The 288,358-nt window shown below is 26.3% G+C and overlaps 14 protein-coding genes across 21 annotated transcripts; 7 read left to right on the forward strand and 7 right to left on the reverse strand.

The window, feature by feature from the left end:
- The first annotated feature begins 489 nt into the window (after positions 1-489).
- LOC112597321 (prostaglandin E2 receptor EP4 subtype-like) lies at positions 490-27,975 on the forward strand. Its single transcript, XM_025343318.1, has 5 exons — positions 490-944; positions 20,623-20,806; positions 21,335-21,549; positions 24,411-24,634; positions 27,834-27,975. The coding sequence occupies exons 1-5, from the start codon at positions 528-530 to the stop codon at positions 27,868-27,870; spliced, it is 1,077 nt and encodes a 358-aa protein (XP_025199103.1). The 5' UTR covers positions 490-527; the 3' UTR covers positions 27,871-27,975.
- Positions 27,976-35,598: 7,623 nt separating this feature from the next.
- LOC112595143 (potassium channel subfamily K member 1-like) lies at positions 35,599-72,668 on the reverse strand. The gene is made up of 5 exons (XM_025340242.1): positions 72,408-72,668; positions 38,172-38,312; positions 36,125-36,523; positions 35,800-36,035; positions 35,599-35,686 (listed from the first exon to the last, which is right to left on the reverse strand). Exons 1-4 carry the CDS (start codon positions 72,577-72,579, stop codon positions 35,806-35,808), a joined length of 942 nt encoding a protein of 313 aa, XP_025196027.1. The 5' UTR covers positions 72,580-72,668; the 3' UTR covers positions 35,599-35,686; positions 35,800-35,805.
- Positions 72,669-90,197: 17,529 nt separating this feature from the next.
- On the forward strand, positions 90,198-96,072 carry LOC112603576. 2 transcript variants are annotated; one of them, XM_025352225.1, is made up of 5 exons: positions 90,198-90,300; positions 93,175-93,483; positions 93,678-93,746; positions 93,821-93,926; positions 94,485-96,072. In XM_025352225.1, exons 2-5 carry the CDS (start codon positions 93,189-93,191, stop codon positions 94,861-94,863), a joined length of 849 nt encoding a protein of 282 aa, XP_025208010.1. In that variant the 5' UTR covers positions 90,198-90,300; positions 93,175-93,188; the 3' UTR covers positions 94,864-96,072. The 2 variants fall into 2 exon arrangements, with proteins under 2 accessions (XP_025208010.1, XP_025208018.1); XM_025352233.1 differs by lacking the exon at positions 93,678-93,746.
- A 577-nt stretch (positions 96,073-96,649) lies between these two features.
- On the forward strand, positions 96,650-102,366 carry LOC112591367. 2 transcript variants are annotated; one of them, XM_025335176.1, is made up of 6 exons: positions 96,650-96,955; positions 98,417-98,696; positions 100,003-100,176; positions 100,254-100,494; positions 101,282-101,575; positions 101,748-102,366. In XM_025335176.1, exons 1-6 carry the CDS (start codon positions 96,819-96,821, stop codon positions 101,960-101,962), a joined length of 1,341 nt encoding a protein of 446 aa, XP_025190961.1. In that variant the 5' UTR covers positions 96,650-96,818; the 3' UTR covers positions 101,963-102,366. The 2 variants fall into 2 exon arrangements, with proteins under 2 accessions (XP_025190961.1, XP_025190969.1); XM_025335184.1 differs by having other exon boundaries at positions 98,459-98,696.
- A 4,917-nt stretch (positions 102,367-107,283) lies between these two features.
- LOC112597017 (cytochrome c oxidase assembly factor 5) lies at positions 107,284-108,884 on the forward strand. Of its 4 annotated transcripts, none has more exons than XM_025342947.1 (4): positions 107,284-107,500; positions 107,569-107,720; positions 107,817-107,912; positions 108,721-108,884. In XM_025342947.1, the coding sequence occupies exons 2-4, from the start codon at positions 107,619-107,621 to the stop codon at positions 108,760-108,762; spliced, it is 240 nt and encodes a 79-aa protein (XP_025198732.1). In that variant the 5' UTR covers positions 107,284-107,500; positions 107,569-107,618; the 3' UTR covers positions 108,763-108,884. The 4 variants fall into 4 exon arrangements, with proteins under 4 accessions (XP_025198732.1, XP_025198725.1, XP_025198719.1 ...); XM_025342940.1 differs by having other exon boundaries at positions 107,284-107,496; XM_025342934.1 differs by having other exon boundaries at positions 107,285-107,500; positions 107,585-107,720.
- Positions 108,885-108,984: 100 nt separating this feature from the next.
- Positions 108,985-110,746, reverse strand: LOC112593382 (cell cycle checkpoint protein RAD17). Its single transcript, XM_025337761.1, has 2 exons — positions 110,635-110,746; positions 108,985-110,452 (listed from the first exon to the last, which is right to left on the reverse strand). Exon 2 carries the CDS (start codon positions 110,447-110,449, stop codon positions 109,037-109,039), a length of 1,413 nt encoding a protein of 470 aa, XP_025193546.1. The 5' UTR covers positions 110,450-110,452; positions 110,635-110,746; the 3' UTR covers positions 108,985-109,036.
- Positions 110,747-111,108: 362 nt separating this feature from the next.
- On the reverse strand, positions 111,109-113,013 carry LOC112594038 (cell death specification protein 2-like). Its single transcript, XM_025338641.1, has 3 exons — positions 112,941-113,013; positions 112,672-112,856; positions 111,109-111,375 (listed from the first exon to the last, which is right to left on the reverse strand). Exons 1-3 carry the CDS (start codon positions 113,011-113,013, stop codon positions 111,211-111,213), a joined length of 423 nt encoding a protein of 140 aa, XP_025194426.1. The 3' UTR covers positions 111,109-111,210.
- A 3,672-nt stretch (positions 113,014-116,685) lies between these two features.
- On the forward strand, positions 116,686-117,946 carry LOC112594031 (ribosome maturation protein SBDS). The gene is made up of 5 exons (XM_025338628.1): positions 116,686-116,947; positions 117,024-117,244; positions 117,316-117,425; positions 117,508-117,675; positions 117,741-117,946. The coding sequence occupies exons 1-5, from the start codon at positions 116,817-116,819 to the stop codon at positions 117,867-117,869; spliced, it is 759 nt and encodes a 252-aa protein (XP_025194413.1). The 5' UTR covers positions 116,686-116,816; the 3' UTR covers positions 117,870-117,946.
- Positions 117,947-119,420: 1,474 nt separating this feature from the next.
- Positions 119,421-132,440, forward strand: LOC112601203 (protein bark beetle). The gene is made up of 36 exons (XM_025348684.1): positions 119,421-119,866; positions 119,936-120,108; positions 120,175-120,371; positions 120,477-120,651; positions 121,127-121,296; positions 121,505-121,734; positions 121,801-121,919; positions 121,989-122,125; positions 122,220-123,219; positions 123,281-123,523; positions 123,587-123,773; positions 123,834-123,994; positions 124,057-124,283; positions 124,680-124,862; positions 124,936-125,177; positions 125,241-125,481; positions 125,548-125,653; positions 125,718-125,966; positions 126,079-126,323; positions 126,397-126,581; positions 126,647-126,919; positions 126,986-127,272; positions 127,337-127,605; positions 127,665-127,809; positions 128,112-128,375; positions 128,437-128,694; positions 128,772-129,010; positions 129,126-129,340; positions 129,850-130,080; positions 130,154-130,278; positions 130,349-130,483; positions 130,548-130,818; positions 130,877-131,072; positions 131,160-131,404; positions 131,509-131,695; positions 131,766-132,440. The coding sequence occupies exons 1-36, from the start codon at positions 119,573-119,575 to the stop codon at positions 131,924-131,926; spliced, it is 8,265 nt and encodes a 2,754-aa protein (XP_025204469.1). The 5' UTR covers positions 119,421-119,572; the 3' UTR covers positions 131,927-132,440.
- Positions 132,441-132,963: 523 nt separating this feature from the next.
- On the forward strand, positions 132,964-140,360 carry LOC112601226 (oxidized low-density lipoprotein receptor 1-like). Its single transcript, XM_025348714.1, has 5 exons — positions 132,964-133,221; positions 133,306-133,466; positions 134,377-134,512; positions 138,961-139,143; positions 139,663-140,360. Exons 1-5 carry the CDS (start codon positions 133,140-133,142, stop codon positions 139,992-139,994), a joined length of 894 nt encoding a protein of 297 aa, XP_025204499.1. The 5' UTR covers positions 132,964-133,139; the 3' UTR covers positions 139,995-140,360.
- Positions 140,361-140,446: 86 nt separating this feature from the next.
- LOC112601211 (xaa-Pro aminopeptidase ApepP-like) lies at positions 140,447-159,708 on the reverse strand. 2 transcript variants are annotated; one of them, XM_025348702.1, is made up of 14 exons: positions 159,425-159,708; positions 151,018-151,147; positions 150,648-150,726; positions 149,814-149,990; positions 149,447-149,672; positions 148,064-148,325; positions 146,696-146,816; positions 145,952-146,098; positions 145,264-145,477; positions 143,261-143,494; positions 141,409-141,480; positions 141,146-141,213; positions 140,938-141,033; positions 140,447-140,785 (listed from the first exon to the last, which is right to left on the reverse strand). In XM_025348702.1, the coding sequence occupies exons 1-14, from the start codon at positions 159,450-159,452 to the stop codon at positions 140,576-140,578; spliced, it is 2,064 nt and encodes a 687-aa protein (XP_025204487.1). In that variant the 5' UTR covers positions 159,453-159,708; the 3' UTR covers positions 140,447-140,575. The 2 variants fall into 2 exon arrangements, with proteins under 2 accessions (XP_025204487.1, XP_025204480.1); XM_025348695.1 differs by having other exon boundaries at positions 150,648-150,732.
- Positions 159,709-159,926: 218 nt separating this feature from the next.
- LOC112601235 (importin subunit alpha-7) lies at positions 159,927-164,319 on the reverse strand. Of its 2 annotated transcripts, none has more exons than XM_025348726.1 (8): positions 164,099-164,319; positions 163,737-163,926; positions 163,045-163,263; positions 162,703-162,923; positions 161,048-161,311; positions 160,775-160,979; positions 160,567-160,710; positions 159,927-160,501 (listed from the first exon to the last, which is right to left on the reverse strand). In XM_025348726.1, the coding sequence occupies exons 2-8, from the start codon at positions 163,899-163,901 to the stop codon at positions 160,145-160,147; spliced, it is 1,575 nt and encodes a 524-aa protein (XP_025204511.1). In that variant the 5' UTR covers positions 163,902-163,926; positions 164,099-164,319; the 3' UTR covers positions 159,927-160,144. The 2 variants fall into 2 exon arrangements, with proteins under 2 accessions (XP_025204511.1, XP_025204519.1); XM_025348734.1 differs by having other exon boundaries at positions 164,095-164,319.
- A 5,208-nt stretch (positions 164,320-169,527) lies between these two features.
- LOC112596061 lies at positions 169,528-170,317 on the reverse strand. The gene is made up of 3 exons (XM_025341539.1): positions 169,997-170,317; positions 169,805-169,927; positions 169,528-169,724 (listed from the first exon to the last, which is right to left on the reverse strand). Exons 1-3 carry the CDS (start codon positions 170,152-170,154, stop codon positions 169,541-169,543), a joined length of 465 nt encoding a protein of 154 aa, XP_025197324.1. The 5' UTR covers positions 170,155-170,317; the 3' UTR covers positions 169,528-169,540.
- A 22,631-nt stretch (positions 170,318-192,948) lies between these two features.
- On the reverse strand, positions 192,949-194,256 carry LOC112599744 (protein FAM166B). Its single transcript, XM_025346800.1, has 3 exons — positions 193,937-194,256; positions 193,642-193,792; positions 192,949-193,188 (listed from the first exon to the last, which is right to left on the reverse strand). Exons 1-3 carry the CDS (start codon positions 194,254-194,256, stop codon positions 192,949-192,951), a joined length of 711 nt encoding a protein of 236 aa, XP_025202585.1.
- Positions 194,257-288,358: the final 94,102 nt, after the last annotated feature.

Genomic DNA, 288,358 nt, shown 5'->3' on the forward strand with positions numbered 1-288,358 from the left:
ACTAATTAGAGGATAAAAAAAATTAAATAAAATTTAAAACGAGTGTATGTGTACTCGTCGAGAAATCGATTTGAGAGAAAAAAAAAACCAATACGTAATACCCTCCAAAAAAGTTGCAGTTAGAGACAGCTAGTGACGTCCGCGCGGGAGGAGGGGGCGAGGTGCAGCACCTGCAAGTGCACGAGCTCAATAATATAATTATCGCGTACGACAACAATGTCATCGATAACCATATTATAACATATAATACCATACCTGCGTCCCGACGATAATAATAATAATAATAATAATAATAATGATAATAATTTTAATAACGATAATGATAATTATTATTGTCAATACGTCGTGATACACGCGTGGATTAATAGAGGTGGTCGTAAAACGTTGTTGTCGTTACGTATAATAATACGTCGCTCGGGCGGGAAGGGTTCGGGGGCAGCGGCGGCGGCGTCGGCGGCGGGGAGATAGCGCGCCGGTCGACACGCGCGCGGAACGCGACCGGCCGCGCAGAACCCGACCGCGATCCGATGGAGCTGGCCGTGGCGAACGAGACCGCGTCGTCGTCGCCCGCGACGTCGGTGCTTCAGACCCAGTCCGGCGGCCGTCCGCAGATCCCCGGCGTGCAGATGGGTGTCACCGGGCTGTACGTGGTCGGCATATTCGGCAACCTGCTGGCGCTGTTCATACTGCACAGGACCCGGTCGAGCAGCAACCAGAAGCACGGGTTCATGTTGCGGTGCCTGGCCACCAACGATTGCATCGCGCTGGCCGGCATGCTCATCCAGATGGTGGTCGGCGTCAGATGGCCGGGCACCAAGTACAACGTGTGGTCGTGCCGGATCCGCGTCCTGTGGCGGTTCTTCGGGCTGGGCTCCGGGTGCGTGGCCATCGTGATGGCCGTCGAACGCTGGCTGGCGCTCACCAAACCGTTTTTTTACCAAAAGGTGCGTACCCGCATGTGTATACCTGTTGCTGCCGCTGCTTGTGCACGCGTATAACCACCGCGCCTGTACGGTCTGGTTTATACGTAACATAATATAGGTGGGAGCTTGGTAATCGCGTCCCGTACTATCCACCCCTTACCGTCCGTCATGTCTACACGCGTCACTCCCTTATAATAATAAGTAGGTGCGTGCCGGCTCGAAACGGGAGTTTTTGATAAATTTAACGATTTAATGGGATTAATTTAAAAGAACGAGCTAGACTTGTGTACAGAGCTTGTACGAACACCAATTTGAAAATACACCGAACAGACTACAAAACGTACATTATAATACTAAATAAATATTAAAATATGTACGATTTTTAAAATGTGATTTCGAAATTTCATACAAATTTCCTATTATTATTCTCGATTTTTTAAAATCGACGCATAACGGTGAACGGTCCTAGCTGCAGTTTCATAAATACGTTATATTATAAGAACTGTTGAAGAGTTCTAATTTATAGTCCCTACCAAAGACACGTAATATTTTCATTCGGTGTCCATTTGCTAAATTACGTTTCTACCGCTTACAGTTATTTTAATTTTTAAAAAGGTCCAAAGTATTCGATATGTTATTGTTTCAGAAAAAAATTAAAACCAACTTTATTGGGTTTCTTTCGAATAATGGTCATTATCTCGTTAGTGACATTACGTATCGGCAAAAAAAGAAATATTGAGATTTTAATAAAATTGACAATAAACTTTTGTAATTGAGCAACCGTAGTCCATGATAATATTAGTTTACTTATTGAAAATTTTTAAATACAATTCTCAATAGTAGGTACCTAGGTAGTTGGTTATTTTGTTTATTTTTGTCAAAATGTAACGTAGTGAATAGTAGCTACTAGCAGGTGACTTATTAAATCAAGAGGTCAATGATTTGATGGTTTTAATTTTCAATTTACTTATAGATACTCATAAAGTTATATCATAAATTTACAATTTTCTTCAGTGCTGAAATAGTCAGTATATTGATTTTTAAAAATCCAAATATCTAAGAAGTATACATAATATAATATGTTACGTATAATTAACGTAACATATTATATTTAATCGTATTTAATTTGTTGATTTAGAATCACGATCAGTTTTGGCTGTCTAATCTTATTTACTTGATTAATTTGGTTAAATACGAAGAACAAGTGAGTGCAAATTGGTACCGCTAATATATATTATTATTTCGACCGTATATTATACTTACTATGGCTGGGTCAAGCTTAATAAACACTGAATAAGCTTAGTACATGATAATATTGAATAATATGCACAAGGTTTTTGCATTTTTGCATTTGTGACAGCAAATTTAATATCATAAAAATGAATGAATCTCATTTGGACCAATTTCATACTACACATATGAATTCCATGAACATATTAAAATTTATTATACCTATTATTATATTAATAATATAATGCGGTGAACGGTGTTGTGTACGAATCGTGTTTTTGTATTATTATATTTGGGACGCGCGACGCGTGATAACAAAGACAGACTTACACACGTTGGTTATCAGGATGCAAACAAGTCGTTTCGAAGCGTCATAACTGAGCAATGAAATAAAATTGTAATCAAAAATACATTATTATACAATTACACGTGCAGCGTATTATTGGTTTATTTTCTTCATAATTCGTAAATTGGCAAGGTTCTTTAATAATTGAATTTCAGTTTTATTTGTCGATACCTCCAGCAAATGTTTTAGATTTAAATATCGGGTTATTTTGTGGTCATTGAAAATAATCTCGTTTTTAAATAAATATCTATTTTGACTTTGCATATTTTCAAGTAGTGATTTGAGCTATTTAAACCCGCTAACTTTAAATATTGTTTAAAGTTTAAAGGGCTAAATTAGATACCTAATTTTTATCTAATCGAATAATTATTTATTGACGTATCCCTTTGACTGAACTTACCTGTTCATGATTAAATAGTCATAATGAAATCTTTGTCAAATTTTGTTTTTATTTTCGATTGATTTTTGTATGCACGTGTTTTTTTCAAAACTAATCGCACGATCGTGCGGTCTGATAAAATTGTTTATTTAAATAATGAAAGCTTATTAAATTCGTAAGTGTATTAACAAACAACGAATTTATACTAAAACGTGAAAAGGTAAAATATAATTTTTATTATAGTTTGAAATGAATTTCGTGCGAAAAAATTGTTCATTATTTGTTAGTTTTATTATACTTGATGTCGTTCAATTTTATTCCGTAAGACTTGCCATAAATTTTATTCGTTCTCCGATCAATAATGCTTTGCAAAAATATTTTTGCTAAATTCTCGGTTATAAAAAAATTAATAAAAATTCGCAAAATTCGCATAAGCGTGAAATGTTTAGTTTAATGCGTTGAACAAATAACGATGTAATTATTATAATGAATTGTAAAGATATAAAATTTAATATTTATAGAACTTGAAACATTAATACCAATAATTATAGGGCATAATATAATATTAATAAACTATAATTTAATTTATTATTTAAATTTTTTTTGAATAATTTAATATCTCACTAAATATGTATGAAAATTACAGTATTATATAAATACATTTTTATACTTTCTTATTTGAATTAATTATTTGAAGAAAATATAAAAAACTTTTATATTATTTTAAGAAATTGAGATATTAGTATATATATATACTATGTTTAAATCTCTATGTTACTCGAATAAGAGTTGATATAGGTACAAGAAACTATGACTTATAGTTATTAGTTGTATATTGTGTGTTAAAATTATGTAAAACTGAGATAAGTAGTTAAATTGTTAATAGTTATGTATTCATGTTTTACTTCAAGATAGTTTTGTAAAAATTATCTAATTTCGAATTGAAATTTTAATTGACTGTAACTAATAGAAATTATAAATCACATACATAATATACTTTTGTAGGCTTTTTAAAATTTTTTAGCTTTAAATATGAGGCAATTATTTTAATTAAGCTATTTTCTTAAGGTTTGGTATTTTTTATAATATGTGTCATAAGACTATAGTAAGAATAAATTTTCATAACTTAAGAGCTGCCAATAATAAATAGCAAAATACTATTATCATTCATTAATCAATTATCTATCATTATTTATTAAAACAAATGTTAATGCAAAAAAAGTATGCTGTACTTAATGTGGTAATGTGATGCTATATTAGTTTCCTCTCTAGTAATTTATTGTAATTCGAACAAAAAATAAAATCGCATGTTTTTATGTCATTTATATGCCAATTTGGTTAATAACATTCAATAATGTAATAATGTGATCTTATTTGTTATTTTTTTAATATTTTTATCGGCTTATTCAGGCATATTGGTGAATCTATACCTTTTAAATTAACTTTAGGTTATAAACTTATAATATACATAATAATAATATAATATAAATAAATGTAAATGAAAACTCAAAATTAAAAAAATTGTGTTCAATATGATATATTAAATAGAAAAAAATAATTGTTTTTTAAAATATCTATAAACAATATTATCGTATAATTCTAAAAAATTGTTTTTAATTTTTAATTTTATCGTTTTATATATAGAGATATTGTTCATATTTTTTCAATAGTTAGGTTCTTAAACATTATAAAGTTTCAAATAAATTGTTGTAGTTAAATTACCATTAGCTTATATAATATTATTTAAAATTAAGTATATATTATAAATAATGTTTTTTAACTAATAAGTATCTAATGAAATTACTTAAATGATTAAATTTATTTTTTCCTATTTTTAGTGGCTATACCTAAAATGTAAAAAGTAATAGTGTAAATCTTTCAGAAATTATTGACTTGTATAAGACGTAATTATGGGTTTTTTTATTTATATTTTCTTAGCAAAATAAATTGCATGTTTATGTTATTTCTTTTGAAAAAAAAAAACTTTATTATTAAGGACCTTTCAATAAGTATATTTTTAAGATGTCTGAGATTAAGGCGAGCTTTGGTCAAAAGAATAAGTGTATACGAGTATACACAAACTTAAGTAAATAATTTATTATAATTTTGAATCACTATCATTATATATTTACAAAAGTTAATCTAACCTAATATGGGTTATGATGAAAACTAAACATTATTACATGATATAATTGTATTACGCCACAATAGCAAAATTTTGGTTAATTTAGCATAATAACAATATTTATTTTGATACGTATTTAAATAACATAATATTATAACATTATTTAGTAACATATAGTGAAAAAAAGAGTAGTAACAAATTAATATAATTTAGTTAATTGATATGATAGAACAATAATTTTCAACAATGTTGATAAGTTAAGACAACTGTTTGGTATATTATGAATATTTATGATTTACATTACACATAAATAATTAAAAATAATGGTTATGACTATTATCTATTAATATAATATTGTTACAGCCATAAAGATCAATCTAAATAAAAAAAAAAAAAAAATTGAACGGTAATAACTAACGTGTATTGATAGATAAAATCAAAAATGTAATTATAGTAAAATTTTATTTTACTTAATATTAGCTTTAAAATAATATTTATCTTATTTTTTGGTTTTTTCGAGATTATATAGATATTTTCAATGAAATAGAAATAATATCGATTTTTTGAAATCATATTTTTTTTATACTTATTATTTCTACTGAGTTTAGTAGGTATATTATCAATATTATTGATGCAATGTAGTTGCTATTTTTTATTAAATTCCAAGTGTGTTTACCAAATACCTGATCAATCAGATGTAAAACTATTACATATTAAGTTATTTGAGCTTAATAATTTTATTAATTAATACATATAGAATATAAATTCTTTACAATTAAAAAAAAGAAAACGTATTTATCACGCTCAATATTCTCAAGTGAATTGAATTAAATATGATATTATGTATACAGCATGTAAAATATAGTTATACACAGTTTCATATGTTTTAAAAATACAATTATATAAATAAATCACAGCAATCATCATGTACATTTATATTTTTATATAGTAATATACCTATTTTTCTTTATCACAAGGTTTTTATTTCGTTCAGAAACTGTACAGCTATTGCAACTTTAGTTATTAAGCGCGTTTATTATCTTATTCAATCTATGTGTTCTACAATGGATATTATGTAAAACTAATAATGACGTGATATCGTTTTCATTAAAAAAAATTAACAAACTAGATAAATTGATATTAAAATCGCTTCAATGAAGGACTAAGTGATTTAGATGACTTTTTACCATACACGATAATTACACATTTTAAATGGCTAAACAATATCATATTATATAAATAACAAATATATATCGAGATAATAGATGGTCAGATGGATAATAATATATAGATGATAAAATAATTATTAAAAAATCATAGTGCTATATTTATTTTATATTGTTTATTATTTTTATAATTATATTAATTTACGAGGAATAGTTTATACGGAGTATATCATTAACGCGAATAACATATTGGCAACTTCAATGTGTCTTAAACTTTAAATTTTAATGCAATGCACTTGGATAGATACCAATAATATTATTTATTTCGTATTCAGTGCAGACATTCGTAGATAGTTAACTTTTTATTGAATGCTTTTGATAGCATATTTGCGTATCACTGTAAGTTGTAACTAACAATTTGAAATTTCAATACTTTTCAAAAAAATTTTATTTTTTGAATTTTAATGATGTTTTTTAGATTTAAATTTTTGTGAAAAAATCAAGTATCTATTATGATTTTTTTTTTTTTTTAATATCATACAATATCAACAATTGTTTTAAGAGAAATAATTATTTTACGGGCGAATATCAAATAATATTAAATGTCTTAAACATTTGAACTTGAAATACTCATAAAAAATAAATTTGACTTTCTATTAGAATTAATTTTTTTATATATACATTGAAAAACTAATAAAAAATTTGTGTTAAATTTTTAAATCACAAGTTTAAACAGAAAATTTTTATGAATTCTCAATAATAAAATAGTTATTTAATTTTTGCGATTATTATGAATTTTGTCAACATTTTAAATTTAAACGCTTATAACAAAATATTGTGACGATAAATTTTTGATATTTATTGATTGAGAAATTAACAATTTATGAGAATATTTTTATTAAATTTTCAAGGAATTCTACCAAGCAAATAATTTTTAATCAACATTTAAAAAAAAAAAGTTGAAAATTATTTTATCTATAAAAAGAGTAAACGATTTTGAAAATTTTAATGAATAATAAAAGTTTGATGAAAATTTCAAATACCTACAGTTATTGGTTTTGAGTTACAAAAAAAAAAAACGAAATAATTTCGACAAAAATTGAATTTTCATAAAAATTCTCGTTTTTAAAATTTTATATTTGTTTTTCCTGGTTATGAAAATAAGTATCTGGAATTTTAAGTTTAACCTTGTACAGACTCAATTTGATTTTATTCAAATTCACCTTTTTTTTGAAAATTAAAACATTTTATCGATAAAAACAAAAATCATTGTAAAATTAATACATTAATCTCTGTTCAGAATCTAAATTGATATGATATAACTATTAGATTAGATTTTACTTACTAATCAAATTTTAAAAAATAAAAAAATTTCAAAAATGACATTTTCTACCAAGTTCAGAAGACAACATGAAGTCTTAACATAGTAAAAACAGAATCAAATACTCATATTTTACTACTTATTCTCAAAGAATTTTCAGTATTCACATAAATACAATTAACGCCAAACTAAACTAATAATTTAAAATAGTCCGAACTGCTAAAATATACAACAAAAAAAAATTGTCTTTATTAAATTACCTTGAAACGCCTTTAACGAAATGACCAGCAACAAAATCTTTTAACTAAATAAAAATATTGTAAATATAATTTAAAACATTGCTAATTAAGCACAACATCTGAGTTTCAATCATAGATGTAAACCAATCATGATTATAATTAAAATTGTAAATTATTTTTTTGTGCATGTATATTAGGCTTATAATCAAAGACGTCAATGTAAATAACCATAAATAAAATATATAATATTTTCAATGCATTTATCGATAAGCTTTTTACTTATGAACCGTGAGTGTTTTCTACTTAAAGATGACGTTTAGTATTAATACGTTTGTAAGCCGAGTGAGTGGCCTGGTGAGTGATGTGACATTACTCATAATAAACAGTATACCTAAGTACCTGAATATAAATTTTTTTTTTTTTTTATTCATATAACCGCTGATATTAACAATTTTTTTTTATATAGTTTATAAACATTAATTTAATTGTAAATATTTATTAATTTTAATGTATTCACTGAGCTAAAAAGTGCATTGAATTTGGGAAGGTATCTTTCACCTATATTAACTAAAATTTAACATGTCAGCACTATAATGCAATATATTAATTTATGTAAAATAATAAAATATTTTAGAATAGATATGAGTATAATGAAATTGTTTTTACATAAAATTGTAATATTTTATGCTATTTATATTATTTTTTATTTTTATACTTTTTAAAATAATTTATCACATATTATGGTATAACATTTTAGTTTAAACGTATATTTATCGTGTTAACTAAAATAAAAAAACTTTTAATTCGTTGTCAGTAACAATTATTTATGATAGAACGTTTCAAGAATTTCTAAAACCTTTGTAAAAGCGGATAAAACAAATAAACTGTAAATAATAATTTTTTTTTTTCAATGACCAGCTTTATAGTATCAATTACTTATTGATATTTAGGTGCTTAATTTCATTTTCAGTATAACATTTTTTTTTTGTTCAAGGTAATGTTTAAAATAAAACGAAAATTGTATGTAAACAAAGCTACATTAAAATGTTTTATTAACTACATGGCTATAAATTATAGCTAATATTTCCAAATAAGAAATTATGTTTGTTTTAATACCAATATTTTAATAATTTAAAAATTATCATAGTGGCTTAATATATATCGTAGTCGATGAATAAAAAATATTAAAACAAGAAAAAAATTGCAATTAAAAAAAAAAATAAATAAATAATAATAAATACATATTTATTATCTTATAAAAAAAAATAAACTGAATAAAACATTTTCAAAAAAAAAAAATCATTTTTTCTTATTTGAAGTATACACCTAATTTAACCACGATTAGAATATATATATTTGAACTTGTATACATGATTAATTGTATAAATATGACGTTTTTAAAGTTAAAATATGTGAATGAAGAAATTATTTAATGGAGATAGAACTGCATATTATAATGTATAATATATTACTATTTATTAATCATATACATAAGTATAAATTCAAGTAACTAAGATAATATCACTATGTATTAAACGGATTTGATGTGTCTGTTCTTATATTTAGTTATTTATAATTCATATTATGATGAACAAAAGTATCCTCAAATAATAGACGGCTAAAAATTCAGTAACAAAACATGTTCATAGTAAATAATGTAAAATTGTAGATAATATAGAAAATTGTTTATATCATAGAAATATTAACAACTAAAACTTGTATAAAATTCATATTATATGTACTTACCAGGGAAAATAACAATTAGATTTAGAGGAAATTTCATTAAAATAGTTCTATGTTGAATTAACGCTTTTAAAGAAAACATTCATTCTCCAAGTAAAACACGCGTAGGTATGTTTACGTACAGTGTACACATACCAATATTACATTACAAGATGACTTTCTTGATGAAAAACGTTGCGAATAGGTTTGTGATATTTCTGAAAGACTCATGATACAATTTATATTTTCATTTTTCACTTTGTTAATATTTTATGATATATTCAAAAAACTAAATAAAACCGTCGTAATACACACGTCTGAAGGAATTCGTTTTATTAGTATTGAATTTATTTTTTACTAGGTATAAATTATGTTCAAACTTATGGAATTTTTAGGATTTTAAACCACGAAAATACTTTATTTTTATTAACATCTTTTAAGATATTGAAAATAATAAATACGATATAACTCAAAATGATAATATTTATTGTATAAGTTCATAAATAACTATAAAAGTATTAAAATTTACTTGACGACATTTAAATTGTAAATTTTACTACAAATACTTAGTTTTATAATAAATAATTAATAATTATATTTTTTAACTTTTAAGATGAATGTAACTAATTACTAATAAATATATTTAAATGCCCAAGGGATTTATTATTTAAATGACCCAAAGGTCTTAATAAATATGTCTAACAATTTTATATTTTTTACATACTAGATATGAATTTATTATAAACTAATAAATATGACGTAAAATATTTACTGAGAATTATTTAATATTTTTTTTCACATAAATAATGGTTTTATCAGTTGCATAAATTTAAATATAACACCGTACCTCTTCCCACCTATCCATATCAGTAATTGCACCTTGCCTACTCATATCGTTTTTTTCATTATTATTTATGTATAATGTTATTATAAGTATACTTTCTTTTATATAGAATGATACAATGTCATATGCTTAATTAATTTTGTCTATTTGCAGAGATATTGTTACATTATAATAAATATATATTACTTAATTTTCATTATTTCTTGGCCAATTTTTTTAAATTTCTTAATATTATTTTAACTATGAACAATATATAATATACTAATAATATAAACAAAAAACGATACATTTTTTTATACACATTAGTTGCCTATCAAAAGGTCAAGTAATAGATTTAGCTAAGACATTGATTAATTGTCTAATACTTTACTTAATCGTTTTATAAATACAATTTATAATACACTGTCTTATTGAACTTTAGAATGTAGCTGTTTTAAATATCCAAAAAAAATAAAATAAATATACATTCAAAGTCATAAACCTGTCATTTGTGATGTTTATAATATATTTACATTCATTTCTTATTTTAAAAATATTATATATGCAATACATTATTTTGTAAAATGTTCCATTGCGTTTCGATAAGTCATAAAATATGTTCTACATTTATAAGGTCAAATACTAATTAAGTTTTAGATATTCATTGTTTTTTTTAAATTTTATTTTGTGATATGAATTTTTATCAAACAAAAAAAAAAAACTATTATAAAACTATTGGTTGGCCCATGACCAAATATCGACAAAAATTTAATAAACATTAATAAAATAACTAATAAGTAATCATTTATATAAAACATGTTATTTTAAAGTTTAAGATCATAAATAATAGCATTATAATATTTTAATATTTAACGTGTTTGAAACTAGATTCATTTAATCTATTCTAGGTCCGAAAACTTCCAGTGTTACATTTATAGTTTATAATAAATTGATAAGAATCAAAATTATCATACTAATAAACGTTTTTAATTATAGAAATAAAATATGGAAAAACATATGTATTAACTATAAAATAAATTAAAACATTAAAATAAGGTCAAATTAAGAAATTGTAATCATTTATGTTGTTTAAATGTTATAAATAAATCATAAATTATGTTTTAAGTTTTCTTTTGTATTAGTTTTGAATCATTTCATTTTAGCTACTCATATTCAACATTCAGTTTAAACGCTTATCTTATTATTTAAGTGTATTACCGAATAAAATATATTTATTATATATATAATACACTTTTTGTATACAATAGCATTAGTGTAAAAATATTTTCATTAATGTAATTAAACTATTTTACTAAATCAAATTTATTAACTAATGGGTTAGATAATAATAAATAATAATTATTGTTATTCAAACTGACTGAATTAATTAATTAAATTTTATTATCTAATATTGATTTTTGTGTTTTAATATATAATGGATAATTCACTAAGCATTCTCTCATTCATTTTTTCCTTTCATAATGAATTTAAATAGATATTTTTAAATATAGGTACCTACTTGAGAACTATATTTTCAATTACTTCGATTTTTTATACCACTTAAGGAAGTTCTATTTTTTTTTCAAATGATAGTCAATTTTTTTTTTTAATTATTAAGCAGATAACTTTTCAAATAATGAATGTAAATGAAGTTCAATTTAATAGTTTTTAAATTAATTTACTTTGTGAATTAATGAAAATAAATAATTAGCCTTTGATAATAGATCTATAAAATATAGACGTCGTGATGATTTTAATATCGCTATAGTAATTACTAATTAATGTTATATATATAAAATCCATTAATATTTTTAAATTTTTCGTAAACTTTTCATGAATTTAATAAGCACTAGATATATTAAATATTAAAAAAAAATATTTTTCGAAGAATTTAAAATTAAAAATGTCTGTGTTTGCTTAAAAAAATGTTTGAATTATTATAATAGTGTCTCCTTAAATGGCAAAATACTAGAGTTCTTGAAAATAATATGATCTTTATATTAATTATAATTAAGATTTCAAAAAATCAGAATTTGAATGCATTTATTATTAAAGTAATAAATAATAATGGGTTGAGTATGTTTGGCGAATCACTCTGTATGTAGTATATTGATTTAATATGGATAATGTAATTATTTTATTTCATTAGACAGTAAGTAATTATGACTTAAATTGGTTGTAAATTGACAAAGATCATGTATGATTTACTTTTCATAATATTATAGACTATAGTTATTGATCAATGATCTCATTACAATTTGTTGTTAAAGTGTTTATTAAATGATATAAAAAAATAAAAATATAATCTTTTTAGAGGTTAAAAATTCATATATTTACATTAGTCTTATAAATGTATAGAATATATTTTAACTTTACACTACTTACTAAACACGATATGTATATACGTATTTGATGATTTGCATCGAAAGATCAACAGAATATCGAACTTAAACAGTAATCTTGGAATCTAGCTTAAAAATAAAAAATATATGTGATGTATACTTATATACTCATTAGTCATTATGTCGTTTGAATTCAAATGAAATAGTCAATGCATTAAAATAACATTTTATTTTTTTTTTTGTTCCGAATGACAGTGTTCTTATCGCCATTGACATTGACGATTGTTATCGCACTGTAACAAAAAATAAATGCAAGTCAATTTCACGTATCAGTTTTCAAGGTTGGGCGAATTATTAGTTATGAAAAATAAAAATAGAAAAAATCGTATTTATAAAATTGCATACAGGTAAACGAACAAATATTTGCCAACCCTTCTGAAACGAACACGCGGTAACTTTGTCCCGTTTCCGGGTAAGTGAGCGTGTCCTGACACGAATCCTGTTCATATTGTGTGTAGCCAGCGAGGGAGTGTGTGTCGTGTGTATGTATGTATTTGACACAATGCTCATCGACACCATGTACAATAATAATAATAATAATAGATACAATAACACGCTGCGATGGTATGTATGTATTGATATATTATATATGATATACCTATAATATTCGCCAAGCATATTTTCTAAATCTGCGCACAATCACGGTCTCACGTCGTCGATATTTTTATTTTCATTAATATATTATTGTTGTCGCACGCGGAATGTAATGGCGAAGAATTTGCAACTGGCCACCGCATGCCTGTCGGAATATTAACGCCGAACGAACACAAACGCGTCGTCGTTTCCTCGGCTAACAACCGACACGACATAGCATTATATTAAATACGACTCATAATATTATATATTATAATTTATAAACGTTCGTCGTACAGTGTCCGTGTTCAGTATATAATTGCGGTATTGCGCGAGCAACACGTGTTCGGGGTGACAGGAGATATTATTCGACAGTGTCTATACAACAGACCGAACATAGACAGCTATATTTTTTTCTCTTTTGTATATTAAAATGGTTGCGCGTTTGTCAGTAATTAGTTTCTGGTAATCTTGGAAACTACTGAATTAATTGGTACCAAATTTTGCACATGTATTTCTTGACACCCGGAGGAGTATTTATACGAGTAGCTTCGTTTTTCAACCCATATACAGGTTCCTATATGAATCTTGGCTCATACAAGAATAAATTTCGTTTAGATTCACAAAAATTCAATATTTTTTGTTCATATAAATACTTGTTATTAGTTACAAAAATAAAAAAGCTTATTATGTATATAAATGCATGTATGTGTATACCTTCAAATAAATGTTACTCGACCGTTTTTACGAACATTTTAGAAATTATTCTTAGAGATATCAGGAAAGTGTGGGAAGAATAGTTAGAAACACGTTTGGAAATAAACTAAGTGTTATATTCAACTCACCACGCATTTAGATGGACTTCTCATCCCAGTTTAAATAGTTCATAGAGTGAGAAACACCGACGCTGATTTGTGCGTTGACTGAGTTACACTAAAACTAAAATGTTATACTTATATATATAGCGCCATATCTTATATTTGTTCATTTTTCCGGACAAATCCTAGTTTTATGGCTAGTAATATTATATTACATTGGTATACTGTATGCAAAATATGTTATTATCATACTGTTCACGAACATTGAATAATGGTGATTGAAAAGGAGACTTCAAACGTCTGAATATTATATAGGAGGCACTTTCATTCGGTCACTCTAATGAGACGTATGCCAAAAAAAAACCTTGAGGAAATGTATATACAGCTGTATATTGTTGTGCTAAGTGAAAAAAATAAATACAGAATGCTAAAAGTAATTAATTGAACATCGTGATATTCGATCGATAAACAAATTTATTCATAATTTTTCCCTACAAGGTTTTATTATATAGATGATATTAGAGATAATATATATATTCTAATATTCACGAATTACAAAGAAACGCATATTAGCCATTGTTTCTATCAACTCTAGTTCTTCAGATGTTCATACGCATCATATAATTATTTTTATACTTTTACATCATAAAATACACTTATCTACAGTTTTTAAATGTTTGCATTCAAACAATTTTACTCGGTTATTGGTAAACCAATTAATTTTTAATTCATCGTATAATTGTTTAATGTAAATTCATACGATTAAATCTATTTTACTTCGTGGATAATTATGATTGCGTGATGCTATGTTTTTTAATCAATCTTCTAAAAAAAATTTAAAATTTGAAAAGTATCGCGACTCTACAGTGATCTTTTATTATTGAAATTTTGTATGTATAAAATGGAACAGTAAATCATGTAATGGTCATTAAACAATAAATTGCTAAGAATGTATCTACAATTATTATTTAAAAAAATTAATAATATTATACATTATTTTTTTTTTTTTTATAATATTATTTGAAAAAAATGTTATATAAACCACAAAACCGGTAAAATTAATTTATTTAAAAAAATAAGTTATAATGATGAATAAATAATACATACTATTGTAGTGAGCTTATAACACATTTTATTTTATTAAATTTAAAATTGGCTTTAAAAAAAATTATATTCACCACATGGAGTTTGGTTCAAACCAAGTTTACTTAAATTCACTATAATTTATTTGTAGTTTCTTTTTGAGCTTATTAGAGAATTTCTGAAAAAATGAAAAATAACCAAGAAGTCTCGACTTACAATCAATAGGACTACTTGCAAAATGTACAAAACATTCGCTTTAACCCGCGAAAAAATTACCACAAGAAAAAGATAATATTACTAACTGGTACAAAAACCATTTTTTTTTTCATGCATTGTTTATAATCTTGAAATAAAAAACATATTTATTTTGATGGTACTTTAGTTATATAATCTCATGTTTAATTATTTTCAATTTTAATGAATAAGTTAAACAATATATTGTAAGATATTAGAAAAGATTAAGGGCATTTAAACTGATTTACTCTTATATGATTAGCTTTTATCGATATCAGAATAAATTTGAATAATTATTACTACTCAATTATAGTAGTATACAGTTAATATAAATATTTTGGAAATTATATCTCAAATACAAAGCCACATAACAATGTTATAGTTAATATTAAAAATGCTTTTTAGGATCACTTAAGAAAGAACAGCTAGAATTAAAATTATTAAAAATCTTATGTTAAATAGACTTTAATAGAATAAAATATTAAAATATATTTCTTATTTTTTTTATTTTTTTTTTTTATCAAAAATTTACTGTAAAATATTTTGTAAATGTTAATGCTTTCTACTCAGGGAAATTAAATTATAAAAAACTGATATGATAAATTATATCTTCAAGGGTATTAGATTTTTTAATAGTCATATTACATTTACAGAAAGTTGTGAGTTTTCAATTTTCACGTTTTTCAATTTTATCAGGCAATACTGCAAATTGTAATAGTCATTAAAGATAACATAAAAAAATAAAATCACAAACCGCTAGTAGGTAAGTACATACAATATTTTATCTCACTTATTTATTAACTAATATAAATATAAAGATATATAATATGTTAAATCTATAGACATTGTAGGTATTTACATTCTATTGCGTGATATTAAAATAATATAATAATTTAAATCGTGTTTAATATTTACATAATATCTATTATATAACATATGCATAAATAATAGAAGCATTTTGTGACATAATACAATAAATATAATTATCATTCGTAGTAAACCATGATGTGATCAATATTATTTGATATTTTGTTTACATTTTGCAATATTTTATCAGTTATTTATACGACACTGTTTTATACATAATTTATATATATATATATTGAATTGGGTTTAGTTTCATTTGACCTTATTATCGAATAAATTGGCTTATTTTATTATTATTTTTTTTTTTTTTTTTTGAAATTGGTAAATATAACCCGTGGGGGATTAATTGAAAAAGCAATGGACGATAGCTGCTAAAAAAAATATCTCAAATGTCTTAATAAGACGTTTTGATGCATTTGAGTTTATATACGACCTTTGATCAACGTATATATTACAAAGACCCCCAGCGAAGAAAAATATATAAACAGTCTATGGTCGATAGCGTATAAGTTTTTTTGTTTTGTTTTTATTTTTTTTGAGAAAATGTATGTCTGTTGATGAAAACATGACGTGCATTATATATAGATATATTAGGCGATGAAAATAAACAACACAATTATTATATTCTATTTTTGCTGATTAAAAATTATTATTCTGTTTATGACACTATAAAATATACAAGTAAGCTGCAAAGTCTTGAATTAATGATATTGAAGGTCGTTAGTAAAAACAAAATATTCTATGTACATATGTTTTTATATAAGGTGTATATACACGCATAGAAATCTTTTCTTTTTCGTTTTCTTACCGTGGCAGGAAGGAGGAACTATTTATAATTAATTCGTAACGACACTTATATTATATTACATATTACACTATGCGTGTCTTTTTGTAATAGAATTAGACAATTAACTCATTAAAGTCGTAGCACATATTATTTAAAATATAATTATATTTTGTGTATATTTGTGGCGTTCGAATTTTATTAAATCAAGTCAATTCGAATGGAAGAATTTTATTTTTGACACTGGCTATTGAAATAACTTTTGAATTTTATATAATAATTATCAATCATATTCAAGCAACGCGTTTAATTTTTTACCAAATAACATTTCATTTCTAAGCCATAATATATGTATTTGCATATTCATTTACTACATAATATTTTTTTTAATAAACTATAGTTATCGATTCAGGGTTAGAATGTATTTAATAGATTTTAATCAAGGTTTAAAATATTTTAATATAAGCTTAAAACAAAAAACATATATTGTATCGTCATTTTTTTTTATGAAATATATATTTTATTTATACACAACAGTATGTTCAACCAAGGCGTAGATAATATAAAAATTATATTAGTTTCTAATGTGCCTATATAATATTATACTTGAAACAAAGCATTGTTATAATTTTTAAAACATAACAAAAAAAAGATCATTGAAAAAAATTTAAAACAAAAAAAATGTTTTAAACTAATAGAGCATTTGTTTTGTATTATTTAAAAACAACTTATCTTGTTCTATAGCTGAAATAGGTTAGGTTAGGTTCAATTTTGTGAATATAATATTTTTCAATTTTTATCGAATGGAAGATAGCTGAAAGTTTTGATATATCAGCTTATGAAAGTTTTCATTTTTTCGCCAAAAAATTCTATCAAATCATGACAATACTGCAACGGTCAAAAAATGTATGGGACTTTTATTTATGTTTGATATTCATAGTGCGAATATTCAGTCTCGTTAGTATTGGTGTTGCAACGGCGACTCATTCGTCATAGTAATACTGTCCAGTTATGTGTATGTATATAAATATATAAAATTGTAGGTTTAACTACTTGTACATGTATATTACTATAAATGATAGGCGCCTCTATACAATACAATATTATATTATTATTATACGAGGTTAACATATATTGTACTACCTTTATCTATGGACTATAAATATTGTGTTGCATTAATTATCCGAAAAGAAAAATTATATGTGTTTTATGTTGTATGTTTGTATGAAACGTTTTAATTTCTTACACGTAAACAAACGGTTAACGATTATAATATTGTTTTCTGTCAAGCGAGCGGCTCCATTATTAGTTCCCGGATGGGTGACCACTTTTTTAGCAACACACACATAATATCCTATCCCAACTATAATCGTTGAAATAAACAGTATATAGTTATATCTTTCTTAGCATAAAAAAAAAAAAAAACAATAATAATAATAACAATATTATTTGATTTTGCAGTAATAATAATATTAAAGTATGACGCCAATATTAAACTCATATTGATATTTTAATGCGAGACAGAAACACTACACCGGAATAGTTAAGTTTGCTACATGAGTGTCTTTAATCTATTTTATGTAGCGTCGATCACGTAGACTCGGTAAGCTGTAATGAGCGCATATTATTAGCAATATAATATATAATATTTATATAAGTATAGTATAGTTATATGGCAAGATGCTTTTGCATCACCAACAGTTATCAAGTCGTCGGGTCGAGTACTTAAGTATAGTTGATGGCCGTTGAGTCACCAGAAGACGAGTGTATATACGCTGTGATTGGGAGTAATGCGTAATTTCAGTCCAATTTTTTTTTTTTTTTTCGTTAACAATGATTAGTAGGACTACAATATACATTTTTACTGTAAAAATGGTCCACATTTCACTACTTCAAACACTAATTTTTTTATAAAAGCTTATTCTTCCTAACTATTAAAATATTTATATTTCATCGCAAACTAAAATGTTGAATAAGATTTGTTTAACATTTAAAAAATCCTTACACGCATTCTAACGTATTAAAATTACAACGATGCCATAAAAACACTTGTGTTTCAAAAAAAGTAAAATTTATGTATTAGAACACTGGCAGGTTTGACAAATTTTCCTAAACCTAATGAAGGATTTGGCAATAATTTTTTATTATTATAGTATATATATTATAATATATTTTTGACATCATTATTATACTATGTATGTGCATCAGTGCTCCATATATAAATAAATATATATATATATGACTTGATGAATCAAAATCTTCTGCCGTTTCGACGGAAATACAAGTATAATATAATATAGTGATATGTATTATGTGCATTGCTATACGCAAGTCGGATTGATTTATCGGCTGTACGCTTTATTAAATGTATTGTTTGCGATGGCGTATGTAATACAGAACGTTGCTACCTTATACGTGTACTGTATAATAGCTATTACATATACATACAAACTGGACAGGAAATTATAAAGGACGCGTTTTAGTGTTAATATTATACTTTTGATTTTCAAGCGGGACCTATAGTATGATATATTATATTATTGTGAATGTTTGTTTTGCTTATTAAATACGTTTGCTGTGTTATAATAAGTACTAAGTAGTTTATAATAATATGCTCGTATAACCATCAAACACCACTGGTTGTATTGGACGAATTTGATATATTTACTGTATTTTTCATCTTGTGTACAATGTGTACTTGTTTATGTTATAATTATTTTTGACGATAATTATACCTATGTATATATTATAATTGTAAGTTTAAGTCAACATAATTTATAATAATAGTAAATTTAATAAAATTTATGTATAAATATATTTAGGTTTATATGCCTACAATATATAATTGGCCAATTAAAATACAGATATTTTTAAGCTGTAGATTTCATATATTGGTCATACGAGATTAACTTATGGATGTTTGTCCTAATGACAAACAATTACCAATAAACATGTAAAAAATGGGGGATTTTATTAATTGTGGTGTAACATTTAATAATGTATAATGTCGTTATTACATTAAGTACCTCACTACTCACTAGCCTTAATATATCGAACAATTTGAAAACAAAATTAGGGCCTAAATATCAACAATTATATAATTTTTTTTTTTTTATTTGAAAGAAAATTTTTATAAAAATTATATGATTTTATATTTATAAAAAAATGCTATCAAAAATTAAGCTAACTACAATCTATCTAAAGGTTTTTAAATGTTCATATTATAACTAATGACTCTTTATCATCGATGTTATTAAAGATCATAAATAATAATTAAATCTATATACCTATATTTATATAAATAATTTCGATAGGTATATTATATTCCTAAGTCTGAAGTCACAAAAAATCGTTATAAAAATAGAAATTCATATTTTATTTGAATCGGATTTGATAAATGGTAGTAGAATATACCTACAGATATAACAAAGACTTCTTTAAAAACTATAATTATTTAATGTATGACTAATTAGAAGACCAAACAATTGTACATACTTTGCGCATTTTATACTAAGCATAATTTTAAGTTATGTAATACTATATTAATTAAACTTAATATACTAATTATAGAATACATATAATTCCAGCATATTAGTCTTCGTCTACTCAAACGAATGATGGTCATACTTTGGTTAGGAGTACTGTGTTTAGTGTGCGCACCATATTTTGGATTTGGTCTCTATTGGGATGATAAATCGTCTACGTGTGTACGTTATCGGAATGCTAAGAAGCCTTTGGATGTCCTATACGCTTACTTATATTTTGGCCATGGTAAGTAGGTAACTTTTAAAACAATTTTTAGATTAATAAATTAATTGAAAGTATATAAATAATAATAAAAAAAAAAACAAACAGTTTGGCATTATTTAAAATAAATTTAATTCGCTCCCTCATTTCCATAAAATATGGGTTCCTACCAGAAATAATAATATATTATACTATAAATAACATTTTACAGTTTATTTTTTTAAGCTATTTATAATATTAAGAAACTTTTGGTTCTTATTTTTTTTTTTGATAATTTTCGTTAAAAATCTTCAAAATTGTATACAAGTTTCTTCATAAGTTGTTCACATGCCAATTAAAAACTTCAAAAATACAAATTCATAATGTTTTCTTACAAATGGTAGATTTTATAATATTGAGAAATTTTGACAAAATCATGAACATTTATAAATTAGTTTAAAATTCTTAAAAATTTTCTTTTTTTTATATCTAAGATTTTAAAGTTTAATAAGAGATTCTTTATAATTTCTTCAATCCATAATAAAAATAAATGTTTTTGTTATTTAAATATAGGTGTATTTTTATGCTTTGCAATAGTCTACACGAACTTAGCCGTTATGAAAGCTCTATGTATGAAAGACAGTCCTCACAACCACAGCGTGTTAATGAGACGCATCAGTCGAGGATCGTCATTGACTTGCAATGCAACTACTAAAGAAGAAAGGGCATTCGGATGGTTAATGGTTTTGCTGTGTGTCGCATTTGTTACATGTTGGGTCCCGCAAATGGTAAACGCTACAGTAAATTATAGTTATCTACATTTATAGTGCGAAGTATTACTGTATTACTCTACTGTACAGGGTATAAATTGGTTTAAAAATATTATTTCAAGATTGCCTGGAGTGACGAACTGCAAGATAACACATTATAAATACAATATAAAAGCATTGATTAAATATTTAATGAATATATTTTTAATGTATATTTAATCAATAATTATAGAGCGTGAAAAATTTAGCTATTTTCTGATTTTTGACCCATGAGTCCACTACCATTATTATACTTGTCCACGGTTTTTGCGCATATTCAATCATCATAACAGTTGAATTATAATCAAATATTTTATGTTGTATTTTTATCATACTCAAGACACCAGCTAGCTTATAGAAAAATTCTGTGATGTCACTGATTAATATAGCTTAATATATAATAAGCAGTACCTACCTATATTTTTATATTGCGATTTTAAATAATAAAATTAGATTAAGAAATGTAATTTCATAGATATTATTTTGTTACAAAAAATATTGTTTTAATATATATTTTAGTTTTACATGAAACATGAAAAGTACAATATTTTGATGGCCCACGTTTGTGCATTTAAACGAAAAAAAAAACTTAGAAATGTAAAACTATAATTCCAATAAATGTTCCTGTTATCAGTTATTGTTGTTATGCGCTAGATTATAATATTATATAGAAACTTAATTAGTATTACGAATGTGAATAATAATACAATATTTTATAGAGTGAAAAAAATACAACTAAATTTGACATTATTATATTTGCTTGCAAATTATATTTTTTTCAGTGGAATGACATAATTTTACATTATAATCTTCCTCATAAATCGTTAATTATAATAAGATTACTTTTATCTCTTTTCTGTGAATATTTCTAGAGTAAATTTGTTGCATTCTGAAAATTTAAAATTGCGTTATATTTTGATATTCGTTTTTACTAAATATAATACGTATAATAAACGCATTTCTGTATATGCTTATATTTTTACAACGCTTGTTATATAAGAATATTAATGTACAATTTTAATCGTCAAGAATTGCGTTGTTCATTTAACATCCTGAATACTGAACAATAGATGGATTTTTGTTCCGATAAAATTATTTTCACGTTTTGATAATTTTCAGATGATTATGATATTAAAATGATTATATAATTTATTCTAGCATTCCCAAAAATGTATGTAATTATTAAAAATTATTAACCACTGTATGATATTTTGAACGAAATCAGATTAAATGTTTTGAAGGTATTTTATATTATAATTATTAAATTAATTTTGTACCTTTTTTAACATTCTATACAAGTATTAAACCATTATATTTCCATTTATTTTATCAGATTTTTAAGTTATTTAAAAAATTAAATTATTAGTAAATATAATGAATTATTAAATGTGATTTTGAAAATCATAGCATTTATAAGACAGGCAAAAATCATATAGTATCCTAATATTTATTGGAGATTATACATTGTAGACATTATTCTTAAAATTTTAATTAATTTTAAAGTTTTACTTTATTTATTAGAAACTTTAAAACACGTGTTTTGAGATATTTCTCAGATTTAAAATTTAAAGTATAAATGAATATTAGAATTAAATTGAAAATCAGTTACCAAATTAAAATTACATCAAATATCTTATACCTTGGTTTTTGTTAAATTATTGTAATTAAAAAATATAATATTATTAACAGAATAAGTGGTTTGTGGCAACAATTGTAAACATAGATAGAGCCATTCTTTATTGTTCAGGGGGCGCAATTATTTTTGTAAATTTTAACCACATATTTAATGAATAAAAAATGATTTCTATTGAAGTGTATTGCCATTGCATTAAGAAATGATAAGAACAAAAACGTTCCAATCCATCTCAGGTTTAGTATATTAAGAGCTATCTATCGGCAACTAATAAAAACTCTTGAACTATTTCTATACAACGGTAGATGCCAGTCTCGTATTACTGGCTTACTTTCCGCGTTTAGATTTTCAAAAATTCCACCCATCTTTTGTACGTATCCTTTATTATTATCTTCTTATATATCTATATCAATTATTATTTGTATGTGTGTAAGTAATTCACAATTGAGTTTATTGCTCACATGGTTCTAAAATTTGGTTTACAGGTAATCCTATGCTTGAAAATCTGCACCTCCTCATGTATGTGAAGCCAATTTTTTAAATTTTGCATTTTAAAAAGATATTCATACAAAGATTTTTTGACTCGCGAAAAACAAATAGTATTTTGTTTACACGGAAATTGATTTCGATTTATCTCACTTAGTACAGAAATTCGATCATGAGGGCACTCGGTAAATGTTCAAACGTAATTCAAATTACTCTCTAAAATTTCCTGTTAATATCTTCAGAAGAACCATTACTAAAATTTTTATCGAAATTAATCGAGCAGTGTTTGGATTTGTCATAAGCTACTAAATTAAAAACATTTCTTTTTGTGGTACATTTGAATAACAAACAACAAATTAAATATTATTTTCTTTTATTTAAAAGCAATCACATTAGTTATGCATAGTGGATCAGCTAGTCTATAAACATTTTTTTTTTTTTTTAATTGTATTTCTGTAACTAATATATATTTACGAAAAACTATTCGATTTTTGTAAATCAGTATAAAATTTATATGTTGGCCACTTTATAGCAACCTGCTATTGAAGTTGAAAATAGAAACTAAAATCGTTCTCTTTGTCTCGAGGGATCTATTGATATAATTTTATTAAAATCGGGACCAATAGTTTTTGAAATTAGAAATTAGGTAGTAAAAAGCTCATATCACATTTACTCATGTATAAAATAACATTAATTTATATGTTTGTATGCTTCATGGCAGATAGCAATACCATTGTCCAGGTGGTTCATTGTGGACGAGTCGAAAGTAAAGCCGTTCTTCATCGCCGCGGACATGCTTTTGGCTATGCACTTCGCACTGGACCCGTACCTGTACGTGCTTCAGCATTGGACGTTAGTTAAGTCTATCTGCTTGCGACCAAAGAACAAGAAAAATGCTAACGGTGGCAGCATGAGCGTGAGTCGCAGCAGTTCCATGAGAACAACGTACGAAGTATTCTCGCAGCAGCCGCTCTGATTGCGATATACGACGGTTGGAAGTCTGCTGCTGCACGCGTGTGTTTGCGCATGACCGTATAATAATTTACAATTATAATATATACATACCATCATGTGTTAAGACGATATTTTATTATTATTTTTCATTTTTGGAAAACTACCAACGAATGTGCCAGTGATTATTGTCCAATATATTATGTACATGACGTATAATAATTACTGCATGATATATTTATATACACGTATATTGTACCAATATGTTATATAATACATAAATATTATACACTATATATACATATAGGTGTAAAAAAATCATATCTACTCCTAGACCCGACGGCGGGAAGGAACGAAATTACGCATACTATACATGGGTTAGTCGTGGAAAAAACTTTAAAATTTAAAAACAGTAACACACCTGTGCCCATATTATTCATTCATTTTTTTCGGTGGAAATTATTATTATGAGCGTGGGGTAAACATGCTATTATACTTATTTCATATCTGTCTACAAATAACTTAACCCACACTTTTTTTATCAAGTGCAAAAACCATGTGGAAATTCATAAAAATATAAACTTATTTTCATTTAATACTATATATTATCATATATTGTTAGGTATCTATACCGTTGATTCGTGAAATCTTTAATGACAGATGCATTTAAACAATCTGCGACACATTTCTTTGTTCTCTACTATCATAAAAAAAAAAATAATAATAATAATAATAATAATAATAATTTTTAAACCGACTTTTGAGCTGTTGTTAAATGTGCTTACAAGATTAAAATTTAAAACATCTTATTTTTTTGTTATTACAACGAGATTTAATTTGTAGATAATGAAATTATATTAAAGGCATATTAATTTATTTGTATAATTATTATAATATATGCATTATATTGCTTTTATAAAAATTAAATATCAACTGTTTATAATCTAATTTCACAACCTTATAATACAAAATTAATATTTATGTAGTTTAAAAAATATTTTTGTTATAATAATCTATTTTGAATTAGTGTATTATATGACAATGAGAAAACTGGAATATTATAGTTCGAAAATTAATTTTGTTACTTATTTGGAGAGTTTAGAGTAGAAGCATTCGTGCCGAAGACTTAAGTAAAAATGTATTCGACAACAAAAAGACTTTTTTAACTTCAAGTTTGTTAATATTGTGAAAAAAACTCTATACTTGAAGGTTTTAAATTTAAAATGTAAGCATACCATACTACCTATATTAAGGTATACATTGGTACATTTTCCTACAAACTTCATTATATACTATAAGTTAAAATTATAGTTATGTATGCTTATTTTTAATTCTAAATATATTTTAATATAAATTAACTTTATAGCTATTTTACCTATACCCCTTTATATACCTCTATAGTTTCTAGCTAACATAATGTCCGCAGATGTAGTGAAATACGCATATTATTAAATTTACAAATTGTTTTATTTTTATGAATTTCCTATTTATTACTTACAAGTTACAATATTGTTTTAACTGTTTTTTGAGTCAATCGCATTATTTGAGTTATCTTTAATTCAATTATTTTTACGTGTTTTAAATTCGAATAATTCTCGGGTAGTAAAAATAGATAAGTATTTGCCTGCTCAAAAACAATAGATGAAATAGAAATGCTCGGATGCTTATAAAATAAAATAGTGTTGTCATGTTTCAACCTTTTAAAATATATTAATTTGTTAAATATTGTACCCCGTATTATAGCATTTGTTTTTAATATGAAATTTTAAATACAGTTAGGTTTTTTTTTTTTATTAAAATCAAAAAACAATTTTGAGTACAAAATACTAGATAAAAAAGAAAAAAAAAATCAAATCAAATCTATAATACAAATAAATACTGGAATATAAACTAAAATATTACTCAACATTTAAAATAAAAATAATACTTATTTATGCATAGAATCTGGAATTTTTTATTTCGTTGTGGAAATAGTGTCAGTTTTTAACAACCCATTTCACATTAATAAAATAAAATAACTATTATGACAAAAAAATCTATTATTTTTGGATAGATATTTCTTATTTCAATTAGAGAACACCTAATAAACTATTACTTTGAAACAGTTAAAAATAATTATAAAATAATAAATATATAAATAAAACACAGATAAATTTTAATTTAGTTAATAAAAAACATTAATAAATGAAAGTCTGTTTTCAAAATTGTGTACGTATGACTAGCGAATTTTGCATCCTTATTGATCTTATTAATAATTGTAGATATATTTTTTGACATACCTTTTATATTACAACGTCATTATTCTTTTAGGCATGTTCTTATTACTATATTTTTATTTTATCCAGTATTATTCTTGGCAATTCATTTCCTTTATAATATTATGTTTATTATTATTTTTTTATATGTTTTGCTTTTTAAGCCTTATAAGTTTTCTACTTTATGTTATTTGAATATTTTGTTTGCTTTATTAATTATTATTTATATTATATGTATGTTCTAAATAAAATTGGAATTACTATGAATGTCTTTTATTATTATTTTATTTATCATAATATCATAAGTGTGATTTTTTTTTTTTATATAACAAAAAACAATATAAATTACTTCTTAAATTGTGTGACTCTTCCATGCATTACTATTAAAGAAAGTGAAAAAAAAAATCATTTTTAATTGAATATATTTGTTTCATTAGTGGTTTTGAATGCTATTTGTCATGTTTTATTTTTGCAATAATTAATATTAACCACTGTTCTTGCTTTTACCAACAAACATTTTAGAAAATATTATGTTATAGGTACATAAAACCATCTACAATTTTGAATGTTCATTAGAAAAATTAATACTTTCATAGCATATTTTAATTAAAAACACAAAATAAATGTTTTAAATAAAAGTTTAGTATATGAAAGTTTTATATTTAACTTAATTCAGATGAAAATAAACCTAGAAAAAATGTGTTGTTCCTATAAAAATGGTGAACATACCTTATATGATGTACCTACATACTTAATATTTTCAACAAATTTTTCAGATAAGTAATCTCATGTGTGTTATATTAATTAAGCTTGCGAAAATTTTAAAATAAAATAGGTAAAGGTAGCTTTAATGCATATGTCATTAAAAAATTTAATAATATTTATTTAATTTATATGTTACTATAACTTTACTTATATAAAATTTTATCTGTTTATAGATGTTTTTCATGGTTCTCATGGCCAGTGTTTCACTGAATAAAAAAACTCAAATTTATCGTATCGTGTAACCACATTACTTACTTTTTATATCATAACATTTTATTATACTTGTGATAACGTTTCTATTTTAATATTTATCTGTTTTTAATTTTATTTCGACAAATGTGTGGAATTATCTCATTAGTACTTAATAATAATTATAGATGATGAGATTGAACAAATATAAAATAGTTTAATTAAAATTTAAAATGCGTTATTTTTTAAATTTTAAAAAAATCTACCACTTTTATGTTGATTCATTATAATTACGATTCGCCAATGCAGGATTGTATAGTATGATAATTATCTTCTTTTTGGTTATATTAATAAATTTTCAAAAATACTATCACTTTATAAGTGAATCAAAATAAATATATCATATCAATAAATAATATTTTAATAAGTAAATCTATATCTGGTTTACAAAGACTAAGCTTTTTCTTGAAAATAATGATGACATTTTATGTTTAATTTAATTTAATTTTTTTTTTTTATGAATAATGAAATAAAAAGTCTACACATTTTTATAAATTGTTGACTTCATTTGTTTTTCCGATTAAAATGTTATTTGGGTTATTAGTTATATATTTTTAATTCTTATAGAAATGACGTTAAAAATTACTTTGGTAATAATAAACATATGACCTACCTATATCTAGTGATTTGTTAAAAAAATAAAAGTTTAAAGTTGTGGTTTACCTAAATTTAAACGATAAAAAAATTAAAAGGTATGTATGACTTACGAAATAGTATGATAATTTTGCACGTATAAGCATTAAAAGTTGACAACGTGTTCACTAAAAATATAGAGAAAATTTATTTCAAGGGTGTATGTATTTTGAGAAACATCTAAAATAAATGTTATTTATGAGTGTGTATTTTATTATACATGATACATCGTACGTGTCTATTAAGTCATTACTAAATAAGCGCACTCATCTTAACGATAATTTGGAAACTTTTGTAGACACAGCATATAATATTGTATACTTTGTCAGTTATTTCATAATAAAACTATGAATTTCAAGCATATGTGATAATGTAGAATATTAATTAGAGTGATTAGCTGGCTATTTAATTTTTTCCACTCAACAAATATTGGTAATCACTGCTGCATCTTGCATCTTTACAGAACAAGCAGTAATTGATGATATAGGCACCGGCCTAGGTCAGTAAACGTGATGAACAGTACCTACCTAGTTTTTGTAACACTTTTTTTTTGTTTTCCCTTAGGACAAAGTTTAATTCATTATGCAAATTATAATTTTAACTGTGCAGGATAATTAATCACAGTAATACATTTAAGCTATTTGGATTTCTGAACGAATTTGTGTGTATTACATCAACCTACAATGTTTTTGGAATCAACTAAGATTTTCTTTATAAACTTTACAAAATATTTTCAGTCTTAATTTTTTAGAGTAATGTATATCAAATCAGTTTTTTTAGATTAATAAACATGTAGTATAAATTTATTAACCATCATACACTTTAGGCAGTAAATATCGATGATACTGATCTAAATAAATTATTTTCTAGTTCTCAACTTCTTATACATTGTATACATAATAAAGACAATAAATTATAATATTCCATGTCTTACGTTAGATTGTAGGTATAGATCCGATAAGTAATTCAATTTAATATATTTTTTTCATCTGAAGTTTATTTCCAATTAATTATTAATGTAAGAAAGGCAATTATTTTTACTTATATAAGAAATATATTTCATTATTGACTTCAGTAATATAGTCAATACATAATATTTAATAATATAATATATAATAATATTTTAGGTTACAGACATTTTTAAAACATAAATTATAAAAGTTGTAGCTGTATTGATATTTTAAATCAGGTTGCTTAGAATATTGAACTAATTTAAATTTATTTATTTTCTTACTGTGACCTGCGTATTAAGTGATAATATATTATTCTGTTAAGTAAAAAATTCGTTGATAAATATTATTTTAGATAAAACAAATTAAGAAAATAAGTTAAAATAAACCAAGAACAGTAATTTCTCATTTACATACATTTGCATAGAGTATGGTGATGGAAAAGTCGATGAAAATGATTTACATTATATCTTTTTTCTTAAAATTATTAGTACTAATCTTGTTTCAATGAAGATATGAATATTTGTGTTTATCTTATTACATACCAAATAAATATAATCTAAATAAATAAATTATCGAACACAGAAAAAACTACCAGCAATAGAATTTCGTCATTTTTTAAGATAATAATGTTCTATTGCAAACAATTTTCCTAACAAGCATCCTCGCAGATATGCTAAAACAACAATAAAAAAATTACTTTTTTTGATATTAAATTTTAATCAATTAATGCAACGACATAAATTAATTAATAGGTATTGAAATATATTATTATTGCTAATCTGTTAGCAATGTTTATGTATCTCAAATTTAAATGTCATTCAGATGCGTTTACTTTGAGATGGATTTTGATTTATCATATCTTTTCGAATTGGGTAAATTGTAAAAGATAATAAAAATATTAATATTTTTTAATTCTCTGTTCAAAATGTGTTGCATAATTATATAATCAGGATTCCTACAGGCATCTCACATGTATATAAAAATTTAATTTATTGATTTAATTTTTTTTACGTTATTTTGAAATAGACATTAAGACATCATTGAATAACCCATGCTTGAGAACATTTTAATATACTATACTAATATTTTAAACACGATTTATATTTAGAAAAAGTTAGAACAGAAACATCGATATAATATTTTTATAAAGTTATTTATTGCTTATAATGTATATCAAGTTTTAATAAATTATACTGTAACTTTTAAAATAAATATTATGAAAACATAAAAATATATATATTAAAAATGAAAGAAAGAAGTACGTTGTATTATACATTTACGACAACGATATTATTTTTAATTTATCATATTAATAAAGTATTAATAAAAGACGGCGATCTAGGTAGTCAAATTCGAATTTTAATTATTATGTATGTTGTACTAGCCTTTTTATATAAGTCAGAAACTATGTCAGCATAATATTAAAATGAATAATTTCAGAAGTATGTGATCGAAGAATAATTATTGGGGCATTGAATTGTGACTAGAAGTTAGGAATCACTTCAAAGATGGGACTTATATTTCAATAGCCGAGTCTTCATGCGTTTCGTGGGTTTTCGTACCTGGTGGGTTTTGCAAGTCAAAATATCAAACCTGACAATAGGATATAACATAACTTTTATCCCATAGGCTAATGTGTTTTACCGATTAGTTAGCCATATGTATGAACTAATCAATTACAATTTATATGATAACATAATGGTATTTTAATAACGACAATTTACTTTTTCTTTGTAAATTTGTTAAGCGTAAGACACAATTATTTAGTAAAATATTCTTAAATTCGTAATTTTTACTGTTTCTAATAAATAATAGTATAGGTTGTCTTGACATGCGATAAGTAGATACGATAATCCTCAATACATTTTCATTCAATGAACACGTGAAATGTAGTAGTTAATCATCCTTTCAACATTACCTTATCATAAGGTCCTGAATAGGGTATCAATATGTTTGGTACAGTAAAGACTATTTTGCAAGAAATCACCAAACATTGGTGGTTCACTTGAATGGAATTACACATGAAGAATTCTGAAGCTAATCCTTGGCGTTGGCATCGGCAGCGAGGGTCAGTGTTGATTTAAAAACTAATGTACCCCAATTTTATTTAATGTATATATACGGGTGAATTTTGCTTGCAGACTGGTAATTCATTTTTTGATCATCAAGAAACAATATTATAGTTGTTATGATATATTCTCAATTATTTTGTAATCAAAAAAAATATATCTTCAACTAAATTATTTAACAACGGTTTGAATATGGACTTTGACTTGAAGATCGTTCTCATAAATACTAAGATCATATTTTATTTTTTTACGTTAAACTGTAAGAGTTAATTCAATTTAATTTTTTAAATAAATATATTTAATTATTTATTTTATAGTTATTATTGATAATTATTAATAATACAATTTTTAGTATATTTTTGTGATGTATTTAAAGAATTCATGTTTTTTAAATATTTAATAAACGTTTTATGAACATCGTTTATACTAATCACAATTTTACACTAGTATTGTGTTATAAGGAATTATACTGAATAATACCATTATACATAAACTATACGCAATTGAAAATTAAATTTTAAGAAATTTGTCTTAATTATAAAAATGTACAATTCGATTGTATGAGAAAAAACTAAAACTTGGAAATTCATTACAAAGTCACAGAAGCATAAGGTTCTTTATAAATTATAAATTGTTTTAATTAAAGAAATAAAAAATATTGAAAATACACATTATAAGTATTAAAATTTTTTTATAGAAATTTGAGGTATACTTTTTGGTGAAATTGGAAATTTAAGAAAATTAACGATTCTTTAAATATATTTTTATAATAATTTATTTCTTTAATGATTTTAGTTATTTTCTGAAATTTAAAGAATATTAATTATCGAGACTTGAAACTATTTACCATTACTAAGCATTACCATAATCTATTCATAACATCATAATGTATGGCGTTGTTGACTAATAAATGAATAACAGTAATAATTAAATAATATGCTAATAACTACTATTTAATAGATGAGATGTATAATAAAAAAATATTTTAATCTATTGTATTTTTAGTAGAAAAAATAAATTACCTGTTGACAATAATAAAATAAATACATTTTCCTTAAAAATGATGTATCATTAAATTCAAATAAAACACATCCATATAGTTAAAGAAACTTATTAAATGACAGTTACAACAGAGCTTTTTTTTTACTATCTTTATTATTATGTGTGTGTTTTATTATTAACTTTATGACGAATTCAATCGACATAAACATATAATTTATTTATTTTAGTGTAACGACTATTCTAGATATTTAATATATCTAGTTTTTTTTTCTTTATCAATATTTTAAGCCCTGTTGAAGATCGCGTGATTGCATTTGTGTTCAATTATTAAACTGTCTAACAGCTTCTATGCACTTTTTATTCAATGCTATCGATAATTTAAACTATAGAAACATATTTTTAGAGATTAATTTTTGAGTACTTATTTACTTTATTTAATGATTCTGAGATTCTTATTGGGATCATTTTCAGAATTACAAAGTAATAAGAGTTATTTCAATTGTACAAGAACAATTAAAATTATACACTGTTCTTAATATTGAAAACTCTCTGTAAGAAAATACTTAATAAAATGAATGTATTGAGTGATCTTTAAAACAAAAGTCAAGAAAGCTTTGTTATGAGAAAAAAAATGTGATAACATTTTATAGTTTATTTATAGTTTATAGTTGTAAAATTCCTAATATTGAATTTAAATTATAATTTATTTATTTTTATAATAAAATTTATTAGAAACCATTAGATAAGTTATTTATTTGACATTTTTGAATTTAGTAATGTTTTTTTTTTTTTTATTATTGGAAATTTAAATTATACTAGCGATTTTCATAAATAATCACAGAAAGTTTAAATTTTCACTAAGTATTTGTATAATAATTTTCTTTGTATGATAAAATGTTTATAATATTTTTACTATTTTTGAGCTATTTACAAACAATTCGATTTTTTTAGTTTATTTTATTTATGTCGATGAAAATTATGAATGGGTAAAAATACTAGAAAATGTTTCACTAGATTTCTAATACGTAATTAATTTCCTAATTAAAAAGTACCAAAAATCTATAGTCACTATATTTTTTTATATAAGTCTTTGAATTTTGAATTTTGACTAATTAGTGAAAATCTCAAAAATACAAGTAATTTTGTAATTAAAAATACATAAAAAAATTTCTGTTTATACTTATGATTTAAAAATTTAATACAAAGCTCTTTTAAAAGTATATAAAAAAAAATCTACCAGAAAGTCAAATTAATTTTTTATGTACATTTTAACTTCACAACCTTTATAACATCGGATATTCAATCATTAATAACTTTTTCTCTCCAAATGATTTTTTTTTCTTGTAATTTAAAAACAAATAACTGATACATTTTTTATACTATCGTCTTAATTATATGACAAAATTCAAAAAAAAAAAATTTTAATTAATTTTGAGCTATATTTATGCATTCCAAATTTTAAATTGTTTTTAAGTAAAAAATTAATAAAAACTTTTAATTTTGTATCTTAATTTTAAAAACGTTTATTATATAAAGTACATTATATTATATTAGTTAATACAATAATATGGTAAAAATAAATATTATTATAATAATTAAATATTGATTATAAAATCAATGCAATATTTTTAAAAAAAAATTTATCAACCCGATGAAATATTAAAATAAAAATAAATGACGTTAATATTTATATAAAAAAGTATATCACTAAAATATACCTATTTAAATTAGTTGACAAACCCTTTATGCTCAAAATTATTTTTTGTAAATAATGCTAATTTATTGAATTCATCAAGTTAACCACGTTTATAATAATCTACTCACTCTCGACACCTAATGTACAGCAGAGGCCAGCGGGGTACTCATTTTTTATATTTCAATATTCATTATTGATTATTTATTTATTTACTTTTTTTAATTAATTTTTATTTTTATTATTTGGTTTAAATATTAATTATAAAATACTGAATAACATTTAAAATACTTTTTTTATAATCTAAGCATATTTATTATTTATGTTATTATTTAAATTATTATTTTACTCGTTATTAAAGAATATTGTTCTTAAAATTATTTTGAAACTAAATTTAGTTCATTCAGTATTTTATAGTATATTCTTGTTCTTATGAATGTTTATTGTTTATTGTATATAAATCATCATTTATATTTTGAAAAAAAAATACTTGCATTCAGATACGAAATGTCTTAGCCTTGCCTTTTATGTATATTTATTTATACAGAACCTACAGTATTTGTAATGGAAATTGCACAATAAACTTAAACAAGCAAACAATAAAAGTCTTACTGAATATATTATGTATTCACTATAGCATGAAATCTATACTCAATTGCAGTAGTTTTTAGCTAAAAGTGAGAAAGTTCTACTTTAAATTTTGAACTTTTTATTTAGAAGTGAGTTATATTTACCAAGTTATATCAATTATTATATAATTTTTTTGATAATGTAAAAACATAACATTTATTGAAAAACTCAAAATACAAAATCTTCAACTGTCTTTAACATTGTAATAAATATACTATTATTGATGATTAATGCTTTAATTTTAATTGATAAAAATAATTGATTTTCTATTTTCGTAAATTCTAGTTAAACAAATTTATTGAAAAATAAGTGTAATGAGAATACTTACTCATGTAAAATATATCAAATTTAATATTAATGTTATCTTCATTATAGATTATGATATAAATAGTTATATTAAATAAAATTATAGATACGAAGAAAAATAAAACTTTTACTTTTTAAAGTCTTCGTTAAATATATATTTATTTATCTAATTAGATTAATAGTTCTTAACTAATTTAATGGTATTGTCTTTTCAAACTATTAAAAGTATAATTACATTTCAAAATATTATTTTGTGGCTGGATTAATAATTTTTTCGTTCAGTAAAACCAATAATATAAATAACAATATATCTTTTATAATCTATTAATTTATAATCTAAAGGTAATAACAATAATATAATATATTAATATAATATAATTAATAATTATTGTAATAATTAGTTTTTGGATAGAGATTTTTGTTTTGGTCGAATTTAAGTAATTTTATCACTGTATACAGCAGAAATCGTTGGTTATAATTATTATTTCAACCTTAAAAACAAATAAAAAAAAAAAAAAAAACAAAAATTAGGTATACATAATAAACTTATATATATTATACAACTTGAAAAATTAATCATCATAATGTTTGTAAGTATTGGTACCTAATTTTAAGGGATGCTGTGTATTGGAGTAGTATCCTCCAAGCTTGTGGGTGAATCTTTTTCATTTGTATACTTGGTCCTATTTGTTCCAGGTTCTTGTAAATGCATTTTTTCTGGATCAATTGAACGGGTTTCATCGTTCTCCAACATGAAAAGTACGCCAAAGTTTAATTGCCGGATGTCGTAGTAAATAGACAACGTTAGCATCACACATACAAGTCCCACGACCAAATAGCCTGTATAATATGTACATATAGAAATGTAATTATATAATTATTATACTATTGTGCCTACAATTTATATTATATTTTATCGACATCATTACCAGTTATCATTAGTTTGTAGAGGGGTCTGTACTTTTGATCTGGTGCGTCGCCCGGAATGTAGTCTCCTAGACCAATGGTAGTGAGTGATATAAAACAGTAATACAATGAATCCATATAGTTCCATTCGGGTTCCAAGTATGTGAACATTGCCGCGGGCAGCAATAGAAACAAAAATATCAGTGTGCCGAGTATAGTGCCAAAATGTAATAATCGAATAGTGAATGGTGGATATAAATGTCCTAGTCGGCTATTAAGGAAGTGTAGATACTTTGTCGTTGGTATCATCAATCGATCTACCAGTGCAGTTAATAGCACTAGTGTCAAGGGTATACCAAAAAGTGCGTAGAGCATACAGAATAATTTGCCTTCTTGAGATAGCGGAGTAACATGCCCATAACCTGAAAGATAATTTTCAGTATAATAACTATGTATTCCCACACATAATTTCAGTATACAGGATGTAATAGAAATAACTGATGCATGTACTGAATAATGTATCAAACAATATTAATACATAGACAAGTATATCAAAGTTAACAAAAACTTATCATATATTTTTGAAAGACCACTTTAGAAATTTAGAAAGTTTTCGGGAAGCCATAAAAATTGTATGTACATGTTTATCCAAAAAAATAGAGGTGAAACCAAAAATTTAATATAGGTACATTAATAAAAAAATAAAAAACTTATTTAATTTACTATAAAAAATATAACACATTTCTAGACTGTGGGCCAGACAAAGTTTGTTTATAGGCCGTAATTTGGTAGCTCCTAATACAAATCGTTGTAATTACTATCAATTTTTTTTTTCTTCGATAGTAATAAATACATTTAAACAATTATTCTTCCGAAATTCAGAAATTTTATTCTCGATTATTAAACATTTTTTTCATGATCATTTTAAATTAATTACCTATCAACATATTCATTTTCGTATTTATTAAAAAGAGGAAAGAGTACATTCATTTATTAAGAGTATACAAAATATGCAAATTATATGCTCTAATAACAAAATATGCATCAATATGCAAAATCAAATTTGGTCTGTAAAATCAGTTGGATTTGAAACACCCACATACCCTAATAATCAAGTATACACTCCTGTGAATATGCAAATATTGCAAATGCATAACTATAATTATATCATTATATTATAATTCCGGTTTTTAATGATAACTTTTATCCTGATTAATTTTTAAAATATATTTTTTCAAATTTAATTATTATAAACTAAAAATATATTATTATAAAAACGACATCGATAAAAGAATAAAAGTTATTTCAAATTCTTAGTTCATTGAAAGAATATTATAAGTTATATTTATCAGATATTTCTGTTATAAGTTTACACTGTATAATATAGTTATACTAATCATATTAACAAACAAAATAACATAAATTTATTTCAACATATTCTACAGCTTTTAGGTTATTAATTTAACGTGTTAACGTGAATTACTCATTATTATTGATTCAAAAACTATAAAGTTTTTTAAAATATTATTTTTTGGTTTTTTTGATAAATAGAAATCAAATTTTTTATGGTTATTTAACTGGTTATAACTTATAATAAGTATTTAAATTTATACTTTTAGAATTTATAAAACTATTATTTTTTCAGTGACCTTTGTGTCACATTACTAATCTCATCTAAATTTAAATTACTTGTAACTTATTAATAACTTATTAGAAATTTGATATCCTCAAATAAAAATGTTATAAAAAATATCTTTCTTGTGTTAATGTAATTAAATTTTTTTTTTACATTTCAATGATAAGACAAATATTTTTATTTTTTTTTAATATTGATATCAAGTTATATAAAATCAGTGTTTTTAAAAAATAAAAATATATATTTTTTTATATAGCGAATGTTATATTAAAATATCGATAAAATATATTTCAAAGTAAAATATCAATGTCAAAAACAATTATTTTCAAGACATAAATATCGAATAATAAGTAATGATATATATATTTTTTAACAGAAAAAATATTTTAAAAGAGGTTTCATTTTGCTTTGAGTCCATACTCTTTTATACTTACCAATAGTTGTTATTACGGTACAAGCAAAAAATAAAGATTGGCCAAAACTCCAGTTTGGTTCCCCAGAAACATTTTTAGCTGCTGAAACACCTCTGTTACTAGCAGATAAAACTTCTTTTATGAAATTCTCCATTGAATCATCTGAAAGGAATAACAAATTGATTAAATAAAATCATTTGAATACCTTAATACAATATATGTCCCACAGTTTTTATATTCTTTTTTCAAATAAGTAAGAGTATGTAACAAACTAGGTATATTGACTAAAGAAATTCCATTAAGCTACAAGGAAAAAGTTTAACAGACTGATGTGACAAACTCTAAGTTGTACATCAGTACACCAGTATTACTACAGTGTTCTATCTTAAAAACTTTTAATTTGAATCATAATATTAAATTATAGTATAGAAAGTTGATACTTTGAAAGTACGAAAATTTATGGCTTATAGATGGGCTTTTAGATAGGTATCCATATTGCTTTTGTGTGATCTATTTTCTTGGTATAACTAATAGTTAAATTTAATATACTGTTAATGTATTTTAATGAGAAATTTTTGCTGTAGATCCATTTACCGAGTAATTCATAAGTTAGGTTTATTGAAATACATTATAGTTCTTAAATAAAATTTTAAAATATTAAGAGTGAATTAAAATTGTATTAAAATTGTATTAATTATTATATTTTTTAATTTAATTTCATAAACATGTAGGTAGTATGCAACCATTTAATTTACTGAGTATATAATTACGAAATCGTTTCTTTTTTTTTTAATCGTTACTTAAATATCTTTACATCTCTTTTGATCGTAATCTTATAAAATACGAAAATGTATTTAGGCACCATATATGCTAGTAATTATTATGTAATTATGATAATATCTGATAATACTCTTATATTTTGAAGTTTAATGTCAATATTTGTTTACAAATTGTTAATTTAATATATTTATTAAGTTTTTCTTTACCTTTTTTACCCCATAAATATTTTGTTTCTATTATTTATATTTATTACTTGTTTACAATGAATAAACTGTACCTACTACTTATAGTTATTTTTTTAAATTAATAATTTTATGTAAATCTGTTTATTTATTTAAATAAATTACTAAGTAACTATTGAAAACAACTGCTATATATTTTATTAAAAGTACATATATAGTTGTATTTACTATATTCGATCATATAATAATATATTATATTTGCCTATAAAATAAGTGTCAGTGTTCTTAAATATAGATCATGGTTTTGATATCAAGTTTGAGTCGCATTTACAGTAAATATAATATGTATAATACTATAAATTAAATTGATTAAATTGTATAAACAACAAAACGTTTAAATTAAATAGTTTCGTTAAACGATTAAGTTTAAATATTGTTTTTGAAGCAAAAAAAAGTAGTGGACACAATGGTAATATAAGAGGAGCTGGTGGAAAAATTGCAGAACGTGGAGCATTTTTAGAAGAAGATTATTTTTACAAAAAAGTAAGTCATTTTATGATTATGCACAGAATATATTATAAACTACAGAATACACTGCGAAAATATAACATACATTTTTAGAACAAAATACTATTGGAAAAACTATTAGAAGATATTGAAAAATGTAAAAAAAACAGATCAAAAGAACAGATCAGAAGATTTGAATAATCAGAAATAGAAGAAAAAACTAACTGAAAAAAAAACTTATAGACGAAATTATTAGTAAAATCAATATACTTGAATTAATTTAAATTTTTCATGAAATAAAATATTTTTTATTTTATTTTTATAATTATATTTATTCATGGTTTAATTCTTACTTTGTGATAATGAACCTTTTTTCGAGTAAGCAGAATTTATCTGCAGTGTGCTGTGTGGCTTAAATAACTATTTATAAACTAATGATTATAATGATATTATTTTATTAATTTATGGATATCATTTTGATTTATTCTATTAAATCATAGATAGCTATTTTTGTTTCTTAAACGTTAAAACCTAACAGATTGAATGAAATTGTAAAAATATATTTAATAAATTATTATAAATGTAATCCATATGATAATACTAAATATTTTTAATTTACTAAATGTTCAAAATTTTTAAGCAAATAACATATCTTAGGAACTTTTTTTTTAGGTGTATAACAAATTCATATTTTTAAGATACTATAGTATTTTTTGAGTAATTAAATTAATGTTAAGTTTATATCTATGTTCTTTCATAATAATCTCGACATTATTTAATGGCTCAGTAATTATTTACTTTCATTAAAATTTGTTGTATTAGAATTTTCAAATCAAATGAATAAACCATTTAATTTAAAATACAATTTGTTAAATTTAAATAATTTAACAAGGCAAAGAAGTTATGTATTATAAAGAGTATATTTGCAATAATCATTTATTGAAAGTAGTACTTTAATTGCTACTACTTGTATTTTTTTATTGAATAAAATATAAACATGCCTATAATTATTATTCTGAAATAGAAGACATTTCAATAAATCTAATTGTAATGGCTATTAAAATATAAAAATTGTTAGTTTTATTAATAGGTTTAAAAGTTTTTTCTAGGTACAAAAATAAAATTTTTAAACTAGTTAAAATTATTTATAAGCTAAATACTTACATATTACAAAACTCTTAAAATATAGCACCAAGCCTTATTTTAATCAAAAAAATGTTGATAAATAATATTCAATAAAAACATACTACAAAATACAATAATTGAATTACTATAAAAAAACTATTGTGTTTAGAAAATTTGAAAACTATAATTTAGACGATTGGGTTCATATTGTAGGTTAATCCAAGAAACCAAATTATTTTTTATAAAAAAACAAAATTGGAAAAATATTTTATTTTTGTAGAAGTTGAAACTTTTTCCTTAACTTAATTCATTATTTTGTTTTTTAACCTAATATTTTTGATTGAAAGGTACAATGCTTTGAACAAGTTTAATACAGTTATTTATACATTATTTAATTATAAATTAAATTTATAGATTTGTTTAATTACTTATATAGTATAAACCTTTTTATAATAAAAGTTGATTGTTTTCTTTTAATATAAAAATTTTGTAGTTATTTTTATAAAATATATCATTTAAAAAAATAATCAACTAAAATCTTAGTATTTTATAAGTAATTAAAATGTACAAAAATACTTGAAAATTGAAAATAAATATCAATACTCACTTTATTATTATTAATACTGTATTTTATATAAAATACAAATACGAGTAATCGTTTTTACTAAATATATGTTTAAAAAAACTGAGATATTTTCAAAAAACAAACTTTTTTTTTTTGGTAAAAAGTAAAAGTTCTGATGTGAAAAGAAAAATCAACTATTAGACACATTTTTCAAGTATAATATAAAATTGAAATATTGGAACTATTCATAAGAAACATTCTAAGTACTGATGAACCTAAACTATTTAATTGAAATATTAATATATTATTATTATTATTATTTATTAACTATTATACATTTTCAGAATATTTAAATAAAATCTAATTATATATAATACTTTTTATAGGTAGTCAATAAAAGTTTTAATATATAGTTATTTAACGTTTATAACCATTGTATAATAATGTTAATTTACGTTTTTGTTTTTGAAATAACGAGTTCAATAAATTGTAAAATATACATACATCGTTAAACGAGAAAATTGATATACATATTTTATCGTAAACGATAAAGTCGATAAGTGTTAATATAATATTATTTTTAGCAAAATTACATTATTATTTTTTAAAACATAAAATATGGTTATTACAGTCGTAATAAGATATTTATTCACAACCGTTTTAATCGTTCATATAATATTTATACATTTTATATTCAATATAATGTGCACGTATGATATATAATATATCGAACAACGATATACAATTAAATACTTTTGGATTTTATAGCACTTGATGTATAGGTAGTGCGAAGTGTTTTTTTTTTTTTTTTTTTAATATTGCAAACATATAATCCAAAACTAAATTAAATTAAAATGCTTTCAATTCATTATAATAATTGAGAGACTAATTCGATTTTATTTTGCTTATCGATAATTCAAATGTTATAAAATAGAAGTTTTAAATTTATTTCTACCATTACTTATATTCTTAACCCATAAAAAAAGGCATTTTAAATACTAAAAACGAATAAACCATTGTCCATTTATACTCTAGATAAGTATCATAATATTTATTCTTTATATTTGAACAGCTGTTGGTAGATTTTTATTGACAGTCCATTATTAAATATAAATGTATGATTAGTTAAAAGCATCGTCTTTGCTAAATATATACAAATTGGTAGTTTTTACGAAGATTTCTATATTTGTTTTTTACATTTCAATGCAGGGCTTGCAAATTTTATAATAACGTTATATTTGACAAAAAACAATTAAAATTTGTAAACGGAATTATAACGGAAAACGATACATAGCGCAAAACGTTATAGGTCATAAAAATAAATAATTAATTTCTAATTATTTAATATTTATAATTTATAAAATATACTAAAAATTTTAATTCTGAATAACAATAAACGCAAAAGTTGAATATCGTTTAAATTCTGAATAATGATAAACTTAAAATTTGTATAACGTTTTAATTGTAAATGACGTAAAGCAAAATATTTTTTTCAAATACAAGCCCTGATTTTATGTTAATAAAATTAAATTGATTATTTAATTTGATTACCCCAAGACCCAATTTTTATAGTTTAATAGGTAATTAAATTTTAGTGTGTTTCTTTGTTTTCAATTATTTACATTTATTCTCTCAACATTCAAATAAACGTATATAGATAAAGTTTATATTGTATGATATAGTAAATGTATTTAAATATAATTAATTTAAAGAGTTAGAGTTTCACTGTTTTGGAATTTTGCACGGATAAACTAAAAATGTATTTATTTATCACAGGAAAAACATAAATAACAAAATAACTATAACACATACTTACAATAACTAACCTACGCAGGCTATTTATTTTATTATAAAATTGTAAGAAAGAATGAATTGGTTCCACTTTTATAATATTAAATATAATTATATAAAAAAAAATGTATACATATAAAGTATAGCATAAGTATAAAATTTGTTTTTTTTTACGTTATTTTGAATTTATTAAGGATTATAGTTCATTGTATTTTTTTCTCCAGCTATTTTACTAAAATTTATTGTGATAAAACGTTTAGTACTTCGAAATGTATGTCTCTACGTACAAATACTAGGTATTCTAGAATTAAATAACTTTAGACTTACTCTGGAGGTATTTATAGATGTATTATATTATGCAATATAGTTTTAAACAGAGAAAAAATACCAATAGATAATCATTGAAATATCCTATGATCTTTAGACGAAATTTAAAATACTAATAGATAATTGTTGAAGCATCTAACTTTTTAAATTATGTGGTATATTCAGACACTCTATATTTGATATATTCTGTAAACGGAAATGTATTGAGGGGATTGTTGTATTATCAACATAATAGCATATAAGCCATATAAAGGTGTACTGTACGTGATCGCATCGACTTCATACGGATCGTGGCAGGGTTTGATCGGGCGGACAGTGAATGATTGGATTTGAGAGAACTGTCGCATAGTTGACATTTTAATTTTTAACACGATATTCATGCATGTAAATAATTACTAATGTAAATATTGATGTAAATTATGTGTTATGTAACTTTAAACTAATAATTAAATACAACATGTTAATAATTTATACAGTTATCTCAATATAAAAAATAAATCATAAAATCACGTTTTGTCACTTTTTCATAATAGCTGTGAAAAAATTAAAAATATACATTTTTAATGTTTGTTGTAAACGATTAAAATATTTGATAAAATTAAAACTTATAACTAAGTGGTGTATAGTAAATAAATGAGTTTAAAAATGTTAGTTGTACCTGACTTAAAACAAAGCGCTCACCTATACGGTTAAAATAATTGTAAATGTTGTTTGACGCATAACAATAATTTAATTGGGCTTAATATAATATTGAATATTATTAATGAATTAGGCGAACATTTAATAACATTCCCATCTATACTATGTAATTTAAATATTGAATTATAATAAAATGTTAATAAATTAATTTCAATCTTTATTACATTTTACAATTTATGATTTTTAATTATTTCACTAATTTATTATTATTGTATTAATTACGATTCTTTTAATACAAACAATAATATGCTTCTTTCTTTTATAATACATTTATATAGATATATAAAAAAAAATATATTTTTATTTGTGAATTATTTAATTTTAATATCCTTACACTCAGTATAATAATAAAATATTTAACAAAAACGAAATTTTACAAATTAAAAAGAACATTTTATTCTTTTTTCTCATTTTCTACTTAATATTAATTATTCTATATTTAACTTCTGATAGAATATATACTTCTGTAATCGATTTGATCTATATTAAATCTTAAAATATTTGAAATGGCTAAATACACTTTAATAGGGGATTGAGATATCATAAGCCTTCTTTAACTACAAAAAGTTTGTCTTTTGCAATAGTATTATGAACAAAGTTCTATCAAATACAAATTTAAACAAATATGGTATATTTTAACTAGTTAAAATATAAAATATTTGGTTATATACCATAACTATTAATTGCCATATATTTATATAACACTTGACAAATCTTAAAATTACCAAGCCAATAGTTTAAGGAGAAAAGAAAGAATCTCTTAGAGAATATAATTCTCAAGAATATGTAAAGAACTTTTGTGAAATGTAATATTTACAATGTACATATAGGCACCAACTCAAATTCCATTAATGAGTAAAATTATTTCATGTCATTAAGTGTATTCATATATCAATATAATTTCATGAAATATTGTTATACTTTTCGTGTTCGTGAAAAATTTTGCACGTGAATCATGCTATTTCGTTATTTCGTTTTTTTTTCCATGCAGGAAAAAATATCGATTTTCTAATTAATATTATAAACATTTTGTAAAAAAATATTAATAATTAAACTATATTAAATTATTCACATTAAACTATTAGACTATTTACTATTTCAATGTAGCTAGTGATTTAAAAATAGTTTTGAATTTTCAATAACAACATTACAAACTGTTACATTGGTCATCTGTAAATTTACTAATGCTTGACTATCATACAATTTTCGATTATGTAAATACACATTTTTTTAACTTTGTTAAAATTACTAAAAATATTTTCAAATAATTGTATTGCAATAAATTTATTATTCACTCATACCTACTTAATTTAAATACTAAAAATAAAAAAAAATGCCTCTGGAAAAATTAACTCAGACAAACCAAATCAGTACATACTTTCGTGAGTTGTTATATATAGAAGCACATTTAATACCACCTTTTTTTTATTTGTTTGATTTTTATATTACTTATTATGGAAATGTCAAAACTCTTTTCTGAAAAGGGTTCAGATATTATTTACTTTTAATAAATAATATTATTAATCAAAAGTAAAGCAACAGGTTTTCTGCGTTTAATAGATTAAAATTATATTGATTTGATTAGAAAATGTGTACAAAACCGTTTTTGAAGATAATGTCAAAGTGTCACTAAAATGATATGTTAAATAATATTATGGATTGTGTTTCTAATCGGTTTATTATGTAAATGAAGGATAATTAAATTAAAGGATTTCATATTAATATTATTTTAATTGAATTTATGATAAAATTAAATTAAAAAAATTAAACCAACAACAATTGGGAAATCTATCATAAATTATAAAATTATGTTGTGAATTTTTTTTATTCTATAAGAAAAATAAATATAATAATTAATTCTTGTGAATTGCTAATTATAAAGGCATGCGTATTAGCATAAGTGCAGGAAGAACTCTAGAAATTGATTCTAACTAATAGAAAAAGTTAAAATACTACATTTTGTTGTGGAAAAAGTATTTACATTGTCACGAGAAATTGAATAGTCTAAATTCCTATGTTAGGCATTTTATATATAAATAATATATAAAATACATATATTTAATAGCTTTATACTATTATAGAAGGTTACTCAAAATTTCAATGAATGCGTTTAATTAAACTTAAACTTAAAATTATGACCTTAGTTAATTATACTTAATTTTTAAGGTCAAAAAACTATACCTATTTGTAATAAATATTACATAACTAATACACACAAATAGCTAGTTATTTACAAAAATGTGATACAAATTTAAATACCAAAATATGAGTATATAATATACAAGGTAATTCACCAAGTATGCACATTCCTATTTCTTGATGTATTCTAATTTTTGAAATTTTTAAGTACGCTTAAGTACGACAATACATATTATTTAAATAAATATAAAAAAAGGAATTTATACAATATACTTGTACATACATAAATAGGAACAATTCAATCCAGTTTTTGAACGATTTTGTTATCTTTATACTAATATAAACATTTATCGGTCGTCATTTAGTTATTATTTTTAAATATTATGATTAAAATGTCCACTATTATGCACCTATTCTCCAAATAAAGTTCACTATAGGGAGTTGTTCAGTTGTTCATCAAAAGAGGTTTCACTTCTAAACTAATCTAGGGATTGGTGAGCCAAAATTTTGCGAAAAAATATACTATTCTTCAGTAATTATTAAAATTTTTGTTTTTGTTTTTTACATTTTATTAAGCAATATATAAGTAAATTATGTAATTAGATGATTTTTAATATGTTTATATCTATAAATATTATGTTTTATGTGTATTGTATAATTATATGTTTATTTATTATGATTAGTTTTAAAGTACATAAATAATACTTATCTTATTAATAGATGGTTTTTAAAAGAAAATATTGTATATATATTTATTTTCAAAACGCATTATATATTGAAATTCCTTTATGTTTACGCATCTGAAAATATATAAGGTTTCAAGTATTAAAACTGAATGTAATATTTACTTAAATGTTGTATTCTTATTCAAATAGACTATTATCTTTGAGTTCAGTTTTTAGTTAGTGTTTTGTGGTTTAAATACAGATCAATATAGTTGATTTTCATTTTATTTGGTAATTATTGAACTATATAGTTATAGTATAATACAGTGTGGAAACATAAAGCGATAAAAAAATCAATATCATGTATGATAGTATTATTGTATTATAAATAAATTTCTAGAATTTCAATCAAAATATTTTAGTTTAGGTACTCGGTACTCACTATATTATGAGATTTTTAAAATAAAGTCTGATATATAAAATAAATATATTAAATAAAAGTACAACCCTATGTAAAATTATATTTATAATTGAGTTGCTTACATATGTCTCCAGTGTATATGAAATTTAATTTATATTTTCAGTATATTTTTAATAGACACGATTATAATATAAGATAAAGGGTTCTTAATTTATTTTTATGAAAATCATCAGCTGAAATATCCTAAATAGAAGAAAAAATATCATAAAATTTCCAAGATTTAAAAATCCCTTTTGAAGCTAATAAATATAATAGTATTATATAATAATTATGTAGTTAAGTTAGTTATAACTTAAAGGTTATTAAAAGAGTAAAATATAGGAATTAAGTTATATACAAAATATTTTATGGTCTTAAGATATCTACACCACGACAGTTATTATACTTTCTTTATAAAATCACTCTAATTTCTAAAAAAATATTAGCATAAATTCAAATAAAAATATAATTTAATTAATTAATATTTTAAATCATATGTAATTTAATTCTTTGGTTATTTAATAAAAAGTTAAATATTTTAAATGTCAATTTTTTTTACTGAAAAATATTCTCAACAAATTATATTCATTTCAATATCTGTTATCTATAAACTGTGGTTTCAAAGAATATAAAATTAAATTTAAGTACCCATACATGAATTAAAAAAATGTAAATATGATAATATATTCGATGTAATATAATTTACTCTGTAGATATATTGTTCAACATCACCAACAAATCATTGATATTCTATATAGTCTACAATCTACATAGACAATAGTGAACCACTCCTTTCATGAACTGGATATTCAGATTGTAAAATTCATCCAGATCGTAAATTTTGACAAAAATACATTATAAGGATATTCATTTCATAAAACGGACAATACCTATATTATGTGCTTTGTGTAATTATTATGACACAATTTTTTTCTTTGTAATAAATTATATCATATTTTAATTTATTTTTCATAAGCCATACATATTATATTATATTTTATAAATAACAGTGTTAATAATGTTCTACTCGTGATCTATATTACAAGAAAGAGATATCAAATTTAATTTCGGTAATTCCATGCATAAAATACAAATAAATGTTTCCTTATCGGATGACGGTCGACCGTCGACAGATACCTATGTAATATCTGATGTTTAACAAATAATATTTAGTGAGTATCTGTGTGTTATGTATCGTAGATACTATTGTGCATGTAGTTTGTTCGTCGATTTATTATTTTACATAGCAATTTTAAATCAAAATGGAAGAAAAAATAAACACATTTTATGAAAATTTGAATAAATACAATTTTTTTTTTTTTATATGAAAGTTTTTTTTACATAATTACATATTGTTATAAAAATATAAAATTAAATTTAAGAAAAACATGTTCAATAAAATGTACTCAATTATAGATGATTGATTAACTAAAAATGAAAAAATCATGACGTTAGTAGTTTCAAATTGAAATAAAAATAAAAAATTAACTTCATTAAAACGAATAACAATAATAACACGTTTATATAACTATACAAAAGTTCTTGATAAATGATAAAATTTTAATCTTGTTCATTATTATTTATTCAAACAGTGGTAAATAGATCGACGATAATATTATCTACTATTTAATATCTACATATTATGATGTAATAAGTATTTTAAAATATAAGATTTCAATACACAAACAAAATGCAGCTGATGAAAACATAAGGTAAATTAATATAATATTTTAGCATACCTATATTATTTTAAACAGGTTTTTTTTTTTTTTTTTATCCATGTCACAAATGTGTCGTGTAGAACCATGTTTTTATTATATAAGTTTAATTATCCCAGAAAGTAAAAATAATAATTTTTTTTTTAATTTAGGCCCTGATATTATAATATGTTACATTTTATAAAATTAAAATTAAAACATTTTTTTTTTCTTTTTTAATTTAAATATTTGGTATGTTACAAAGATCTTTTTGAAAAATGAAAGAATTTCATATAAGAACAGATCATGAGGATAATGTGAAATTAAGAAATGCTTTTCATAATAATTGATATACGTATTATGTATCAAAACTATCAATTGAAAATTTTTAATAGTGTATAAAACGTGTAATAAATTGTAAAAAACCAATGAATAGGAAATTTGTATTAAAATATAATGATAATTCATGGGTAACACTGTCATTTATAAAGTATAATATACGTATGTTTGGTTTATGAAAAATAAACTAAAATATAATATAATATGATTCATTGGTAAATAACAAAAAAATTGTTTCATAACAATTACACAAAGTACACAATACGAGATAGGTATTATCCATTTCTTGAAATGGATATCCAATATCCATGTAAAATAGTTTTGTTAAAATTCACGATCTGGATGAATTTCACTATCTGGATATCCAGTTCATGAAATAAGTGGTTTCACTATAAAGATTGTAGATGTAATATAAATATGTACCGTTTGTTTGTTGCTATCAATCAGTTTATTAATCAAAATTCTATGATTTCATCTGTTTTTCACCCTAATTAGTGCTATACCAGAATTTATATATTACTCAAATATCAATTTGCCTAAATGATATGGTCGTAATAATCGTACCAAAAATTTTTCGTTAAATTGGGTAAATCCTAATTGTATAGGATCATTTGATAACACTAAGAAATAATGTAATAACCATTCTTTTTGTTGAAATGAAAAAAATTATAAAACTTTTTAATAAAACATACTGAACTACTTTAATCAGTAATTTTGGGTGTACGATTTTCTTTTTTATTGTTTTAAAAAGAAAGTACGATTAATTAAAACTAATATAACTTGCACTGTGAAAAACTTACTAGTCGATAGAGTGTTTAATTTCAATCGATCTTAATATAACTTTTATTAAAATTAATGAAGTAATTAATTTGACGTACTCGTATACAATATGAAGTACCGTATAATAGTGTTGACTAATTTTCGTTTTACGTGTTTAATTATTGAAATTTCTAACCAAATACAGCTGAGTATTGTATATTTATGGTTACAATGTATATTTTAATGTGCGCATATGAATTTTATTAAAGTAATTCATCTAATAAATTTCCATCATAACAAACTGTCAACGCATTCTAGCACTTAGATTTAAATTCCTCCCCATCCCCGCTAAATTTCTGTCACCATTCCACAGTATACATTTGCAACTTCAAAAGCACTATTTCTTATAGTTTTATCCTTTGTTTTTATATAAAATTTCTCTATTTAACTTTTTATTCAAAACTGGGGTTGAATTATGTGCCTTTTAATTTTAGCAAAGGACTTATAATAAAGAGAAATCTCAGTATATAAAAGTGCATATAATTTACACTTAAAAATCTAACAAATAAGCAATATGCAATTAAAAGTTAAAATTAATTTTTACCATTTTCGTAAATTATTATAATAATTTGTGCATTTATAAAAATCAATCATGCAATAGCATTTATTTTATAACCACTATTAAAGAAATGATACTAAAATAAATCTAAATCTTACAAAAATATTAAACTATATTATTATTTTTACAATTTATACTTATTATTTTTTTTGATGATTGCATTTTTAATCTGTTATTTTATTTTGTGCATAAAATATTATTATTTTTATTTTCATTTTTTTTTTTTTTTTTTTTATTATTATTTATTAAGTAATATTATGAAGTAAGAAGATTTGTTTAGCCAATAACTATAGTATTATTTAAGTTTTATTAAAAATAATAAATACATTAATATATTTTGTTGGTTAGGTAAAATTAATCAAATAAAAATTAAAATCATTGTTATAACTTTTTAAAATTATAAAAACGAATTTTTTTGATACATTTGATTTCATTGGGAAAAAAATTGATATTTAAACTGTACTTGGTTTAGATATAAATAATGCAATTCATGTAATCAGAAATTGTCAATGAATAAGACAATAAAAAATTTTAAAAAGTAAATCATGGGATTTAGATGAATTTAATCTAGAGTTAAGGCCTGACAAGCATGGCAATGAATTTACATATATTTGTTGTACATTATATATTTTTTCAAAAATTTCATCTTGGATAAAAAATGTATGAGAACTTATCTACAAGAAAAATCGTCTCTTCTGTTGAACTAATACTTACGATTCATTGTCTTATTTTAATTTTAGAATGCTTTTATTTTAGAAATACTAAGTTCTTTTGCGTTATCTAATTCATATTATAATTTAAATTAAGTAATACAAGAATCTATGTAAAAAGGTATAAAGCAATTTTTGTCTATAAATAAAAATTCAATCGTAAGTTAATGTTCTCACAAAAACTTTCAATTATAAATAGTTAATAAAATATTTTAAAATTTAAATCATTCAACACGGATTCAAGTAAGATATCCTAGATATTATTCTTTCCTTTAAGTTTGATAATATACCAATTCACTCTAATATTTAAAAATATGGGTAAATTAGTATCACTTTGCTATACAGTAGGTATCGAGTGAGTCTTTGCAATATATAATGTATGTGTTAAATTTGAATTTAGTGATATAATATCATCATTCATTATATACAAAAAACGACTGAGCAGAAACGATCTATCTGCCGATAAGTATATATTTTAATAATAAATTTTTGATATTGCTATTTAAATAAATAATTGTTTTAGTATTATTATTATTATAGTATGTTGATCTTATTAAAACCAAAAAAATTAAATTTATTTTTAATATTAATATTTTTTTATCATACTATATTTATACTATTTTATAATATTATTATTAAATGTTGAGTCAATACTACCTTAACGTAAAAAAATCATGAATAGGTCATGATGTTAACAGGTTTTAGCTTAAAATGTATCCATATATTTTAAAAATTTCATTGTATTTATTTAAATTCATAATAAATGTAAAATTTTAAGTCACCGAGAAAAATCTTATTGTTTTATTTATCATTTAAAAGTCAATAATAATAACTTATTAATAACCTTGTATTAAATAATAAAGCATATCGCTTTATTATTTATCTTCATTTTTCACTTCTAATTAAATATTTCCTCGTGCAAAACACAATTTAAAAAAATAATATATTAATAATGGTAGTGGAATTTCAATGAACATAATTTATTTAAGTATGTTTACTATCTATTACAAGTCATTTGTCATTCTACTTAAAGTATACACGGTGGGATTTGAATACCTAAGTTTAATCAGCGCTATTGGAGTGACACATTGTTTATCATATTGTATGTATTGAAATACAGTTCAATAATTTAACTACATTGTATATTTATATATGGTTCGTAAATAACATGGCAAACTACACAAATGGAATAAATGAGTCTTTTGTATTACATCACAATTTATGGTGAACACTTTATATTCCTCCAACTGCCAACATAGAACACCTAGGATTAGTCTTCTAACAACATTTTAAATACAAAATAGAAATTGACTCTATTAACAGTTGGGGTTAAAACTTTGGTGAAGCCGTGAGGAATTCGTTTTTAATATGTCACGTATTCTTTTGAGTACTCTAAACGAAAACTTGAGTAATTATCTTGTATAATTTTATAATTTGTCTATGAATTATTATTTATTTTGAATAATTTATAATAAAAACAACAATGCTTCTATTAATCAACTATTCACAAGTTTTTATAATTAAATAATATACATTTTAATCTAATATTAAAATCATTTTAAATATCTTGAAAATTGCATTATGTCTAATAAATTACAATACACGTAATGAAAAAAAGTTCATACGAATCATTTTTTTTTTTTTTTTTTTAATTATAAAAATATTATGAAATCATTTTTTTTGTTTAAAAATATTAATTTGAAGTATATGCAAACAAAAATTGTGCATAATAAATTTTTTTTTTTTTATATTTTTGAGTAGTCTTAAAAAAAATTTATAAGAAACTTTGTATTATATTTTCAAGTCTTAGCTACAAACTCCTAAAGTAATATGCACTTTCAACTATAAAATAATTTGTTAATAACTCCAAAACCGTAATACTCATAAAATTGATTTAAAATATTAATTGAATGAAATAAGTTCCGTGGAAAATTGAATACTTATCATGTTATAAAAGTTATAATACAAAGAAAATGAATTAGTCTTTATAATACACGATGTTGTTTCAAAGTCAAATTTTAATGGAAATTTGACTTGAATTAAATTGTACAGTTTTAATGTATTATTGTAACTATACTTTATAAATTTCATAGCGAGTTAAAATTTCAGAACATTTTCAAGAGATTACTTTTATAAACAGCACTAAGAACATGTGTTTTTCATATCTCCCATCCAAATTTTTATGATTAAAATAGGTTTAAAATAATAACTTCAATCATAAATATTGTAAATATTCTTCAAATTTAATAATTTATTATGTGATATAAAAAAAATCAAAATTTCGATTAAATTTCCAACTTGTACAGTTCGTTATCAAGAATTAAGGGTTCGAACGTGTTTTTGAGCTTATTGTTTGAACAAACACTTGTTACCTACATAAATCCAATTTAATATCCCAGCGGATACGCATAAAATATGGCGGAGAACCATGCAAAGGGAAAGAGTATAATAGCAATGAAATATCATCGAGCATAATAAAAGGTTCTAGAATCAATTTACTTATAAATTTAAATCTGCGGTCAGGTAAGAATCCCCTATTGCGAGGATCTTTACTGTAAACCTATTCGAGTACATAAATATCTAATGTGGCATGGTTATTTGAAATGAAGAAATCTCAACACCACGCTCCTTAAGTAGTATAAACATTTAAAGTATAATCTTAAAATATATTTAAATCCTTCAAAAATCAAATTTTGAATAAATTCATTATTGAAATAAAAAGAAAAGGTAAACACAAATGGCGACTCACATGTACCAATATAAGATTATAGATAATAATTATTTAAAATAACTAATTCAAAGTTAAAAGTAAATTCTTATAAATAATACTACACCGATATTTATTCTGATTACATTTTACTGATTTTTGCTATTTTTAAGATTATGTTTCAACTGATGGACGACAAAGCCATTATAGCAATACATGAGGACTCAATTTTTGCTTCTCCAAATCTTTAAATCATCTTAACTTAATGGCGAATTGGCACGATAAATGGAAAGTTAAAATTAACCAAACACTACCTTTACCCTTCGACTTACTTCCTGTCCTGAAGTTTCATTAGCTAATATACCTATCTATTCATTACAATCGGTTAAGTACCTAGGGCTAACTATTGATAGGCGTCTCACGTAAGGGAAAAAAAAACTCGCCCTAAATGCGCGTCATTGGCTGCTTAAAACATTATTAAATAATAAACATACCAAATTAAATATCAAACTACTCATTTAAAAATCCTTAGTGAAGCCCATGTGGACATATGGCATCTAATTCTGGGGCAATGCCAAAAAATTTAAATAAAATACAAACCATTAAAAACAAAATCCTTCATTCCATCACCAATGCCCCGCATTATGTTTCAAATTATACTCTCCACTCTGACTTAAAAATCAAAACTATACATGATAAAGCCAAAACGTTCTATAAACGTTTCTTTCATAAACTACCTTCCAACCCAAATCCTCTTATATCTGACCCAGTCACTCATAAGATTCCAGGAAACCCACCACGGCATCTAAAAAGAAACTGGTGTAGAAACCTTCTTAATGATTAACATTAAAATAATATAAAAAAAAAAAAAAAAAATGTATATATAATGACTTTGTATAAATAAACAAAAGGAAGTGCGATCACTGAATGGTTTCTTTCCTCGCCCTAATACCCTATACATGTCAAAGCTGCTTATAGCACATATTCTTATCATGCCAAGGGCACAGATTGTATATTTCAAAATAATAAAAAAAAAAATGTTTTAGCTGTAAAGTTTCTGTCGTTTTAATATTTGTATGAAAAAATATATAATTAGCATATTTTTATCATTTTTATTACCTAATGCAGACATTTTGGTACCTAGTTAAATTTCGTATATTATAAATTCGTAGGATTGTAGAAATAAAAATGATGCGTCCCATGAGGAAAATATGTGACAAAAATAAAATATATTTTATTAAGTTTTTATTTCATATCTGCATTATTTATTACAATTATTAAAGAATATTATATTCTATATAAAAATACAATTGATAATTCTATTAAAAGTTTTATTTTTATTCTTTTATTTATCAGACAGTTGAAAATAATTGTTGAAAATTAGATTAAAATTTGATAAAACCAATAGTAATAAATAATAATTAATGTTTATTTATTAATTTTTTTTTATTTAAAGAATATTTACAACATATGCTTTGAAGCATAATAAGCAAATTATATATTTATGTCATGAAAAAATAATGATCACAACAATGATAAACATTAGAAAGTATATCGTCTAAGGCAAATCCAAATTAATAATAATAATTGATAAAATTATAAAACATAATATTATACAGTGTTTTAAATTTTTGCACATTAATGAAGATGTGATTGACTACTTTGTAAAAATTAAAATTTATTCATAGACATGAATGTATTTATATATATATATATATATATATATATAAATAATGTATATTTTCCAACAAAATATATTTTTGTATTATAAATCAAAAACTATAATAAGTATAAACCTTTGACACTGTGGTTGCCAAACTCAGTTATTTTGGTTTTTATAAAGGAGATGTTTTTTTGACTTTTCATTCAATATATTTACATATTAGTATAGTAGATAGATTTCAAACGTCATTTTCCAACATACATGTATGGTATGTAACTTAAAATAAAATGAAAATCAGCTATAAATGAAATTGGTTTTATTCTTCTTCGAAACATTAAGGAAGATATATTATACGCATTATTCAATAATGTCAAATTTTAATAAGATGTCCATGATATAACAAGTAGGTAACAAATATGTTGAAACATATTTATTATGAGCTATGCAAAAATGTACCTAATAGATATTCTCTAATAGATAAGTAGCTGCCAAATTAAATTTATTTGCACTTTAGAAATGTTTCAATGGAATAGTGGTATACGTTGTTATTACTTCAAACAAATAAAAAAAAAACTGAATAAAAAATTGTATAATGCCTCGATTCATGGCACCATTGCTCGTTACGATTAGCCAAACGCTTCAGTGATTTTGAAACGCTGCATATTTCCAAGTGGTACAAAGAAATTACACGGTAAGTTATGTTTGCGTGAGTTTTATTACTAGAACTGGTAGACTGGCAAAAATATATTTATCTGATAGTGGTTTAACGAAACGTACATAACAAGAATAAATGAATCAAACAAAAAAAAACATAAAATAATATGTATCTAAATTTGAATAACCGTACACACGGTAAACAGTTTTTATTTATGAAAGTTACATAAAAAAAATAATAAATATATAATTAATTATAAAGTTTAATTATACTGTGTTTTAGAGTAGTAATCATAAAATAACTAAAAATATACATATATAAAAGTAGGTAGTTAATTTTTTTTTTTAGTGAATAAATGTAATGAATTTCATAGTGTAGTATTAATTTAAATGGCTTTAAATAAATAAAAATAAAGTTTCCTAGACTTTTAATTTTTAAGATGCTATTCCATTACTAACGCAAAATTCCGTGTTGACTTTGTGATAGATACGTTTTGAAATTTTATTTTTGCTCATCAAATTAAATTATATCATAATAAGGTAAAACAATTTCACTTATCATCATTCATTAATAACCAAATGTTATAACTACCTAACTGCATAGTAAAGTGCCAAGTTAAATATTTTCAGCAACTTTGTAGGTTTCTATATAATGATAATTTGTTAACCACACAATTTATCTACAAGGAACATGATGGTAGTTGAATTTAAACCTGTCTCAAGTGGCACAAAATGACTAAGATAAAATAGAACGTTCCATACGACCATACGTGTAAACTTAAATAGTTTTTGTTACTTAAAATGTCTTATTCTATTACGTCATCACAACCGATGGTGGATGAGAACATGATCATTAATAACTCATAATTATTAATTTAATATAAATATTAATATATTATTTTTGCACAATTTTTTTTAATCTAAACTGTTGCTAGTTCTCTAGAATTTAAACTATGTTATAATCCTATAATCGTAATAAAAATATGTTTTTAAAATAAAACAATGTAAATAGAGTAGAAATATTAATTATATAATCTTTGGATATATAATTATTTTCCACATATTAAATTTTTTAACACCTACACTTAAAATAACAAAACAAAATATATTTTGTTGTTATTGAGTGGTTATATGGACAGCAAATACTAAATATCATATAACTTATAGTTCAACATTCATAAATAAAGTAAAACTACACAGTTATTCGTAAAACAAAATATATGATTAATAATAACTTAATATAATATAAAAATTCTACGAGTGTTTAGTAATTACCATTGTGAGTAGTTAGATGACATACTTTAAGGTCCTAAATAGATGTATACTGGAGCTACAGTAACGAAATTTTTTAATTCCGAATAAAAGTTCATAAAAATACTGCTTAACAGCAATAATAAATTTAAATTAATTAATTCTACTCATACGTCGTAATTAAATTATTGTAATAGATAGAATATTTTGAACAATGTAGCTTTTCAGTATGACTAAAATGTTTGGGGTTTTAATTTAATGTAGTTAAAATTATGTCAAATAAATTTTTTAAAAACCAATATTTAGATGCATCTTGAACAGTTGAATTATTCTATGATAAAAACCGATATTACAACAGACAATTTTTAAGAATTTAAATTTTATTTGAAATCGAAGAAAAAAAATTACTTGGTTACTATTTGATAGAATAAAATATACTTCTTTTCTTAACACCACTTTTATTAAGTCATGACATTTGTGCTTTTGTACTTCCCAAGATGGAGTAATTTTTCTAAGTTGTGTGCTGAAGACATGGTTATATATTCTTTCGAAATGTACAATACTATTATAAGATATTTTCTGTTCAGCTATGTCAAAAGTCTTTATTGGTGGTAGAGACATTTATTTACAATTCTTTATCAAATTTCAGCATATTAATTGCATTTTTAATAATTTATGTAAGTACTTGCCGTATTATAGTATCTTCTTATAATCCTTTATTTAATTTATGCTACTTTAAACTCAAGTACAAAATATTAACCATTTTCATATACTATAATATTATAAATTATAATATTATTTATGACTAATCTTACATTACTTATATATAATTTTGTAGAACTATTTATACAATTTAATTTAATTTTATTGAACAACATATAATATCATTATATCTTTATGAAAAATTAAGAAATACATCAAACATATAAAACTGCTTGTATAAAATACCGTATGTGTAAACATTTTTAAACAAATCTTTTTGAAAAACTATATCAGGGAAAATGCTTACAAGATTATTAATTTTAAAATTGCTTAATTTACCTACTAATTATAATATACGATATATTATATATATATACTAAAGAAGTTTAAATGAGACCATTTGGTTTAATGTTGCCTAAATTTTTTAGTATTTTATATTTCATACTAAAAGATTGCTCCTAAGATATACATTTTAAAATGAAATTTATTACACATTTATATTTAATCCTCATCATCTAATTGATCAATGTTCATGATTACTTAAGACAAAATTACATTTGCCTCTTACCTTACGGCTTGCATTATTAAAACAATGAAATAAAGAGTTTATTTTATTTTAATATTTCTATTCAGTACATGGTTATTGTTATGGTTTAATTTAATGAAATATCTTATCTAAAATCTAGATAAGATTTCTGAATAATTATCTCATGTATATCTTACAAAAAATTATACTGATTTTTAAAAAACTTAATTTTTTAACTGCAGTCTAAAAATGTCATATTTTCAAACTAATAATGTTTATACATTTTATAAAATAAAAACCATTTACTTATAATTTAATTTTAAACCTAATAGCAAAAGTTTAAAAAAAATTGTCCATAAGAATATATATATTAAAATACTATTAACTTTGCAGAAAATGTTATTTATATTAGGTAATAATATGTACAATTATTTTATTTTTAAATTGTTTCATTTATTTTAGTTTTCAATATAAATTATAAGTATTTAGGTATTATAAAATATAAACAACGTTTCTAAAATAATAAAATGTTATGATTAAAAATATAAAAACTAATTTGAAATTAAGATTGAATTATAATAAATGTAGGTACAAATAAATATTAAACACTTCTAAAAGGCTATACATTTTTAATAATATATAATATTATTACAGATATTTTTATTTAAATCTGCAGTGTAATAATAAATTTCTATATCTGGAAGATAAATTAGAAATAATTGTGACTTATTCAAATACATTACATACTCATTGTTTTTATATAATATAATTAAATTTCAAACCTATAACCGTGAATTTGATTCAAGTTTTCAATATAAAAGAATTAATATGATTGAACCAAAGAAACAAATTAATAATAAAAAAATTATTTTTTTTAATGTATACGCAGAAAAAAATATTCAATATTTAAAAACTAGGATAATAATTAATTTTTTATACAGTAAAAAATCCAAATTCAAATTAACTCATACAATACACAACAAAATATTATATATAAATTAACAAATTTTTAAACTCATTTAATTTTCATGATTAAATATGGTTCAAGTGATACTCGCATTTTATAATATTATTATAATAGTACCTTTAAGTTAGGTATAATAACTAATAACATGATTTTGAAATTAATCAAATTATTTTTAATAATAATTGTACTTAATTTTAGTTTATTATATAACATAAACATTTTATTGTCATATAATATCAATTCGATTCTTAATTAAAATATTCAAATGATTGAACATTTTCAGAAATACTTATTTTACTTAATAATTGATGCTTATGAAGCTTGAAGTTTTGATATTTTAGTTTGTAGTAGTGTAATGTGCTACAACGATTTGTAATGCTTTAACAAAAATATCTTTTCTCTGAACTCCTATCTTTTATTTTACTTTTTATAAGTCATCAATTCCCATGAGAAATACCTTCTACAACACACTACTGCTGTTAACCTTATCGACTTACCTTTCGTTTTAACCATTTTTCTACAATTTTCTAGTCCTTTTTTTTTATTTTTTATTTTATTCAAAATGTATATATTTTAGGTGGTTTCAAGTATATAACCTAAAGCAGAATCGAATATAATATTATTTTACTAGAGAGTAGACGTAGCCTTTAGTAGTTTTGCAATAAACTATTCCATCTTAATATACATTGCTAATCTATATGATAAATATGCAATGGTGTGCTATATGCTATTGCATTTTTATTAGAACGATGTTAAAAATATTAATTAATATAAAATTGTTTAAATTTATATTATATTGTAATATTAATTACTAGTAATAAAATTATGTATGTAAAAATTGTATGTTTATAATAAGATTATAATTTTTAAGAATATCCAACCTACTCAAGGTAACTTAAGATCTGCATATTATGATTTATGAATAATACATATTTGTAATAATATTATAATTATGAATGTGAATTTATATTATATTTAACCTAATTGTCATACTTCCCGAGAATAAACTAAATAAAAAATAATAATAATATGTTAATAATTGTTAACATAATAATAATATACTGTTATTGATTTTATACTGATGATTTTATCTTTTTCAAATTATTGTAATGATAATAATAATTTTAAAATTATAAAATATATAGATAATACATTTTTAAATTAAAAACAGTCAAAATACTAACATAAATATATATTTTTTTGATATTAATGCTTATCACACTTTTAAATTTGAAAAAATCTATCTTTAATCATGATCGTCAACTTTAATATTAAATTTAAATCACAGAAATAAAAATGCATACTTCACAATCTTCAGAATTAAATATTTTATTAGCTACTATATTTTATCAAAAGCAATATAAAATATACAATGACCTAAACTTTTTAGTTTTATTTAATTCCTTTAATTATTTAGCTTTGTATCTATTCTAAAATAGATAGTTTTTTAAATATAATAATAATAATAATAAACGAAATTGAACTTCAATTTTGATAACAAATTTTTTGTGTTCAAAAATTGTAAAAATTAAATAAAAAAAATAATCTTTCCACTAATTGTTTAATTCCATTGAAGCTTATATATAGTTTCATTAGTTTAATATTAAACATTATTAAACAATATAATAATATTCTATCAGGATATTGACAAAATAAAAATTGTTTAATTGTCTTTAGATTCAGAGCAAGTGATGAATATATTTGAAATTTTTTTTAAAATGCTTTTTATTCTATAAAACCTGGATAGTAAAGAACTTGCACGATTTAGTTTTTAGTGTTATGTTTACATGTTTACTAATTTTTAAGAAGATTTACCGATAAATGTCAAAACATTATGAACAACTGTAGAACTGATAGTTTTAGTCAAGTTCCATTCAAAATTGTATTCGTTACTTTTGAAACTATCATTAAACACAAAACTTGATATTAAGTAGAAATTACTGAAGTAATACAATTTCCTGATATCTTATATAGTCTTTTATCTATTCGTAATTTTAAAAATATTTTTACGCTACCGAAAATTATTAACTTTTAAAATTATTATTCTTTAATGTTAACGATCGATGCTAAAATCATCTAAGAAATCAACACTCTTGATCCCTATAGAATATATTTTATTAAACGAAATACTTAAATGTTGATAATTTATTTTTGGTTTAAGGTTTTAGGTTTTCTTTTATTGCAATAGCTTACAGTTTCATTTTGTTGTGTAATTAAATTTACGGTAGCAAAACACACTCACACCGTCTTCACTTTTGATTACTTCACTAAAGGTGGTGCCTGTTGGGAATCTATGTAACATAACATATCTATTCCCTAGCACCATCAGAAGAATAATAATACTTTGTAGTTCTTGAAGTAGCGGTTCAAGCTAAAACACTTAGAACATATAACTAAACTTTGACTGTACAAATAATTAATTTAAAATATATGAAAATAATAATTTAATTTAGTAAAATTATAATGTATAATAATAACTATGATAGTATAAAAACAAGAAGATATAAATAATAAATATCTAATATTATAACCTACTTAATCATTATAATACTTACTTATGATTCTCATTTATGGAACAAAAAATTAAAGAAAAAAGATTTTATAAATTTATTATTTTAACTTGTATAATGAATAATACTTTATTATTTTTATGTTAATAAATAAAATAATTATCGAATATATGTTATACTATTATAATAATTATATTATTATCACAATAATATAATAATTATAATACACAATTAATCCACATACTATTTAATAAAACTTCAAAAAATATAAAGATATTATCAAAATAATTAATATAAGATATCATAGATTTTTAAATTAGATTTATATTTATGAATTATAAAACTAATAGAATAAGCTTGTAACAAGTAAACTTTTAAGCAGAACACCTACTATTTTATTTTTATCGTCTTAAGAAACTATAAATTAAGTCTCCGTATTAGTTTGATTATTTTTAATTGATAAATATACATAATTTAGATTTTAGAAAAAATTAATAGAAAATAAATAATAATGTCTCAATATAATATCAGAATATTTTTATTAAAATATGTAAATAAATAAGAAAAGATACTAAAAATATAATTAGTTTTACTATTCAAATATTATTTTTTTTTTAAGTATGTTTATTATAATAAAAAAATATTCGTTTTATTTTTCATTGATTAATTGTATTTTACAGATTAAAATACAAATATTAGATTTACATTGAAATTAAAACTATTTAGAAATAAATTATTACAAATGATTAACAACTGAAGTAAATACTAATAATGTCTTAATAAAAGTTAAATTATAATATATATAATATATATGTATAAACAAAAAAACGACTTGTAAAAATAGTCATATTCATCGTTTCTTAATAGCTTTTTTTAAATAAATATTATATAATTAAATCACAAATATTATTGTAAATAACCAATTTATTAACCTTGATTTTTATTAATTTTTACAATTTTTTATTTTGTTTTTATTTAATATTTTAAAGAAGAATATGTTTCAAAAAGATTTAATTTTTAACATCAAATACTGAATTCTGAACTATTCTACAGTACAATCATTTAAAGATTATAAAATAGAAGTGAGTAATGTTATATCACATAATTTCTATATTTTTCTCTGCTCATATAGTTTTAAATTTTAAATAACAATTAACTATTGTTTTAATTAAAAAAAAAATATTAATACACATAATTTAAACTTAAAATAAGGCTTATACTAAAAAAATTAATAGCTTAAGATTTATAAGTTAATTAAAATTAGGATAAAAAAACATATTGACTTTTAAAGTGTTTCGTCAATTTATCAAAATATTAATTAGTCTTATGCTGCATACAGTCAATCGATGTTTTTGATACACTCTTCCTATTTTATAAAAAAAAACAGTTAACCTAAGACTAATCTTTAACTTCTAAATAAAGAGATGAATGAATTGATATTACAACGATGATATTGTGATAACCACACGTAGATACTTGAAATTTTCACCAGATATTTATAGTTTTATTTTCATTTCCGACCAAATCTTCAAAATATTTTTAACCTATTTAAAAGCATAATAAATTTTAGTTTTCATTCTATACATTCGGTATAAGTTATTTATTGGATGGAAATAATTGAAAATTTAATAAAAAACTCCACGTAAGTTATTAATTTCTTAATTAAAAAATATGGAATATCTATTGTAACAATATTTTTTTATAAGCATGTAATAAAGTTAAAATTTTGTCAAAATTTAAAAAATTTGCAAAAATTAGAAAATTATTTTATATTTGTATTATAAAGTATACCATTATTTTAATAAATTTAAATCATAACACACACACACACACACATAATCTTTTACTAGTAATATATTTGAAAGTTGATTACAAAATTACCATATAAAAATGGAAACCAACACAATTACGAAATCGTTACAGTTTAGTATTATATATAACATTATAAATCAATAGTCTAATAATTGCTTAATGATACTGATATATTATACATATAATATAAGTTAAAATAATATTGAATACAAAATATTCTTTAGATAATTTTCAATTTACATCCATTTATAATAGAAAAATTGACAATTAAAAACAAAAAATGAAGTGAATTTCATAATTCAAATGTCTCATGATTATTTAATATTTGTAATTACTTTTAAAATATATACTTAAAAATATGTACTAAAACACAGTAAGTTAAAAATTATATCGTAGAAAAAGAGTTTTGACTTTGATACAATTCTTATTTTGAACAAAAGACATCTTAGATATACCTAATGAACTACGTATTCTTTAGTCAACATTCTATACTTTATGTTATGAATTTTGTAGCTAGAAATATATGATGAAAAAGTTTATAAACAAATAGTACTTTAATGGGCCACATGTATATTAAAATGACAAATTTATTTCCATTTTAACATAATATATATATTACCATCTTGATTTGACATAAATTTTTTGTATAAAAAAATTTATTATAAAAGGTTTTGAAATACTTTAGTTAAGTGTTTTCTTAAATATTTTATCTCAACTACACAAAATAGACTTAAAATAATATTTTTTGTCAAAATTTGAACTACATATGCTTATAGTAAAAAATATATTTTTGAAAATGTTGCTAATTTAATAACATATATATGCAAACTATATGTATACCTATTATATTTTTAAATTTTTAACTAGATTTTAAAAATAAATATTTGATCAAGATATGTACTTAGTTAAATAGCTCAAAAATAATTACTATTTAAAAATTAGATCATGTCTAGAAAATTAACATAAATATATTCAAAAATATTTAAAATTTCATTAAATTTTCATTCTGAAATACATCAGGACCAAATAGACAAACTTTTTTGAAACTGGTGTACAATGTACATAAATATTCCCGTTTTTATCGATATTTTTAATAGTTTTTCTCAGTTAATAAAAAAAAAAAAAAAATACTGGGAATTTCCCATTTTTTTCTACCCAATTTTTCAATAGAAACCATACTCAACATTGAAAATTGAAGCATTATTTCGTGTTTTTATATTTCTAAACATAAAAAAAAAAAAAAAAAAAAATAAGATAAATAAAACAACACAATGTAAAACCAAAACATTCATCGTCTGGTTAAAATATAAAAAAAGATAAAAGAAATTCTTTCAATATAATTTTATAATTCGATTAAATTTTAACTCACATTTTTTATACACAAATATAAAAAGTCATCATATAATTTCAAATAGTCGTTAAAAAAATTATCATATAAATACTACTGTTACTGCTGAATTTATAGTAAAATGTACATTTAATTTTGATAGTTGATAATAAAAGTTCATACTTTATAGAATTTTTTGACGTTTCCTTGTCTAAAACGAATCTCTCTCAACTAAAAAGTTGTTTCATACTACAAAAAATAAATTAAATTGGATTTTGCTTTTTCTTATTTTATTTATTTTTGACTACTTGAAAATATAAATGAAGGTTTATGTATTTTTACTATTCTTTTTTCACTGATACTTATCTTAATTGTTTATCTGTTGAATTCTTGTATAGGTATATGAAGTATAAAATGTATCTATAATTAAAATTGATCATAGTAAATTTCTTAATATATAATATTTAATTAAGTGCAGGATAGCAAAAATATTAATTTCTATAAACCTAAATGATTTATTAGAAAATCTAAGTTAATTTAATACGTGTTATCCATGTTAATTATTATTTGACAAATAAAAATAAAAATATGCAATTATTTTTACTTGTAAAACACAATGTTATAACATTTATAACGTACAAAAGTATTGAGTTATTTTTCTCTGTATTATTGTAAAAATTATCAGAAGTAAATCTGATACTAACAAATTGTTTTTTATCTTTACAAATTGGTTCATTGTAATTTGTTAGTGTATTAACTTATATTGCCATAAATAATATAAGAGTAATATAATATTAAAATATATAATATTTAAGTAATATTGTAAAAACTAATTACAATGCAAATTTATTATTTATTGTTTTAATTGTAATGCATTTTTTTCCAAAAATAAAAAAAAAATCTTATGAAATGCTTACATAATATTTATTACAACGCATATTTTTATTTTTATTGATGTGTATTAGAAACTTAAATATTTTATTCAAACCAACTAAACATTTATTTTTCATAAATATATAGCACAATAAATTTACTGATCGTTCCCTCAAATTTGGTATAAATAAATTAAATTTATAATAAATTTCGTAATTTATATTTTTTTTAAATCTATAATTCTTATTTTCATAAAATTAATTATTTAATAAAAATTTTATATTCAAGACATGTAACACATATTCATAACATTTTAGAGCACACTTTTAACAATTTTTTTTACTTTTACCATTTACACCATCATAGAATCATTTTACAGGATATATAACTTATAAGATATAATAAAATGATATTTTAAAATTAATTTCAATTTTTAATACGAAGTTATAGGTAGACAAATTCTTTACAATACAATCATGGATTTGTTTCATCCAATTTCTGAGTATCTAATAACTCATACTTTTTATAACTTAATTGAAACATTTTTTAATACATCAAAATACTAAATAAATGAGATTGTATAAATAAAACACAATTATTATGGAGTAAATTTTAAGTATCATACCAAATTAATACAATTGTATAGATTAATAAAAGTAAAAGCTTATTAGTAATAATTTTTATTTTTAAGAACAAATTGTAAATTAATTAAAAATTGTATTTTTGATACATATTTGCGAATACAATGTTTCTGTTAAAATAACAGAAAATTATTGTACATATAAATAGATGATAGAATTACACTAGATCTAGTATTAAAATAAAATAATGATTGAATTGATGGTTCATTAAATTATAATCATATACTACTAAATCACATTAAAGAAATTATTAATTCACTATTTATTCATTAAAATATGTCAATTGATTCTTTATGCAACCTAAAATGAGAATTATAATTCTTTACTTTAAGTTTTTAAATTACTATTTATAATTCATTAAAATTAGTGAATATTTTATTAATATTTGTTATAACAATCTGATTTTTATTAAACAAAGTTTTTTAGAAACATTTATGATAAATATAATTGTTTAAATATATTACTACAAAATAACCAATATGATCGTATTAACAAAATTTTCAATCACAAATAACAATTTATTATAACTTATGAAAAATAAACACAAATATTGGTTGGTCGTTATTTATTTATATAGAAATATAAATACGTTTTGTTATTAATTACTAAAACTTTTTTTGTTAAAAATAAAAAATATACTGGTATGCCCTTTTTAAAATTATACCTGCGCAGTTACATTTTTTTTACTTGTATTTAATTAAAATTTTCCTTTACTCTCAAAATAGAGTAATTAATATTATTGTTAACTTTGAATGTTCTAAATTAATGTTTTTAAATTACATAATATTCATGAATCAGTCATTACGCATTAATTTATTTTGAACACACTTATATATTTATTACAATTTAATGCATACTTTTTAATTTTATTTGAATTAAGTATTTAAAATATAAAATACCTATATGTAAAATCAAGTTATTAATACTTGAACACTTTTTCGATTAAGTATATTGTTAATCATAAAATTGATCCTTAACTCTGAATATATTATATTTAATATTTAACCCTGTATTATGGTAAACTTTAAATGGTTTTAACTTAATCTTAATTGTGCATCATTAGCGTGTCCACAAAGGGTTTAGAGTATGCACCTGCAACCTCTACAATTTAAAGTGGTACCCTATCAAATATAAACATAAATAAACATAGCCATCATAACCACATGGGTAATAAAATAATATTAAGAAAAGTTGTAGTTATATTAATTGTAGCCATTTTCACGTTTCGCGATTACCACTTTATCAGAAAGTGATAAGTGACGATTAAATGATATTATATTAATTGAGTTGATTGGGATATACCAAAATAATATCCGGTAGTCATTACTTTTTAAGTTATATCAGAAAAGTGATTCAAATGCATTAATCCGAAAATAAAAATGATTGTACTAAACCAATTATTAAGAAAGTCACAACATATTCACCTCCATATATCGTGATTGTATTTTAACAATACACAACAGCGACTAGAACTTTAATTATTTTGTAACCAAGTGACATATTTAAATCATTTAATAATATTAAATTTATTATTTAGTATGTATGATTTTATTTTAATTAGTTATTGGCTTATTGGCATTTATTAAATTAAATCTGAAATTTATGGGTAACAATTATTTTAGACATATTAGATAAATAGGTATAAGATTGAAATCATAAAAGATTTGAATATAACAAACGTTTTTCAAAAAAGAGGCTAAGCTATTTATCTTTTCTAGATTTACTCTCTGCATATTATTTTGAATTATATTATTATCTTAAATATAAATATATATATATATTTGATTTTTAATAATTTTTATTGACATATGGTATGAACCAATTTTATAATTTGAATTTTTTTTTTTTTTTTATTATTATTATTGTTACCTAGACAGATGCCATCGGGTATAATTATAAATGAGAGATATAAATTATATATTATACGACGTTAACAAAATACTTGTATATTATTTTCGTGAGTAAAACTTCAACGTATTAAATTTGTTAAGTTAATTTTAATATAATATATATGTATAATAACTCAAGAAAATCGTTGAATGTAGTTAGAATTATGTTTGTGTTGTATAGTTATTAAAACTTACAAGTTTCAACTAAAAATTACCCTATACTAACTACAATTTATATTCTACTCTATTATGTTTTAAATAAGATACAAAATTACTTTCCTGGAAGACTTAACGATCAAAAACCAAATTCTTTTAAAGAACATATTACATAATAAAACAAAATACCTATATTAAAGTAAATAAGTTATTAAATATCATATTATTTTCAAATACCTATTTGATTTTTTAACTATTAAGAAGTGTTGTGTAGTGATATAAACTTATTATTGTTGTTTCCAAAAATGTTTAAAAATAGAATGATGATATGTTAAGTTAAAATTAAGTATCAAGTAAATTTAAAAAATGAAAAAATGTCTAATTATTAATAGTAGGTACTCTATTATGTTTTAATATTATATAAACTACATTTTAAATTATGAAACATACTATAGAACTTAAAAATAGTTTATAAGTTTTTCTTCTTCTTCAAAAAAAAAACCCTCAATATTTTAAAAGAATTCTACTTTTTTAAACATACAAATAATTTAAAAAACGAAAAAATCTATCATATTGTTGACATTTTATATAAAAATCAAAAATTGTATCTAACATGTCTGCAATACGCGTTATAGTAATATCTGTTTTATCAAACACTAATAATACTACGCTTTAATACACTTTTATTTCTCAAAAGTCCAAATTCTTGATGACGGCTGATTCTTGTATACACTGTACACGTACAATATAACATCGTCTATCACGTACAACTTGATAATCCGGACACATAACATATTTTATATAATGATATATTTACAACAGATATGACATTAGTACATTATATGATACTTATATAATGTATATATGTTATATGATAGTATCTCTTAATTTATTAAACATTGAAGTAGTTAATATCACGTATTTGCTAATGGTGATAATAGTGTTTTATGTAATTAATATTTTAATTAGGTATAATATCTGTTAAAGACTATCAATAGCCAAATCAAAGATATCAAGAGTATCTTAATATTATGTTTCCATGTCTATAAGGTATTTTTTTATTTTAACGATATAACCTCTTATAAATGACTGTTATAATGTTATGTGTTTCATATAATACAGACAAATTAATTTTGCAATAAATAATATAATAAAAAATGTATAATTTTAAACTTTAACTCCTAAAACCTAACATGGCGGGGTAATTATTTTTACTCGATTAATTTAAAATCATTAAACAAAATAAAACAGAAGATTGCAATGTTCAAATAAATCAGCGTAGCTTATTTATTATATTAAATAAATTATAATCGATAAGTAAAGTACAATTAATAATATTATTAGAATGTGTATACGAAATAAGCAGACATGAATTTAAAAATAAAAGAATAGTGTACACGGTTCTTGATGATATGTTTATCGCGCCATTGTCCCTTATAAATTATAATAAATATAATAACAGAATTTTTATGTATATGGGTTCGTCAGATGTTCGCTTTTGGAACTTTTCATGTATAACATTACATATATATATATTAAATAATAATAGGGGTGCTATTTGGAGAGAATTGCTATAAAATATACAAACGTAATGGAGGCCTATGCGATAAAATTCAAATATAATATAAAAACCATAATACGTACCTATTATGATATATGTAGAGGTGATGTACGTTATATTTATTATATATATATATATTATTACACATATACATGAAAAAATCTATTTCCAACTTCCAACTTCCAATTTTCAAAATCGTTTTTAATTCGTTAAAATATTAAAAAAATAACCTTTCAACTCCTATACCTATATATTCACCATTTAAACATAAGATAGATACGTACTTCGATGAATAAAAAGTAATTTGCAAACAATGAAAAAAATTAATTTACCTATATAAGTCTTGGCACCCCTATTAAAAAAAAACTCAAATAGCGCCACAGGATAATAGTATGCACATAACTGAATACACATCTGTAGGTTATTGTAACAAAATATTATTATTATCCGTGTGAACAGGTTGCTGCGCCATAATATAGTACATAAATACGTCAATCAACAAACACGTGCATTGAATGTATAAATATGACTGTGAATACGATAATAATATTTTAGTATATGTATTTATATTATACATAACTTTTGTTATCTAGATTAACACTAAGAACGTCGCCTAAACTAGTCAACCCATATCCATAATAAACGCATTAAACAACCGTTCTCTCCAAATACATCTTCATCTCAAACGCTAGTCTCAATAATAAACTTTTCCTATAAAAACTCCTATTCAAACAAATATGAACTCGTGGTTAGATGTGAGAACTCGTTTATTTTACCTGTTACATTTTATTGGTTAGGTTAGTTTACATAAATTTGAAAGATATTTTTTTGCTATCAAATTGAGTAACTTCTATTTTCAATAGTATTCATGTGTGCAATAACATTACTTTAATAATATTTGATTTACGGGTACAAGGTATAATATAATATTATTATAGAAGTAAACTAAAATAATATTAGAATAATAAGCGTGTCAATATATTTATAATCAAAGTTATATTGATATTCACTGGTTTTTAACTGATATAATTAATGATAAAAATACTATTGCGTAATTTTACCTGCATCAGTCGAATAAAAATATTATACGCTATAATACCTATAAAAAAATATACTAAGTCGTTTTTACTGTAATACTCCCGCCACATGGTATTCAACTACGAGGAAAAACAAAACTCACCAATATCAATAAAATCCAAATATTCTAATATCCATAAATGTCTTCATCGAGTAACAAAAACTTTGTACTATGTCTCAAACTATTCATACAGATCTTCCCACTCCCACAGTACAAAACGTTTCTTACTTACTTCTTCACAACCATCGTAACCCCCTAATCCCAGAATTGTCCGTTCTCACTATTCCAGGTAACCCCCTAACCCCCAGAAGACGCCTAAGACAAACTCGATGTCGTGGACAACCGATTGATTGACTTCTACTACTGCACGTCGTGAAGTCCCGTCAATAGATGTCCTAAAAGTCCTTAGTCAATAAACATATTGGCTAATTATAGTAATTTATCGCTGTTCCATATGAACCTTGCAAACATCATTTTTTGCGCTTGTCGTAAAAATATTGTACTGTTCTCGATTAAAAACAAAACAAAAATGCAATATGTATGTGCATATAGGTAGTGCTGCGAGATGTATTATACCTCTGACACACGTGTGCCCGTCGAGAAACTCTTGCCGGAGGTCCTTGAGCTCCCTGACTCGGGCTGCTTCCTCCGGCGCCTCGATGGCAGAGAACACAAATGCTCCGACTGCCAAGAACGACACGTAAAAGCCGATGAACACCAACAGGCGTATGGTGGCCGGCGACCACATGGCGACCGCGCGACGCGTGCGGCGATCCGCGCTAATGCCGGGCGTCGCGTGGCGCGCTCCGCTGACGCGGCGGTCTCGTCATCGCAACACGGTCGGCCGGTGACTGACTGCCGGGCGGCGCAGCGTCGCGCCCCGAGGACGCCGGCGGCGGCATCCCTTTGGTGTGTAATAATAATAATAATAATAATAATAATAGTATATACCCTACTCGCCCGAGACACCCTCGCCCTTACACCCCTATCCACCCCGATACACCACTCATCCCACATCCCTCTCTCGCTCCTCGCGGGTATGTATATATATATACATACCAACTATTTATAGCCCCACCGCCATTCGCCAAAAGTAACGCCTCGCAGCCAATCCAACGTCCGATGGCGCCAACGAAATTATAGAACCTTCCTAAGGGCATCTTTATATGCGGATATATATTATAGGTATTGCACGCAACGTATTTATATAATACATCTACGGATTGGCAGTTTGTAAATAACAGTAGCCATAGATACGTGTCTATACTTTTATCCTATTGTTGTTGCTTTATCAGAAGACTAGCAGGACACAAAAACGGTTCATTTCAAACTTATCGCCATTAAATATTAAAAAAATTTAAGAAATCAATTAAAGACTGAATATATTAATAATAAATATAAAAATACTGCCTTAATATAACTTGTAATTTACCTTTTTTCAAGTAATTTTTAAAAATATTGTTAATATTAATGAAATAAAGTAATTTGTATCATACACTTTATATCATTTTTGCAATCTCAAAATATAAGGTCTAGTTAGCTGTATCTGTGATCAAATTATATTATAACAGAGTATAGGTGACTACAGCCTACAAAACCACGACTGGCCTTTGATTTATAGGCACTAAGGTGCATAATATGATATTTTGTATAGAACTACGGCTAAAAGATTATATACGTACCAAAAATTATGCATTTTTCATACAGTCATTTAATTAAAATTGTTTACATCAGTCAAACCAAAGTGAGAAAAACAATTTTCAATAAAACAAACCTCATTAAATTTAATTTAATTTTAATTGTTTTACTTTGCGTCCATATATTATGTTAAATAAATTTAAAATATTATTATTTAAATCAAATAATGATGGATTTTTTTGCATATTAATTGAAAAATTTAAAAAGTATGTTCAATAAATTTATAAATAGAAATTCAATATAACGAAAAAAATTTCACAAAACGTTAGTAAAGTAGAAGCACTAAATTTTTTATAGCATACGAACACCATAGGTCTTGATCCAGACATGTATATATGTAACTTTTATCTGTCTGGTTACGCATAAATGCATACAAGCAATACCTACAACAATACGGGGACCCACCGAATTTTTTGAACTCTGAATACGTACTTATTCTACATATTGCAATTTATAAATATGATACATGTGAAAAATGACGACAGCCGAGTGGTGAAAACTCAATAAACTCGCATTAATAGCTGTCTTTACTCGGATGAAGACGTAGACGTAGACATGGGGACAAAATTGTTAAGGCACGTTTTTCTGTCGTGTCTTTCGCATGCAAAAGATCGAAAGAGAAAATATATATTAACCAAATATACCGTTATTCGTCGTCATCGTTTCCTTTTTAAGTATTCCTTTTTTTTTATTTCCGAACAAAAAACGTATTAGTTACGATCAATTTATTCGTACACTTCGTCCATCGTGACTTATTGAGGCTTCGATGTACAGTAATTTAAACTGAATCGATTTCCACTTTTGATTTATTATAATTTCACATCCCTGCAGAGTGCAGACACAATCTAGTATTTGTCAAATAATCAAAAAATAATAATTAATAATCATAATAATCATAATAATATTTCAATTTGAGTCAATCATAAAAGATTATCATTTAAGATATACTTCAACACTTTTTAAAATTTTTTAATAATAGGTTATTACAGTGTATTAAATTGTCCATAGTACTTACACAAAACATTTAACCTAAATTTGGTTTTTCTGTGGCATGCAATAGTAATAATAATTTTTTGAAGACTGATTTAAATTTCTGTATACATTTACTAAAATAAACAAAAATCAACAATCAACTTAATTATAATATTACTATCTAATTTCTATTAATAGACAAAAATATTTCCATCTTGTGAGCATTTTACCAATTTATTTTTTGTCGGATTGTCAAAACAGTATAATTATCCAAGTACAGGGTTAATCTTATACTTTTTTTAATGTTACCAAAAGTTTATTTTATCTATATATATTATATATATATATACTCATTACTTTCAATGTATAACTTTTAAATTACCAATTATTTTTACCAAACTTCTAATTATTGCGTAATGTTGTATTTAAGCATTTGATTTATAATACAAATAATAAGTATGATAATCATACAATATGTACACAACTAGTTTCAAAAATCAAGTATTTATTTTATAATTCGTTTTAAAGTAATCATATATTAGATATAATAGGTATAAAAGCCCTGCGTTGGTTAGGTAATCACTGTAACCCCTGACCTGATAACTACTAACTCTTATAAAAACTTTAATAAATTATTTCATACTTGCTTAAAACTTAGTAGAACCTGTTTTTTTTTTTTTTTTTGTTCTAAAAAGATTTAATCACAATAATCATAGAACACAATCAAAAACCAGCGTTTTACAAGCTACTACTTACTACTTTTTAGTTTTCTCTTGGCAAATAACTTGTTTTTAGACTACTCTTCTTGCAATAATACAAAATAATTTATGCGATGACATGATATTTTATCTTTTTGATGTTAACAACAAATACAATGTTGACTTAAACCTTTGCTTTTAATATTTTATTCAACTTTAATCTACTGCTATTGTTGTTGTTGAATTCATGATCATTATGTCGTTTAGAATTTTCATTCTTCACCATCATCCAATGTTTGATTCGTTAATTTAAAGCTAAAATAAAAAAGCTGACATTCTTTTTAAGATAATATAATTTTTATAAAAATGTAACTATAAAAAAGTAAGATGTATCGTATTGTGTTGATAATACTCGACTTAAACAGTGGAAGTTTTTTTTTAATTTTTCATGTACTTATATAATAAACAAGTAGTGCGCTTTAAAAGAAATTTGTATATACTACTATACACAATAATCTATTAATATAATTGATAATGTTTTAAGACAATTATAGTTATATATATATTAATTAATTATACATTGTTTATTAAATATTTATAATAATTACAATACTATATTCAATAAAAACCATATTAATATACACACCATATGACATCTATAAAATTTAATTTTAGACAATTATTTAATTTAATAGGTACTGATTATTATACCTTCCTTAAAAATGAACTATGTAGGTAATCGTCGTATAGACAAGACTATAGCAAATTTATGAATTTATTAGTATATATATGTTAAGCATATATTTAAAGTGTTTTATATATTTTACAATTTTATAAGAATAATATAAATATAAATATAAAACATGAAAATATAACATTTTTATTTAAGAAGAAATGTATACTAAATCCTGTTTCATTTATATTTATTTATAAATAAATATAGCTGCTTAAATTAATATACATAAACTCATCAGAATTAATATGCATAATGAATATATAATACTGAAAAATAATAGAATCAATTTACTAACGAATTTTCCTTAAACTCTTGTTTGTCTTATAAATCTGTTGTATGAATAATTAACAAATAATCTAATAAAATATTAAATTTTAAAATGTTCTGTTTTAAAAAATAGGCAGAATGAAACATTATTTGGGTCAAATTTAGTAGAAAGTTCAGTTTATATAAACTAATACGTCTTAAGATAATAGTTATTATTGTGTAACTTAATTTGACAAAATTCATTAAGAACATTTTGCATAACACGTCTACTAATAATATATTCAATTTTGATGACAAATATGCAAGATTCCTTGAAGAATAAATATTTATTAATTAATTACTTGTCATAATTTCTAAAACAACGATGTTAATTTAAATAAATATATATATATATATTGTATATATAATATAAATCTATGTCTAGACTTCCAAATATGAATAAAAAATAAAAATTGATAAGTAGATAATTTCATAGGTACAATACATAAAAAAATTTGTATTAATAACAATGTCATCTATAACTTTATTTTTTGGTAAAATTAAATTTCATGGTCATCTAGCATACATTTTTAAAATAATACACTTAAATAATATCGAAGAAAAATTCTTTTCTTTTCTTTTGAAAAAATCAAAACGGTGAAATAATTGATTATTTTTTCCTAGCATTCATATTTTTCGTAAAAATATGAGATTAAATATTTATAATAAATGTTTTTACTCACATTATTCCTAACACATAAATTTGACAATGAACTAAAGACTCGCCAATCCAAATTTTTGAACTTTAACAAGCTTAATTTTTTAACCAAGCGTAATAAAAATAATAAAATATTGTATTGTTGTTTTATTATTTTATAATTAAATACGATCTTTTTTTCAAAATATAATCATATACCTACTTTTAACTAACTTTTTAAGCAATAAATATATTTAGGAAAACCAATAATACATTTTATAGAGTTTTCATATAAAGTGGTAGGTATAACATTCTTATTGAATTATTATCATTTCATAGACTTTATTCTCTTATTAGTACTCTATAAACCAAGTAAAATACGTTCCTCGTAAACAACATTAAATTAGCTTCGATGAACCTGAAACTCACGATCACTTTATTTAGAAATTAAGCTTATTAATAGGTAGCTAAAAATAATTATATTCAATTTCATCTTAAAACAAAGCAAATTAAAATATTTTGACAAAAAAAGCTTTTAAACTTTTTCACTGAAAAAGCTTAAAATTAAATTTAAAATACACATTTAAATTCTGAGAAAAGCAATGATTGTATTGGTTTTAAAATCTTTTTTTTTCTTTTTTCTTTTTGTCCAAACGCCTATTGGAGCATAAAAAATATTACAATCTTCACCTCTAAAAGTAGAAAGATACGTCTTGTTAATGCTTTTGTCTTATTCCCATTAAAAATTCCGTCAATTCATACTCTATTCGCCTAATCTCAATTTGTCTACTTCTTAATTGACCGAACAACATATTTGGTGGAGTTTCAAAAAACCAACTATGTAAAAAATTGAGAAAAAACTACCATATATATTTATTGTTATGTAAATCAGAGTAAAAAGTCTATAAATATAATGTAAATTATTAAATATTTTTATATTTTTTATTATCTTATAAATAAATTATATTATGTTAAATTTATAATATAAAATATTATTTTAATGTCTAGGGAACCGAAACCAATATGCGAAAGGTGTCTGTGTCAACTGTCGATAAGACACATATTTTCAGAATATTCTACCTCGACCGATCGCTCATTCGGAATCCAATATTAGCTCACTAGTAGCAATATTTGACCCCTGACAAGAAATAAAAATAATCAACTTCAACAAGATAAATAATCTCACAGCGAGCATAATATGACAAAGTACCAAAAACAACCCAATCAGGCATAATCATCGTTTAACATTAATTAAAATTGTATCTTATAGAAACCTTAAGTTATCATAAGCTTATAAACCTTGTATTTGAAGACTTCAATAAATAAAAATATTTTCAGAGATGGAGCAACCCAGGTCCACACTATATGGTTTACACAGTTTATCTTTTGTACCTGAAATATAACACAGTTAAATACCAAAATAAATTAGTTTTAAATTCACAATTTTTCATTCCAATTTTCAAAATACAGTGCAACTTTCTTAATGTTAAAAACTTTTGAATTTCTATTATTTTATAATGTGTATTGTACCTAAATTATTATTTTAAATTTTGTGTTGGCAAACTAGCTGGACTGTAATATATTAAAAAATCTGTAAGTATAAATTTTTTATTTATTAATAAGCCAAAATAGATTATTGTTGTTATATATACATATAGCTTAATTACTATTAAAGTAATTTATTTTACTGTCAGTTATACAGTAGGTTGAATTAATTTTTATAACACTAAATTTAAAAATGTTGTATATTTGAAATATAATAATAATATATATTACAATATAAGCGCCCGCAAGGAGAAAACAGAAAACAGAAGAGATTTCGTTTAACGAAAAATTTGAACTTCAGATGCTCATTAATAAAAATCGAAAATTTTTATTTTGAATATTTAAAAAAAAGCTACAATAAAAACTTAAAGAACCTTATTTTTAATTTTCAAACTTCAAATTTCTATGAACTAGATACTTAAGAAAGAGTTAAATATTCAAAAAAAATTTCCTTGATGTATAGAAAGTTATATCTCATAGGTAAAATTATTTGATGAAAAGTAAATATATCTATGGTTGTTTGTTTTCGAATTACAACAAAATATCAAAAATTTATTGAGAAGTAATACTTATTTTACAGGTTAATTGTACCAATTTAAGAATTTGAAATTCAAACATTCATCATAGTTGAAAATGACTTTCTAGTAAATTTATAATAGGTAATTAGACAAATATTTATGAGAATTTTTGTATTAAATTATCAATTGTTTAATTAAAATTAAAATTAAAAAATTGTATTGACGTCCATAAAAAAAATAACTAAAAATAATATGCCACGTATGAAAAAAGCTAATATAAACTTTGGAAAAGATTGAAATATATTTAAGTAACCCTATTTCCCAATCCCCTCAAAAAATAAATAAATAAATAAATTTTATAAAATAATGATTTTGCGTAAAAATTCCAGCTTTTTCTTGATTTTATATTTATTTTTTTCTGTTGTTTTGAAAAGTAAAAATATAATGCATTTTTTACTTTTGATCTCCAAAGTACCAAATAGATCCGATTCGTTACCAAACACCAAATCTTGAAGTAGAAAATCTAAGCATTTTTACTGCACCAAAAAGTGATGAAAGATATAAAAATATAAAAACAAAAGCCATTATAAAATAAATGCATTCATCGCTCCGCTCAGAATCTAAAAATCCTTATGATCATTATCGTAATTATGAATATATTTAATTTATTAAGATCATAAAAAATGGATAACGATAACCAAACTTGTACAAAACGTTAAAGTTGCAAAGAGGAGATTACATTAATAACATTTGTAATGCTCCACAAACTCTTCCATGCTATACTTTACATTAGTGTTAAATTAAGTTTGAAAATTAAATACGTGAACAATAAAATAATGCATAGTTAGATTATATCAGTCGTGAGTGTATAATTTAAATTTAATTCTTTTTACATTACTACAATGACACTGCGTGTAATATTATCTATACTCTTGTATGTAATATTTTAAAACCTGTTTATTGTTTTAACTGTTTAATTATACGTGTTTGAGTAATATACCAATATCACCCAATTTAATGTAAATAATTAAACTTTTTTGAAACATATCTATTTCCCCATACATTTTGAGTCCATATTGTGATTTTATTATTTTTTTACAGATGCATGAATACAATCGTTTTCATACGTAATGCGGTGTATATTTATTAATTATTATGAATAAAATACAGTTTACAGTATTGTAAAAATGACGAATGTATAAATGTAAAACTGTTAGTTTTAAATATGTTTCAGAATGTGTTTCTTGTTAGTTTTTAATTTAACTTTAGTGATAAAAGATAACATCTATTGTATATGTTACCTATTTTATTTCCCTATTCTTGTTTAACTCTTATTCTAGGCTCATAATATACAGGCTATAGCACCAAAAAATTTAATATATATTTAATCCTCTGTAAATGAACGACTCATATCACTAGACTGGAAATAATAAGGCAAGGCTTTTTATGAAAAAAATGACAAAATATATGAACAGTGTATATTTTTGTATATGTTATACATTAATTATAATACACTTCAATATTTTATAACTATAACATCAATTTGATTGTTATCCTAAAGTCAACAAATTTTAAATGAGCTTTAATACTAATTTATAGATACCACAGCCATCTATCCACCAACACGCTAACCAAGTTAAGCTCAATGAAATTAAAAATCATTATTAATTTTTAATAAGGTCTATATTATTTAATACTAATAAGTGTTATGAGATGATTAATTAAATAAGAAATCTTCCTGCTGACAACGACAACACTGCCAACTTCTGCATGTATTACAATAGCTATAAATTATAGTATATATATATATATAAATTATTTACCTTTTTATGGAGAATTTATAGTGATTGAGTTAAAAAAAGATTCAGAAATAATTAGATTTTAGTGGTTGAAATTCTTATAATTAATGAAAATTAGTGATAGTAAATATTTTTTCCTCGAAGTTAGTGCAGTTGAGTGTTGCATTTCTCTTAAATTGGTATTTTTAATTCCTAAATCAATTTATCGTTAGCATTAATGAAAATTTAATCAGATTCAGTATGACCATTGATTATAGAATAGACTATTCTATAATTAATGGTATGACCAATATAATGGGTAAATATAATAAGCAATTTTCATTTTTAGATTAATTTATTACTAAAGGATATTGGTAAGAAATAACTAAAGATCGTTTACTATTTAGTTAATTTATTAACCATTACTTCTACATTTTATTAGAAATACTATTATATAAAATTATTACCAAATAATCTATGAACTAAAAAAATAGCAAATAATATCATTCGTCAATTATAGTGCCTATTTCTGTCTAAGATAATATTTATTTTAAGATCAGAATCTATAGGTAAACATGCCATTTTAATCTACCTTGGAAAATAGATCCAATTAAAAAAAAAATTAACGTAAAGTATAGATTCATAAAGTAAAAGCTACAATATTAATATTTATTACTTTATAAATTGTACACAAAATTAAATTTTAAACATTATACCAACAAAATAATATTTTTATCTTGCAAGAGCTATTTTATATTATGAAATATCTGATATATTTCTATAAAATCGGTCACGCACATTTTTTCAACAATTTGAAATCTCATAAAATTAAATTTTATGAAAAAGTAGAAATCAATAAGACAAAATGGTCGTTTCTAGGATATGCGAAACAGCTAAAAAAACATATATGACTCAGATTAGAATATAAGATAACAAAATGCGCATACAAAGTACCAAGCAAATAACATCAATGGAATTTTTAAATTGTTTAAGTTATTGCATTTTATTAATAATTTTATTTTTATACAATACGTCATGAATAGTGCATATTTAAATGAAAGTAGAATATTGTTATAATTAATTGTATTATTATTTATTATACTTATTATAATTATTTTATAAATTATATTTTTTTAATTTTATATACAATTTTATTTAAAACGTAAACCTTTAAAATTATTATAAATTCTTACGTTTCTGAGAATATTTTTTGCTAATATAAAACATGATATGATTTTTGGATTAGGTGTTTAAATCCATGAATAATATTTCTTATGTTGAGATTCCCTACTATGATAAACAACTTGTATTCAAGTAGAGAAAATAATCGTATCATTTAGCAGTGCTAATTTCAAATTTACTTTAAAAAAATCTAATCGTAATATAAATATCGATTATATTAAATACACACAGACTTTTTTACACTCATAGAGTTGGCTTCCAATCATGTGAATATTGGGCGAATAGCCAACATCGTCAGCGCAGTTGAATCGACTTAAAAAACTGACGTGTGCGAAATAACAATACAAATATGAGGAGAAAACAGTTAACAGTAGATTCACGACTGTTGAAGTAATTTATTAATTAATCAATCAATTTTTCTTTTCTTTTTTTTGCTGCTTAAACAACTAATAGCAATTTTGAAAAATATCACGTTTTTGTATTATATATTTAATAATATGAAATATATAAAACGTATATTGTATGTTTCTCCATATTATTACTATTAATGATATTAAAACACTTGGTAATAATAAAATGGTAAAAAGGCTGCAATTAAAAGCATGTGTTATTTAAATTTTTAAGGTCCATGAATATAAATTTTAAATCTAAACATTGATTTTTGAAAACCTAAAAAGAGTAAAAAAAAATTAAGAAACATAGATATAAACTATATAAATACTTATGAATTATTACTAACGACAAGACAATTAAAACAAGAACTTGAAAATAATAACAACAAAAAGTACTCAAAATTAAAAAAAAAAATATATTGTTATGTAAAATAATTTTAAACTATGAAGAAAAAAACATAATAAAAAATATAATTACTTTTAAAGAAAATTAATATTTACCTTTTAATTATCAACCTTATATATTTCATAGAATAATAGTATATATTTATACATTCACGTGTTCATACAATAAATTACACAATCACATTATTTGACAGACAAGTTCAAATTAATAAGAAAATTATTTATTTTCTCTTTAGATTCTGAACAAAGTAATAAAATATGTATTAATTAGATTTTAAAATTATGTGTTTATTTATGTATACGCGACAAGTAGTTAAAAAATTGTTTCAATATTAAAAAAACTAGGATGGTTTCTAATAGAAAATTGGGTCTACTTTATACTTTAGAAAGGTCAAAATAATTGAAAAGAATGTAACAAAAATTAAAGAAAAACTGGAATTTTTAAACGGTATTATAATTTATTTATTTTGTTATAATTCAAGTACGAATAATCTATTTTTTGGTATAACTTAAAAAAAAAAAAATAAACTTAAATACTTGAATTTTACAAAACGTTATAATAGCATTTCCTATACATTGAATAATTTAAAAAATATTTTGAGTATTTTTGAAGTGCTTATAGACATTTTTATTTTTATTTTTCTATAAATACCAAAAAAAAAATTATCACTGAATAATTAATATGCTTGAAAATTTAATACAAGGTTCATTTTTTATTATTTTTTTTTTCAAAAATGAATAATTATAGGTACTAATATGATTTTTTAAACATTGTAACTTTTTTTTTTAACTATTTATAAACATTTTAAATTTATTATTTCTATAGATAACGTTAAAATACCTATTAATTGCTGGGTCAAAATTCTTGAAAATTTAAAATAATTTAAATTATAATAATGATTATAATTTAATTTAATTTTGCACATAAATTGTTCTCATATTAAAAATACATAGAAATTGTAAATGTATTTGAAATTCAAATTTTTATAAAATTATGTATTTTAATGATCAATATGCGTATAATATTAAATATCTTTTATAATTACTAAAAAAATACTATTATAATTACTTGTTTAACTCGAAATCATCGATAACTCGAGTTTTTTCCATGGTTTCTAGAGTTTCCTATCTAGGAAATGTAAAAAATCGTGTTTAATCGAAATTACAATTTTATTGAAATATGTAAAGTATATGTTATTCCTGTATAATTTTATATAAGTATAATGTAGTATTTAAAATAAAGTTATTAACGATATTATAAACGGTTTATCTAGCAGGTTTACCAACTGTTATACATTCACATACATTTTAAGCACTCCGTTACGTTTCAACGAGACGTATTATTTGTATGATTAATTTTTTTTTTGTCTTTTTATCAATAATGACAATAATGTTGACATTAAAATACATGGTGTACACTTAAATAACTTTAAAAACTTTAATTTTAATTTTTACATATAAGGTGATTATAGAATAATCTCAAAACTTTGAAAGAAATATGAAAATCATTAATCTCCAGAATTTTTTAAAAATTTTGTTTTCTAATTGATAATAGGTCACGGGTAAAAAATGTATGTAGAAGAAGGTTGTTTAACATTTTTTTTTTATTTAATTTATTCTTTGGGTAATTAAAAATTACATGCAATGCTTTTTTCTAAGTAATTTATAAAAGACATGATGACCACTGGGGATAAAGAAAATAATGTTAACTACAATTTTTTTTTATGATTATTACTATTATTATTATAATTATTATTGTTTTTTGTTTTGAAGAATGCACACTTTTGCTCAGATACATACACAGTTTTTTATTAATTTGCCCTAAATATGTATTAAATTAGATGTCTATGTGTACTTCGTCGTTCGTTAAAAATGTTACCCTTATAATATTTTATATTTTACTTTGCATACATAATTTATAAAAGCAAGAACTGTTAATAAATTGTGTGGAGATCATGAACTCTGTTAACGTCAATTATAGAAACATGAGCAGTTGTTCAATCTTCAAACTCTTGATATTTTTTTGTTTTTGTTGGTTGTGTCATCACCCTTTCGACTTGCATTTATAAAAATTTGATTAAAATTATTTCTTTTAATTTCGCATTTGTGACTTTCCATTTTTTGACTTTTCTTAATTAAAATGAAATGTCATATTTAAAATGGTTGAAATACGAATAATATTTTTTTCAAATTACAACGAAATAACTAAAATAATAATATTATATAATGATTTATTTTAAAATTGTTAACAATTATGTGTAAAAATAATATATTTTTATCAGAATTATGTGAAAAAAAATATCTTTAGAATCTTATATTTTCAATATCTTCTTCCGTACTTAAATTACAAAATTTGTTTACTGGAATGTCAATTGATGCTACCTCAACTCTTACTTTGCAGATAAACGTTGCTTCATAAGAAGACCTTCCAATAGTTTTAGTTATTAAAATTAATTTATTAATATAAATTATTAAACCATAATATTAATATCTGATTACAATATATAGTTCTTTTGAATGATACACATTTTTACATTTATTTTGTTCCATCCCTGTTGCTATCATATCTTCGACGTCTCAGTTAGCTATTTCTTCAGATCTTTAACTTTGCTTATGTTGAGGTTTGAGGTATACAATTTTACGACTGACACTTAGAATACAACTCACTAATTATTAAATTAACAAATTCTCGGCCATTGTCAAAATAAAGAATGATGGATGTCCCGAAAATCGTATAGACATCCAACAAATTGTGTGCAACTTTTTTGGCACGTTTACTCGTTAAAACTCTATGTGAGACAAATTTTGTAAAATAGTCTTAGTAATTTAAAATGAATTTGAGTTCATCAATATTTTGTGATTGAATATAATTTAAATCTATTTAAGATTTTGAGTTAAAGGAGAAATGAAAAATTCATATTGAAAATAATTAGTTAAGCCTCTTCTAGGATTGAATAACTTTTTTTGACAATGTGTTCATAGATTTAAATATATCATAATACTTTTTTTTTTGTATATTGAAAATAAATAAATCTACAATATGTATTAAAAATAAATACAATAAGTAAATATGATGAAAAATTATATCAATTTGACTTTAAGATATTGGAATCTATCCAGTAATAGAACCCTTTTATCATGATACTATAATACCATTAAAATAACAATATTTTCCTACGTGTGTAGAAATTAACAATTATCAAATCCTAAAAAAAATTCATCATAATAATAACTGGTTAGTTAGGCAACTATTGTTATTTACTAAAAAAGAACATTATTTTAATGTATAATACCATGTACTGTAACATACCTATTTAAATATTTAATATTTATTATATGTAATATTTAGCATTGTACGAGTTAAAAACAACTTTAATATGGAAACTTTATTGTAATAAACTTTGTCAACACATAATGAAACATACTAAAGACTTCAAAGGAAATAAGTATTAAGTAAAATGAAAATATTTTAAATATTTAATAGTTTTTTTTATTTTTTTTTTAATTTATAATTTGAATATATGAAAAAAATGTAAAATTAAATTACTTGTCTTCAAAAGTATGAACTACATTCATGAACAAAATGTGTTTGAATTGAATTATTTATTCACTAAAAAAAGTATTAAATACTAAAATCTTTAAATAGGTATTCCATTACTGAAGTACCGTTATAACATAACATATTTTAAATTGTTAACAAAATACATCTTTTTTCTTTATTTTATGTCATTATAGAATGAAGGAAAGAAATGATTTGTTATGATAAAAATAAATTAATAACACTATTTATTATGCAAATATATTTTCGGTCTTATTTTAATTTTATTTTCACTGACGTTTGTTTAATATTTATATAATTAATTATTTTAAAACAAAGGCAATTCTTCTCGGCTAAGGTATGAGCGCAGAATAAATATGAGTTGTTATTATGTTTGCACAAACGTCAAGATAATTTTTTCAAGAGGCATTAATGGCTTTTACATATCTATCTAAACCTATCTGTGTAGTAGAATGGAAAACTAGAATAGATAATGTCGGGTTTAGTGTTTAGAGAACTATTTCCCTTCGGCGAATCAAGCTACACAAAACGCTGAACAAACAGTTGATCAATCAACAACAGCAGCTGTACTTGATTCAAGTCCCACCGTCGTATAGACTAATGGAGATACAAATGTATTTGAACAGTAAATAATAATGAAAACCAAGACGAAGATAAGCTGCCCAAAAATATTAACACAAAATTCATAACATTGATATATTTGCAATTAAAAAATGATTTATCAAAATCAACCTCATTTTAATACAATAATAAAGATAATATAATTTATTTTTATATTTATAAAAATCATAAGCAACTCAAAATAATTACTTTAATATTATATCATTAGAAATATTTTCTAGCATAATTTGTGATGAGCTTTTACTTTATTTTTTTTTTTTTTTTTTTTTTTTTAAAAAATTTAACTCAATAACTATTTACAATAATTATACTTGAGCGCTAAAAAAAAAAAGATAGTTATCCTCATTTTAAGTTATTATAAATGTATATTTTAGTTAAACGATAAGAACTAAATTACTTTAAACTTTTAACAAACAATTAGTAATTATTCCAATATGATAAATAATGGTAATTTGTTTTTAGATTTCAGCAAGGTAGCTTTAATTTATTTAAGATAGATATTGTAAAACACTTTTTATATACCTAAATTTGTATATGAAAACTAAATAAAAATAAAAAATATTTTACTAACTATAATTTTCGTTTATATTATTTCAATAATATATGAAAATGTAGATAGAGAAGTTTGAGTATTGTAAAAGCACAATGTCAACTATCTACTATGGAATAACTGAATTTTAAATTGAATTAATTTTGACCTCGTCATTACATCTACTTATTTATAATCAATAAGACAAGCAACATGACATATAGATATTATTCAGATAGCATACACTGTGGATTTAAATTACATTTTCTAAGTAGGATCCAATTTCTATGTATCCATACTAATATATAAGTTCATAATATTCATATAAGACAAGTTTATTATTTAATATGATAATTGATGTATTTAAGACATAGTAATGTAATACAACTATGTCAGGGACGTATCTAGAGGGGTTCATGAGGTCTGAACCCACTCTCCGAAATTTAAAAAAATTAAAATTAAAAGTTATGTATATCAATCACATAAAAAAAAAAAATTAATTGTATTCAATTTTATTAAACTTATTTACCCCCCCCCCCCCCCAAAAAAAAAAAAAAGGAATTACATAAAAACAAAAATAAATAAATCTTGGCTATGTGCCTGATCAGTGTTGTTAATATTTTTATGACTCTTGAACTATAACTTTAACTTAACCCTTTCAAATAACAATAATAATATCAAATAATAAGACATATGAGTGGTAAATATACGAATGAGCATAATAAAATTTTTATTAATCATAAATAATTTAAGATGTTTAATTGTTATAAGAAATAGTAATTATAAACTATAAGGTTCTGTAAAAGTCACATAATTATAATTTCATTTCAGAATTTTTTAAATATTCAAAAATATTATTAATTTAAATATACAAACTATTTTAAGATTTTAATTGTTGTTAAAGATAATTTTCTTACTGTTTATTGTTAAGTATTAATTATAAAACTAAGTTAGTGTTAAAACTCGAATATGATAGTATAAATTATGAAATAAATTATACCATATAATCATTTTACAATTTAACTTCTGCAGTCTATTTAAATCTAATTTTATATCTAATTCATAAAAGTATATCTTTAATTTAAACTTTAAAATAATATAACTCTTAATATGTATTAAAAGTTAGATAAGGTGCCGTAGCAGTTATTTAAGCTATATTATCAAGGTTTATCAAATTTTTTTAGTACAAAATTTATTAAATATTTATATATTATATTATGATATGAATAATTTTTATTTTTAATCTTTATTGATAATATTGTATACAATTTATTAACAAATCATTAATTCATAATTAAAAACCTTTGCTTATGAAGGACGCTTAAATAATAATATAGGTAAACATACAATAATAGCATAATTAGTTTATTATCATTAATAAATTAAAATTTAATTACTTACCACCCTTAACTGACACAATAAATCATATTGACCGACAAGCTATTAATGACATTCTTAATCATTAAATATTATAATAACATTTGTCATTGTTGGACTTGTATCTTATATCAATATTACATTAATTGTTTAATTCAGATTCATTATTATTTATTGTACAACTCAAAATAAATATAAATGACAATAATACAAATATTTTAATTTATAATAATATTATTTTATATATAGGTATATATACCTACGTATACATATCAAATATATTAAATGTAGAATCCAAATAAAATGAGAAAAAAAATAACATTTAATGACATTTTACTATTAATTACTTTGTCAGCAAACAATTTGTTTTCTATAATAATTAATTTAATTGGTCATTACTCATTATGACCAAATCATAAAATGAGGTACTTTTAATGTTCAAGTGTTATAAATCTTATTGGCTCATAACTCCGCTTGAGTATATCTTATGTAATTTTTAAACTATAAGTTATTTTTTCATTTTTAAATCTTTATTATTATTATTTTATCTTTTACTATTTTTTACGATCTAATAAAAATTCAACTCAATACAACATAATGTTATACCTAGTGAAATCGATAATTATATTATAAAAATCTAAATAATGATCTACATTATCAAGTTGATAGTTAAGAGTTAAATCAATTACTTTCGTATATAGTACATTTTATAAATGTTACCTATTTTTGAAATTTACTAGTCATTAGGTATGTTATTTGTTTTAATGACTATCATTTTAATTGTTTATTTACATTATTTTATATTATATTTTTATTTTATGTCATTCAAAAACCTAAAAATATTTTTATTTACAATGTAGATACACGATAAAACTATGTTTAAAACACGTGGACCATGCAACGTACTTATATATAATATAATTATTATAATTTGTATTTATTTATTGTACACTATTTAAGTTTTTTAATGTTGAACACACGAAAAAAATATCTTACATATAATCTATAATACTAAAATACTATATTTATCATCCTCAATGACATTCGTTTATAAATTTTCTTGACTTTGCCAATTGTATACAGATACATAAAATCATTTAGGTTTAGGTTTAATTGTTAATGTCTAACAACTCCAAATAATAAATTACCTCGAGTTTAAGTCTCAAGTATTAATATTTTTTACGTTCATCTCTTCTACTTTCTGACCTTCAGAAGGTTTAAAGTATATAGGTGGGTAAATGACTACTGCAAACCAGTAGATATAGTGACAGAACAGAAAGTTACCAAAGTCTTTTTTAAACCCCAACAGAGTCATTAGAAAAGATGCCCTCTCCCTACCACCCTGAAACGAGTTCCCTTGTATTTTTACCCGGTTACCAGGGTGACCGGATATGGGGCGACAACGGAGCAGGGAGATCGATAAAAGGGTCGGGAAAGCTGATTTTGCGCATCTGCCCCGTAGTTGCCTTTCCATCTACTCAGACCGTCGCCGAGCCACAAAGACGTCACATAACATGTAAGTTATTATTATTATTATTGTTATTATATTTTAATACGAAATCATACACTTAATGATCCTTAACATTATTTTTAAGTCAGATATATCTTCATCGCTTTACAACAAATAAATCGGTAGTACTATTATATTATTGCATGAATCGTTATCAATCTTAGATATAAAACAGTAAACAGTAAAGGATATAAACAGTAACACTTTCAAAATACCTTACTATTGATATTTATATTTAATTTAAATTATTTTCAATATAAATGAAGTATCAAATTAATATAATTTATACAAACTTTTAATAATAAACAATTTAAAACCATTCAGAACAATTAATATAATAATCCTGTTATGAATTATTGATGTATTGCCTTAAGTATAAATTTGTTTAATATATTTATAAAAAACACAAGGTATTAATTTTAAACTAAAAAGTAAAAACTAATAACCATTCTTTCCGTTTCATATATTTTTACTTATCAAATATTTATTCAAGTAGTTAAGTATATTTACTTGTATTTAAAGTTAGGTGTTAGGTGCCTATTTGTATGTAAAATAAAAGTTATTTTCTTACAAAAGTTATATCTATCTAATATTTTTGTAATTTCATATTATTGTAATTTGTTTTATTTTATTTTTATATAATAATAAATCAATGTGTAAGACTTTCATAATATAATTTAATCGATAATTCATCTTACAGTAAATATTTTAGTAATGTTTAAAACTGTAGGTAGCTATAAACATTTTGTAGAACATATTTTTACGTTTTTATTATTGTTTATTACTAAATATTCGTACTAATATTTATAAAAATTAGCCTATTTTTATATATTTTACAAAAATGAAATTGTTTTCATAAATATTGATTGAAAACGAAAAAAAATATGTAAATCATACTTTTTAAAAATATCTATATAATATAACTGGCGCCACAAACGGATATCTAACTTGTTTTGTGATAAATTAATATTTATACATTTTATTTTTTTAATATTATTTTCACAGACGATAAATACATTTTTGTAAAATATATCATTATAATAATCAAAGGTGGATACAATGGGGCTATGTGGGCTCAAGCCCTTAAATACTATTTCAAATATTTATGTCTCACTTAATTTACTAAAAGATGCAATCATTTTGGTTTCTAATACAACCAAAAATACTTTATTTATGTTTCTGGACATAATTTATTACTTTTTAAAACTATAGATATAAATAATATAATATTTATACGATTATACGGATTATAATTTATAATCGCATGTTTTTTGTCCAATCCACCTATTTATTCATTCCTAACATTTTACCTCTGATTATAATAATATTATTTATTATTATTATTATTATTATTATTATTGATATTATAATATGTACCAATATTAAATGATTAGTAAGTTAACTCATAGTTACATAGTATGATATAATATATTTATAAACAAGTCGATTTTTATTCTATAATATTTAATATTATTTTATTTTAGCATTATTATTTTAAGATTTACGGTTTTAATTTTGATACGTAATTCTATATAAATATATCTCAAATATTAACTAATAAATATTAGAATTCTATTAATCTATTTTTATTTGGTAATTTGCCTTAAAGATATAATAGTCTACCCTTTTAGTAATATTTTTTTATAATTATAGTGTTAATATTTATTTTGTATGGTTTTTTTTCACGATTTGAATATTAATATTTTAATCAAATTAAATAATATGGATTAATAGACACACAAATTTATTTATGTTACCTATCTAAATAAAATGGTTATATTAAAGTTTTTTTCAAATTTTATACCTTTTAGTGGCTGTTATATTTATTTATCATAATTCATAATACATTTATACTTAGTAATATATTGACACAAATATATGCATAAATTATACTAATTAAAGCATCTTTTATAAAATTAAATCAACATATTTTATGATTTTAGATCTTATGATTTATGAAAAACACAATTTGAATTGTTAATATCTATATATAATAAATAAATATTAAACTATTATAACTATTTTTTTCAATTAAATAAAACAAAATTGTACATGATATACTTTAACCACAAAAACTTCTTGGCATTAAATGTTTATTATTTTTTTCATCAGTTCTTTTAAAAATGACGTCATCAATGAACAATGGTAATCAAAAACTGTCAATCATCTCCCCTACTGTAAGCCGATTGATTGTTTCACCCTCGCAACCTCATTTTTCAATAGTCATTTCACAGGGTAGATAGTAGATAGTACACAATATTATTAGACATATATGTATAATTTCCGTTTTAAGAAATGTGCTCAGAGGGGAAAAACAATTTCAAAATGATGTATACTGTCACGGCGAGTTGATAAATAGAATTTCACATCTATACTATTACTTCAAAAATGCCTTAAGCAATTGTTTGATATAATGGAATTTACTATTTTTGTAATATAGTATAACTTTAGGCAAAACTAAAATATATTTTCAACGTTTTATTTCAGACTTATTAAAAATTATTTCATGCATTTTCAAAATTTTAAAATAAACCTAAAGGAGAATAGTGATAGCTGGCTAAATAAAATATAAAAATATATTTTATTTTATTTTAAGAGTTAAGAGTTAGAATACTTTTTACTGGATGAATATAAATATGATTTTGACCTAAAATAAATAATAAAAGTTGAGCGGTTTTACGGTTAAAATAGTATAGCAAAAAAAATAGTGACTAGATTTTAAAAGTATTCATTTATTCCTATGGTATCGTACAAAAAATGAATTACAGTAAAAAAATTTATCATTTTTTACTTGAACTAAACTAAAAAAAAATTGATAGATTATTACTATTTTAAATACTACTGGAATTAAATGAATTATTTTATTCGTATTATTAATAGAACACATCGTCATCATGAAGATTTACTTAATCGGGTCAAGCCTGTGTATAGCCACGATGGTCGCTTGTATGGACATGACCGGCCGTGAATGCGGAGATCTAGGTCCGCCGCCGTCCATACTGGACATGCCACCGCCACCGATGCCATCATTTTTAGCTGCCGTCCCGAGTGATCAGTCTGGCAGCAATGAATCAAACTCGCCAAACAAAGAGATGTTGATGGAAACCAACGAACTAGAACCTGGCAAACCGTGCAAATCCATGTGCGATACGGATCAAGGGGTGGGATTTGTTGAGTTACCGCAGCAAGGTATGACGTGTGCGTGTGTGTGTAAAAAAACAGTCACTCTAAATATTTTCGAACTTGATTCCTCTATCATATTAAATTTTCATTTTAAAACGTAGTCGTTTATTCTTTTATTATTTTGAATACATGTGTATTTTATACTGTGTGTTATTTTTGGTTCATAATATAACATATTTTTTATTTTTTTTTTCGTCAAGGTGGCCAATCTGAGTTAATTGTCAATTTAATCGATTCAATTAAGCATAATATATTATACTATACAAAAAGTACACGAGTTTTTAAATATTTTTTACGAAACGTCGGTCATTGATACACTAGTTATAATAAAAACTCTTTCCAGGACCTATTATCGAGACGTACTCCTGGTGGATGCTGCTGTCCACATGCTTACTCGGGGTGATGCTGGTCGGAACTGTTGCACTAGTAGTAATCGTCAGACTGAGAGAGTAAGTACAAAATATGAATTATTTATAAACGTGTTGATGAAGTTGAAATGGATTTATTTTAATAATTCGTATACACGTATATTATACAAAAAGAATTATAATAAGACATTTTAATACAATATTATAATATAAACTGTATTATTACATTGTTTACGATATATTATATAATATGATACATGCTAGTGCATCATTTAATATAATATTTATATTTACCTGTCGAATCATTTCTAAACATTATTTCCAATATGCAATAGACCCGAACTCGATGGACGAGAATGGCTAGATTTTATACTGTTGTGTAATATCTTTATTTGTGTTAATTTTTAATTTTTAATTTTAATTAATGACATCTTTAATGGCCTATAATATACACTATAACGTGGTATTCAAGAAAATCTATACATACTTGTTTTAAGCTACTTTTTTTTTGTTATTATTATCATTAAATATACACGTGTTCGACACAATTCAATCTTTAGTTTAGAACATAAGTTAACAATTTTATTTTGTTATTATATTCCGCGACATTCGACATACTTTTACTCATTTTTTTCACAGTAAGAAACGTTGGAACAAATCGGACTTTAGTCCGGAACCAAAAAAGAGTCCCCCGCTATACGACACGATTGACATATCGCCAAAGACGTTTTGGGCCACGTTGTCGCCCACGGGCAACATCGACACGACGGCCACAACCCGGCGACCCGTGCACCACCATCCGCAGACCATAGCCAACCCGAACTTCGAGAACGGCGCGTACTATCCGTACGAACAGCAACACGAATACCAGCAGATCACCACCATCCGCCGTGCCATACCCGAGTACCAGACCATCAGACCCCACGTGTCATCGCCCACGCGCATCGAGCACCCAAACATGCCACCGTTGAATCTTTACAGGTCGATACGCCGGATTTCGGACTTGGAATCGCCATGAACCGCCCTGGCGGACGGCGATCACGTGATGGCCGACAATCATATCATGGATCAATACGATAATGTGTTCGTGCTACGAGTATGATTAAATATAATATACAACGTGCAGTTAAACGACGTATTAACGTATTGACGTATAAACGATCGTATGTATTCTAGAAATCCCATCGGAGGACGACAACGACAATAATAACATTATTATTTACTTAACGTGTTTTGACCGTTTTCCAAAGCCGTTGCCGAACTTTCCGGTAGATGTCGTCCAACATTTTTTTTTTTTTTAAGTCGTGGAAGTATTTGTATTTACATACATTTTTACTCCCCAGTTATCCTCGAAATTGTTTTTATTTGGCCATCACACTCTGTATTTATGTATATATATTTGACAAAAAAAATCAATAACTCCTAGACGCATACTGTCGTTATTTATAGTCTGAATATATAGGCAATAGGTACACATATATACTGTTTAATATTATGTATAGACGGCTTACTTATATTACGTAAATCTATATGTATCTCTATCTCTCCGAAACTAATATTCTTTTTTACTTTTTCGACATATGATTTTTTTCATGTTTTCAACAAAATCAATCGTTCGTGATAATCACACAATACGATAAACATTACAATAAGAAGAAATGTGTTACAAGATACATAAATCAGCGTACCTTATTGTGCCATGTTCAAAACTGAACGACGTTATTTTGTTTGTTTGTTTTTTTTTTACAAACCAGTAACTTCCATTATAATATACAACGTAGGGTGAAATATACACATCGAAATTGATTTTCATTTTTGAACATTATTTTATGTATATACACCTTTATAACCAATAATAAAAACCTATCTTTTTTGATTTTTAATATTAATATTTCTACCAAATTATCTAGTCCTCACGTTAAATACTATTAGTTTATTAAATAAAAAATGTATTACTTTTAATATATTATACATAGGGAAACCGTCGAGAAGAACACACTTGATTTTTCGTTTAAATTTGTAGAAATGAACTAAGATTTCGAGTAGGTACGACACTCCTTTACTATATACCTGTAATGACTGAAATATTTTTTTATACAGATCTCTTGTCAATACTTGAACGTGCTTATAATTTTTGCCCAAGTTATTTAAGACTTTATGTAATATTATTTAAGAATGACACTTGTAATATTTGTTTTTGCTGTACGTATTCAGCTGTTATATTGTTTTTGTTGATGTTTTATTTATTTGTTTGTTAGTTTATTTATTTATTTTTTTTTTAAATTATTTTATTGTGTATAAATTTGATATACTTAAAAAGAAAACTAATAGTTTTACACGCATAAGATTGTGTATTTATATTTAGATGAATGAAATAAAAAGCATTAATACTTAGTACGAATCTGTGTTGATATTAACCTAAAGAAAAAGAACAGAAAATATTTAAAACAATCAAGTCGGCTGAGAAATACTAAATTATGAAATAGAATTATTTATTCCATACTAAATAAAAAAAAAAATGAATTTATCGTTTATGTTACGGGTTATTTTTATATTCTCCAACAAATGTGTACAAACGTGAACTACGTCAGTAAAAACATTAATACAACAATATTATATATTATATTTCTGTTCACGGAATCGAACGCAAATCGTCAATTATGCTACCGTGTATTTGTTATATGGGTAAATTGGCAAGGGTTCTTCCCACAAAGGGCGCCAACATTTATAAATAGAAACTATCCTACGACGGATACTACACTAGACTTAGCTACACACATCAGTTACAAACGCACGCAGTTGTCTGCTGACGTGCGTAGTAAATACCCAATAATAAAATGAATTCACAAAAACGTGATGCTGTTCCACACGACACGAATTCATGACATTATTACACGTAGTTTTTATCCCGAAATATTAATAATATTATATAATAAATAAAATCGTTTACCAGCGAGTTATCACGCTCGCAGCATGAACATACTTTTCCGAAAGAATTTCCAGGCGGAAGGCTCCTCCAAGGAGAGAAGCTATTCCAGTGGTCTGGGCAGGAGGACGACTAGTGGCAACACCAATGCACTGGGAACTGTGCGGAGAACCAGGGAATCCAGGTTAGCAGCTGTTGACCGTAATCGATAAGGATTATAATTTAGTTGCCATCCCACGTACCAATTCGCCCCTCGGTATTATAATATATTAACACATCTGTCCATTAGGGTGTTGAAACCGGTTTTTATAACCCTGTGAGAGGATTAGAACCAAATTAGGCGTGAAGTAAGTTGTATAATAAGTATAATAGATTATCTGACGCAGTAATAAAATAATAATAATAACAATGATTCCTCAATATTTGACCTTCTAATAAAATATGCGCAATAATACCAGTTATAAAAATACTTTATTACATGCTCAGTGCTTTTAGAATCAATTTATTTAAATTTTTTTTATACACATTGAGAAACTAATCATTTCAAGTCAACTTATATATTTTAAATAATTAAATATTTAAATTCACTAAATTAATTAAATATTATACTATGTTATTATTTTTATCTAAATAAAATAATTACCTATTAGTTTATACATATTTATAATTATTTAAAGTATACCTAATATAATTCCGATTTGTTATTTGGACAAAAGAGCTAATCAATATAGATAAAATACTGAGTATCTACGTAACAATAAATATTCTTAAATTATTATATTTTTAATAAAAAATAATAACAAAAGTTTACTTTAATAACAAAACAATGATTTTAATCAAATCGTAATTTTTTCACAAATAATTAAGTCTTAATGTCACCTATGCGTCTGTACTAATTTAGTTAAAAATATTAAATAGGTATACTATAAGTATTTATGTTTTAATATTTTAATGTAAATGCAATAACACATTTTAAACATAAAAATCGTACTACTCGTTTTATTCTTGATAATGACACTATACATTTGAAATTATTACGGTATTTTTACACTTGTATATATTTAAAATGCAAATATTAGCTCACATTCGTGTTAGGTATCTACTCTGATCTTCATTGTATGATATTTACAATTAAAATAATAAAAGTTAATTTTAATTATAAATAATATAACTCTATTTTTTTTTATCTCATCATAAATAATAAGGTAAGAAGATTTTTTAAAATCTCAAATAGACTTTTTCGATTTTTTTATTCTAATTTTAAAATAAGTTATGAACATTTTAAAAAGCCCATACCTCTGTTTTAAAATTAAAATGTCAAAAATAGCTTGCACCAGATACTTAATAGTATTATTATTTTTAAATTTGATCATAGATCAATTTATTATAGTACTAAAAATAACAAAATTGAATAAATTATTCTGAACATAAAATTTACTATGTTGTACGTTATTAATACAGAAATAGATTATACATTTATGTTTAATAATATGTAATTTAAAACTACGTATATACAAAGACTGAATTTAAACCTTCAGTTTTTTCCTCCTCCACCGCTACAAATGGGTCTAGGGACGCCGCTGATCGGACATGATGTGTTTCACAACTGTCCGTCCGCGTCCAAGCTGATGTTGTGACAATACAGGTGTTCAATGATGATCGACTCGGATCATACTTGTCCGTTTAGGACCCACATACTCCTGGGTCATGCAAACTTCCCACAGGAGTTTGAGGACTTCGTCGGACCACCTTTACTGGCGCAACCAAAACCCACCTCAGCTGTCCCGCTCATACGGTGGATCCGGAGAAAACAGTCTACGGGGAAAGCCGAGACGATTGTCACCAACACACCACAATTCGCAAATGGCACTGGGACTAGTGCGAGTGCGACTTGCAGCTTAGTCAACAACAATCCAGTTGACAAGGTTTGACATATGTTAAGTATATTTAAAAGAACACCAATCGCCAACACACCGCACACCCATAAATAACTCATAAAAACTATTTCACGTGAAAAAAATCACTAAAGCTGCAGTCATGGTCAACAAACTAAAATATTTCACTATTTTTATTTTATTAATATCCTTAATATACAAAAAAAAAATGTCTTTATCATGTATAAATTTGATCTCTTTAATATTACTATAGCCAAAGTGGTTTTTTTTGCCCAAAACTGATTTCTCATATAATCTCAAAACAGTCATAAGTAATCAACAACCAACAATAGAATTGACTTGAAATATATATAAATGTATAAATTACTTTGAACTAACATTTTAATATCTATACTTATAGAGAGTTAAAATTAAAAATTTAAACTTTTCTCCAGATTTCATAAAAATTGCTCACAGTAAACCTCTTAAAAAACGGGTGAGTGATGCCTTCTTTAAGTCATTTTAGCGACATTAGTGATGTATATTATTATAAAATGTTATAATATTTACTTATGTATTACACAAGATAATCGTGGCCATTGTGGGCATAATATACGAACGTGTATCATATACGTATATGATACCTATATACTATATAAGCCAATATTAAGACTTCGGACTTGACATGACAATTTTTTTATTTCACAATTTATCCTTTAATTATAAGTGGCGTGCAGTAAATAAATTCAATACCTAATTTTAAATATATTTGTCACGCAATGTTATATTACGCATCGACATCACAATAAAGCAAACACCTTTTTCAAAATATTTTATAGACTACATTTATAATGTAAAAGTATAATACACTTTTAATAACATACGTATTTTGATACAACATCTATGGATTATAATACATTTGTTATTAAAATTACGTAAAAAATTCGATTAATGATTGGCTATTATCTCTTTATTATACTACTAAATAATATTAAGAAAAAGAATCAGTTTATGCTACCGGAAAGCTCCCCCAAGCGTATATTACGATTTAAACAATATATATACTAAACTCGATTTCATAACAAAATGACTTCAACGTTATAATTTACATAATGAAATATGGCGATCCACCGCCAGAAAATAAATATTTGTTATGTTTTTTACTTTTTATACTAAAATGGTGGTTAAATAAGCAAATATGTGCTCTGTATTTTTCTGACTCGTTTTGATTATAATAATAATTTTCATTCACTCTATTTTCGCATAATTTTGTAAAAATAAAAATACTATATATTCATTTTTGTAGTTATTATTTTGTTCGTAAAAAAAATGTCCATCCATAAATTACAACTTTCAGAATTGCAGAGGTCGCCATGGTTCATATTCTACATTAAACAATTCTACTGGAACGAACAGTCATAGTACTCTTCATGTCAGAAAAGTCGATTCGGCGAGTATTGCCAATTTAGATAAAGATTGTTTTATCATACCAATTGCTTATTTGGACCGATTCCTACCTGACGGAGTCAACGTACGTACTGCTTTTCTTATGAGTAATTCAACAATTATTTAATCATGTTGCTACTTATGGCGTCTATGCTATTCTAGCTCCCTACGACTCCGAATCCAAATAAAACCAATGCTCTAAATATGGTCGAAGTAGAAGATCCAAAAACTTGCCTTATGTTTCACATGATGACCACGTTGGAACCGATTGATCCTGTTTTAGAATCACCTTTATCAGACCCAATGGCCAGACAAACAGCAGCTGCATGTTCACTACTTACAGAAATAGCAGCCACCAAAGTAGCTTCAGAGGGAATGTTGCTGGCAAATTTAGAAAAAGACGGTAATATTTACTTAAACAGTCAACTAAAAATGTTTTAAGTATTTAATATACAAAAATTACACGTATCTTTAGTCCAGATTAATGTGTTAATGCGCAGATGTTCTCATATTATACTTCTTATTTACTGCCTACTTTTTTCAAATAATGTCTATACAATAATTTAAACTCAGTATTTTTCATGTTTTAAAAATAGAAACTAAAAATATAATTTTTTAAAACTACATTTTATTATATCCTTTATTTAATAAAAAAAATTAACTATTAAATTAACTGAAATTTTACTTAAAACTATATTTTATAGCTAATTTTATTTGTATAGTTTTATATTTTTATACGTTTTTATTTACAATTTTTCAACAACATTTTTAATAAATTAACTATTAATTATAGGACAATGATAAAAATATAATTATTATTACAAATTTAACACACAAATGCATATTTTTAAATACGATTTAATTATCCTTAAAATCTTGGTATATATTATTTAGTACGGCTTAAGAATTATATATATTTAATTAAAAATAAATTAACTCATAATTAACAGTAATTATACTGCATACTGCATAATATGAATGAAGTACGTACCTATATTTTTATTATACGATTCTTGCTTATTTATATGGTTTATTTTAAAATTTTCTTAAAAATATATAACTTAATACTAATATACTTTTTTATTAGTATATTCAGGATAGAATAAAATATGTATATTATGTATAAATTAATTTATCACTCCTGCCCGATATATATGTTAATTGAATATTTTTTTTTGTGTATAACACAGCTGTGTTCCCGTTCATTACGTATTATGTGCTGAATAAGTCTTCGGTGGCCAATCCCCGTGAAGTGGCGGTAAACGTTCGAAATACGACTCTGAAAAAATTCGACCCCAGGGCCATCAAGCACACCACCGATCACACGTTCGACTTATTTACTGAAGTGGCTAACATTGTGTGCCCCCCAATGAGCCAGTCAAAGAGGCCTAGAGGTACGCATACAGCTTACATAATATCCGTGTACAAAGTATTCGATGGCGACGACAGTGAAAAATTCGAGAAACACTGGCTTTATTGGACAGGTAACTATTACCTATACGATAATGAATAATAATGAAATTATATTGTACTCATGCGCATTGCTTAAGCATATAATATAACGCCTACCTAACATTGCGCGTGAGAATAATTTTGATTTAAAAATACTATGGTGTGTTGACCGCGTGTAATTTAACGTCCACCGACGCATTTTAGGCGCACGTATGATCTACAACTATCTACCGAAATCCGCCGGCCTAAGGAGAATAACTTTACACAAATCGCAATCGAACGGCGACAAACAGTATGTGCTGATGTGCGAATGCGCCAATTTACTACAAGACTTCACGTCCGTCGCCAAGTTACTGCCGGCGCTCAAGGCTAGACTGTGCGGTTGCACTGGAGTTTACCGATCTATATTCATAATTTAATTTTAATAATTAAGTATAAATTTATTTTAACATGCCGATACCGCTATACAAGTAACTATGGCGTATATGTTCACAAATATTTTCGCGGTAATAATGTAAGCATAACAGAAAAGACGACCAGCGTGTATTAAATCATATTTTCCAATATAGATACTCCAAAATGTATACGATATAATACCTACTTACAATAATACCTCTACATTGTAATGGTATATAAATAATTATAAGTGTTATTTTTCTTATACGACACGCGCAATGTGTACAAATTAAACGACTATTGTATTTTTTATTATTGAAATTTTTAATTTTTATCATAACATTTTACACATTATAGTCATGTAAGTACAAAATTATGTACCTACCTACACGAATAAAATTGGCTTGTCGCCAAGTTACCAAGTAAACTGATATTATTGAGTGGGTGGACAATGAAGCCCATTTGAGTATTACAACTCTAAATAAATAACACTCGGTAGTAGATACATACTACATATCTATTATAAGCATGTTTAACTATTTAACTGTGAATGTTCAAATATTGTAAATGCAATATTTTATCATTCCTGATGATTTAATTTATTAAACATGGCATTATATTGTTACGACTAAATGACCAAAACAGTTATACGACGCTCATACCATATAAATATATATTTTAATTAATGGAATCAAATTTATACCTTTTAACATACGTAAAGTGCATAAGTATTAAAAGTATTACAACTTGCACAAATCAATATTTAGTTTTAAAACTGTTATAACGAATACTCCGCGACAGTACCTAACCTATACACGGTTATGCCTAATATAGTGTATTGGCTTTAACTTTACACAAACCTATACATAGTATAATATAACATAATATATACATTTAAAAAAAATCAAAATTTACCAAGACCTAAATAATGCTTTGAGCTTGTATTTAACCAGTTCTAGCTAACAAACTATTAGAAGAAATGTTAAAGAAAATTATAAAAAAAAATATCTCGAATAAGTATTTTTGTGTTTTTATAAATACCAACTAAAGTTGTAACTGAAAAAACAACTCTATAGATTGATATATTTATGTGTAAAACCACATGTGTTTGTTGTTAAGAAATGTGACATGGGCGTTAAAAATCGACCGTCGACCCTTACTTGTTTTTCGGTGATTAATGAGACTCCTTCTTTATGGGGTGGTTACCTAATAGAAAGTTACAAAAGATGTATGACTTGTGTTACACTTGCGGCATTAATATATATATATATATACTTATACTTATTCCTTTTGTACTTTTGTACATAACCAATGATTTATCACAATTATAATATGTCTTCAAATAGCAAGAAAAACATCTATATTCACTATATTGAACGAGTATAAAAATAAAAATGGTTACGTACCATATTAGATAAATATGGTCTATTTAGAGAAAGACGATTCCATAAATAAAAGATAATACTCTCCAAACAAATATTTGAAAAAAAATGTATTCAGACATTTGGCGTTGTAGTACTGCATATTTTTTTTAAATTCACGACAAAATCAATTTTTATTCACACATGTTGTTCAATAAAATTATTAAAAAATTTTTTGAAATGTCATTATATTAACTAATAGCATACTTATTATATGAATCATTTACTCCCGCTATATAACACTCCAATTTGAAAGAGACTTTTGATCGAAAGAGGCAACAGCCGTTCAGCCTGTTTCAGTCTTATACTTCACCGCACGTACATCTCACTGTCGTTCCGCGTTTTTCCAGGCCATTTAACTTTTTCATTTCTTGAATAAAAACTTTATTTTATTTATGTATGTAATGAATTTTGTGTTTAAATGTACATAAGTAGATATCAAATATAAAAATCCATTGCATAGGTATGTATTTTATTAATAAAACTATTAAAAAAAAAATTTAAATCTAAAATTTAAGTAGGTATCCAAAATTTAATAATTTGTTAAATATTTTTCCTTATTATTACCTATGTTTTTATTTAGAGTTAAAAATAGAAGAAAGGTTTGGGATGATATATAGGGCTCTAAGGGAGTTAAACAAAATAGTTCGTTTCATGTACAGAGAAAGATAGTCAAAAAGAATGTGAGATAAATCACAAGGACTTTCTGTTAAATATAAGGTGCAGAGCGTTATTTAAATCCAGTTTGTATGAATGGACAGGTAGAAGTGTATGACCTGAACATAGACGATTAAATTATACAATGGTTATTCTAGATAGGTGGAGATTTGGGTGGGCCAGAAGTGTTATGATGACGTATAAATGGAGTGAAATCAGTAAGAGGAAGTTGAGTAAAAAAGAGACATATTAAGTTGGACGTAGACTTAGCTAGATCAACTACCTAGGCTACCTCATTACCACAAAAATTTGACTGGTGAAGTGTGAGGGTAGGTAATGCGTTTAATGCGAAGAATTCAATGCCGGAATTAAGCTTTGATTCTTTGTCTATGCCTGTTCTTTTTCTTATTTGTAGTACATTTCGACGATTCAAATTTTTGCAGTAAGGTTTTGGAATGATGTATTCAATTTTGTGCTATCTTTTACAATTATTGGGTCAATATGTACAACATGAGATGCATAGCCTGTAACGGGACAAGCCCCATCCTACATCTCACAATATAACAACTGTACCATAACAAGGACACGCGTAACCATCAGCATCAATTATCAATATTACAAATTTAATGACCCCAGCTCTGGTATGAAAAAGAATTAAAGAAGGCTTTAGTCACCACTACAATATAAATCCAAGAAAAGTATCATATATGCTAATTCATATCATCAATCCCATATGTCTTTTGGAAACCGTATACTCATAACAGTTATAAAAACATATTTAACAATATCATAACTTCGCTATGCAACGTCACACCCGAAAACACAGAAATACAGCCCAGAGCCACAATCAATGCACTATTTTTCATCTTCCAAGCCTGGTGATATTGTGACACGAGACAAAAGAGGAGCCATCCGATCCAATCAAGAATGACAAGCAAGAAGAAACTTAGCGAAGACGGCGACATTCCAGCTATAGTAAGTGTTAGGTATTTCGTAGGCTACGTAGACAAGCGTAGCATACTATGAAGTAAACCTATTATTTGTTCGTTCCTATTCCTAATGAGCTTGGCGGGGGTACAGGCTACGACAAGTACTTAGCAACACTGTACGCTCAGCTCAAAATCCATTCTCCAGCCATATCGGTGTGCGGGCTACACCCAATGCCTAGCAATATTGCACATTCGGTCATCCTTATCTCTCAATCTATAAATGAATCGATGATTGCAAAAATGACACGAGTCACATTTTTTGTGAACCGTTATGAATCAGATAACTTTGAAAGTCAATAATAAAAAAACACAATATTATTTATATACACTAATTATGTATAATCAGTGCATAATATATTACTACAAGTATTCATTTTTAAATAAGAATTTTTTCAGAATTATTTAAATTATACACTTTTTATCAATTATCCAAAAGTTTTAAAAAATTGACTCATGTCGTTTCTGCAATCATTGATTCATAATATAGGCTCCATCATAGATACGGAGCAGTGCTATTAAAGTGCACAGTTATTCTATATTGAAACTATCTACAATTAACAAATATAGTGATATATTTAATTATAATAAACCACCCACAATTGTAACGCAAAATATATTAAATATTCCGAATTATGTCGCGTTTTCTAAAATATATAAATTAATTTGAACCTATTGTATTTTATCAAATATTTTAATAAATTTACCCCGAATTATGTATACCGTTTTCTATGATGTGTAAAGATAATTTGAATATATTGTATTTTTAATAATTTTAAAATAAAAGTTAACAAAAATAATAATAAGCAAAAACATCAAGCACTATACTTTGTTACAAGCCTACACGCAGAATATTATTTGTTTTAAACTTCTTTTAGTTCGACACCATAAACTACGACGTTTATGAATATCCATTTTAGGGACATCATTTTCTTTCGAATTATACTCTTCTATCATTACATCTTGGTTAAATTCTGAAAGTTCTTCTATAATATTAAGGTAAAACAATTATTTAAAAAATACGTTGATAAGGTTAAATATTTATTACTTTTATTACCGCTAAGATCCGACAAATACTTTTTAATGTTCTCTTCTTCAAAAAAACATAATATACGAAAAAAAATACCAAAAAATATATTATTATACTACAATATTGATTACAAATATACAAGTGTGAAAAGTTTAGATGTATTTTACGCAAATATTAACAATTATTATGGTTCTAATATTATAATTCATAATGTATGAAATGTTGTAAAATAAAATGTAAAATATTATTTAAAATATAAGAATATCTATATATTATTATTTCTATGTTAAAAATATACTTTTTTTAAATTAAATTAAACAGAGCATTTTTTTTTTTTTAACTATAAAGTATAAATACTTATTATATTAAATTATATTCAATGAACATTACCATTTACTATATATATTTTTTTTTTAATTTATGATTAAATGAATAATTTGATTGTATCTATAAGTTTTATTAGTACCTAATCGATGAACAGCAAAATATTAAATCTATTTTAAGGATATTAGATATATCATATCGGGTAATTTGTGGTAAATAGACCGATTTCCGATCGGTTGTACAATTTAAAAATTAGTAACAACTAATAATCTACGATGTAGATATCAGCTTCAAAATTCAGGGAACAAAAAGTAAAAAAATGATTAAAAAAGAAACATTTATACATGAAAAATTGTATGAAATGCATGCAACAAAAATTGCTCGGTTAGACTATGAGCAGAAATTATTTTTAAAATTTTTACCAATTTCTTAATGACAATTTTTTTTTTTTTAATAATATATTTTTGAATGATACACATTTTTACCTAATACTTTACAACTGATTTTCAATAATACATCTTTTAATTATAAACAAAAAACAGCAAAACTAATAATTTTAACCTAATACTAACCTAATACTTAAACAATTATTATGCCAGTCCTAATCTTAAAAATTGGTAGGAAAATATTAATTTTAATAAATAAATAAATTTCATACAAATTATACCTTGGCCGCAGTTTACATATATACAAAATATACCCGGGCCGCAATTTACACAAAAATTTAAAAATGGGACGCAATTTACAGCGACCCAAATTCTCATAAAAATGATTATCAAGGTCTCCAATCTCCTTGACGCAAGATCAAGTATTTATCAGCTTACCAGTTTAACTGTTTTCTTATCTACCTACTGTTATCTACTTATACACAATTGATAAGAGTATGAGTTGAAATCACAATTTACAAATATTATTGTCAATTACATTTACATAATATTATCTTAAATCATAGACCGTGGTTAAAATTTTGAATTATTGTCGAAAAAATATACGGCAAATACGCAAATACTAAATTATAAATATAAATTAAATAAATAACAATAAACGTATTTAAAATTCGAGCTTGCGTGTTGCATCATTGCAAGAATTAATAATTAATTGCTGTTGCACAGAAGACAACCAAATTACACATTTATATAGTTTGTAATTTTATTATTATTTACATTCATATTAAAATAATTACAATACTTTATCAATTATCTTATTAATAGTATTAATACTCAATAGACTTGTTGTGAAGTGTACAATAATTTATATCAAGATGATGCATTACGATGAAGGTGAACTTGCAGACCACAGGCCTTGTGCAGGCATTAGAGCAGATCTCAAGATGTGTTTGTTGAAATCAGACTGTTGTAAAATAGTAAATAACTTATTTTTTCCTATAAAGAATACCCAATACCCAATAGATATGTTATGGGTGTCCAAATGTCATAATGGTGTTAATTATAATTTTTAGGAAAGAAAATTGCCCAAAGACTGTTTGAAAGAGAAAAACTGTCCACCAGAATGTTTAGCATTACAAAATACATTTTTTGAATGCAAGAGGTCACTTGTAAGTGATAAGTTGATTTAGTTAAATAGATAATATTTTGTAACCAAATTTAAATGGCTTATATTAATAAATTTATAAGCAGGGATGGTTTTTATAACATTTAAAATTGAATAAATATAACTAATATTTCCTTTGATATGTTATTCATGAAATAAGGGTGTTAAAAATATATACTTAAAATGATTGAATATAAAAAAAAAAAATGAAGTTACCGCTATCATAAATATAAGAAATACTTAATTTATTATACAACTTTACAAATTTAAATATTTTCTATTTATCATTAAAAATGTTAAATCAAATTATTTGAAAAAAATCACCTAATAATCTATTAATATATCAGTTGAATAATTTGAATTTATTAAAAAAAATGAATCAATCACTAGTATGCAATTGGCAATTGTTGAAAAGCATATTTATTAGTTGATTTGACAGTTAGTTCTTTATATATGGCCAATTTTTTTATTAAAAAACAAGTAAAAATGCAAAAATATTTCAGTTTCAACAATAGCCCAATAATTGCAAAAATATACAAAAAACAAAAAAAAAAAATGAAATTTTAAATTCTTCATCTGTGTATTATGAAATTAATTTTATACTTACATTTTTAATTATCAAGCATCTTTTATCCAATAGCAAGTGACAGTAAATTCATTTCTGTTTACAAATACAATGTATAATAAATGTTCATTATTGTATTAATATTATTTTTTTAAATAATCATAGGTTTATTAGAATTAAATAAATTTTGCTTAAAAATATAACTGTACTGACAACAATATCTAATATTCAAATAATTTTGTTTCAGTTGGATAACAGACAGCGATTTAGAGGAAGAAAAGGCTATTAACAGTGTACATAGTGTATAAATTTCAAGAGGCAAAGACTTTCTCTGATATTTATACTCATATATATATATGTGTATATTTTATAGTTATTTTCTTTCCAGTTGTTAAAAATAATGTTATTCAAAATTAGTTCTTACACTTTAATTTGTATAAATTTTATTAACAAAACATTTCAATTACAAATATAGTAGTTATTAAAAATTATATTTTGTATAAATACATATAAAACAATACATTTACATAGGTATCTAAATTATTTCTAATCTTGCTCAATCATTATTTTCTTTTGAAACTCCATAATTCTTTAGCAACATTTTTCTGTCTATCAGTTCCTAGTTCATTTACAAATGGGATAATATCTAACAATATATCTTTAGGAGATTCATGTACATCATCAAACCATCTTTTAACGTCCTTATACATTTGTATATCATTAGTATATTGGAAATGTTTAGGCTTAACAATTGGTCTAAATACTTTAATGGGTTTTTCATTTGCCAACATTAATCCTCGGACAGCTACTGATAATGATGACAAACTTATATCATATATAGAAACACCAAACATAAAATCTGAACTTAACATTACATCAGCTGCACTAATTGCATCAGCCCCTTTGCAAATGTCAGTTAAACTTGAGAAACGAGTTAAATAGTTTTCTTGAAGAAACCCCAAAACTGTACTTGGTTGCATTGCAAAATTTTCAGCCAAGTTATCGGGATTATGTGTAAATTTAAACTGAAGTGGGGAGTTAATCATTTCTCTTTTTGGATATATAACACGACCAATAGAATGAAATAAATCAAGACTCTCATCCATTGAAGCGGTAGAACATTTTTTACTGATTTTATTTTGGATGTTCATACAAATGAAATTTAAATTTATAATTGATGCTCTCAAATCGCCATTAGTCTCATCATAAATAGCATTCATTTCAGTAGAATTTGGTATCCTTAGTAATTTATTCTTCTGTTGTTCAGCTTTGACAATTTGTTCCAATACAGCCAGAACAGATTTTCTAGTGATTGGATTGAATTTAATTTGTTGTACTTTCAATCTTTCAGAGATTTCTATAGAAAATAGATCACGGATAATTTTTTCGTTGTTAATTATAAACACAATTGGAAATGTTGAAAGTGTATTAAAACGCATCATAATATCATGAAACTCATCTGGTTTATCTAGGAAAATATTAGGAATATCTTTGATCAACAAAAATTGACCATTAGAAATACCACATTTTAAACTGCGGTATCTAGTTGCACCCCAAATAAAATCTTGGAACTTGTCTTGTACATTTTGATAACAATAACTGTTAGTACACTGATCATAAATTGGTTCAATAGTCATGGGTGTTATCCATTCTAAACAAATGAAACCACACTGTTTGGCGATCAATTTTACTGTAGTTGCTTTAGCACATCCTGTTGGTCCTGTTACAAGTAAGATTTTACTTCTAGTCAACAAATTGCTATTTAAGCTTTCAAACCAATGTTTCACTTCTTTTACTTTACCATTGTGTACAGCTAGTTTAGAAACGGACTGAGGAGTATAAGTATTACACCAATCAGAATTTTTATTTTCACTTTGAATAAGAGGCCTTTTTTTACTAGGTTTCTTCAATAATTTTATATCTGATGGAGTTTCTTCGAAAGATGGTTTAATCCATGCTTTTTTTTCAGGACTCATTACCTAAAATATTTAATTTAAAATTTCAATATTTTATAAAACAATAATTAAATCAACATTATAACAATAATAAATAACACTGAATTAAAATTAATAAATGTACCTACAGTTTTTTTTTTTACTTTATAAAAATAATTGAAACAGTTAATTAATTTAAAATAAAGAGACTAAAAACTAATACTTACAGTTTTTAAATTTGTAAATTCCAAAATACAGTAGCAAGTAGATAGTAGATAATATTGTTTACCATTAAATAATTTTGATTAAGAATACTAATAATAGGTTATGAATTATAAATAAGTTATGACTATTGGATTTTAACTTTTAAGCATTACTTCAACAAATATAATTTGAAAATTTAAAAATTATATGTTACGCACGTTATCAGAAAATTGTTATCAATACTTGGACTAATGTTATTACACAGTTATAATATATAACCATGGCTGTAGGCCACACAATCTAAGATAGACCCACAAGGTTTATAGATAATCGATAAAGATTAGGAGACCGATTTGAATATTCAATTTATATTAATTATTAAAATAAAATTAACTTACTAAATTCTTGAATTTAAAACCGTTTAACCATCTTAAATAAAAATATTTTTTTAATAATAAGCAATTAACTAGTTCAAGATTAATTTTTAAAATGTCAAATTTGTGATACATAGTAGTAGTAGATAACAGACTATATTAAATTAATTCAAAATAATATCAAAAATTATATTTGCGTAAGTAAATTAATATAGAAAATATAAGTTATTTGTTTTGAAAGGGTGGTAAGACGTTATTTGTCCAAATAACTTGATTATTATTGTAAAAAATTAGTGTTCTTTTTATAATTTCAAGTTCTTCGGATACTGTGCTTAGACGGAACTTTAATAACATGTTTTCTTTTTCTAAAAGAAATAGTTTCAATGCCATCTGAAAATAATAATACACTGTATCACTGTATTAGTATAGATAAAATACAATAATAATTTGTATTTAATATTTATAAATTAGATAAATTATGTTCAACAATTCTAATTATTATTTGGTACCATTTATACGAGAGTACCTACTTAAGCATTGGCCAAGAACGACGACATTTTTGCTATGGGAAATTTTGGGAAATATTGAAAAAGCAAATTCAACAGAATGTATATTTTTCAAAATTTAAATCTTATTTAGTAAGTACCTACTGATAATATTCAAAAAAAATATATATATATATTAAGAAATTAAATATAATTTTTCCTTTACGATTATATATTATACAAGTCTTTTTATATATACAGATTATATTATATTATTATACGACATACGTATAAATTAATATTAAAAGATTCTCTTAAAAATGTAATGTTTCCTTTAATACAAATAAATGATTAATAGATATTTTTTTAGATTATTTTAATATGGTAACCATATTATATTTGTACTCTTATCTCTAATTTTTAACTATATAATTAAACTGTCTTTTTCTTGCCTCGAGTGAATAATAAATTACTATAATGGTCTACTATGGATACCTACTGGCTACTAAGTACCTACCAAAAAAATCAGTTGCTTGGAAATATTGAATATCAAAACGAATTTCTTGAATACTAGTTTAAAAATGTTACGATTTAATTGTTGCAAAAAATTATAAAAAAAAATATAAAATTTATAATTCTAAGTTAAATTAATTTGTAAATTACAAAAAATTATCAAGTACTTAGGTACATTTAATATTAGTTAATGACATTTCTTTTATTCTAGATGATAATATCTTTAATGGATTTTATATTTATATTTATTTTATAAGGTTTTTGAGAGATGAGATGAAAGAGGCTACAAATTGGAAAGTACCTGTTGTAAGTGGAAAAACCCTAAATCACCATTAAATATATTCTTTTACGCGATATTTAGAATTAGTTTTTCTATAAAGGATAGAGGTATTCATTGATTTTTGACAATGTTGTCATGTATTATATATATAATTACCTGCAAAATTCAACTTTGAGGCTGAGCCACCTCCTCAAACATTAATCACACATTCACACAAAAACCCTATTAAAATGTCTTCGTCTATTGGCTATTCACTAAAAGCCTCATTCAATGTCTCAAACCACTCACTCTACTTAATACAAATTATGTGTTAAGATAATAAATTATTTAAAAAATATTAATACCTATATATGTGTTTCTAATCCCTATACATACAAATTAAATCAAAATCTGTTAAAAAGAACTTACTTCATTGTCTCTTCTACGTTTGGCCTCTCTGGACTTTTTAGCTGCCATATTGTTTCTTTTTCTCTTTTCGTAATATTTTGCGTCTTTTTTTTCTCTCGGAGTATCTGTCTTCAGACGTCGGAGTTGAGTTTGTTGCACGCCATATATTTTACAAGTACACTCGTGGCCATGTAATTTGTCATTTTCTAAAAAAGAATTCAATTGAATTAAATAAGTACTAAAAATATAAATAACACAATGAATTATGTAAAAAAAAAAAGGATACCTACTATTATAATTATTTTGTATACAGGACGGACAATTTGTTTTAGAACTATTTCGACCAAAACTCAATGAATCCATTCAATTGCACAATTTTATACTTCGTTTTACAAGATATAGTATATCTACTGGAAACTGCCCTTTTGCTGCCAATAATAAACATTAAAATAAATATTGTTTAGCTATAAAAAGTTATTTATAAATTGGTAATACTACATCATCCACTATACAGGGCGATTCACAAGAAGTATGTTCACCCCTAATTTTACACTCATTAATGAATATAATTACATTATGATCTTTTGAATTTCTAAACACCTTATTTTCAAACACTTAGATTTTGTACACCATTTAATAAAAATCCTGTGATAAAACCATTTTTTTTTTTTTTTTTTTAATAAGAATATCCTTTTTTTTATATAAATACTAAATAGTTAAGTAGATGATATTTTAGAAAAATTACATGTATGTCCAAATCTAAAATTGAACGATTAATTTATGAGTTATTAAACTTTGTGTTTTAAGGATTAAGGATATAATAAGAATTTATTAGAATAATAGATTGGAAGATATAGAAGTTATACCTATACAATGATAGTTTAAAAAAGTCAGTCATTTACAATTTATAGTAAAAATGTTTAGTTTTCAATTGAAAAAAAAAAATTAATTTCAATAACACTAAATGCCTTAAAATTTCAAGTATACGAAAATACGTTTCTTATAATTAGGTATACTTAAAAATTTTAAAAATCGAAATTCAAAAATGTATTAATAATAGAAAAAATTTGGGTATCATATGCTTGGTAAATTACCCTGTATAAAACATTAAAACCACTATAAAACGGTAAATGTAAATACGTAACATATTATAAATTTTATTGTAAACCACAGTATAGGCTATTAAATGATAAATGTAAACATACTTATTTATATTGATAATTAATAATTTATACTATACACACTATAGTCACTATGTATAGGTTAATGATTATATACATCCAGACTGTTACTTGGTAGTTGATGAATGGTATTTGATATAAAGTAACTAATTAAATATCTAACTATTATTATATGAGTCAGTGGTAAGTATAAAAATGTTCAATGGAGAAAGGCTAAGAGTTATATTAAAAAGTATATCTTAAATATATCTTATACAGTTATCTATTAATATATAAGTAGATATCTACATAACTAAATGGTCTAAATGTATAGATATATGTTTTTATATTACTCAGATATAAGGATTAAGGACTAAAGCTGTTTAATGTTTACATTAATTTAGTCTTTGAATATATTAAAACTATATACAAACCAAAAGTTAACTTTTAATAGTTATAATGTTATAGTAGTATGTTAAACTTGGAAACATAAGATTCTAATAATAAAACATAACATTATAACAAATATTTTCCATTTAACTGAATTTTAATTTACGGACTTGCAAAATCAGTAAACACGAACTCGACTATATCAACAGTGTTATTAGTTATTACTATACAAGATATTTATGAATGACTGTCGACTGAACAGTACTGTGAAGGAAAGTAAATAGTGCCATAGTTGTATACCGTATACAATTTGAAAATCAGCGATACTGCGACTGCTTATTCAGAAACAATATTTTGTTTTAATTTCTATAACATTTATTTTATCCTCATAAATATAAATGTATTTTTAATTAATTACATATTATATTTTAACGTCATTTTTATTCTCCTAAATATACATTTTTAAATTTAAATTAATATCTGTGTAGTGTATACTGTTTAATAATATATAGGCACATAATGCTATATTATTGTAGTATTCTATCGTTTATGACTATAAATGATGACTATATAGTCTATAGCCAGGTGCATAATAATTTGTCAACTTGCACGCGAACGCATGCAAATTATCAGTCGTGAAACCAAACACCATAATCATTTGTAACTTGGTCTAAATTACTCCCTACTAATTTCATAGTTTAAGGAATAGTCAATAGTCATTATATTATGATAATTTACTTTACTATTTTTTATTGTCATTACAGGACGGCTATATTTTCCAACGCCTATACACAATAACATTTATCGACGATGACATCGAAAAATAACACGAAATTTAATAATTAGGTACCAATTTACCCTATTTCTATTATAAATATATTTTATGAGTTTTACAAATCACATAATATCCATCAAAAAAGATTTAATGACTATTTTATACAATAAACGCCCAGTGGTTATCACATTATTTATTTATACATAATATATGAATATATCAATCATCCTATAATCATCATATAATAGGTATTATACTTTACTACATTATACATTATACAAGGTATAAAATACCTACTAAAATATACCTAGATAATATAAGTATGATATTATATTCAGTTTTGCTTAATTAATTATTGTATTTGTATTGTAAATTAAATATTAAATGTATTATTAAAAAAAAAAAAATGTATTTATTATTATTTAAATAATTAACTTGATTGAGCCTAAAGAAATTAATATTAATAATGATTTTAAAAAAAGGTTGGCAAGTGAGTAGGTACCTCTCTACTGTATATTAAGTGTCGAGTGGGTCACTATTACGGACATGTAAGATTTTAATTTTACAAATATTTTTTTTTTAAATATCATCATTGTATAATACGAAAAACGATTCTGAACAGACAGTCTGTTAGCTTATATCACTAAGTATATTTTGTGATATGCTTTTTTTATATACCTAACTGTTAATATTTTTTTTTAATTTTAATATTAAGGTTGGTTAATATAATTTTTTTGAAAATATTGTATTTATTATATTATTAGTACTTAATTATTATAATAATATATTGCATTATTTGTATTTATATTTAGGTAGGTACCATGTTATGTATATCAACTTAAATAACTCAAAATTTAATAACATCTTTCTATAAAAGGTATTTGAGTTAATGAAATATCAGCCTACCGAGTTAGGTAGGTATAAAATTTTTAACATTTGATTATAATTGTATGGATTAAGAATACAATTCAATTATATTTTCTGTTAATGTTTATAGCTACCAATGAATCATCATCACAAAAAATAAAATCATGACCAAACAAGTAAAATCAGGCTATATTTTGAGCGACTCACCGAGATTTTTAATTATTTTTCAATAGGTACAAGGTACTTATATAAATAGTACCATGAGGCATGAAGCAAGTTTTGTTTTGAAGAGTCCGACCAAGTTATTGTAGGTTTTAAGTTCTTTAATAAATAGGTATTTCAATATTTATGATATGTAAATAATTATTTTTAAAGTTAAAATATTGTAATCTGGTTGTATACATCAGGCCTAAAAAAAATTTTGGTTGTAGAATAGGTAATGTTTTATGAACCGTTTGCATCTGCTGCATCTACACATGTTGAATACACAGCATACATACAAGTTACAGCAATACAGAAAACAATTTATTGCAGACAACATTTTTGCCACCAATTCATCAATACTCAATAGTATTAAATCTGATCAGTACTACGTTTTACTCGTTTTAGGTAGTTTTGGGTGAAAAATTTACTGCATAAACACCATAAGCCAAAAGGTACAGACCATATTATAGTATAATATTTAAATATTACACTATATAGTATATAATTTTAATTTTCAAATAGATAGTAGATACACCACTGAACACCAGTAATGAATTCAAAGCGCTAGCAGTATTGATTATAGTATCAACAGCCATATATTTTTATCATAGAATATAATAACGATAACTATTAATTTCTTATTTTTAAAACAATGCTTTCACTATTGAGAATTCGGAACACTAATATGTTTACTTTGAATTTTTGAAGGTTGTTAAATTTATAAAATTATAAAAGTAATAATTTAATTGTTTCTATACCAAGTTTCTACTATGTCGAAAATATTTACTCCAACTAATCAAATTCGCCTTACTAATGTGGCTGTCGTTCGGATGAAAAAAAATGGTAAACGATTTGAAATAGCGTGCTATAAGAATAAAGTAGTTTCGTGGAGGAATGGCATGTATGTTAATAAAATCTTAATACTTTTTTTTTAAGATAAAATTAAATATTTACTTAATTGTTTTTTGCTTCTATAGTGAAAAAGATATTGATGAGGTGTTACAAACACATTCGGTGTTTACTAACGTATCCAAAGGCCAGGTAGCCAAAAAAGAAGATTTACAAAAAATTTTTGATACTGATAACTTAACCGATATTTGTAAACATATATTAGAGAAAGGAGAGTTACAAATTTCTGATAAAGAAAGATCTGCTCAATTAGATGCATCCTTCAAAGATATTGCCACTATTGTTGCGGGTAATAAATAAATTAAAACATTAATTTAAAACATATAATTTAATATTAAATGATTATATTTTTATTTCCAGATAAATGTGTTAATCCAGAAACAAAAAGACCTTATTCTGTAACTATGATAGAAAAAGCAATGAAAGATGTACATTATTCAGTAAAACCAAATCGAAACTCAAAACAACAAGTACCTAAATACTAATTTCTTAACAGACTGCTGATATCCCTTAATATTAATAAATAATAAACTTGTTATGAACATTTAACAGGCCCTTGAAGTCATACGTTTAATCAAGACTGTACTTCCACTTGACAGAGCTATGATGAGGTTAAAAGTTGAATCAACAAGCAAAGATGCTAAAAAATTAAAAGAAAAATTTGTTGCTTTAGCATCATCTGTAGAATCTGAAAATTGGGACTCTGGAGAAATTACTTTGGTATAAAAAATTATATTATATAAAATCTATAAAACATTAATTTATTAATTTGTGTTATTGTGTAGATACTACTTATTGATCCTGGAAATTACAGACAAATAGATGAACTTGTGAGATCAGATTCTAAAGGCACTACTCAAATGGAAGTTCTTAGTTTAAAAGAAGTTGTAGAAGGAGACAGTTTTTTAGATTGAAAGCTTTATGTTATTATTTTGTGTAAAAAATTAATCAATTAACATTCATGTATTACTGTTGTATATTTTTTTGAAGAACTGATAATTTATAATTGGTTATTTTATTAAATTTAAAAGACAATTAATAAATATGTGTAATGTTTATACTATCAATATAATATTTAGGTAATAAAACCTCCTAATATTTAAAATAAAACAATTTAACATACTCATAGTTTGAAATATTTAAATTATAGTGAATTTTTTTAATTAATGACATTTTTAGATTTTGAACCGTGAATTGAAGAATATTATCTTATACTGTTACAATTTATTTTTTCTATTATCCATAATTAAAACTTGAAATACCTAAATTGCTTTATAATTACACTATATGAAAATTTTGATTCAGTAAAACGTCGGTATCAAAAACAAGACAAGTGCCAATTAATTATGCTATGAAAGTAGTTAAAGCTTAACATATTATACATATTATTTATCATTATGCTGATATAACATGTATAAAACTTGGGTCAATATACTATTAGTGGAGGAAGCCTTACAAAAACTGTATTAAAAAACAATGTTCTTTGGTATAATCTTTATTTTATTCAAAACATTTTTAACTAATCTCAAAAACAATTTGGAAATTGAAGAGTGCACAATTTTTGTTTAAAATCTAGTCTACTCTTCTATATATATATATATATATATATATATATATTGTATACGCTATTGTAAGGCTACTGTTCAATCAGTGTTAATTATTGATTATCATGATATATTTAATAAATATAAGTCTCTCTTAAGAATTCAACCGAATCTCTGTTGAGTTGTCAAACCAAAAAAAAAAAAAATTAATAAGACCAGTCCACTGGTACCCAATAATAACTATTATAATATTATTATAAATGACAGTAAGTTATATTACAGACGCAACAATTATTTAAATAATACTACATTATAATATATTAAAATGTCTGTTAAAAATATATTTTTTGAAGATACTATATTAATTATAATTTATGTTTTGATTTTGACTACAAGCAGCAGTACGGACTACAGACAATAAAATATTCTAAATTTACAAAGTATGTTAATAGGTAGTTGGTGAATTAAAACTTAAAAAGTCAAAACTGTATTTAATTTATACAATTAATATTTTAATAAGAATCTAAAGAATCTGTCAAATCCATAAATAATATTATCTATGGTCAAATCGGCTGTCCATTGTGATCACGGTCTTAGGTCTTCTATGACCGTGATTGTGATTGTGATTTATGAATTATCTTTCTAAATTAAAGTAATCTAATCACAGAATAGATAAGAAATTTCATCTATTCCGTGATCTAATTATCTAACGGTTAAACTCGGTTAAAGAGGAATTTGGGGATCCAATAAAAATTGATACTTATATATAATGTCTTTGTTCCGTTCACCTGTTGACTGTTGCGACATCCGATCCCCTCCACCCGTTACGCTAATAGAGTCAAAACATGATTCTTAACTAATACAAAATATACTACATTGATAGTACCGTATGAAAACAAACAATGGGTTGGGTGTAGAATTTCAAATATTTTTAATACATTTTTCCTCGTAGTTTAGTCATAGAATTTTGTTCAGTTATTTTGTTATTTTTTTTTCTATTAGTTTAAAATCATTTGAACTTGAAAATTTATTTTGATACGTGAATAATTTAAATTATGTGATATTAAAAGAAAATGGCTTTAACAACAGTGAAATTACTGGGCCTGTTACAATTTATTGAAGTATTTGCATTTCATACACATGCCGATTTTACTTGGCCAAATGAACTTAAATCTACTAAAGGCTATACGGAATGGGCTGGAGGAATTGTTGCTAATCATCATCGTCTCAGAGCCGACCAAAGCCCTTACATCGTCTTAAATAATGTTGTTATTGAAGATACTGGTCAGCTTATTATAGATCCAGGAGTAATACTTAAATTTTCACCAAAAACCGGGATCACTGTTAAAGGATCAATTATTGCAAATGTAATATATTTTTAAATATTATCTAATAAACTAACAAATATGCTCATACCAAAAACACACATTTTATAGGGAGATGCTTATAACAAAATTGTAATGACATCTAGTGCTAATGTAGAAGATACAGACGATAGTTTAAGTCAGTCTTCTTCGAATATAAGACTTGTAGATGGTCCTAGTATATTAGCTGGACGCTTACAGCTATTTTATAAAGGTGCTTGGAGATCAGTTTGTACATCAACACAGTAAGGAAACTTTTTTATTCTTTATAATCTGCAAAAAATAATTATAAATATTTTTTAAATATACAGATGGAACAATGCAGACCTCCAAACAACATGTCGGCATTTGGGTTTTCGCGGAGGTCAATTTTTACGTTGGATGGAACCTAAGGTAGATAAGCTTCACACACGACTTTTGTTGTCTAATTTACAATGCCAAGGAGTTGAAAATGATTTAAATAGCTGCAGTGGATGGGGAAATAAAAAATTAGGATCTGGTAGCTGCGGTAAGTTTGAGTGTTTATAACAATATAATTATATTTTTAAATACATGACTCATCATTAATGAATCACCATTAATCTCAAAATATGTATTTAACTATAATTTTCAGATCTTAAGCAAGATATTGCTATTGAATGTCAGCCGTATTATGAAAACAGCTTTGCTGTAAAAAGTTATTGGAAAGGTCTTAAATTTGAAAAAGCACAGTTCAAAAAATCATTAATAAATCATAATACCTTATATCAACCAGTATCACTTTCTGAACTGAATCATGTCATATTAACGTATGTAATTTATTTATTCTCAATACATTTTTGTGTAAAATGATATAATAAATTTAATAAATTATTAATTTAGTAACATCATTTTAAGAGAAGAAAGGGCATAAGAAAAACATTTCAATTAAATATTTTTTTTTGCTGTGATTAAAAACTTTATTGATATAAGTATTTTTGATTAATGTAAATATTATTCTTTTATATCAAGGTTTATATACATCAAATTATACAGTAGTCAAAGTATATAAACATAATAAATAACTAAAGTTACTACATGGTTCTTCATTGATATAGGAATCGCATAAGCCATAATAAGAATCATATACTATAATATAAAAATCAAAATTCATGAAAGGAATAAACATTATTTAAAAAAAAATTCAGTTGTCGTCTTGTCCTATCTAGTGAACTCTGAAATCATACTATTGTATTAGTTATTTTTTAATTTTTATACTATTTAATGTAATTATGATATATTTAGATATGCTGGTGTTGGTGCTGAGTTTAAATCTACTTCAGTCATAGAAGTTGATGGAGTACCACCGTTATTAAGAAATGTGTCAATATTACATTCTGCTTATAATGGAATCAACATAACAACATCAGATTCTATATTAGATTTACAAGACTGTATTATTAAAAATAATAGAGGTAGTTACTACTTTGTACTAAATAAAATATATTAAAATGTTAGTTTTCATTTATATAAGTCTATATTGTTAATACACCAATGTTTTGTTAATAACATAATATTTTGGTGACTAAATGCAGTATTTGGTTTATTGTTAATATATATATATTTTATTTATTGATTTTTATAGATTTACGTATATATATTTTTTATAATATTTATTTTTAGGACATGGTATTTTTATGAATTCATCTTTTGGTCAATTAAGTTTAATGAAAACTTTGGTGTCTAACAACAGAGGAGATGGTATACATATGGTTCAAGGCAATGTCAATCATGATCTCATGAGTAATGTTAACGAATTATGTTCTCTTCCAACTACAACTAGTCAAACATTTCCTGTGCTTGTTTCTGTACAACAAAATAGTTATAACGCTAAACAAATTAACTGCTACAAAGTATTTATTTATAATTTTATTTAGTATAATATTTATATTTTGTAATTTATATATAATTAATTGCAGAGTTTGTTCACAAAAATTGGGCAAGTTTTAACTGTTAATATTGAACATACTCGTTCTCAACAACTTGATAATAATTCATTCATATATATTTATGATGGAGAAGTATCAACTCCTGATAGGTATTTTTTCATGAATTTTATATTTATTATAATACAATATGTTATTAAAAATAAAATATATATTTTTAGGCTTTTAGCTACTATTTCTGTACTCAATAATACAGTACCACAATCAGTAACATCAAGTCGTAACAACATATTAATTCAATTTTCTGCACCAGCTAGAACAAATGTATTTGGTCTTCTTAGAGTAACATCAGGATTTGGTGAGTTAATTAATTTTAATTTAATAATAAAAAATAATAATAAATATTCATTGATTAGATAAATTATCTCATTTATTCTAATTTTTATTTTTAGTGAAATGGCATAGTATTAATATATCTGAAAGTATTCTATCTGATAATATTGGTTCTGGATTATTTGTTGAAAATTTGTATAGTGCAGTATCAATATTCAATTCCTCAGTGCACAATAATAGTGGAAGTGCTGGAGTCAATGTTTTTAATGGTTCTGCTGATATAACTATATTAGGTTCAGAAATTGTGTATAATAACGGATTTGGAATTTTAACCAATACTAATGGTGGAGTACGCAATGTTACATATTCATTGATCAAGTCAAATTCAGGACCAGGAATAGCTGTTCGATTATTAGATAAAACAATCAGCAATGTACCTCAGAAAACAATTTTAACATATTCTCAAATCAATAACAATACAGTAGAAATTGATGGATGGTGTCATGGAAAATCCCAAATAAATGTCACGGGAAACGTTTTTAGTTTTAGCATTTATGCATTAGAAATAAAATCATGTATTGAACGACAAGCTACTACAACTCATGCAATTATATCACATAATGAATTTTTTAATAACAAGAAATTAGCTATACTTATAAGACCAATGCTTAACATGGATGCAATTTTAGAATATAATCGATTCAAAAAACAAGAGTATGGTTGTATATTAATTAGAAATGAGCATTTTGATGAAGATTTTGATGAATCTCCAACAACTGCTTTATTGAGATATAATGAATTTTATGATAACAGTGGAAGCTATGTAGTTAATTTAGGATTAAGTACTTATAGTCAACTACATAATCTGCTATTTACATGGAATTATTTAAGGAACAATAAAATAACTCAACCTTTTAAGTTGGTTTCAAGAAATAAAGTGGCAGCAGTAATTGTTGTTGCTTCTTCTAATGTAATTGTCATGAGAAATATCATTGAAAACCCATTGTCAAATTATGAAATAGGAGTACAACTTGAAGATCAAAGTCTCATAGTAAACACTACTTATAATTGGTTGGGAAACACTGATGATCATTTTATCATAAATCGACTATTTCATAGGTAAGTTAATTATTTTTTCTTTTATTTTATGGTATTTGATTTAGTATTCAATGTTTAACAGACGTGATCGGTATAATTTGGCAAAAATTGAATTTGTTCCTTTCTTGTTACATCCTACAAATCCTGGTACTACGTCAATAATGACTGTTTCTACTGTTGTAACTCAATTATATAAAGAACCTAATGATTTTGGCGGAGAAGTTGATGGTGTAGAAACTGTGTACAGCGGTGAATACATTGTCACTAGAGACATTAATGTGGCATCCAGTGGAAAATTAATTATTCATCCTGATGTCACTTTGAAGTAATTTTGTATTTAATTATATTATAATCATTATATTTATTGTCTAAAATATAAATATTTTAGATTTAATCCAGGTGTTGGCATAATGGTAGCTGGGAATTTAGAAGCTCGTGGTAGAGGCTTTGGTAATATCAAATTTACATTAAATGAACCTCCTGTTCCTATGGTTGATGAACCAATTGAAACTGTTAATGTAAATACTCGAGTAAAGTTAGTTGCTGGAAGGACATCCAATGAAGGAAGACTTCAAGTATGATTTTTATTTTCTTATTTTTGTTTCATTATATTAACTATATTTTGTTCAAAACAGGTATTCTCTGAAGAGTTAAACACTTGGGGAACAGTTTGTAATTATGGCTGGACAATTGATAATGCTGCATTAGTGTGTCGACAAATGGGTCTTGTTTTAAATCCTGCAGATTGGAAAGTTGATGTACCTCTTGCTGATCCATTAGAACCAGTGTTTTTAACGTAAGTAATTGAACTTTTAACACTTTTAAATATTCAAATTTTAATTGAATGTTTATTTACAGCAATGTCACTTGTTCTGATGAAGATATAGACATGATAACTTGTAGAATGGAAAAAGTAATTGATTCTGAACAGTTGTGTGATCATTCAAAAGATGTTGCTTTTCGATGTGAACAACCCGGTTGGACTGGCTTAAGATTAGGTGTATTGGCAAATGCGTGTAATTTACAATATATCACAATAGAAAAAGCTGGACTTTTTGACTACATTACTAATGAATTTGGACCAGGTATGTCTAAAATTAAAATTAATTTTTTATTTAACTATAAAAGTATTCAAAACCATTTAGAATCATATAGAATCCACACAAAATATACCCCATACACATTTAAAAGCAACTCGGACAACCGACTTATGCATTTAGGCATGGTATCGTTTTGTATATTGGGTACTAGTGGTTGATTAAGAAAGGAAAACTGTTCTGTGTGACCTGCATGCCACCTACAAAACTGGCCACCGCCTAGGTTGCTTTTAAATGTGTTAAATGTGAATGCATAGTTATAATTTTTAACAAACAATTTATGAATGTGTAATGTCTTTTTAAAAGATTTTATTTTTAAATTCTAAAAATATATTTCTGTAACAGAATGGTATTTACAATTTTATTATGTATGTATTATTGTAGCCCTACAGGTAGATTTGAATAGACATACATTTGAAGGTGTTCGTATCATAGACAATGCTGGAAATGGCTTGGAAGTACTTTATTCTGACTTATACAACAGTTTGAGTTACATTCGTAATTCAGAGTTTAGTGGTAATAAAGGAGCCGGAATATTTTTCAAACAACTTGGTTTAAACATTCAAGGTAAGTATTATTTATTGCTAATTTAAGGTGAATGTTCAAGAATGTTCAAGTATACAAGTATTTTTATTTTCAGATAGTACAATTGAAAGGAATAAATTTGGTATTCAGCATGATGTTTCAATCAGCATTGATAAACAAAGAGAGCTGGCAGGATGGTTTAAACCATTTGTATCAAGTTCATATCAATATAAACCCGTACTATTGCCTAATGATCAATCAAATTTTCAAATAGACTTAAAAACCAATGAATTTAGATATGTTATCACTAAGCAATTGCATTTAACAGAACCAATTCAATCAAAAATAATTTTTCAAGTACTTCAATTTTTAATTAATGTTTGAAAGATTGTGTTTATATTATATTTAAAATTATTTTAGTGTACAAAAATCAATTATGTTATTGGGATTCAAACATTAAATATTCCATATAACAATAGTAGTGAAAAAATTTTAATTCGTAATATTCATAGTAACAAGATTAATGATAACATTTTATGGAGTTCTAATCAAGATACTGGAATTTTTCCTACTCAAAGTAGTTCCAATGGTATCGTTTTGAATTACAGTAGTGGATTAAATCCTCGAGGAAATATCGTTCTTCTTATATCATGTGTACCAGGTATGAATAATTTAAAATAATTTAATATTTAAAAATTTAAAAATATTTTAATTATTTTATTTTTAGCTACAATTAATCAAGGATTATTAATTCAACCTGAACCAACATTATTTGTTACGAAAACTGCTATTAAAAGCAATGAAATTGGAGTATTTATTACCTACTACAGCGAGTAAGTTTTGTTCTCTAAAAATTCATTTCTAATTAAAAGATTAATTTTTTTTTTTATTGTTTAGATTTATGAGTACTGAAAGTCACAAATATAACAATAAACCTAAAAAAGGCCAGTACTATTTACGCCCTTTAAATGAATCAATACATTTATATGATTGTGATATATCTTATAATATAAACGAAGGTTTATTAGTTCGTGAAATTGAGCCGTTTTCGTTTCCATTTGGCCTATTTAATAAATCTTTTATTCATATAAGTGTCAATAATTCAATAGTAGCAAATAATGGAAAAATTATCAATCATCAATCTAAGTATGTTAACTTATTTACACTTTGTATATCATATTTATATTTTATTTACAATATTATAAGGAATGATAAACTATATTTTTTTTCCTAACCACTTATTTTAACTATTATTTAGAGACACACAAAATTCATTAAATGTTTACAAATGGGAGTTGACTGGGAATTCATTTGAACGTAATCTTAAAGATGGTATCCAATTAATATTGCCATATTTGTATACATATGATGAAAACATCACACATATCGTGATAATTGATAATAATACATTAGTTCATAATTCAAATTTAAAATTGAATATTGGTGGACATTTTGCCATGTTAAATATCACTCGTAATACTATACAAAATAATATTTGTAAAGGTAATTTTATTAAACTATTCTTTTGTTAAATTTTTCATTTTAATTTTTTTCACCCTCATTAAAAATTATTTAGATGGCTTAATAATGATAACGGGTATGGAAAAGTATATGCTAATCTGGAAGAATACAATTATTTCCAACACTGGAGAATTTATGATTAAGTTTAATATTAAAAGTCAGTGTGAAATTATGAGTTCAGTATTTGCACTATTTAGAGAAAATATATTCAATAGTAACTCGAGGTTGCTTACAACAGGAGTAATTATATTTTATATTAAAAAAATTTTATGCTTTAATAATTTATAATAAATTTTGTATTTTAGTCAATCTCTGCATTGATTATATTTGATGGGATTCAAAATGTTAAAATTGATCGTAATTTAATGTCATTAAGTAATAATATGAATTATAATGTTATTGCTGGTCTACATACATCAAGAACAAGCAACACAATAAACATGGCAAATAACTGGTGGGGTTCCTTAGATATTAATCGTATAAAAGATCTCATATTTGATTTCGATGATTGGAATAATAATGCAGTTACTATTTTTACACCTTTTTTAATTGATGATTCTTTTGATGCCTCTTTATCTGTGAGTACCATTTATAACTTCAAAATTGACAAAGTTAGATTATAATATCTTATGAATTTGATTTAGACGACATGGGATGATACATTCCGCACATCAAATGGAGTATTAGGTGGTAAAATTACAGAATCATTGATTATTACTCCACTAGAAAATGCATACATAGTTTTATCAGATATTACTGTTATGCCTGGAGTAACTTTAACTATATTACCAGGAACAACATTAGAATTTGCACCCAATGTTGGTATCCTTGTGCTTGGTTCTTTGGTCGCACGAGGTTATACTGGTGGTGAAATAACATTTAAGCCCATAAGTAAAGTTATGATACCACATTCACACAGTCTTAAGTCCAGGTATGATTTTAATATTTATTCATAATTTTTAAATTAAGCTTAATTAATTATTTTATTCATCAAGGCCTACTATACGATTAAATCATATGAAAAATGTTGATGAAACAAGTGCTAATGTATTTGGATTTTTGGAGATATGGAACAGTACTCTAATGCAATGGTTACCAACTTGTGATCGCTCATTTACTGAAGCTAATGCTAAAGTGGTATGTAAAGAAATTGGATCGAATAGTAATACCTTCAACAATTGGTTTACTTGGAAGAAACATTACTATAATGAAACTCAAATGGTTGTTGCTGCTCAGAGTTGGCCACAACATTTTAGATGTTTAGGTAATTTAATTGAATAAATTTATAAATAATTTAAAATACTCATAAATATTTTATTTTAGGAAATGAAAACAATTTCCTAGATTGTCCAATTTTAAATTTTACTAATGAATATTTAACATGCGATTGGAATGACGAATCATTTGTATTTGTATATTGTACTGAAACTATTCTTACTAGCAATCAACATCATTGGGGAGGCATAAGGTAATACAAAATATTCAAGAGATTTCAATCAATTAAATATTTACTTTAAGTATATACTAAAAAATTAAAAACCTTAAAGGAGATTATGGTGAATTGTATTTTAGACTGCTCATAAAGAATTAAGAGCCAAGATCTAACCCTATAGCTCATATACTACAGAGTTAATATTTATAGTTAATCAAACATATAATATGAAATCACATAGACTTACAAGAATATTGTTTGAAATAACTATGAAAATGTTTAATTGTTTAATTTTAAATATAATAAAATTTTTTAATTATTTATTATTACTTTTATAGATTTGCTAACAATGATTTTGAAGTAAATGATTATTCTGAATTTTTGCACGATAATGAAAATCATGGATTGAAAACAAATGTGCAATCACAATTACAATATGTGCGAGTTGAAGGTGCTGGAGTGTTACACAATGAATTATCACCAGCTGTTATGATAATTGGAAAATCTCCTTACATAAATTCTATTAATGTTACAAATTCAGCATCTCATGGGATATCTGTTATTACATTTAAACACCAAAATATACATCTCTTTTCTAATTGGTCAGTTGCAATTTTTGTAGTATTTAATTTTATTATACTTAAATTATACCTTATGCTGTAGGATTGAAAATAATACTGGAATTGGTATTAACATAATTTCATTAACCGGAGAAGGACAAGAAAATGATGAAAGTTCCTTTGACGTATTAAGACAAGTGAATATTCCTAAAGATACATTCGGTTTGTTGGATATGTGTGATCCCATTAAAGATGTAGTAGTGTATGAACGAATGATAGTACACTTCAAATACAGTGATCAACCAATATCTTGTGTTAAAATTTTCCGTAGTTATTTGGGAACTAAATCGTTAGGTTTAAGGTAAACAAATTAATAATTAGTATTCATAATTTTTTTTAAGGTAATTGTTTTAATTTGTATTTATTATGTATCTATAGATTACTACAATTAAATTTAGCACATGAAAGTGATTATGTGGGAATATATGATGGAATAATATATAATAAAACTTCTGAAATTATTCGTCTGGTTAAATCTCCAAAATCTCAAAGAAGAAGATTCATCAAATCCACATTTGGTAGCATTAGTTTAAAAACTATAGCTCGAGCTGCTTCTTCCCGTGTTTATGGTTTTATTGCAGAAATTATGACCCTTCCCATTGCCGCAATTGGTTTTGGTAAATATATATTATTAATCTTTAATATTAATATAAGATTTTACAGATTTAATAACTTATAAGTTATAATTATAATGAAATTAAAAAAAAATTAATTTTTATTAATTAATTTTAGATCGAAATACTGAACATAATATTTCATATTCAGTGATCAATAATAACTTTATGGGTGCTATAAGTTATGCATGTGCAGGTGAGGTAAATCCACATATTAGTGTTGCTTGGAATAAGATAATAAATAATTGTCGTCATATACCCAATTCAAATATAAGTACATGTGATATGCCTATCCAATTTCAATTGCAAAATACTCAAAGTTTACTTCTTCATGTAAGACATTTTTTTATGTAATTACTAATTAGTTAAATATAACTTTTATTAGATGTCTGATGGCTGGTATAAATCCCTTTTTATTTTTTTTTCTGACTGTTCCTATTTATTATTTATCCTTACTTAATCTATACAATTATTGTTTATTCTAAAGTAAATTATGCATTATTTTATCCATCTATCCTAATTCTTAGTTTCTGAATGTCCCTATTAAAAACAGATTATGCAATTCTTTTATCTTCAAGTTTGCCTTCTCAGGATCACTTACATACTTTGTTATCCTTTAGAATTTTTTTTCATAAACATTCAAATATTTTTAAATATTTTTGTATTAAAATGATAATAATTCCATGTTTTCATCCATTTATTCTTCAATTTCATCAACTGTGTTCTAATTTTTACGATTTATTATTAACTGTTTTATTTGTATTTATGTTTAATTTATTTTACTTCAATTTTTATAGACATATAGGTAAAATATTTTTCAATGTTTTAATTTTTTACTTTAGAATAATCTTGTTATGAAAAATCAAGGTGGTCTTAAAGTGACAGCTGATTCCAGTGGATTCGCAACTGCTTTACAAGCAATTATTCATAATAATTTATTTACTGAAAATGTTAATTTGCCTGTATTAAATATTAGTGGTGTACGTGTAGCGCCTCAACAACATATAACTATTTACCGCAACTTTTTCACTGATAATATCGCTCCTTATGAAAACATCATCCAGCTCGTACAGGTAATTATTTATTTTAGTAGCTTAAAATTTAAAATAAAATCTTGTATTATTTTTAATTTTCTTCTACTTCAAGGTTATTTCAAATTTTACATTCAACTACGTTTACAGTAACATTGGTTTTTATGTTCTTCAAATGTCTGGTTTTCAAGGAATCCGATTGCCATTACAGTCTTCAACCTCACATAATGGATTTTATTGGTGAACATATTTTACAATTTAATTGTGTAATTGTATAAGTGTAAGTATTAATTTAATTTTGTTGTTATAGGAACGAAGCAACAAACTTACAAAACAAAGGAACAATATTAGCTTTATCAAATGGTCAATATTATATACATAATATATTTTATGACCCTGAAAATAACTATGAAATTATAGCTGCAACCAGTAATAATAGATCAAAGTAAAAACATTTTGATTTTAATGCTTTTTAATTAAAATAATTATCATTACAATAATATCTGCAGTGATTACATTTATGCTATTGATGGTTCCATTGATGCTCGTCACAACTATTGGGGTTTTAATGATACTATTGCTGTGCATGGACGTATCAAAGACTACAAAGATGAAATAGAATTAATGCCAGTTGATGTAATACCGTATTACTCAACAAATAAAACTATTTTAGAATCAGAAAAATGTCCTCCACCATGGATCCTAATGCCAAATTCTAATACCTGTTATGGGTACATTGCAGTACCCATGACGTTTCATGAAGCTAAAACATTTTGCATGGTAAGTAATGCACTTAGTGTTGTTGAATATAGATTAAATGTTATTTCTAATTTTTTAGACTATGAATGCTTCTATGCCATTCATTACTGGTGATTATGCAAATATCAGGAGAACATTGCAATTACAGATATATGACTATGGCCTAATATGGGTTCAACATATTGACTACATTGGTCAATGTACAGCTCTTGGTTTTAACAAAGTACACACTAATTTAGAATGTGCTTTTCGTAATGCCTTCATTTGTGAAATGGGTAATAATAAATTTACTTTAAAACAAAATAATTATTAAGTGAAATGATAATTTCTTTATTATTAATAAAATATTTATTTGTTATTAGACCCTCAAGTGACGATTAATCCATTAAAATGGCGTGATGATTTTGTTAACATTGCTGTTACGGGATTAATATTTGGTTGTTTGATTTGTGTGGTATTTGTATTATGTTGCTGGTGGACAAAATCAAAGCAAAGGCAGGTTCAAAGGCTTGATAGACGAAACTCTATTCGCCAATCGTTAACATCTTTACGGTCATTATCCCTGTCACAGCCTGCATTTTCTGAATTAAATTACCGACGTAAACCAGTATGTTAAAATAATTTTATTAATTTTATTTTGTACAACCATAGCGTTTTATAATTTTTAACAATAGTATTTGGGAAAAATTTTAATATTATATTAATTTATAGATAATTGATAATAGCAGTGGTTTTAACACAGTATCATCTAAAGCCAATGGAAGTAACGATTCCATAATGAAATCACAATTCAATTCATCTGTTGATGAATATGAGCCAAGTGATCTGTATGAAGTACACAATGTAAACGATCCCATACACATCGAAAATGATTATGATTTAGCATATAAAAATAAAGGTAATTTCTTAGCTTTAGTATTGATTTTAATAAATGGTAAATAAAATTATCTCTTTATATTTAAATTTAGGTTTTAGAGATAACTCAACATTTGCATCTACAGTGGGTATGTGGACAGACTTAAGTAGCCGAGGAGTATATAGTAGTGCAGAAGTCCTTGAAACAAATTTGGATCAGGCACCTTCACCTCCGCCCAGATCACATAGCCAACCTCTAGAAACCTCAATGTGATATATTATAATCCTATTTACCTAATTTTAATTTTTGTATTTATTTATATTGCTTAATCGATCTCTTAGTCCAGAGACCACTCACCCAATAGGATAAATTGTATGATATTATGTTCATGAAGTATTAATAACGATTAATTTATTTATACATATTTACTACTAAGAATTTGTGCTTAAAAACATTACACACAAGTGCACTACACTGCCTATGACTATATTTAAAAAGTCCCTTAGTTTATTTTTTCGTGGATATACGGACATTTTTTGTTAGGTTTAGGGAAATTGACAAGGTATATTTTAATTTTTTGTTTTGTTTTATTTATATATTTATATATTATGTATACGCATGTAATTTAGACATAATTTAATTAAGAGTTTAAACATTTTGTACTGTGATTAAAACGAAAAAGTATTCCGTCCAGTTTACTAATCACACGAGCCGTCCAGAATAAAAAAAATATTAATATCTATTTATAATTAGCATGATTTTTTTATTTAGAAACAACCAATAAGTTAATATGTATCTTTTTTTTTTTACATACATAAATATATAATAAATGTTTTTTTTTATACAACAATGTGTTATAATTTCATTTAATGTGACGTAGGTACTCTCTAATATTACGGAGAGGTAAAACCTATTTGTCACCGGAATATGCAAATGAGCGAATGATGTCAATAACTGATACGGATGGGATGCCCTCATGCTGAGAGAATTATTATTATTTTTTTTTCTTCAGTCCATTTGTTTTAATGCGTTGAAAACTTTCACTCGGCCAGTGGTTCCCATTCGAATAAATTTTTTTTCTCCATTAGATCAAAAGAAAAATCGCTTTTCGTCGAACCAATGAACCTCGGCAGAATTTTCACTGCGCATCAAAATTGGCACTGGTTACTCATAGAAATCCCCATTAGGTGCATCGATGTCGTCGATTTGTCAACGTATTCGACAGGTTTGACGAACGTGACCATGGTTAAGGTCCAATGGTTTTAGGTCAATAATTAGTAACACGTTTGCGGTGCGTATTTATTAGATGCTTGACTTTGTTTTCTACGTTCAGTGTGGCACTAGTGTGATCACCGGGCAGATTCTATCGATTGATCATTCGGTGGTGTAAATCGGCGCGCATTTTTCGCGTAGTTTAAATCTCTCTAGTCCCCGTGCCAATAAGTAATAATCGTTGTCGTTCTTTTTCACGAGCAGGTGTATATCGATGGTGAATATGATTTTTTCGAAAATAATAGTGTGCGTCGTTATACCATTGCTATCTTCCACGTTCGTTCAGTCAAACCGAGGTAATTTTTTTAAAATTTATATTTTGAAAAAAAAATTTCAAATCATTGTAACTACGAAATGACTATTGATTGATTTTTTTTTAGATTTTGCTCATCGTTTGACTACTATTGAAGATTTAGCGACACGTGACAACGTCATAAACGTGCCGGTAGCTTTGCCTACTGGTTATGTTGTGAATCGACCGTCTCAAAATATAGCTTCTGCAGGAGATCGAGTGGACGTTAACAAAGAACCAAGCAAAGAAGTATTTGAACTTATTATTAAACTTCTATGATACGCTGTTTAATGACTAATAAGTACAGCTGAACAAGTTAACAATTTTTTGACTTAGTTTAAGTAATAAAAAAAAAAAAAAAAAACAATAATATAACTAAGCTAAGTTAAAATTAATTTTGAAATACTAATTAATTTGAGTAACTAAGTTACTAATTTTCAGAAAGATTTTAACTTACATAATTATTTAAGTTAAAAGTTTAATAGGTACCTTTAACTATACTTATAAACATATATTTATCTCATTGAAAGGAAAATTTCTAGTTTTGGCATATGTAGTTTAACAATATTTAATAGGTATCATTATTATCTATTATTTCTAATTAACAGATCGGTTTCTTCCAGACGATTTGGGTAATCATGCACAATGATAATAATATTGTCGCTGCGTTCACACTATAATATTTACAATTATGTACAATAGCTGATATTATTCGATTTTTATACGTAATAAAATAATTACTACAAATCAGTGAAAAATACAGCTCATAAGAAAAAAAAATTGTAAAGAATTTTTTACTGACAACTTTAATTTTAATTTTAACAACATAACTATGTTAAGTTATAATAATTATTTATATAAGAAAAAAATAACTTAGTTACTAACTATACGCTATGTCTTAACATTATATTGTTTTTAATTAGTTAGGTATGTTAAAAGCACCTAATCAAAATAATAACATTTAACTTTTTTATTAGTTACTATTCGGCTTTGCTAATAAGTAGGTAATAACATGTAATTATTTAAATTCACATCGTTATTTTTAAATTTATTCAATAAATTCACGCGTTATATATGTCGAATAGTTTATGCTATAAATATTTATAACTCAATACATAATCTTTCATGATTTAATAAAAATGTATTGTTAAATTTATAGGTTTCAGAAACTGATATGTATTTATTAGGAGCTATAGAAAAATTGGTGCATAGAATGGACTTAATGGAAAAACGATTGAAACGATCAGAAGAACTAATTCAACATATTGTAGAAGGAAACGCAGCCAACAGAGAAGGTTAGTCATAATCTAAATAAAATTATTCAGGGTTTAAAAAATAGAACTAGTCAAACTAGACCGTAATACTTAGTTATTATAAATTATATTTACTTATATTTCAAATATGTTAATAGTTATTAAAATCAATAACCAATGCTCAATTGCTATAAAACGACTTGCATAATGTGCATGCTTAAAATTTAAAAAAACTTTAGTATGTGAAATTTAAAAAAGCTATTTGCACTAAACGTATTACACTTTAATATGAACGTATAGGTAAAATTATTTACCAATAAATGATTGACATTTTTTCAAATTATTATTTTAATAATACTCAATAGAACTTGACATTTGTACCTAATTTGAGTATCGACATACCTTGATTAGTTAAAGAATAAAATATATTAGAGGTAATGTGATTGTAAGGGGAGGTTCTCGGGAGTACCATAGCTTCCATGCTATGGATAACCAAATAGTAAAACATTTTTGGTACATTTAGAAATATTATTGTAGGTCAGTGAGAGTAGATTTGAATTTTTTCAGTTCTGCTATAATTTTCACACATCACCCGATATTTTGCAGTTTCTAGTTGTTTTCACGAGTGAATTTAGTATAATATTCATGCGATATAGCTAGGTTATATAGTACATATATTATCAACTATTAAATCGTAAGTAATAGCCAAAAGTACATTTTAAATTCGTTATTTCGGTGTAGTGTATAAGATATTGTACCTACTAGTCATATATTCACAATAACCGTAGATATTATAGGTATTTATTGATCATTATTAATAATTTATAAATACGAATATATTAATAATAGGTAAATACCTAATAATACTAATTGAAGAACGCTCTGTAACTGCTGTAGATGTAAACTGTTAATGCCGTTAGTGGTTAAATCAGTTTTTCCTAAACTGCTTCTCTAATAACTATCAATATTAGTAAATCAAATAGACATACGATCCACATTCCATTTCGTTTTTTGTACATCGTATACAAACCATAAACGTGAATAATGGATGATTCAAATTTTCATTAATCTATTGCATACTGTGTAGGTAGGTACTTATACAGAAAATAACTTGTTATTTTGGCCATGTGTATAAATTAACCAATTAGGACAGTAAGCATTTCTAAATTTTTAACAATGTAATCATAATATTCACAATTATAATAATTGCATTTGTTTTTAAATTAGCACTTTAGAGTTTATTTTATACAGGTATTGAAATGAATTTTCAGATAATACTTATAATACAATATTTTATTATAATGTAGCATGTATTTACCACTATGTTGTTTGGACAATAGAATGCATAGTTTTATTTGATAATTCACTTATAAATAAACGTTAAAACATACCACATATTATTTGCCAAAATTGTTTTATCCCAAGTTTTGAGTAGTTATAGGATCTTTTTATTTTTATTATGAAGCCAATACTATGTTATATTGTTATTCATAAATAAATCATAATTTATTATTATAGTTATTTAGTATTATGTATTCTATAAAAAAATGAAGTTCCAAATACAATTCTAATAACATGTTACCGCATTATTTAAGTATAATATAGAACTAATACGTATTTACAATTAACGTGGCTAAGCCAACTAACCATTATCGAAGTCCGAAGTCGTAACAAATAATAATTATTACGATATTTAAGTGTTAATAATGTTAACTTTGTAAATCCTTAATAACTTAAACTTAAACGAAAACAACAAACAATATAGACATGTAGTCATCATATAGTCATTTAATAGTACCTAAAGCTATATTAATTACTTTAAACAAAATACAAATAAGTTCCTAATTAGGTATTTAGTTATATGAATTCGTGCCTATATTAGATAGGTATTAATAAACTATGCAATTAAATACTATAGTTATATTTTGAAGTATAATATTTATTACTCAATTTTTAATTTATGGTAAAAATAATGAATATTGTTTTATTATTAATCATCACTTCATAGTAGCCATGCAATTGCTTCATTCGATTTTCTGTGTAAGGTATCATAAAGTATGTTGCTGTGTTAAAGCATATTTATAGCGATTGTACACCTGGCAGTCGACACATTGACTGCAATTAGAAATCGAGATTCAAACTAAAGATTACCTATAGGTAACATTTTTTTTTTTAATTACTTTCTTTTTAAGTCTGTGATTAACATAACTAAAACAAATTTAACACGTTTTTCAAATTAGTTTGTCTTGTTTATTATTATTATACACAAATTCTAAGTAAAGCGATGTGGCAGTGCTTGATGTTTTATTAAAATAATGAAGTGTGGCCTATACTATAAAATAACACAATAAGCTATGGTAATTTTATTATTAGAGTTATTAATCTATTTTTTAAATAAGATTCTTTACATTTATTGATAATCCTTTTAATTTCTATACGACAAAAAAAGTTTTTTTTTATCACATAAACTTATCTAATTTTTATACTGTCTACTGCAGACGTGACTGACGTACGAAATCAAACTGGTTTTAGTAAAAATTTTCGGATTATTATATTTTATTTTCTGAATAAGTCTTAAATAATAAAGGTAATCTCAGATAGAGTTAACATTTTTTAATTTACCCGTATAAAATATATTCTATTCAATTTAAGAAACGTAATTGGCCGCGAGACTAGTTTTCATTGGGCAATGGTTAGAAAACACTCATTTGTCTATTACTGCCAAGCCAACCATCTGTAAGTCTACGTCCTATAGGTACGGTGTATAGTGAAATCACGCTCCTTGCACAATAGTCAACCACCGACTACGTTTCTTAACTTGAACATACCATAGTATAGTAAACATATTATAATGATATTTGTAGTTGAATTAAATCAAATTGTACACACATTTTAAGTTAATAAAATTAACTTGTAATTCGTATTACATTCCTTAGATCTTAGTTAGTTAGTAAAAAACAAATTTATAGTGTATTTAAAAATTAAAATATTATCAAGTACATTAATTTTATAGTTTGTTTTAGTACTGTGTATATTATACCTATATGTATTAGTATTATATAATATACGTTATATATGTATAATCCATATTCTGTTTTGGAACGGAGTATACATTATACATGTATTAATATATATATATATAACGTAATTGGTTTGGAATTTTGATACTGAATTGAATATACATGTTTGATTTTATGAATAAACTGTGAGTGATTCAGCTTATTGTTGAATGCTTGAATAGCTATTATTTATAATATAGTTGATAAATTTTGTTGTCTATAGCTCAAAGAGTGTATAGGTAAAGTAACAAGTATACATGTACAATTGAGAAATACTAAACTAAAAAAATATTTTATCTGAATATGACACATTATATTTAGGTAACAATGTATTATAAACTTTATTTTCATAACTGAAATGTATGTATATGGTATATCTACTATATTATGTTTACTCTTAGACTCTCGAAACTCGTAATCAAAACAATGTTATATGAATAATAATTAGGTAATATATTTCAGTAGAACAATATTATTATAAGAGGAACACATATTTTGTAATTTTTTTTAAATATTTATAGATATAACTATTTATAATTACGTCTAAATATAATTATATATGATTTTTCTAATAGAACATCAGAAGCTTATGATAATATACTATATCTAATATCTATTTTATATAAAGAAAAATTATGTTTTATAAACAATCATACTAATATTTCTACTTATTAAATAATATCTACCTAAATTTGATTTTAAATTTTTTATAATTAGAAATATAGTACTACTTAAATAACAGATAATTATCAAAAAAAAAAAGCAGAGTATCTATACTGATTATTTTAAAATAGTAGTTATATCTTTTACATGCTTTCATTTTATAATTATAGCAATAATAATATTACTTATTACTATATACTTACACAATAAATAAGCAAAGAATGATGTATAAATATATTTAAGTCATATTATACTATTACATAAATAGTGAATACATATTATAATATAATAATTACATAAAAATAAATATTTAATATTTATTGATAGTAAATCGATATAATAATATTATAAACAGTTCAAGTGCAAGAAACGAAAATACTGAACGACAACACTTATAATTTTTAATTACGATATCTATTTGACATATTTTTTATCAAATTTTTCTGGTTTTGAATATCATAATATTTAATAGTATGACTTCATCAGATTTTCTCGAGCCTTAGTTAACCTAAAGAATATTTTTCAGACATAATTTATAAATGAAATTTGTAATATGAGGAGTGGGCATATCGCGAGAGTTAGTGTTGATATTCAAATATTTGTAAATAGAAATTTAGTAATAACTAATAATAATTATATTCAGTACGTGCACGTATGAACACAATAAATTTGTTGTATAATCGTTTGTGCACAAAATATATTCTACGGTAGATCATTATCATTTTATTATTTTTAAATATTACACCTAATGCTATTTTTTTTGTACAGATCCTTGTCCAGGCAATTTTACGCGTATCTCACACACATGTTATCACTTTAGTGAGAGACAGTATAACTGGAAGTCAGCCATGTCGATGTGCAAGAGTTTGGGAGGAAATTTGTTAGAATTCGACAACAAAGACGAACAAATTGACGTGCTGACGTACCTCATCGGTGACAAGTATCTAAGAGGTGAAGGATTATTTTTTTCTAAATATGAAGTTTGCAGAATGTTTTTAACGTTAAAGAAATAATTAATTTAAAAAACATTTAAGTGGCGATATCTTTTGGAGTTTATTTTTTTTTTTTGACAAAGGCCTACATTTTTTATTTTATAATCTAAATGAGAATACTTTTATAAAACTTTATGAATCATGATTTAGGTATATCATTTATATCAAATCAAATATTGAACAATATTAGTTTTTTTCAATTAATGCATCAAAACTAAATAGTAATGCATAAAAAATTCAATTATTTTTTTAAAAAATTATCTATATTTTATAGTTAATAGAAAAAATAAAGAATGGAAAGGTTCACGTAAAAAAATCACCCACTATACATTACATTCATTACAGTAATGTATAATATAATTTATACGAGACAAATAATTGAAAATTATACGCGCGTGCACTGCAGCTGCAGGTGTAGAACATTAAAATCGCTTATTTAAAAAAAAAAATTCTATAATACGTGTCGGAATAACTGCAGGTTACGACTATTGGACGGGCGGCCTAAACCCTGGACTGCTTTGGATATGGGCTAACAGCGCGCGGCCCGTTGTGCCCAAGGATTCGACGAGGCCCGAGGATCAGATCAGCGGGTCCGGTCGGTGTTTGCGCCTCACACCTAACGCGACGACAAAGGTATACTCGTACTCTGGCGCTGAGTGTAGTAACCGGCACCGATACGTGTGTAAACACGAGGAGAACGCTACGGATAAAGCGCTGACCAGGATACACAAAGCGCTTAAGGACGGCAGCCAGCAACCGAAACCGACTACTGTTTTCGGATCATCGCCACTGATTGCGGCCACCGTATAACCGTATGCACTATACTTTTATAAGATAAATAATAATCTATTGTAAATTATGTGATAACCGATAAGTAATTCACGCATTACCTTTATGTGTATAAATAATTAATTGTGAATTCGTTAAGTCCTACGAAAAATAATTTGAACGCACGTGAAACTCGCGAACGGCTATGAAACTTAATCGTACAAAAATCGAGATTAATATAATAGTAATAGGTATTGTAATTTTTTTTTTTATTATTTATATATAACATATAAATTAATGTTTTCTGAAGACCGCTTCTCAACGTACGTACTCCTTATTTTTTACGTATTTTGTCATTATGTCATATTTATATTTATTACACATTCCACGGAATATTTTAATAAAATATTTGTGGTTTTTTTTTTAAACGTTTGTTTTGTATACTAATAATATTATATCATTGGCGAAATGACGACTATCGGCGTCATTGCAACATACGCGCGTTTTTCGTAACGCTTTTAATTAATCGATATTAAAACAACAGCAATAGAAATTAAAATGATAATAATAATAATAATAATAATAATAACACGAAGTTGGCGAGGAATCGGTTTTTGGAAACTCTAAACGGTCAGCAAGTCGTTGACAGTAGCAATAGCGACGATTAGCGCGGCGGCGACCACGGTGCAGACTTCGTTTCTACGCCCATCCGAAAACAACGGCATCGTTCGTTCCATCATCCATTCGTAACCAAGTCGGCTACTATTGTTTTTTTGGAGCTCGGTACCCACCAACATCCTGATCTTGTGATTGTACGCGTTTAGCCACTGCACCTAATGCGATAAAAAAAAACCATATTGATTATATGTTGAGATCATTCCCCATTTCCCTGGTAAAAAAATCTCAAAATGATCATGTAGCATTTAAAAAAAATGTGCGAGATCTTTTTTGGTTTTGTTCAAATATATTTTATAATAGTACTTACTTGTTTTGGGCTGAGCATGTAGTAATCGATGAGCTTTGGTTCGAACGGTACTAGAGTGATCGGCACGAACGTCAAATATTTTCCCATTGTTCCGTTCTGTACAATCCATACAAGTTAAACATTTTTAGCGATATTGTTTTTTCTTATTCAACACAATCTCTCGATTTCACAATTAGATAATATCTGTAAGTACGCACTACATAATTACCTTTGTAACCACTTCTAAAATAGTTTCTAGACGTACACCAAAATGATTTTCTTTATAATAACCGGGCTCTGTATTTAAAAAAAATAACATTTATTATTCTTAATTAATAAAATATAATATACAACATATTTTAATAAATGAGCGCTTCTGCAATTACGCTCTGCATGTAATATATAATGAATAAACTGGAGATCGGATATTTGAATAGTTATCGTACAATCATTAATAATATTAATAATAAATAAGCAATTCTACCTACTTACCGTCAGATATAAAATATCCTTCCTTGAGCACTACATCACTTGCTTTTTGCCCATAGTACATATTAACGGGTGCTTAAATATGTAAACAAATATAACATTAAACTTCTTAGTTATTTTAATTATCTTAAACAAATTAAAATTAATAATTGTACAATATATTTTTTTAAATAGGCTGATTACCAAACACCAATACGGTAGTTATATTTTTAAAGATCAAATTTTGACTTTCAGTTTTACGTTTCTGCATGATTATTATTAATTAGTATCTAATTACTTTTCTTGCCTTGATTAAATTTATTTACCGTTTTCGCTTTATTAAACTAATTAAATATTGCTATTAGAAATTATAAACATTGTTCTAGAAAACTAAAATATACAATAATAACTGTTATTTATCTGCAGACTGTTAATATGGATAAATTCTCTTTGTTTTTTTTTTTTATTATAATATTAAAGGATTTAGGTATATATATTTTATGTCACCAGACAATTATAGACATTAAATCGTGTTCAGTATTAATTATTTAAGATAGATTCTCAATTTTTTCTGGTCCATGGACCCTTTTAAAGTACAAAATATAACCACGGACTCCCCATCAAATATATATATATATATATATAATCAAATAAATGCGAGCAAGACATTATTGTTGTTATCTATCTTAAAAACGCTATCGAAACAAATTTATTTTTGGGCGGACTCCCGAGTAACTATCTACGGATTCCGAAGAGGTCCACGGACCCCCGGTTAAGAACCTATAATTTAAGAGTATATTTTGATTTTCATATATATTTTAACACAAATACATTGATTGAGAATTGAGATAATATGATTGATGTAGATGTTTCAATTAATTATATAGTATCTAATACTGTAAATATATTTATATTTTTGCGCAGAAATTATTATCAAATTTTATTATTTTGTTACAAGTATTTGGCGATGATAGTAGAAGCTTAATTATAGAGTTTAATCTCAATGAATATTTTTTGAGTATAAATTAAGAATTTATTTCAATTACAATTAAAAATAATGACCGATTATGTTAATATTTAATGTATAATGTCGTATCGTCATAAATCAATCAAGAATTGGAAACCTCAAAGGGGTGTTATGTATGTGATTCAATGACTTATTCCGTCTCTTAAACAATTCATAAATACGCCGCTATGTAATGTACTAGTGTATATCGTATTTATATTCTATACATGTAATTATATATATATATATTTATAACGTACACGACAATCGAAAACCGTGCAAACTTTCTACTGTCATAATGGCGTTATATTATATAATTGTGCAATATTCAACAATCGAAGAACGAGAAACGGGCTACAGTCATAAATATCGGAATTGATGTCACATATCCCTTTGATAAAACACATAATTACGTATAAGAACAGTTGATGACGTAAAATAATTGACAACTTTATAAATGTTTTAAATATAGATTATAAGTGAAAATATATAAGAGCTATTTCAACTCACATCCTGTTGTTGCAATTCAGTGGCGTAGTTATATTTTATTCTGAGGGGTATACATAATTTATTGGATAAACATATAAAGTGGGGGGCTTATAATCATGCCTTTCCGTGGTTATAGCATAATATGGGTAATTTTATAATCTTATGTCAAGTATAAATCAATGTATTAAACATAAAAAAGAAGGTTCTGGGAACAATCTATTCTCCCCCCCCCCCAAAAAAAAACAAAACTACACCACTGCTGCAAGTCTATGAATATATACAACAGGGATAGCGAATTCGTGGTGTACGTTAAGGGTATTTGGATTTATCCTTGCTTTTCATAAGAAAAAATAAATATAATATAATATAATGATCATTTACGCTCATGGACTTTGAGAAACACTCCGATTCCGTGGCTGGTACCGTGTTTGTAGTCGTAACCGAAATCCCAGAGTGGTGCCCTGGCAATCACGTCAATCTGATTAAGTTTTAAATTGTACGGAAATGTGAACGACGCGAGATCGATGGACGCCATCAACACTCTCGTGTATGCTTCGATTTGTTCAGCCGATGGCTGTCCGAAATGCACCGTCCTAGTCACATCCGTAGTTCCGTCTGCAGCAGATAAGATACATATGTACAATTTAAATATTATTTTTCCAAATGGTATTTACATTTTTATTTCACATTAAATATTATTGTATTGATATATTTTTATTACGATAATTTCATGATCCGTGCGAGACGTTTTGTATGATGATTATTTTTTGATTAAATTTCCATTGTGTTTTTCGATGACATTTTATAACAATTAATATACAAGTAGCAGTAATAAATTTAATACCATGTTATTTAATAACCATATCCTGCACGTTCAGAAATGATTAAGAATAGATATATATATATATTCAAGTTTAAAAAGTGGAATTTTAGTAGTCATTAATTAATAATTTGATATTTTGATATAGCTTTACCAGAATGATTACATTTATTTTATATTTCAAAAATATTAATGACTATAATATAATTCGATTACATAGGATATCTGGTCATCGTGATAACCGATATTTCCGATTTGGGTGGGTCCTAAACGAGTCTTATATCTGTATGCGTTCCGGTAAAGTGGTGTGTGCCGTATCAAAATTTAAAACTATCGTCAAATCGTCAATTATAATTTTCGGTGCCCTTTGGCCTTTGGTAAGAGAATCGGTGACGCCAACAGTAAAAAAATCGTTTTACTACCGACATGGCATTTAGAACGTTTGGTTGACCTACATTTTTCATGAAAAATGATAAATTTACCCTATAAAACATTTTTTATGCTCGTTAATAAATAAATATACTTTTATGTAATATTATAAACTAGTATGTAGTGTCGTATAATATATGTATTTTGAATTGTATAAACTTAGAAAAATAATACAAACGTAAATTTCTCATAGTACTGTTCTTAGAAATCCAAATTTCGTAATATGTAACCCGTTTGTAATTTAAGCGTAATGTAAAAATGAAACGTCATTTTCGATTATTCACCTATCTGTAATCTGCAATTCATGTATAACGGGTGTTTATTCTATATTACTATTCATAGATTTTGTCATCTCAAATGCAAATAAATACATTATGTGTTAACCAAGTCCGTGTGTGTATAATTGAAACTTAACTTTTCGCTTTTTTATATATTAAGTATGTTTAATAAGCATTAACTACTTATTAAATTAATGTTACACTCACATTATTATAATTTCACTATATATATTATACCTAATTTTATTATACTAATTTATATGTATATACGAGACTGTCTTGAGTGATTGATTCCTAATCAACGCAAAACCGAACCTATTAAAGCTATCGATTTGAAATTTTGAGGGTAGATTAATATTATAATTTTACCGGTGCACTAAGAAAAGATTTTTCAACATTTTGATTTTAAGTTTAAATCGATTAAAAACAAAATTTTAAGTGTAAATTGTTTACCTATATACATCGATGATTAAGCACTTAAAAGTCGTGAGCCTCTAGCTCACAATATTTAGGCTCTTGTTCACGTGGATAATTTTATGTGGCATGCTCCAAAGTCAGTACGCCCACAGGTTTAGTCATTTTAGCATAAAATGGAAATATATATCAAATGTAGTTTATATAGAAGTTTTATAATTAAATTTATTGACATAAATTATTATTATTTTTATTACATACTTATCAAAAGTTGCGAGCAAAGCCGTTACGGGTAACCCACTATAGTTTGTATTTACAGTAATGATATAACGTGAAAACGTGATGTATAATTGTATAAATGTAGGTATAATAATTCTATCGTATTTAAAATCGTCTAAAGTTGGTTAAATCAAATTTGTTATTGCGCTCAACGCCCAACTCACCCCAGTAATGAGCACCGCTGTCAATGACTAATGTACTAATGTGATCAAGTTTCAAGCTGCTCGAAGTCGACGGTGTATAGTGAGGTATAGCCCCATTGGGTCCATACCCTACAATGGATCTGAAACTTGCACCACGACTGAAGTTTTGTTCGTCTCTGTATTTATCCACTATGTTAGCTACTGAAAGTTCGGTGAGTTGCTGTCCATTTTTAAACTAACAAAATATACATTTAATTAAGTATAAATACATACGTTTACATACATATTGAACGGGTAGTAATATAGTTTCTTTAAACTACTTTTTCGAAACTATTAGTTCATTTTTGGCCATGAACTTTCTTTTCCTAAACACTTACTTTGAATTTTGTAAATTAGGATTATTTAGTGTATTGTTTGTGTAGGTATTACATAGGCGGAAGTACATTAAAATATCAGAGGACTAAAATTTAGAAAAAAAATTGAAGAGGGGGCTTAGCCCTCTCCCTATTTCCGCCTGTCAATGGTAAGTAACCAAAATAATTATTACAATATACTAATCAAATCATAATAAATTTGAAATATTTTTAAGTCATAAGTATTTGTTTAGTTTAAATGTCCAATATGATTGCATACAAATATACAATATCTTTCGTATCAAATTAGATAGAAATTAAATAAATTTGTTATTGTTTTATTATAAATTAAGTACTTGATCGTTAAGTTTGGCCAATATATTACACATAGCCGCTGAGTCTCTAATGTGTGAGAGTCGCATTCCTTCTTTTTCAACGGAATTTTTTTCTGCCATCATGTACATGATTGGCGAAGGAGCCTGCTTTCTCTTTTCAGCATTGATCTACAACAATCAAATTAGCAAAATGAACCTCATAGAATTAAAATCATTTAGTTTTTTTTTCTAGCACACGTTACACAGTTTTAAAAGTTTAAACACAATATTTATTATGCATAGAACCTACACAGAGAAATTACATTTACATTTTTACCGCTACAGTCCGTAATCAATCTTTAAAGTCATGAATCATGATTGACGAGGATGAAGCTATATTAATAAATATAAATATATAGTATATACATAATACAAATTATATATATATTCTAATATATATATTAAAGTTAATAGAGGAAAGCTATTTAAAATTATAACAATATGCTTATATACATAATGTTGTTTATTCATTACATCATAACCCATACTTTCGAATAAAATCTTTTCATATGAAGTGGATTAATGATTAATTACATATAGAATACATTTACATTAATTTTAGTGAAGATTTAGACAAAGTCGGCATGATATTTTTAAGCGTGAAATAAATTAATAATGATTATTAATAAGATAAAAAATCGTAATTAGTATACATCATCATACAATAATTATTAAAATAAATTATAAAAAATATTTGATGGGGCCATCATAATTTTGAAAACTCACCAAAATGTAAATGCATCTGCTCGCTCCGTTGTTAAATTCCGTCGCAGACGGTATTAGCACTTTTTGCCAAACCTGCGATAGTGTCCTCAGGTCGATCCATATGGCTTCGTAATCGTGGAGCCTACAGTGTTAGTATGATATATAGGTACGTGTACATAGATGTATTATTTTAAATAGTGGTATAATTTTATTTCAAGTAAATATTATTTATTATTATATGTGAAAGGGAAAAAATACACATAACACATATTATTTATAGCTATTTCTTATAGTCATTATTTGTATAGCATAATAATATATATGTCATAGTTTATCAACATTTTTAGTGTTGCGATCCCCAAAATAGGTATAAAATATGATTAATCACTTCGCCACCCTCTATCTAGTATCTATATTAAGTACAAATTTGAACAATAAAAATATCATATCATTAGCCGATTAACCAAATAAAATATATCATTTCGAATATCAATTTATAAATACCACGTATAGTAATTTATGGTCACACCTAAACATTGAATTGAGTCTCAAATATTGAAATGAGTTCCGCAAATACTTTTGGATTATCGGATTTGAGTCCGGCCATTATTGTTAGGTTATTCGAGTTGAGTCCCTTTCTTTAATTGTAATAACAAGTATAAAGTGTCAATTAATTAAAAGATATTAAAAATAATAATAAATAAAGATACTTTTACCTAGAGAATAACTTTTTATCAACAGTTATAGAAAATACTAAAAAAATTTGAAAATTTGTCATATCTATAAATATTTCAAAAAGAGTTAAAATTTCTTGAACATTTTATCATAATATAGGTATTGAAAATAATAATTTGTAAATTTAAAATACATACTTATATTATTATTTTTGGAAATAATATAATAAAATATTAAAAAATTGTTTGAGGAGAAATAATTATTTTACGGGTGAATATCCAAACATCTAAACATACACTCCATTTTTCACTCATAATAATTTAATAACTAAGTAAGTATTAACTAATTGTGTGTCACCGGCTATATAGGTAGTTATGAGATTTTATTTTTACGGACTCAATTCAAAGATATTAAGATAATAAGCTGAACTCAATTCAAACACATAAATGTAGCATGGACTCAATTCATCATCACCAAAGTGTTATGTCTAGTGTCGTTGTGAAAGCCATTAGCGGTGGTTAAAATTATTATTTTAATTATTTTTTTTTTTTGTTTAATAAAATATTTTAAATAAATAGGTTCATTTTGTAAATCAGCGTTTTATTATTTTTGATCTACATGACCCCTATTTAAGGTGATCGTGACCCCCGGGTTGAAAAACGCTAATATATGTTATCTAATAACATATAACACATTAAAAATATGTAGTCTAACCTGGCGCAGTGGGCCGAAATACAGTTGTCCGTGCGCAAATGTCTCCGGATGTCAGGACTGAGCTTCACGGAATCGGTGTACAGATGTAACTGGTCTTTGCTAATGATAACGTACGCCTTGAGGAAAGGGCCGTAAGGTATGTCGTGACCGCGAATGTTCAACAGCCACGCGATCTCGTCCAAAGCTGTCACAACCATTGCGTCACACCCCATAGCTTTAATTTTATCGCGAGTCGCATCCAACTTGCTTTCCCATTTCTTGCCTGTTTTTTTTATATATTATATATTTACTTCTATACGATAGTGCGATGTTTGTGATTGTAGGAAATAATCGCTTAGTTTAAATTTTATCCTCTTAACTTTTAAGCCACGAGCAGATTTATATAATTTATTATATATTATAATATATCAAACTAATTACAATTTCTTTTATATACTTAAAAGGAAATGCTTATTTATATTATATTAGATATGTTTGCACCAAGTTTCAGTGTAATTATTATTTATTAAAGAAATAAATATTTTCCTTTTAAATTAGTTTAATAAAATAGTCAAATTTTTATCATATTTGACTATTTGAGTGTTACTACTACAGGGTAACTATCCTCTTTAAGCTATCATTTATGTATATTCTTTTTTTTTCGCTCAAATGTTTATGGTAACTGTTATAGCAAATTATATATTTCTTTAGTAAATTAAAAGACAATTTTTTAACAAAATTACGTTTATCTGTAGTATTCAATATTATTAAGTTCTTTAAAATTAGTTTTGAAAAATTTTATAAAAATATCATACAATGTGAATGTATTTATGTAGGTACATATATAGACATATAGTTATTATAATGTCCATAAATGTAATGTATTTATTATATCCTGTATCATATTATTTAAATAACTAGAAAATAGGTAAAAGTAAATTTATAAAAACAGTTTAAACGGCAAAAAGTATTATTTAACAAAAAATAAATAAATATATTTTACACCTATATAGGTATATTCAATATTTTATCTCAATGTAATAGTTAATTATCAGTTTAAAAATTAGAATAAATTACAGAAATCAGCAAATACTATGAATATTAATATATTCATACTATAGTATGACTATATGAGGGTTATTAGAATTATTGGACATTTAAATGAACGTTGAACAGTGCTACAGATCATCCCTGTAATCTACCGGATATACATATAATATGCAATTTTATTATTATTAAACAAATTTGAGATTACAGGTATTTATTACCTTATGGCGATTATTATGTAATATATTCATACGTCCAACGTACCTATACAATGTGTTAATGTGTATATTACATGCACACGACATAAAAAAGCGCACTTTAACGACATCTTTATACTAAGCTAACAAAATCAAGTACCTGCATATTCTTCCGGCCAGACGTATGCTTCGCGTATTGGATTATCGGGCCGATTGTCCACCCATATCATATCGATTATGTTGTTGTTGATGGGCACCAGGCTTATGGACTCGTTTGCTAACGCATGATACAAGAATTCCCAATCACCGTTCGAAATGAGCTTAAGATCAGCGCCTACTCTGGAATTAGGCTTGAACTCGTCCAGCAACCATTCGTCCAGCCTTTTCTGAAAATATATTTACATTTTTTTTTTAATAATAAACGTCACACACATTAGTAACGGTTGGCCAAATGATAACCGCCATCACACAATGTGCCAACAATTACTGAAAAACGGTTCTTATACATCTGAAAAAGCTGCGCATACCGACTCTCCGTGGACCAACAACTGCCAGTCACAGGATAGCTCTTCGTCCGCCTGTTTGTAGTACATCCATACAGTCCAAAAAATCGCTTTAGTCTGTGTCACCACGGCCACTCCACCTGTGCCACTGAATCCCGACAGGTATTTCAGCCTCTTGTCATGGTCCGCTACTTCTTCGTTCTACACACACAAAAGTATTTATCACACCACGCGTTATAAATTATAATATTACAATGAATGTACACGTTTTGCTGTAACGTATTTTAATATAGGCCACGGTGGTTCGTCTGTGTAGAAATGGATTATTATTGTTTTGATTAGTTTTCAAAAACCGCGTGTCGATTGTAATATTTTAAATGAAATCATTGTACTTACAGTATTATTCATATCTAATGATTATTGATGTATTATAAATGTATACTTGTACGTAAAATATATAATTGAACCTTCCTATTTTTTTTTTTTGTTTTTTATTAAACTAAAAGTGTTAAAAAAAAATTTGGTGAATCTGAATTTGTAGACATGTTCTAGTACTCGTAAACAATGATCTGAGCAATTAAGTCAGTATCACTTTTCAATTGGTTTTTAATAATTTGAATGAGAATGTTGATAAATATTATAACGAACTTTAGTTTACCTACAGTGAAATGTTTTTAAATAATAAAAATAATATAATTCATTGATTTTATAAAATTTGTATGATTTTTGTAATAGTTTTATGGTATGGTAAAATATTAAAATAAACCAAAAATACTTTGTTTTCGAAATTGTATAAAATCATATAATTCGATGTGTGTACCTTGGCCTATATAATATATTCAATAAATTATTAATTACTTGATGTTCATCCGTATCTGGAATAATATATGCATCGATTGGAGGTCCGTGGTGTGCATTCCTTTTTTTCATTTCATTTCTTAACCTTAAACACGTTTATTTTTAATTTTTACCTGATATAATTTCAATATATCTTTTATAGCTTACTTCATTAAAAGGCCATAGTACAAGTACACAAGTTACAGTAATACAATATATAAATTATGTATTATAGTCATGTATATATCTATGTATAGAATTATGCAATACACGCAACATTTTAGCCTTTAATAGATAAATACATTTCTATATGTCTAAATGAATAATAATTAGTTATAACATAAAAAATCAACCCTCTTTAAATAAATTTTATTTAATATTTATATTTTACTCGCGAAGGATAGCAGACGTGTTGACTCGATTAATTGGCTGCGGTACGTTTTCCATTGGTGGACATAATTTTCGACCCATTGATTTTTCATTTGAATCTTCATTTTGGCTGTATACAGTAGTCCAAATGCCTAAACCACAAAATAAGATATGTAAAAGACATAGATAATATAATTTACATTTTTTGATTTTATTATTTTAAAATATATATGTTTTCATTACTTTATTTATCACATATGTTATTAATATAAAAATTAACTTATATAAAATATTGAAAAACGAATTTTTATTTTAGCAATAAATGATGAGAAATCAAGACAAAAATAAGCCAAAAAAAGAAGGTTATACTTAGATAATAAACCTATATTGGTATTTTTTGGTTTCAGCTATTCTGTAAATGACGAATAATGAATAATTTCTAAATATTTTGAAGTATAAATATCGAATAAACGCATACATATTTGATATTTATTAAAAATTAAAGCATAGATTAACCGTGATAAAATATCGCATAAATCAAAATATGTCAACATATTTATTTTTCAATTTTTAACAGATTACAGAGAATCTTAATTGAATAAGTTCATTTTTAAAACATTTATAATATTTAAGAAACGTTAATGTAAATATGAAGTTTTCACAATACTAAAACAAATATAATAATACACTTATAGAATATATACCTACTAGCTATACTGCACAATATATCACAATGACCTGACACATTCAAATTTAATTTTAATGTATTATTGTTATATCTTCATGATATACCGTGTATATTAATACCTATATGGTAAAGTAAAATGGTAATATAACATAATAGGTACACGGTTTGTATTATAAACCTATATAAAGAGACAGAAGAAATAGATAATAACAGATATACTATACTACTATAGGCACATTTAACATAGGTACTATACATATTACATACATTATAAAACCAAACGTATAAAATAAAAATAACAAATTTATCGGAACCCTCATGCTGAAAAAATCAGCTTTGGGAGAGGGACATCCCAACGACCCAAAGGGTGAAATTACTTTTCTAAACAATATTAAATATCTCTATGCTGTAATTAAATTAAAGAAGACCACTATTCATCGTATACAGGTATAATAAATAGTAACATTCGTATAGTGTTTATTCCCTTGAAAATAGTATACTAGCAGCAAATACAATCAAATATCATTGCGTAAATCTTATCGCGCTCCCTAAAATTCGACATGTCAGCGTATAATATGTAGCTACCTATAAAATAAGATTGGTAATATAATGTATCAAGTATTAACTATAATACAAGGTAAATAAAATATCTATTATTCGCTGTGTCTTATAGTGTACATATATTATATTGTATAAATAGGCTGTGTGATTGCGTGAATGGCGTATTCCTAATATAATTTAGCCAGGTGGTAATCATATATTTTGACCTAATTTCGGATGACATTTAAAATTCTCGAGGGACAAGGGACGTACATATATTGTTTCACTAAAGGTTGTTTTCTGCGGGTAATGTACAAAAATTGCTGACATTTCAAAACTGTCAGATATAACCGCGGCGTTTACGCGGCAAGCTATGACGAAAACTTAGTTGTATTCTTGTTGTTTTATGACCAATGGAAAAGCATCAACACATTAATAATTATATTAAAAATTAAACGAAAATTAAATTATTTTTATACACGATCATGGTATATGCACGTTAGCATTAAAAAGTAAGAGTTGAGTTTAAGTTCCTTACACAACTCCCTAATTTTTAAGTTTCTAGTTTTCAAAATTATATTTTATTTTTAAAATTATGTTAAACGGTTGCAAACATTTATTGAAAGTAATATGTGTCGCGTGTAGTAAAAATAAAGACAACAATATTACAAGTATTATTTATTAAACGAACCCACGGTATTTTTTATGTATCTAATATGTATGTACTAGTTTTTGAAGTTATACTCTAACATTTTTTAATACAAATTTTATAATATTTATCTTTAATAACATTTTATATAGTTAGTTAGAATCGATAAATAATTCTTACATACAAACAAAATTTAAGCTCTCTAACTTAAATTAAATCCTTATCTTATGAATATACTAAATACTACCTAGGTATATAATATAATTTAAATATTTTCCAAAATCTTTTATAGATATACAATATAATAATACATACCATCATAGATGTATAATATGATAAAAATCTACATTTATCATGCACTATACAAATATTTATATATATATATATAGATAATGTGTTGGTGGAAATTAATTATAAAAATGTTAAATTACCCTTCTTTATTTCATTAATAATTATAATTTTTTCGTCATTATTTATAATATTATAAAGTATCTATAAAAAAGTTTGAATCGCGATCAATCGTTATTTTTATGGTTCATTTTTAATTTGATCAAATGTACTTATTATGTTTATACAAGAGTTAGAATATTAATGCTAAATATCATATTAGTTTGAATAGTTCGATACTATAAATAATACGTTCTCTATTCAATAGAAATATTCAGGTAGGTACCTACTCGTAAACTTTTTACGAGTAAGGCGATTTTAAAGCTTCCTATAAAGTAATTTGGGAGGTTAGATTAAGTTAACATTATATGTCTATATATGACGAACTTCTGCTACGAATCGTTATTTGAATGTGATGATTTATCAATTCTTTTTAATGTTTATATATTGCGTGCGGCATGCCACTTTCAGCTGTCAGATTAATTGTACATAGACAGGCTCGGCTCAAGGGGTAGGTAACTTAGGCACAAGGCTGAGACAGCATTTTTTGGAAGAGGCGTTTAAAAATTTAATATTAATTTTCATAATGATTACTCTCAACGGATATGTGTTTAATTTTATTTATTGCTAGTTGAATTAGTTTTTTAAATATATAGTTGGTTAATTGTTTTTGTTCTCTTTATTCGTCCTATTATTACAATAACACAAGAACTACCTATTGTCTATAATCCACAGTAAAAATATTAAATTTTAATTTATTACGTATTGAATTTGATATGATATTTTGTTTAACTGGTGTTATTCATTTTTACTAACACACAAACGTAACTAACTTAAACTAATAATAATTTACTATAACTGTATTGATCTAGTTAATTATTATAAATAATATATAACTAATTTGTATATACTCATAATATAAATAAATATAATGTACCTACACAGAAATAAAATGTTGATTTTAGTTTTATAAATACAATCATATATTTAATAGAAGAAATAGTATATATTATACATAAATATTGTGAGGGGTAGCAAAATTTAGGTTTGTCTAGGAATATTTAAACGCTCTAGCCGGCGACTTGTATATAAAGTGAGTATAATTACTTTATAAATTAATGTAAATATAAAGTCTAAATGAAAAATTAAAATACATACTGATAGGGCTCAGTTTTTAACACTATAGTTATAAACCTAATATACTCGCAAATCTCAAAACCTGATTAAACTGCAGTCCACTGTTCATGTGTTCTTTTATAATATTCTCGGTCACTTAAAAGTTAAAATAATAAATATGGTATATAATTTGGCTCTATTAAATTATACTCGGATTTTTCGTATTTTGCTTTAGCAGAGTTTGAAACAAACAAAGCAATTACCTATATGTATACAATTTTATCGAACATTATAAAATAAGTATTGTTAAACGTTGACGTGAATGAATAACCAAAAGCAAAATATCAATGACCATATCAGGTCTCTTCATATCATATACCATTGATGTATATTCAATCTATATTTTTCTTCTTCTCGACTCACAGTTTTGAATAATAAAGGTTTTTTTTTATTTGTGATTTTATTGCGAATATTATTACATCTATTAAATATATACATAGGCAAGCAGTAGGAATACTTAAACTCAAACGGAATGAATCATTAAATGCTATTCAATGGTGGCCATTATATTAATGCATAAGCTTTATATTTACTATCATTTTATGTATATATATATTGTGTATATGCATTATAATAGGTGTTTATAAAACAACAGCAGCTGAGTGCGGACAACGCCCAAACGGCGGAAACAACCAGAGGAAGTTTGTCCGTGGCCCCATCAAAGTTTTTATTGATAGAAGTTTTAAACATCAGTTTTAAAAAAATGAAAAGAATAAGTATTAAATATTATACGCCTATATACGTATATTTCATATATATATATATATATATATAACACACAGAGATATACGGTTTGTATTATACTAGGTTTTAATGTTTAACAAATTTAAAATGCGTTCGTCAATATGTCCGATTAAAAACGAAAAAATATTAAGTGCATCTTGACTTTTGAAGTTTAATATAGTAACTTTTTCTTGTTACAATTATTAGGTTATAGATATAGAAGATAATATATACTATACATTCATTCCTCTCCCGTAGTCAGTTATAAACAATAAACAGGTAACTACCTACTAATTGTAAGTTATAACTTATAAGATTTAACGAATGAAACATATTATACTATGAATTTATAAATATTAGGTAAATACCTAAGTAGCTGCAAGTAATACGCGCTAAAATAGTAAAATTAAATCAAAATAATTGATCACATTTATAAAATATTTTCGGTACCAGAAAAAATTAATAGAAGTAGTTAAAATTCAAAATATAATTGAAATGAACTATTATATTTAACAATCTATTTTGACAAATTTTCAAACAAAAATTTACATCAGTTATCACCTCTAATCATTATTATCTAACCCGTATATATATAGCGTTTTGTCGGAAAGTTTTAGAATGTCATGTTTATGCGTTTTCAGCACAAGAATTTGTTACACAAAATAAAAACACTATTACCAGTGATTTAATAGAAATTTATACCACATTTTTTGGCGTTATTGAAAGTTAGCTCAAAATCCACGAAATTTTATGCGATTTGATTAAATTCAAGTCATTTCTCTTTCAAATCTACGAGGCTTATCGAGTACTTAATTCTTTTCACTGTAAATGCAATGAAATTGTTTAATTTTATATATTTTATGACTATACCGCCTCATATACCTAACTGAAAATGACCTACCCGAATTTTCGCTCCTTAATAAATAGTTGATTTCTGACACCCTTATATACTTACATTATTATTGTATGAAAATACAAGAGAAAAAACTTTTTATATAATGCATGGATATTATATCCATGATATTATAAATAAACAATATAGTAAAAAGTATATATTATACAAAAACTTTAAAATATGTAATTTTTAAACTTATTGGAATTATTAAATAATTGAATGTTAAGTGTTAACACATTTGATTAAAAATAACAATAAGATGGTTGTAAGGAACACTTCTGGTTGTAGGACGAAAGCTTACTGAGATTAACTAGGTACAGTTCTCCCCACCCTTTTTAACTCACGCATATTCTTATCATAAAGATTACAAGATTTAACGTATAGATTCCTATGTGATTTAAAATTCAAACGTACAGAGTAACAAGTAAGTATACCTATCAATTTTTCTAATAACATATTGGCTATTATTAAGTAATAATGTGCAAATACATGAACCTCCAGGCCCTAATCTTTATAAAACAGACATAGATATAGGCCTAGACTTATCCGTGGTGTCATAAATCACCATGACAAATTACGTAAAATCACGATTAAACAACAGGGGGTAATACGGTTTGATTATGTTTGAGCAACATGCGTATAAAGCCTTAAAGGTAACTATTAATGAATTATATAGTCTCAACTCATTTCTTAGATAAAAAACCTCCTGTGGTGAAAATAATACAAAGAAAATATTGAATAGTATTTTCGCTTATATTGGTTTTTGGTGTATCAAGTATAATAAGGTAGATATTTCCTTACCTAGATTACCGTTACCTATTTACATTTGTTCATTTTTAAAAGCATTGAAAATGCACGAGAATCAATTTAATATTCATTTTTTGATTGTTTAAGATGGGTATAGGTAATTAAATCCTTGATTGATTTGTTTTTATAACTATTGGTGACTAACAAAACGACAAAATAAGCATTATAAATTGATTTTTTCTTAGCTGCTTCAAATTATTATCATAATTATAAATTAATACATTGTAGATTATTTCAGTTTATTTAAAGATATTCTTGTTAAAACCTCAATAATAAAAACAATTTAACTTAATTTTTATGCAGAATGGGTTATAGAGAAATTTAAGGCGATTGTGAAAGGTTTTATAAAAGCGTGCAACTTTTTCTATCATAGTTTTTATTGAAATAACTTCTTGTTATTCGTAATTGGATATAAATAAGGGTGAGCAATGCGGTATCTTCCTAAGTGTAATATTCTGAAACTGTTGAATTTTGTTAGTATTAGAAACTTTCGTAGTAGGTACCTTTTAATTGGAAACCATAGTTCTCATAGTGTTTTAAATGATGTTATATATATATAAAAACAAAGAACTTTAAATTTTAATTTGGATGATTTATTGTTTATAAAAAAAGGTAGGTACATTACTTGTAGAAAAAGGTATTGAAGACATGTTTTTTGGGCTGTATGACATAAGCGCCAAAGGTACAAAAATTACATATCATTAACGCCAAATTGTGTTAGAACATAAGCGCCAATCTAATATTATATATCTGTAGTTACGTATACCCAACGAATGATATAAGCGCTAAAGGTATCGTTTGATGTTTGGATTTTATAAAATAATGTCAATAATATACTAATAAATATAATTTTAATTTATCGGTTGATTTTTTAATCTAATATTTTGTACATATTCCATACGATTTATTTCACCATCCTGGTTTTTTCCCCATTCTATAATTATTTCACTTGCTACACTTCAATGAAACATTACGGCTGGCCATTTCTCGTAAAAATTCATATTTTTGATCTTTAAATAAAATGCACGCAACACCTGTATTAGTAATAGTTTTTATAAAATTTATTTTAACGAATGACGCTTACAAAGTAGGTAGATAGTAACAATTAGCTGTATAACACAAACTGTCTATGTGACAATCTATCGTAATCAGATAATAAATTTGTCAATAAAAATTAAACGTTTGTAGTTTTTAAACGATAAACTCAGTTATAAATTTAAATAGCTTTTCTAAGCTAGTTAGGATTTTGGCATATTTCTACGATACGATTTTTTTGTTCCTATCTCATTTTGGCGCTTGTCATGCACTGGTTTTTTGATTTATAGTAGATATAACTATTCTAAATGAATCATTTATACAAGTAGTAAATCCAAAGTATCTGGTTGAATAAGTCATTGAAATAGGAATAATATATAGGTAGACACTAGGGTTAAAAGAGTAACATTAGTGTCATATATACCGACTTATTTTGATTAACTATAGGTTTAATGCGCCATTTTGAGTACCATTCAGATATTAGGTCAAGTTTGGAGATTATCACAGGCAATAAGATAATTTTTGTTTTGATGGATTTGTGGTCAGTGCGTGTAATTGCGGCTACAATAGTATTTATTTTTAAAAGATAGGCTATTAAAAATAGAAGAAAGAATTCCACACACTATATTAAGTGTATAAGATGCAAATAAATGAAATTTTTTTTATATTAATTAAAAAAAATTTATTCGATAAGCGATTACTTATTTTAATCTTTGATATTATGTCTAACCATTAGGTACCAATGTGCGTTGTATGTGGGTAGGTAGGTACTAAGTACCTACTTAGAAATTGTTTAATCATAGTATATAACTTGAATTGGAATTTGCCGTTTATTAAAATTGAAAGATAAATATTACATTCAAAATTATGAAAATATAGATGACAACATTTTTATCAAAATATTATTTTTTTATGCAAACAAAAAATAATTATTTTCTATGGCCATTTGTAACGTATTTAACATGGGTTACCCAATGGTTTTATAAAAAGTAAATTATTTTAAGTTTAAGGTGAACAAAATCTGCTATCTTTTTGGACACGATTGAAAAACATAACAAACGTTATAAATTCTAGATAAAAAAAACAAATTGGCAACTACTAATTACAGGTAAAAATAAAACATCTATTTATGTATAAACATATTATATCTACATAAAATATAGTTTAGAAAATTAGTATTTTTCAAAAACATGAGTTAGACATTCTTAATTAAATTTTTTATAATAAATTTGTTATATTTGTAACTTAATTATGAACACTATATTTTCAAGTTTTTACATTAGTATGTAAAAATAAATCAGTGAACTCATCTACTATTATAGCATATATTTTTGAAAATAAGAGAATTAAATTAATCTCAATACATCATTACGCTAAAAATAGTAATAAATATCACTTTCGTATTACACCTAATTGCATTTAATATTCAGTATACGCATCAAAAGAAAAAAAAAACGTATTTAAAATTGCCATTATTTTCATTATGTAAATTTAATTAATAAATATACATAAATAATTTAAATACTTACACATTAGTAGAACGCATATTCTTTTCATTTTCGTAAAGTAATAACTTAAGAGTTTTGAAAAGGACACTTAAAACATTTTTCACCCCTAAATATTCAGCACATTAATAACAGGCAAGAGTTTCGAAATAAATGACCGCCTTTGAACATCGAGTGTTTAAAGTCTTAACTGGAAAAATGTATTAGCACCAGTGTTGCCAATTGTTAAGGTAGAAAATACCAACATAGAAGATACAATTATGTAATACTATGTACGATATGACATTTTTTTGTTAAGTAAACTTTTATTTTAATTTTAAATAATTACAATTTTAACAAAAATGACTACACATATCTCATTTATGTACAAAAAATATTTTTGTATTATTGATTAACGTAGTTTGAAAGTCATAATTTAAGTTACCTGAATAACTTGTGACAACAATTACCAAATATATTATTCAAGCAAAATTGTTTTAATATAAGATTACTTGATTCTTAGGTGTATAATATTAAAAAGAAAATATAACATTATGTAAACACACTAGTCGAAATAAACCAATTTATTAAAGTCGTTCAAATAATATTTCGTCATCTTCAGAAATACACCAGTAACTGAATACAATCAGTCATAAGTTCTTTAAAGATAGAGAATGTCTCTTTTGTTTTCTAAAATTTATGTGCAATTAAGAATCATGAACAAAACAATTGAAAAAAATCAAATCATGTTTCCTGAAACAGCTCTTAAAACTGGAATCTAGTCATAGGAACACTTTGATCCCTAAAATCGTACTGTTCAATTCCTTGTTCAGTTTCTTGTACAGATGGTGCAACACGCGGATCATCTTCTTCAGAACCAAAATAACGTTCAATAATTCCAAAAGCTTTCTGATAAATTTCAATGTTTTCATGTGACTGCAAAAACTCAATTTTGTCTAGACCATAGCATTCTTCTAGCAGAACAGCATACTGATTAACAGCACCAGTTTGTCTAGCTAGTTGTTCACCTAACTTCAGAATATTCTCAAGACCATTCAAAGCAACCTGAATAATTTTAACATCCGTCACTGTCAGGAGATCACACAATGGAGGAATACATTTCTGAAAACATAAGTATAAAAAATAAATTACAAAATATTAAAAGATTTTTAAATAAAAAAACATACTTGCTCGACCAAATGTTGAATTTGTTCTTGGGTTCCTCCAGACGTAGCATTTGTTATTGCCCATGCAGCTTCTTTTCTCGTCTTAAACTCAGCTGTTGCCATAATATGTATGAGTGCAGGGAATATATTTTCATTCATAACAGCCTATAAATATAAAATATATTCTACCATTGTTTTAGCTTTAACTTGTTAATATTGAATGTCTCACTTGTATTTGGTTTTTATTTCCAGCAGTAATATTAGAAATTGTCCAACAAGCCTCTTTACGGACAGTTTCTTTTTGTGATCCTAACAAGGTAAGTAAACAAGGTAAGACCGAACAATTTAGAACGACTTGTGTTTGAGCATCATCACCAGTTACTATATTACCAACAGCTCGCAAAGCAGCAGAGATAACATTATTTTGTGTGTGCCTTTAGATTACAAAACAATATATGACATTTATTTACAAATTAATTTTTGTTTATAAATTATAACTCACATAAGTAATTCAACTAAAGTTGGACAAACATTGGCATCAATAACTGCTTGAATTTTTTCATTTGGGCCATCTGATAAATACGACAAAGCCCAACAAGTATCTGCCAGTACATCTGAATCATTATGAGTCAACAAATTGGATAAAACTGGCAGAGCTGGTGACACCATGGTGAAATCTGGTGGAGGGACTTTACCACGACATAAATTAGATACAGCCCATACAGAATTACGAGTCATTGAAAGACGTGAACAATTATTTAGTAGTCTAATAAAAAAATAATATAAAAATTATTGATATTAAAACATATTATATTTTAAGAGGACACCTATTTCTGCACAATTTTTCTTCACATACAAAAATACAATACAACATATTTATGTTTATAGCTTTAATAATATAATGAATTTACCAATTTTCAAATGCTATAAATAAAAATATTATCAAGATTTTTAAGAAGACTTGTAAAGTTTTTAATGATATTAAATTTTTTAATCTATATAGAGATATTCTTTTATCAAATAACACTCATATCAACATCTATTAATGCTCTTAAAAATATTTTTCTTACATAATTTCTAGTCAAAATAAAATAATATTTTAAGTTTTTTACTTCACAGAATACCAACATAAATTTTTAATTTTATATTTAGAAGTATTTTGAAAAAATAAAAATTTAAGTAGTTTATATGAGTAATAAGTATTTTAAGTTTTGATTAGCAGAATAGTGGTATGGGATACTCCACAAAATGTTGGTTGACTACTTCACTTGCCCAAACTTTAAATACTTACCTTCAACTCATCAAGTTATAAATAAGTTTAAAAAAAATTAAGTTTTTATAAATTAATATACAGTAGAACCTCGATTATCCGTGACTCGATTATCCGTGTTTGCGATTAACCGTGCCCATTCTTCCGAACATTTTTATACATAATACTCGATATCGACAATCGTATTAATGACATTTTTGACGATAACTTCATATTTTAAGCCCTAATAACTTGTTGTAGGTATACAATATTATGGATGTAGGACGTATGTATAACATTATTGTATGTATACGTCTTCTTATGTATATTTCTAATTACAATTGAATCAAAATTTTTAAAATTTCATTATTATAAAAAGTCTCGATTAACCGTGATTTTCATTTATCCGTGTGACCCTCTCCCCATCATTACCCCGGATAATCGAGGTTCTACTGTATTACAAAAAAATATTTTGCTGTAGAATAAAAAAATATTTTCTAAAATGTTAATAGATTTTGTAATAATAAGTACTGTTGGATAAAAGATCACCTATTATGATTATTTTAAAATTGTAATATTTCATAAGTTATAAATTATTTAAAAATCAATGTTAATAAAAGCCTAGGAAATACAATAGATAATATTCTTACCTATAAGCTAAATAAAAAATTGATTTTATTCACTTCATACCTATTAAAACTAACAACATAAAGTTGGTTTTACTGATTGCAAATTTACTGTTTAATGTTTCTAATATTTCAACAACAAATGCAAATAGATATATCCTCTTAAAAATTATTATATAACAGAAGTTAATAATTACTAAATATTTCAACTTGCAAAATTAAATTAGATGAATACATTTATAATGTTAAGTTGATAAGTTTGTATTTAATAAAAATTATTACTTTAATAATGGCTTCATTATGCCCATATTCAAAACGTAATCACGACACATAGGAGAATCACCAGCAATATTTCCTAGAGCCCAAACTGCTTGTTCTTGTACATCTTCATGTGGTGATTCAAGTAAATAGATGAATACCGGTACGGCGTCAGCTTCCATTACCTTTCTTGTTTGTTCTGATGTACCAGAAGCAATATTTGTCAAGGCCCATGCTGCTTCAAACTAGGAAAAAATATGTCTATAAGAACCAAGAATGCTCCTATCATAGTTTATAATAATAACTATTTACTAATAAAAGAACTGAACCTAGTCAATAAATAAATATGAATATTGAATTGTATACCTGTAGATGGCTATTTGTTGAATTTTTCAAAAATTCAACAAATCGTGGAATAACACCTGTACTAATAACAGCATCAATAGGAGGATTAGGTTCAGATGACAATAATTTCCTAAACTTTTGTGTTGCTTTTAATTGATCTTCTTCATTAATGCTATACAAATGTTTAATCAGTTCTTCATTTATGTTAGACCAATCAGTCACAGCACTGGGTAAAACCACCTATAAACAAATATAAAAATTTTAGTATTACATTTACATTTTATAAATTTTGATTAAAAATTCAATACAAAATGACAAAAAATGATTAATCTATCTCATTAATACTTAATATATATTTAATAACAATTCTTAAATATTTATTATCTCAAGAATTATAATTAGGTACTAGGTATTGATAATTATTATCAATAAATTTGGACATTGTATTGAAATGAAAGGAAGGTTTAAAAATAATATTGAATCAAATATCAAAGTAGAGCAGATAAAAAACATTTTTAAGGTTTCATTAATTTTACATTGAGTGAAGTCGGTAGGTATGGGATTCATGAATTTTAATAAAAACACTGTTTTAAAATAAAACATGATTCATTATTCACATAATTTTACAACTTACAAAATGACAGAAATGATCAGTTAATGAATTATATTATAGAATTAACTGATGTTAATATTATAGTTTTAATCACACTTACATCAGGGTCCTCATTCTGAATAGTCTCATTGATGTTGCGCCTTTTGAACAGCTGAATGTCTCGTTTCTGCTTGCGCAACTGTATGCCTTCTTCTTCACGCCTTCGACGCAACTCTTTCGAGTCAACGCCTTCGTTTTTATACCGCATTCTGTGCGTGTTGGACATGATTGATGTCTATCGGTTACGGTACCTGTGCAAAAAATATACAAACGATTGCATAGACGTACCAAATAAAAGTTTCCGCGATACCATAAAATAAAAAAATACTGTTGAAACACACGACATTTAAGGTTAAGTACGGAATATTATTAACATGCGTACTATATAGCTGATGGCCGTTAAGCGGCGGACAACGTACTTACGATTAAATTGCACTACGTGTAGACAACCGACGATTTTGGTGGTGGAGACGATATTGTGGACGAGCACACAAAAAAAAACAGATTATATTCGACTGGTTTCTAGTAAGTTCGGTAGAGAGAACATGCAAGAATATCGCACTAGTGCGTAATCATAATATCACATCCGACTATCCGAGTAAATAAATAAAAAACAAAAACGGGTGCTGAGGATGGTAGTCGGATGGTTGTCGGTGGGAGCGGGACAGACACTGCGCGCCAAGACCTTGGAAGAACGCTTAAACAGCTGTTGCCACGGAGTAATAACAAAGGAATTCGATTTTTACATCGTCTTTGAGACCGGATCGATCAGTCGCGGCAACAACTGGGCGGCGCTAATCAACTCTCGAACCTTTAACGGATCTTACGGATCTAACGACTAACGAGACAACGAATAACGGATATGTAAGTACTGGAGATGAGAAAAATGAATCGAATCATTTGATTCATTCAGATGACTCGTTCATTGATATTTGATTCATTTGATTCACCAATTAAACTGAGTTGAAGTTCATTTATTTATCATATATATTGATAATGAAATTACAAATGAATAAATTTTGAAATTTTGAATCAATATTCCATGCGATGATTATATTTAAGATTTAGAAATAAATTAGTTAATACTATTATATTAAATACCACGTTTTAAATCTAAAATTTTAAGAGAGTGTTGAACACGCAGACATATACATACTTGTAAATATTACTGTAAATTATAAATATATTGCCAGTCTTGTCAACATCAATGTCATAAACTATACAGAAATAATGCAACATAGCAAAATTACGCAAAATTGTGGCTTCTACATTAATATTAAGAATTTTTTTTCTTGCAATTAAATAATTTTGATGACATATTTTTCGTTAAATAATAATTATTATTGTCTCACATTATAAACATTTTAATTAAGATATAAATATATTTAAAAAAATAGTAATTTCTTCAATAAACAATATTAAAACAATGGATTTATTGTAATTATTTCAAAAAATCCTATAATAATATCCTATACTTGTGAACTGTAGATAAGAACTCAAATATTTAAACAAAATTAGATAATTTGAGTTTGTGGAAAAATGATATATTATTCCACAAATAATCAGAAAATAAATGTATACTCTATAAGGTTCAAGACATTATTTAAGTCTTCATTTCTCAACACTCTCCACCCACCAAACACAATAATATTCAAAAATTATTACAACAAACTAACATGTCTAATCCTGTCTATAATATGGTAATTTTTGTTTTAACTTTCAAGTTCATGAATTATAAAACAACTGTTTTATTACATATCACATTTCATTACTTGAACAACTTGGCATTGGTATTTTAGCCTTCCAAGAAAGTCCTAAAATATTACTTTTAAATTTTTTTCTCTTTTTGAACAACTTGTGTCGTTGGCATCATTCTTTTGAATAATTTTATAAAGTTGTATTTATCAAGGTAAAATTTTGTAGTAATATTGTATTATTGGGATTTGTGACTTATGTTTATGTTTTAATATTATACTTTCATTTTTTCAAATTTATCAAAGAAAATCTTAAAATATGTTTTTAATAAACAAATTTAAATTATTATTAAAAAGATAAAAACATTAATTTTAATAATTTATATAGGTACATACTACATACATCTCTTATAATTTAAATCAAATTAGAAGTGCTATTCAATAATTTTAGTAATTGCTATAAGGGTAGTAAAAACTAAAAATCTCCATAAAATTTTAACATATATTTAATATTATAAGTCATAATTCACAATGTTAAAGTATTATTTGAATTTTAAAAATGTGTACAACAATTAAAACAGAATTATTTAATATAAAAACAATTATAGATACCAAATTTAAAACATAAAAGAAGCCCAATATGGAATCATTTTACCATCAAATCTCATATCATTGCTAAATTTTCTTATTGAGGACACAATGTTAGTTATAGTGGTGGTTAACGAGCAACCTTATGTGACATCTTAAAACTAAGCATGTAACCATGCCACTAACTAGACTACTAGTTAATCAAATAAATTCATTGGAAAATGATGAGAAAATTGATGACCCAACCAACATGCCAGCATCTACAAGTGTCTCTGTGAGTATAGGTTCATCGAGAATAGTTTCAGAAGCTGCAGTAGAGCCATCACGATTGAATCTACCTAGACAAAGTATAATCACACAGTTTATAAGTAAACCTATTTCTCTCACAAAATCCAAAGCTAAAAAAATGGTTCTAACTTGTGAATCAATTGCATTAAATTTTCTCCATGATATTTTGAATTTTGACTTATGTCGAACAGTTTACCCTTTGCTTTATTTGGTAGTCACTATAAGATACGAGTTTATACACTCTACGACTCATTTATTTATTTGTTAATTGACTGACGATTCGTACTTGGCACTACATCTCCAGACTGATCAAAATTGACTTTGTTTCCAATTTTATGTTAAGTTGTTTATACTTAAACATTACCTATTTTAAACAATTAACTGTTATACTATTCAGGATTGAAAAGTATTATATAAACTACTACCTAAGTAGTATTTTGATAATATAATACATGTTTTGATACTTGACTCTTGTATGTAATATTCAGTCAGGATTGTAATAATTATTCAATGAATCATATTTATGAGTCCTGTATTCAATGTACTTATTAAATTTTTATAGTGAATGTAATAATCTACTGATGTGCATACATTTTTTTTTTTTTTTTTTGCTATGTTATTGAAGGAATTAAGTTCATTTAAAATGTATTTTACAGTATCTACTTTAATAGGTATGAGTTTTTTTTTTTTGTAGTACCTAGGTAATAAAATAAGACATTCTTAGCCCATAAACTATTATTTGAACATAATAAGTAATATAATATTGTAGATAAAAATAATACATATATAAATATTAATTGTATGTGTTAAGGTTAGTTCAATAATTTATAGCAATAATAATTTAAGTACAGTCTATTTCATATAGTCTGTACTCTGTAGTATACAGTTTAGTAATAATTTTTTATATTGGTTTCATTGAAATGACCTTATCAATTTTTATTAATATTTTAAGTATTTTCACTTGGAAAGGGTAGAATATATCCAGTACACTGATATTCCCTTTTTTAAGAAAAAAAATTTTAACTTGTGTGGACATAACTCCCAGTGGAGTAGGTTTAGTGGTGCAGGGTGGATTTATATAGCAGTTATGTCGGAAAAAATATTCATTATAAATATATAAGATTTATGTGTCATGGGCATGGGTAATTCTGAATTTCAGAGTCAGCATGTGAATAATTTGTCCCATTTTCTAATAATTTATTTGAAAAATAGAGCTTCTGATTTATCACCCAAATTCTATGCTAAAATTATTGGCATAGAAAACATTTTGATGAGGTAATAACAATTTTATAAAATTTCTAAAAATATTAAAAAAATATTTTTAATTATTTGTACAATATAGATCATTGAGACCATTGAGTATCATTTGTGAAAATATAATTCTAATGAGGTAAAATGTACTAAGGTCCATTAAACTCAATATTAGGTGATCATAACCACCTGAATTAAAGTTCAGTGCATTAAGTATATATAGCATCTGCTCCTCTATACCTATAATTATATGTATTTATGTATTGGAGTTCTAATAATTAAGTCATAAATTCTCGTTTCATGGAACATTGTAGTGGTGATCTTGGGTTGAGAATTGAGATGATAGTAGATTGAACATATTGAGTGTTGACTTGTAAATAGACTTAAAACTTTCATTCAAATTTTTAATGTGATCTTGGAATTTCAAGGTTTTTGTTTATATTATGTTTCTTATAGAGTTTATTTAGATATTTTTTTTAAATATTTACAATGTTTTAAGTGGATTTGAATGCTTTAATACTATGGTAAAGATTATACAGATATTTGTGCACATATTTATTATTTATACATAAACAAATATATTTATAATTTATAAGTATATATAGATCTATTTTAAAAATATGAGTGATTTAAATATTCTGATTATAGTATAATTTACTAGTTGTTTAATCTATTTACTAATAGATACTAAATAAAAAGATGAATAGATAGTACAATGAAGTTTTTTTACCTGTCTGTTAACGTCACTTTTAAAAGCGAAAAAATTATTCAATTTTGATGAATATGAATGAATGAATAATTTGGTTCATGGTTTCTAGTTGTAAATTTGATCTAATTGATAGAAAACACTCATAATTGTAAAACCAATTCATATATTGATATCAAATTTGAAATTTTTAGTTGCCAAATAAATTTTAAATAATGTACTCAAAATTATTAAAAAACCAAAAACTTAAGTAACTATTGAAGCTATATTGCAATTAAAAATAAAAAACTTTAAATAACCATAATTTATTTGATTGTTGGTAAAAAAATTAAATCACTTCTGAAAAAAGTAATCAAAATAATGAGAGGGCCATTAAGTGTATATTTTATTCTAAAGTCTAGATTATGTATATTATATATTTTATTAACATTTAATAATTTCCTTGTAGATTCAAGTCTTGTACAAGTTGAAAATTCATGAAAAAAACTGACTTTAATATATTTATATTATTATCTGTTTGTTAAAATAAAATAAAATTTATTACCAAATTGTTATCAACATTTTAAAGTTTTAGTTAATTTTTATTTAATCATAATAAATTATGAAAATAGTTTTATATAATAACAATAAAGCAATTTGTATATTTTAATATATGTATTATAAGTGATAAAAAATTGAAAAACACTAAATTGTATATTTAATTATTTTAACTCAATAGTTATCAAATAATTATTCGTTATGCATAATCTTAATATAAATTTATTTAATTCACTTAAATTTTTATAAAAAGAAAATTACCAGGTACAAAATTATGTTAAGTATTGAACTTCAGAATTAGAAATGGTATGAAAAAAATGTATTTATTATATAAAGTGTAAGAAACGTCATAATATTTTTGATCTACTTAAGATAATAAATAATAATAAACTTAAAAGTTATACTAAGTATAAATTATAAATGATTATTATTATTATATCAGACAATTATATAATGAGTTTTAGATTATTTTAAATTACAAATCATTATTTATGCATGTAAATATGCGTACACTGTATATATATATATATATATATATATATATACACAAAAAGATCAAAATTCATACACAAAGAATTAATTTATTTAATTTTGAATAATATGAATATTATAAAATGTGATTATTTCTTATCATAATTTTGGTATTACCAGCTAAAAAAACAAAAAATAAAACAGAAATAATAACAAAATATTGATACACATAAAAAAAAAAAATCAGCCCTCTATATGAAATTGGAATTAAATTTCTACAAAGAACTTAGGAGGTTATTTAAACTAAGTGATCACCATAAAAACTAATTTCTATTTTTTATTTGCTTTAACGACTTTATCATTGTAACTCAAGTATGCAACACCACAGCTGGTCAATGCGAATCCTGAAATTAAACCAGCAACAGTAGCCAAACCAGAGTTATTTGGCAATAAACTACGTAAAATAGCCCATGATAAAACTGATCCCATGTTGAACAAAATTGATCCATACACGCTAAAAATACAAAAAATATTTATTATTCTAAAAAATGTACAATAACTTATTAATGTTTGGGCTTATTGAATAATTTTTACCTATATGCTACGCGTAATTTGAAAGGCGCTTCGCTGAGATGTGGGCGTCCAGCAATAAATAAAAATGATCCAAAACAAGAGTTGAATAAAAACATATTTGTAAGGTCTGGTTTAGGTAGAGCTCTATTAACATAAACAGTATATCAACAAGAAGTTAGATAATGTGATAAATTTTAAAGATTGACCAATTACCTTTGCAAAAGTCCAGGGTTCATCACATTAATAGATAAAAATGTATAGTTTAAAGTGCCAAATGCAGGGGCGTAGTAATTTAATGCAGTATCTTTATTCAATGGAGGTGGTCTGTAATTTGCAATTGCTTTAACGAACGGTATCTCATCACTTGCCATTATAATGTATAGAATCAACAATAAGCGAAATCCACAAAAACTGTTAATTTGTAAAACAAAATATTATTTTTTTTTAACAAAAATAAATATAAAATTTTAAATTTATTAAGATCGAAGATTACAAAAAATTTCAATCAATAGAGTATCAAACTATGACTACTGAACACTGAACAGAATGAACTGTACTTAGATGTGAAGTGAACCAACTTAAAAAATAATATGTTAATATTCTTATCAGAATATCAACATATGATTTTGTTGTAGTTGTGCACTTTTGTACAATAAAATTATTTTTGTACGTTGGTATACGACACAAAAATGCGCGAATTTATTTTAAAAGTAATTTTTACGATTTATGATATATTTTAAATTGCGTTTTAATAATTCATGTCAATACAAACCAAATCGATGCTGCTGACTAGTTGCTATCTTCTTTTCAAACACCCCTCACCTATACCCTACACATACATAGCACACTACCTATATATTTTAATTTTTATAAAGAAAACATAACTTGATAATATATAGGTACGATATATCTATATATAATATCATAAATTATTTTTTTAAATACAAATTCATTAATAATAAATTCTGCAACCATTAAGTGCATAAGTGCATTATGATATCAAACACTGAGTAACTGCCTTGATTACAGGTCATCAATGACTTGTGGTATACAAACCTCAGTACCTACTGCAGGTCAACGATTTTTGGAACGACCTTACTCGTTGTATTGCACAGTCAATCGGCTTCACCACGTCTCTATACTACCATCGTTATTTGCAACGCCAGCAGCACAAACTTTTACAGACCTTAAGAAGTCACTTTCTCAATGCCGATAGGAACGGCCTACAACGTTTAGATTGCGAGTGTTCTGCTATTGGCACTGATTTTATTTCTTCCGCAGTGGTTTTATCCGACCCGTTACCGTCATTTTCAACACCGTTACGTAGAACCATTTCGACATGACGACATACAATACAACTCGCGCACAGGACAACTCCTGTCCCTACACGTCTTTCAAATGACCAGAAACTAGTTCTGGAAACTGGAACTGGAAACTGGAAACTGGATATCTTCTCGATATCCTCAGCGAGCTCAGCGGTCATCTTTGCGGACTTGCGGTAGATAGCAAGGATTCTCCTATCTTACGGCTTGATGCATTTCCTCGCAGACATAATGGTATCGGCGGTAAGTGCTTTCCACTCTCCAAACTGGCATTACCTACTAATTTCTCACAAGATTTTTTTGAACAGTTTTTCCGGTAGTTGTTCTAGTTTGCGTATTTCTGACGATTCCATACTCCTGTCGAAAGATCCTGACAACGACTAATCGTCATTTGGAAATAGCGAAACAGGTGGTGAATTGTTCGACCTCCGAGTGGCTGCCACCAATAACTCGTTGGTTACCACGTCCAACACCTCAAAACGTGACGAAGTCTGCAATGATGTCAACTGGTGTTTGCCGCGGAGCTGAGAGATTGCACAGTGTTTTGCCTTCCTGCGAGTTCCGTGTCGTCCCCGTGTATTTGTCGTCTTCTGTTGTGTATTCTGTCATAATATCAGAGTACATTTTTTCAAACTTTCTTAACTTTGCTGATAATAGCGGGCAGTCTCTGTTTCTTAACCTGGACGTTCGGTTAAGAATCTCCGTCTGCCGTTCTTGACTACTTGATCGTTTTGGCGTAATGCCATTATTTTGTTTTCTAATATCTTCAATTTATTTTTTATTCTTACGAAGTTGACTTAGTTAGAAAATTATTGAATATATAAGAGTATAAGACAATTTTTGTATAAATATATTATCATTTATCATGTGATAAAAATGTCCATATGAAAATATAGAAGTATGATAAATAGTTGTACTAGAAAGTATATAGAATTTATTAAACTACTCGTAATTCAAAATTTGTAATCGAACATACAAGTAAACATTCAAGCAAATATATCCACGAAAACTAACAAAGTTCGTTATAAGTTATAACATTATTCAAAATATGGGGTCAGTTTATTTTTAGATACATTATACCTATAAGCTATATTTCAAATTTCGAATTATGATTCTTACACTTTTTTACTGGTTAATAATAATCCCGAATACGTAGATCTGTAGTTATTTATGGTGAGATATTTTAATATATTTTTTATTTTTTAGCTGACATAATATTTTATCAAAATCTATACAAGTTATTTGTTATAAAAAAAACTGTGTTTCATCGTTGTAGCATTAATATTCTAACGCATAATTAATATTATATTAATAGCGTGACTTTAAGTTGTTTTTTTGGTGAATTTTTTGCCTTAATTAAAATGATAACAACAGTATTTAAAATATAGGTAGTTAATATTTAGGAAATATATTAGTTTTTGAGTCTATAAGTTACAAATATAAGGACATTGTCTTTTTTTGTTTAATTAAATAACAAGTACAGAAGTTTGTGGATGCCACATACTTGAGTAGAGTAGTTGAGTATAAGCCATAACTATAAGGTCTATGATGGATGCCCGTAGATTACTGTCATTATTTTTTTATCATGATTATGTGATCATCATTTTGTCGTTATCAAAAAAATAAAATAAAATATTATCCGGAATCATTGACAAAAAATGACGATGACTTGTAGAAAAGGTACCAGGTTCTTTAACTTCTATACGTTGTGACCATGAACCACTAAGATATTAAGCAGGTTACTGTTGAAATTGGTCTCCTGAGTAAAACGCATCGACGCATCATATATGATATGATCGATATGATCACCAAAAGACAAAAGTCAGCTGTTCAGATTATCTAGAATATCACGAAATATCTAGAAAAATTTACGATTTGTATACAAATATAATACAATAAGTAAGTGATTGGATAATGGGTTGACATTTTTTAATTAAGCTGAATAACTTGAGGGAAAAATCAAAAAAGTGTTCATTGACACTACTTTTAATACGAACTCAATTTAGTTTGTATTAGTGATAAAGTCACGTGGTCATTTTCATTAGTGTGGTAGATGCTAGGACTCAGAGATCTCCAAACTACAGCCTGCGAATAAGTTTTGTTTTCATTGGCCCGCCTAATGACGGCAAATAATCTAAAAATATGTTTAGTTTCCAAAGTCGTTATTGCGCACACGTGCAATTATCAGTTATATCGGCTGTACCATAATTTACAAAATGCAGTTTATAAATTATAAGTGAAAGTTATATATGTTCATAAATTTTGGTCCACTAAGAGCTTTTTTATTTTATGTGGCCCTTGGATAAAAAAAGTTTGGAGATCCCTGTGCTAAGTTGTTGATGAGAACTGAGAAGGATTAGAGTGATTTAAGATGTTTTTGTGGTATTTATTATAATTTTATTAAATGATGAAAGTGCTGATATCGTTGGAAGTAGAGATCACGATGTAGGGTTCTATTGATGATATACCATGAAGATGCGGGGCGTTAGTGAGGATACAAAGGTTTATTGATTAGAATTAACTTATATTACTTAAAGTTTAATTACATCGTTTTGTAAATACCGTAAACCAGTAAAAATAGTTCATAGTGTAATAAATAGATAATACCAAAAGAAAAATTGATTTTTTGCAGTATTTACTGTATAATGTGTAAAAACATCAATCTGTACAATTTTAGCATTAATTAGCTTTATAAGAGTCTGATTACTCTTACGATAACATATTATAAAAAACAAAATGCCTTTTTTATATAAATTCTATAGTATAATCTCAGAAACTACTGTGAATTTTTTATTATGTAGATAATTTTTTGATAACGTATAAAAATATGGTTGTGTATGGAATTTTGTAATTCATTGTTAACAATAATAATGGCAAAATAATTTGGCTTATAAAAAAAAAAAAAAAAAAAAAAATAAATTAATAAATTGCCATAACAATGAATGATATTGATAGACAAATATTATTATATAAGTACAAACTGAATTCAAACAATTTTATCATTCTTATTAAAATCATATTTTTCATAAAAAAAAAATAAATACAAATACACAAACACGAGTATATTTTTAAAACCTTATTATCATAATTCAATCATACTATATATATAACATATAACTTCTACGACAATTTCAGAAATTGTTCCGCGAGATATCAGGAAGGTTTAAAGTGTATAGTTTGAACCATGTTTGAAAATATACCCAGTGCTATTTTCAATACGCCTAAAGCGGATTGCTCATATCATTAAAATTAGTTTAATATACCAATATACCATCAATGCTGCCGATTTGCCTGTGAACCGAAACACACTGATTATTATTATCGCTGTATTGTATATTTATTCATTTTTTCTGGGATGAACTTAGGTCATACAAATAGTTCTAAAGAACTTTTTCATACATGAAAATTTAACGCAATGTACGTCATTGTTTAACCGATACATTAATCACTTCACTCAGTAATTAATATCGTGAAAAATAGCAACAAACGCGTTTCAGATCCACATAGCAGGTATATGATAGCACGCAAACGCGTGTTCGGGATTACAAATTACCATCACCACGTTCATTGTCTCTAGTTCATATATATTATTATCTTATACAATATAAATATATAATAAACGTTTAAAGTACAATACGATAAATTGTTGTTATATCATACTTATACGGATACGACGCGGTCGCAATATAATAATAAATGTTCATAGGTACATATATTAGATGCTACTATACTAAGGATTGAATGACGCGTGTTCTCGAGAAATTTGCAGCGGCGGCGCCATGGCACGCGCTGTGCCGCAGTATCATTCCTGTGTAATAATATAGACAATACGGATTCATCCGAAAAAGGCGCGTTGCTCTTGTGCAGTGGTATTAACTAGTAATACATTATATAAATAACATACTCGCACGTGTGGCGTCTGTATAACTACGATACAACTACAATATAAGTACAGTAAAATAATATATCGTTCATATTATTATTTTTATTTTACTGTTGCGCGTGTTGCCGTGCGTGTGCACGTCGGTCGTCGCTCGCCGGTGTCGGACAGGTTTGCGGGCACGTGATGTAAAACATCAATATATCATTATCATTAATCATGTTATTATTTACACGTATATAATCACCGACTGCCAATGATTTTGATGTGATTCGAATACGCGACGCGTGCAATAAAACTGAACCAGTTCTTATAGTTGTATAGATTTTTTTTTCTTTTTTAATCAATATGTTAACAAGTTAACATCATCGCATTATTGTATTATTGGTATAATAGTATAACGCCGTATCGTCGACTTGTGAGATTTAGTAGTTCGTTATACCGTTTATAATAAAATACATAAGAAAACATAACACACCCGTGAAAGCTATTTTATTTGAAAAAGAACGATTCAAACTATCAAACAGCCGTAGACGAGAGACCAAATTTAAACATGAAGTAGAAGCGATGATATTAGTTATTTCGTAGGTTTGCTTTTATTTGTTGGACGTTTCATTAATACTAAGAAAGTTATTTCACTTTAAAATACACAAGAATAAAAAATATTTAAGCAATTACGACTTTTTTTTTTTATTAATGATATCAAACATAAAAAAAAAAAACACTACAACACACAAAGTGTTTTATCGTGTATAATATAATTAGTTTGATTTCTTAACCCAATTCAGTCCTTTTGACTGTTGCTGCTTCAATAGTTATTTTTTACAAAAGTCTGGTTTTATGCATAATCTTGTAATCACGTAACAACTGACATGGTATTGACATTAGATAATGTATAAGTTACAATGGTATTTTAAATAAATTTAATTTAAGATGTTATTAAATTGCCTATACTAAGCTCCTTATAAAGCTAGTATATACTATAATAGAGTTCTATTAATTATAGTGCATTATTTTGAGATCATGTTATATAAACAGTATACTAATACAGTTATGTTTATTACATTATATTATAGCAATTGTGCAAGCAAAGTAATGTAAAATAATTGTTTCATAACTCTTAATTAGTTTGTATGCAATGCTCATAATTTGACCATAATAGTTACTTAGATTTATAACTCGTTAAAATTTTGAATAAATAACATAAATATAAATTAAATATTATATAGATAAACTAAGCCAATAGGAAGGAAGGTTGGTTAAGTTAGGTATGAGTAAATGATTTTGCAATCATGTTATTGTTTATGTCACTTGTGCGTTTATCAATGATTATCAGTTAATATGCATATACACTAGAGTATGATACAATATTATTATGTCATTTTGTATACTTGTATAGGTATATCTAAAATGGATATTATAATTCACTTAACTTTGCGTATTTGCGTAGATATGAAAACTAAAACATCAAAATAACAACTAATAGTAAAATATATAATAAATAACCTGTAATTTAGGTTAGGCAACTTAATTCACATTTTTGTGTATTTAATTTTGCGTATATTAGGAGTTGGAATAGAAATGGTATATTCAATATTAATTATCAAAAATTTGTTAAAAGATAATAATAATATATTAGTTATGTGTATAGAATATTATGCATATACTCTCCCATTTATTTATTTTAGGATTCTAGATTTATAATTTGCCGTTCCGCTTATTATCATAAAAATAATTTTATTTTTATCTGTTAAATAATAGTATACCTAATCATAATAATGTACATACGTTACACACAAACGGTTGAAAATCTGACTCGGAAATATACTATAGTAGTACTTATTATAAACGGAAAAAAAATGTTTGTGCAAATTGAGCCTTGATTTTTAAATAATAGTTAAACATTTAAAATGGGTACAATTTTTGTATATTTTAAAAACCATTTAATATTTCCCAAAAAATGCACTATGGCGAGAAAATAAAATAAATTAGTGCACCCATCATATATATTATGTTTTGTGATTTTAATTTTAATAAAAAATAAAAATGATACGAAGATTCGTAATTATACAGGAAGTACGGTTTATTTTTTTTTAAATTTCAAAACAGAAAATTTATAAAATTATTTATTTTTAAATAAGCCTATACCTACTACAATTATTTTACAAGTGTTGCTATTTATCAATCAACTAAACTTAATATTTTATATTTTTATTTCGATTTCTTGCAATTTTTAACTTTGTTGTTTGTAATAATATCTTAATTTGTTATAATTTGTTCACCACAAGATGTATTATTTGTTGCCTGCCAATGAAATCCGGTTGTGTTAATAACCTACCTTTTTTTTTTTATTATCTGTTAATATATAGCCAGACTGATTTTACATTCGCCTATATATATTTACTTTTTATAAATTTAATTAGTATTAATATTTTTAAAATATTAATATTAATAATTAATTCTGTTAAAATAAATAACGGTTATCTTTTATTGATTTTAAATTAATTAACAAAAATATTTATTGTAATTAAAATACGTTAATATAATACTATTAAATAAATATATTTATAAATAGGATATAAAATATAAAATTACTGTATTCTAATAAATAATAAAAACACTATCAGTATTTAATAGTAAAATGATTCATCTGTGATCATTGTAGGGCATCTAAATATTTTAAATATTCTCTCAAAGTCAAAAATCAAATACGTTATTTAATCCTCCAAACAGACAAATAGCGAGCCATAATTCCATATTAATATGATGTTATTATATTATATTGTACGCAGCGAGTGTATTTCGAATTTCGAATCTCTTTTGTCCGCGGCCGCATCAGCACACGTGTTTGAACACTGAATATATTGTATTGAATTAAGTCGATAAGAGGGTTTTGATGGGAGGGGATGAACTTAGGAAAAAAAACTAGAGAGAAAAATAAATCTTAATCACATGTATAATCCTAATTAATTATACCCGTTAGAGTTATTACGCCATACGTGGGTGTCTTGGTGCGCAACATCCCAGTAAAGCGTTCGTCGTAATAATGTTTAATTACGTGTCATATACGGTTTTGATAAATATGAGTTTCGTCTTAGTGTCTTACACACGTTGTTAGCGATGGATAATTAATTCACAGGTGTCGGGGGTCATTAATAACTGTTCGAATGGCAAAATACCCCGTACATAGGCCATGTAGGAGAAACCAATATAGGCAACAGAACAATAACGCGCGTCAACGGCTGCAGTCTTTTGTTCTTCAACTTATAACCAAATACATTGTGGTATTATAGGCATATTTATAATACTATATGATTTCATAATGCTCCGGTCTACATCACACGTATGGTTAGGTACAATGAAAATACAATGAAAATCAAGGCCTTTTTTTTTTGATGTTACATTAATTTTTATTCAATAATAATAAACAACTAGTTTCTATTTTTTATGTTAAGAGTAACATTATAATGATAATAATAATATTACAATATTAAAATCATAACATAATAATACACATTACTTATATTTTTATAAGTCACAACACTTCAAATGTTTATTATAAACACCGTACCTCCTCCCAGATTTCAATCAAATGTAATAAATTATTATTAAATCGGATGTATAAGTATTATATACCCACGGTGAAATAAAATATAATATGGTACTTAACTGGTATAAATATGATACACAGTGTTAATATAGTATTATAGTATATGATGCTTTAGATTGTTATGTATCATCTATTCATAGAGAATTGTTATTATTACGTTATAGGTATAATATGATTTTGAAAGTAAATTGTAATTTACATTTTAAAAGTTATGAATATACTTGAAAACTGTTAAGAAAAACGAACGGATAACCTCTTATGGGCTAAATTGATTTAGCTGCAGCTTAACCACAAAAAAAAAAGTAATAAACACATTGTACGTTAAGACAATGTGCGAGACTTTAAGATAACCGACGCGGGATTCAATTGCGGTTTGTCCGTTAGGGACCAACGACCGAATTGTTTTCCAAATCATTTACTGATATATTATGCGTGTTTTTATGGAACACCCTATAATACTGTATCGTGTGGTTTTAGAATTTTTCGTGGTTGAGCTCGTGTACCCTGTTGTCGGTAAAAAGATTTTGAAATAAATCTATGTTATTTATGGGTTTATAGAGCCCAGACTTTGATGTTCATTAAAAATTAAAAAGGCGATTAAATTATTATGGATTGAAAAACATGGACTAAAATACAATGAAATATTCAATATAATATTATGCTTTTAAAATCTTAAAAATATCGAAAAATATTTATTATATAACTAGAACTTTGTGTTATCAATGGTAAGTATAAATACATAAATATTGATTTTTGATTATAATAGGTATTAAGATTTGTCTATGTATAATAGTCATAAAATTAGAATTATTAAAATTACCGTTGGTTGGGTTACCTGGTACTCGGTATACACGTGTTTGAGAACAATGAAAAACTATCGAATTTAAAAAAAAGATTTTGAACGGATATCTAATGATCCAAAGCCAGTAATATTTCGTAATAATTACGATAAATTAATAAATTATGCATTTCAATGAAACAATATTATGAGTATACGGCGTGGTGAATAGGCAATTTAGGCACACCACTGTGTTATATTATATATTGTTCCTTATTTATTACATCAATAAATCAATAATTAAAATCATTATTAAATTTATTATTTTAAAGCTATGTTAAATTTATAATATAAAATATTATATAGATATAAATTATATTCATTATATGTGAAAAATAAATGTTTATCTTTTTAAATTAATATCTTTCACATTTTATAAAATTATTATCAATTATAAATCTATAACGCTTAAAACGGTTAAAATAATTAAATTAAATTTAAGATTACCAAGTATAAGTTATTTATTTAAAAATTTTTAGAATACTATCAATTACCAAGTTTTATTTTTAATTAATAATGTTTTTATAAATTTAACATGTATATGTGAATAATCTAAAGAACTTGAATTTTTATTTCCAGTGAATATAATTTATATCGTAACTAAAACAAATGTAACAATAATAATAATAATAATAATAATAATAATAATATTAATAATAAAAAATGTCTTTTTTCAATATTGAAATATCTGAAATACTAATTTTTTGTTAGTTTTGCTCGAATATACTATTTTTTATATTCTATAGAAACATATTTACAAATTAAATAAAATACTCATAATGTACCACTTGTTATTTATATAACTGCAGTTTTATTTAATTGTATACATAAATTAATATTATTGTACATTTTTCTTACCTAATGTTTATATTGAATTTGATTATCAAATTGTATCTATATGGTAGCAATATTGACTTATATTAATTGAAAATATTTTTTTGGGTTAGATTATGATCGAGAAACAGGAATGAATGACCTATCTATAAAATATTATTATCTATTTTAATAATATTTATTAAATTATTTATTAGGTACCAACCTACAATAATATTTCATGAATTAATAACTGTTTTTTTAAATTAATTAATAGTGTTTTAGATTTAAACAATAGGTATAACGGTTCGTTAGCGATAGATATACGCCTATACACCAAGATCACTCAATAGTGAATTTCTGTAGGCGTAGGATGATATTATTTTCACAGATCAGCATTCAATAAAAACCATTTATTTATGAGTTAAAACACAACCGGACGAGAACGAAACAGTTTGAATGTAAATTACACCACTTTAGTTCATCGTACAAAATCAATGTCTATAGTACACAATAATACAAATCTAACCCACGTGATTCGACACCTCTATAAAATTGGTCCCTATTAGAAACAAACCGCAAAAACCACACCCGACCCGACGATGTACATATACGCCGCACGTAACCACGTTGGAATATTCTTCGTTTACACCTTAAACGTTTATTCCACCAATATTCTTGATTACTTTTACACGTTTGTAGTGTGGTCCATAATTATGTATTATATCATGAATGATCATTTTTTATTATTATTGTAATCATCCTCATCCGTGTGTTGTTGTTTCGATTATACAAAATATCACGAGTGCGTTAATATATAATTGTAGTTAAATTTTTCCGATTGCATAGTTTAAATATTTTGAAGTGAATTTACTAATTGTTTAATCAATTATTCGAATGGAATTTAAACAAGCTTTATAACACATTATTATTTGTGTAATAAATAATTGTAGTAACGGGACTTTCAATTTCATATAGAATAATAATGATTGATGATTAAATTTTGTTGTAATACATAAGTACCTTTTAAATTTTTAATCGTAGTCAATACCAATTATGCGTACTTAAATTAGATTTACATAACTTTTGTGAAATATTGTTTGAAAGTTATTGTATTACTTTGTTTATTTATTAAACATTCAAATAATGCCGTTTACTAGCAAGAATCCAATGAACACAATATTAACAAAAAATTGATTCAGTGTGTTTATATTTATCATACAATAAGCTCAGCTTGTAATTTTATTTTTTATTTGAAGATATTTATTTTAAACATATTAATAATATTTAAAATATTTTTAATACCTAATGTTATGATAAATTATATTTACACTTTTTTAAATACAACAATTTACAAAAAAAAAAAAAAATTATAATTTTAGGTTAATAAATATAGTAATCAGTATAGAAAGTAAATTTATTTTTTAAATTAAAATTAAAAGTTACTTAAAATAATAAATTAATTTATTTGACAAAAATAAATTTGATTTAATACCTACGTTATTTATTATAACGACTATTGTAAAAATAAAAACATATTGAGAATTGAGTTGCTTTATTTTTATACGATTGTTAATTTATTATATTTAAACATTTTTTGTTTAAACAATAAAACTAGTTTTATAAATTTCTTAATGGATGTTTGACTAATAATTTGTAATAAGTACTAAAGTACCTACCCATTCGAAGACATTTTGAGTGAAGCCAAATGTATACAATGTATAATCAATATTAAGTGAAATTTTATTAAGCTTTAGAAGTTTGTTTAAATTGATTTTTGAATTTTCTATTTTATACAAAAGATGGTTTTTGTTCTTAATTGTTAGCGTATTTCATATGATAAAATGTATGATGAGGAATGAAAGTAAGTAAGTAAAAGTAATTATAAACAAATTGTTACAAGGAGGTTTTTTTTTGTTAGAATTCCATTTTAGTATTATAATTATATAATCATATTATATATAATCATATTTTTATGGTGTTCCATTTATACAAGGAAGGTATTAGTAAATAATAACTAAAACCAGAATGTCTTATAAACTGTTCCTGCAATAATGGCTTTGAAAATGAATTACTTATTTCTGTTTAATCTTTTGTAATTTTGTGTATTTAAATAGTTGAATAGTTAATAATAGTTAATATTTAATAGTAAACATTTTTTGATATATATATGATGTGTAAAAATATAGCCAATTCAAATTAATAAGATAAACACTTTAATTCTAGATTAAAAAAAGATGATTTAAATTAAAAACTTAACAGTCACTTTAAAAATGTAAGTAAGCATATAAAATAAACTATATTGTTATTTAGAAATGGAAAACAATTCACCTTAATTTTAAATCTGGTAGTATATTCATTGTATTTTATGATAGAACGCGTGTTCAAATATTGTTTATTTAAGCATCACTATAAAAAAAAAAAAAAAAGAAAAAAATGAGTCGACATTAATTTGTGATTGCCTTCTTATTATTGTTCGACAATTTCAGCTACGCGGTTTGAGGTATTGTTGAAAAAATGTTTTTGTACCGAGCTTCGTCTTGTATATTGTTCACCCTCCAAGAAAAGGAAGTTAATGTAGTATGGTATAAATATAATTTCGAAATTGTAGAACGTCGAATGAAAGAAAAAAAAAACAAAAACACAAACACAAACCACGGAACGACAGATGAGTAGGTATAATAATATATACTGCAGCACTACTGCGAGTATATGTTTATTGTAAATGGACGAATGAGGTACCTATATTATTAAATTACACGAAATCTCGAAGAGATTTATATGGATTCAAATCCTTCGTTTAAGTTGTTGGAATTGCTACGAAATTCTTAATGTGACATCCGTATAGTCCCATCAGACGTCTAGGCCGAGTGTCCCCAAACTACTTCAGTGGCGACTGTCGCCAGACCCTTTTCTAGTCTCGCCGTTCCATGTTCGCATTCGGCAAGACTACATTGCGTATATATATAAATAATATTTATATATATAGGTGCAGGTACTCTTTACATTTGATCTTGAGTAGACGACGCCATCACCGTCGGTCGTCTGAGTAAATTAACTACGGAGGGGGTGGGTCGAAACCCCAGCGCGGAATGTGTGCCAGTGATGTACCAAAACACAGAGAAAAAGGCGCCAAAAATGACATTGTTTTGTCCCTTATAGCTTATGATATATAGTTACATGAAACGTATAACGTCGTTATATATAATGTTTAATAAGGTGCAGCTGTAGTTTTTACGAAATAACACGCGTAATACACAAACATATTATAATATTGTGTTCTATCGAAATATTTTTTCTAAATCATTCTGTATACACTAATGCGATTTTAAAAAAAGACTAAAAAAAAAAATAGTAAAATTAGAATAAATTAATTGCATTTTGTAAAATAATACAAAATTTAAAACATTTCGGATCTAATATCAAGAAAATTTTATTTATAAATTTTAGCAGACAACATTCCGTTCGATTCAAACGTAAAAAGAACAAAATGATAGTTTTGAATACATTTTTCCGTGTAATTCAATTCTAATAATTCTATACTAAAAATTTTGTTTAAGAAGAATTCGATTAAAAAAAAAAAATTGTTAACTACAGAAATTCTTCTATATTAAGTATATTAAGCATACATTACAGGCGTTTACACAGATGAGGAAGGTATTGGCTATAGATAATGGTATGTTTTTATAATTCCAAATGTCTGTTGCTTTATTTGTGTTGAAATGTTTTTATATTTTTCGTTTACTTTAATATGCAAGAAAATTAAATATTAAAATACGGATATTATTTTGCATGTTATTTTTGATTAGTTTTAATTTTTAAGGTTGTTTATTAAGTATCAATAACCATTTGAAAAACTTGTTACGATTTACCTTAACTTAGACATTCAAATTGTTATTTCTGAACTAAAAATATAACCATAAAAGATTTGTTTTGATTTAGTAGTTTAAATAAGTTATGACTGTATAATATATTCAATAATATATAATACTTCTATATTAACTTATATTATTACTTAATATTTATATTTTAAATATGAGACTTAGTAAAAAATAATATTTGTTGAGTATTAATGCAATTTCAGTTGTTAACATAATGAGTGTTAATGGAGGCTATGATCCCACAGTAAACTTTGAAATTAATAATTTTATTTCATTAAAAAATCCTGAGAACTCCATTGGTAGGGATTGTATGTAATACAGTAAAGTACATTCGCGCGTTAACATCCGTCTGAAATTCGAAGCGATACATTCGAACACTACTCATATGGCATATATTTACATACCTAATATTTCTATACATATATAAAAATATATTGTATAAGATGACATAAACCCCATTTTGTACGTGGTTGACAGCCGGAATGTTTTGCTTTTGTACGTTTAGTCGGGGCGGGAAGAAAACAGGTATTTCTGGATAATAACGGAATATAATACACAAAATCCATAATAATAGTCCGATATTCCGACGATTATGTATATATCCATTAAATAATAAAAAAAAAGATAATAATTAAATGTGTCAAATGTTTGTGTATATTTTTTTATACTCGTCAGATATTATAAAACGTAGTTACCTACTGTATTTATTTTATTGTCTGAGTTTTATTATTATTGTAATACGGCACCTATGAAAATTATGTACGTTGGGGCAACATGTTGGGTCATATTGGATTAAACTACTGGAAGACGCTCGTTTCTACATAGCTAACATAATATAATGTTATTATGAAATATATTTATTTATTATTCTTAAAATTTTATATAATATGTTCATATCTTAACAGCTCAAAGCTGTACGTGTATACGATTTTGAATTACGTATTTTCACTTTGGAGTTTGGGTTGTAGGTGGACAAATAATAATTCTCTGTTCACTAGTAAGTTATTTAAATCTATATAATGTGTATAATGTATATACTTACAGTTAGTATACATGCTATTAGTAAACTAAATAAAAAATGATGTAATAAGGCAGCAACTTAATCATTATAAGTTTATTTTTTTTTAAATATCGGAATAAAACGATTTACGTCATTATAGTAGATACAAATCGTTTTTGTATCGTTAATATGTGTTGATAATATAAAAAATATATTGGTACAACTGTTTATTTTTACAAAATAATAATTTATTCTATAGCTTTATAAAAATTGATGTTTTATTGTTGTTTACTGACATAATTTTGAAGAAAAATTAGTAGTGAAATTATAATTGAAAATATATTAATATTTAACCCTTTAAAGATTTACTGAAAGTTAGGTAAAATAATACGTTGAGTTTTACATACTATTATTTCGTTTTTTATTTTTTTTGTTATACAAAATGTCATATTTATCTGATATGTTATACAAAAATGTATAGTCATTAGTCAAGTTTTGTTAATTTTCTTGCGTTATATACTCGTATTATGATCGATGTGTAAATTAGAATTCTTTTGAATATTTTAGAGTAAAAATATAAATAACTGTTAATTTAATTAAAGATATTTTAACGATAAAATTGTATATTACATTGAACACAATAAATTGGCAACTACATTATTTACTAGGTAGGTACAATAGGTGCGTTAAAAATTACGTCGATTATTGCTTACTGACTACTGCGCAAGCAATTTAACGCGTATTTAAAAAGTTAATGACTTAAGTGGCTTAAGCAATAATTGAGTCTAAAAATATGTATACACAATATAATTTATAACCTAAAGTGATAATCAACACTTAATGTTTATTAGCCAATTAAATGATAAATGATATACATAATACCTATGTGATTTCTTTGGCGCAAAAAATGGTTGCGACATCATTTTGAACTTTCTGTGTGCAGTTTGGTGCGCTGATACGCTGGTATGTAGTGCTACAAGGTTACTATGTATATAATTAATTATATGATGATTTGTTTACGGGTGTGGCAAGAAGTCATTCCTGCTGGTTCTAAATGTATCGTTGACGTTGTACGGCAGCTATAGATATGACGATACATACAAGATTATATTTTTTTTATTAACATTAAGGCTGTTTTAGAATAATTAGTGTAATGGTTGGAAGTACTGTTGTTATAGAATAGCACGCTGTAAATTGAATGAAATTACACTAAAGTAATTAAAAAAAATTAAGTATAACGTTTTTTATCAACATTTAAATGTTATTTATGGTTTATTGGAGAGTTCATTTTATTACGCATTATATTGAAAAGCTGGACATTTGATTTAATATTATCATATAGCTAAGAGTATTTAATAATATATTAATATATATAATTAAATAGCATAGTTGAGTTATTAGCTAAGTTGTAATGTTCAAAGTCAGAAATTTTAATTTTAAATGAACATAACAAAATATTTTTTATCATATTATCAGTATAGATAGTTAATAAATATATTTAAGCCGGGCTTACAAAATATAAATTATACTACACCATGTAGTATCGCTTGCATATAGGTTAAAAAATGTTGGTAACACGTTAACTTCAATTGAATATATTTACTCTTCATGACATGTTCACATGATGTAGCGTGAATCAAGTTTTTCATTTAAGCAAAACCATATTTATAGTTACTATAATTATAAGAAATTTTTGTTATTAAAATATTTCAAAACGATTATTGTAATCTTTTTCCCTAATCTACGCATAAGATTTATATTTTAAATAATTTTCAAGTTAAAATTTTAATAGATAGTTTAGGGATTGTACTATTGTAGTAATGCTATTGCTTGATACCTTGGTTATAAAAGTTTGTTTTCCAAGACTTCAGTGGGGTTATAAGATTTTTTTTTATTTGTTGAATATTGTAACATAATATATAGGTAATCATTCAAGCCAAAATGTTGATCTTAGGGTGCTAAAGTAACGAACAATCCGAAGTTACGTTGGTATTAAAAATCATCTTGAAGGGTGTCAACTGTCAATCAGATAAAATAATTCATATTATGTACTCCTGTAGGACGTATGTCAAATTATTTAACCAAAGTAAGGGGTTTACTTGGAGATTTTGATTAAACTCAGGAATTTTTTCCTGTTTTATTTTTCAAGAATTTTGTCTGTTTATAATTTGATTTTTAGAATATAAATAGATAGCTACTACATACATATATACTAATAATTTTTACATTTTACTTCATTAGTATTTGAAAATGAAATTTTCATTTATGCTTAATATAAATAGGAAGTGATAAAAAATAGATTACATAAAAAGTATTTGATACATAAATATATGTGGTGTATGTAATTTTAAAATGTAATTTTTAATACTAAACACTATTTCAATTTTTAGCTTATTAAAACACTCATAATTATGTGGGTACATAAATTTTCATTAATGCAATATTCGATATATGCAATAATATCGATTTTCATTTTGTTGATCACATTAAGGGGTGTATGTCATCACTCATCGCTATATATTTAGATGACTTATATTTGTACGACACCACGTGTTCACGTGTTTAATTCCGATGAATTATATTGGGTAGGTATATACTATTACAAAACTAATCAAATTATGACTCAATAGTCAATGTTTGATTAAAGGTAATTCAATCGTGCAAAAAACCAATAAAGTATAGTTTATGTTATGAACCTCAATGAGTTCATTTAATTAACTTAATTGATGTCTATATGAACTGTTTATAAATGTATTATGAAATAGTATTAGGAGGTAAAGTCGTGTTATATTTTTAATTTATAACTGTTATGTGCTATAAGAAATTACAAAACATTATTCATTTTAGTGACTATGGTGTATACAATAGAATTTTTCTTCATCAGTTCAAGCTGGCATTTAAATCTCGGTATTTAAATAAAAAACGGATTTGTAATATTAATGTAGAACAATATGGGATAACAACTAACGATGATTTAGGGCACGTTAGGATTTTATTTAAATTCGATACGATCGTCTAAATAATACATAACGCTAGTGAGTAATGTATCTATACATAAAAATACTCGAGTGTTCTATGCGTTTAAAAATCGCCCTCGTGTTTTACACCTTTGAACTCAATAATATATGTTCTAATCACCGTCACTAATCGTCCGAACGGCACCTGGGTCTGATGCATACCAGTACCAGAAATACGTGATTTTTGACAGATAACCAATGAAATCCTCCTGTATTTTCGTATATATATTATATTATATACACTATAATTTTCGTCTGTATATACCGCGGTCGGGGTGGCTCGAGTAAACTACAGACAAATTCGTGTGTGCCACTATGATGTTTGGGTATAAATAATAATAATCATAATAATGAAAAAAAAAGCAGAAAAAAAACGTCTAAAACTTTGTATTTCGATCCGGTTAGTCGTTCACGATTTATTATTTTTTACTCCTCGCATAAGATAATGCGTGCTGTGATCCACCGTAAAATTACCAGTGTCGACCCCACTAATCATGGACACATCACACAAACACACAAACACACACACACACATATATAGACACATCACTGAGTTTCGAATACTACTAGAAATATGTGTAATATTATGTTATTATATAAGTGATTCATCGGAACTCGTGGTGAGTGCGCATTTGTCTATTGTTTTTTATGCTCGGACTCTATCGACACGGCATCCAACAGTGAATGTTTTTTTTTTTTTTTTTTTTTATTGTCTGCCTCGCTTTAAAATTGTTATTAAGAAATATTGTAATTAAAAAATTAAAATAAATACATTGCTTGAAGTTATTGACAGGAAATGTTTTCTAATAATTAAACCACATGGTTAAAATAATATTATAACTAGTTAGTTCTCTGCTGTGCGAACAAATAAGCTTTTTTACTCACATAAATCAATAGAAAATGCACGTGTACGTACATAAAATGATAACGTATGAAAATATATGCATAATATAGTATATTATTATACTTGTTTAGTTGTTTATGTTATAAAAAAAAGAAATCAGGACTAAACAAAGTACCTGCAGTAAAATAAAACATTATTTAATTTTAAAATAATGAAATAAGTAATGTTTTATTTTATTGCTATTTTTCCAAGGATTATATTTTATGTATGTATAGTAGAGACTTAAACTTACATCGATATAGTTATCTATAGATTTTATACTTTATATAATGTATTTATTTTTCTATATATTTAAAGAAATAATCAAAATCAACAACAATTTTACTTAGCGTCCCGTGATTTTCATTTTTAAATAAAATAATACTTCATCGGGGATTGATATGATACAGCACTATAATTTTTTATATAACGTCACTTTAAGTATCGACATTCTGATTCAAGAATAGAAAGATTCTTATATCGATTATGTGACAAAATAATTTTTATTTTTGAAATAATAAACTAAAAATACAGTTCGATTTTAGTGTACTTTTAAACAAGCATAACATTGCAAACTTGTACGATAAAAGTACATAATATTCTATAGTCATAAAAATTTACGACAGTCTCATAAAATATAATATCTTAATATCTGTAAGCCTGTGATGGTCGTGTAACCTCTGAGCAACTAGATAGTTTTCAATAAAAGTGTCAATAGATTCCTTAAGACTCGTAGAGTGTTAATAGTTCATTATTTTAACTCCTACAAGTTACTGTAAAGTAGTTCACACATAAATTTAGTTTTGCCTCTTGAAAAACTAATATTTTTTTGCTTATTTAAATGATTTTTATTGGTTATAGATTTTATTACTATTATGATTAGTTTCAATAAGGTATTATTCATAAAATATTTACAAGTATATTATATGTACGAGTATTTAAAAAAAAAATCTTAAAATCAAATATTTATGAAAATAATTACTTACAATAATTATCACTCTTATAATTAGTAACCAATAACCATGAATTGCTTTTTTAATGTAAATACTTCAAAACGAATTCCGATCTTATTAACTATATTGGATTTAATTTTCCTTTTAAAAAATTGATAAATATGCCTTTAGTTTTTGGAATTAACATCAAAAATACGCCCAAAAATTAAGGAGTAGAAATTCATAAATTTATTCATCGTAATCGTAGTGTTTGTATTATATATTTCAACTTAAATAAAAAATAAAGCTATTGAGAGATATAGATTATTTTTAATCCGATCGAAATTGGGTTATACAGCTAGTATATAATATATATATATACATAATTGATCTTAAGGTTTAGATACTTTTCTATAATATGTGAAATTAGAGGTACAAATTATCATTATATACCTTAATATAAATAAATAAATACTCGAAGTGTGTATTAATGAACGTGTGAAATTCTCCATCATGATAGTTTAACGGAAGAGAAATAATGATGTACCTAATAATATGTATAATAAATGCATTATACAAACATAATTTTCTTTATTGCATACCTGAATGTACTTATTATTGTAATTGTAATAGAATTGGACGTGTTAAATAAATTAACTCATTTTAATAAGCAATATGCAACATATTAAAAAAATGTCAGAATCGTTTTCGAAGTAACTGTATAACGACTTGTAGAGTATGAAGCTGTGTAACTGACTAAATATTATAATAAATAATAATATATTTCTATACTATTACAGAGATTTAAGCGTATGTTGGTCTACTGGCAATTATTTTCGTTTAGCTAAATTTCGAACGATACCTAGCGTCAATTATCTTTTAAAGTATGTGTTAATAAACATACCATATCGAATTTAAATACGTAATAATTCCACAAGCGATGGAATGCAGAATAATGCATATTTATTGAAGATCGGTTCTGGATGAAAATCCAGTCTTTATAGACGATGCGCGACGGTGGTGGTACGATGCCGATCGATCAAACGTCGAAAAACGTTTATTGTAGACGAGCGATATAAAAGTTCGATGTACGTAATGATACACCTAGAACAGTACCTTATAGCAATACGCAAAGGAAATTATTCAAAATTTAATATTATGTTGCTGACCGTACGTATTGTGATCGAATAATATATATAAAATAATCATACATGTTTGATAAGTGTGCGTATACGACAAACCGCGGTCTCTACAGTCCGTCATTATAATAAGTAATTACATATATTTGTTGTTTATTACGAATGGTATGGACGGACGTCCTATACACAAATCCAGAAGCGGTTGCTCGCAAATGTCTGCGGGCTACCGTATACGATAATAATTTTGTACCTACGTATTACGCCGCGTTGTGTACAGTCCATGTACTCGTATCGAACGCGACAGTAATAATCACATCCTCATCGCCCACACTTATACCGGTGCACTGTGTGCAGTAAATAGTAATCAGCTCGGTCATCCCGGAGCGAAAACAACATCACTAACACTAGTAATAGTAATAATAACCAAAAAAGAATAAGTCCCACGTGGCTAAATAAATGTAGACGTGCTCCATACGCTGAAAAAATATATTATTTTCATATCTCTGCGCATGTTCCACAGGCTTTTGATGGAAAACAAGAATTTATTTAGCCATGAAGTCTCACACGTTTTTTGTCAAACATAATAATGTCACGTAATATAATATACGATGGTCGTGTCAACCGGGCTGTATTGCATGCACCCGAGGTTACGCACACAGACACGTGCGTGTGACGTGTAAGCACGAGTGTGTGTGTAATGATTATATTTTTTTATTTATTATTTTCAATAGTGTGTGACAGGCGAGTGATACTATAGTGGTGATAGGACATCGTAGGGACGGCGCGTGGAAAAATCCGACCGAGTGAGCTCTCGACGACCTCCGTGGTTATAATAGGTATAATATAGTTTATTTCGACTGTAGCATGCGCATGAAAACCCAAAATGGAAATAATGAAAATCGATTTAAGACACGTCGTTGTCGCATTATTTTATTTATATTGTCGCGAGGTGCGCAAATCGGTCGATGAAAAAAAACCAAATTGCTGTGACGGATTATACGAACGATGTGTTTATATTGTATGCCTACTGCACACGTGATCTTTGCACGCTTGGTCTGTTTGTTCCAAGCCCTGAGACGCATAATAGAGGTCAATCGATGACCGGACCAGGCCGAGGTGCTGTCACGTGTGAATCCTTGTTACAATATTGTCACATTCGACTGGCACAAACGTCAATCGAAGTGTCATTACAGTCCGATGGATTCGTCTCGGTAGTAATGTACAAGTGTCGCCGGACGCGTGCGCTCCACGTGCTGTCCGGGAAAGTTGTGATGGAATTTCCAATAATCGACCAGACAAAGATGGTATTATAATTTGTATGGGTAATAACGATGATACCGAGCTGTTGTTAATAGATTAATAGTAGCAAACACTGATTTTCTATAAAAAATCAATATATTTGTGGTACATTAATCGTTAGATTAATATATAATATACATATTATATTTAGATGAATTACATAAGTACTTACAACAATAAATTATGTTTTCTGTAGGTTAGGTTACCTAACCTAACCTAGTTCTGAAGCTGACAATACTGTGATCAAAATTTTTAAAATTATGTTGATAGAAAACTAACGTTTAGTATGTATAGCGTCTATCAAAGATTTCTGAGTAAGTACTGTAAATGCATATACATATAAATAAAAATATATATATATATGTATTACTTTTTATTATTATCTTCTATACCGATAATAATGTTTTATGCTCTCTTTGAATAATATACGTATTAACTCTATACTTCTAAAAACCATAAAATTAAACGTAAATAGATGTTTTTTCCATGTACTTATTTTTATTAAAAAAAACATTTATAGTATTATATATTTAGTACCTATTTCAATATTATTATTTCGTAGAATGTAATTTGTGTTTTTCATACTGGTCCGTAAATATATCTAGCGCTTCATTAGTGGCAGGAGTATATGATTGACCAAATTGAAGGAATAAATTTGGTACATGTCCTGCATAACCAGCCATAAATTTTTTGTGAGGATTTCCGTTTTCCAAAAAATAAGGTGAATCGCTAGGTGGAATTGGCAAGGTTGGTTCGTATTGTTCTTTGAATAATTTTACTCCTTCAAAGTTCTATAAAATGTTTTAATAATATTTTATTCAATATTATAAACAATATGAATAATCGTTTCAATTTGGTATTTTATACAAAAAAAAAAAAAAAAATATTAAATTAATATATTAATGAAATATATATGTAGGTACATAATCTATAGAATAAATGTAAAAATCAATGATTAAAAAAACTAAGCAATTCAACAGTCGAATAAAAACATTTAAAGAACATTTACTAAATATTGTTTATTCTAAAATTAAGTAGAAACCTTTTAATAATATAACAACACAAAAAAAGTTGTTTTGGATATCATAAGTTTTTACTGAAAATTTGTTGAAACTCTTGAGTTTAATTAGTTAATTTACTATAATATTACAATAATAATATAGTATTACATTTAAAAATAATAATAAAAAAACATTTAAACGTTTCCGTGTATTAAAATTTTATTACTGCAGTTTTTACTTTACCTTTTTAAACGGATGTGTATAATTATTGGTATCTTTAATATTCTTATCAAATTTCTTAGAATATTCTTGTGTCTGTTCACATTGTGGACACACACATGAATTTTGTATTTTCACAAAATTGTTGATTCCCAGAGTTGCATCCACAGTAAATCTTATTTAACAATAGACATATTAAAAATATAATTCTATAATTTTTATTAAAAATATAATAATAACCATTAGGATGCCTTTTTTAATGAATATTGCTAATATTGGGAAACAATAATTTATATTATTTGAAAATATTTATGTATACTTTTTTCCACATAAGAAATCATATTGAGGTACATATCCAGCATAACCTGGTATTATATCAGTAGTATATTTGCAACTTCTAGTTTCGCATCGCTTATTTATGGATTCCTTTTCTTCAAGAGTACAAAACGTATCATCATGGACGTTACTAAGATCACTCAGTACTGGTATATTAGATCGGCTAATTTTTTTGTCAAAAAATAAATCGTGAGTTAATTTTCCATAACTTTGACCATAGTGAAATTTGTAACCTGGAACATATCCAGCGTATCCAGACAAATAATGTGGTTGAGGTGGTAAAATCTTTTTGATAGAACCCATGATAAACTGTAATTCGATTAAGTTAAATAGTTTTAAGTATAACTAAAGACTAAATTTATGAATTAATCAAAATTTAATAACTATATTATAAAACCATGACAACTTTAATCAATAGATGTGAACAATTAAGCATAAATAATTTTTTTAATTTTCTACAATAATCTAGACCTAAGACCTAGGCCATTTTAACGCAAAAAAATATGTCATTTAAATTATGTCCTCCGTAATTTTAATGAGTATAAATTTAAATAATTTTTAATCATACAATTTTTATTAAATGATTTGGTCTAAAATTATAAAATATATTGTATTGTTAGAATTAGTTTTTCTAAGTTATGTTTTAAAATATACGGATAATCATTAAAATAGATACTGAAAATATTAAACTAACTCAATTTCGACTTAAATAATTATATTTACATTATATTGATTTAACTCTGAAAAGTTATAACTTATATTAGGTATACACTTTTATTGAATTGTAGCCAAATTACTCGTATGACTTGATATTTGACCAAATTATAATAAAATTGATTCACTTTTCTATCGTGCAAAAAATTAATAATATAGTATCTACATTGATTCATAGTTTGTTTAACAATAGCGGTAATATGAGCGCTTTTGAGTTAGAATTATTACCTAATGCTGTTTTTGCTATGGGATGGCAGAGTTGAATAGTATGGCCAACACCGTGAATAACGAAGGTGTGATTATGACTGTTGCATTCGATAACAGTCGACTGTATACGGACTACGTGGTATACAAATTAACCTTATCTACGTATCTAGGTATGAATTTATAAAATAAAGTACACGCTAGTCAGCAGAAATTTGTTGCTTTTATATTTGTGTTCGTAGTAATTTTATTATAGTATATAATATAACACATTTATCACACTCCGAAAAGAAAAGATGAAACATTTATTGAAAAAAAATGGTCTGAAAACTTTTTAGGAAAACAAAATTAAAGAACACTATAATACTTATATTGAAATATTATGAGCTTTTTTTAATTTTAGATAAGTAATTTATATTATATTCTATATCATAATACATAATATATCTTTCAATCAGATCTTATCGAATATGTAGTTTTAGTAAGAAAGGCAAGACGGAAAGGATTCAGAAAGTTATTTCACTTATATATTGTCATACGTATTCAATAATAGACTTAAATAGGCATTTTTTTAATTGTGTTAACTCTCTCTTTGGAGTGTGATACATAATTACTTACAATAATTCGTATGTAAGGAGACGTTTGCTTATCAGTCGGGGGTGACTGCGTACGTTGGTCTCAGTCCGAGGTTATGCGTACACGTAGACACGCACGGGACATAGGTGTATGTGTGATTTTAAATAGTGTGTGACGGTCGATGGACGAGTGGTATAGGTATAAGAGATCGTTAGAGAAAATCATTGGAATTGCACGTGGAAAAATTCGGCTCGATGAGCACGCGACGGCTTGTAGGGAGACGGTGGTCTTGTTCATTTCGAGTGCAGCGTGCGCGTGAAAATTGGAATGAAAATAATAAAAATCGATTTAAAATGCGTTTTCGTCATCGTAACATATTATTGTATTGTCAAAAGGTGCACACAAACCGAATGCTGAAAAAAAAACAAATTGTGGTGACGCGACATCGTATTATGTATAGCTGGCAATTAGTCGCCTACTCGCCGCGTGATCTCCGCACGCATGATCCATTTGTTCCGGGCTCCGAGACGCACAAAGGTTAATCGATGACCGGACCGGGTCGAGGTGCTCTTTCACGTGTGAATCCGTGTCATATTCGACCGACACACGCGTCAATCGATGCATTATTATATTATCGTCCGGCGGATTCGTCTCGGTATCCATAGTAATATAATGCAATTACTTCGCCGCCACCGTCCGCAGGAAAATTGTGACGGAATTTTCAATAATCGCGTATACCAGACGTGGGTACCTGCGATACTGTAACAACGGTATACATACGGTATGGCTTAAAATTCGTACGGACAATAATAGACTAATTAGTAAAAACTAAGATGATGTTATTATAACAACGACGGGAATTGCTATTTGCTGCAGTTTTTACAATTGTTGGATAATAAAAACTTGTTTGTATGACGGGCGACGAAGATGACGAAGACGGCGGAATGTGGACGCCGTAAAAATTGAAAATATAATAACATAATATATTTTGTATTATTGTTGTACCTACACAACAAGCGGCTAGAAGTCACGACGGGTGGTTGACGGCGGGTCAGCTCGAGGGGACTTGATTAATATAATATATTATTATTTTCGATCGCGACAATATCGAATCGGGCGCCCGTCGCAACCCGCAGTGAGTACAATGCACATATACACACACTATAACGCACCCTGTTTGTTTTGTGTTTGCATGTGAATGTGTGCATGTGCTTGCGATAAACATCTAAAATACTCGAGAGGGACGAATGACGTCGTCGATGAGGGCGTTCTAGATTTAATCGGGTCGAAGGTGAAAATAAATTTAACACCAGTCAAAACGACGTTTACGTTATGGAATCATCTCTGGTGTGTATGCAGGAAGGGTAAAGGCGTCTATCAATCAATCGAATTCTTATAATGTACCCCTGTAGGTATAAGACACATTTTTCGATTAAACTTGTATAATTGTTCACAATACAATTTTCAAAAAAATATTTCCATTATATACGATAATATAACTATAATTGAAACGTATAGTTTACTCAAACATTTTGTTCAGAGCCAAGAACTTTATTCCAGTTTCTGTAAGAATTCTGACTGGTTTTCAGAATGTATATAGATAGACACATATTTTAATACGTACGTTGTACGTACTTATATAAAACATTGAAATATATTTGAAAATGCCTTTTTTATAGTTAGTCTTTTAATTAGAAACACATAATTGTTAAAGATGTTTCATCATATTTAGTAATAGTAGTTCGGTGATAAAAACAAATATTTGGTTATGTGACTGTGTTGATGGAGAGAGGGGGCTGGATGTTTGTATAACGCTAAAACGCTAAAAGATAGGGAAGAATAAACTTATTTTTTAATTAAATAGTAAAATTTCTAAACAATTTAAAAGGAAAGTAAATTGTATTATTAAATTTGTTAATAGACTTGACGTACATTGTTGCCTTACATTGGTATATATTTTAGTTAGTAAAATAAACTATACAATTTTTAATAAGTTAATAAACCACATTAAACCATTATAACTGAAAATCACTGGAAAATGTTTACTTATAACTCTCCTAAGTATCAACTAAATTCAATTTCTTGCCAGAAACCACCATCAAAATTGAAAATTGAAGCATTTTTACTGCCTCATAAGATTATGATATCTACACAAAAAAAAAACTGTTTTTTTTTTTTTTAGTGTTTAATAAGTACTATGTCTTTTATCTATTATAAATATCATATATTCATGTTTATATAATTATATTAAAATATTTATGAAGTGATTAAATTTGAATTTGGTAAATAAAACAATAAGTACAAGTTAACTTAAATTTAGTTAAACACAAAAATAAATAAAAATATTTAATGGTTAGGCAGTTTAGTTATTCTTAAATTAAATAAAAATTTCATAGTATAAAATGCCATTTTTATTAAACTATCTATTAAAACAAAAATATATATTTGAAGTTCTTATTACAGTTTATTATTAGTTTTTAAATATTAACTGTTACTAGTATAATCAGTTTCAATGTTATAGCTAGAAATAAAAGTAACAAATAAAAACACGCAATTTTCAAAACCAAAGTATGTCAATAAATTAGTTTAGTAATTAAGAATTGAAAATTTTAAATAGATTTAAAATAAAAATTGTAATATGATATTTAAATTTTTAATTAACTATCATATAGCTAATTTTAATAATTATTGTAGTTAAAACATATTTTATAAGTAATTAATAAAAGTAAATAACAAAATAATAAGTAGGTACTTATTAAAATTAGAACTAACTAAAAGAAATTGTAAATTAGTAGGAAAGTTAACTTAAAGAGTTAGAAACGATTTTTAAGGATAAAATAAGATTTATTTTAACAATATAATTTAAACGACAGTGCTTATTATTATTAAAATAAAATATACTGTACGAAAGATTTAAAAACCGTTAATTTTAAATTATATTTAACCTATTTTCATGTTTATCTAGCGTTAAAATGTAATGACTATTATTATATTTTTAATATATTTTTTTTAAACTGTATTTATATTTAAAAACAGAAAGGCATCTTTATCATTTAGCACTCTTTAAAATCAGTTATAATATGAAAATGAAGTTTTTACAATTTAAACGTTTTATATAACTTTTTTATGATGTAGAAACATTATAATTATTGTTTTTTTTCAAATATTTTTAGTTTATTACTTCTGAGTTTTGACTATTAATATTTTTTAAACATCTTAAAAATTATATTTGTAGTTATTCAATGTTTTTTTTTTTCATATGATTAATTGTATATTATAAATTATAATATATACCTACATAAAATATTGATCTTAAAAATGTTATTTAGATTATATTACAGTATAATGTAGGTATAGGTAATTTTATTTTATGCAATATTTATTACCTATATTGGTAATATTAGTGTAATATTTTCACTAATGACTTAATATTTACTGTACTAAGTAAATATATTTGAATAAATTGTTCAAGATTTATATTCTTACTTAATTTTTTTTTTATTGTATTTTGATAATTATTACATAATATAATACGTATTTATTTTTACAATTATATATTAATTTTTATTATAATGCACTGATTAAAAACTGATATTTACTAATATATTATACATATTATTCAGAAATCAATGAGAATAGCATTATAAATAATAATATAAGAAAATATTCAGTATTCAAAATGTATAAAATAACTTACAAATCTTAAAATGTTATTCAAGTAATTCATTAAGAAATAGATTTTTTACTGTAGTTTATTAAATATTTAAAAGTATCACAGCGTTAAAATCACTAAGTCACTGAATTAAAGTCTCTGCAAGTTCATATAGAAGAATTTTTTATTTATTAACATATTATATAAATAGTATATGAGAAATTGAACAATTTCTTTTTAATCTTAGTTCTAGGGAGATTCGATTCTATTCTAATTTATATTAATCAGCCTGTGACATCTTGCAGTAAATGACGATCTAAAATAACTAATCATATTATGCCTTCGAAATTACTTTGATGTTCACCCTTGGGCGAAAAACCATTTACTGTCCAAGTAATGGATGGCGGGAAATCATAACATTTGGATGTAAGTGCATTCATTTATTAAAGCATGTATTAGTATAATACTATATATGACATAAATGTACTATAGCTTATAATTTTATTGTAAATTAATGATTATTTTGAGCTTGTTAAGTTAAAATTAAATTATAATTTATTTATAATATACTTATAAGCACTACTTTGACGTTTTAGTTATTAATATAGCCTTTAATGAAATAAAATAATATTATAATTTATATTCAACGCTTTAATCTATGATACATAACATACTTACGTAATATTTATATTTCGGTGAGAAATGTAAAAATGACAAAATAAATAACAGTAAAAAATCATATTGATAGCTTCACCCAGAACAGTTTTCAAAACAAATTATTATCGATCATTTTTTTGTAGATAGACAATACATGTCTAACACTGCACCTATAAAAGCGAACCAACCTATGTCGCAATTTCTATGAAATAAAACTCCGACAGAAGTCAAGCGAATCAAGACGATTATCTGACATCGAAATTATTGTCTCAGTTTTGAAATGAAATAATTTGTTAAAATTTGAAGTCTTTATTGTTTGCCTAAAATCTAGATATGGAACGGAGCAATAACTGTATTGTTCTACAATAGTAAATGCTTTTTTTTTTTAAGTTTGCAATTGCGTTTTGGAATAGAAGATGTACTTTAATCTTAAAAGACCATAAAATAAAAAAAATGATTTAGGAGGTTAAAAATCGTATTTTGTATAATATGCATATAAATTTATGTTCAATTTAATGTAATATTTTTTTGTATTTTATAACAATAATAAAATTGCTGAAGTACAACAAATACTGACATAAAAAAACCTAAAGTATCGATAGTTTAGAAAATATGTATTTAAATACTTTAAAGATATGGCTAAAATGCAATTTTCACTACATGGCATCTACACTTTACAAGATGTAGGTACTGCAGTTTTGTATGTGACACAAATGTATCATAAATGTAGTGTGTCGTGAATTTGTGTATGCATATAGATAGAATAATTTAGTGAGTAGTAATATTAGTAAGTGAAAAACATCATAGCTTATTATTAACTAGTTGGAGCTTATCTTTTTTACTAAATTGGCAAGTGTGTGTCTTTTATTGTATTCTATGAAACTATTTCAATTATGTATGAATAATAATAACTGTATCATATGAAAAAAAAATTGTGAAATAGGTACAAATAATAAAAAAGAGGTACATTATCGTTGCTACCGCAAAATAATTATTTAAATCACATATTGTTATTATAGATATGATAAGTGTGGCAGTGTGGATTTTCAACCCGTGGGATCGTATTTGTGTACACGTGTCGCGTTTAAGTGGCTCTCACAGCCCCAAACACTTATACACCTACTGGGCTAATCACCAAGATTTTTTCTATTTATCGTACAAAATATCACTTTATAATATTATAATATGTATACACATTATACACCCTTTAAAAATCTAAAAAAAAGCACTCGAAGGTTACATATAAAAGAGGGACATGTCAACACAATACATAATGGCGGTGACAAAACGCAGGGAGATTGTTCACATAGTCATAATAATAAAATTCAGTCTTCAGCCGATTATGTGCTTTTAAGCGGCGGGTGTGCTGCGGCTCTCAAAGGATTAACCCTTATCGCCGTCATACGGTCGAAATTGTATTTTGTCGTTGTACTCAAATATAGAATTTCAAATGCCAGTCTGCCGAGCGTTGTTGCGAGTTTAATTTTAAAGGTTATCATTACATATTAATAATAATATTAAATGTATTATTCGTATAAATCGCTTATTACCTACCTAGGTATATTGCGGCGAAACACTGCACGTTTTGATTTTGTTCTCTATTTTATGAGTAGGTAATGAGTTTTAATAAATCAAAAAACGTTAATATCAATAAAAAATATTTTTCAAACATTTCATACAGCAATTTTTATCGTGTATGCCAGCTTTCCGGGGTGCGTCGACGACGCGGTTTAATTCCTGCTCGGTTTCTGAAGAATACATTAAATGATTTTTATATTTTTAAAACGATTATAAGTAGATTGTCACGGTACATCTCTTGACAGACAGAAGGTCTAATGATTTTTTTTGCCCCTCTTCTTTGTTCCCAAACGTTTAACGTTCCTGTATATATATTTATACGTATATTATACTTTAATCGGTTTATAGCTTTAAAATTGTATATTTTCTTTTTGTCGGAGCCGCCTTAGAGGATTCCGAAGCCAATCCTTTGAGCAACTCAATAATAAATCTGCTACCCGTCTTGGTGTGCGTGTGTATATATATATATATATATGTATAATATAGAAAAACGATTTACATTCCGCAATCGAAGTTATTCTAGACAAAAAAATAAATACAATTTTTACACAAGGCCAACGCAAAGAATTTTTTTAAAATATTTGTATTGTTAAAACAGTTCTTTTCCCGTGGAATCAATAAACGCATTTAGAAATAAAATATAAAATAATCTATTAAAACATTTGCAGTATAATGGGAGTATAGTATAAACACATTTGATACAATACATTTATATTTATGTACATGGAAAATTTATTTTAAAATTCCATATTTTTATTTAATTAAATTGTTGTACAGGTTCATCGTAAAAAAATATCATAAGAATCATTCTCCAAATGATCGGAATACACAATATTAAAGCAAATTAATGTTAACCATATATTGCATAAATTGTATACGATTAATATTATGTTTATTACTTTTTTATAATATGTACAACATATAAAGTAAAATTTAACTTTTTTGTTTGACCCAAAAGAGCAGAGTATGATTTTGGTCAAAACCGGTCACGTTTAACTGATCCTTACCCCATTCAAACATGGTGATTGAAACAGCGTTGATGATTTCAGAAGCTACCCTTCATTCATAAATTTATAGTGTAACGACCGAAACGCAATTCGCGAGGGCAATTAAAGATTTAATACGACAATACAACAATATTAGGTAGGGTATTTCTCTACCTACATCGCGTTGGCTGAGGTGCGCCTGCACTTGTCGATCAGCTACGCTATGTACTAAATAATGTGTATACAATAATATTAACCGCCCTATAGCCGCCCCGATGCCATTTGACATGATGGATATTACTACTGATCTCGCAGTCGCTATTCTATTATACTTCGATCACCACCGGTCGTCTCGAAAAACACACAAAACCAACCCCGAGCGCGCGATGAGCGTCTTATATTTATTATTCGTGTGTTCAAAGCGGAATAATATATAATATAATATACTATATGCTTTTATGATACGTACACACACTACATTAATATTATATATTATGGGCCGTGTACCATTATAATATTTTACGAGACGCCTCGCGATATTCCGTCGGAGTTAATATTGTTACGGTTACGCTTTTGTGGTTTTGCGGGCTCACCCATTGTGCCCGAGGTTTATCCGATTTTCTGGAGTATTTTATCGACAATAAGCGTGCGTTGTTATTATTAATATTATATATATATGTACGTATATTGTTATCGTCGTTCGTCGTATGTGATATAACCGGTGGTATACCTATATGTACCCTCTTGGTTAGGTCTCTTATAAATGGGTAGCAGATTATTGTTATATTATTATTGTGTGTATAAAATCTACAGCACTCGAATAATATGTGTGTATAAGTGCGGTGGCTCGCTGGATCTTTTGTCGCGCACTCCATTACCGGCGATGCCACGGTCGGCTATAATATACAACATGATAATATAGTACAATAGTTATCTATCTGTATAATATATATATATATATATATATATATATATATTTATATATGGTGCAAAAATTTTTATAAATAATGTATTATACGGTCCTTTTGTCCAAAATCCGAGAAAAGAACGACCCGTGTCATGGACCGTGCGGTGCAAGAAACGCGCGACTGTGTTTTTTTCTCTTTAGCTCTGCAGCTGCACCGTATATTATATTATTATTTAAAATAAATATTTCTCCACGAAGAATCTGAGCAGATGGATGTTTAAACATTTTTAAAACGATACCTCGACAACTGCGAGTTTAACGTTTTTAATGCGCGGCCTACCTCAAACCCCCCCGCTGGTCCCAATTTTTTTTCCGGGAGTACCGACTTTTCTTCGCACACGCATCGATTATCGCGATTGTGTCGAAAAAACGAGCAGATGGCTAATTTACCAGCACCGTGTGGCGTATATACGTTATTTAAATGCGATTTGCTGCACAGGCCTTTCATCGATGGCGCGTACACACATACACTCAATATATATATATATATATAATATTATTTAATCTGAAAATGCGTATCAATAGCCGTATAATCTCCTCTGGTAAAAATTCGACTAACCGATCAAATTATCATACATATTACACACATACACACACCACTGTATACCAGCACCATACTGCACTGACAAAACCAAACGTGGTTTAAACCATACTGTGTCTTTTCGCAGCTTATATAATAATGTAACAATCTGTAATCTCTGTAAGTACCAAGCTACCAATATAGATGATTTGAAATTACGAGTTTTGAATAATACAGGAAATAGTCAGATAGGTGTATTTAATAAGTATAGAAAGTAGTTTATATAGTTTGATCCATTTAACATAAGATTATTTTAAAAAATGAAAACGTTTTTGAAATGATTATTTTATGTAAACTTATTTTTTGGATAATAATTCAATTTCTTATGTAGTATGTACTATCTTTCATAGTTTTAATATTTTATCGAGTTTTTTACAATAATATATATAATATATATGTATATATATATTTAATTTCGTGTTCTAGAGCAGAATATTATTCAGAGTACTTCAGTGTTTTAAAAATAAATTACGAAAAAGTAATTTATATGAACTAAGTAGTGGCCCAAAATTGTGTAAGTATCCATGTACAACTCCATTATTAAACTTAAAATACTTAAATTCTTGTAAGCTACTTAGATAAAATTAGATTTTTATATATCTAAGAACTGAAAAATAATATTTTACTTTGGAATAAGGAATTAATAATGCACGTTAGCATAATTTTTTTTTTTAATTATAACAATAAGAAACAGTTAAAATTAGTTTTTGTTTAGAAAAATGTCGTTTTTTAACAAATTACGAGTACATAATACAATAAATATTTCTAAAAACTTAAAAAGTTTTTGAAATGATGAATATTTTACATTAAATAAATTACTTGGTATATATAATAAATAATAATAATTTTAATATTATACACATACACACATCAGTACGTCAACATTTAACATAAACGTGATAAATGTATTATTATTCATAGTTTTTAATTATATTGCTCATACCATCCTCATTAAAGTCAGTGTTATTCTTATGAAAAATTGACAATCATATTATGGTATGTAACTCTTTATTTATTTCTAATGTTCTTTTATCATAGATTTAGAAATTATTCAAACCTAATAATAATCTTGTCGATACTTTAGTTTATAACTTATAACTGTGTGGTGTTAAATTGATAAAAGAAAAAAAAATTATATTTGATCTTATTTCGGTTGTTATAGATAGTCCAAATGTTTTGTCTGGTGAATTACCCTTTATATTTTTGAAAATAATATGAAAACCGAGTCGATTGTGGATGGGGGTGAAGAAACGTAAGTCACCGGCGTGTGTCATGGATTTCCTGCAGCAGGTGGTTACCGTTTTGCTGTTATCTGATATCGATGCATCGACCTGGACAGCTAGATCATCCGCCACATATGGTATTCGTGGCACACTTCACGATATAATAAACGATTTAAAATAATAATTTCTCTAGTGAATAATATTATGTAAGGAATCGTCTTTATAAAGTAGGTACTATTACAGTATAACCGTTGTTTTCCGTGTAAGCTATGAGATTAACATCGAATAATTAAAATATTGAACTACTTCATTGGGCAGTTATTAGTTATAAATGGTGAGTGAAATCATCTTAAAACAATTTAATTTGATTTTTTCAATATCAAAAAAATTCTGAATACGAACAACACGGTCAACACGGAATACTGTATTGGTAGAACATTATACGTATCTTTATTTGAATAGATTACTGTGGGTCTAATAACTGACTCACCAATTCGTAGTTAATAGATCGTCAATGCAACAACTTCCCATTGCCTATATATACGCGCAACAATTTCATACGCGTTTCCGGTTTGTTGAACTTTTTTGGTTTCAGCAACGGCGATAATCTGTGGCTCTTCAGAACAGTGTTGGTCTGTTATTATTCAATCTTCTATTACTAGATATTCCGCTTTTAAAAATTTTGCTTAACAATTACTTTTTGATTAATTGATACTTTCATCGTTTGATGAATTTAAAAAGGTACTATTAGAAATTTATATTGTTTTTACCATTATCAGCTTTTTAATAACAATCTGGTTCGAGCGAATCTTCATCGTGTAGACTAGAGATTCTCAACGCGGGTGGTACTCACCCCTTATAGGCTTTTTTAGTTTTGAGGAATGTATTTTACTTGAAAGGGGCTAAGGGTGGCGATTCAACTATGGCTTACATTCTTACTGTTCATAAATTATTGAAATAAAGCGTAAAAGTAACTGCGTACAATTGAAAAAAATTTTAAATAATATACCATAATTAATATAATATAACTGTGTAGGTATGCATAATATGTATACACACTTTAAGGATTTAGTATATAAAAATAAAAATTGTTTGTAGTTTAATATTTCACTTTTTTTCAAATTGCTAATTTTAAACATTAAATAATAATTTTTTTAAATTTATTTCAGGGGAGGGTATTAGAACTTTGAAAACCTAAAAGGGGTATAGAGTAAAAAAAAGGTTGACAATCACGTATCTTGTCACACGAGAAAATTGACTCCGCTTCGTAGATTAAAAATGTAGCAGTTTTGTTGTATTTCCGGTTTACTGTTCGTCCACTACAGTAGTGTCCTGCAATAACATTTAAGTGACTGTAAATATCGGTAAAATAATTATCAGAATAATTAACGGATACATAGAAAAATATTGATCAAAAATGTGTACAGATAGCGAAAGTTTCTAATCTGTCGTGTCAAAAAACCAACGTTCTGTCGGTCATATTAAGTGCAACCAAATACGTAAGCAATTATTTTTATTGTTTGTATTGTAAGCATAGGCGATGTTAGCATTTATTTTCAGAGGCGCAAATATTTTTGAAAGACTTCACATCCTAGCCATATTAAAAGTATTATTATTATATTATGTACTATAGTCTGTACTAAACTATGTATAAAATAAATTAATAAGTAGTCATAAAATAAAATAATTAAAAAATTACAATTGTCAGATTACCTGCATCATATTATACACAATGACTCATTCCACTCAAAATCTAAAATCGTCGTATATTAAGAGCTTATTTTTCATTTAAGGGGTGTCACCGCATACCCTGCACTATCTCTTGACTATGTCTATGGTTACAAGTAAAATTTACTTGTTTCTTATTTTAAATACGTAAAATGGAAATTGTTCATATGTCGCTCCAATAGATAATAATATTTTAAGCTGCATATTATATTCGTTATAAAATCTAATATTCATTAAAATCGATAGTTTGTAAAACAATATTCTAAAGTAAATATCAGGCAATATAGTGTCTTTTTTTTATATATATATTTTCAAATACATACTTTAAGCAACAACAGTTATGTTAATATTTAATACATTTTGAAGTTTTAATTAATTTGATAAAAACAAAAACAGCTGTAATTAATAACAATCATACTATCGTTAAATAATATTTCATAGTGTTATAAAATAAAATACTTTGATTCCACGGTGGAATGAATAATAATATACATTGCATGTGAGTATAACCAAAGTTGTTCCTATTAAGTTTTTAATTCGAGAAGTAACAGTGATAATTAGGTATAAATGCAAGGCATTTCCACTGTTGAACTCTATATATGGTCGCAGTAAACTATCAAGTTTTTACAACAACCAGACTCACAAAACTAATATTGACACTCGAATAATAATTAACCAATACGTACATGTGGCCATGTGTGATATACATTTCAACAATATAATAGTATCGTTAATAGACAATATCTAATGATGGTGTGTTGTTTAATGCTAATAGGTCTTCGATTTGTGTGAATGTTAATTTTTGTCGAAATTAATACGGTTTAATTAACATGTTATTCGAGACTTGTATATGCTTATATAATAAAACTAATTATCATAAGATCGCTGTTAGTTTATACACACTATGTACCCATATACTACTATCAGATACGATACCATAATACGAGCAGGAGTGGCCGTCAACAGATAAGATAATATATTGTGTATTTAGCTCGTGACTTAACCTATACCTACGCATATCATAGATGATAAGCAGTGAAGTGTTCACAAATTTTCAATAAGACTAGATATTATCTTACAAATTATCATACAATTCACAAAACTGTGGAAATAAATCTATAGGTATACGTAAATAGTGGGTTTTTTTAGTGTTTAGGAGTTAAAATGTTTATACAATTTATAACCATATGAACTGAGATATAATTTATAAGTATATCATGCTCTATATTTAAAGTTTTATAAAAAAAAATTCAAAAATCTTAATTTTTATCAGGATAGAACTGGGAAAGCGTATTTTAGTCATTTTATGTAATTTTTATTTTACGGAGGAAGAAGAATCTTTAAAATTTAAAATCTTATTTGCATATTTACGGGAAAAACATGTTTTGTAGGTACTGGTATAAAAAAAAAAAAAATTGAAAAAGTTAATTTTTAAAATCGATGTGGGAGCTGGATAACCCTAATGCTATCCATTTCCAAGTATTTTTTAATTTTATAGGGAAAAAATTGTCATTTGAATTTGAAAACTAAAACTTGCATGTTTAAGGGCATAAGGGCATGGCATACATTGTATTTGTTAAGATTTTTATCGAAAAATTTTAATTATTACTAAATAAGGTTAGGAAATATTGTATTTTTTGCTGTGTCAAGTAATTTTGATTTTGCGGGGGAAGGAAGTATTAAATAGTACGTAATAATAACTTAAATATGTGTATAAAGATGATAGGTGAACTAAAAAAAACATTACAATGTAGGAGGATATAACCCTTAACCTTCTTCTCCCTGAGCACGCCACTGACGGTCACATATAATATTATATATTGTTCATGTATATAAACCGTCAAAATTATTTAGCTACACAAATACACTGCAATATAGAATTTAGCGACATTTGAAACGTAGGTAGGTCCTTACAACTGTGCATACCAATTAAGTGCTTGTAATTATATAGTCCACTTTCATGAATAATTAGATCCCAGGTGTGTATGAATACGACGACATGCGAATATTGATCATAACCCGATATTTGAGTTGCCTATATGATATAATATAATTTATTTTACCAGCATCAAAGACAAAGCGATAATCCAGCCATGTGGAGGTGCGATATACACGTCATGTAAGATATGTTTTTTTTACACGCATCACATAGGTACACGTTCGTTATTTATATGTTATATTATATACGATCTCGCGCACACGTGCATTATTATAGTTACAGAATTTTGTTGTGCACGCCCACGCGCCTAAACAAATAATAATAATAATAGGTTAGAGTTTATTTTTTTAATTCTGTTGTCGAAAGGAAAATGTGCCTGAAAGTCCGCACACGCACGTGACACATGCCGGTGATAGGGTTATCGCACAATATAAAAAGGTAGGTGGTATGTAGATTCACCGATGTATACATATATTATATTATCATATTAACCAGGGTAGTGGATTTCCATATTGTGCACGGAGGTCGACGACAAGACAATACTATATACATATCTCAACAGACGGACAAGCCGATATAATATTATATAGATATATTATGTACACAAAGATGTTGCAGAGTTGCACATCGTATGTAGCACGAAGACTACAGCGCACTGCGTAATCTGAAATGGTGCATACACGACCGACACGCGGAGGTTAGCTCATTTGAATTTTGAACTTCGTCGTTGTATGGAGACTGCGAAGAGCAAATAATAATATACTATTTTAAAACACTGGTGGCGGAGGCGATGGCGGCGTATCGTCATCGCTATTATTATTATTAACCATACACTGTACGCGCTTTAGCTTATCGGACGACCGTATCCTTGTGCATTGTGTGTGTTCCTCTTCGTACACACGCACACACGCATTATAATAATGTCTGTAAATACAATTCTGAGTGTTCGCACAGTGATCTACGGGTAACGCGAAGATGTGCAAAACGTATGATGTAATAATATACTTGGGGTATATAAAACAAATGATAACGAAATCGTGTGCGACTTTTTCTTGCGGACCAAATCGATATAGTATTACCTACGTAGAGCAGGACGTGTACGTATTCGACATTTGTAGATACACGACTGTCTAAGATCCGTGTACACGATACATATTGTATTAAATTAAAAGCGAACGAGAATATTGTAATGTGTTTTAGAGCAAAAAACATGTAGATATATGGTTTAAATTAAATAACATCAGTGTGTTGGTATAGCAGTTTTTTTGCACCACCGCGCGTCATATATCTGCAGTACCATAGTTACAACTACGCTTAGATTCAAATTATAATTTAAAACGAATGCGGGAATTCGATAAATGAAAGAAAAAATACTTGGTTTTGAAAAATAGTTTCTCTTTAAATTATCAAACTAAGCCTAAATCCCCCAAAAAATCAACTCACAGACAAATAATATTACAATAAATGTCTGTTGCGGTAGCGAATACTTTGAGCGACTAAAATAAATGTTATAGCACTATTTATTATAACTGAGAATAATTTAAATTTATTAAATGTATATATATATTTATATGTTTCTTAAATAATATATTTATATTTAATACAATTTTCTGTTTTAAAACAAGTTTATGTTCAAAAAAAAAAAATTAAAAATAATCTAATGTTTTAATGAGTACCGTAAAGGAACTTTTGACAGAAAAAAAAAATTAAAAAATAGATGTCAAAAAGCTTACCCTCTTCTGCAATTTTAAAATTTTATCTGGGTTAAGTGTTCGACATGTATAGTTGATGATATAATAGGTATTAGGTACATATCTTATATAGGAATTGAGTGTGTAAATTGATTCGTCGTCTGAATTCCAATGATAACTGTGTTAAAACGCGTAAAACGGCCAAATGCCACGCAAACACCGCGAGCTCAATAAGTAGAGATGAATTATTACTTTACCGCATCGAAACTTGCACATAACTCGACCGTGAGATGTTGCAGGTCGAGTACAATTTTGCGCGCACCGCTATTATCCTGTGTTAGAATAATTACAATCTCGTCTGGTATACCGTATACCTACGTATAGAATCGTTTTATGTACCGACGTAAACATGAAGTGATATGTATGTTATAATATTTAATACCATAATATAGAACGATCTCATGTCTAAACATATTTTAGTTTAAGTGCTGCCTGTTTAAATGAGTTCAAGTGCGTTTCTATAACATATTGTATATAGGTACTTGTCTTTTGTTATGTATTTCTTGTTATTAAACAGACGACGCTTAGAGATTTATGTAGGTAACCAATGAATATAACGTAGGTACCTTATTTTGTCCTTACAATCAATTTTCCTTCTGAAAATTTAATTTGTCACGTTAAATACGTGCTACCGATAATTGTAGAAGTGTTACTAATTTCAAATCGAATACAGTTCAGCGATAGTTCAACAGATAACGTGATAAACGACACGTTTTATAAATGTTTTTGCTAAATACTAATTTTGTTTCTTGAGTATAGCTGGTGTACATTTAAGGTGGAATTCGGTTGAATAGTTTATATTCTTTGTTAAACAATTATCTATTTAAAAGAGAATACCATAATGTTAAAAAAATAAATTAGCACAATTTTACAACTTCAAATTAAGAATAGTTAATTATTATTTTTTTTTTTTAATAGTTAAAAAAAGTTAAGAGAATAGGTTTTTTACAAAATTTTTATATCACCCTAATTATCTGCGTTGTAAATCGATATTTCTAAATGAGATTTTTCCACAGAACTCTATGAAAAATTTAGCATTTAGGCCATTCAATTGGTGTTTAAAATATATACTGATGTATAACGGTTTCACAGGCCTAACAGAGAGAGGTGATATGATACTTTTGTGGTACACTATATGTGTATTATGTGTATGTATGACCTTACTCTGTTATAGATAGTTTTTTTTTATTTTTATTCAAGCATACTGCTCCGAAGTCAAATTTAGTATTATCATAATATGCGTCTGTACTACTTGAACAATAGATTTTTTTTAATAACTAGATATCTTGTTTGATTCTTATTTCTTACGCGGACTTTTAATTTGAAATCAATTAATTTTTTGTTATCTTATACAGAGACTTTTCATTTTACATTGTTTCGTTACTTATAAATACCATCTTATTTTTCATAGTAGATTAAAGCGCATATTCATATGTATCTGTATATTTTGTATCATGATAAGCAATACTATTGTAATAGGCATGACTCATTTAATTAATATTCAATTCAGAAACCAATATTAAGACCATATTAATCATTATATACAATAACAAAATATAAATAAATGTAATAATTTAGAAACTAAATGTATTATGGATGAAGAAATTATTTAAGTTCGAAATTAATATTATTAAGTTATATTATTGTCGTGATATGATTGATGTGTGTACAGTGTATAGAAAGAAAATATAATATGCATTTGAATTATATATTCATAAGTAAACATACAATGTACAGATTTAATAATATGTTAAGTGTTTAAATCGGTTACATATTATGTTTTACACCTATAATTATTTTATTTTTAGGTATATAATTTGAATATGCATAGAGTAATATATATCAATATATAATACGAGTTTATTATGTCGTTTTCTGGGCGCACAATGATTTCATGTTATTTTTCACGAATCTCGGCGATGAAAAATAATACAAATTAAGTTAAATTAAAAATTTAAATATAATTTAATAAACTAAATACATATCACATGTGAACTACGTTATTGTACAAATTCGATTTTCTTTATTTTTATCACGGTAAATTTCAAAAATAATTTGTTCTGCGTGAATTAATGGATGCGGCACATGTTGTGTTTTGACGTCAAAATATTTTCATACACAAACGTATACTTAGTTTTGAATCAACCAATTTTTTTTTTCTTAACTGAATGAAAAAAATAATATTTTATTGATAAAAATAAAAAAAATAGATTATAGGTATGTATTAAATAATATTGTTATACAACTATATATATATACGAAGATGGCACAACAATACGAATCGGGGTACTTATATACAGATAAAACCCTTAGGACCGTAAATAAATGTACCTGGGTACGTTTTTTTTGATTGCTCTCTTTTCTTATTGCGGCGGCAATGCAGTACCTATGTAATACTAATTATCTGTGAACAATGACACACGAATGCGTAACCGAACCAAAATGATTGTGCAGCCGCGGCAGTACAAACGAAAGCCGACAATGCGATGGTTGGATTAAAATAAAGCAACGAAAAGAAAACGAACTCGAAACGTTATTACTTATTATTATATTATTATACTTTCGACCCCCTAAGTAGCTCGAATAACACGACTTCTTACACATCGCCCCGAAGAACAACAACTGCTGTACATAAGCGAGTTTGATATTTTTTCGAGCTTCGGTAAAAAAAAAAAAAAAACAGCAGGGCCACTCTGATTTTAATTAACAATGTATCAACCAGTTTTTCGTTTTTGTTTATTGCCCATACACATCTACACATACACACACATATGTACACGTGGCGGTATCATCATTTTCGAGTACATAATGTTTCTTTTATCTTACAATATTGTAATGATATTAAATATATTATGCTGATCGTCACACAGCGGTCAGCAGACGGACGCTACAACAGTGTATCGTGGGCGCTCGGCGGGTGTCCGCCGCCGTAACATAATCAAAATTACACATCCGCGGCCGATTTGCATAATGTAAACAAGATATTAAACGGCAATTATAAAAACGACAACGGAAAAAAAGATAATATACTATACTACACACGTGCATTATATCACACGTAAATATATATTATATATTATATGCAAGCTACGCGTAATACAATAAATTATTTATATACATAGCTAACTGGTGTGTCCTGCATCACACACGAAAAATCTACGAACTTGTATTATTAATTCGTGTATTCTTTTCCGTCACCACTACTCATTTCTCTACCACTGTCCAGTCTCACATTTATTCGTGTATAGGTATAATCTCGCAATCTCTTCCACTGTAGGTCTGACGTCATATTATATTACCTATATAATATACGAACAATTAATAACGCGATTCCAAATGATGTATACAGTAAACGGAAACAAAGTGTTAAATAAATCATTATTATTTTAGTCAAATATTTTCTTACGGCGCACGATATTATAATATTACTACGCGCGTACACACATACTATATAGGTTGCATCTTATATTATTTAACTACCAATGCCATCGCCACTAAAATAATATAATATGTGCAAGAATAATATGCGTCTTATTACTTGTGCTGATACCTAAACACGATGATTTTCTCCTTTTGAACCCGTAAAACTCCCAAAGTATTATATAATAACTATTAAAATCATTTAAAAGGTGCCAAAAAAATTATTTACGAGCATGCGAAATCTCAACATCGTTGTTATGTGTGTTAATAAATTACATCGTCCATCGCTGCACATCCCGTAGGGCACTGCTGTAGAAATTGGCTGCGCTATTTTAATTTGGTTTTAAATTATTAGTTCTGCGAGAGGTGTGTAGTACGGGGTATGCACATCATACGTATAATATGTCATTATATCAAATATTGTTGTATACGATAGTTGATGAATGTAAGTATATAATATTCACTGTTATTGTCTCATTTAATAATACTTACGATTCGTCAATAATAAATTTACATAGGTATTCGATATATATTATGCAATTAACGAATTCCATGATGAACAAAAGCGTATACAAGGTAATGTTTTTTAAATAATTTATTTATAGACTACAGTGTATGTATATTCTTTGTATTATACAATATAATAAAAAAAAAAATGTAAATACAATTTTCAATATTGGTTACATTTATTACTTTAGACTATATTGTTGAATTAATTATAAATTATTGAATACCTACTTATCTTTACAAAAGTCTGTTCGATACATTTATTCATTTAATTAACGTTCACTCCAAAATGTACTACCCTATACTTGAACTATTATCGGTGTTCTCAATTAATAACCTTTTTGCCGTGTCTAGCTAGATTGATTTCGATTTTGAACGTAAAATCACTAATAAACAATGCGTCTACATAATATTATAATAAAAATGTCCCATATGTGATGCTATTTGTATTTACCAGACGTAATACTTATATAACATACATATTATTATCGTTGTAGTCCTTTTAACACCACTTACAATCCACGGAATACACTTGCTTTTATATCCTGGTTTCTTTTTTGTGTCGAGTTCGAACATTTTTACTTTATAATAATACCATTGGGCTGCGACACATTTTATTTGTAACCCACCCCTAAGAAACCACTCTGGCAGAAACACTTTTCACGTATGTGATCCGTATAATAATAAGTGCGTGCAACCACTCAGATTGTTCGCATAGAACTCACTTCATCTTGTAATGCCACACTAGCATTTCGTTGTCAAGGGTGCGAATGTACTTACAGCTGCAATTCACGTTTACCTTTGTTAGTTTTAATATTGATGAGATTTGACCTATTATCAAACTTAAAGATAGAAGACATTATTTGTGCCATAACGACCTAACATTGGTTTTTTATGTTATTTTAATTTTTAAGTTAGTTATGAGCATTTTCAAAATGCTTTCATTGAAAGGTCTTTTCATTACTGTATATATGTAAAAGCTCCACTAATATCTTATAAGTTATAACATTTAAACTTATTATAGAAATATATTTATAAATTATGTAATAAAAAAATTAATATTAAAAAAAAAAATGTTTTGAGCATTTTAAGATGACAATATTTTAGAATTTTACCTATAAATTGTTTAAAAAGATGGACATACAAACGTGAAAAATGTTAAAGACATTTACAATTGAGCCAAACATAAATTATTGGTGTTTGTTAATTTGCGAAGTATAATATAACGAGACAAATATAAATGAGAGATGAGGCTATAGTCTCTTCTCGAAAACCTTTATTTACGAATTTCGGGGTATTCTATTTACATTTTACATATCGCGTGTTATATATTATTATTATACGTCAATATACTATAAGCATTGATTGGAGTGGCTCAGATTGCTTAATGGCGAATGATTTGTACTAAATTGTTTGTTTTTACCACTTATCGATTGACTATATTAGCATACGATCGATAGAAATATAATATTTATGCCTGAATGATTGGAAACGAAAAATTATTGCTAAATACGGATTATAATTGGCGAACAGAAATGGCATTATAATTATATGTATAATAATATCTTTATCACGCACGCATAAACGCACAATTATATATATATTATATATATATATGTATAATATTATCACCTAAGCCTTAACGTATATTAGAACCATTGGCGAATTTAAGGGGGGCCAGAGGGGTCCGGGCCCCCCTCCTTGGCCCATAAAATGTGTAAGAATATAACTGTGACATAAAACTTATAATCACGATTCACGAAAAATTCAGGTTTGTCCCCCCCCCCCCAAAAAAAAAAAAAATAAAGCAAAATCCTAGGTCTGCCACTGATTCAGAACACTAAGAACTAAATTATTTACTACTATTAAACCTAAACCCAATATCTAATGTGTTATATACAATATATTATTGTATACGCGTTGATTGTTATCATAACATAAAATTGAATTATTTTTAAGTATCAAAAACTTAATTTTTTTTTCAGAATAAGTGAGAGAAGGGTTAAAGTAGTCAGTAAGAATACTGAATTCTTTTAGCAAACCTATACCTACCATAGTCATAATATGATATTTCTATCGCACGAGTATTATGATATCTATGTATTTTTTAATCAAACATAACAAGTTATCTGTAAATATCTACAGATGGTGATATTTATATTTGTTATGTACGTCAAACTCATATCCAACAGAAATAAACTTTTCTTGGACATATCATTTAATAACAAATACAATTATTATTTATTGTGCAACACAAGTAGTGTATAGTGTATACGAATACATGCACGTGTGTCGCCATGAATGCTGTGCCGTCGTCGGGAGCACATCTCAAGACAATGGGACGCAGACGGAACAAAAGAGGACCTACCGGTGCGGTACAATTATATCTATCTGGTTCAAATCCATTTGTCATTTATGATTGATTCCCGGCCGCACAATGGCTTGTAAAAACGGCCGGACTGCAGGTCACGTTATGATTTAAGTCTGTTTTTATTTCATTCTACTAGATATGGTAGGTTTTTTTTTTTAATCGTAAAACGAAAAAATAAATAAAAGAAACCAGTTAAGACTTTGGAATCGTAATCCTATAGTAAGTTTTTATACACGCTCACCATTCGGAAAAAGACGAATTATGTTCCGCATAGACGTATACCTAGGCTTACGGTCACGAGCGACGTTTATCCGTCGGGAAAGTGTGGTCGTAAAACGCGTCAAAATATTGTAAGGTTTTTTTATTTAATTTTATTTTGTTGAACTTCTTTCAAAATTCAATAACTAATGCAATAACGCAAAAAAAAAAAAAATAAAAAAAAAATAGCATTCCTAGTATAGACTTGATATTTTCAGCTTTTTTGTGCATAATATAAATAATATTCATCTTCATTCGATTCATAAAAATAGCATTAATATTGTTTAATGTCATGTCAACTTACTTTTGAAAATTCAAATGATGGAATATTGTTTTCTGTAAAAATATACAAATTAAGATAATAATATATACTATAAAATTAAATACATTTTTGTTTAATGGGTAACTATTATAGTGGTGGTCGAATGCGTATTTTATAATCAAAGTAACTGGTGCTTTTGATAAAGGAGTATTTTTCAATTCCTGTAAATGACATGTGATATGTATTTTGCGATAATATTGATGAATCATTTTTTATTTTGTTTTTATTTTTCAACATCAGTGTATTGAATATGATAATTGAATAACTTGTTACATTTTACGTTGAATCGGGCGTTAAAATAATTGTTATTATAAGACAAAAAATATGGTTCAAAAAACTGAAAGAATCCTACATCTTCTAAAACTTTCCTATAAATGATTTATGATTAAATAGTATTCAACACTTGTACTTACCATATATTTAAAATACTAATGTCTTCGTCGACTTCTATTAAATTTAAAATACATTTTCAAGACTGTCTCAATAGGTTAACCTTATCATTTATGGAATATTGTTATTGATCCTGAAGAAGTTTTCGATGTCATATCTTAAGAATTAAAAAAATATAAGTATAAATACTTACTTAATTTTATAAATAAAAATTTAATTTTGTTGTAAATATGAGGCATAGAGAAAATAATATTTACTGATATTTAATGTATACTCTATTTTTATTGACTATTTTACTTAATTTAACCAGCAAACTTTGCGATCAATTTATGTATATCGTTATTAAAAATCCTGAAAACGTCATTGATGCTTTTATTTATAACAATCAACAATAATAATAAAATAAATTAAAGTTTAATAAAACTCAATAAAAATATATTACACATCTATGTCGCATCCACATAGTGAAACTACTCGTTTCATGAACTGGATATCTAGATCGTGAATTTTGACGAAAATACATTATATGGAAATCCATTTCATGAAATGGACAATATCTATTTTGTGTACTTTGTGTAATTATTATAAAATTATTATTTTTGTTATTTACCAATAAATTATATTATATAATTATAGTTTTATTTATTTTTCATAAATTATATATGTTATATTTATTATATTATATTTTAATTTATTTTTCATGCAAAAAAAAATATAATAAAATATAATATTATATTATTATAATGTACAATAATATAATTGTATATCATATTTAATAAACGGCAGTGTTGCCTGTAAAGTATATTTATGAAATAATATCATTATTATTTATTTTTTCACGACAATTGATTATGACATAAACTATTACATTTACATATCATATTATTTTTAAAAAATGCTTTCTGATTTTATTGGAAAGCAGTTTTTACCTTACATGAACGAGACAAAAATCTTTGCCTTCCTGAAATTTTTTAAATAATTTCTGACACTGAAATTTTAAAATTTTTATCAACTTGATCATTATAGTGACAAATTGAATTGTTAATTTTTTTCAAACATTTTACTCTTTATAATTAATGCACACATTTTTCTTTTGGATGAAGAAGTGGACATACTCCGATATTTATTACGGTTGACTATAAAATAGTATTCAGTTTTCACAAATTATAATTAGGTATTATTGAAAAACTAAACATTTAATATGTATCAATAGACACTTTATATTGTTGAAAACTATAAAGGAAATACATAATATTATAATTATAATAAATTATACTAACCGTAAATTGATTTTTTCTTGCAGGAGTAGTCTTAATAACTTCTATTGTACTTTCACTTGTCACTCGTTAATTGATAGAAAATTATTCATGAAAATGTTATTTTTTATAAATAAGATTAAAAATAACTAATTTATAATAATTTAAAATATTTTGTTTGTTAAATATCGTGATAGAACGGAACTTAATTGTTAATTCAATGTGCCCAACAACATTTGCGACAAAATCAATTTAATTTTTTATGATAGTAATTTGTTATAATTTATCAAGTCTAATTTTTTAACATATGTCCAAAATTCATACAAAACTGGCTAATGTCATTTTTCATTGATATAATACAGTGGAAATGAAATATAATGATATGTCAATGAATATTTTTATATATATATGTTACGGTAAATGATGTTATATCAGAAATTAACGTTATTCGCCGGTTATTAACGTTATTTACCTACGAATGTGGGAATTATCGTTATTTTCTAGTGAATAACGTTAATAACCGTATGATTTGGGAAATTTTGATCTGATTATAAAATAAAAGAGGTTATTGCGGAAGATTTAAAAAAATAACCAAAGAACCAATCATCAAAGAAGACAAAATCGGAAATTAAATCATAGAAATCGCAGAAAAAAATTCGGAACTTGGTACTTAAATATTTTTTAATTATTTAACGATAAATTTCCGAATTTTAAATATAACAAAAATAAAACTAAAATATAAATATTTGAAAATTATTTTAAATATTTTTTTGATGATTGTCAAGAAAATATTTGTATTGCATGTAAAAATTCAAAAAAAAATTTAGAAAAACAAGGAGAGGAAATGATGAAATTTTCTAAAGAAAAGTTTCCTCAGCTTGAAATAGGCTTAACTGTATGTGTATTTATACCAAACGTTGATAGAGCTCGTGGTTCTATGCAAAATATACTATCAGTTGTCACTCAAGTTGAACATGATTTATATAAACTCTGTAAGTTAATTCTTAATGAAAAAATATACTATTAAAATTAAAATTTGTTTTATTATTTTATAAATACGGAATATAGTTTTCTAAAAATATTATTTCACATGCCAAAAATAGCTGTTTGCAAATAAAATCTATTAGACATGGACAATGTGATAAAATTAGCAGATGGTAGACAGTTGACACTGAGGGAAGTAGCTAGTAATAATTCGGTTGCGAGCCCTCGAAGGTACCAGCGTTGTCATTGCAAGACTAGTTATAATAATAAGCATTGTGCCTACCTTGGGGCTGAAAAATTATGTTATATTAAATGTCGTGGGAGTAAAACTTGTAAAAATAAATAAAAAATAATAATGCATTTATTCTATTTTTAAAAATATTTGGGTACTTACATAATTTTTCAAATTGTAGTATTTGAGATTCATGCGCTTATCTGATTTATAACATCAATTACCTGTGTATTTGGTCATTAACGTGATTATCCAGTTTATAACGATAATTACCTGTATATTTGGTAAATAACGTTAATAACCGGTGAATAACGTTAATTTCCATTTAACATCATTTACCGTAACATATATATATCAATTAATCGTGTTCATAAATGATAAATTAATAGTATTTTTTTCCTTTAATATCTATGTTAATGAATTTCTTGCGATTTATAGTGATAACAAAAAAGCGATTGTGTTCAATATAATATAATATTATACTCAATTATTATATAGCAAAATTTAATTTAAAAAAAAATAAATAAAATATTTATACATTAAAATATAGGTACTATTTGATTTCAATGGTGTTTTTATAAGTAGGCAATTTGCGTAATGCGCAGTGTATATTATAACAGAACAATTGATATTCAGGTTTTTCTTAAACCTTATTTATATGAATTTTTTTTTTTTGGTTTATTTTTAAAAATTAAAATATATTTAAATAATAAAACAAGCGCCCATATTTATACATAAAGACTATAAAGGGGTTTTTTTTCATACAAATATCATCATAATTTTTTTAAACGCTGCACATAATATTATTATTTATCTTCTACATGTTTAGTTATTACAGATACTTGCATCAGCGATTTAGTCGTAATTATGTTTAAAAACAATAATTCTTTTTAGTTTTCTGGGATAAGTTTTTATCTCATAAAATCTGAAAGGTACTGCGCAAGTATAATCCATTGAAGTCGTAATGCGTTGACAATAATAATATGGAATATAAAGTACAAAATTATCAAAACTCATGCCATTTAAAAGAAAGGTAGGTAGATATGTTTAAATTGAATCTGTTTTTTGCTTCCCAAACTAATATGTGTACCTACAATATAATTTGAATGTTTAAAAACTCATTTTAAGTGTCGCCGACTTAAAGGTTTCGTTGTATATTATCCTTAGGTATTACTATTAGGGGAAAAACAAAGAGCCGTGTGTACTCATAAATGTAATATTATAACCGTACGGGTAATAAATATAAAACAAAATGTCATTGTGTATTGCATGTCTGTGATGAAAATACACATAATATACTTGATAAGCATCCAGAGACCTTTACCATTATTGGTATATACCATTATAGGAATAAATATACCAATATAACAACGGTTTGGTAATAGACTATATAGCTTGTCCATTGTTACAGGTACCTATAGATATGTAGGGTGGGCGTATACCTATGTAAATTATACTAACAGTCCGTTCTGGAGTCGAGTAAAAAAAAATTAGATAAAAGATCATTGCTGAAACGACTATGGTGGTACATGGACAAACATAATTGTTTTTACGATAACGCGTTGTCGCGTTACTGTCAAATTAACTCGACACTCTTCAACGGCCCACTCTATTTCGTATGTAATATATTGTACCTATACGAATCGCGTACTTATATAAATATTTGAATTGATTAATGTTGTAGTGGATGGACACACCAGGTTTTTTTTAAATTTTCCATACCGACAGAAACAATCATAATATATGCGGATAAATAAATATCATACTTTGAATATTATATTGTATTATATGATAATTAGGAATACAATGCATAGGTACTTAAACTATACTATTACCTATGAATAGTTTATTCAATTTTAAAATGAAATCTGTACATGACAAGTCGTATACATTATGTAACGATATATTATGTATGATTATGTTTGATTGAAATAAAATTCGTAAATGAAGACGGACAGTAGGTTTTTAAATGTTTTTCCGCGCGAAGTTTGTGTTAGTCTATTGTACATTTGTATAAACTGCAGTTATATAATTTATTTACGCGTCTGTTAATATTTCGCATTGGCAATTTACTCACAATATCACATAACACATTATATATGATAGTGGTCGTATGCATTTTTCGTTTTCCCGTGTCGAATTCTAATTTGAAATATAAAAATAAGAATATTTAATAGTATTGTACCGTTTTGTTGGGATTTCGCGGGTGTAGTATAATGATGTGGATTTTCGCGCAAAACTTGGTCGCCGCCCGAATCGCTATTTCTGACCACAGACAGGTATCACGTTTATTACCGCTAAACAGATATACGGTGTGCCGGTATCACAATATATCACGTACACGCATGTATTATACTATATACTTTATTATACTTGTATTAATAATGATAATATTTGAGCTATCTTGAAAATACGTTTATGGAAGTAAGTACTATATATTTGTGACGAAACATCACAAAACATATGATACCTATTAATAACAGCCAATAGGTACTTTGATAAACGTTGAACATGATATTGTACCAGTAGGTGACACATTGGGTTGGCGTATCGATCATAGAAAGAACAATCGTGACTGAAGCAAATACAAAATCGTATTATATTTATTATATTATTTAGGTACTCCGAGTTCGACAACAATACAATTTAATATTATAAACAGATAATTTCAAGACGGGTTTTATTCTGTAAAATGTTTTTTTACTATATTATTATGGAAAGATAGAGAGGTATCGGTGGCGGTCTTTTGCGATCCGATTACGTTTTTCTGATCACAACACAAAGGCAAGGGCAACACGCGGCACAGGCGACGTGTTCGCTTTGGGCGCAATCGATTATTAGGCTCGAGCGGGCAATTATTACGCTATTATTATAATATTATACTATATTATAATAATAATGACGATGATGATGACGAAGATAATATGTAGTCCGTTGCCGTTATTGTCAGCTGGTTGACGGGTCTCACTTTTTCATCGGAGACTCCAGCGGTATAATGTCTGCGTGCAGCCGTTGTCGTATTATACATATAGGTACAACTACGACCTACACGCGACACGCAACACGCGCGCGTCTTAGTCTAAATAAGCACGCTGTACATAATTGGTACGAGCATATACCTTTACATATTATAATATCGTACCCGACATGATATATTTGACGGCCGTGCTCGATATATATTATAAATAAAACGTCGATCGACAAGACGGTTACGGCGGCGATAGCAGTGACGTCTCGGAAGAGACCCCCCTCTCATATCTCTCCGCCCCGGAGATAAAAGGGTTGTAAACACTCCATTATGATATATTTATATATTATTATTATTATTATTATTATGCCCTGCAACTTTAGTGCGCGCGCGGAGATACGATTTCTCACGGGCTCCTTATGGTATTATAATGTATAATATATATATGGTTATTATAGTATTAAATATAGTTACGCCATTACAGCCCTGAAGCGACCACGACCACTGTCGTGGTAATGGGTTGCAGTGGTTGTGGTGGTGGTGATGGCGGCGGTGGCAGCTCTGCGCGCTTCGGGCCCAGTTTAATGCGTATAATTTCAAGTTAGAGCGAAAAAAAATTATACGCGTGCGCTCACACACACACAAATCTGACGCGTCTACCCGTAAGTGTGGTAAACATTTCTGTAACTTATAAATAAGTGTGCGTGAAAATTTTTTTTTTTGTTTGGTTTTCTTATTTGTTCTCGACACGAATCTCCGCAAAAACGTTTTTTTTTCACCTATAGGCGATATTCTGACGACGTGCTTTTATTGTATGCAGTATAATATACGTACATATATTCCTATGTGTAAACAATATTTATACGTTATAAATAGTTTTTTGTAATGTAAAACCGCAATAAACTGGTATTGTTTAAGCATGTGCATTTTTCATACCTTAACACTGTTAAGTTGAAAGCAATTTGAATGTTCTGACAACAAAAAGTATATAATATTTGGATTTTTAATATATTATAGCTGCTGTAAAATGAAAAAAACAACACTAATATAATTTTGTTATTTATTAATGTTATTTTTCATTACTATTTTTAATTTGTATTAAGCCGTATTAAAAATATATGAAAATTAATGTCAAATTGATATATTATATTATATAGCAGTCCCGTTTTAAATGATTAATGGTCGAAAAACTCGATTATTTTTAAATTCTTGTTGAATAGTATCGTAATGCGATGGTTTAAAAATGTAAAATATAATTACAGGCATATTATATTATGTACTCATGTATTATAATACACAGGTCGAATCAATAACAAGTTATTAAAATAAATATCAACAAAAAAATTTAGTTACCGAATTACGCATATATTTAAATATACACGGCTTTAATACGAGTAGATGACTATATCCATTATAATGTTAATAATAACAATAATTTACAACTTGATCATTCATTATTATTTGGTAGCGAGTTAATATTAAGTCTACCTACGACGTAGGTACCTATCATATAAAGCTATAAATATAGATACAACGTTTATTTAATGGATTCTAAATCGTCACAGATATATATTTCTAGTTCGTAAAAAATAAAAAAAAATTAATAGCAAAGGGCTGGTTAGATTTTTATCTAAATTTGCTTTTGAACAAATCATTATTAAAAACGATCGTGCTGTAGGCTAGTTCAGTTGATTAAATATGGTTATAATAATATTTGGTAAGTATGCTACAGTAGCTTCGAAATTATAAATATGACACTGCATTTTTTCTCGAGTATATTATAATACATATGTTAATATTTACACGGCAAATTTTCAAAAAACATAAAATTCCATACGCCAAAACAAATGAAAACGCATCAAGTTTAAATAAAAAAGTGGTTTAGGGAACTTAAAGCAAAAATGTAGGATGTAAGCTTTTTTTCATATAATTTCTGTTCTTCTTGGTAACGTATGTATTGGAAAAAAATGCTCGGTACTTCGAATCCCTATTATTGCAGAAAAGTTTTTAATACCAAAAAAGATTTTAAATCTTTAAATTAATAATTTTTTATTCAATTATAATGGTTTTAGTGAAATTTTGAATTCTCATTTTAATTCTAAAGTGGGGTATCCGGCAAATGCGTTCCAAATTTAAAGTAAAACGATTGACATACGTATATATTATTGCCTCAAACGTATTACAGTACCTATACAAGAATGCAATAGCGTCAATTTATTATCATAATTTATGAATCATTTGACTATCCCACACTGTTCTGCGGGTGTCGAGTTATATTTTAATTCGTATATTATATATATTATTATATACACGCTATAACAACTGCATGACCACGATGACGGGTGAAATAATAAAACCATAAATGTACATTTTAAACATTTCTATTTAATTGGTCGAACGAGACGAGTCGATCTTCACGTCCGATCAAACAACATGTCCATCAGTACAATACGTATGTGTCGATAAATATCACATATATCAACGACTAGAATGTTTTAATCGAACCCACAATCGTAAGCCGTCGACATAATATATTATATAATACGAAGCTATAATGTATCATCGAAGTAAACGAGTGGTTTGATACCTTCGAATTTTCCAAATCGATAACCCCCGCTGCAGGTATTTCAAAAACTAATTGTTAAAAAGGTTTTTTTTTTTATATTATCTAGACGTATTTTGAGATCCCAACATTTCCTATTCGAGAAACACGATATACAGGTACATGCATGGGAGACAGACAGTATGATGTGATTTGTAGTGTACAAGACAAATCTTTTTTCCACTCGTCATCATTACTCGAAATTACCGAGGCTCACCCAAAAAAACGAATCAGTGATTTGAAAAATGAACTAAATCCTCAAAAACGATCTCAGTAAACTCGTAATAATCACCTACCACGCGGAGACATATATAATGTACATTACCTATATACATTTAAAAAAACCTATAATTTACTAGATTTATGGTCCATCTAAATAGTCGGTTGTCATTTCACGGTAGTTGTTAATACCTTTTACGAAATGTCTTTTCGTTAATCGGATGTAATCCTCTGTAAGATTTCGTCGATTGGTTTTACTTTTAAGTTATAGTCAGTGTTATATTGTCATACAAGAACAGTCTGCATACGTATATATATATATATTCGAAATCACATAAAAAATAATCCATACAGAATTTGGTCTGCAAAGTATAATAGGTGGTACCTACATATTATTACATGGCTAGCTAGAGGTGCTTATGCACTAAAAAATAATACTAATAACATAACATACTACATTTTTAGTCACAGAGTCACAGCTTTTGGTCGCGATGATCTGTATATGATTCTATTGCGCGAAGTCGGTTTGAAACGAGTTTTCTTTTGAATATTATAGTCATGCGTAAAAAATAGTAATAATAAAAATAAAACGAAGAAAAAAGTAATATGTACGATTGACAGAAAATAAAAAAATACTGAAGATGGACCGCGAACGAACGGATGAAATATCGCCATGGGCTGCATATATGTGGTAATTCGTTTATTGAAACGCGTCTATCAAATTGTCGATCTTATTTTTCGAGATTAATGTACACAAGTTTGGTAAACATGCAGCTATTGATATTTTGATATTTAAACGAATATCCACCAAATAGTATTATGTAAACTGTAAAAAATGAACGGGTAAAAGTTAAATTGAGTTTAAAATACATCATAATCAAAACGTTAATAATATAATGGATTTTAATAATATTTGAAAATTTTAAATAATTCTCCCCGCAGAAACAAAAAATAAAAAAATAAAAACATAATATTACGCTCTCTTGGTTTTAAAATATAGCCGATGGGTAGGTTATTACTGATTATAATACTGGCAGCGTACGATGTGAAATAAATAAATCAAAGTTAATGTTTTTTATATGAATGCGATATAATATAAGAGCGTATTTATAATATAAGATAAATAATATACAGAGTAATAAATTTAGTAGAATTGAGTTTCCCCAAACCAGTAAATGTTAAATATATGTTCAAATTACGTTAAATATTTATACATACTATATATTATTATCTATGACATATTGAACATTTTAATATTAATAATCAGATGAACAACGCCTGTAGTATACATAATTATCTTTTTTTATACGTTGTAATTGTTTTTTTTTTTTAATTTTAATGTTATTTGTTCCGATACGTACAGTTTGCTACTCTTGTTGAGAATAGAACCTATTTTTTATATAAAATTGAAAAAAATACGTTTATTTTGTATTAGTTCTTATAAAATAAATAATAATTATAATATTGACACATTATTATTATTTTCATTATTATTGCGTAAACTCGTTCGTTAAAGTCTCTTTTCCAGAGTCCGTTGTAATTATGAAAATCCATATTGCGAATTGAAAACTTAGTAATATTTTGAATTTTATATTACGGTATATTAAAGGCACTGCCTGTTATAGTTCATTTAGAGATGTTTTTCGAAGCCGATTAAATACCTACTATTTTCATTTGTTTAATATATTATATGTATATAAGTTCCAAGTGGTTAAAACACTTTTTTTTGAGTATTCTTATAATACTATTATTGATAGACAAATTCAATAGTGTTTCTAAATATACAGTTTGTATAATAGTATTAATAGTTCAATTTCAATCTTAATATTTAATTGATTATAGACGTTTTGCACTGTACCTACTGTTTAACGTGAGAAATTGTATATTTCATTTTAAACGACCTTTCTATAATTGGATTTGAAGCACACGCCACTGATTTTTATTAAGTCGTTAAGAAAATTCTGCGTCAATCGAGATGCGAAATTATTTTTGATGAATAATATCTTCCAATATACAACATCAGCACACCACTATATTAGATGGTTATAAAATATACTACAGTATAGTGTATCTACGCTTGCACTACGCCCGAACTCGTATTAATCTGTTGAGTACTTTTTTCCCGATCATGCTATAAAAAACTTTAATATAATTATTTTTTGCACGACCGTATCAGGAATCAAGATACTTAAAAAAAATTGTATTTGGCCAACATGACGTGATTGCTCTCGTCAATCGTCAAATTCCTATATCTATATTTATACGACTCCTAGATTGCTAAATATTGCTGAAACGTCATGTACGAACCGATCGAAAACAATATCGTGTTAGACACGCGCTTTCCCAAACCTCGACCTAGAGTGAGCAGTATATATGTTCAATAATAATATACCCTCTATAAGTACCTATACCTCATTTATATTATAACAGCTATTACAATACTGCGTACTCCATTCTCAAAGAGGAATTTCATACGCGGTACGGCACGCGATGCCCGAGAAACGGGAACGCGAGAATCGCCCTTAACCACGGTAAGCGAATATCTCAGTATAATAATATTGATAAATAGGTACCACGTTATACCATCCGAGGCGGCGCGTGCGTGCGTGCGTGAGCCCGTGTGGGATAATCTCGCTAGGTGTTTCGGTATTGGCTCTGCGTGGCCTCGGGGATCGTAGAGGTAATTGCTTTTCCGAGTATAGACTTACTCGGTCGGTGTAATAATAAGTGATACACACACACACACATACACGTATACACGTATACAGCACTATAATGTAATATTATTGGCTCTCTGCGATCGATTTACGCCGCGCAGAGACGAACGCGGGCGACAAAAAAATAAACACGAAAATAGGGTTTATGAGATGACGGTTAGGAATACACCACCAAATAATATATGTGTACATAGGTATGTATACTATTATTATATATTTTTTTAGTAGAGCCATCGCATCGCCTCACGGCATCATTCACCCCCCACCGCTCTCCCCGCGATATATCATGTTGTACGGGTGTGTGTACAATTAGACAGAAACATATTATCGTACACACATATACACAGTATTCTGGTGCTGCTGCAGTGTCCCGAGGTACAGGACGTTTTGGAGGACGTTCATCTGCACACGCACCGCTTATGGGGATATATTATATTATATTATGTGACGACGGCGTGGACCGGTTATACTGTGTAATAGTGTATATATTTTATTATATTATTTTATCGCCCGCCGGAACCCATAAAAATCGATTTGTTTTCTCACTTCGGAAACCATAATGTATAATATTATTATACCACGTTCGTGAATACACAGAGAAGAACGATCCCACAGGCTTCCTCCGTACCCTTCCACCTACCGTCGTTGCATGGTTGTGTAGATATACGAGATTTAGGGAATTCGTCGACTATTACCGATATTTATGAATGTTAGATAATGTTACTCGGATAACCCATAGTTCACTACTAATTATACACCGGAGGTGTTAGAAAACGGCGAGAAAATTGATTTCGATGAGGGAGTTCAGGAATATGATCCTATATGACTCCCCACGCGCGTTTTCGTAGAGTGGCTTTGTTTTGTTTTATTCCGTAAACAGTTCCAACGATAATGCTATAAATTGTACACATATTTAAGTTTATAGAATGCATAAGGGTGTCATATTTTCTAGCCGTGTTTGTTTTATTTTTAAAATTGCAGGAAAAGTAAGTGCCCCATATACTGTAGTATATAAAATACGCGTTGAAAAATAAAACTTTTAAGAAATTATTACTCAACTATGTGGTACACTGGTACCTAATACGTTACCGCCACCGACGAACTTGCCACTATTATAATGTACTTACTGTATTTTAATTCAAAATTTATGGAGTGAATAACCTCATCTGAATGCTAGTAAAAAGAGGGAGTGAACTATTTTAAAGCGAAAAAGTATTGATTGTATATTATTATAAATTATAATATATCATGTTATAACTTACTATATTTACGGTCATTAAAATAAGTAGTATTTGGTTTTTAAAAATTACGAATTTACGATGAATAATAATTCAACAATGATATACCTAATGTTTTATAAGCATACATAAACATAAAAAATTAATTAATTTGAATAATTTTACTACACAGTTGTCGTGGGTATAGATAATTTGACAGTTACTTAGTAAATTGTATTTTATATATTTAATTATTGAAACAGCACAACCGAAAAATTAAAACGAGTGTACTATTATTAATGTATATAATAAATTTAAGCACTAAAATTAATGTAATTTATATGTACCTATTTTTAAAATTTAAAAGTAATAAAAGGAAGAACAAATGACGAATATTTTATATAATATATTATATAGACGAAATACAAGCCACGTGCAGCTGTATAAATTATTAACCATAAATATAGCATAGGTTAATCAATGATGGCGGTTAAACGTTTACTAACATAATAATAAAAAAGAGAGTTATTTTTAACACGCTAAAAGATTTAAATAGATTTTAAAGCTTTTAAAAATATATTCATCTTAAAAGATGAACTACACGAGATACTGCACGTGTCGCGTAATATATTGTGCGTTTATTATTGTGATCTAATAAAGAACATATTATTTTGGTACGTTAACGAGGCTTTTCCATTGAAAATCTACAGCACGGTGCTGCGAATAAAAACTCTCTCTCTAAACCTCTAATGTAATAAATTGAAGAAACTATTTACAATGCACGTTGTCCACCGTATTATAATACATATACATATGATTATTATGATTAAAACGGCCCGAGTCGGGGTAACAATAAAGTGTTCAACGTTGAAGAACAAACCGAATTTTCGGACAATGTATACACGAAAGACATAATAGCGGTTACCGCAGCTGTTGTAGTTTTCTATACAATATTTAGGTAGGTACTAGGTTCTTTGCAAACGACGAGAGGTGATCAATGCGTAGACAGAGGTTTACGAATTTAAAAATACTTGTACTCAACACAGTAATAATATACTATAGGTACTACTTTATTGTACATGCGTGGCAATTCTCTTAACAGTATATACTCATGAATCATGATATAAGTATTGAAAATTATTAACGTTTTTGAAAAATAGTTATCGTTTTTAAACTTTGGACCTTTTTAAACAAAATTATAATACATATTTTAATTTAATATTCCAAAACAGTATATTTTCTGAGAATTTTTGAGCATAAAAATTGAATTTCTAATGAATAGTTGTTTTAATTTTAAAACATTTTAAGTTTTGACAAGCTGTGTGGAATGACAGTCCCTCCAAATTTTGGTTTTTTGACATACAACTAGTTAATTTGTCTAAAATTTAAATAATTATAATTAAACAGTAATTAGAAATGTAATTTTTATATCATATTATATTTAAATTTTTAGAAAAATACTATGTTTTAGAATATTTAATAAACAATTGTATTGTTTTGTAAGAAAAAAGTAAAAACTTAAAAAGTTGTAACGATAAATACAATTATTCAAAAAATATATTTCCAGATACCTTAATTCTTTACAAAAACTTTAGTATTTAGTATTTACCTTTAAAAAATTACTCTTGTGTATGCATACGCTTGATACTTAAAAAGGCTTTAACTCTCTGCGTTAACGTATTTATTAAAAATACCTAGTTTTTGTTTCATACCAATAGTGTGTCGTACCTATATCAACTATATCGGATAGGTAGCTTGGTTTGTCTTGCACCCACAAACGAGAATAGTTAATTTAATATACGTATTATATATTATAATTTATAGTGGTTAATATAATAGGTAGGTATGTGTATGCTAGAAATAACCGCCGAATTAAACGGTTACTCGTCACAACGTTACGTATAACAACGAAAAACTACCCAAATTTTGATCCTCTCTACTGCCCCGGGTTCGATTGTCGACTGCAGCTAACACACATATATATATATATTTTATTATTAACATAAAATCGAAATACCACTTTATAAAAATACTATATATATATTATACGCACCGCCGCCGCCATATAATCGATTTTTCATAAATCCAAACCTTGAACGTGACCTAGAAAACCTGTTCTTAAACGATAATGTATACGGCCCGTAGGTGCTTAAATGTATATAGGTGTATATCGTACACCATAGGCGTACACTGTGTTTTTGTTGTAATAAACAATTTTAATATTCGACAAAATATTTTGGTTTGTATATACTACATATTTATCGGATTCCGAATAAGGGTGTTTCGTCAGCTCGCGATTAGAGGTGTTCGGATGCGGTATAATAATATAATATGGCAGCGTGGATGAGGTATTAGGTATAATACCATCGTTTATAATAATAATAGGTCTCCTAGCTAATGGCCCTAGTTGCCGGGCTTAAGTTCAATAAAAAAAAAAAAAAAAAAAAAAAATAGGTCTGTTTTTTGTTTCATTCGATCGCAAACTTTTTTTTTTTTTTAAACGGGAGGAAAGAGGTCTGGAAAAGGTCCGAGATAAAACCCGCATAGATATGATGAACCACAACTGGATCACGATAATGTGGTTGTAGTGTATCAGCAGAAGGGCTAAAACAAAAATTGTATAAATATAATAATGCGTTATACGGTTACAAGACGAACGGGAAAGTGATAATTAAAAAACCCATCGCAGAAGTCGAAAGGTAAGCGTATAATATTGTCTAGAAACGAAAGACGGGACACCTGCAGTTAGTCTCGGTCACGGGGACGCGCTCATATTTAGACTGAAATGGTTTTCCCGCCACAGTTACAGCTATATAACACAGCGGACGCCGTGTCATCTTTAGCTATTTGTTTACGATGATTTTCGAGCATTTATTATCGAAAGTGAATAACATTAGTGTGTATTATTATTATATTAATAAACTGCCTTGCTGCGTGAATGCATTAGCATAATTTTAATTTATTTTTCAATACGATACAATAAAAATAACGTCTGATGGTTATGGTTATATACGTACGTGGTTTGACATGGACTGCGATGCATATATTATTTTTGGAGATAGAAACCCCATTGGTTTTAGTGTGTGCGTGTGTGTATGTGTATGTATATATCTTGAAATTACTGAACGATGCCGACGAACTGATGAAAATTTGTTATAACTACAAATGGAATGATTATCAATGAAAACGTACAAATGTGCATGTATATATAATGTTATGTGAATCAACGGATTAAGAGAAATTACTAACGGTCGTTATCCAAGTGACATTTATAAACGATTTACAAACAACGAGTCTAATTATAATTTAATTGAAATTTTAGTCAATAACTTAGTACTTAATAATATGATTATTTAATATTCTATTAAAACGATCGTAATAAGTTTTATCGTAGAATTTTCATGTGAAATATCATAAAAGCAGCTGTATAATTGCTGCAGATAAAGGAAACTGGATTTCTAGAAATCAAATAAAACGGCGTTATAAATTAACCTAATAATGTTCTTTGAATATAAAATATGTACTAATTATGGACGTCCTTTTTTTTCTCAATTAGGGTTTAATACAGGAATTTACAAAAACCCATTACTTTATATGTTAACATCAATTTAATATGAATGTTACAAAAAAAGTTGATATAAAAATATTGCTATAAATATTCAAAGAAGTAAATTAATGTATGGATCATTTCTTTCTAAATTACTTCACCTTCGCTCAATTTTTAATAATAACATGCCGATAACACAATTTGGTACTCAACTAATTTCCATCACCTGACCTAAACCTTAATCTCCATTATTATAGTATGTAAAGGATTAAGGATAATTGTTTATCATTATCTTTTTTTTTTTTTATATCCAGCATACCGTTCGAAATAGGTTGAACTAATTTAGTGTTATATTGCTTTTTGATTACTCATAAATATTTTTAGTTTTCTTTGAAATTGGTTTTTTATATTTCAAAACAACATTAATTATTTGTGATCATATTTAATTAAAACTTTTTCTAACATTAAGATAAAAATCGCTTTAAAGTATTTTCGGAAAGCTTAATGTAATTCAGAATTTTAGATATTGTGTTATCAGCTTATTATAACTTATACATTAATAGTAAAAACTACTAAACACCTATATTATAAATTTATAATTTACATTAAACTTGCCAACTTTGATGTTTTATAATAATATTTAAACTTTTTTTTAAATTATAGCAATCACGTTGATCCCAAATTATTTAAATTGCTTCGACTACACATGCTAATAAAGCAATATTCATAGGCAAGTTGACGAGCTACATCTTATATTATATTCTTTGTCTTGTATTTTAGTGCGCCGTACGAAAATGCAAATACTTATTAGGCACGAATTTTAAATCATATGTATAGCTTAGGTTAGATTATATATTTAACATGTCTAAAAACTATTTAAGATTTTAGCTAGTAGACCATCATATATACCATACTGAGATTTACTAATATACAAAATATATTTTCCAATGTTGTATTTATAAAAAAAAAAAAAAATATCATAATTTAATCGAGCCGTGATTAGCGAAACATTTTATGGTAATATTCACGTTTCATCATATGTTATTGAATATGCAGGTAGGTAATTATATTATTCAATGATACAAACTGCATATTTCTGATGTGAGGAAATTATTCTAAAATACACGCATCTCAAATTAAAAAGTATTGGTTTCCTTATGTAGGTCATAGGGTTTTTTTTTTATTTAAATTATTACGTGTACCAACTACTAATACTTATAGATACCTACATAGTACGTACACATAAATATTATATATTTAATTAATTACCTTGATTTGGCTGACACGCACGGATTATTATTTATAATATTCTATATTTACCTCATAAATATATTCTTAAGGACAAATTCTCAACAAAAGATGTGCATAGCACATTCAAACACTCTTTTTATGTGAACTATTAAAAATATTATAGACAATGATTTACTACGTAGTATAACCATAATAACATGAAAAGTTCAACACTGAAACAATGATTAACGTAGACGACAGCAGCCGCAGTTTAAATCCCTGATCTAACATAACTTAATATTTACTTTTAAATAATAAATACAGGTTTTGTTGATAGATTAAAATATTGTATTCGGTCAAACAATGTGATAATTTGTATAGTTAGTAAGTTTTTGTCATTTTGCATTATCTAACATAACAATCAACAAAAGAAGCCTATTTTTTCACTATTAATCGTGGTTATATACAATACAACAATAAAATGAGGTAGATATGAAATAATTCAGTTAATCGTATATTGATATTTTGTAATGCTCGATCATTAGATGTGTATTGATACGAACTTAAGTATATATCCGGTGAGAACATGTATGACTCAAGTAGTTAAGTCTAGATAAGTCAAATTTGTGTTCAATGGTATGTGCGTCATTCCAATAATATTATGTATAATGTTATGAGTAATATTTTCATCATGAGTTCGCCAATAAGTTAAATACGGCGAGTGAGTACATATGCATTATCATTAACTATAGATCATTATTGGAAACTTCAAATTCAAGGACTGCAGTGTACATTACATTATAAAATATGATAATATATCATATAAATATGGGATGCTGTAGTACATACTTTAACTAATTGAGAGAATATGTTCAACAGTAAGATCGTGATGAAATTATAGAAAAAATACATGTATGATAGTTAAACACGATTTTTGTTTTGTATTTACATCGACTAAGGGCTTAGCAAATTTTTAGTACGTTATGAACACTATGCATATTATATAAAATTTCACAAGAAATACTTGTATTACAACATAAATCACAAATATTTAAGTTAAAAAAGTTTTGTAGGTGTAAAATAATGTGTAAATACGAAATAATGTAAACGTTTCTATAATATAATATAGATAAAATAATTCAAGTAATTAACTTTAAAATTTTTCCATTCTAGTCAGAGTAAGAACGATTTTTTCTTTCAATATATTTATTTTTTGAAACAATTCTGTTATCTCTCAGTTCATCTAAAAACGTAATATAGAATTCAGTTAGTTCATTCAAATAATATTCAAAAAAATTTCCGAAAAAGTTCAATATTTTATATCACCTTGTATTCATTTGTTTCCTATTTAATTCTCCCTTATTTTCCCTGTCTTCAACAACTAATTAATTAAATTAAATTGAACAAAAAGTAATTTCTTAACGACGATCCAGGAACTAGGTACATTTGTAAAATATAAAATGCAATAAACATTACGATTTTTCATAATATGTTTTTGCTCTGTTACACCTATTATGTCCTTTATATGAAAAATATAAATTCATATGTCATTATTAAGGATGAGATATTTGGACAACATAATGTCTTAATAAACAAGTGTCCAATATTTGAACAACTTAACTTCTGTTATTAAAAAAAAAAAAAAAAACATATAGTTTTATAAAGGAAGCTGTTTATATGAATAATAAATGTGTCAAACGTTCTATGTGTCGAACAAATATTTTTCCAGGAAACACAAAAAATATTATAGCATAAAAATAAAACATGTTTTTATCTACGGACGAATCTTTGGAGTAGAAATAAATCGATTTAGCATTTTGAACACATACAAGATTGTTGCTTGGCGCACATAGAAACATAAATCAATAATAAAACAATTTTTCATATTTATCGACACACAGAACGTTTTACGCATTCATTCTTTATATTATATTCGTGAGCAATGAGAATTATTGTCTCTCATTAACTCGATTCTCTCAAAACATTTCGTCGAATAGTGTCTATCACTGATATGTTCGACAAATTAAAAATAACATTGGTATTACATTAAAAACAAATATTGTTGTTTATATTTTTAATAACCTATATACATATTATTCGAAAATCCTTGCACAAAAACTGTGGGTAATATATTACTTTAACTACAATAAATATTAGCTATTAAGTGTATTAATATCATTCTATAATAGTTAATTAATGCAATGGCAGAATAAGTATGTCTGTCTTATGGCAAATGTCCCAGTGTTATTATATTTCCGTTTTCAACCTGAATGTATTTAATAATGAGTGTTTACTGTTAAAAGATTTACCCACTGAAATGCAGATCATTGTATGGTAAACCAAACAACGAAGTTACATTCGGTTTCAATAAACAGCATCCATACATAATACATATATATATATATTAATATAAATAATACAGAGATTTCAATATGAATTATTATGTCATTATTAATGTGTCGTGTACCTACGAAGTTTTCCTAGTTTATATCCTGTCTGTCCGATTTCCGTCATATCGAGTTTTTGGGATGGTACCTATATTATTATGTCATCTGTAGGTATTGCAATGCTACAACGCGACGTCTGTTAGCATTGAACCGTGTCTTGTCCCAGACTTCCGCTCTACAACGCGTATAATGTAATGTCGTTCAGATGTTTGCATTATTATGGACGACAACATTTTACGAAAAATCATTGACAGCTGGTGATTTTTTCGACTTGTCACGTGACCGTGTGATATACATTTTCGAATAATTGTGGAGGATATTATTCATTACCTTTTATGCCCCGATTGCTTTGGATCGGTTCCGGTCTGCTAACCTATCGCCGATTTCGCGCGGGTGCGATATCAAAATATAGTATGACGTTTAAACGTATTAATATATATATACAACGGCGGTGGAAAGAAACGATTTGATGGGAAATCTTACGTATCGTCGGTATACCATACACGCGCGCTCGCAGAAGATGCTCCAGTGTCTGTATATTAGTGTTGAGAAACATGTCCGTTAAATAATTTTGGAGGCTGGAAGAGGAGGTACCTCTTATAGTGTGTATATACGTATACATATATAATATATTTTATACGTATTGTAATATGTATTATTATAATAAAAATATGGGTACTGGGCGCACACAATGACCCAGTCTGACAGAGGTGTCTGAATTTGTTTTCGTGGTATTCGTCAGATGACTGTTCACCATTCACTTCATCAAACGTCTAAGAAGCTAACGAGGCCGTTATTATAAGCATTACAATGGTTATTTTTATAAATAGTTCACATCATTCCGGTGGCTATAAGATTTGTTATTCTCATCTCGAAGGTATAATAATAGTGTATATTGTATCCGTATGTACCGGCTTAGGTATATATAATATGCATAAATGCGCGCAGGAAGTTCACTTCGGTATAAAGCTACTTTTCTGTGTATATCGCTGTACGTCGGCGCGTACCTATATCATCAACACATGTATATTATTTAAAATACTAAGTAATGTATACATAGGTATACGATGTACTTGATACGGTGTACCTCGGAACAACCCAACCGTCCTAACCTATATAGTACAGCGGTGTATAAGTGCGGGGGTTAAGGGTTAAATACGCCCATGATCTTGATCTTGATGATATAGTATTACGATAATGATTATTATATAATATCATATATAACGTAATCAAATTTTGATTTTGTTTTTTTTTGTTATTTGCTCAATACCTAGTTAGCATCGACTTAACACTATCTCCAACCCTCTCCCACCATATTTCATGCACAACAGAAATCCTTTATAATATAGCACCTATGTAGTACTATATGCATAATGCCGTACATATATGTTGCTATTAAGTATAATAATTATAATACCTATTTAATAACACCTACGGTAAGAATAGTGAATACTATATATTTAAAAAAATACTATTTACAATAATGCTATAAAGACATTTAATCTTCCATTTTTAAATAATCACCAAGATGTTAACAATAATTATAATAATAGGGTTACTTACATATATTATTATTATGATTTTATTATAATTATTAATCAATTAAAACTATTGGGGTATAATGGTATATATATATATATATATAATATATAAAATAAAGCTAAAAAAACTGCTCTTCAAATATCATTTTTTCACTAATACTCAAAGACACTTTAAAATAATTTTATTCGTTATCGATTATCTAGTAACGAAGACTTAGTGTTATAAGAATTTCGGTTGTCCTACCGAACACAATATTATAATTACTCGGGTAGCTGTTAATTAACTCTCTAATCTGATCACTGATTACTGTTAAAAGGGCGGAGTGGTAACATGCGTTTGTGTGTACACTGCGGAATGCCGACAAGGGAAGTATATGGAAAGTTATGAAGAAATAACGTTCAGCCCACTACATGGGTGGGTACCGCTACTGCAGTAACTCCACGGGATCCAGGTGCTGTTCGTATTCACCCTTGAAAAAATAAATTAAATAAATTATACCTATATAAAAAAAAAAGTTTAATACGATCGTATCTGTAAAATCTTTACCGTATATTATTATATTTTTAAAAGTGTTTAATTTTCAAACGACAGCGGATTCTCGGGGCGACGTGAGTTACCATATGGTGGACGCACCGTTTACGTAATTACACATCAAATCAGGAGCAATATTACCCCATAAAATTTAACCCTTTATAGTCCCCATAAATCGTAACGTCTAGAATCGTAAATCACAAAAGTTAATCTTTTATTATTAGTACATAATATCATGTACAAAGTTGAAAAATGTTTAAATATGGTTACATTGTGCATGGTCATAACTCATAACATATTTTATTTCGTTTTTAGTCGCTATTAGTCCGTCATGAGTCATTTTAAAAAAGTCACTTTCGGCAGAGAGACTAATATTATAGCACGTTTGTTTTTATATATTCTATATGATTAATATATAAAAACAACTCCCGTGCAACATTTATTCTTACAACCACCCGAATGAGAACGGTAGAACGCTTACTATTTGATATGAACACGTAAACGGTTTTAATGAGTAGAATATTTTCAATAAATAGACAGACTTGTAATAATATAAGTATTGAAAATATAGATAATATATGTTTATGAACGACACCTGTCAAACACAGTTTAAATAAGATTACCATTTATTGAGACGTGTTGATACTTGATACACACATATGACGCGATTACTGGAAAAAGTGCGTACAACTACGTCTTTCTCTCGCACAATATTCTATAATATTATAATTAAATGAAATATTAATCATTAGACCTTCCCAAACGTAAGGCTGATGTCAACATCAAACGTGTTTTTACCGAACGCCGACGCTCAACACAGACACAATTCAAAGCTCCCGGGATCATTGGCCGAATCGCTCAATAAGGACAACTACACCACCTCCACCATCATAAAATTTGTTGTCGCTAACAATTTACACAACAAACTATATATTATGATATATCTCTTAACCGATCATTAAGTTGATTATATAATTTAATGTATGTGTATTTGTTAACGGTGTATTATGTGTAAACCATATGTAAACAAGTATCTGTAAATCGCTTCTATTAGCTATTGCTGCTAACGGTATCTTAAAATATATATTATATATGTATATATATATATAGTATTACAATATTATCTTGCGGAGATTTAAATGCACGTATATACAGTATAACACAAGCTAAACCACCGAAATGTTTTTTCTTTTTTTTTTTTTTTTTGCAAAAACGCAGGTATTCAAAATCTGATTTTTGGAATTTTTAAATAGGTAAACTTAATTACCATGTTTTCAAAATTTAGAATTTTTTTGTAGTATGCTTAAGAAGGGGTATTGCTGTAATTTGGTAATACAATTTTCTATTTTTTAATTAGAAATCCACCTTTTCTAATTTTTTTGACATTTTTAATGTATCTATCAAAATTAAAGTTTAAACGAATACATTTTTAGTTACTTAATAATTTTACTTAACCAAAAATAGATCTATGATACTAAGTTTGAAATACATGGCAAGAGTTACAATAATTTGAACATTTTATTCTAAAAAAATTGAACATTGATTTTCTATAACCATATCTAAGGACTATTTTTCTAAGTAAATATTTTAATAACTGAGAAACTATTCGTTTCAATTTTTAACTAAGTATATGAAAATTCATAAAACAATCACTAAATAATTTATAGTAAAAAAGGTCATCATTTGAAAACAGAAGTTTTTAATTAGTAAAAATAATCTCAACAATTTTGAAATTTAACTTTTAAGTATAATTAAAAATTCCAACATTCAAATTTGAAAAAATTCTTTATACCAATGGAAAAAATGGTGGTTCTGTAAATCATTCTATGAAAATTTGAAATCCACATAAGTCTCATACAGACTATATGATATCATACCACGTTGTAAATATATTGCGTACAGTCATTGTATCTGTGACCGATAGGTATACAGTATAAGATGACGATGATATAATATTAATTATAATTTGTGTGTCTGATATATTCCAGAGTAGGTACTTGAGACTGCAACGCTCCTGACCGTCTCTGGCTCTTGTATACCTAGTTTTCTCTTTTCCATTCGGTCTGACCGCGACTGACTGACCGGCCGATCGACCGACCGACCGACAGATATACCCAGCAGCAATCACGATATGATATCGGAGTCGGATTTCCCACGGCCGGTGCATCTGCCGAGACGTAACACACTTTTGCCTCTCTCTCTCCGGCGCGTCACGCGCTCTCTGTCTCTGTCTCTGTCTCTCTCTGTCTCTCTCCATCACTCTCTTTCTCTCAGTTCCTCTTCATTTCATATATTACACGTTATTATGCACACTTCTCTCGTTTCCCGCCGTTGCGAAGTACATATACATAAATATATATACATATTATACATAATACCTGTCTACCTTATAACTAGTTGCAGCTACCAGAGGCCGCAGCTAGTTACGCGAAACTTTCAATTTCAGAGCTCACATCACGACTCCTTATTATATAGGACGAATCATGTAGGTACGGTCGATTCGTATATAGGAAAATCGAAAAAAAAAACCACAAATTTATATATATATATATATGTATACACACAGGCACACATAATATGTATATATCCGGCGCGTATCACACGTTTAAACATTACTATTTATAATGTAATTATTGGTCGGAATCGTTTACGTTCAATGCTCTTTTTGGCATGCAAATGACTATTTACACCCTTTAGAATATATTTTATATTCTCCGGCGAAATAATTATAATATAGCTATAATGGGTTTTTGCCACTCAGTTATTATAATATACGCCGACCAGCCGGCCGTGTGCGGACTACCGGTTTGTATGAAATTTGAAAATAAATTGCGGTCACGATCGATTATTTTCAAATCGAGTTTACTGCGAACATAATTTACGGATATTGTGAATTTTGAGTTTTACTTATATTTATTGTGTATAGTCTATTCAAACCATACTAAACGTGCGATAAAACCGTTACGCGCATTAAGTTTTCATCTACATATATTAACTTTTACAAATGCATTATATGTAGTATGCATTATTACACGACGGTAGATTTTAGTAAGGCTTAAAACGCACGGATATGGGTAATAATAGTTAAAATGTATTGTATTACACCAAAATTTTTAGTGTATAGATTAACCAACTTTGTTTTTTTAATACACACCAAGACGGTGTAAATAATCACACTAATTAACATTATGAAGGTTCACACGGGGAAATTATTCACGCACAAAATATTATGATTAATTTAAAACGTTTCGATTATAATTTAAAATAGAGTATTCAAAGACATTGTCACTTCGCAATACGGGTTGGGTCAATGCTGTTATATTTTTTTTGCATATACAACGTGCGACTTAATAGCATTTTTTTTTTTACCGAACTTTTTCCTCGCCTATGAAATTTTTCCATTTCGCCTCGAGTACAATAATTTAATAATTATTGTAATAGAACAATATTATAATATAATAAATCATACGCCGCCAAATCTCGTTACCTCACATCTCGAAAATTGCACAATTACCTAATTTAATAATTGTAATCTATCTCCTGGGATGGGCAATGGATACACCTTGTAGGTATATAGTGTACATACACGCAACATCACTTGACAACGTGTGTGCAGTTTAATCGTGTATTTAAATCTAATTATGAAGGTGATTACCGAATTTAATTTTAATTGACGTATAAATACCGGTAAACTAATTAATAATATTAATCGAAAAAAGTAATATCAGCAGTTAAAATATTATGTAATAAATCATCATCACGTCGACTCGCAATAATATCTGACGCGTTATGTAAAGACCAAGTTCCTTAACAAATCTTTTCGTTAAGATTTGCAGGGAATTGAATATAGGATGTTAAAATGAATGACAAAACATTGGATTTGTGGTCGTGCAGACAAAAAAAGCCGATTTTAAACAAGTTTACCAAAATTAAAAATATTGCTGTTGGAATATATTTCTAATTTGGTGTAATAAATTATTTGATATATTCCAGTCACAATGCTAATGCGCTTCACCGCGTCGTTCCATTTATCATGGCATTAATGCGTACACGAACTGTCGAACGTGTTAAAACGAGCGAGTTTAAAAAAAAAAAAATAAATAAAAATAAAAACATACCTATCAAATCAAAATTAAGTATAATATATTGTATACACATATTGTGTATTTTTGATAGTTACCGCCGGTAATCGTTGTCCGTTGAAGGTAGACCGGACACATAAAAAAAGACCTTTGAAGTAAATCGTTTCGTTTCTGTTCGGTTTCGGACGTTGATCCTACGACAAAACTGGTTTTTAAGTCCCAAAACGTCTTCCGTTTCAATTTTTTTGTATTTTTTCGTTTTGTTCAAATACTATTTTTATTTTTGTAAACAGTTTCTGCGAGACAGTAGGAAGCATGCTGCGTGTAATGTGTGTAATTGTTTAGGTACTTTGTCATGCAACAACAACAATGACGATGACGACTGCGTTAATAATGACATACGTGGTGGCGCGAGACTTTATTTTCTACTTGTGGATTTCCGTCGACGGTCCGAACTTCATAAATCATTTTTCCACCGCCGGAGATCTTGCCTATAGTCCGTCCTGTTGTGTCCGGCGGTTAATCTCTCTATTGCCTGGAATGTTTCGACTTGGCGTCGGCGGTGCAACGCTAATGGCTTTCTACCCGCAATATGTCTTCATAATATACTAAATGATAATATACTTTTATTATTATCAAGGCAATAACAAATTAATTTCACACCTTAACGACCTGTTCGACAAAACGGGATGCATTAACTAGCCCGACGAGAGGAGACGAATGAATTCGAGCAGTGGCGGTGAGGGTTGGGGAAAGAAAAAGTCGTTAAATTTATTATTTTTTACTATGCGCGACCCGAAATGCGTGTCCGGTAGTTCTTTATTACATATTTTTTCAGTGATTTATATATGATTTTTTTTTTTATCTAGGTGCGCACCCGCATACACACACACACACATCAGATGTAATATATTAATATATATTTTAATGAATTAAACGTATATACAATTGACTCAGCTGTGTACGTACGACTTATGGGCACGTGAGGCATGCAATAAATCGGTAATGGTAAATTAAAGTTATCGTGATGGGGAAAAAACTTACAATCCTCGATTTTAACATGTTTTTATTAAATTATACGAATAAGTAAATCCAAATTCAAAGCGTGTGACACGTTAATATTGCGCACAACAATATACTTAGTTGCATATATTTGTTAATAAATCGATCGATTTTCAAATCAATTGCACGCAGTTTTGTGAATTAAACCGTCAGCATACTAGACGATATATTATATAGATAATCGAAATTTTAATAAAGTCAGTACTAGGCATATGCGCATTATTTATACATAATTTTTCCGATTTTTGTGAGGTACGAATATTTAAATTTTGAAACGTGACTAGACCACTGGAACTGTGATTCTATAGGCAGGATTGTGTGATGGGTGTACGTTTGTAATATTATACTCTGCAATTAGTTAACTACCATATACGACTTGCACGTGACAGACAGAGCGATTAGAATACCATTTACTATTCCTTTTGATAGTATTTGCGTAGGAGAAAAATATATTTTTAGAACTTGCTGTGTACACGTTTTTGGTTTCACGAAATACAGTAATGAACACACGACACTATACATTTTAATATGGTTTGTAGGAGGTCGGCAGCTCGCGTTGTGAGGCCCACCAATCCGTGTTTTATTACAAATTAGGACTAGATAGTCATTTTGATTTGTTACCTTAATGTTTGTTATTGATTAGTGGATACAATATCAAGTTCGTTATAATATGCAAATCTAAAATGGTGATATACCATAGAGTGCACTTAAACCATTTGAAACATTGGTTGTATTTATTCTATTTTTTCTGTTTCTCATATCACGTACATAATATTATAATATACGACGCCATATTATAATATGTTATTATATCCTCGTGACATTGTCAGTTACGTAAAATAAAATATTATATTAACTTATTACTTTTGAAAGCATGTGTGGACATATTATGTACCTAAACTGTTGTGGAATAAGCAAATCGATTATGGTTTATGATATAACATATTATTATATTATGTTTAACTAATATGCGCTATTGCGTAAAATATTTTACTTATATTCTTATGGCTGTATATTTTTCGTTTTGTAGACACTCAATTACACAAACCGTCATTGCTTAAAAAAATATTTATACAGTATCCAACAAGCATGCTCACTCTCTTTTATTTCTTAACAATGAATTTATTTAAATTTTCATTTTTGTTATTGTTTAGTTTAGGTACTCAAAGACTATATTTTCAGGTACTAAGATTTTTTACCATTTAAGGAGTGTCCTGTGGCGATACGAACATTTTTTCAAATATATAATATATATATTATAAATAGGATATATACTTTAAATTCTATTAATATAATTAATATGATGTTAAAGTATATTTAAAACAATTGAAGAAATTACTAAAGAAAAAATAGGGCGAGTATGCTAGGTGAAACAAGCTGTTCATAAATAGATTTTATAATAATTGTCACAATTGTTCTCATATAAAAGTGATGTTATGTTGTGTAAGTGTTATTTCAAAGTCTCAGGCAACAGGCGAAAAGCAAACTATACTTCATCATAAAATATAATACCAGTAATATTTTATTTAAAAATGAATAAAGGTGATTATTTGTTTATTCTTCTCACGAGATTGCGATCTTATTTGACAAATGACAATAAGACTTGCGACTTGAAAATTAAATTGTATGTTCACACTGTTGACGTAAGTTTATTTTAAGTACGTTTTAGTATTAAAAAATGATTTAATATCCGGGAAATCGTTATGATATTTACGCAATGTTATACATACTTCATATTATTTTTTAGCATTATTCCATTTTTATCCTACTTAAAATTAATTGTAATGATGACTTATCAGTTATTAATAATATATAATGTTCGGTGTGAAATCAAAGAGAAAGCTGAGATAGCTTTTATAAATAAATTAGTCTGCGGCGTTTGTACACAAACTATGATAAGTATTCTGAATTGCAATTGTTTTCTAGTTGCTAACACTGTTTCGTTATTAGCTCGTGATTTATGTTATTCGATTTGTATTGTTTTTTTGGCGCGTCAGAAATGAATCACGGTTATTAGCAAGGCGATTCAAAAAGTACATTTAATAAGATTGTGTTTATTTGTAGAAATTCAACATTAAAAAAAAAAAAATGAAAATGAATATATATATATATATTTAAATCGTAATTTTCAAAACCAACGCAATGACCGTGGGACATGTCATGGCACATTACTACTTAAAGTTACACATACATATTACCATCTATCTAATACCTCCAATAACCAAAGACTATGATAAATGCACAGACATAATATGTTAAACGAAATATATTTGAAGTTGTACATTTATTGTTCTCTCTATATATTATACTCGTATATTATTGGAATCTACTTGAACAAAACACTTAAACGCTGTATATATAATAAAATTAATACTGGCGAGTTGACATTCGAATTTTTAACTAAAGACATTTAAAAAACACATTTACATGTAAATGCATGTACGTTTTAGTTGTTATTAACAAACGTTCAAGCTAATTACAAATGGTCGTCGAGTAACGCATGAATTATCAAATTGAGTTGACTGAAATAGGACTAGTTATTACAATAATATATTATTGTAATGTTATGTATAGGGTAATGATTATTAGTATGTACGTAATTTCCGATCTTTTTACACTAATAATATTAAGGCGGGCCTTGACGTACGAGTTTAAGAGAATACACTAAAATGTATCCAAATAAACTTGACGAAGACCGGTAAGTATATCGTATAAGTATACATATGTATATATATATATATATATATATATATATATATATATATAAAAATTATACCAATCTGTATATGTATGAGCGTACATATATATTTATATAAACATAGAGGTACACCTAAAAGTATTTTAATCGAAAATATTATTAATCGACATGAAACTCTCAGGTACGCATGGCTATTATTATTATAGAACGTCATTAAACGATTTTTTGTACCTATATGTGTATAAATTTAATAATGTTATAAACCGAAAGGGTACGTGCATTAAACGTAATCAAAACCTGTTACTTCGATGCGATCTAAACTTGTGTTAATCGTAAAAATAAAAATTATCAATTAGTTATTTATCACAACTTTTGATGAAAAGGGCATCATACGCACCTTTCCCTTTTTAAGCCAATCGCTTCTCATTTTATAATATTATATTCAAATCTAATTATATATAAATATATATGTACCTATTTATGTACATTAATTTTTATTAAGATTTTATCGTTGACTTGTTCGTCAATTCTGGTCTGGTGGTAAATAACAAAGTCTGTCACACAGACCATATTAACATAAAATATTACACTTATGAGTTCATACTATAATAGTAACATGCTATTTTTGACCAAGTTATTTTGCTAGTTTCAAGTTCAGTGGATATATATTCCGTTTTTAATATGTGGAATAAATAAACTGAAACGACACGTGCGACGCAATTTCAAGAAGTCTATTGTATACATAATATGCGGCAAAACAGAATAATTTTGTAACCAATAGGATCATATACCACAAATAATAACAATGAATAATAACGCACGTGAATTATTCATTTTAACAATAATTACCCACAGCACCATAATGGAGGCGTTGAAAAATTTGTAAATGGTTTCGAGTTATGTAAAACGAAAACAATACGATTTATGAGTAGATATCCATAACGCAATATTTACACTACATTTATATTATGTAATATGTGCTATCACTAATCTAACTAAAGGTAAAATGTATTTATTATTATATATAAAACTAATAATAATAAAAATAAACAATTTATATAATATTTTATATAATTACAAGACTCTGCTGCTGCTTGCTATTCTCTCACCAACCTATCGGTAATTTTCATCCCATGGCTCAAGTGTTGTCATGTTATATCTGTAAATTTTAAATGTTTAAAAATAAAATATGTAAAAGAAAAAATATTCAAAATTCAATAATATATAATAGAAAGTTAAAAAAAAAAAAATGTTCCTCGACTTAATAATTATCTAAACTATATACTGTGCTACATAAAAACAGGTAATATACACTCAAAAAAAGATCTTTAGTTATTATTTTATTTTTTTTTTAAGTTAAAGTTGCATTATTACTATATGTGATCAAGGTGCTAATTAAAAAAAACTAACGAATTATTTTTTTTTAACCGAATTAAATTAATAATTTCCTTTATATTAACTATAAACTTATTGGGTTAAATAAAATTAACTTACCTAATTAAAATTAATTGTTCCGTTAACTTGTCCACTTTTGCGGTTATAGGTGCACTTTGGGCATATTATGCAGTTTCTAGATGAAATTTCGATGTATTTTAATATATAAATCACATCAACAGTATAATCGACCACTTTCACTCCAAGACAGATCATGCGAGCGAAAATCGATGGTGGTTTTTGTTTTCAACGGGTTCGTTGCGGTTCCAAATTAAAGACAATAGTTTATATCACATTATTATTAATATACTACCACGCAATAAATAATGCATAATGCCAAACTTAGGTATACGTTTATAGATATATTAATGTATTAATACAAAGCATACGTATGGGTACTATGGTTAATGGTTTTTTTTATGGAGTCAAAACCTCATCACTTCCCGACGGCTGTCATGTGTGTTACAATTATTACAAACTTAATTATTGTATACTAATAGGAATAATCAACTATAAAAACTATAATACAATGTTAAATACATACGTGTAATAATATAATTTCGTTTGATAATATAAAAAGAAAAAATAATAATAACAATCTACAGTCTAGGTATTTTCATATTTATTTTTCTAAATTCTGACTGATAAAATATGCAATGGCTTAGATAATTTTATGCTTTCCTGCTATTATAGGTTTTAACTTTTAAGGTTCTACATTTTGTAGTTTGTATAATATAATATTTTTATTTTATCCTTATGTTCATAGGTACTTCGTATAAACGGTATAGTGTAATATTCATAATTTATCATATTTTATTGTATTAGTTCCTATATAATGTGTATGTGCATACAAAATAAACACAGTTTTGTAACTCACAAAAGGTTTTGTAATCATATTAACGCACGCAATTATATCTTTAGTCAACCGCAGGTTCTTTGAGCGTTAGATTTCGTTTAACTACTAGTACATTTGTACAGTTCTCTCACGTTGTATCATAATGTCATATTGCATAATATTTTAATTTATAATAATGATGGTATTGGTAAATTATGCGTTGGAACCCTTTTTCTTGTAACTACAAATTTAAATTAAATTAAATCTCAGAAGACGAATGTCTAAAAATGAAAAATATCTTATATATAATCATCAGTATAATAAATGGATACATATATTTAATTTAATTACTTATAATTTTATTATCTGTAAGCACGAGTAAATGACTAACGAGTTACGAAGAAAGCTCCTTTAGTAGTGTATTTATGGGACTTAATGGATCATGGATCATATAGAAGTAAACTGGACACTATCCATTAATTTATAGTAATTATATTTTATACACATGCAATTTACTTATTTTGATTAATTTATTAATAAGGTAATTTGAATAATCTCAAAATCCTATTTATTAAAAACTCACTTAATTTTTTATTTTAAACATTATGTCAAATAAATAAAATTGAAAAAATGCATATTATGAAAGACTGACATTGTTATATCCAATTTGGTTATTTTTGAATATTTTACGAGACTAACTCTATATTACGTATTTATGAAAATTATCTTTGTACATCAATAAATCCTGTTTTAAGTAAATATGTAGAAAGCCGACTATGAGCCTATAACAATACATTATTAATTAATAATCAATTTTTTTTTCTGTTTAATCCTCTTCTAATAATAGTCATTATTCTTACCAAATATATTCAAATCTATAAAAGTAAATATCCATAATCATAATAAAAATAAAATGTATTAAACTTTACAAATATAAAATATAAATGTCATAGATAAATAATGAATAATATGTTATTATTACAATATCCTGATTTTTATTACATATACAAATTAACTTAACAAAAATCATATTTTTATTTTAATTTTCATAAAAATTTGGTGAAAATTAAAATTCTGATAGTAAACGTACATAAAAACTGTTTATCTAATCGTTGCTTGTAAAATAACGATAACTGTCTGTCGGTAAAAATTTCGACCGTCTCCTTGTTGTGTTTCCTTGAAGGTTCTCAACAAAATTTCGTACCAAAAAAATGATGTAATAAAAAAAAGTGTAAAAATTAGATACATCATAATATAATATAGTATTTTCTTAACTGAAAGTACTTATTAAATCAAAATCAAAAATAGGGTCAATATTTAGTATAGTAATATAGTATACACTAAAAAAAAAGAATAAAGGATGAGATAGAGGAGCGTTAGAAAAATATCTATAGATTGAAGCAGAAAATGGAAAAGTAAATCTAATGTAGAGACATGATAGAACTCTGAAATATATAATAGCTAAATTGTGATTACATTGTGAACAAATCAATCGAGCAATTTCTCAGTTTAGTGGAGGAATGTTTGTGATTGGTTGTTCTTCTGCGGCCAGTAAGGATAGAAGAAAAATAGTGCAGTTATACTAGAAGAAAGAGAAATAAATAGAACTTTCGTAAATCTGTTCGTTTTACGAGGAGGCAGATGCATACGATATATATGGCCATCAATAAATCACGTATAATATAACACAGTATAAAATATGGTATATGTACCGAGGTTATAACAATAAAATGTGTTTTCTGTGGTTTTATTTACCTACCCATAGGTAATGTATCAATAGCAAATCATGTATAAAGTAGTAAGAAGCAAAACAGGAATGTATAATATGAAAAATAACAAACCTAATATAATATGATGGTTATATGTCTATAAGCTATATAGAAACTTCAAAAATTATTAAACATGAACAATACAATAATAATATTATAATACGTTATTATTTTGAGAGAATATTTTCGATTTTATAATAAAATGATAATGAAATTATGACTTTCTTTAAAATCGATATGTTAAAAAAACTATCTTTGGGTTTTAGATAATTTTCTTACTTTAAACTGTATAATGAATGAATTATTCGCGCTCTAATATTAAAAATTACTGAGTAAAATTGATTATCCTTAACGTGAAGTTCGATAGGTATATCATGTTAGTATAATAGAAACAACACATGTGGGTAAACATCCTTTAGTTTTTTAAATTAAATTTCCGTACTCGCATTGTATCATTATATCATAATAATATTGTCGTTCCGGACTAAATGCCATTTCTAAACAATTCTTCATTGCGGAGGTCACGTGTAGTATACCTAGAAAACTATTACATTAAAACTGAAATCGAAAAAAATATAATTTGTGAAATAATAACGAAAGAAAAAAAAAAATTACAATAAATTGTCTACGTCAGTGTATAATGATATTATTATGTTGGACTGCAGCTCGCGGGACACCCTAAAATTAATGTATTATGAGCGCGACGGCAAACGTCTGCTGGCAGACGGGTAAAAAATCGTTATGAACTCACCCCGCAGAGATAATGGGCACCGTTTAAATGAGTTTTTATTTCGTTGTTATTATTATTATTAATATTTTAATGTTATTATTTTCGATAACTGACTTGGAGACGGAAATTAAACGTCGACTATTATAACTCTTGAAATTATTATGCAGTCATTAAATAGCCCGATAATTACGTACTTTTCCGGATGACGTCATTATATGTGGAGACAGACATTAACCAGAAAACGAAATTATATGATAAGTGTTTTTCTTAACTTCTTAACGATTTTTTCTACAATTCTTACACAAAGATGTAGGTCGAAAACTATAAGTATAATCGTACAGGATGATTCAAAATTTATGTTAGAGCCATTTTATCATATAAATATTCATATGTAATCGATTTTATACAAGAAATACTCCGAAATAAATCTTAATATTATTATGATTATAAAAAGTATAAGTTTTCATTTGAATATCTTAAGTTAAACCCCTAAAATATTAAAAAAAAAAAATATGAATTCATCGATCACATATACACGTAGATAAAACATAGGAGAGAATGTTAATAAGTAAAACAAAGTTCAATTTATTTAATAAATTAATCTTGGAAAATCATGTAAGAAAAAATAATTTTTTTAAAACAGTTCAATCAAAATACATCCCGGCTACGTTGATCAGGTACACAGCTATGCACTTCACAAAATTTTCATAGCACATATCACTATATTTTTTTTAACCCATTATTTAATTTTCTACACAAAATTAGATGACTAAAATCGTATTTTATAGTAAATTATTATTTACATACTATAATTATTATTATATAAAAAAAAAGTTTCAAAAGCTCATAAGTCATAAACTAATAACACACCGATTGAAAAACACAGGTTAGGTACTAATACTTGTATATTTATTATGTATACAAGTATACAAAATACAGCTTATTCGACGAGTTTAAAGTGCCCTGGGGGCCTTTTTTAACATTCATGTATAAAAAAAAAATATGCTAAGTGATAATCGTAACAATTTATTTGCACCACTCTGCTGTCGTATGCAGTGATTTTATTAATAATAAAGTCGTGGACAATATACGATGGCGTAATAAGTGGGTTTGAAACATCGAGGGGATAAAATATTTTTTACAACAATATTATCATACAAGACTGGTTGACTGATATTATCTTATAGTCATTTTGATTAAACGTACAATTGTCCATTGAAAAATATTCCAGCTACCGAGGGAGCAAAACAACAATATGAGTATAGTATTTTTTTTGAATGATGAGATGAATGACAAAAACCCAGTGAAAGGCGAATTTCGGGTACGGTAATGCCTATAATATTCAGGTTATAGCGGCCAGTTTAGTACTAAGATATGATGTTTAAAGGATATAATGTGTGCATAACATTTATGTATAACATTGCTTATTAATTATTATTAATATTTACGAGTATATCGTAAAAAAGAAAATATTACACGCAAGTTTGTGTTTCTGATAATATATTACTTGTACTTGTATACTCAAGTATTATTTTTTAAGACATGAAATAATATAGTGTCGGGTATTTTTGGTATTATGTTCGTACTTTTATCATACGCCTATACCAGGTAAATAATATATAGGTGTCATTTTATTTGTAATAAACTATTATTATTATGATAATAGTTAATATTATACAGCCGCGTAGCTGCATGTCATTATCATATTAATATGCCCATTCTTTTGTTCGTGAAATAATTACATTTATAAATTAACCGTGTATAATTTTACAATAACTATGTGTTAGGTTAAAACGTTGTTGTTGTCCTCAGATACGACATTATTATAATCATTATTATTTATTACAGTATAAAATGTTTGTTTACGCGTACACAAACTGTAAAAAACGAGATCAGTACAAGAATCAATTAGCGCCTGGTTAATTTCGAAACCGTTATGGAGACGCATAATCGAAAGTATACAATATAACGGCGTCGAAATTTCCAAATTACGTTAACAAAGGGATTTCAACAGTTTTTTCCTGTATAGTACTTAAATAATTAGTCGTACTATATCTTGTCGAAATCTAATACCTGTGTACTATTCTATGATCGGATAATCGTGAAATGTGCAAGCAATCGATTACAGTTGGAGATAATAAGACTCAACTAATCCTAAAAATCTACAACCGACAAACGTGGATCCACCTCTACGTAGTCTTGAGATAAATGCAATTTTAATTACATTGAGAAAAAAAAGTCACTCGGAAAGGACTATACCAACGAGCTTATTAGACTATACAACGTAGTGTTCGTACACATAATAAAATGCGATAATAATAAAATAATATAATAAATATTATTATACTAATAGTACATTGAAATGATGAAATCCGGCTTGTATTGTTAATGGGCATGCATTATAAATCTATTTTTGTTTGCACGTAGAACAATTGATACAATGGTTTGCGCATATTTATATACCAATAACGTAACTGGTGTTAGAGTGATTATTGTGCTCAACTACGTACACACTCGCGTTTATAATACAAATAATCGTATACGTTTACTGTACGTATATTATACATTGTATATAGGTAGTAACCAGTAGGTAGGTACAGCTGTTACAGAAGTCTATTGTGACATCGAATCTATCGTTACCCGCAAAAGCTGCGATTGCAGATCAACGATGAGTAGAGGTTTCTCAATTTTTTTTCTTTTTATCATCAAACACCATATTTTCATATTAGCGTAATTTTTATTATACACGATTCATTTTAAAGGTAAACACTTTTTTTTCAGAAAGAATTAAATAATCAACTATGTTTTTAGGATAACACTTTTTATAATTGTAAATCATTAAAAAAAATAAAATTATGGAAAACAATATTTTCAACTATTTTTTATTATTACTATTCTTATAAGTGTTTTAAATTTTTGAACTATGACAAAAAAATTTGATTTCATATTCCTAAGCAGAATATTTTTCTTGATAATAATTAAATATTCAAAAACTAAATTAGAATTACTACGTACTGTGTGTTATAATTAATTATTAGTGAATATAATTTTAGGTATTTACATTATTGATGAGTAGAGTAGCAGACCAATATTTTGCGGTGTACCTCTGCTCTACTGAATTCTACTACTTCAAGCTTTAAATAATTATAGTATTTATAACTTGTAACTTAACTCGTCAACTACTTGTTTGAAGTTTGATTTTAACATGTTATGTATACATTGAAATTCTTAGAAAAATATTTTGCTTTAGGATATTAAACTTTAACAATTACAAATTAAACACTAGAATTAGGAACGTCGACATTTAGGTGACGATACACGACATTTTGTAACAAAATTAGTATGAATGAAATCTATGATTTTCTCGCATGTTCATTTAATAATTGTTGACTTTCCCTCGACCATAGGTAGTCATATTTTGTGGTGCACGCACACGCATGTTGACGAACTAGTTTATTTATTTCATTGACACGATTTAAACAAAATTGCAATAATTATGAATCGCACACATACATGATCATATAATAATAATAAATTCATCGTGAAAGTATTCCGCACTTTAGAGAAATTCAAAAATTAAACTATAAAAAACATATTAAGTATATATATATTATAATGTTATAACACTTATGGCCACCAACTCGCACGTTTTTAATATCTATATTATACTGTAATAAACTATACAATACACATGCCTACTACAACTACGACGCCCGAATTTCGTGCAAATTAAAAACGAAGTTTCTCGCAATTGCATGATAATAACGTTTTTTTAATTAACTGCCCAAATCATTAAATAAAAAAATAAATACAATTTCTATGAACGAAAAAACACTTATTTCACGATATTGTCGTCGTTCGCACATATACAATCTGATCAGTAATACCTACTTAGTTTAAGAATTTTTTATACGATTTCAGTTTTTTGTAAAAAATTATTTTCTCTCCCCATTTCACGGGTATGGTCACAGCGAAATCATAGTAAAACTCTATACCGATGATTTTCTTTTAACGTAAAAGATACTTATAATTTTTAAACAAAAATAAATGTGATTTTCTATGCATGCTATAATGAGTATAATGGCACTGTTTAAGTAGGCGAAAACATATACGTAAATTATTATAAATAAACAAAAATTACATTTTTGCGGGAAAAAGTATAAATTAATTATAAACTTTTTGCGATTATATCTAGCCCATCAATATTAATACGAAAGTATAAAATAAATTAATAATTTTATTAATATTAATAATTTATGTCGGTGTAATCATATAGTTATATGATGATACTTATTGATAATCCAAATGTTCTACGCGTGCATGTTATAAACAAGAGACCGATCAGAGTCAATATATTTCTGCTCAGACTGCAATCAGTAAACTTTTTACGTCATGTTCTAATATAATTTCGAATGTGTCGTAATTATAGTGCGAGAAGAACCCAGAATAATGTCAATTTTTGATAAAATTGATTAAATATTTAATCAACTAGATAGCAATTAAGTATATTACTATATTAGTAATTTCGATTTGAATAAACAGTAATATACTATCATTAAAATAATATACTCTTTGACATTAGCCTTTCTTACATTAAGACAAGCATATATTTATTGAGGATAATATTATGATATAGATATATTTATAATAATAATAATAATAATAATATATATTTAAATGCTTTAAAAATCCTACACCTAATTTATTTTTGCCATTTTATGATTCAAATCAACGTTTTTAAATATTTTAACTAAAAATTATAATTCGTTCACATACACGCATAGATATAGGTTCATTGCGTTTTTAAATCGCTTTATTATAGCTAATAGTATTTAATATTTTATTGAACGATTGCCTGCGTATTTAATATTTATACATAATACATTCACAAATATAAAGCTACTATATAATATTATAAATTAAAATATATTATAATATCATTATTTTTATGCGATTAGAATTTTCTACGTTATAGGCACGTGGATATAAATGCTTTTTTATTGTCCAATTAATTCGAATAATCGACGAGATACAACTTAAAACTACTACCATAAGAATATTTCAATGACGTATCTACATTTAAATATGTATAATAATATTCGTGTACAGGTCTTCAAAATTGAAACAAAAACGTACGTAGGTAGATACTTAAAACGTCATATTTATTTATTTTTAAGTATTATTCTAATAATATGAATGATTTTTGCAGTCGAAAAAGAGCGCGAATTACACTGTTATTATTATCTACAATACTAAAACACGTACATAGTGTATCATGGTGATATGACAATTTAACATTTAAACCAATCAAATGATTGTGATACACTCTGTATAATAGCGTAAATGCAATGGCGCAAAAAGACAACACGATTTTCTTTTAGAGCGGGGGGGGGGGGGGGATTAGGTTATTTTTATGAAATTAGAGAAATTACTCTATTACAATACGATATTTATTTTTACGTCATGCATCTAATTAGATTGTTGTGTGGGCTAAGCTATCCCCCAGCCTATATGTACACTTGAAATGCAGTGCTGTACGCTTTTTTATTGATATACAGTGAACGCTGCTTATTATAATGTTTAATTTTAACAATTGTATATTGTTATCGAAAAGTTTATATACCGACCGGATGCGTAAAGTAATTTATGTAAATAATCTTGGTTATTATGATCAGTAAGAACGCCGCATCAGTTTGGGAGCCATTTTGTTATAAAGACGTTTTAATATTTTATAACAATCTCGTTTATAGAGATTAAGAAACAGTAGATAGAAAAATCGAGCTCTATGTCTATTACTTTAATGAAAATGAGTTCAATATAAACCCATACGCACCATGTGATATAATAATGGTACCTTTAAAACGAGTTTTCTAGATGAAGTATTAAAGATTCATCTATTATAGATATATGACATTATGACACTTATATCTTTTAAATTTCAAATCAAATATATTTCTTGTCTACGAATTATTCTTGTGTTTTACGACTACACTGTATTATAAATTTGATACAGTCAAATATCTTGGACCGACTATTTATAGTTTAAACCATTTTTGTACAACTTATTCTGGATTACAGTATGGGAGTGTGAAATCTTTTTCTAATGTTTGGTAAATAATTTAATTGAATGGATTCTGAAATGATTTTATAGTAACGTAGCATATATATACTTACTAAAATTTTACCGCACTCAGTATTGACAACCATGGAACTTTTTAATCTCGTTTCTTTTGAAAATAAGGTAACTTAGGGTAGATCAAAACGTTTTACTAAAACGATTGCTTGAAAAGATTGATTTGTCACGGTTTATCATGTACATAATATATAAGCTTACAAGTTCCAATGGCCTATGATATACTTAAATCTTGAATCCTGTGTGATTCTTAATGTTCAAAAACTTTCTGTCCAATTTTTCTAATGAACGACGTCTTGATTAAATCTATGTGAATCTTAAAATATATTAATGTTGATATTTGGCATAAAATATTTTTGCTTTAAAAACTTATATCCATATCACTTATTAATTTATATAATAATTATATTTAAATATTTAATTGTTTGATATTTTTTTGTTTACTTTTTTTTTACTGTATTTACATGTAACAACAAAATACGCAGATGCATAATAGCATATACATCTGATTTCCGTTACAAAAAGTTCGTTACGACTATTATATGATAATGTCGCAGCGATGGTCATAATATCGCGTTCTGTGGATTGCATATGAGTAGCGGTGAGTAGAAAATTTTAGTCGGACAACCGATGACGGGTTCGGCCGGTCGTAAAACCAAAAATTTAGCAGCTTGAATAGCATGATACCATAGTATTTTATTTAAGTAGGTATTTTGTATGTGTATATTATATAATATCGTCTTGAGGCAATTATTATATTGAATCTCTTCCGTTCGCCCGCGCGCAACGCCATAATGTGTCATATTATAATATTATGTGCAAGACTACGCGGGTGGACATATTTTTTTTTCATCATTAATTATCAACCGACGTAATAGTAAGTAGTATAGTGAGAAAAAAAAATGTTAATGCATACGTGTGATTTATGATGCGAATGGTGAAAATCGTTTATTTCCTTTCGGTCAATAGTGTATGTATATGGTTGGTTAATAATTATTTTAATTTTGTAACTGGAAAAATCGTGTCGACACCGAATTCGTATTTATGTTGATGATTTAATGGTGAGGAAGAGAAAAAATGAAGAGAGAATAACTACATCAACCGAAAATTTAATAACGTTCGTCTAAACACATAAAAAAAATAATAAATAAAAAAATTAATATGTAAACGAAATAATAAACGAATATATTATAAATAATCAAAAGTTTTGATGACCACTACTAACATATAATTTACTGATGTTCAACTTGAAGAAGAAATGTTTAAATTTTGATTAAATTTTGAAATAAATTTATGCTAGAATCCGTCAAACATTTTCAGACGTTTTGTGCTGTGCCAAATCGATTATTCCACCACGGATCATATAATTAAAAAAAAAAAAAAAAACGACGAGAAATCATGGTTTACGTATTTTATTTTTATACAAAATTACGTGTTCAACCTAAAGCATAACTACTTATGACGTGATGAACATAAAAAAAAAACAGAAGAAATCTTCGATAGTTTTTACAGTTAATTTTTAAATGTAAAACAAAAATTGCAATCTACAATCACAAATTTCAAAAAAAAAAAAAAAAGAAAATCATACAATTTACAGGTTTCGCGAAACTTTTATAAACGAATGTTTTTTACAATGTCTGTAATGTTTTTACATTATTAAGTTTCCACAATACTTCATAATTTAAAAGTAAATACCCACATAATATTATAGTTTATATTATTTAAAAAAATTTTGATGATTGGTTTAAACAAGTCGAAACTAACACAAACATTAAAATACAACAACAAAAGTGAGAATTATTTTTTTTGTTTTTTTTTTTTATTTTTAAAATATTTACTAAAAGAAAAATGACCACGTTAATAGTTTGGATTTTATAAGACCCGCACATTAATTTAGTGTTAACGTAACTATATAATAATATATTTTATACATTTGATGGCTGTCGCTGGCTACCCGCGTGCGCGTCCGTCATTACAATTATTAAGAATTGTGATACGACTTCAGACCCCCCTCGAACTTTTAGTGTGGTCCATGAAAACGCGTTTTTCAAGCGTTAACATTTCGAAACCATACTTAAAAGTAGGTACGTATATTAGATGGGTCGTTGTACGTGCGTAACCTACGTTATAGAAAATAGCTGCGAAGAAAAATAACTGGGAAGTATATTATAGTAACTGGTGCTTAACCCAATAATATCGTGTCTCGTGGCCGTACGCCCGTACACCATCCATGTAAATTATTATTGTATGATAAACTTTTTTTTACGTTTTCACGACGACGAGATGAGTAAATCAAAATACTTAAGACCGTAAGAGACTAAAACACATTATAGGTACTATGGGTATTGGGTACGTGTGCTGTAGTATTAGAAACAAACGAATAAACGATAATGACGCATTTTCTGTGCGCTTTTGCTGCAGTTCCTGACTTACGACATGCTGCACCTATTATAAACGTGAACGAAACATCGATAATTTATTTAATAATATACCAAATAAAAAACATCCTATCATAATATATTGTAACATCGTCGTAACGATAGCGAAAATATTAATTATCATTACCTATTATTATTATTATAACGATCGACGGTGGCTCATCTCCACGCGCAGTCCTGTAACGGTCTGATAGATCCACCACACGACCACTACTTTTATAATAACAATAATTCTAAACTCTATTAGCGCGTATTGTTATTATTATAATATAGTTGTGCAACAGATTAAATCGATCATACGGTAATAATTCGCCTCGTATAGAGTTATAACCATAGGTTTGTATATTATTATAAATAGGTAGAAGTACTTAAAATACTTAATCACATTGTATACATAATATATTTTATATATTTATATACAATGTTTATTGGAAATGCCCAGTACCGTCCGCCGCGATATTGTAAATGGTTGTAGACCATAACGAGATAATTGCAAAAACTTATTGGTCGTAACACGAATATCGTAACAGTATATATTATATATTATAATGCGTACGGTACAATTTATAGATATCTATATAATAGAATATAAAAATAGTATCTATAGCAATTTAAATCGATCGGAAATCGAGGTCGTGTTCTTTATTTTTTTATATTTTAATTAGATTTTTGTTTAATTGAATTCGGTTTAATTTCCTTAATTATTTATGTTATGAATGCGCGTGACCTTAAACTGTTTATGGCTATATTACGTCCGCAAAAACGCAATCTGTTAAACTTTATTTGAACACTTAACTATAATAATAATACAATTATAGCAATGTATAAAACTGTTTTTAGGATCTAGGTATATCTGAAATATAGATGTAGGAAAACAACGAGCCATCATACCTACCCGATAATTAGTTATATTATTGACTATGTATATACATGTCAGTCGTACTTGCAGTGCGAATTTTATAGGAACCTTGTACGAGTATACGATTATAGTTAAGCACCTATAATAATATAGCTATCAAAATATCAATATCGATTGACGCAGTATTTTAATCCAATTAAAAAAAATATATCTGAAATTAGAAATAGCATTTATTGAGATGCCGTGTATGTATATATTATGCATTTATGCAGTATTAATTAAGCATACAGAATAAATACGTACACACACATATATAATATTATATATATTAAATCAAACTCAAACGAATACGTGTACACGTTTTTGACCAGTAGTATTAAATTTCGAAAGCTTCACTAGTTTTTCGATACGATTTTTCGGAATGTCGTGGTAAACATAAAATCGGTATTTCCGTAAAATAAAAATATTTTGAACTTATGAGGTCATAAAAAATAACGAAACGATCATAATCATAATAACAATAATATATAACTAGTGTTATATTATACAATGTATAATATACATATATTAATACATACACATAGATATACATAATAATAATAATAATAATAATAATAATACACACGTATATTGTATACATATAATACGATTTTCATGCAAGCATTTTACACTTATGGTGTCAGGGTGAGTGAACTGTTTATAATAACAACATAAAATCGTTTTTGTGTTCGGGATAGAATATATTATAATAGGTAGTTGTATAATATAATGTATAAATTTGAATTTATCGATTAGATCATGTTGTCGCATAGTTATTAAAGTCCTACTGTGCAGGCCGATATTCTTTTAACGTTGGACATTCTTTTATGAATACAGTTCTAATATATCTCGTGTGTTTGTGTCAATGTTTATGTTTGATAGTTCCAAAAAACAGTTTGTTGGTTGGTTCACAATAGTGAAAATAACAAAGGCTATACAGACACATTACAATTTGTAGATTTCCGTGTATTTTAAATCGTCCTAAGAGCGTTAACTGCTATTAAAAAAAAAAAATAAATAAATAAATAAACAGTTGGAAAGTACGCGTACAATTATTGTTTCAAAACATTAACAAAACCGTCTCCGTCTCCATATTTCTTCCGGGGCAGCAACGATGATAATAATAACATAATGATAATTTGTCGCGTGCCCATATAGGAACGTATCTATGAATATATAATTGCATATTATATACACATCACCATGACCGTTGTTCTCCTTGAGGTTCATATAATATATGTAAACATAATATATTTTTACGAAAAACGAAAAAAAACATTTATCACACGTTCCATACATATACAAATAATATATAATATTATGACGCGACTATTTGAGCAGTGTCGTTGCACACGCATAGCGAATAGATATGATCTGGTCTCATATCCAGTGCGATATTTTGTTTCCGACGCGCCAGATAACAGGTTTAATAATAATAATAGTAATAATAATTGTCTGATGAATGAGGAAATTAAAATTTTTTCGTACAACATACGTAATTTGATGTTTTCGGTGTAGGCCGTTGGCTCGTTATGAAAATATTACAGTAAAATACATTAATAGAACTAGTTATGTTATAAGACTCGGCCAGTTCACGCCAACGCGCCCTTAAGTCGCCACTATATTCATTAAATTAACAATGATTGGCCAGTGTTTGAAAATCACGAGACCATATTGAAAAATTACACGCACAACACCAATAAAAATGCATATTATACGTATATAAAAATAGCGATTCTATATAAATAGGTTATATATCTACTTTCCGTCGAAGGAGTTATTGGGTATTTAAAAAAAAAAAAAAAACATTTTTTCACTGTCTGTGCTATGCTCTTGTGCAAACGTAACCCACGATAAAAAAAATATCTACCTATGCAGATTTTAGATACGAATTTAAAAAATTATAAAATGAACTGCGACACACAGTAATATAAACAAATATTATAGTTATAGTGTTGATTACGGGCAGGCGCAAAAAGTAATATATTTTTACGATCGCGTGAAAAAAATACAGGCGCGCGTAGGTAGATTAAATATATTATATAAACTGAATAATATGTAAATATTTAATTAAGCAAACGGAAAATTGACCGTTTCGCGTTCAACGAATACGCAAATCCTAAATAAAGTACTCAAATGTATGATTATCAAATTTGTTGAGCGATATGATAACTATGTAATAATCGTCTATTTACGGTGATAAATTTTTTATAGTTATTAATGCTAAAACTACAGTTTATAACGTAGAGTAATCTGAGATAAACAGATTTGCATTAAAAATCATACCGTAATAGCAGGAGAATGTAGGGTTAGTACTCGTAGGTATACCTATTATAATATTAAGTCACAACTTTGAAATTTTTAATATCTATAATTTTTATTCAATTATTATCTAAATGTACTAATGCACTTTTATTCTTACAATTTTCACTTCTCAATTGTATTTATAAAAACAAACTAACATTTTTCATAACAAAAGAAAAGGTTTTACATCAATCAATTAAAATGTAACAAATTGGTCCAACATAAGGTAAATAGTTATATAATCATGCAAGTTAAAATTTACAATAATATGGTTTTTTTATTTTTCATACATAATTTAAAAAAAAATAATTGATTTGCAAAAACCAAGAATATCAATGGACAACATGAGAAATATGATCATTTAAAATTAATAACAGCTCTAGAAAAGGTTATAATGCTATATGGACTTAAAACGAATATGTTTATGAAAATGGCGATCAAACCAATGAAAGGAAGAATAATATATGCAATGTTCTAAGATTAACAATATTAAGAAAATTACATTAATTATTTAATTTTGTTCCAAACATATAGTTAGTTTCCTGATAAATATTTACAGGAAAAAAATATAAAGTATAATTCTGGGGGCAAAAAAATATTACATCTAAGAACACTGCATTCTCATAATTTTTATAACGTATACAATTTAAATAACCTTGTATGTTATAAGTTATAAGTTATAAAATAAATATTTATATATTTTACATATTATATACTATACTTACAAATACACGTCGAAAACATATTACATATATTTATAATTATTTTAGAAGTGATATACATATACCTATTGTTGTACGGTTCACACTACACATATCTAAGTCAACTTTTTATTCATTCATTCTTATCTTACTCGTCAATTAAGTGTTATAAAATAAATGGGTATAATAAAAAAATAACAATAATAATGATATAATAATAAACAAGAACTATAACAAAAAACATATATACTTTATTAAATATATTATTATCGTTGCAGGTCGCATATGGCAACTATTATAATTTATAATATAATATATAATAACTGAAATAATATAATAACATTAAACACGTTTTTGAACAAGGCAACTTTGTAACTTTTATGAGTATATATTATATTACATTTAAAGTAATACAATAATAATTACCTTTTAAGTGTTTTAACCGTTATAGGTACATATGCAATGTTTGATGACTTAACCATATTTTTCCAATCACACTTTCAATTAGTTATTCTATTATACACTACAACGGATGTCTAAAAAATATGATGGTATATCGATAAATGCCATTCAATTTCTTATAAAAAAATGTAAAGGCCAATAATTTAAGTTAGTAAATTCTGTATTATATCATATATAATATATTATGCGAACATATCACAGGAATCAAAAATTACACGATGCGTGCGTTTAAGTCTATTATTTCAATCACATTTTGTACGCTGCAGTAAACAGCTACTCAATAAATTGTACAATTATATAGTATAGAATTTAAAAAAAAAAATCATTTTGCATAATTCATTTCAAAAATTTTAACAAGTTCATCGAAAAATAACTACGGTCGAGTAAACAACAAATTGAAGAAAGAGTATACGCATGATATTATGTACCAATATAATTGTACATTTAATGTATCTATAAATTGAATTGACGTATACACGCGGGCTCGGGGCACTGAAAAAATTTCGTAACAGTAAAACCACTATTTAAATATTAAATTTTTTATTACAGTGACAAGTAAAAGCTAAACCATTATTGATTGTATGCATAGATCTGCGTATTATTATGGTATTATGATATTATAATATTATATTATAGCCAATGGTATGCATATATAATATATTATATTTACCTAGAATTTTAATTAAACGTATTTGTTCGTCGACAAAAACTCTTGTCGTTTTACTATGTAGGTACTTTTATATAATATAGAGAAATCCGTATATCTATAAACAACTACAAAAATAATAATGAGATTTCCGACGAATACGATATGTAGCTCGGATGTATAGATATAACATAATATATTGTACGTTTATACCTACTGCAGCGTTCAAACGATGAAGATTTACAATATTATGACATTATACTTTTATATATAAACACCATGTAACATGTAATATAATATGATGTACATCTATACCGTCGCTTAAATTTAATTGAATTCCACACAGTGGTTTTTCACGGCCCAGGTGGATATTGTATATCACACACGATCCTGCAATACAACTACCCTTGTCATATACATGTGTAATTTTATTTTTCATTCTTCCGTCGACTTTGACGTACACGGAGAGTTATTAAACGATGCGTTTTTCGGAGATTTCTGGTCGCGTGTTCCGAGACGTACGTGCGAGTACCCGATAATTAGCGTGTACCACCATAAACAAAACAAAAACGAAAAGAAAAAAAAATGAAGAAAAAAATTGAAGAAAAACCAATTTCGACATGCAACCGGCACGTTTCGTGGGAGTTTTGGTCCGAGCAACTGGTTTTTGGTGTCTCTATCTTTTGACCAAATTGTATGTGCTATAATAGCGGCTGCAGCAATATACCTAACTAGTAATTTATATAGTATGTACATATTATATAGACATTATTGTTTGAGATTATATAATGTACACGTAGGGGCGGCCATGTTAGTATACATATTTAACGACAAAATATAATATAATAACGTTTGATATTTTTTAAGCGTCCAGCTACCCTCTGCCAACTGTTTCGGCATGTACAAAACAAACAATAATATTTATTATATGATGTCGGCCGGCTGATGTCGAATAATATGAAGGAGAAAATAAAACAAATTATAACACAACTATTAAAACGTTTAACGCGTCATTTACTTTTTTTTTACGCATACTTAATCTATGTGTATATATAAACACTGCATTTATGCACGATGAAAGACTACCCGTGAGAAAAACTGTACTCGCATTATATGTTGTATACAGAGGTTACTGCAGCAGCGTTTGTATTCTGTAACATTTGAATGCAATCAAAAAAATGATCAAATATATGTGCTTGTTAAAACAAATTAAGTATTGTTATTTTAAATAGTAAAAGTAAAGCTAGAATAATATTATACATATATATAGTGCGGTACGCGATGTTTGAAAAGCTTGTTAAAACTCATATCATATGATGTAATAACTAATAAGTATTATCCAATGCATGCGTATCGCAATAATGTATTTATTGCTTTTTCCAGAAATCACAAAATGCCAACAAGCAAAATCAATTGGTTGATGACGAATTATTGACGTAATGTGTCGGGAAATAGTTAGTATAGACACGTCAAAAACATTACACGATGCATACACACGTATTTATAGTCTTTACACGTTAGGTATTTTTAAATATTAACAAGTTAACTAAATACAAAATTATTTTAAGATATTAAAATGTATATTACATTATATTATTGATATTAAAAGTTTCATAATATGTTATATTTATCATCTATGCATAATAACTTTAGTTCCACTCGATATCTTCAGTATAATTATTAATAATCATAATAATTGTGTAGATTCGTTTAGTATGAACAAAAAAAAAAAAAAAAAATTAAAAGTTAGAAATTAAGTTATTAGTTATTTAATGCGATATATAATCATACATTTGTTAATTATTTCTGTTACGCTATTAAAAATATTAAAAATAAAAAATAATATTTAAATACTTAAAAAAATGTTGTACAATAACTAGTTATTATGTGATATATTTTTATTTTTTATCGAAATCAAGTAAGTATTTTGTACTCTATTACTTAACTTTAAGCTTTGAAGTACTTGATATCCATTAACTCATAACTTGACGTTGATTTAATTTAACTAACTCAAGTTAATTTTTTTATCGACTTGTACATCTAATAATACAACAACATGTATCATGTGGTTGAAAATCACATATTCTATAAGATAATATTGTTAGTATTTTTGACTATGGTATCAATGTGTACAATAAATGCCAACATGTTACATGCATAATAATATTATGATGTGTACCAAACGATTTTGTCGCCTACCGTAGAAAACATTCGCCGGAAGTTCGAGTTCATGTATACTGCACCACTTATACTTTTATGAAAGAATTCATTATTTTTTTTTACAAATATTTAAATCGGTATATTGTAGTCTATATGTGTCATATATTCACGTACACTTGTAGGTATATGTGTTATGTTTGTAGGTATGATTGCAGGAATCGAGCCCAACGACCTTTTGTCGTGTGAATTTGGTATGGAAAAAAAGATTTCTCCAAACGCGTTAATGTATTATATATGTATATATATGATAAAAATATTTATTATTTTTTCTATACCAATAACGTTGCTACTGTGTACCTATAGAATATGTGGAAAACCCGTGAGAAAAACTAGGCCAACCGAGGAGGTATGTATAAAAATATATGTGTGAAAAATAACGTCGCGATGCAGTCGAAATGAACATATAGTAATAATAATAGTAATAACAATAACAATAGTAATGATAAAAATTTATAAAGGACATGATGTACGCGACGGTATGCGATGGACAAAATCACGTCTGCTGCCGGAGACACATTTATAGGTATAAGTCTTTGCGGGAGGAAAAGTGGATAGATTTTTTTTTAATAATTTTTATCCGTTGCGTCGTCGTCTCCTGTACCTATATATATTAAATATTATTATTATATATTTTCGTATCCGATTCAATAGGGTCCACGACAGCGGTACGCACGTGCCGATATGGCGCATTTGGTACAATAATAATAATGACAATATATATAATAATATCGATCGGGAGAACAAGAATGGACAGACAAAAAAATTAAAAAATTGACGCATAAATCGGACCGTGTCGCGTTCGTATACATCGCGTGTGTGTGAGTGTGTCGTCCGATATGATATTATTATTGTTGTCTAGTTCGGTTCTCACTTCGGCCTCGAGCCATATAATAAATAATAATAACGCGTAAGTCGATTTTGTCGCGAGCTCAGCCGGCACACTCCGCGCAACAGCTCCACCGACGATAACGACAACGGTTTATTCTGTTTTTTTACCGTCTTTCTCTCACACGCTCACACTTCTTCGTCGGACCACACGTACACGCTTCCAATTATAATTTATTGACACACACACACACGCACAGAATACGGAGATATAGAGAGATGGATAGAGAGAGAGAGCAAGAGGGACAGAGAAACGGCTCAAACAACTTATATATTATTTTCCTCGCCCAAATGACTTTTTTTCTCTTCTCCGTTTTCTCTTACCCGTCCGACAACCGTTCTTCTATTATCTTTGGCTCGTGGAGATTTTGACACGCCGCAACGGGTCACGTGCTCGCGTTGTAGTGCAGCATCAGCGAAGACAACGACGGTAAAGTATGTTACAATATACAGTGGCGGGCTTAAGTAGCTGTGATTGATCGACCGCGGCAGCGACTGTTCAGGTTAAAAACGTCTATTATCTATCATTCTCACGTATACATACACAGTATACCTAAATCGAGTACACGACGAGCGAGTACGACGGAGGCCTAAACGATTTTTATCATACTAATTACACACATTAATATTAACCGCAGCGCCTTCTTACGCTATATTATGTTTGTTACCTATGTGTTATTCGTCGCCATGTCTTTGGTCTCGCGTGCGCTTTTTTATCCATAGGTACCTACGATGACCTACCGCGCCTCATTGAACATAATATAAATCCTCGGGTTCGTCAAACCCAATAACGCGCCGCGGTACTATAATATTTTAACACTGTGGTTGTAGTCAGTTCGGGATAACTCGAATATAAGTAACCCTAACTTTTTTTCTCGCCTGTCGAAGTTATACAAATTAAATTTTAAATATATATTTAAAAGTAGAAAAACATACTATAGAGTCGAATTTATTTTTATTTTCTTTGAGATTCGAGTTATTAAGACTCGACTGATATGAGTATATGACTACAGTATTATGATATACGACATACCGATATCATATAATATACCATTACCGCATAGTACGTATCTAAGTAATACAGAAAATAAACCTGCAATAGTGTTGGGACTAGTAATTATCGCGACGATTATAGAATTTATAAAATACATTAAGTCCATTATTTAAAATTAATAAATTTCCATAAGCGTATTTATCGAATATTGTACCTGTGAAGAAAACTGATATGTTATTGATATTAAACTATAAATAAAATTCAACAAAAAAAAACTAGTTTGTTAATATATTTAATCATGGTTTATAATACATGCAATATTCTTAGTTAAAAATTCTGTTTACATTATCCAAGATTAAATTTCGTTGAGCATTATATTTCTTAGTTATTATAAATATAATTAAAAATAATAAATTATTATATTAACGAATTCGAGGAATATATTATGAAACAGTTGGTATAATTATTGATGTTTATTCATTTTAAATTTTAAATAACAGTCCTCATAAGCTATTAAATAATCTAATTGTTTAACCAAATTTAAATATTTGCCCATTTGTGTATAACTTTTAGAGCAATACTCTAAAACTATCAGTTTTAAAAATTTGTTTATAAAAATATTCATATTGTATATCATACCATATATTTGATATTGCATACATTTTAATTTTTACGTTTTTTCGTGTTTCTTCTTAACTCGTAAGAGTGTTGTGTGGGAGCTAGGTTGAAGTCGAATCAACGATCTGCGGAATTCACGATTAGTTCGTCATTCTATTTATAGATACAGTTAACCGTTTGAAAAATTCTCTGCTTCAGTAAAAAAAAATATAGTGAAGTTTGCCCCTAAAAAACACCTCTAAATAGTAGACGGTTTTTAGGAACAAACTATAAATTTTCTACAAACTGAATCCTCAAAATTAATGACTCTTCCAAATAGCTGACAAAATTTCAACAAACGATAATAACTAGTATTTAAAGGTGTTATTATATATAATAATATTATGATACAACGCGCTCTTGAGTAGTTCGCACCTCAGTTAACGATAATATACGCCAAACTTCTTTTAAATACAACCACATTAATTATATTCAGAATATATACAACAAACCGCAAAACATGTTAGACATCGTATTGTTGTACATGTTTCATTTATACACGTGCGAGTATTTACATAATTAATTCTCGCAATTTTTTTAGCATCATCACCGGAAATCGTTCGATTAGCATTACATCAAGAATCGCTGGTTTGTTTTCTCTTTCCCATAATTTATTATATACCGTTTTTTTTGCATATTTTACTCTTTTTTTTATTTTGATTGCTAATTGCATTGAATTGGTTATGGCACACAGAGTTTTTTTCATCAATTTTATTAATGAAATGTTTAAAAACCTACCCACGTTTATTAATTTATTTGTTTTGTTACAAAACGTGTTTTTTGTTTTTGGAAAAAAAAATTATAAGTATAGTAGGTCAACAGTATAGTTTGAACACTTGGTGCTCGAGGAAACGTAGATTACCTTTCATAACACTACTAGGTTTTCCCAAATTAAGTCTTCATTGTTCAAGTGTCTATAAAAGTACTAAGTTAATATAATTTCCTTTTTACAATTTTTTAAATTAAACCACATACCATTTTTATATACCTAAGTATTCTGGAGAATTTAGTAGGTACATTTATGACAAGTAGAGCCGTGGAGATAAACAGTAAAACAATGATATACCCATCTACATGTAACGCAGCAGTATTATATTATTACGAGTCAAAAGTCGTCGTCGGCGCCGATTCGCATATGAGGACAATAAAAATATATAATCCTAAACAAATGCAAGAGGTGCGGTCAAAAATTTGCTTGCCCGCCGCGTCTTCGGGCGCGTCTCCGGAATAATTTGTCACGCGCACATCTATATAACTACTATACACGCAGTCACTATGAGAGCCAAGTGCATAACAAAATGTGTATAATTTAATAGAATAATATATATATATAATATATATAGAGATTACAGGTGGAGGTGTACCTGTAGCCATTGCGATACGGAAAAATGATAATACGCTATATTGGCCTCAATCCAATATTACCTACGAGTATGTGTATCTACGTGCAACGTGTAATTTAAAACATTTAAAAATAAAAAAATTAAAAAAATTGTTGAACAGCAGTTATAAGTTTTAGTATACTATTCGTGTGTATGTAATATACAACCGGCCGCGAATGCCATCACGTCGAAATCACTATTATTAGTATTATTATTCTGTCGTGTGTACTGTATATTATATATATTATGAGTATGTGTGTATATGTGTGTGTGTCACCAATTCTTCATTTCCTCATTGTTTACGATACGTGGGTTATAAGTATATAGTATATAAACGACCAGATTTCGTCGAAATCGCAATTTTTTTTTCTACCTCCGTAGTGCTCTACAGATATAATAACATTTTATGTAAGTGGTATTGTATATTATATTGATTCATTCGAATTGAATTATTGTCCTATACAGATATAATTATAGTTGGGTGTAACATACACAAAAACGGGTGTCCTAAAAAAAAAAAAATCGTTTAGTAGGACATATTATGTCGGAGTGCCAAATGATTATATGACATAGTATGTGTTGTTAAAAAAAAAAATCCCACAATATAAGAAATCATTTTTTGTGTACTTCATAGTTGTAATTGTACTGTAAAATTATAATTACAATTTACAAGATAATTTTAAAAATTAATAAATTAATAATACAACCCTAAGATTACAATCACTGGGGAAAATCATAGCCGCGAAGAGTCATTACTATTTTTTTCCAAAATATTAGGTAATAATTGGAGCTAAAATTAATTTTTATATAGTACTAAATTTAATAATTTTATTAATTTATGCTGTTATTAAAAGCTGTTTAATTTTTTTAATTATGCTCATATAAAAATATAGCTGTATTTATGGTTACAATCAAATAATGTAAATAATATAGTTTTTTATAGGTATATACGTTTATTTAACAGCTCTTTTAAATCTATCGAGCTACCACTATAATAATAGTAAATAAAATAAAATATCATACAATTGTTTTTAAATAATTATTCACCAAGCTTTACGCCATGCAAAATGTAAATTGATATTATATAATATTCAATTGTATTTATTGATTTTAATTAATATCAACTAAATGTGAAAACATAAGAATTATTAACTTACAGGTTGGCGCATAGGAACAATCAAATAAGAAATGAAATGATTAGTTAAGTTTTCAATTATAATAAGCAAATAGTACAATTGAAATTAATAATATGATTCATTTTGTATAGTAAAATACGAAATTGAATAATTATAAAGATGCAAAAGAGAGGTACAAATTATTCAATGACATAAAACCATAATTAGCAGATCTAAAAATATAAAAATGAACAAACATTGGGAGTGTAGAACGAGCGGAGATTTAGAAAAGGACTTGGAATAAAAGAGTAGGAAAGTAGGTTTTACCGTTCAGAAGGTTATTCAGGAAATACTGTCTGAAGTTTACGTGTATTTTATAATATAGAAGTCTTTAAATTTAACATTGTAAAGAAGAGGTATTTAGACTTGACGGTAACGCCTATATATGTATATTATAATAATACGCATGTATAGAGGATGCATACGACGTTTTTCGTTTGACAGACGTTTTCCGTCTATAAATACTACTGAGAAATAATTTGCCCTTATTTAGTAGAAATCTGACGTTGGCCGACAAAATATAATAATTTGAACATTGAACGAGTATAATATGCATTTCGCGATTACAGTGCTAAGTATAATGTATAAACAAATGTATAGAAGTGCTTAATATTTATATATATATGTATGTATGATATAATATAATATTTTTAAATAATACAACGTAAATATATTTTTATTGATATGCTTATTACGTAAGTATGAATGATGTGTGCCAAAAACGCAAACGTCGAAAATAAGGCGACTTCGTTTAGGTTGATGGTTCAATAAGGAGGGGTTTATAAAAAAATCTTTTAACGAAATATACTATTTTGGAAAAAGGCATCGTAAACATTTATTTTTTTTTGCCACCACGACGAATTTAGTTGTAATCAAATTATCATACAGATTGGTTTATGTTTTTTTTTTAACAAATTGGGCAAAGATTTCCATTAGTAATATTTTATATGTATAGGATGTTAAAATACTATTTTAATTACAATGTAAACACATTATAAAATTGATTAGTATGTATAAAATAAAATGTAGTTAGTCCAATTTATTATCATTTTAGATTTAGAATGGAGCGATAAATAAATTTATTTATTTAAAATGGTGTGTTTTATTCATTTGAATTTGTTTATCTCTCATTATCTTTTGGCACAATAAAAAATATTTTAGATTTAAAACTTCGAAAATGGTTTTTGATAGCAAATTGAACCTAATTGATACCTTAACTATCAAAGTTAGGAGTTTCAAAAATCAAATATTTTTAATGTTTTCTCAATTAAATAGAAAGCAACAAAACCAGTATTCGACAAAATTAATGATTTTGTTTTTTTGTTGTAATTCGAATATTAATTCTTATATAGACTTGAATTTTACATTACTAGCATTAGTAGACTTCCTTTAATTTATTACTAAAATATTTTGGGTTTTTGTGTTATTATTGACATTCTATTTCTAAATTTTTTAGATTTTTTTTTGTAATTTATATTGAAAAAATGTTTTATTTTTAAATAAAAAGCTTGAAAATGTATTGCAATAAAGGTTTTTAAAAAGCTACACCAATTTTTTAATAACAATGTGACATTTTAAATTTTAATACCTAAGACTTAAAAATGTTATACCTATAAGATTTATTATGAGTTGAGCTTATTAAGGCATATAAACGCCTTTGTTTAAAGTTATTTTTCGTTTACAGTGATTTAATATTGAATTAAAATATCCATTACCAAGAGTTAAATATTTAATGACGAGTTTTTAAATTGTGTTTTATAATAATGTAATTTTAAAAATTAAAAAACTAAATTTTTTTGGTTCGAATTTGGTATGAGAGTTGAGCCTAGTCTATCATGTTAGTATCGTATGATAGCATTCGGTTAGATTGTGACTTATTGTTAGCCTGCAGATATCATTCATCACCTTTTAGACATAATATGTGTGATAAATCATTAGCCATAAAGCATAAGTTCTCCATACCCAATGGGTTAGTCAAGTGTATCCAATTCCGTAGACAATTTCTTGGTTTCATTTAAGATTTGATTCGCTGTACATACTACATATGTATTAATATTATACAATCATTTACAGAATCATCATACTGTAGCACTATATGTGTTTTATTTAATTGCCTTGTATATTATATATATATACCAATGTAAGTATAAACGTTATTTCTAAAAACAGTCTACAGGTCACTGTAGTCAGGTCCACTATTTTATTGTTTGTAGTTTTTTTTATTATTATCATCATTTATTTCGCATTCAATTATTCGACTTACTCGACCAAGTCCGCCAGCGTCCGAGTCTTTCTAGATGGATTTTCGTGACGCGCAGACACTCACACACGAACAAATTAATAGCAAGCTTATGTTATAATATATTATGTCCACATTACATTATTTACATCGGATTTAAGCCATTAATATGGTAATATAATATTGAAGTGTTTTTACATTTTTTTAGATTCTAAGTGGATCAATGATTATGTATTGATTTTACCAATGAAATAATCATAGGCGTGTGTAGACTTCAATTTCCGGTCAAACCTGGAACAATCAATGCCCTAATACTTAAACAGTACCCCTAATTTTTTTTTTTTTTTTAACACATTAATGTACATTCTAATTGTAAATTAAAAACTATGTAAATAGAATCAAGCTGTATGTACACACAACATCAACGTTTTAATTTATAGACATATATTATATTTTAATTTAAAAATAAAAGATATAAATACAATAATGCATAAAAAGAAGAAAACACAATACCCAAAATTTAAAAAAAAACTTGATTTAATGAACAAAAAATTGAATATAAAAATATTATATTATATAATTATATAAATTTAATTATGTAGTAATTTTAATTAAAGAATTATAAACGAATTCTCTTATTTCCCATACTTTTGAATTCGTCAATGACCATGTCAACATTTATACTAGATGTTAGTTTTGAGTCAGTAAATATTAATATAATAAACTATTAAGTCGGTCTTGATGTATAGTATTCCTTAATTTTAATTTCACTATTGTTAATTTAGAAAATACCCGTTTGCAGGAAAAACTTGTAACTGGTATTACATTGAATAATTTCAGTACCGTGAAAAATCCATTATATGATTTTATGTAATTATTTGTTTTCATATAATCTAGCCACGAATGTGTTGATTCGTTAATAGTATTAGTATCTGGTTGGCATTTTATTATGTCCCTAAAAGATTTTGGTCAAGCCCCGACTCGACCGGTTCGCCCCGTGTGCACATCTATGTGTATACACACAAAAGAACATACCTATATCATTAGCATAAACGTGCACACAGGGCTTGACCGGAATTTTTTTAAGGGTATTATAAAATTTCAACCAGATTCTAATACTAAAAGTGAATTAATGAATCAATACATTTGTGGCTAGATTACATGAAAGCAAATAATTACATAAAATCATTTAATGGATTTTCACTGTACTGAAATTATTCAATGCAATACCAGTTACAAGTTTTTCCTGCGAACGGGTATTTTATAAATTAACAAAAGTAAAATATAAATTAAGAAGTACTATACATCAAGACCGACTTAATAGTTTATTATATTAATGTTTACTGAACTGAAACTAACATCTAGTATTAATGTTGACATGGTCATTGACGAATTCAAAAGTATGGGAAACAAGAGAATTTATTTATAATTATTTAATTAAAATTATTACATAATTAAGTTTATATAATATAATATTATTTATATTCAATTATTTGTTTATTAAACCAATTTTTTTTTTTTAAATTTTTGGTATTGTGTTTTTTTCTTTTTATGCATGATTGTATTTATATCATTTTATTTTTAACTTAAAAATGTATACATAGCTAAGGCTAATACATTTAATAAGAAATTCCTCGTAAGTAGTTCAGATTGAAATTAAAAATCTATAAAATATAGATGGATCTAATTTTTTTATAGATATTTTAAGTTTAAATGTTGACGAAATTATATATTTAAATTAAGAATAACGAAATTCATAATTTTGTTATAATTCAAAAACATAATAAGACATACAACTTTTACATATATTATTATAATTTATACACATAATAATGAAATTCAATGCTTTTGGCGAAAATTAATTCAACCTACGCTGTTTCACTAATAGCAATATTAAAAACTAACACGAATATTTAGGTATTCTTAGTGATATAAGTTGATAGATGGTCTCGGCTCAGAATCATTTTTATGTGCAACATTTATTCAAATTGAACGCATCCATCAAAGTTCAACCATTAATACTTACTACACAGCAAGACAGCAGTGGATAGTAGTTAGTACCCACTCGCCATTTTCTTTTTTGTTTTAAGTCAAGGAAATTCAGTCCTATTCTTAGTTTTAAGTGATAACTAGTGTTCGATGTGTAAAAAATCTCTATCTAAAATAAAATCCATCGTTTACGATTACTGCACGATATACATCATATTAATCTAGCGAACTGTGTGGTATGATGATAATAAAATCATACATGTGTACATAAATGTGCGTGGTACCTAAAATATAATCAGACGTTAATGGAGAGACGGCGTCGATAGCGCACGTTTTGTAAACCGGCTTCGGGTAGATTATCTCCAGAATTTTTTATTTTTATTTTTTACAATTATTGTAACAATATATTATATTATCTTTAATATTAATTTTTATGGTTTGAGTATGTACCTATACAATATATATGTGTTGTTAGTTGTTAATAATTGTGTTTGTGTGTTGCGGTTTTACACTATTATCGTATAATTTTATTTTTACCTTGATGCTGCAGTATACCTATATTGTGTATGTTTTATGTTGTTGCAAAGCTATTGCAGTACAGTGCAGATGGTGCAATAAACCTGTAAAAACATTTAAAATTTAACGGCAAACCATGTGTATACAGAAATAATATATTATGTGTATTATAATATATTATATGTACTTATTTATAATATGTGTACATATGACTTATTGCCACACATGCAGAAAATATAAACGAAATAAGTACCTAATTCGTATTGCTTAGATTAGGTACGTCTACTATCGGCCATGTAATATTGCACAAAAAAAACAATATTTGCGTGGAAAAATATTATAATTTTCATGGAAAACATTTGAATCCACAGACATCAGAAACTATAGTAATATAATATATATGCTCAAGTCATCCATACACAATAATTATCACGAGATAATAATAATTATTACGATGCGCGTGTTTGATGTGTGTGCATGTTAAAATAACAGTGTATACGGTGACACTGACACAGACGTTGATGATGGGTGCACTAACGTACATGAAGTCAGCCCACCCATATTGTCACATAACTTCAAAATTAGTAAAACCCTTTTTCTCACCAAATCAATTTCCATGATTAATCAAAGAAATTACAATTTTATATTTTCATTATTTACGGATATTATCACGTTAATAATGGCACACTACGAGTAGTCTTTGATTTTATGAACTAAAATGTCGTACATTGTTAATTGAAACTTTATCATATTTATAATATTGTATGTAACAATACCTAATTACAACTTGATTAAACTAAATACCTAGTATCGTTGACCATACATACTTAATTAATTCAACCATCATAAAATTTCATAGTAGAATGTAGGACATTTTTCTTCACAAAAACACATACTATAATTGGTATAATACGTTATATTTTATATTTGTTCAAATTTCTCATATGTACAACGTTTAACTTTTTGAAAAAGCAATGAGAAAAATCAAAGATGTGTGCATCAAAATAAAGTATAATAACTGTAAAATAATAACAACAAAAGTATCATATTTCAATTCATATGATGGGTATAATAACACACACATTTTGAAAATTGTAATTCAAATTCTTACAAATCCTGACGCATCTTTTGGTATATAATATCATGTTGAAGTTTTAAAGCTACATTGATGTACTCAATGTATTTAATTCATCTATCAATATTTTACAAATGGCTTATTAGCAAATTATCTTAAATAACATGTAAATCCTCACCAAGCTCTCCATAAAAAAAAAAAATAATAATAATGTTTCAGTTGACATCCTCCAAAGTTTCATAATTTATTTCAAGAAATGAAACTGCCGCAATTCACAATCAAAGAGTTCACTAATCAAAGTTCAATATTTTCATGCTAACCCTATTCTATCTAAAATGCATTGCTAAAAGACCTAGTTGTGTTAATTTTAAGTTAATTTGATTAAGGACGCATCTTAATTGTGATAGATCTCTTTCGAAGTTTATATATATTATTATCAATGATATTAATTATCTAAATACATTTACAGATTTTACATAAACCAGTTGTAAATATTCGTGAAAAATTATCTGTAACAGAGCTCTCTCGTAGAAAGAACGATATCATATCGTACTCGGAGTTTTGGGCAAACCCCACATTACTGTACAAATCCAATCACCAATTGCACTAATACCATTATCATTAAATACATTATGAAATTATTATTGTTATTACCATTACCAAAATATGTATCGAAGATATAAGTACCTATATCACGATATAAATAATCTATATACATATATGTAAAGTTATTAAATATATTATCATAAATGAATGACGATTATTTTTTTGAATCGTTTGTAAATATTGTATCTTAATTTCTTTCACGTACATGAATCAATAATTAAATGTCTCACAAATCTTCAATTAGAAAATCTTAAGTATTTCTGGTGGGTTTTACGCGTTAGGCGTTCGACCATATCGCGGTCGACTGTAACTCCTGTAAAGCACTACCAATCGCACACACGTGTGGTTCACGCTATAATGAGAGTAGAATTATTTCAGATAGCATTTACCACCTCGTTACAAGCACATTCACACCCCGAAATAGCTATATCATATACATATGTGTGCGTGCAGTACGATTATGTATCGTACTGCATCACGACGCATATACAAATAAAGAAATAAATATTTTTTTTTTATATAAAAAAGTGCCAAGAGGACTGGTCGAGAAAAATCTTGCGTTTCGTCACGTATTATAGTATAGTACATCAGCACGGACCCTCCGCTAGATCTTAAGTGTTTTTCCAGTTTTTGAGCGATGCGGCGATGATGGTTTTCGGGCGGACGGACGGCCGTTGTAGAGGTTGAAGTGGTGAGGGGGAGATGAGTGTGAACGCGTAATGTGTAACATGATCTCGGGTTTCAAGGTCTGCCAGATGACGCCGGCAGATAATGGCGTTGTTAAAACTATAAAATATGTAAGAACAAAACGTATGCGTAATATACATATATATTTAAATGGTATATATAATATTAAGTAGCGCGTTGTGGTCAACACAAAAGAAATTTACACGCGTTGCGATGATATAATACAATACGCATGTGCGATGCGCGAGTTTCCATGGTAGAACACGTTTTTTACGCGACGAAATCGTGATGACGATTATGCCCGCTCGTGGCTGCTGGTTCGACCGTGTCTTCCAAAATACGCGTCGTATGACGTCCATTACCAGTAACCACTTACCTCGATCGTCAGACTTAAGCCAGGTTCACTACTACATTTCGTCTATCGTACCGTGTGGCTTTTAGCGTATTCAGCTAATTGGCCGTGATAATCGTGGTACTAACGACGGTCTAAATTAGGCTGAGCTCCACTACACGAAAACATTTTTTTTTTTTTTTACTTATATACAATTATATAATTTTTAACTTGAAATTTATATTGCAGATTATATGATCATTTTAAACACACCAAGAAATTTATGGACACGTTTAAATAGTAAATTATTGTTAAGTATTTTTATTGTCGTGTTGCACAAACGAATCCGATCTACAAACATGCGAGGAGTGTTAAGTGATATTATCGCGAGTACGAGTGCATATCGCTGGCGAATAATGAACACATTGAACACAATATTATTATGTTACATACACTCACCGATCGTAAAAATACGTACAAATCTTGCACAGTTATTGTTATTGACTAATACGCGCGACGATCGAAATTTCTAAATGCGCGTTCTGCCATCATTATATTCTCGATCGGCACACAAAGCAATCGCACAATTGTATGCACCCGTTGCGAAATCGTTATGTAATGTCAAGCAAAACGTTTCCGGAAGATGTTCTAATAAAGACCATACTCGGAACATTAATTCTTTTGTGATCTCTATGTATTACACTCGTATTATAATAGTATATCTGTTTGCGGAAATCACTCCGTTGAACATACTCACGCGACATAAATAAAATTAAAATTATTCAACTATTATACGCTAAACACAAGTCATGCGATTCTGAAAAATGTCACGCTGGAACGCGCTCGACAACTTGTGTTCAATTAAAATTTCCGTTTTAAATATAAAATCAATTATAATAATAACAATATCAGTGGTAGGTAAATTTTATTCATAGCAATTATTGAGGGTGTTTGGCGCCAAATTGTTGGTTTGTACGCGTCACGATACGACGATGATATTTTATTTTAATGATTAATAACTAACATTATTATAGACGTAAGAACCAACGTCGCAATGTACAACAATGTTTGTGACGCACACGATTTGAACGACTGTGCTGACTGCAACTATATTATATTTACATTTTGTTTGATTCGTTCATTGAAATATCTTATATTCTATCTTAAACCATTACAGGAGTTTCTTCAAGATCGCTTTTTTTTTATCGTTTCAATTTTCGTATCACACCGCGCAATATAAAACACTTCCCTGTCGGACGGTATTTTCTTTTTTCGATCTATCAGTGTAACGATAATAGTATTATAATATGTTGATTCAAGTACCTCCTATTATTCACGTACCTATGTATATTCACGCGTATGTGCAGCACATATTATGTTGTTTAGACTGCTGCAAAATCGTGTAACGCGAAATCGCGTCCGCACAAAATAACAAACAATAATAATTTATTACAATATATACATAATGTATTGAAATTCGGAATATAAAAGCAATTAGAGTACTCATTGTGCTCGGGCCTACCGGAACTGGACTTCCTGCGGTGTTGCCCGGTATTCACGGGTGTGTAACGAGCTTCCTGTTGCATATTCCGTATATATGTATATATATATACCTATATTGAACATACTCGTACATATATAGGATGTACGCATAATAACATAATATAGAAAAATGGTGGCAGCGGCGTTCCCCACTACCCTCTTCGTGTAGTCGCCATAGGGTCAATATATAATATATATTCACTGGCCAAGAGAAGGGCACGCTATAAAATGCTCTAACACGACCTGCAAAAACATATCTACGCGGGTCCGACATCTTTGTTGTACTGCAAATGCCTAAGCAATAGTATAATATAATAATATAATTTACTATTTTGTACGGTACAAATAATCGTTATGATAAAGTAAAATGTGTATTATTTTATTACATTTCGTGTCACGTTAGTCGTTAAATGGACGAGTGTTCAATTAAACGCAAATTAGAAGAAACATACCCTTGAATACCGTACATATATCATCTTTCAAACAAATCTTGAAAAATTTTACAAAAATAAATTGTATGATTTTGTTTTATAGTTTTTAGAATTTCTTCGATACTATGGTAATCAAATAATATCGAAAATAGTGGAAGGGGCTAGCGAAATTTCAGCCGTTTCTAATGTAAATAATTATTAATCATTTGTTTTATTTTGTCTTACTGAAGAATTCAAAGATATTAATTGGTATTAAATATTGTTTGCAGGTCGATATTTTTACACAAATACACCATGAGTGCCATACTAGAAATGATCTTGTGTTTAAGCAAATATGACCAGATTGTAAAATTAATTATTTTATTATCCAATCTTTGACCCTATGGTTAAGTTTATTTAGTATTACCCCATAGAAAGCACTACTGAATTGCACATTTGCACCTTACTTTTTGTACTTTTTGTATGGAAATGCGATTTAAACGCCTTCTTATGACTTTGTCCATTCTATCATATACATAAAATAATCAGCGATCATCATCACCCTGTATACTAAACATATACTTCAACATACTGTTCATAACAGTTTTACTACTTATAGAAAATTTAGTGTATACATATATATACATATATATATAATATTTATATATATTATGCTCGTAAAAAAACAGTTTAATCCACAAAAACGTAATTAAATTTAAGCGACAAATCTAGATTATTATTATGTTATACCTACTACTTATCCGAATAAGAAAATGTTTTCGTTCTGAAAACTGTGAGGTCCTCTCGACTTATTCAGATGGGTATCGTTATTGTCACACGTATAATATACCACTATAACCATACATAATTCCATTATATCAGCAATCTTGTTTTTTGACAATAACAAAAAAAAAAACCGAGAAAACCCATAATATAATAATATATTTAAATTACAAAGTCAGAGCATGTCTGCGTTATAAATTTAAATTTTCAAACGTGTTGACGCGTTTAGCTAGAAGATCTCAAGGTTATAATGGAGAGTAATAATATTATTAAATGTATAAAAATACACACACACACACACACACACACACACACATATATATAATATATATTATATATATATATATGTTTATTTTGAAACTGTGACAGTCATACGTCTAGAAAATCTTTGATCTTTATAAAGGGTTCTTCTTTTTCAACACTCGTTGTGTATCTATGTACAAATAGTCGATAAACGCGCCATGCATTATATTCTAGTTGAATGAAATAAGATAACGTTATAATAACATGAGTAGCATAATTATGTGTGTGTGTGTGTGTGTGTGTATGTATATATATATATATATATACATATAGATAGATAGATATATAAATACTGTACAAGAAATGTGTTTGGTGTAAAAGTTCACACATTTCTAAAACTACCCAATAAAAAAAATTTATTTGTCGCATAAGCCACACGAATAAACTTCATTTTATTAGTATGTATTTTTAAGTGCAAGTGTTGTTGTATAAAAACGAAAACTAATAAACATCACATGCATATTATAGCAGTGTATGCATAATACACGTTTGGAAACCATTAAGCACCTATATACAACATAATATTTATAATCCTATGCGTTTGAAGATTAAAAGAGATATGTAACTGCTTGAATCTATGTATAAATATATATTGCAAAGACTTATAATTTTACACACCAGAGAAGTGCGTCTCATATGATAACCGTTTTGGCAACGATTACGTTGAAGATTTTTTTTTTTTTTAATCATTATCTATTACTTCACACGCACGTACGCTTGCTGCAATGTCGACCCCTTGTCTTTCGGTCACGATTTAATTACTTGAACAGACTTCCTCTTTTAACTTACATCCGAGGCCATACCATATTGACACATGCAGTATATTCATACACACTATCTCATAAACCTATAAAATGTTGTATAAGACATGTGTATGTGTATGTGTATATAATATTATGTTATTAATACGCACGGCGGTCATTTAATACGTTTAATTTTTATTTACAGATATCTATTACGCGATATATCTATATACAGCTACGTTGTACATCGAGATTTTTTCAAACTATCATTAGAAAGTATTTGTCAGAGTTCATTAAGGACTCACGCAGATAAATCGTTTAGGTTGATTGCAAAATAGACATTGGTAGATTGATATTACGATTAAACGAGTCGCGTTAAGTCACTTAGCGAAATGCAATTACTTTTGTTAGTACAACATAATTAATAGCTATTGGTTCCTATATCGAATTACTATATAGTATATACCTAAAGTATAAACATTAAATAATAAACAACATTATAATATCGTATTATATGATTACATACGTATTATATCGTGTATCTGAACAACATTTCAAATTAGTTTTTATAACGAAACTATGATACTATTTATATTACCCGAACATTAAACGGTACGTATTTTGTACTAAGTAAAGAAAGAAAAATACGTATTTTTAATGAAGGTACATAATATACGCTTGGACATTAAATATTGACACAACTAACGTTTTAGCCTTCGAGTGTATGTACAGTATGCGAGTAAACAATAATTTAAAAAACCGTTTAAAAACGTTTTGAAAGAAAATAATAATAATAATCCTACAGATTCTTGAAAAATGCTTGTACCTATGCGGCGGCGAACGTATAAAATATTAATACTGTATGCAGTGCAGAGACCATTTAGAAATGCGTTGACTGGAAGAAAATGAATTATTGCGCTCCTATGTTTGTTTCCGTAATATAGTTTTAAAAGAATAATAATATACGCACAATAAAACAGAATAAGAAAAAAAAAACGTCTCAGGTTTACCTTACGCGGCGGCATATACTCGTACCTACATAATAATATATTTTATTATAATATAATATATTATAGCTTCACATCAAGAACATACAAATGTTACATTTTTTAACGCGACCGAATGTTTTGTTATCGCGTAAACCTATGCACAAGTATAATATATTAACGCTATTTTTCTCGAATCGTATTCTCATATTATTACTAGGTATTGTAAAAGTGCTGCAGCAGCAGCAGTGTGGAACACACATTATATGACTTGGAAGAACGGAGGAAAAAAAACTAAAATAATTTGAAACCCGTTTTTATTTATATATATATATATTATATGTATTTTTCTTTGATGATAAAAATAAAAAAATTCCCGTTTTCAAATCCCTTTCCCAGGGGCCTAAACGCACAATGGAGTTATTCACGTATATCATATTTATATATATAATACTTCAGCGACATTGTCGTCGTTATGTCGTAACTCATACGCGCGGTCGACATAATAATACATATAAAATATAATAGTATAATGCGCGGTCAAAAAAAAAAAAAAAAACCAAAAAGATTTTTTTACTAGATCCCGAATCTTTGGCTAATAATTTAAGCGTATATATATATACGCATATATTATATATGAGTGCGTCGATTATACGTAGTGCGAACGCAAGAGATTATTGTTATAATACGCAGACGACCATGGACCACGTGTGTTTAACTAAATCTCTAAACGTCTTTGACATTTTCACTTCTCAATGTTCGCATGTGAGGGAGCAGAAATTTGGTGAATAAATCGCCACTTGGCATTTTTCTTCTGTCTTATATCAAAGTCGGAGACTTGATATTGTGGTTTTCACAACGGTTTACTTTTAATATAGATAGACGACACAGATAACTAAACACACAATAAATAATAATATACCTTTATCATAATGCATTTAATATAGTCCTCCAAGACTTTATATACATGTATAAACCACTACACAATTTTCTTTTTGTACGAATTTATTTTAAATGTAAAAGCGTCGTTCACTTGTTAAATTTTAAATAAAAATATAATTGGTCACCGATCACCGGAATTATATTATATCATGACGAAGACAGTTTTGCTTTGTATTCGCAAACTCTCTCTAAACGTAAACTTATTCGTCATCCTTTTTTGACTGAGAACAACTTTTGGTATTTGCATATCAAAATAAAACTGAGTTTCCACTTTACTTTTTTAAATAAACATTAAAGTATCACTTGCTTTTAGAAAATTGCATGACCTCGCCACCTTGTGCTAGTTAGCTAGCAATCACTATTTTGTCGCTCATCCTGCTAAATTACACAGTTTTCATCAAACGTTTATCGTTTGAAAGACGTTATTTGGAGGTACGGCTCATGATTTAAAATTCAAATTATAAAACAAAATACACAAATAGTAAATACACATACTCATCATAAACGATTGGCTATAATATTATTATTATTACTTTAACACAAAGTATATACCTCGTCACAGTCAAACGTCCCATAAAAACAAGGTCACGGCGGCATCCGTGGCCTCGTGACTCTGTAGCCGCAGCGCGCCGTGAACTATGACTTTGGGAACAAACTTTCACACACGAACATTATACCTACATATTATTATTATTATCATTGTACAGCCGGTGTAGACTTTTACACGCGTAAACGTAAATAAACATACCCGACGGACTTGGCCGTCGAACGTGTTTATGGATAATATTATATATTATCATTTTATTATTATAAGTGTCTTTATTGTTCAATTGGAGAAAATGAATAACAATCTAAAAAATAAACAACAATAAAAAATTTTACATCCGGACGACCCTACTTGTATTGTGTAGCAGTACCTACCGGTTGCTACATGAGCAAATATACAAAACATAGACCATCATCTGCCAATCGATAGCTGAGAGAACCTGTAACCCATCTCTAAGGGTATGCGTACATAGAAGTGGTGTATTATTATAGAAGGTGTATGTATATATAGGTAGCATAGGTACACGCCACTGCTACAACCACACCGGTGCGGATCCTCCCGTGCAGGTGATTCGATCGACATATAATATAGACGAACTGTGTGCACGAAACGCCTCTTTCCGGTCCCGTTTTCTGAGTGTTTTATTTTTTTTTCCTTTAAAAAGCCATCTCAAGTTTCCGCACGCCCACGACATCCGAACACACGTCGTTTCAACGTGGCGTACAATCGTGTTGTTTTCATCGTGGCTCTACTGCTGTTGCTCATGGAATACCCACGGTCTGGTGTTTATTCAAAAGCCCTCGAGGTCGTGATTATTATTATGTTTGAGAATTCTCTGAGAATATGATATTATCAATTATATTTATTGAAAAGCTATTAGATTACGCGTTCGTCGAAATTTACACGTGCAATGTAAACGGATGTAAACAGAACGATTGTAAGTACATAGCATATCTATATGACAATTAACACTCACTAGTATTTATTTATTATATTATATTGCATAAGCGAGAGATGAAAAGCCCAAATTTTAAACTGTAGCTACAATTATGTATAAAATATGTAATAGTGATATAGTTTCTTATTATTATTGCGACAGAGTAAAAAAGTATCAACAGTAACAATAATCCGTATTTTCTAACAATTAATAAGATTATTTTAGTCGTCGGAAGTTGTGCGTTTTAATAACACCCAACAAAGCAGGAGAGTCAATAAAAGTCGTTCATGTACAACTTAATGTGCTTGCATGATAACGAGGGTGCGTAGTTGAGCAAATACTACAGCAGTAGCATAATTATGTGGAGGATATTTAATATCTAATTTGCAAGCATGCCACGTCATACTAGAAAACGACGGCGATCGCAAAAATAATGAGAATTTGTTACAGTTACGTGTATTTAAAATACATTCAATAAATGAGAACAATAGTTTCATATTAGGCGTAGGTCGTAGGTACATATTTTAAATAATTATCTTCATTCTGCACTATTTCTTTATAACAATACAAAAGTTGCTACGCCTAACGCCTAGTCATCGATACTTGTTGTTAAACTGACGCAAGAAATATTGTGTCTCTATAAAGTTGATCATTTAATCAAATACATTCTTCTTTTTTTTTGTTTTTTGTAAAAAAATTACGAAATCCTGCAACTTTTATGGACATTTAAAATAAATTAATCTTTTACGTGTGTGTTATATGTTTTGACCGGCTAATTATTCGTATTACCGTTTCCAAATAGATACACCTACATACAATATACACCGGCCCCATTTATCATATGTTTCCCAATAATTCACACTGATCGTAATATTATAATAATATACACCATCATGGTATAAATATATATATTATATAATATTACAATATCACTGCATATTATATGTAC

Source organism: Melanaphis sacchari, unplaced genomic scaffold, assembly GCF_002803265.2.
Source record: "Melanaphis sacchari strain LSU unplaced genomic scaffold, SCAv2.0 Contig0_pilon_pilon, whole genome shotgun sequence".
Lineage (NCBI taxonomy): Eukaryota > Metazoa > Arthropoda > Insecta > Hemiptera > Aphididae > Melanaphis > Melanaphis sacchari.

What these genes read in the sequence shown, in the direction of transcription:
- LOC112595143 (XM_025340242.1), bottom strand. Translation starts at nt 72,579, where the DNA reads ATGTGGTCGCCGGCCACCATACGCCTGTTGGTGTTCATCGGCTTTTAC. An exon ending in CGGGCACACGTGTGTCAGAG is followed by an intron (nt 38,313 to 72,407) that starts GTATAATACATC and finishes TATTCCTTTCAG; the next exon opens with ATGATTCAATGGAGAATTTC. An exon ending in TACCGTAATAACAACTATTG is followed by an intron (nt 36,524 to 38,171) that starts GTAAGTATAAAA and finishes ATTATCTTTCAG; the next exon opens with GTTATGGGCATGTTACTCCG.
- LOC112601211 (XM_025348695.1), bottom strand. Translation starts at nt 159,452, where the DNA reads ATGAAAAGAATATGCGTTCTACTAATGT. An exon ending in CTGGCCGGAAGAATATGCAG is followed by an intron (nt 148,326 to 149,446) that starts GTACTTGATTTT and finishes TAAAAAAAACAG; the next exon opens with GCAAGAAATGGGAAAGCAAG. An exon ending in ACATGCTCAGCCCAAAACAA is followed by an intron (nt 140,786 to 140,937) that starts GTAAGTACTATT and finishes TTATCGCATTAG; the next exon opens with GTGCAGTGGCTAAACGCGTA.
- LOC112597017 (XM_025342947.1), top strand. Translation starts at nt 107,619, where the DNA reads ATGATGCATTACGATGAAGGTGAACTTGCAGACCACAGGCCTTGTGCA. An exon ending in AATCAGACTGTTGTAAAATA is followed by an intron (nt 107,721 to 107,816) that starts GTAAATAACTTA and finishes TATAATTTTTAG; the next exon opens with GAAAGAAAATTGCCCAAAGA. An exon ending in TTGAATGCAAGAGGTCACTT is followed by an intron (nt 107,913 to 108,720) that starts GTAAGTGATAAG and finishes ATTTTGTTTCAG; the next exon opens with TTGGATAACAGACAGCGATT.
- LOC112593382 (XM_025337761.1), bottom strand. Translation starts at nt 110,449, where the DNA reads ATGAGTCCTGAAAAAAAAGCATGGATTAAACCATCTTTCGAAGAAACT.
- LOC112603576 (XM_025352225.1), top strand. Translation starts at nt 93,189, where the DNA reads ATGAAGATTTACTTAATCGGGTCAAGCCTGTGTATAGCCACGATGGTC. An exon ending in TATATTATACTATACAAAAA is followed by an intron (nt 93,747 to 93,820) that starts GTACACGAGTTT and finishes AACTCTTTCCAG; the next exon opens with GACCTATTATCGAGACGTAC. An exon ending in GTAATCGTCAGACTGAGAGA is followed by an intron (nt 93,927 to 94,484) that starts GTAAGTACAAAA and finishes TTTTTTTCACAG; the next exon opens with TAAGAAACGTTGGAACAAAT.
- LOC112597321 (XM_025343318.1), top strand. Translation starts at nt 528, where the DNA reads ATGGAGCTGGCCGTGGCGAACGAGACCGCGTCGTCGTCGCCCGCGACG. An exon ending in AACCGTTTTTTTACCAAAAG is followed by an intron (nt 945 to 20,622) that starts GTGCGTACCCGC and finishes ATATAATTCCAG; the next exon opens with CATATTAGTCTTCGTCTACT. An exon ending in CATGTTGGGTCCCGCAAATG is followed by an intron (nt 21,550 to 24,410) that starts GTAAACGCTACA and finishes GCTTCATGGCAG; the next exon opens with ATAGCAATACCATTGTCCAG.
- LOC112599744 (XM_025346800.1), bottom strand. Translation starts at nt 194,256, where the DNA reads ATGGGTTCTATCAAAAAGATTTTACCACCTCAACCACATTATTTGTCT. An exon ending in GATTTCTTATGTGGAAAAAA is followed by an intron (nt 193,793 to 193,936) that starts GTATACATAAAT and finishes TTGTTAAATAAG; the next exon opens with ATTTACTGTGGATGCAACTC. An exon ending in ATACACATCCGTTTAAAAAG is followed by an intron (nt 193,189 to 193,641) that starts GTAAAGTAAAAA and finishes AACATTTTATAG; the next exon opens with AACTTTGAAGGAGTAAAATT.
- LOC112594031 (XM_025338628.1), top strand. Translation starts at nt 116,817, where the DNA reads ATGTCGAAAATATTTACTCCAACTAATCAAATTCGCCTTACTAATGTG. An exon ending in GTTTCGTGGAGGAATGGCAT is followed by an intron (nt 116,948 to 117,023) that starts GTATGTTAATAA and finishes TTGCTTCTATAG; the next exon opens with TGAAAAAGATATTGATGAGG. An exon ending in ACTCTGGAGAAATTACTTTG is followed by an intron (nt 117,676 to 117,740) that starts GTATAAAAAATT and finishes GTTATTGTGTAG; the next exon opens with ATACTACTTATTGATCCTGG.
- LOC112601226 (XM_025348714.1), top strand. Translation starts at nt 133,140, where the DNA reads ATGGTGAATATGATTTTTTCGAAAATAATAGTGTGCGTCGTTATACCA. An exon ending in AAACGCAGCCAACAGAGAAG is followed by an intron (nt 134,513 to 138,960) that starts GTTAGTCATAAT and finishes TTTTTTGTACAG; the next exon opens with ATCCTTGTCCAGGCAATTTT. An exon ending in CGGTGACAAGTATCTAAGAG is followed by an intron (nt 139,144 to 139,662) that starts GTGAAGGATTAT and finishes GAATAACTGCAG; the next exon opens with GTTACGACTATTGGACGGGC.
- LOC112601235 (XM_025348726.1), bottom strand. Translation starts at nt 163,901, where the DNA reads ATGTCCAACACGCACAGAATGCGGTATAAAAACGAAGGCGTTGACTCG. An exon ending in GAAATAAAAACCAAATACAA is followed by an intron (nt 160,711 to 160,774) that starts GTGAGACATTCA and finishes TTATATTTATAG; the next exon opens with GCTGTTATGAATGAAAATAT. An exon ending in TTCAACATTTGGTCGAGCAA is followed by an intron (nt 160,502 to 160,566) that starts GTATGTTTTTTT and finishes TTATGTTTTCAG; the next exon opens with AAATGTATTCCTCCATTGTG.
- LOC112594038 (XM_025338641.1), bottom strand. Translation starts at nt 113,013, where the DNA reads ATGGATTCATTGAGTTTTGGTCGAAATAGTTCTAAAACAAATTGTCCG. An exon ending in TATACAAAATAATTATAATA is followed by an intron (nt 112,857 to 112,940) that starts GTAGGTATCCTT and finishes ATTCTTTTTTAG; the next exon opens with AAAATGACAAATTACATGGC. An exon ending in AACGTAGAAGAGACAATGAA is followed by an intron (nt 111,376 to 112,671) that starts GTAAGTTCTTTT and finishes TATTATTTTCAG; the next exon opens with ATGGCATTGAAACTATTTCT.
- LOC112601203 (XM_025348684.1), top strand. Translation starts at nt 119,573, where the DNA reads ATGGCTTTAACAACAGTGAAATTACTGGGCCTGTTACAATTTATTGAA. An exon ending in CTGAATCATGTCATATTAAC is followed by an intron (nt 120,652 to 121,126) that starts GTATGTAATTTA and finishes TGATATATTTAG; the next exon opens with ATATGCTGGTGTTGGTGCTG. An exon ending in AAGCTAAAACATTTTGCATG is followed by an intron (nt 130,819 to 130,876) that starts GTAAGTAATGCA and finishes CTAATTTTTTAG; the next exon opens with ACTATGAATGCTTCTATGCC.
- LOC112596061 (XM_025341539.1), bottom strand. Translation starts at nt 170,154, where the DNA reads ATGGCAAGTGATGAGATACCGTTCGTTAAAGCAATTGCAAATTACAGA. An exon ending in AACCCTGGACTTTTGCAAAG is followed by an intron (nt 169,928 to 169,996) that starts GTAATTGGTCAA and finishes TTATGTTAATAG; the next exon opens with AGCTCTACCTAAACCAGACC. An exon ending in AAATTACGCGTAGCATATAG is followed by an intron (nt 169,725 to 169,804) that starts GTAAAAATTATT and finishes TTGTATTTTTAG; the next exon opens with CGTGTATGGATCAATTTTGT.
- LOC112591367 (XM_025335176.1), top strand. Translation starts at nt 96,819, where the DNA reads ATGAACATACTTTTCCGAAAGAATTTCCAGGCGGAAGGCTCCTCCAAG. An exon ending in ACAACAATCCAGTTGACAAG is followed by an intron (nt 98,697 to 100,002) that starts GTTTGACATATG and finishes TACAACTTTCAG; the next exon opens with AATTGCAGAGGTCGCCATGG. An exon ending in TCCTACCTGACGGAGTCAAC is followed by an intron (nt 100,177 to 100,253) that starts GTACGTACTGCT and finishes ATGCTATTCTAG; the next exon opens with CTCCCTACGACTCCGAATCC.